At 42.2% G+C, this 288,358-nt stretch overlaps 2 protein-coding genes and 1 non-coding gene across 4 annotated transcripts; 2 read left to right on the top strand and 1 right to left on the bottom strand.

The window, feature by feature from the left end:
- Positions 1 to 77,800: 77,800 nt before the first annotated feature.
- Positions 77,801 to 188,385, bottom strand: LOC124719979 (ankyrin-3-like). Of its 2 annotated transcripts, none has more exons than XM_047245202.1 (6): positions 188,306 to 188,385; positions 155,504 to 155,673; positions 155,333 to 155,380; positions 109,722 to 110,349; positions 92,566 to 92,715; positions 77,801 to 78,382 (listed from the first exon to the last, which is right to left on the bottom strand). In XM_047245202.1, the coding sequence occupies exons 2-6, from the start codon at positions 155,589 to 155,591 to the stop codon at positions 77,896 to 77,898; spliced, it is 1,401 nt and encodes a 466-aa protein (XP_047101158.1). In that variant the 5' UTR covers positions 155,592 to 155,673; positions 188,306 to 188,385; the 3' UTR covers positions 77,801 to 77,895. The 2 variants fall into 2 exon arrangements, with proteins under 2 accessions (XP_047101158.1, XP_047101159.1); XM_047245203.1 differs by having other exon boundaries at positions 109,722 to 110,298.
- Trnas-gga lies at positions 107,035 to 107,111 on the top strand. Its single transcript has one exon. It is a non-coding gene; the product is annotated as a tRNA-Ser (tRNA).
- Positions 188,386 to 208,975: 20,590 nt separating the features above from the next.
- Positions 208,976 to 260,090, top strand: LOC124719970 (ankyrin-3-like). Its single transcript, XM_047245188.1, has 5 exons — positions 208,976 to 209,100; positions 221,194 to 221,328; positions 237,901 to 238,462; positions 242,811 to 242,960; positions 259,428 to 260,090. Exons 2-5 carry the CDS (start codon positions 221,241 to 221,243, stop codon positions 259,912 to 259,914), a joined length of 1,287 nt encoding a protein of 428 aa, XP_047101144.1. The 5' UTR covers positions 208,976 to 209,100; positions 221,194 to 221,240; the 3' UTR covers positions 259,915 to 260,090.
- The last annotated feature ends 28,268 nt before the right edge of the window (positions 260,091 to 288,358 follow it).

The following is a 288,358-nucleotide window of genomic DNA, read 5'->3' as shown; positions in this document are numbered from 1 at the left end:
GCACAGCAGTCGGCATAGTCTTTTGTGGATCAAGTATCTCAGCTAACATCAGACTATACAGAGATGCAGAATCAGCTGGCGTGAAAGAAGTGCTTCCTCCAGTTTGACATCTCCTTCATTATATTCAGCTATTGCCAGTTTTGTTAGCAACGTTTTAGATGAGACAACAGATGTAACCACAAAGCTAAATTTTTGGGAGATGAGCAGGTGTTACAGATGACCAAACTAGCGGAAGAAGCAAAGACTTACATGATGTATTATGAAAACTTAAGAAATGTGTTTTTGTTTGAACAACTGAAAGAAGGTGTTTTGCTGCACTGTAAGAACCGAAATAGGTCTACGTCCATTCATGAACAGTTGAGTGGGGTGTCCACAGAGGCAAAATGACTCAGTGGTAATTTTTGTCGAGAGGATAAAGAAGAGTAATGCTAATATCTATGATTTGATAGGAAATAACGAAACAAATAAGTTATTTAATTTTATGTCACATGGATCATTTGCATGATAATTTGTAATGTTGTGTAATGGACCATTTTACATTTATGTAGCAAATTAATATGAAAATATGGATACATACTGAATACTTATAAGCTTTTTGTTATTATTACTATTATTATTATTAGCAGTAGATTAGTAGTGGTAGTAGTACTAGTAGTAGTAGTTGTAGTAGTAGCAGTAGTAGTAATAGTAGTAGTAGTAGTAGCTGACATAGTAGTAGCATTAAATATATGGACTTGAGTTGGTAATTCCTACCCATCACCTTTCACACAGTACAATAACAGAAATTCTTCAGTGGAGGAAAATGGGTTGTCAAGGAGAAACTTTATCAGTTTATTTTCAAAGTTGACTTACTTATCTGTCACATATTTTATGCTGCTGGGTGAATTATCAAACACTTTAGTTGTAGTACTGTGTACCTCTTTTTATGCTAAAGACTACCCTGATGTGGAATAATGAATGTAATATTCCTTTCTGGTATTGTAACTACTACAATAGATTTCATGATGGAATAAACATACAGGGAAGCAGTGGTCAGAATGACTAACTCCTTCACCATATATCTCCATGACGACGTCCACCCCCGGTAGCTGAGTGGTCAGCGCGATGGAATGTCATACCTATCGGCCCAGGTTCGATTCCCTGCTGGATCGGGGATTTTCTCCACTCAGGGACTGGGTGTTGTCCTTTATCATCATCGTTTCACCCCCATCGACACGCAAGTCGCTGAAGCGGCATCAACTCGAAAGACTTGCACCAAGTGAAGAGTCTACCCGAAGGGAGGCCCTAGCCACATGGCATTTACATTTTGTACATGATGATCATGGGTGAGCACCAAATATTATGCTTACAGCACGTTTTTGAGCGGTTAAGACTTCCTTCCTTAAAGATGAGTTACCCCAGAACATTATTCGTTATGATATTATTGAATTAAAATATACGGAATATGTCAGCTTACTAATTTGCCTCTCCACAAGATCTTCAATTACTGTAAGAGGAAATGTGGTTCGTCTAAGTCATTTTAGGAGTTCCCATATTACCTTTTCCCAGTTTTAATTTGCATCAATATGGACATCTAAATATTTTGAAGCCTCAACCCTATTTACTATTTCCTCACCATGTGCTAGACTTGTCATTAGTGTGGTACCACATATGTCCAGAATTAATTTCTTGTGTCTTTTCAAAATTGGGGGTGGGAGAATTGAGATAAAACCAACCAATGATACTGTTAAGAACCTCATTTACCGTTCATCTGTCACTGTGTGTATGCTTTAACAGACTAAAATGCTAGCCTCATCTGCAGAAAGAACTAATTCTGATTGTTGTATATTAGATGGAAAATGATGTATGTATGTGAGGAACAATAATGGATCTAAGATTGAGTCTTGGGGTAATAAGCTACCCTTTTTTCCGTGCATTCTTAAGCATTTTGTGGAGTTCTGATGCAATATTGACTTGTTTCAAAACAGGGTGTCTGAATTCTGATTCTAACATAAAAACGATATCTCTCTGACACAAGTAACCACAAGTATATTGCTTTGTGAGACGGTGGGCACTCATAAATTTTCTGCAAGAACCTTAGTTAACCTCTCTTTCCCTCTCCTAGTCAGATTTCTAGTACACCCCCATTTCCCAACTGTAGCAACTGGCACTGTGCTGATCTGATGTTTCATTTCAGCCAGCAACAGCTTGTTCACAGCAGTGTCAACCCATGCCTGGCCACGGTGCTGTAGAGCCTCCAAAACACTCAGATTTGAGTGTGCAGTTGCTACTCATATTTCATCCAGGTCACCTCTGAAGCTGTAATTACCATCCTTAGTCAGGCAGCTCCCAACTCATCTAAATGCTTCTAACCTGGCACCCTTTTCCTTATTTGTCCTTTCCTTTACCAGTTGGCAAACATCCCTCCCAACGCTAATACTTAACAACAACACACTTTTCATCCTATTCTCTTTTGGTACTGACATACTCTTAGTTTCTTTACTGCACCCTATAGTGACTTACAACAGGATGAGGTTCTTCCCTTAGAACTTCAGATAGCAAATCAAATTTATTTTATAGTGTAATGTTGAATGTAGATTAAAAAGTTGAAAAGCTATTCCCCTGTCTCTTATTGCTTGTTACCTTATCCATTTCCTTGATTCTCCTCCCCCCCCCCCCCACCCTTTGTTCATCCTATCTAATTCCAATTTCACGTTTTCTGATTCAGTTTCAAGCGCAGAAATCATTGCCTCATGTTGGTAGATTTTCTTGCCTTTTTGTCAGAGCCTACAGTTTCATGGGAGATACTCTTTGAGTTCCCCATTCAGGTAGCCCACTACAATCACTTAATTGAAACTCCAACTCACAACCAAAACGTACCAATCCCTCTCTGACTATCCTACAGCAGTGTCCATACCTTCCACGTTTTAAAACACACTTCTAAAGCTTAACTCACTTTACACTCCGTGAATTTTCGTTATTTATGAGCCGCAAAAATTAGGCATACAAATTGGCGCTTGGTGTATGACATAAAATAAAAGGTTTTGTTATTTCCGCTTACAACACGACTTCAGCGCTCAGTAACTGCACTGTATGTTAATTAACTTATTCACAAGAGAATGTATCTTGTAACGGAACTTTAATGTACGCATATTCTGTGTGAAGAAACTAGTAGTGCAAAAGCTTCTAAATCGAACAACTTAAGATTAACGAAGCTTTACAAAAACATGCACTTAGTAATAATGGGCGCATTATACTTACATTTCTAGGACGAAATGAGATTTTTTCAGTTTACTGCACCAAAACGTAGAAAAAAGTACAATAACAACTAGATATTTTTGCTTTTTCTGGAATATAGTACGATAACAACTCGATATTTTTGCGTTTTCTGGAATATTACATAAAAAGTAAAACCTTTAACAGGAAACTTAAAAATCACACTAGTGCACGTATTTAGTGAGTAATCTGTACTAAAACACCTGTCATTACAATCTAGATAACTTATCTTCAGTGCAAAAACTACACATCTCGATTGGTGCAAGGCTGCCAACCTCTGCAGGAAGAGGAGCATAAGGTACTGGGCACATTCCTAAGGGGTCTGCAACCCAATATGTCGAGGAGCGTACATACAGAAAACTAGAAAGGTCTGACTGTCATCATAAGGGATTCGAAGTGATAGATGTAGTGACAAGAGTATGAGTTAAAAGAAATATCCTCTCTGCTGATTTATAAATAGCTGTTTGTGCTACATTCAGAGACAATGTAAGAGGAGCGGAGTAGTTGGGCACTGATAGTATGACTATGAATAAGAAGCAAAATGGGAAAGAGTGAGGTAATCAGTTGTTAAACACATATGGGAACTCCAAATATGCTGGACAGCGTTCTCAGTAAGTTTAAGAGGTAGGAAGACGTTAGCAGAGTCAGAGTGTTTTTTAAATGGCTTGATGAATAGAAGAGAGCATAAGTTCTTGTCAGACACAGGGGTCATGTGCCTGTGGTGAGTGGACCCCTTATGTAAGAGGTGGTTGAACCCATCATGTTGTAGGTTACATCGGATAGGAAATAATGATGAAACCAACGATATTAGATTTTCAGTTTGGAGTGCAACAACTCCAGGAGAGTATGGAAGCTTCCTCACGTAGGAGAAGTATTCTGGGCAATCCTGGGTTAATATTTCTTGGTTAAACACGTATGTGTTAAAGAAATGGACAACTGGTAACGGAACTTCACCAAAACATTGAAGGATATGTCAAAGAGGGTCCAAAAAAGGAAAGCAAAATCCCTTAAAGGTGAGGGAACAGTGTCGCGGTGTAGGGGTAATTTTCCACATACTGAGTAAATCAACAGGTTGTACAATAAGCCCATGTAGCCTAAGGGATGAAACAAAGAAGTTAGTCACATGGTACCAGGAGCCACATCAAGTAATTGATTTCACATCAGTACTGGATGTCAAATTTGAACTGCCAGTGTGGCCAACTATTATCCAGATGGATCACCCTCAACTTTTAAAGTTGAGTTTGAGTCACTGCCCAAGGTAGCAGTACCGATCCGTAAGAAGAAAGCAAAAAGTAAGGGGAACGATAAGAATCCAGGAATGCTCATGCAAAACACATGAGAAATGCCATTTGCATTAAAATAGCGAACAAAGAGGAGTACACTAGTACGATTTGTTTTAAGGGCTTCCTTGTGATGAATTTTGTTTACCTGCGTTTTATTTTCATGAATATACGTTTTTGTTTACAGTGGTAATGAACAGCTTCGTTACTGTATTTTTTGTGAATGTTTAAGGTGACTAATGGCAGGAATATGTTCTTCAATAGTGGTTTATTGGATTATACTGTAGATTCTTTGCTTGTTCATGGTTGTGGGTATGTGTAAGGAAGTGTAGGATTCGGGGAAAGTGCCACTAATGGATGTATTTTGTTTATGTAACATGCTTTCTTATTTTATTAATGCAGAAAGATTGAGGCCTTTTGTTGACTTATTCTGTTAGCAGGCTGCATGAGGTGGAGTCCACTGAAGTAAATTATTGTATAAGATGTGAGTATGACGACGTAGGGGATGTTTATGTAGTTGATACTGTAAAATGCGTGTGGGCGGCAAGCACTGGATCTTTCTCAAGGGGGAGTGATAGTGACTGTAGCTTTCTTTTTCCCAAGTAGCGTCACGATCATGGACAAACTTGATGTTCATCGTAGCTCTGGCGGTGCTCCACCTCTTCGGTGGGTAAGGGGTAGGTGTACTGCAGAATCAACAGCTAAAAGCGGGGGTACATTTCTACATGAGGATGTCAACCTTATTAGCCATAGCAGGACGCTAAAATTTACATTCAGTGCATGGGAAGTGAGGAATCAAGTACATAGGTTGCAGGAGACGTTCCCAAAGCTACACCTCGACGATGAAAAGAAGCGAGTGTTGGAGGAAGCGTGTGGGGAGTAAAAAGAGTTAAAGTCATTCCTTTGAATGTCTGCATGGGCAGTTGCACTAAGTGATGTGCCTGATACCGCATATCTTATGGCAATGAAAGCGAGGATGGTTGGATGCTGGGGATAGTTTGTTAAAGATGGTCTATAGGACCATGGATATTAACTATATCTGAAAAGTGTTTCATTTTCTGAGGCAGGCGAAGGGTATAGTGGAATGTGGCACAACACACAACTGACGAACATAGAATGGGGCCATGCTGAACAGAACGAACATTAACAGAGCTAGCAGCAGAATTGACAGGTTTTGTGAAAACATCCAATACCATGATACACGAGATTTGAGCGTCATACAGTCTCGGTTGGACTTGTTGGAAATCAAAGTAGCTATAGGAAGGATCGTATGATCATTAGCTGACGGTATATGGCATGCTCGAGTAGCAGTGAGAGAGTTGCAGGTGGCCGTAAACCATGTGGAGGTTCATAAAATTGCCTATGCATGTGAATAATTATTAGCGGCCTCTCCGTATGGCAAACATATCGTAGATGTATATGATTACATCTCTGCTGACGGAAAATTGAAGAACAAAATAGCAATTATTTTATGCACCTCGTTTATCTTTTTATATCGGTTTCGCTTTCTGTTGGTCTTCTGAGTTTGATGTGGGAAAGACACATGTAACTGAGTTTCAGTGATTTGTTAAGTAAAAGTTCTAATATGCGGGAGTCGCAAGTTTCTCATTGTACTGCCGCGATATGTCTTAATTTCCTTCTCCTCATGTGACGAAGACTTGCATTTTAAAATTCAACTCTGCTGAGAGAAAGTCAACACAAGAAAAGAATAGCCACTGCAGCTACGCCGCCATTGTTGTACGTCGTTGGGGAGACAAGGTAAATTACCAAGCTGCACACTAAAACTACGAGATTAACATTTATTAATGTCTTAGAACGCATCTATACCTAAGCGCGTTTGTGGGAAGACAATTTTTGGTGTGACTTGCCTATAATTCCTGCGTATATCTTTCTCCCCAACCGATATAACCAAGCAGTGCATTGGTAGTTAGGCCCTCCACTGTTAACTCCTGAGCCGGCCGCGGTGGCCGTGCGGTTCTGGCGCTGCAGTCCGGAACCGCGGGACTGCTACGGTCGCAGGTTCGAATCCTGCCTCGGGCATGGGTGTGTGTGATGTCCTTAGGTTAGTTAGGTTTAAGTAGTTCTAAGTTCTAGGGGACTTATGACCTAAGATGTTGAGTCCCATAGTGCTCAGAGTCATTTTTTTTGTTAACTCCTGAACAATTACTAGCTGGCCTGTGAAAGGCCTGGTAGGAAATGTCAATGAGTTAGGGCTTATCACCACACCCACTGAGCAAATCTTGTCATTAATTTATTACGCTGCAATGGTACAAATCAAAATGGACCAAACTCAAGTGTATTTGTAGATTCGAATTCCAATCGCAGGTATGAATGCGAGGTAGATGTTTTTCGCAGTCCATTACTACCAGTAAAGTAGGGTATCTTGGGCAAATGGATGCAAACAAGAACAGCAGAGTTGATGTTCACATCCAAGGAGGGGAAAAGTTATACATAAATTGTGGCAGATGAACTCCATCATTGTCAGAGACAGCTGGCTGTGATATGGCTGACTCAGATGGTCCAGATCAGCACAAAGGTATGTGAGATTTGATTGATTTTTAGGCCGAGCGGTAGCAGAGGGATGTTCAAGGAATATCTTGGCGCCACAACTGATCTTCCAGACAGCTGGAATACAATGGATATACACCATACATAAAATCGCCTATTGAGCAAGGTTCGTCTAGAGGCACAATAAGACTAGAGCTGTCAGATAGTGGTTTGTTAATAAATAGTACAACTTGCAATATCACAGGAAACACTTCCTATCTCCCAGCTACTATAATAAGGATCACCATTGTAAATGTAAAATAATCTTCGTTGTACTGTCCACATAAAGTATCGGAAATTCTTCCAGTCCAGAACCTAATCCACTTAAATGACAACTTGGAACCTCACCTTATCCACTCACTGGACTAGGATTGAAGACTTGCTATAGTGAATTTTTACCTGCTTTCTTGAATAGGTATATTTTTCGTCTATTTTTGGAGGATTTGGTGGTTACAATATTCAGTCTCGCTACGACAACCCTGTGTTCACCAGTCCCTGTATCCGTTTTGATGTTTGTTATTAGCTCAGGATTATTTGTTGCTAACAGGTTAAGTGTGTTTTCACAGCGGTTTACTATTTCGATTGGGCTCATGAACAAACTGCTCGAAATAATTTTCAGAGAATGCATTTAGCACAATTTCGGATTTAGACATGTATTTCCACAAATGTATTGAGGGTAAATTAAAGTCACTACCAACTGGAATCGAATTATTCGTGTACATGTTTGAAATTAAAGTTATATTTCGTTTGAACCTTTGAGCAATTGTATCATCTGAATTTGGGGGTTGGTAAAAAGATCCAAGTATTATTTTACTCCGGTTGCCTAGAATGACCTCTGTCCATATGAGCTCACAGGAACTATCTACTTTAATTTCACTACAGGATAAACTCAGTAACAATCATAAATTTTGCCTAGAGCAGCATGTGTAAGCATGTGCAACAGAAGCAGGATTTCGTATTAAATCATTCTTAATAATAAGTGTATACTGAGCATCAGCAGGTATTTCAATCTGTTCATAAATCAACAAAATTTCAGTACAAAACTCAGTAACAATGTGGGGAAGTTAGAAAAGAGCTGGAAAGTTTTGTCGTTAGGTAGTTCTCATGCCAGAGGTATAGGGTTATTCAGGGCGCATCAGGATCATAATACCATGTCACCAATTTATTTACACCTACTGCTGCTCTGGGTCAAGTGATGGAGGACTTTGGTTCACTCTGTAAAAACCTTACAAAGGAAGACACAGTGGTTATTGTGGCTGGGATAGGCAACAGTACTGACATATGCTCAGTACAATATAGAGTGTGACCTACGAAGACTGTATCTGCTTCGAGACATACCAGTGTGGAGTCTAAGTTGATTCTGAGATGCCATATCTGATCTCATTTGAAGTCTTCTCTCACGAGAGTTAATTTGGAGTTGGAGCTGATACTTTGGTTGGGGTGATTGATTCTCTCAGGAGGTATGGTTATATTAGGCATGACCTAGGCATCAACAGGAAAGTGAAGGGTAAAGTGTCTGACCTAATAGCAGGAATTTTAAGGGGGGGACGGCCATGAGGGGTTAAATACTAGTGTCGACAGGTGTTGAACCAGCACCCTTTTTAGGACAGGCAGGACACAAAGGAGACAAGTTTTAAGGGAGGTCAGGATTGAAACGAACCATCAGTATGAGAAAGAAACTAAGCAGCACAATTCTGGCACATTGGATCAGCAAGCACAGTTGTTGGTTAAGAATTTTCATCAATCAATAGAAAGTTTATTTCCACACAGTTTTATCTCAGTCAGTGTGAAATGCCAACTGTTTTTAGTGTATTAAAATATACTAGGACTAGGAGGTAAAGTTAACGAATTACTTATGTGCAAATCCAACCCAGTTGATATAATCACCCTCTCTGAACACCATAAGACCATTAGTAGAGATGTATCAAGCGTTACTTACCTTCTCACCCTCATAGGGCAGAAATGGGGGATAGACGAGTTGCCATTTTCATCAGGATCTGCCATACATTTAATAACATGGACAATAATATATTTTGCCCAGAGCAGCATGTGGAAGCATGTGCCACAGAAACAGAATTTCATAATAAATCATTATTAATAGTAAGTGTATACTGAGTACTGGCGGGTAATTTAATCTGTCCATAAATCACTTTGAAGCTCTATCTGCCTATTTAACAACAAAAAAGAAAGAATATGTGGTTGCTGGTAAATTTGATGCAGATTTCCTAGAAAACACTTCCAGTACGAACTTACTGTAGTCAGTAGCACTGTCATTCAACTCAATTCATAATATTAACGTTCCAACTAGAATAGCTATGATACATTAGTATACCTTTTCTTATTTTGTAAATATTTATTGTGTATTCTTGTTTTATGAGACGTTGCACATCCAAAAGGATTTTCTCAGTGTGGATCAATTGGAACGCAAAGTACCTCGTATCACATGTGCTTCTACAGTGGTATTGATTTGATGGATCAAAGTCTAAGGGCAGTAGAAAGATCTTACAAAGACATAGAATAGCCTGGTATTCTTTGAATAATCAGTTAGAAGAGGCGTGCAGGAAGCCATAAGTGCCTCCCACACCTATCTTCACATAGACATTTGGGAGTCTTATTCTTTTGTAACTTATTTCTGCTAAGGCAGAAATGGTTTAAGCCATCTATAATTGCCTCTCTTTTGTTTTATTTGTGCTACAGAACAGATTGCCCCTCCTCTGTTACTCTTGAGACTGGCTGTTCCATCCTTCTGAGGGTCCCAATGTAAATTAACACAGCTACACCCACAGATCTCTTTGACTTTCGATGATCCTTCACACAACCGCCAAACCTATCCTTCCCTCAATCCACTGTTCTGTAAACTGCAGCAGCTCCTAAACTGCCAGGAATGAGATTCCATGCTGATATTTCAAGAGTTTTCCTTATTTTGGCGCTCCACCTGAAGCTGCTGCTATCCATCATCCATTTGGGTGTTTGCTAGGTTTTCACTTACAGAGTGCTGGTATTTTCCTTCAAGTCCTCTTGTTCTCATTAGAAGGAATGTCCGACTGAGTCTCTAGCCAGTGGCGTAGCGTGAGGGGAGACTTTGAGACCTAGTCTCCACTGTATTCCTGCTTAAAAAAGATGCAATAGTAATTCATAACAAAAATATGAACAACTTTCTACCAAGAGCTGTAAATGTGCGAAGACATCAGTTTTGTAGCCCGCGCCGCCGCACCCTGAGTATTGGTGTGCCTGCCTGCTTGAGACTCGACTGCTCTCAGTCTCCGCGTCCCTCCCCTTTCCCGGCTGTGTGCCCCTGAGCGTTAGTGGCGTTCTCGGTTCCCCTCCACTTCCCCTTCCACGAAGGCCGGTGCGCTGCATTTGCTAGCAGGTATCGAGATAGTCTTTGCCGCTTCTATGCTGGCTTTTAACACGGAAGTGAACAGTCGCACAGTTTGTGTTCATAGTCATTCTTGTGTGATTTTAGTGCATATTTTCGTTGTGTCGCCGACATGAGTGAGCCAGCAACTGAACACTTTATAGAATTTTTATTAAAAACGCCTTTTTCTACATTACCGTACGACAAAAAAGTGCGAATTGAATGACAATGACCTACTCCTATACTCAGTGTAGTTTTAAGTTAAGCCAAACAAAAACGCACTTTTCAGACAGCCTGGTACGAAAAGTATGCTTGGCTAACTGCGAATGCAGTTAATAACATATTATATTGTTATATACGAGAATTAAGAACGGAAACATTCGCTAATGAATGCATTAAATTCAGCTTGTGTTTGAATGGCAACTTATCATTCTGTGACAGTCAAAAGACATCTCTCAGGGCACTAACTTACGAGATACTGGATTTACAAATTGTTCAGATGGAATGAAACGAAAAGTGTTTCCCAAACTATCAAGAAGAATTCCCAAAGTTGAAACTGCTTCAGTTATTAGAACAGTATTCTTTTTTCAAACAAGAACAATTTGAAAGTGAACAGTGTAACATAAACGATTATGAGAAAAAACACTTATCTCAAAGAATCCTCTTAAAGTACATTGTCAACAATGATTTAGATTCCATTTATGAAGAATCTTCGAAGTTCCTGCGTTTGGCTTTGACCCTACCCGCAACTACAGCAAGCAGTGAATGAAGCATGAGTGCTCTTAAACGAGTGAAGAATTATTAATTATGCTGCCAGAAATTGAAAATGCACATCGAGTGAAGAATTATTTAAGGAATTCATTGTTCAACATCCGGCTGTCGTTTTTGAGAACGTTAACCATAGAAAAGACACTACCTGGAGAGCTATCCAGTGATCAGATCTTTGTAGACTGAGTTATAGCCTTATTCGGGGAAAGAAAAGACAGGCGCATTGCACTTGCGTACAAGAAAATATAAGTGCTTCTTCTCTTGCTGCTGGGGTTCTACAAATTTGTCATCGTTTCTTGAACAAGTTAGTTATTATTATTATTGTTATTATTAGTGGCGGTGGTAGTGGTATTGGTGGTAGTAGTAGTGATAGTAGTAGTAGTAGTAGTAGTAGTAGTAGCTGTTGTTCTTTAATTTGATGCATTTTTTCATTTGTTCTAATTATTGTACTATTTTGTCTCCCTATAATAACTGCAGAGTCTCCCCAACCTTTACAACCATGCTATCCCACTGGTCTCTACTGAGCAAGTTGTGCATATTTCGCCTTGAAACGTGAAGAGATTCTATGCTGTGGTTGTTGTTCGACACATGGTCAGTTATATTCAAGATTTAGTGTTTGATAAGATTCATTTTTAGTATTACTGTACCAAAAGCCTTCTACTGTCATTTCTTCTCCACTAACAAGTGAATAATCTCTTTCTCACTGGACAGTTATTCAGACCGACTGGATAGTTATTCAAGCCAAAAGAAACATACTTTTTTATGGGAAGTTATTGCCTTAGGTGAAGCCTTAACTCTTTATTAAGAGATAGTGCGTACTGATTGTATTGTGGGTACTTAAGGAGCCTAATAGCTCGCATTATATCAATATTTGTTGAAAACCAATTTATCACAGTATAATTAAATAGATTTATCTTACATAACTGCCGCAATTGGATACTGGTGTACTCTTCCTTTCTGTACATACAAAGTTCTAAATCTCACAACTCTCTCATGTGCAATGAACTGGAAACATAGACATGAAACTACATACATGTGCAACTCTATAGCTCCATTTTGTACAAATTTACAGGGATTAATATATGGGTGGGATAACTCACGTGGCGCCAAAGTTAAATTACTGTTACTCCTGACAGACAAATAATGAAGGGATGAAGGAATTAATTTATCCATGTTAAACAAATGGTTACTTCATAAACTTAAATCACAAGATAATTTTCATAGAACAAATATTTATGCACAGAATCCAAATGAATAAAACGAATGAGCAAATTATTTTCACAATATTATATGTTAATAAAGAATAGTTATTTTCATCTTCAAATGTAACCAGTCTCATCTTTAAACAAACTCCATTCACTCAAGTATATCCAAACATAAAGAACGGCAATTCTGCAAAGGCCAATATCTAAACCTATACTCAATTGGGACTCAAGTCAACAATAATGTTAGTCGAAAGATATTTTGACTGATGTTCGATCATATAGATCATGCTGCCTTTAAACAGAAGTACTTCAGCCATTTGTGCCACGTTGTGCTGAGCTCATTTATGAAATAAAAATTGCAGTTATTATCATTTACTAATGATTCTTCTTAGCAAATTTAGGTAGGCAACATGTATGATGTAGATGTATGTTGCTCTTATGAAATAAATAACTATGAAATAGACAGCGTTTTTTTTGAAATTGGTTACTTAACATTCAGTTGCAAAGTAATTCTCACACAGTGAACCTTTGCAACTCCAATGACAGATTACGCTAGAAAGTCCACAAAAAGTGTTTTGATAATGGTTATTACAGCACTAATGGCATCTGACAGCCAAGTTTCAACAGAAACGTCATAAAATGCTCAAGAACACCACATGCTGATGATAATGATGATAATGACATTAATGAGTATTTCATAATATTTGTTTCAGCCTTGTTATCTAAGTGATACCAAAAAATAGCATTCCATTTTGAAAAAGTAATACAGTTGAAATGGAAGTCCATTTTGTCATTTAAAATCCTGTTTGAATATGCTACCAAATTTTACTGCATTGATCCTGTAGAGGAATTCCATATTCTCATATTGAGCATTAGGACTGTTAAAATGGAAGAGTTATGTACCAAAATTTACACTTCAATATGAGGAGTACGATTGTAAGTTTCTGAATTAAAGGTTCTGTTCTTACTTGAGTATCAATGACTATATTTCTCATTTCAGCAAGTTGTTACTGAAAAAACTACATACAGTTATATTATTACTAAAATAAAAGATCCTCCAATAGGAAATTAGGCAGAAATCTCCAAATAAGTAGCCAGACTGAGCGCTGTAACAAAATTATTATAAGGAAAATTACACGATTTAAAATCTATACATTTTCAATGCCAGTCACAACCAAAATTTATCATGTGTGTATAAAGGACGAGAACATGTAAACAACAAGTAAATCAACAATATTCATATATTTAAAAGCCACTGTAATACTACAGATAGAAACACATTATTGTGTTGCAAGAACCATAATGATAAAAACGTTCTAACTTCACTAGCTGAAAGCATTTGAAAACTGAAAAATGCCCATGACTTAATGACAAGTATCTCAGGTTGACGCAATGACAAAATGTAACGAACCACGTGTTTTACACTAGCAAGAAAAACACAGGAAACCTAAAATTGACCAGAACAATAAACATTTCGAAACATAATACAATCATAGGGAGAAATTTCTGAACACGTTGCATTTAATCACAAAAAATTTACTCTGTTTAATCTACACAATAGTTACAATTAAAAAGAAGACAAATAAAAACAAAGCTATTTAAAAGAAAGTTCATTTGTTATATTTACTTATTAAATTAAAAATGTGCACTTGATTATGTTCAGCATCTAGTGATAATGCCCAGAGCTCTTTCAAATATCCTTGTGTTTTATACAAACAATTGTAATTACTATTTAACTCTAAATCAAGTAGTATTTTCCAATTAATTTTTGTCCTGCTTTAAAGCAGTATCAAAAACTAAAGAAATAAATAAGATTTGAAGTATAAAACCAATCTTCATTACATAATCACCATGTACAGAGCTTTGGAACACACAAAAAGAAATACAGCTCCTAGCTTGACAATAGCCTCTAAGGAAGTTGGCTGATGGATGATGAAACCACAGGTTGACGACAAGGTTTAAGACACTCACACCTTTTCAATGAACTTTAAGATAAGAGGTCTGCCCACTCTGTACAGTAAGATGAGCAGCAATCTGTGGTAAATATGATGATGGAAACAACATGGTGCAGACTCAAGTGTTGAAAACCACACAATTCAGCTGACACAGTTGAATGAGAGTGCTCAAAGCATATAAGACCTTATACTCATAGGTTGATCCAACAACACTGTCAATTAAAATAGCAATGAAAATCGGATCATCAAAATTGGATTGCAAATCAATGGAAATGTATCACCTTTTCAGATAAGCAACACTCTTTGTTACTCCAGGTCAATGATAGAGCTGAGGTACACCATTAATGAGATGAATGGTTGCTTGCAATATGCGTAAGTCTACAGAAGCAGGAAGATGGAGGCAGTTTATGCTGTGGGTGACATTTATCTGGACTACTATGGGACATGTAGTTATAACTGAAGGTACCATGACAGCTGTGAAATACACGAACATTACTGCAACCAATGTGCCACTTAATCCTTGAAGTCCTCCCTCATGGTCATGGCATCTTCTAGGAGGATAACTGTCAAAATGTCAAAGCGAGAACTGCACTAAAATGGTTTGAGACAAACACGGATCTCTTGGCCACCCAATTCAGATCATGAGAAGCTGATAAAACACATCTAGGCTGCTACTGGGCACCAGCTATTTATTCACAAATCACTGGCCCACAATTTATGGTAATTATGTGAATTATTTGGAGAAATATAGCCCAACATACTACTGGAAATCTAGCGAAGAATTTTTGAGTCCACATCACTCTGAAGCACTGCTGTATTGCATTGGAAGGTTGAGTAAAATGCTACTATGCAGACGATTACAATTTTTGACTTATCCCTGTATATCTGCCATTATCAGTCACATTGTAGTGGAGGATTAGCAAAAATAACAGACACACTATGTGATCAAAAGTATCTGGACACCCCCAAAAACATACGTTTCTCGTATTAGGTGCATTGTGCTGCCACTTACTGCCAGGTACTCCATATCAGTGACCTCAGTAGTCATTAGACATCGTGAAAGAGCAGAGTGAGGTGCTCTGCATAAACTCATGGACTTCAAACGTGGTAAGGTGACTGGGTGTCAGTATTGGGACAAAAGGGTTTCTACACACCAAGTACCATTATCCAAGATGACGGTGAGACGTCATCCAAGATGGCGTGATGACGTCATTCAAGATGACGGATTTTGGCCGGAAGTTTGAATTTCGGCAGGAAGAAGGTCAGTTGGGCTACCTTCACTTTCCTAACACCCCCCTCCCTCCAAAAAAAATGACGGGAAGTTCAAATTCCAACAGGATAATGCACAACACCCCAGTTATCCCTACTAAGCAAAGAAAATCGCGGGAAGATAGCTTACTTGGGCTACCTCCACTAACCTAAATCACTCGACTGCCACTTCTTCCTATGAGCTGACACCAAGTTTGAATTGTGGCGGTAAATAAAGCTGACTTGCATATAGCTGTGTAATTAGGCCCAATATTTGTGATTAATTGCATAATTAGGGTCGATCTTTGTCAGTTTCCTGACGAAAATAAATAAAGTACACTAACCTAACTTTCCTCTCCTCTCCCACATCTAGACCAGTTCAATATGTTGGTTGGGGGGGGGGGGGGACACTTGAGCTTTCAATTCAGGTTCTGAATCGCAGAAAGGGCACAGCCGTTTTTAATTTCCCGTCAATTCCAAGCACCTCTGGTGGTTTAATTGTGTTACGGGGTACACTTGGGCTTTCTGGCCTAGAGGAAAGAGTTCGAGTCCTAGAAAGGGTACTGCCAATTTTATTTTCCAATCAACTCTGAGGTGGGGGTGGTGTGGGTTGTCAGCACAACCCTGGGGCAAAGAAATTCCCGCCAAAATTCGAAATTCCCACCAAAATTCAAAATTTCTGCCAATAGGGCGGGTTGGTGTAGGGGGGAGATGTGGGGGAGGGAAGGGGGAGAGGCTGGAGCACACATGCAGCTGGGAAAAACATGCGATGTCATCTGGAGACGTTGGTGGGCGTGGTCAGTTGCAGGGTGGGCGGGAGCAGCATGATTAATTGGTCAATTTAATTAATTTGCATATCAACTTGATATCAAAATTGCGCTCATAACTCCACTACACTACTACTACTGTATTCACGCAATGTTGGAGTTGGCACACATATAACCCAGTTAATTAGCTTAGTGGACAGTTACAATTTTGCAACATCGGGGTTGTTGGGATTGGTCTCAGGTTGGAGGACATCTAGAGCTTATACTGCAGGGATTTTTACACAACTGTCCAGCTAAACCCAGACTTTTTTTCCTGTCTGGGGAAGTTCGATTAAGTGGAAATAAATATTTTGTAATAAACCTTAGTTAAATTCATCAAATGAGGACTGGTGCATAGGTAGTTCATTCGTTCTAGTCCATTAAAATCCCAGAGACAAGTGTGGTTAGACACTATACTATAAACTTACAGTATGTTCCAAAATTATCTCCCCAACTTTGATCATGTATAATTCAGAAATGGGAATAGTTATACCGGTGCTGCATAATGTTCACACACACCTAAAGGTGAGCCCGCATCTCGTGGTCGTGCGGTAGCGTTCTCGCTTCCCACGCCCGGGTTCCCGGGTTCGATTCCCGGCGGGGTCAGAGATTTTCTCTGCCTCGTGATGGCTGGGTGTTGTGTGCTGTCCTTAGGTTAGTTAAGTTTAAGTAGTTCTAAGTTCTAGGGGACTTATGACCACAGCAGTTGAGTCCCATAGTGCTCAGAGCCATTTTTGAACACCTAAAGGTGATTTTTTTTCCTTATTCCCCCCCCTCCCCCCTCCACTTTGGCCACCTCCAGCTGTTGGCACATAATGTGGTATGGTTTGGTACAGGCCAGACCCTACAGGCGGCTCACGCATTTGAGGTGACGATATGCGGCACCTATTCCCCCACCTCCCCCCCCCCCCCCCCCCCTCCTCCTGCCTCCTCACCCGGTCACCTAAACCGCCCATATTTTCGTGACAGTCACGATTTTTCCATCTGCAACGTATTTTTTCAAAATTCATTTGGGGCACCTGTTTGCTGGCCGGTGTGGCCAAGCGGTTCTAGGCGCTTCAGTCTGGAACCGCACGACCGCTACGGTAGCAGGTTTGAATCCTACATTGGGCATGGATGTGTGTGATGTCCTTAAGTTAGTTAGGTTTGAGTACTTCAAAGTTCTAGGGGACTGATGACCTCAGAAGTTAAGTCTCATAGTGCTCAGAGCCATTTAAACCATTTTTGGGACACCTGTTTGTTCCAGCTTTAACGATTACAAAAGGATTTATTCCAGAGTAGATGTTTATTACAACTGTATCAGAATTTTGCTACTGAAAGGGCATTTTTCCAAATAAGTAATGTATGGAGCAGTGAGTAAACATTTCGTTTCAGAACCTACGAAAGCAATGTTGTTGACTAGAGTGATGGTTCAAATGGCTCTAAGCCCTATGGGACTTAACATCTGAGGTCATCAGTCCCCACACTTAGAACTACTTAAACCTAACTAAGGACGTCACTCACATCCATGCCCGAGGCAGGATTCGAACCAGCAACCGCAGCAGCAGCGCGATTCCGGACTGAAGCTCCTATAACCGCTCGGCCAAAGTGGCCGGTGACTAGAGTGAATTATCACCCAACTTGAGTTAAATGTTTCCATATGCTGTTGAAGAATACAGACATGCTGAAGAAAATTTACAGCGCTGATAAATACAGTATGTCTGGTCGCTGTCCTTCATCTCGGAATGTGGTAATAAAACACAAATGAATATACTTTCGTAACAAGTGAGAGTGATGGTTTGCATTTATAACATTTTATTAAGACATTTTTGATGCATCAGATTTTTAATGTGTTCCGCATTTGTCTACAAAGTAGGTGACCTTAACACACTGAACTGTGTCAAGCGTCTACTAGAACTTTCGGTGTTATCAACATTATGCCGCAAACCGTACGTTTGTCTCTCTCTCTCAGTTTCTGAAATATTTGTGTGATCGAGGATATAAGGGTAATTTTGAAACACTCTTCTTTATTGAAACGATTAGAGACCGGCGACAATGGACGATCGCAAGCACCGCTGCGCTGCCCTGCTCGCCAAGTAACCGAATATTGTAAACATCACTTGCCTTCTACTCGTTGGCCTATATGAAAAGAGACTAAATTTACGTTCATATTCGGTTCTACAAATGACTTCTACGCTTGTTCTTTAACGTCTGTACAACGCGCTTTCACAGATCCGCGTTGCTCTCGCGTGTGATTTGATTCGCATCTGCTGGTCGCTAGGAGGCGCGCGACCGCTGGCGTTGGCAGCACTGAAACGCCAGGAAGGAGACAGTCCCTCTCTCACGTCCTCGCTCCCCGCCGTATATGGGCATATCGGCCATCGTATCGTCTACAGCGACTGTGTGCCTGGGACAAAAATCGTATTTGACCCAGATGTCCTGGGTTTTCGAAGTTTTTGTGTGGTGTCGGCAATTCAAGCGATGGCAGGCCTACCCCAGTAGTAATTGAGCTTAATTAGTTACGCGTTAATGGCGCTGTGAAGAACTTAATACACAACAGTATATGAATCAGTTTTAAACGATGAAAAGAAAAATTAATCCACGCAGCATATAATTAAACGAACGTGTGTAATGTTTCTCTTGACGCGACCGCCGCGCGCTATTAGCCGAACGGTCAGAGGCGCTGCAGTCATGGACTGAGCTGCTCGTCCCGGCGGAGGTTCGAGTCCTCCCTCGGGCATGGGTGTGAGTGAGTTTGTCCTTAGGATAATTTAGGTTAAGTAGTGTGTAAGCTTATGGACTGATGACCTTAGCAGTTAAGTCCCATAAGATTACACACACATTTTTTTCTCTTGAAGTCTACATACTCCCTGAGATAAGTCTTCACTTACCTCTTGAGACGACGGTTCAATCCCGCGTCCGGCCATCCTGATTTAGGTTTTCCGTGATTTCCCCAAATCGCTCCAGGCAAATGCCGGGATGGTTCCTTTCACAGGGCACGCCCGACTTCCTTCCCAGTCCTTCCCTAATCCGATGAGACCGATGACCTCGCCGTCCGGTCTCCTCCCCCAAACCAGCCAGCCAGCTAGCTCTTGGGGGTAGGGCCACCCTCTGGCGCTATAATGTAGCACTGCTTTAGTTCAACCAGCGAAAGCACGGCAGGCTGGTTTCACTCAGGAAAACGGATAGCTCGGTCAGCGAAAACGCTAAAGAATGGTTTCAGCTGACGGAATGAATACATGCGACAACCAACAGAAAAACTACTGACTTTTCACTTGAAAAGAAACTCTCAAAAAAGAAATTCCTGGCAGATGGCGCGCCAGACCGAGACTCGAAATCGGGACCTTTGCCTTTTACAGGTAGGTTGTCTGCAGACTGAGCTACCCAAGGACGACGCAAGAATCTGTTGCTAGGACACTCGCCCGCAAAACGCAAAGATCCCCAGTTCGAGTCTCAGTTCGGCACACAGTTTTAATTTGCCAGGACGTTTCATATTACGGAAAACTCCACTTCAGAGTGGAAATTTCATTCTGGAAGAATGAGTAATTCAGTCAATATGCAAATCTACGAGGGTGCCGAAACTTTTCTTTCGGTTGCACCACCAGACTAATTTCAGTCAAAAGAATGAATGAATAATTCAACCGATTTGTAAAACTACAAGCGAATGAGTCGATTGTATTCCAACTGAATCGGTTGTTCTCATTCGGTTGTTCCCAGCAACATCGTCCCTTTCATAGTAATTGACCCCTGACTCAGAGCTCATATTCTGCTCACGCCGCATGACGAACATCAACATATTCTACTTTGCCGGTGTAGTGGAATTGTCTGCTTTTATTTGGTGTGTGAATATTACGCTTTAGTGGGAAAGGGGGCGGTATATGCGATAATATTTAAGAGGAAGCATGCTTTTTAGACCATTTCCTGGCGAGTGTCAAATTTGAGTCACGGAAGTCAGACCGCAACTAGGAGAAACATTTCCTTTGCACAGTTTGATATAACCGTTCTCCACTTGTTTAGAGGATTTGATTTTGCGTTTCTATGCACTGCGTGCTCGCGTCTGCCATGTTGCCGGCCCTCTGAACAATATTTCCTCCGCGCGGTCTGAGGCGCCTTGCCACGGCTCGGGCGGCTCGCCCCCTCGGAGGTTCGAGTCCTCCCCGGGTCATGGGTGTGTGCGTGTTGTGCTTAGCGTAAGTTAGTTTAGGTTAGACTAAGTAGTGGGTAAGCTTAGGGACCGATGACCTCAGCAGTTTGGTCCCACAGAAGTTACCACAAATTTCCAAATTATTTCCACTTCATTGTTCACATCTCGGCTTCGCGTCAGATAAGAAACAGTCGTGCTCCCATTCGTTGTTGTGTGTTCCTGTGAGACAGTGCCCGTAACATAATTATCTGCTTTGTACTTGTGTGAAACCATGGTGTTACTGAGAGTACAGTGAAGCGAATTTCAAGAAAATATAGAGAAACTTCGTGTCTCGTATCAGCAAAAAAGTTCTGGCAGGCGTCAGAAGTTTGTATTGGACGAGTTTATACAGGGAGTCATACGGATTAAAATCCACGACACCTGTGTGGAAAAGCAGTCTGCAGCAGTGGCAGCCGTGTTCGAAAAGTTGAAGGACGATTTTCCTGATATCAGTGTGACAACCCTTTGGCGTGCTACTAGAAAATTGGGCTTCAGATACAAAAAAGTTCAACAAGAAACCTGTGCTGATGGAAAATAACCAAGCAGCAGGAAGAAGAGACGAGTTATTGCGGGAACTAAGACACATGGGCTACATTGGACGGACTATTTATTACACTGACGAGAGCTGGCGTGGAGCAAGTCATTCCAGAAAGGTTTGTTGACAGGGACAAAAAATGGCTTAGGCATCAGAAAATGTATACGGTTATCGCAGAGGAATTGTTCGTGTGGAATGGTTGGAACAGAGGAATTGAAACACTGTCCGCTTTTGGACGGATTGTAATGTGCCACATTGGGCACGAAAATGAGTTCGTCAAAAATGCTGGCTTATTTTTAATGGGCAGAAAGGGACGTGCAGATTATCATTTTGAAAAGAATCCTAGACACTAGGAAGCGTGGTTTCGGGGCGTTCTCGAAAAATTACCGGACACGTTGTTTTAGAACAGGTTGCATATCGCACAGTGCTAAATGCAGTATCACGAAATCCACCTACTAAATGGAGAAAGGTTTCTGTTACTGAATGTAAGAAAAGGAGTAATGTAGAGCCCCCATCTAATGTCACACTGTATGAGGAATTTACCTACTGGAGCATGCGCGACCGCGATTAAGGGCGCAGGAAGGGCGTTGCGATCACTTGACAAGGAAACTGAACTTCTGTGGTTACCTGTGGCGGACTGCGAACTGAACGGCAGTGAACTTACTTGGGCATTTGTCAAGAACAAAGTGGAAACGGGGAACAAGAATTTTGAAATGTGAGATACTTTGCAGTTGTGTCGCTCCGCTGTTGAAAGTGTCCCCCCGAGGGTCTGGAGGAATTCAGTTGAGTCACGTACACAAACTTGAAAACAGTTATGCAGAAAGAGCCCACTGCCTTGACATAGCAAGAGAACCGTTGCTGAGCCACGTAGACGACTGCAATAGCAGCAACGAGACCTCAGCCAGCAGAGAAAGTGATTAAGGTCGGTCTTACTTATCGTTCTTTACTGCAAAATTTATGCGACGTAATCGAGTTTTCCACTTGCTGTTGAGACGTGCTACAGAAACGCTGATTACTGTGAGCCGCTCGCACACGGAGCACTTGCCTGCGGTTCCCCGCGTTACTCCCGCCTGCCCTCAGCGAGAGCTGGACGCGGCCGCGCTGCACTGGGGCGCGACCACGGAAGCCGGCGCTCTCCGCTGGCGAGCAGCCGCCTCTCCTACGGCGCACCACAGCAGAGGCGGCCCGCCGGGGCGGCAGCCACGCTCCACCGCAGCCTCGCAGATACTGCGGCTGCCGGCGCAGCTGCTCTACGGGCTCTTGACTAACGAACACGAGGAGTATTCGTTAGAAGAGACATGTGTTGCAACCAGCAAAAGTTGACGTTTCCAACATCAGTGCCTTCTCCGTCGCAATAGCTACAGCGGCAAAAACACTCGCAGCGTCTTGCGTTTGATGTTATAGCGGTGAAACAAGTAATCAGAAAATAAGGAAAATTCGCATGTAAATAGAACAAAGTTGTATGTTTAAACCATGCAAAGAAAATTTTTCTCCTAATTACGGTCCGATTTTCATACGTCCTTGAAGTTTTGTCTCGTGAAAAGAAGCTAGAGCAATCACTGTCTCTTAAACACAGAGTGTTTCACGAAGGACTTGACAACTTTAAAAATACATATAAATTTATTGAGAGAAGGTATAGAGCTGGGTTTAGTGTCATTTTGTAAGGAAATACGTCAAGTCTCCTTACCTTAAACTAACGATGTAGTATGTAGCTTCCGTTGGCTATTCCGCACACATCCCATCAGAAGTCAATTCCTCAGTGGCTGCGTAATTTCTTGCTCCAAGTTAAGGTAGAGAAGCCGGCACAGGAGCTACAAACACGATATCCTTGATGAATCCCCATTTAAAAAATCGAGTGGTGTCAGGTCTGGGGAACGTGGGGGCCATGAAATTGGCGCACCACAGCTAATGCATTGACCTGGAAAGCGGACGCTGAAAAAATCCCAGATGTCAGCCAGGTACTGGGGTGGTGCACCATCTTACATGTAGTAAAAATTTCGTTCTTGGTAATTTTCATCAATCTGTGGTATCAAAAATTGTTGTGTTATCCAGTTACACTACCCCTTTGATGGTTGTCTCAGGGGGCCATACACTTTGTTGTTGCTCAGTCGTCAATAAACGTTCAGTTTAAGTCAATCACGAACATGTTGCAATGTTTGATGTGTATTTTCACTGCCCCACATCCTACAGTTATGTGTGTTAATCTTGCCACTCAACTGAAAAGTCGACTCATTAGAAAGATGATTTTTGGCAAGAAATGTTCATATTCACATAATAGATTTAACATATCTGCACAGATGTTCCTGCGAGCAATTTTATCAGTGTCTTTTATTCCTTGTACGGTTTCATAGCCAAACGGCTCCTCAACTCGCGCCACACGGTCGTATGTGGGATCTGCAGTTCACGATATGCGCGCCAAGTCGATTTCGCAGCGTTGTTCACAAAATGTTGCCTCACTCGCTCAACGACGTCGTCAGATGTGCTTGGACGACCTGATGATTTCCCATGTCTTACAGAGCACCCTGTTTCTACAGCACATTTATGCCACTCATAAACTGAAGGTCTACTAGGAGAACCCTTAGTGTGCTTGGTATGGAAAGTACACTGAACTGTTGCCGCCGAATTTGAGTCTTCAAACCGAAACACACAGGTAGGGCGCTCAGGTCCAGTGAAGGCAACAATTTTTAACGCAGCTGCCGCTAGAGCAGTGCCTTTCAGCACTAGCGAAATACGCGAGGCAAAACTTGATGTATTTCCATACAAACTGACACTACAATCACCTCTACAGGTACTATGAATTTTTTTTCAAAATTGTTCTCTTTGCAATACCCTATGTACCGCTCCTGTTTCGACTGAGATGTAACATTCACGCACAAAACAAAAATAGATATTTCCACGATTCCGACAAGGTGTAACACATCGATGTTCGTGGTGCCGTGGGACCAGAATAGGAGTTCAGTCTGGGGTGAATGACAGTGGAGAGGGTAACAGTCGTCCACCGGCAGGGACGCCAGGGGTCGCGCATTCGACTCCCCGTTACGCGGAGTGGACGACGTCACGTGGCGCCGCCTGCCTGGGGGTGGGGATGGGAGGAGGGGCGTTCCGCTGTGTCCGGCGGCCGACGCGGCTCTGCCTCCCACCCCCAGAGTCGAGGGACGCAGTATCAGCGTTTACTTGTGTGTGTGTGTGTGTGTGTGTGTGTGTGTGTGTGTGTCGAGCTGGAACAGCGGTAGTGCCCATTTGCTCGGCTGTGCTGCCATGAAGACAATAAATAAGTGAATAAATAAAATACAGAAAACAATACTTGATGTGTCTTGTTAACACTGGTTAATAGGAAGAAAAACTTACTCTTACATTAAGTTAATGTGTGACATGACGATATTCACGTAACTGCTATAATTATTTATGGATCAATAAAGAAATTTAACAGAAATGATCACTGTTACTACTACATGTCAGATCCACCAGCTACGTGAACAACTCTTTTTGCATTTGTATTTATAATCGCAAACATTTTTCAGCACGTTTCTGCTCCCGTCACTGGGTACTGTTTATTCGAATCCGGGTGTTTTCAACTGGCAACTACGCTACGAACACTGGGTCTGCAGACAGTTTCCGGCTGCCGTTGTCATTGCCTCAGCGTTCCTCCACTGCAGCGTTACACAGGACCCTCCGTAATCTGCCGCACTCTGGCAGCGCGCCACCTGTTATCACTGAGCGGCCAACCCAGAAAGCAGAGCCATCTGCTGGTGGCCTACCAGACGGATTCCAGAGGCACAAAAAATTTGGTCCTCAAAACTTCGTGTGATTACTGAGCGAATTTAAAAATTAAAAATGCTGTCAACACTCATTAAGTGATATAAACTTATTTTAATAGTTCAACACAGAAATGTGTTACAGTCAAAAACCAATTGTCCTCTTGAGGCAGTATAACTGCCACGACTTTCTTCATACAATATTTGAGAATAACACAACTTAGCAACTCCCAGCAAACTTTACACATAATTTCAAACCGTCTTTTTACAGAGACTGACCCCCTCCTCCCTCCCTCCCTCCCGCAACACACCCAAATTTACAAAAGGAGACAACTTTATTGCTTACTGAATTTTCGCTGTTCCTGCAGTAACACTTAAACATCAGAGATACTATTTTCAATTTATTGGTCTATTACCGACTCTGTTAGCAGCGCAAATGCAACACTCAATGAACGAGCAAACTTCTATCCTCTTACCCATCAATGCGGTGGAGATACACTAAAGCGCCAAAGAAACTGGTATACACATGCGTATTCAAATGCAGAGATATGTAAACAGGCAGAATGCGGCACTGAGGTTGACAACGCCTAAATAACACAACTAGTGTCTGGTGCAATTGTCTAGATCGGTTACTGCTGCTACAATGGCAGGTTATCAAGATTCAAGCGAGTTTGAACGTCGTGTTATAGTCGGCGCACGAGCGATGGGGCACAGAATCTCTGAGGTAGTGATCAAGTGGGGATTTTCCCGTACGACCATTTCACAGGTGTACTGTGAATATCAGGTATCTGGTAAAACATCAAATCTCCGATATCGCTGCGGCCGGAAAAAGATCCTGCAAGAACGGGACCGATGACAACTGAAGAGAATCGTTGACCAATGACGACTGAACAGAATCGTCGACGTGACAGAGGTGGAACTCTTGACAAATTGCTGCAGATCAATGCCGGGGCATCAACAAGTATCAGCGTGCGAACCATTCAGCGAAACACCATCGATATGGGCTTTTGGAGCTGAAGGCCTACTCGTGTACCTTCGATGACTGCACAACACAAACCATTGCGCCTCACCTCACCTGATCCCATCGACACCGACATTGGACTGTTGATGACTGAAAACTGTTGCCTGGTCAGACGACTCTCTTTTAAAATTGTACCGAGCAGATGGATGTGTACGGGTATCGAGACGACCTCATGAATGCATGGACCTTCATGTCAGCAGGGGACTGTATAAGCTGGTGGAGGATGCTCTGTAATGGTGTGGGGTGTTTGCAATTGGAGTAATATGGGAGCCCGCCCCCCACTCCGATATGTTTTGACACAACTCTGACTGATGACATGTACGTATGCATCCTGTCTGATCTAATGTATGCATTCATGTCCATTGTGCACTCCGACGAACTTGGGCAATTCCAGCAGGATAATTCTACACCCCATACGCCCAGAATTGCTAGATTGGCTCCGGGAACACTCTTATGAGTTCAAACACTTCCGCTGGCCACAAAACTGCCGAGACGTGAACGTCATTGAGCATATTTGGAATGCCTTGTAAAGTGCTGTTCAGAAGAGATCTCCACCCCCTGGTACTTTTACGGATTTAAGGACAGCCCTGCAGGATTCACGGTGTCAGCTCCCTCCAGCAATACTTCAAACATTAGTGGGGTCCATGCCACGTCGTGTTGCGGCACCTTTGTGTGCTCGCGGGGGCGCTATACGATATTAGGCCGGTGTACCAGTTTTTTTGGCTCTTCAGTGCATGATGTCATAAACACCGAAATGCATGAAAAACATGCTTTTGGTTAACGTAGCGCTCAAATTCCCCTGGCTGCCTTACCTAGTGTTTCATAATGACGCGACGTAACTACCTTGAGTATAATTTCAAATGTTTTCTAAATTTTTGGTCACTTACGTGCTTTCAGCCGGATATTTTACATATTAACACCCTTGCAATGTAATGGGAAGCTTAAAGCTGTTTTATACATGGAAGTGGATTCTTTAAAGAATCGGAGGTTTGGTGGTTACACACTAAGACAGACAAACTGGGATGAAGTGCCTCACAACACGTTTCACCCATTCATGTGATCTCACGAGGTACCACTGATCGAGGGCGTGCATTGCAACGTACCTACAACTAACGTGTAACGTAGCTACAACAGATATTGTCTATGTTCAGCTGTGAAAATGGACTCAGTATTCAGTATCTAACCTGCATAACACTGTGTGAGTGTTGTATGAGTGTCGGTTTCACTGTCATTTAAGCCCTCAACAGTTCGTTACATGACAAACGTAAAACTAATAACATTTGGATGAGCTAACTGACTGCGTATTTGAATATGAAAAAGTACAGTAACAAATGAACCTGTAACAACGAATACCTAAGCTATCTGACTGCGTTTTTGAACAAGAATTTGCAAGTGATACAGAATCTGGCTTGTGAAACGGTATTTACCGGATTAGAGTGCATGACATGTTGAGGTGTGTCAGTGTCTCTGTTTGGGCCCTGAGTTTGATCTCACCCCTTTAGATGACTGCCTTTTTCCATGTGGTTTACAGCAATTCGCAGCAGCAGCGGCTGCAGCTCATTGTCACTAAGAATCAGTTTAATAAAACTGAGTTTGCTTGGGTTTTGTTAACTGCTAAATAACTTGCAATAAGGGATTTCACAAATTAAGTCTATTTAAAAACTTTAGAAATCATCGTGACCAATAACAGACAATGACAACTAAATATCATTAATGGCTGAGTGCCAGATTAACGAATTATTTCGATTTCAAAGTTACATTAACATTTAATAATCACAGCATACTTATTAAATAGATGTGAAGAATAATTATTATTATTCGGGGGATAAGAAGGTTTCTTTTTAACTCACAGGAAAAACGTGGGATTATTGCAAATTCGGTCTAACAATCAGGAGCCTAACCCTGGAATTATGCTTTACGCTATGCTTGTGAATTACACCCTGAATTCCATCTTCAGGCGTAGTTAGGCCATGTAAATCTCTCCTGGCTATGTAAATGAAAGGGCAGCGTGACACGCCTCCTGTCTCCGAGCTCTCCACCGACACTGCTACTTCCACTCCCGCAGACAGACCTCGTCTCACAGCAGTGCGCTCCCATCTCTCGCCCTCAGATATGTTACTACCGATATCTGAGTGCTTATTTATTTCCAATCTTACAAGATGCTAAGAACAGCGTTAAGTTGGCTATATTGTTTTCAATGTAATGGAGAGTTCTGACACACTTCCTACAGCTTGTGGTTGTTCTGGCATTTTTAGAAACTGATGAACACAGGTGACTCAGTGGTGCAAGTATTGTGCATAATTTGGAAATAACTGGGCCGAAGACCCGAAAGCCAATCATTGTTTCACTAACATTCACAACAAGGCCAACAGAAACTACAAACCTATTCACTGAATACATATGTCATCAGTTGCTAAACGATATATTGACCACGAACTGTTTACAATTGCTGCAAAAGGGATCGACTTAGGAAACAAGAGCAGGTGGCATTTGCAGATGGACAGTTGTCTGGGACGTTGCAGAGGCCATCAGTACATGGCAGAAGATCATTAAAAAACCTATTGCGTCTCTCCAAAGTTATGACTGAATGAACAGCTTTGTCACGTGCCCCATGGCAACGCCAGTAAAGACACACACACACACACACACACACACACACACACACACACACACACACACACACACACACACACAGACAGACACACACACACACACACACACAGGACGATCAAATGGTGAGTGGTCTGCTGTCCCACACTCGACCATGTCAGATTTGGGCTTCTCTGACTAATCAAAGGAATATGTACTGATTTGTAGCCCACACAGTGAGACTGGTAGGTGAATGTAGACAAAAAGTACCGGAGACACAACAAAATTTTGAACGAGACTGGAGCACTGTGTTTCAGTGCATAATTCTGGTAAGACAGTAAAACCTGGAAGGGTGGTTGGACTGTTTACATTGTAAGGTGGGAAGAACTATGCCCCTTACATGAAGTCATTAAAGATCACCTAACTCACGTTGAGCAGACAGTAGGGCTGAACAAAAATGACTGACAAGGCACAATGCATTTTGTAGAGGGTATAGTATTGACGTATTGGCATAATTAATATTGGTTGATGGTTTTAAAGTAATTCACACGACATGAAAAGTTTGTGGAAACGCGTCGATTTACTGGAGGCTAGTTTATCCCTGGGAAGTATACAGAGTTGACCGTGGCCGGCTGGGAAACAATGAAGGGAAGTGACAATAGGCAGCTTGGGGCGGCTCAAGCTATGAGAAAGCGGTAATGGGGTGCAGCCTCCAGCTGCCTTAAGATGAGTGACAGTGAGTGGGTGGTTGATCCCATGCTGGTGTACCAGGAAGCAGATGGGGAACTTGTACGCCTGTTGATAAACGTCCGTTGTACAGTTTTCAGTGAAACATGCGACAAAGTAACGCAAAGCTAAGGTGGAGCGGTCAACAGAGGCCAAAATATGCGTGTTTGTGACTATAGCAATTTCACGCTGAATTCACGGTCCTCAGAGTCCGAAGTAAATCAGGTGAAGAGCGACAGAATGAAATACACCATCCTCTGATGGGAACATAGGACCAAGGAATTTGAAGTACTCTTCTGGGAGTCAGAAGTCTGGAAAAATTGGTGTTTTGTGCAGACGCTAACCTTGGTGGCTGGCCTGGGAGGAGCTAAATAGCAGAAGTTAGGAGGAAGGAAAATTTTGCGGGAATTTGTTCACTTCCCAGAGCAGGCATTGGTCAGCGCTCGGAAGCAACGCATAATTAACGCGAGTTGCGCTTCAATTGGCGTAAGTGATTTTTCTGGAGGGAAAGCAGAGGCGAAGAGTGGACTGGGTGAAGTCTCCATAGCGGTCTTCCGTTCCCAGCTTGCCTAGAGTGCGGACGGGGTGTGCTTTACTCAGCTTGCCTGAGGGAGAGTGAGCATCTCTGCGGTTTAGGACTTAGCAAATACAACGACTGAGCTTGGAGATAGAAAATTTTGGTTCAGCTATGTGCTGAGGAAGATAGCTAGGAGTGAACAGATGAGCGCAGCCGTGCAACACCATGAGGCCGGCCGACGTTCTCACAATGACGCCTCCCCACCACGCTGAATTCGGTGATATTGCACCCGCTCGGCTTGAATTAGGCCACATTAATTTGTTGGATCATGTCGGCGAAGTATCTATGAGGATTTCATGGGCCGTGTATTGGGGAATTCTTCTCGCACTTCGCGTTACACCTGGGTCAGTCGATAGGAATTAATTTTGATTTATCGCGCTTTACTCCATGTAAACGCAATTTATTACCACTGCCTGATAGGAGAGTCATGTAATGTGATGATGGAAGGTTGGGAGTTAAAATAAATTTGTGCTAATCGACTGCATCTGTTTTCAATCAAGTAGTTGAAATCCCAAGTCATTTCCTTAATTAATTTTATGTTCAACCTTTGTATCTGGTATTCCATTGGTGAATATAACATCAATGTGCACCCCTTTTTAATTAAAAGTGATCAATTCTGAATCAATTAATGTCAACACTGCAACTGCAGTTCAATCAGGAGTCACAGGGCCTTATTACTTTCTTTACGTTATCCGATATTGCGGCAGTTTTGCACTCTCTGTTGCTCTGTTAGTCAATTAGCTGGGGTGAACACACACCAAAACCAGATAAGGGACAGGTGGTGTGTTACATATGGCAGACCCATGCCAGGATACGATACTTCAGGTTTTGCTAGGAAGTAGTCTTGAAAAAGGAAATTTTTCCACATGATCCATTACTTAGCAAATTTTAATTGAAACACGAGTAGCATTAGTTACAATAAGTTACATTGTCATCTTCATGTGCTGTCCTTTCAAATAGACATTTATAGGTGCCTGTGCAATGTATTTGTGATTTGTTGGAGTACTTATGATGTGCAGTGCCGTAATCAGCCGATGCTGAGCACACAGAACACAATCATTGGTACTAGCCTTTTTGGGGGAATGCTTCGTCAACTGTTTATCGAGTCACTGCTAACACCCAGTGTATTAATTTGTGTCCTGATATATGTTTTGCATTACCTAATTATTCAGAGTAAGGGGTACCTTGGTTTTGAGTTTTCGTGTAACATAAAAGTGCAAATGATAACGAGGGGAAAAGCCAAGACAACGGCAGAATATAATCAGATTGTTACTCGGGAGAACATGGGTGATAGTAGGGAAAGCTCTACCGACGAGCATGACGAACGAGAGCTGCAACTTCGTGAAACTGTGGCTCACGACTGGTTTAGTCCGCTGAATAGCAAGGACGTTGATTCAGGCAGTGATACTGAGGGCTCGGGGAACGCAGGGAGTACAGGATTAATCCATAAGTATGGAAGATCCAGCCTAAGAAGCCAGAGTGTGTTGGAACAAAACGGTGTCCGACCATTATCATACGATTCATTCACAAGTGATCCGACGGGGGTGCGGAGACGGTACTTGTCTAGATATGGAAGGGTTCTTCAGAACAGACGAGGAGTCGCATTTTCAACCAGAAAAGAACGAGGATCAAAATGCGGCTACTCTTAAAAATATTACGTACCTGTTGCAACAGATGCAAACGATGAACTTAGAGCAGAGCGCCAACCTTAACGCCGAAATTAAAAAGGCGAATTCGGAGTTGAAAGAGCAAGTAAAAGAGAAGGTAGAGAATCTCGGCGTCAAAATAGAGAAAGAGATTGCCATCATCAAACGAACGGCAATTGAAGCCAAATTAATTGCGAAAGGTGCAAGGAAAATTGCGAGAGAAACGCGGGACTCCACGCAAAGCACGGCAAAATTAGGAAGGGTCATGTTATCAAGGCTACAAAGCCGGATAAAACGTATCGAAGAAAAGCAACAAGAGCAGCGGCCGGCCGGAGTGGCCGAGCGGTTAAAGGCGCTACAGTCTGGAACCGCACGACCGCTACGGTCGCAGGTTCGAATCCTGCCTCGGGCATGGATGTGTGTGATGTCCTTAGGTTAGTTAGGTTTAAGTAGTTCTAAGTTCTAGGGGACTTATGACCACAGCAGCTGAGTCGCATAGTGCTCAGAGCCATTTGAACCATTTTTGAACAAGAGCAGCCGGACATAGGGCCTAACGAGATGTTGAAAGAGGAGGTGGCGATATTAAAAAGAAATTTAGAGGACGAGGTAAAACGTATCATTACAGAGACATCAGGAAAGGAGAAGGGTATAATTACTGCGTCGACTGAACCGTCACTTGTCGGAACACAGATAACTGCTTCACGGTGTGACGAAGTTGACACTATAAGCAACGGCAGCCACGCCTTGATTCACAGCTCTGAGGCAACGACCGAGGTAAACACGGACGGCGCGCAGCAGTCCAGTGAGCACAGTGGCTGTCGGCTGATTAGATGTACCGAACAACTGTCGAACATACAGTGGGGGAAGAGATGACGTTAGCGTGTCGGAACGAATTAGTCCACGTCCCGAAGTTCATACGAATCGTAAGAACGATTGAAATGATAACTGGAATGTTGACTGGTTTGACTACAAGCATTTTGTATCAGTCCGAAAGTTCCATCACTACAAGTACGAAGGTAATGGGTTGCATCCAAACACCTTTATGGGACAATTCGAGTTATCTTTGCCCCCACACTGGTCATCGATGTATCAGCTGGATTTTGTGTGCTCCCATATGGAGGGCGCGACCGCCGAGTACATGTGAAATGTAGCGAAGACGAGCGTCTCGTTCGAAGAATTCAAAACTGCCTTCTTGGGTAACTATTGGTCTAAAGAAACCCAAGTAAGGATCAAACAATAAATTATGATTTACAGAGATATGGAATGGGGCAGGGTACCGGAGTCCGGTCAAATTTTTTGAAAATATGACAACAAGGAACCAGTACCTAGACAACTCATGCAGCGGTGCGGAAATCATCAGATTATGCTACATGAAACTTCCCATCTCGTATCAACAATCGCTTGCCGGTCGTTGTGTTAGCGATACAGAGGTATTTAAGGGCACTCTGCGCGAACTGGAATTCACATTTCAAGAGGAACAGGCGCAGGAGAAACGGTGACAGAGTGAGCAAAATAACAACCGTCGCAATAACGGACCCCAGTGGGATAGTAGCCCAGTACCGAACTACAACGGCCACAATCAAGATAAGAGTAATAGCAACTCGGAAAGAGGCTACACGGAAGGAGAGCGACACTCTCCGGTGCAACGTAATAAATCACTTGGGACTTGGGGCGGTAATCAGCAATCGGGAAGGAACAGGAGTAACGGTTACCAAAATAACAACCAGGAAGAGGTCGAAGTCCGCCCTCCGAAGCCTGGTCCATCCCACCTTAACGGGCAGGATTAAGATGACTAGACCAGAGCGCGGACGTAGTAAATATAGGCTTAGAATAAGGATTTTTTCTAAAGTCTTGTTTGTTTGTGTATGTACTGATCTTAGTGCTAGAAGGTCTCGTTTAAATGTTGCTATATTTTGTGTTTTTATTAATAATAATGATATCTCGCTTCTCGACGCTGACAAAGTGAAGTGCACTAGATTATTTTGTAAAAACACATGATTAAGGAATGGAAAAGAAGTATTTCTGGGCGTACCCTCAGAAAACGATAGATTAGGAACTCTGTTAATTACAGGAAGGTTCACCATAATTGTATCTCCGTCCTTGGAGAACATATTTAAGGTGGCCAGTCCCATAGGTCGTTACGAGGACGCACCGATGCATCTCGTATGACCCTGAATACGTAAGAGGTGGACAGCTATGCGGAGTTGCGTGAATTAGCGCACCCAGTGAACAGGATGTAATTAAAAAGCCAGAACTACTTGTTGATACGAAGATAATGTAACAACTGCGAGTGTGAGCAGTGAGCTATATTTGTGCTGTGCCATTATGACATTGCTAATCCAAAACATGTTCACAGGCATTATAAAGCCATTCGTGGAAAAAGGAGAAAACGGGAAGAAAACAGAGGGAAGAAGAGGTGTCGCAATAGAACACAATAATGGACGCTATCCAAACGTTCAGCAAAAATCTTGATAAGACTGACACATGTCTAAGTTTGTTGTGTTTTATTCATGTTCGCAGGCACAATAAGAGGGACGTCTCCCACATAGGGAATTCAGCAGAAAAAAAAGCAAGATTAGAGATAAAAAGTAGTAAATAGTAAATACGTAGTCAGGTTGTCCAACACCAGGTTAGTCGTAGCAATTGGTAGTTAGAAATGGTGGTGGGTTCCTGTCCATATAATCTTGATTCCCTATCCCTTGATTGTGTGTGTGTGTGTGTGTGTGAACGACTGTGAAGCAAGTTGTCTTGTACATTTTTATGTTTATGTATAAAAAAGTTCTGTTACATTTCTATTTTAATTGATCCTGAAGTTGATTTACAAACTAGTAAAATTATTCGTTTTGTAATGAAATAAGTTCATTGTCTTCAATCAAACGTTAAAAAAAAGTATGGTACTGATGGTTAAACATGAGCACTTTCCATGTTCTAAAACTAGTTGTCTTAGTGTGTTAAGGTGGCGTAACTGAGAAAGAGGGAGTTGAAGCTACGACACCTGGCACACCACACACGAGGTGACAAGGAACGAGGACGACAGCAATGAGGGGAGCACACAGCTGACGATGGTAATGGCATGCAGACCACGCCCTGAATCGACGGGGACGGTGGTCAACTCAACAGCCAAGCTATATTTGTTGCTCGCCACGTCAGGTGGAACGACAGCCCAGCTGACCTTTTGTGCCTAATGACACCAACTTTGAGGGCCTGAGCTAAAACGTCTATAGAAGGAGCAATGACCTGTGGCTGAGCAGCGAGAGGTCACCGATCATAGATGCACTGATGGGGTCTTGTGCCTGTCGGACAAGATGTCAACAACGAGCTCTTAGGTGAGAGCCATCCTGCCTCAAGAAGATGCGGGTGCCTGTGGCGCCATTTCGGTAATCGACGTTGCTCTCTTCTCAGCTGTCAGCCATCCCTCAACTAGCTAGTCAGAATTAATGTCACTTCCGTTCCTGCAAGAAACTTGTGCCGTGTGTGTGAGTGTGGATTCAAATGAATAAAATGCGCCTCAACGAACGTAAAGTACTCATTTGTTCTGTTTACGAATTATATTATAAGAAGGTTATGATTTTATAAATGTACCATTTGTTAAAACGTCATGTATTTGTCATGCCATGTCTCTTTGTGTTAGAATAAGATTTCATACTTACACCATGTTACAAATACACAACAGTGGTTGCTCAGTACGCAATGTGTATATATATATATATATATATATATATATATATATATATATATATATATATAAGGTACATGTGTGTACACAATCCAGACACTGGACTAGGCCAGACCTTGTTGAATTGTGTAAAGATGACACTTACACCGTGCACTATATAAACGTCCAGAGACAGTGAGACATACAAAAAAAAAATCTTATTTATAAAATGTCCAACGGGCGTTCACATATATTAACAAAGGGACAAGGGAAATAAAGTCCTCCATGATAATTGAACTACAAGCACGGGTGAGTAGCATAGAGCAACACCTATTAAGCCCACACTTTGTAATGATAATTGTATCCTCTCATGTACAAAGAAAGTAACACAAGACTATAGATGTCAGCTGTTCACGAATTACTGGGTACTGGCATCGTTACAAAGACAATGGGATTTCCTAAACTGCATTGAAAGGCTCGTTCTCAAATGTCGTCGGATTACTGCCCAAGAAATTAGAAAGCCGAATTTCGTTTTCTACTTGGTGAAAGATGAACAGAAGATTCGTGTACGCAGAACATTTCTGATAAACGCTTTGGAATAACTGAAAGGCCAATCCGTACCATTATCGAAGTGAAAAGGACTGGGACTGGGGTAGCACCTGTGGACGAAAGGGGACAACGTGGAAAACACTGTAAGACTGATCCAGAAAACCGGCCGCTGTGGCCGAGCGGTTCTAGGCACTTCAGTCTTGAACCGCGCGACCACTACGGTCGCAGGTTCGAATCCTGCCTAGAGCATGGATGTATGTGATGTCTTAGGTTAGTTCTAAGTTGTAGGGTGTTGATGACCTCAGATATTAAGTCCCACAGTGCTCAGAGCCATTTGAAACATTTTGATCCAGAAATCTTGGAGTCAGTTAGGAATAACATAAACTCAATTCCCCATCTTGTGAGTCACTATGTAAAAGAAGTGACACAAGAGTATTCAGATGGTGGCTTACCCACCGCAGAAATGCACAGAAATTACTCTTCAGAGCGATCTTCCGCTAAACTGCCAGCTACAAATTATGACGCCTACACGCATATATTCAATACCGAATTTAACATCGGATTTTTTGTACCAAAGAAGGATTAGTGTGACCAATGTGAAGCTTACATAAACGCTACAGATGAAGACATGGCAAAGCTGCAAGAAGCATTTCAAGAACATCAGGAAGAATAAGAATTGAGTCGCATAGAAAAAAACTTGGATAAGGAGTTGGCTCAAAATAAGAAGATACAACTAGTTGTTTATGATTTACAAGCTGTCTTACCGGAACCAACAGGACAAACATCTGCCTTTTCTACAAGTCAAGGCTCAACTGTTACAATTTCACAGTAAGTGTCCATACATACCTTTCTTTCGCTATCTGTTATTACTCTTGAAGTCTGTTCTACATATGTTTGTTGTTGGTTGCAGGTTACTGAGAGTGGAAACGACGAAACTACCTTTTTTTCTTCTTCTTTTTTTTTTTTTTTTTTGAACGAGGGCACTGGAATCCGAGGCTTGGTATAAGCAGCAACTTGTGTCTTACAATATCTTGAAGAGTTATCCAAGAACCTTCCTGAAGTTGATGTCGTATTTTACTCCAACAATTGTGGAGGGCAACAGAAGGACCAGTAAGTACTGTAAACTCAGACTGTGATTCGCAGAAATCATGTAACAAAATATTTGTGTTGTAAAAATCACATAGATTAAAATGTCATTCTCTTCTATTTCAGATACATTATTGCAACGTACTTGTGTGCAGTACAAGGGCTGGATTCTGGTCACACCCAGAACGAGGGAGACGGAGTTCACAGCATCACTGAGAGAGCAGTTAAGAGAGCTAAGAAGTCAGAGCCAATTTATGTATCCGATCAGTACATATCAGTCATCAGAAATGCAAAAAAGAATGGAAGGACGCTACATCTCAGAGAAATGGGTTTTTCAGAGTTCAATGACATTAAAGCTTTGCAGCCGGCCGTTATGGGTGAGCGGTTCTAGGCGCTTCAGTCCGGAACCGCGCTGCTTCTGTGGTCGCAGGTTCGAATCCTACCTTAGGCATGGATGTGTGTGATGTCCTTTGGTTAGTTACGTTTAAGTAGTTCTAAGTCTATGGTACTGATGACCTCAGATGATGTCCCATAGTGCTCAGAGCCATTTGAACCATTTGAAAGCTTTGAATGATGAGATAGCTCTTTACATGGCCAAGGACGTTGACGGGAGTATTTTCAAAGTGTCCGAAATTAAATTATTTCGATGTGAAAATGGAAGTGATGTGTTTCAGTATAAGAACAGTTACAAACAGTCCGAGTGGGGACGAGTTCAGTTCAAAGGGAGAAACAGGCGTTTAACAGGGAATGTAGATGGGAGTAATCTGGATCTGAAACCTGCTTATACTACAAAAATGACCCTCTCAGGAAACAAAATTCAAGAGTTAGACAATTTGGTTAACAGCAACATCATTGCTAATTCTTACAAGGCCTTCTATGATTCTGTTTCCACATAAATGTAATTTGTTGCTTGTACGGCATTTGGAAGTTATTCATTTCACTTAGTGTGTTATTTTATGTCGGCTATAAGATGCAAATAATAAAAATGATAGTAAAACAGTGAAGCTGTAAACAGCACTTACAGCATGATTCTGCCGAACTGAAGGGACTTGTGCCGACTGAAAAATGCCGCACAACAATCCTGAATGAAATGCCGAGCAAATCCGAGTGACAAGACGATCCTTGGCTTACACGTGGCATGCACGCACTGCACGTGTGAAGTTTGTCACGCCGCGGCCGGCCCTGCCCTAGATAAAAGCTTCCAGGTGACGGCTGTAGATGCCAGCACACTTCATACTCAGCTATTTAATGATGTGTACCACGTGCTACTCAGTTACGCTGTGTGGCAGCGAGTCTTTGGTTTATCAGCTGCTTTTGACACTGAAAGAAAGGTGGTTAAGAAATACTTCAATGAAGACGACGCAAATACTAAAACTGTAAATTTTTAAAACTATTATGTTCAGTAACAAATACTATACTTACTATTTTAAGAGCACACTGAAAATCAGTAAGCATTGCTAAGTATGAAGATTTCGGACTACTCCGACACGAAAGAATAGTCATGTCACCAACTCTCACTTCAACGGAAACTAAGACACTGGTGATGTAGGCAATACTTTCGGTGGGGAATTAAAAGGCTTACACGGAACACTAAAATTAAAGAAATTGGTAAGCTGATTTGGGAAATTACTACTGATAATTTCGGGAAGGTCCTCGCCTCTGACCGCTGAATACAAATAGTGAAGCGATACTATCAGTAGCCATATCATTTTATTTGCCATTGAAAAACAGAATCATCAGTATTATAAGAAGTCCACAACAAAACTACGTTTAATTTTTTGAATAAACGGCTTGACCAGCTCACATCTAGCTGTTGCCATTCAGAAATGATAATTATGTACATTCCTCTCTAGAAGAACAAATGACTAACCTCCGACTGCGGTATTGGTTACAATTAAGCACCTGCTTCCCATCTCCACAATAAGCTACTGTCTGCTAGTAATAGAAGAGGTAAATGAGCAGTTTTTGAGAAATACAAGGTGTATCCTGAAAGTAAGCTCCGATACTGTCACAGAAAAAGAAATCATCACTAAGCACAATATATTTATAAGAATATTTACAGTTTCACTGGTTATTTCTCACTATATTCATCACCACAGATGAGAAGTTTTCCTAACAGTTCCCTATCAGGTGTATACCCATGCCTCAGGATTCAGTCCCAAACGTAACGAGCCATGGAGTCACTCCAGTCTGCACCTCAGCTTCGTTGTGGTGGAGGAGATTAAGATCACCGTGGGTGTGATCGGATCTGTAGGGTGGATGGTAGAAGATCTCCAATCCGAAATGATTCAACACATTTCATGCGGCGTTGGCCCAAGCTTTGTGCCTCTTGTCAACATCACACATCTCTTGTTCTGGACCACGCACTTTTTCAATGCCTGACAATATCCATTAGCATTTAAGGTTACCCCTCGCTGTTTCTGGTAACTTGGTCTTCACAAGTGAACCTCTATGCCGCCAATCATTGGATTCTCGTATTGTTTCAGGTGTGGTATGCGACACCCATGCTTCATCTCCAGTGACAACATGGTGGTGAAACTGGTCAACTTTCTCTGCATAGTGCTGTAGGTATACCAATGCTCCGGCCTGTCTTTTATTTTTGTGTTTATCTTTCAGTGGCCTTGGCACCATCTTGCACACAGTCTACGAAAACCAATTCAGTGGGAGACAATTTCGTGCAGCAGCGAGCGAGACGTTTTGGATATTGACGAGAGAATTCAGTAAATTTGAAGCGCCGATTGTGTAAAATTCCTCGCCGCACACATTTCCACCTGCTCTGGTCTCACCAGGCACAGCCGACCACCGACCACTGAGGTCTTCTTCGTGAATACTGGTTCGTCCTTCCGCGAGCTGCCTGCACCATTTTCTGACCACACTGTCGCTCATGGTGCCGTGTCTGTGCACGTAGCAAAACTAGCGATCAATCTCTGCAGGAGTGTGCTTCCGAGCGTGCGGAAATCGGATAACTGCACGAACCTCGCACTTGGTGGGAGACGGTGTCGGGGCAGCCATTTTATCCTAGCACTGTGCGGTAACCACCGCCATCACAACAAAAAATCTGCACTGCATTATTCCTACGCATCTCTTCTCTAGACCATCCCCATCACATGACTCAAGCCATCTCAGGACGTGATTGGAGCTCACTTTATGTAAGCACCTCATAACATCTCTTACAATGGAGCCAGTCCCAGTTTGAGTCTGACTGTGTCCACGTCTTCTCTTGTTGTTCTTCTTCCCGGTTCTTCCAGTTTTTTGTAGGGGACATATTAACTTTAAAAGACTAATACTGACACATCTACGACTTCACTCATTTTCTCATTTCCTGCCCTTAACAATTCTTAGTTTTAATTTCATTTTAATTTGTTTTAAAACAGCTTCTTATTCTGCTTTTTCAGCATCATTTGCTAAACACAAGAACATAGCAGCTTTCCAAGGCAAAGATTTAAATCTCTGCACCGTGTGGCTAATATCAAATCCAACTCATGTCTTTCTGACTTCAGGAATGTACTTAGCCGCACTTCAGTACTTAATAAATGACCTGATATAGCTGACAGGCAACGCTGGACTTGATTTCTACTGTGAACTCACACGAATCAAGAGATAACACACTACTGAGATGTCCTCAGTTGACAAACAATCTCACTTAGAGATAAGTTGGGAGTTTTTGAGGGTCTCTTAATTTTAGAACTATCTGTATTCTTTTATTGGTAATTGATGTTATGTATTCTTTCCCTTTCAGACAGCAAATATGCACTGTGGTTCTAAGTTTAATAGGGGTTAACGAATTACAGACCTTGGATGCAAGCGTGTACTGATTCAAATCAATGAGAAAAGTGGAAAATTTGTGGCAGACTAGGATTTGTACCCGGCTCTGCAGCTTATAGGTAGATTCTCAGATCAGTAAACCTTCCAGATGCGCTGGTCATTGCTACTGCACGATTTAACCCATGCCTACTGTCCAACCCAAATATTCAACTTAGCCACATACTATTAATGTAGTACCCCTTCCCCATTATCAATATTACTCGCGGCATTTGACCGATTCCCGTAAGAGTTCCAGCGTATTGTGTGTCTACACTGAGGAGATTATTGGCCATCTCATCTTAATTACATACACTCCTGGAAATTGAAATAAGAACACCGTGAATTCATTGTCCCAGGAAGGGGAAACTTTATTGACACATTCCTGGGGTCAGATACATCACATGATCACACTGACAGAACCACAGGCACATAGACACAGGCAACAGAGCATGCACAATGTTGGCACTAGTACAGTGTATATCCACCTTTCGCAGCAATGCAGGCTGCTATTCGCCCATGGAGACGATCGTAGAGATGCTGGATGTAGTCCTGTGGAACGGCTTGCCATGCCATTTCCACCTGGCGCCTCAGTTGGACCAGCGTTCGTGCTGGACGTGCAGACCGCGTGAGACGACGCTTCATCCAGTCCCAAACATGCTCAATGGGGGACAGATCCGGAGATCTTGCTGGCCAGGGTAGTTGACATACACCTTCTAGAGCACGTTGGGTGGCACGGGATACATGCGGACGTGCATTGTCCTGTTGGAACAGCAAGTTCCCTTGCCGGTCTAGGAATGGTAGAACGATGGGTTCGATGACGGTTTGGATGTACCGTGCACTGTTCAGTGTCCCCTCGACGATCACCAGTGGTGTACGGCCAGTGTAGGAGATCGCTCCCCACACCATGATGCCGGGTGTTGGCCCTGTGTGCCTCGGTCGTATGCAGTCCTGATTGTGGCGCTCACCTGCACAGCGCCAAACACGCATACGACCATCATTGGCACCAAGGCAGAAGCGACTCTCATCGCTGAAGACGACACGTCTCCATTCGTCCCTCCATTCACGCCTGTCGCGACACCACTGGAGGCGGGCTGCACGATGTTGGGGCGTGAGCGGAAGACGGCCTAACGGTGTGCGGGACCGTAGCCCAGCTTCATGGAGGCGGCTGCGAATGGTCCTCGCCGATACCCCATGAGCAACAGTGTCCCTAATTTGCTGGGAAGTGGCGGTGCGGTCCCCTACGGCACTGCGTAGGATCCTACGGTCTTGGCGTGCATCCGTGCGTCGCTGCGGTCCGGTCCCAGGTCGACGGGCACGTGCACCTTCCGCCGACCACTGGCGACAACATCGATGTACTGTGGAGACCTCACGCCCCACGTGTTGAGCAATTCGGCGGTACGTCCACCCGGCCTCCCGCATGCCCACTATACGCCCTCGCTCAAAGTCCGTCAACTGCACATACGGTTCACGTCCACGCTGTCGCGGCATGCTACCAGTGTTAAAGACTGCGATGGAGCTCCGTATGGCTGACACTGACGGCGGCGGTGCACAAATGCTGCGCAGCTAGCGCCATTCGACGGCCAACACCACGGTTCCTGGTGTGTCCGCTGTGCCGTGCGTGTGATCATTGCTTGTACAGCCCTCTCGCAGTGTCCGGAGCAAGTATGGTGGGTCTGACACACCGGTGTCAATGTGTTCTTTTTTCCATTTCCAGAAGTGTATTTACTGAAGCGGCAAAGAAACAGGTACATCTACCTAATATCGTGTAGGGCGAGCTCTCGAAAGTGCCGCAACACGACATGGCATGGACTCGACTAATGTGTGAAGTAGTTGTGGAGAGAACTGACACCGTGAGTCCTGCAGAGCTGTCTATAAATCTGTGTGAGTATGTGGGTGTGGAGATATCTTCAGAACAGCATGTTGCAAGGCAGTAATCTTGTCTGGTGAGTTTGGTGGCCAGCGAAAGCATTTAAACGCAGAAGAGTGTTCCTGGAGTAACTCTGTAGCAATCCTCCACGTGTGGGCTGTCGCATTGTCCTGCTGGAATTGCCCATGTCCGTCGGAATGCACAATGGACATGAATGGATGCAGGTGTTCAGATACAATGCTTAGCTACGTGTCACCTGTCAGACTCGTATATAGATGTATCAGGCGTTCCATATCACTCCAAGGGCACACGCCCCACCATTACAGAGCCTTCACCAGCTTCAACATTCCCCTGGTGACAGGCAAAGGCCGGTGGTTGTGGTCGAGCGGTTCTAGACGCTTCAGTCTGGAACCGCGAGACCGCTGCAATCGCTGGTTCGAATCCTGCCTCGGGCTTGGATGTGTGTGATGTCCTCAGGTTGGTTAGGTTTAAGTAGTTCTAGGGGACTGATTATCTCAGACGTGAAGTCCTATAGTGCTCAGAACCATTTGAACCATTTTGACAGGCAGGGTCCATAGATTGATGAGGCCATCTCTACACCCTTACATGTCCATCCGCTCCATACAATTTGAAACTAGACTCGTCCAACCAGGCAATATGTTTCCAATCATCAACAGTGCAATGTCAGTGCTGATAGTTCCAGGTGAGGTGTGAAACTGTGTCGCACAGTCATCAAGAGCACACGACTGGGCCTTCGGCTCAAAAAGCTCATATCAAAAATGTTTTGTTGAATGGTTGGCACGCTGACACGTGCTGATGGCCCAGCATTGAAATGCGCAGCAATTTGCGCAAGAGCTGCACTTGTATCATATTCAACAATTCTCTTCAGTCGTTGTTGGTACCATTCTTGTGGGATCTTTTTCCGGCCACAGCGATGTCGGAGATTTGATGTTTCACTGGATTCCTGATATTCACGATAAACTCGTGAAGTGGTCGCAAGGGGAATTCCCCACTTCATTACTACCTCAGAGGGCTGTGTTCCCATCGCTCGTGTGCCGACTATAGCTCCACGCTCAAACTCACTTAAATCTCGATAACCTGCCATTGTAGCAGCAGTAACCGATCTAACGACTGCGTCAGACACTTGCTGCCTTATATTGCCGTTGCCGACCCCTGCTTGTTTACATATCTCTGTGTTTGAATACGCACGCCTATACCAACAGCTTTGTCGCTTCCGTGTATATGTGGTGTCTGTTCTGCCGGACATGTCCGAAAGAACAGGCACCATATGTCATTTAACAGGTGTTTCTGTCAAACTAACATAAATATTTCAAATAACGACGTGATACCAGCAAATTCGGTGATATGAGTTGTGGTATTTCCCTCAGTAGTAGACATGAAGTGAGTGATAAAGGCTCCTCCTATTAAATGCGTTTGTGCTTTCCATGTGGACTCTGTGGTTTTTATCAATGGCCACCCAGTCGTTCCTGTCTCGAGCGTCAATATGATCAGTGCCTTCCATTCCATATCTACGTGTGCACTTCGTAAGTCGCTTACGGTGTGTGGCCGAGGTTATCTCTTCTACCTCTATGATTGTTTGCTCCCGTCGCCTGTTCCATTCGTGAACGGTGCGTGGGCAGAATGGCTTTCTATAAACATTCGCATGAGCTCTGATGTCTCTGATTTTCTGGTCGTGCTAAGTTTCATGTGGGAGGAAGTGATAAGTTTCCCGTCTCTTCTATGATCGCACGCTCTCGGACTTCCAACAGGAGCCCTCTCCATGGAGCAAAGCTCCTGCCTTGTAACGACTGTCACTACTGTTTGCTGAGAATCTCTGTAAGATTCCCGCAGCGAGTGAACAATTCCGTGGCAAAACGCGTAGCCCTTCATCGAATCTTCTCTATCTCGTTCACTCATATTTGCCTGTGACTCTCGTACGCTTGGGTCGGTGCTCCGCTGTCGCGCTCTGCGTGTTTGCGTTAGCCAAAACGAACAATAGTTAGTTGACTATAAGATTTCTTCCAGATTTCCGCTGTCAGCAGTTCATCGCACAACCCTTTTCCATATCTTGATTAAAAAATGTTTATCTATACAATTGCTTTTTAAATGGCTGATAAAAAGTACCACTGACATAGCTTTTAGTTTAGTGGTGGAAACTAATTAAAGAAAAACAGCACACTTTCAGTGGACTTGCAGACCTGAAAAAAGCGTCTGAGAGTGTAGGGTCAATACCTAAGGAAATTTAGGAACAGGGTGACTATATCAAACAAGGCCGTCACAACTTCTGAACAGATTATGCGGGGCAAGATGGGAATTAGTATGCGTATGTATTGTTTGGTTTATCGAGGAAGCCCACCTTATTTGATTGTGTTCGTCAACAAGAAAAACTGTGGATTTGTGGGGCTGAGAATCCTCATTGTCTCACACATGGTTTATGTAAGTCGAGAAAACTGTGGGTCCTTCTGTAGTGTCTTCCGGCACCACACAGTGGGACATAGGTTTCTATTGAGCTGTCGCTCTCTGTATGAGATCTGTTAAAAATTTTCCCGAACAATTGTAATTTAGGACTGATCCTGTGTTGGAACGAATTGAGTTGTCATCCCTGAACACCCCTGCGTTTAACGTGTAACTGCTGGAAGTTTCATTGCTACATGTCCGTTAGTTGTGGTTTAGTGCTGCAGTGAGTAGAAAGTTGTACCGTACAGTGTGCGAATTTTGTGTTGGGGAGTTAGAGGAGCAACGCGTCTGCATTAAGTTTTACGTGAAACTCAAAGAAACCTCTGAAGAGACACACGAAATGATGATGGAAGGCAACGATGATGAGTAGTTAAGCCGTAATCGGCGTTACGAATGGTCCATAAGGTTTAAAAACGGCTGGACGGAAGATGACCCTCGTTCAGGACGCCCTTCGACGTCTACCGACGACGCTCACGTCAGTGACGTGAACGAAATTGTACCTGTCAATAGAAGACTGATTGTCCGAGAGATTGCAGAAGAATGTAGCGTTTCAGTTGGATCGTGTCACGAAATCCCGATACAACATTTTGGAATGCTTCTTGTTGCCGCCAAGTTCGTCCCACGGCTCATGAGTGAAGACAAAAACATGTTTACCTTGCAACTTTTGAAGAGCTTTTCTTTTTCACAGATGAGAACGAGGTGTTCTTTAAGAGAATCATGTGACAGGAGTTTATTGGTATGATGCTGAGACCAAGGGATGACTGGATGGTGTCGAAGGAAATATCAGAGTCCTATGAATCAGAGGATGGAGAAGGAAATTAAACGAGAGGGCACGATGGAAGCAAATTGCTGAGAAGTCTAAGGCCCATGCAGCCTTCTGAAGGCACAAAAAGAATTTGAATGGTTTTGCAGCCTCATCAAATGCATGTCTCATGTTTCTATAGTTAAGAGTTTATGTAATGAGAACTGTGCTGTTTTTCCAACAGACTCTGTTAATAAGTTGTGTTGGTAAGTAATTAATTACTGATTCTTCTCTCAGAAGTGTAACTTGTATGTAAAAAGTGTGTTTGGAAGTATCCCTTACAAACTTCTAGGACTTGCAGAGGTGAGTGAGTTCATAATATCTTGAATAGGAAGCCACATCTGGAAAAATACAATTTCTCTTCTATTACAGTTTCATTTCAGATGTATAACTTATCCACTTCTACTTGACGAATTGAATGATTCGTTACACTATATAGTTATCAAGTAACAATTCGAAATGAAACATAACGAGGCACGGATTTATTACTTAAGTACATTTATTTGTATCAGCACTTAAACATTAAATGTTTACGTTATATCGAAACAAAACAGAACCCAGCATGCTGTACGCACAGAACACTGCCGATGGGTTACAACGGGGGCTTGATGTGGCGACCATCTGCGTTGTTACAGACATTATACCTATGTAGCATGTTCTGGTATGCACTCTCCTTTCCACCTAGTGTCTCTTTAATTTCTAGTGCAGTGACCAGAACTTGTGCCAGCATATCTTCCTCTGTCTCTACAGGAGAGTTATATAGCAAACCTAGCGTATGACATTAACGACATCAGGTGAGTATCAGATGTAGCACAAGTCATCCTGTACACCATGTTGCATACCAGAACAAGCAGCTCTGAGACTTTTCTCTTCCCCTCAGCAGATGTGGCCACGTTACACATCTGAAGTGAAACTGTGATAGAACAGAAACAGTTCATTTCGGGCAATGAATTCCCGTTCAAGATGTTACATACCCACTCCCTTCTACAAGTTCTAGAAATTTGGTATATAAGTGCAGATCCTTTTATACGTGGTGCCTTAATACTTACACACAGCAGTACAGTGATTGCTTTTACTCTGTGATGAACAGTCGTCACACAAAAATGTCATATAATTTATTGTCTGAAGTTTTCTACATGGTTGCAGCTGCACTTCTAAGCGGACTATCGCTGTTACTCTATAATGACCACCCATTTTGGGTCCACATGTCTATACTTCAGCACCTACCTTCAGCTCAGGAGATAATAGTCATTTATGGCATTCACTTGCCTAAAGTTTTTGGAGTTACTACCCAACCCAAAAACATACGATTTGTAATTGCTATAATTGTTAGTAATCAAATGATGTAAATACTGATGTAATGGTTTCCGTACATCATACCCAACCACCAATAGAAATATCAGAACTTAACTTCCAGTATTTGTATATAAAGGGCGATCAGAAAAGAGGTTCAATACTTGCAGAGGGTGTAGTATGCACCAAGAAAAGAAAAAAATGTTCCCAGAAACATTTATCTTTAGCGTCAAGGTCTGTGTGTGTTTACGTAGAGCATATCTTGCCCACCATATACTTTTACTCAAGACAAATGAGGAAACAGCATACGTACTAGACATTTTTGCAACACAGTGTGTTTGCATTCGAATCAAGCATCCACCCAACGCCAGAACATTTACAGTATTCCACAGCATACTGCAGTATGTAATGTATTGGTCACGTACGTTATTTTCATCTGGTGTACCCATAGGGCTCGTATGGTGCGCTGTTTGCTGTGACAGGGCAGTACATTCCTGTAATTTGTTTGCTTGTCTGTCACTGTATGTACAGTATCCAAAGGAGGCCTGGCCTACTACTCCACGTAGGAGATGGCACATATGGTCTTCTCTTTCTGGCAGGCAGATGGAAACAGTTTATGGGCATGTAACCTTTATGTTACAAAATACGAATGACATCGTATACCATTTATAAAAATGTTTATTACCCTGAAATTATAATGAAATTCAGACCTTCAGCTGCTATTGGCGTTGATAAATATCAACGGGGACAGTTGAAAAATGTGTGCCCGCGACTGGCATTCAAAGCCGGGACTTCCTGCTTACATCGCAGATGCTCTAACCGACTGAGCCACCCAGTACACTGGTGATAGTGCGACTGCAGGGACTTATCTCTGCCATGCTCCCTGTGAGACCCACATTCCCAACTTGTCCACAAACTACTGTGTCCTTCGCAGCGCAGTCGGTTAGAGCGTCTGTAATCAGGAGGTCCTGGGTTCAAATCCTGGTTTGGGCACACATTTTTCAACTGTCTCCATTGATATTTCTCAACGCCTGTAAGCAGCTAAAGGTCTGGATATCATTATAATTTCAATCTTAGAGAGGTGCAAGATTGCCAATGGTATCTGTACAGATAACAACTTCATATGTTGATTACCCTGTTCCAGCGGCAATCGAAAATGTGATCCTTTGTGTGAGGACAGTGGCAGACGTCCAACAACCCAAACTTGATTAGGAGCAATGGATATTAGAATGTGTGGAAAATAATGCTGAAACGATGGAGAATAAAGCTGCAACGAGTGTCTGAAGAATGGCTGCAGCAGAAGGTGTTGCAAGACATTCGTCCCTGAGTCCAGGATTTGCTGCCATCCGATCAGCTTGCTGGATTGCAGTTCTGCCATTGGTTTTGACAAAGGTGCTCCTATGTACTGTAGTTCACAGCAAACGTGTTGTTAACTAATGGACTGGGCTTCAGAAGTGATGATATCAAATTGCCATAATACACACACATATAGGCCAATGTATACCCATGTGAGCTTGAAGAGAGGTGACACGACCACATATTTAGTATGAACATTTAGGCAAACAACCATGGGAGCAGTGTGCTAGGTCCGTACGTTCTACACCACACAGTGAATTGTGATAGAAATCCTCACTTTCCTTGGAATCAATTACATGTGTTGCTGGAGAATGTTGGAACACGCATTAGGTGAGGCGATACCTAACATCGATCTTTGAGAAGTGATGGATTGGTTGTGGAGGACCAATACCTTTGCCTGCCGGTCTTCTTGACCTTAATGTTGTGGGCTTTTGGCTTTGGAGACATGTAAGGACCTAGCCTAATGCAGTCCCATAAATGATGTCGATACAGTAAGAGAATGCTTGTTCAATGCCTGTGACACAATCTGGCAACAATCAGAAGTGTACCAACGAAAGCATGATGCACATCTTGTGGAGACTAGCGCAGAGACATGGTGACTCGAAAGATACGAGCTTCACAACCTACGTTCATAGGAATTTTTTTCTTCCCTTGTTTCATACACTAGATCCTCTACAAATATTGTGATATATATATATATATATATATATATATATATATATATATATATATATATACATGCAGGGTGGTCCATTGATAGTGACCAGGCCAAATATCTCACGAAATAAGCATCAAACGAAAAAACTACAAAGAACGAAACTCATCTAGCTTGTAGGGGGAAACCAGATAGCGTTGTGGTTGGCCCACTAGATGGTTCTGCCATAGGTCAAACGGATATCAACTGCGTTTTTTAAGTAGGAACCCCCATTTTTATTACATATTCGTGTAGTATGTAATAAATACGAGTGTTTTAGTTATACCACTGTTTTCGCTTTGTGATAGATGGCGCTGTATTAGTCACAAACGTATAAGTACGTGGTATCACGTAACATTCCACCAGTGTGGACGGTATTTGCTTCTTGATACATTACCCATGTTAAAATAGACCGTTTACCAATTGCGGGAAAGGTCGATATCGTGTTGATGTATGGCTATTGTGATCAAAATTCGCAACGGGCGTGTAACATGTATGCTGCTCGGTATCCTGGATGACATTAACCAAGTGTCCGGACCGTTCGCCGGATAGTTACGTTATTTAAGGAAACAGGAAGTGTTCAGCCAAATGTGACACGTCAACCACTACCTGCAACAAATGATGATGCCTAGGTAGGTGATTTAGCTGATGTCGCGGCTAATCCGCACATCAGTAGCAGAGAAATTGCTCGAGAAACGGGAATATCAAAGACGTCGGTGTTGAGAATGCTACATCAACATAGATTGCACCTGTACCATATTTATATGCACCAGGAATTGCATGGCGATGACTTTGAACGTCGTGTACAGTTCTGCCACTGGGTACAAGAGAAATTATGGGACAATGACAGATTTTTTGCACGCGTTCTATTTGGCGACGAAGCGTCATTCACCAACAGCGGTAAAGTAAAGCGGCATAATATGCACTATTGGGCAGCGGAAAATCCACGATGGCTGCGACAAGTGGAATATCCGCGACCTTGGCGGGTTAATGTATGGTGCGGCATTATGGGTGGCCCCCATTTTATCGATGACAATCTACATGGTGTAATGTATGCTGATTTCCTACGTAATGTTCTACCAATGTTACTACAAAAAGTTTCACTGCATGACAGATTGGCGATGTACTTCCAACATGATGGATGTCCGGCACATAGGTCGCGTGCGGTTGAAGCGATATTGAATAGCATATTTCATGACAGGTGGATTGGTCGTCGAAGCACCATATCATGGCCCGCACGTTCACCGGATCTGACGTCCCCGGATTTCTTTCTGTGGGGAAAGTTGAAGCATATTTGCTATCGTTATCCACCGACAACGCCTGACAACATCTGTTAGCGCATCGTCAATGCATCTGCGAACATTACGGAACGCGAACTACTCGCTGTTGAGAGGAATGTCGTTACACATATTGCCAAATTCATTGAGGTTGACAGAAATAATTAATGTGGTATTTACAGGTAATCACGATGTAACAGCACGCGTTCTCAGAAATGATAAGTTCACAAAGGTACATGTATCACATTGGAACACCCGAAGTAAAATGTTCAAACGTAACTACGCTCTGTATTTTAATTTAGAAAACTTACCTGTTACCAACTGTTCGTCTAAAATTGTGACTATTACAGCGCCATCTATCACAAAGAGAAAAAAGTGGTCCAACTAAAACATTCATATTTCTTTACATACTACACGAATACGTAACAAAAAATGGGGGCTCCTATTTACAAAACGCAGTTGATATCCGTTTGACCTATGGCAGCGCCATCTAGCGGGCCAACCATAGAGCCATCTGCTTTCCCCCTTCAAGCTAGGCAGGTTTCCGTCTTTGTAGTTTTTTCGTTTGAAGCTTATTTCATGAGATATTTGGCCCAGTCACGATATATATATATATATATATATATATATATATATATATATATATATAGAGAGAGAGAGAGAGAGAGAGAGAGAGAGAGAGAAAGAGAGAGAGAGACAGAGAGAGAGGGAGAATTTTCTGGATTTTGAAGGTGCTAATCACTCTGAATCTTGTCTAGCTAGGCAATTTTGGCTATCTTATATTCTGTTATTTGTAAACTGATGTGAAGAATTTTTTCACTCTAGGCGAGCTGAATTGGGTCTGAATTGACGAACATAATACAAGTATGGTATGTCAGAGGAGTGAGTGCAGAAAAAGGATTGCACACTGTAGAAGGCATTCCTGTAGCCAAGCAACCAAACAACTACGCTCGTTTGACTGAGAGGCTGGCAAGTGTGTGGCACAAAGACGTTGCCGTATGCTACTGAAATAATAGGAATATCTGTAAAGGAATTTGGGAGAATATGATTGCACTTACAGTATCTTCAATTAATGGGGTTCATAAGTGGTTTTGGGTTTGTCGAAATTGACTACTGTATGCAACTGATAAGGAACAATGAGTTGTGTAGAACTGCTGGAGGGGATCTCACATGGTACAGTTCTGAAATCACATATCGTGGACTGATGGACTGATGTGAAATCAGGAGGTATCAGTGATGTACATATTATGGGCAGCGTCATGGGAATAAAAATGTGAAGTCCTCACTGACTGTTTATAAGCTGATGCTGTGTGTGTCTACCCTGCTTCTCGAGAATCACCTCATATGGAACTGTGTTGTGGCAACAGAAGAGGAATGTGAGTGTGGTTCATTTGAGAACCTCTGATGTTGTGCTGCTTAGAAAGACACTTATGTCTGTACTGTAAACGCACAGAACTAAAAGTGAATATCGAGCAGAAGGAAAGTATGTAAAGGTTTTTTTTATTTTATATTAGTGACATTTTGTGAACAGTGACTAAAAGATTCACAGAAATAGATACACCGCAATACATCACAATGAGACTGCCACGCCAGAAGAAGAAAGTGAATGACCGTTACACAACATTTGCTTGCAAACATCAGTCCAGCTTCAAAAGTGGCATCGCTTCTTACTACGTTTTCTCTTCTTCCACAGGATGACCATAGCATTTACGAAAAGACTATGTAATATCAGTATGACCTTACTGTAAAGTTGTTGTTGTAGTGCCATTTAGCCTGAAGAGGAGGTTTAACCCTCCAAACATGTCGCTAAATAAATAAGTAATACAATAGTTGACAAAGTTTGTGACTGGTAGAGGTAATTAAAAAAAATTTACATTTGTCTTGAGACAGTCATGGTCGAAAAATAATCAAGAAGAAAAGTAACTGGTGTGGCAATCTCAACATGATGCCTGAAATGATTCAAATGGCTCTAAGCACTATGGGACTTAGCATGTAAGGTCATCAGTCCCCTAGATTTGGAACTACTTAAACCTAACTAACCTAAGGATTTCACACACATCCATGCCCGAGGCAGGATTCGAACCTTCGACCTCAGCAGCAGCGCAGTTCCGGACTGAAGCGCCTAGAACCGCTCGGCCACAACGGCCGGCATGTTGCCTGAAATCGGGCAGTTTTATGATCAGTATTCAGAAACTGTCAATTCATGTAAATAACTGCTCTGAACATAAATCCTTTAAAGACAGTATTTCAAAGTTAAATTGTTTGAGGAAACACCACTGCGATGTATTAATCGATTCCTTTTCAAAGGGCACTAACATGAGTTTTTGCTTGTACTCATCTTAAAATATTGATGTAATACAGCATCGTGTCAGCCATGGCCCCTTTGCGAGGTGTGTTGTCCATTCCTGTAAGTGTTGCTGTCAGAAAATGGCATTCACCAATAGCTAAGAATCCACTATGGCTCTTCTGAATGTTCATCAAACGATCTCAAACATTACCCAACCGACAATATCGCCGATGACACAGTGATGTAGTGATTTGAAGAGTCAAATATTTCCATCCTCAGAGGAGAAGACTGATTAAATGAAGGAATGGTCTACTGCTTTGTCTACATTCTAATGAAAGTACAACTGATACAGTCATCGCAAAACTCAAGAAAAATGAAATAAAGTATACAATTGATAGTGTCCATCTTAATGTTCTAATAGCCGATCAGAAGTCATTATCACACCAATATCTCGTTATGACACAGAAAGTGATAACTTTGGTGACATGTTCCAATTCGCTTGGGGTTTTTGACCTTTGATTTTTCCTTAAAACTGGCCTAAATGGGAAGCACATTTCCAGTAAATCCAGGGAATAAGTGAAATCCAACCTTGAACCCCGCGATTGTCACTAGTAGAATATCGCAAATGTTAAAAGCATATATCCAGTCCAGTTAAAGATTGTAGTGTCACACGTATCTTAATAACGACAAAGACATATTTTTATAGCCTTCAACCTAATTCTTTCTGAAGCTGAGTGGCAGCAGGTACATTGAATTTAAGACATCTTAAGATTTCTGGTGCCATACAGTATATTATAAATAATGTGAAATGCTTTATGCATTCCAGAGTATAGTTACTGAATTGGGGGCACAGTATTAAGCACACGCTGCCAATGGTTATCACTGACTCTGCTCAGTCGTCCGGGACCACAACTACAAACGAGTATTGTATGAATAGTTTGATCTAGAATCCGAATCTTGTAGGTCGTGATATAAGGCTGTGTAGTTGAATTAGAAGCACGAGTTACACCATTTCGACAATGTGCAGTTCACAACTGTCTCACTGATTACAACAAGAGATTAATAAATGGTCGTCATACTACATAGTGAGCTAACCCAAAATTGTTCATCTCACTTGATAACTAACGCTTCTCTTGAATCATTTTATGCTAATATTTATGTGACCTGAAACCGCGTGACCGCTACGGTCGCAGGTTCAAATCCTGCCTCGGGCATGGATGTGTGTGACGTCATTAGGTTAGTTAGGTTTAAGTAGTTCTAAGTTCTAGGGGACTGATGACCTCAGCAGTTAAGTCCCATAGTGCTCAGAGCCATTTGAATCATTTAGGACACAACTGCAAGATGCTGAGCTCTGTCCCAACCACTAAATTTAATATGCCTTTACACTAATAGAAGACAATGTATTTCAGACAAGTTACTCAGTTTACCACGATACAATTTTAGATTGTTCTGTAGAATGGAATGGTACAATGAAAATTTTTAACCCAAAATTAATCAAAATATTATGTAACAAAATGTGGAATGGATAACTTTCTGTAGAAAAGAAAACCATGTGTTTTATCATACATATCTGAAAAGCACAATATACAGGGTGGTTCATTGATAATGACCAGGCCAAATATCTCACGAAATAAGCATCAAACGAAAAAACTACAAAGAACGAAACTCCTCTAGCTTGAAGGGGGAAACCAGATGGCGCTATGGTTGGAACGCTATATGGACCGTTTATCAATTGCGGAAAGGTCGATATAGTTTTGATGTATGGCTGTTGTGATCAAAATGCCCAACAGGCGTGTGCTATATATGCTGCTCGGTATCCTGGACGACATCATCCAAGTGTCCGGACCGATCGCCGGATAGTTACCTTATTTAAGGAAACAGATAGTGTTTTAGGTGCTGTCGCGGCTAATCCGCACATCAGTAGCAGATAAATTGCTCGAGAAACGGGAATCTCAAAAACGCCGGTGTTGAGAATGCTACATCATCATCGATTGCACCTGTACCATATTTCTATGCACCAGGAATTGCATGGCGAAGACTTTGAACGTCGTGTACAGTTCTGCCTCTGGGCACAAGAGAAATTATGGAACGATGACAGATGTTTTGCACGCGTTCTACTTAGCCACGAAGCGTCATTCACCAACAGCGGTAACGTAAAGCGGCATAATATGCACTATTGGGCAACGGAAAGTCCACGATGGCTGCGACAAGTGGAACATCAGTGACCTTGGCGGTTTAATGTATGGTGCGGCATTATGGGAGGAAGGATAATTGGCCCTCATTTTATCGATGACAATCTAAATCGTGCAATGTATGCTGTTTTCCTAACGATGTTCTACCGATGTTACTACAAGATGTTTCACTGCATGACAGATTGGCGATGTACTTCCAACATGATGGATGTCCGGCACATAGCTCGGGTGCGGTTGAAGCGGTATTGAATAGCATATTTCATGACAGGTGGATTGGTCGTCGAAGCACCATACCATGTCCAGCAAGTTCACCGCATCTGACGTCCCCGAATTTCTTTCTGTGGGGAAAGTTGAAGGATATTGGCTATCGTGATCCACCGACAGCACCTGACAACATGTGTCAGCGCATTGTCAATGCATGGTTTTCCCGTTCAAGCTAGACAGGTAGATTTTTCGTTTGACGCTTATTTCGTGACATATTTGGCTCCGATCACGATCAATGGACCACCCTATATTGTAGAGGAAACATTTATAACACTGCTTTTACTCATTCAGAACCACCTGCTGCGTCAGACACCTCACACAGATGTATTCAGCCTTTCCTAAACATGGTCCACAAACATACTTGACACACATTATACATAAAGGCTTGCTTCTATTGTTGCCTACACCAACCAATTTGACCAGTCTTCCGAATGCTGCGATGTTGTGATGCTGTATGAGGAAGAGTATTTTGTACCTTTGTGTCCTTATATGCTGAAGCTAACCCATCTGCCAATTTGTATATAAACTAACGTCTGCTTAATTTTTCTCCTGTTACTTCCTTACAGAGTAGCCAAACATTTATAGCTGCTAAGCCCAAGGCATTGAACAAAACGTGCGTGGGCCATCTGCGGCATCCATGCTTCACCGAGCAAATCCGAGCCATTTGATCGTTTACGTCAACGCCATACTTAGTGCTACTGCAATAGACCACTGACTCTTTTTAAGATGTCGTTCATCGATAGTTACTGTGTCAAGCATTGAACTCAAAATAAGCACATTTTTGTGCTTTTTCTCCTGATAGCATGTTAGAGTTATGTCACCTAACTTAAAAAAAATAGTTATGTGCAAAGGTGCCACAGCAGATTTTGCTGATCGAGGTAATTCCCTTCTAGACTTCTTCACTGTGCCTACAATGCTTGTACTCTTACGTTTCTAAATTTCTGCAAGACATTTCGTTGTAAAAAGTTGTCGCAGGCTATGTTTCTTCCTGCGGAAACAGAGGGCTGTACGTTGCAACATGCCCTGCAGGGGGAACACCTGTGGGACGCTTCTCATCTTTGCCGAGGTGAGGAAACCCATTCACCAGATTCTTAGAGTTCGTATCAACTGCTAGCCAAAACCATATTCCTAATGGGTCTGCTTTGTTGCTCATGTATTGAATGAAGGAGCATCTAGCCTTGCATGGAAACAGTTGCTCATCCACAGTGATATTTTCACCTGGAATATAACACACCAAGGAATTGGCAATGAAAGGATTCCACGCAGGGGTAGCAGGTGCAAAACCATATGTCTTTAGTCTATGTGACGTGTGCTCTTTTCGTCAAATCGCATAAACCAAAATATTTCGGTGAACTTATTTCTGTTCTTTGTGTTCCGAAAAAATGCTAGCCTCCCAATGTATTCGACCATAACAGCTTCAACGGAAAGTTATTTTTTATATATACGCCTCGTAAATACATAAGTGATATTGCAGCTTCAATTGAATCGACGCTAATGGTCTGATCATCATGTAGCTGTCCGCCCCCGGTAGCTTAGTGGAAGCCAGCACGGTAGCTCAGTGTGTTCGGTCAGAGGGCCAGCTGCCCTCTCTAATAAAAAAACTGAGTTAATGGATCAACAACGAACTGAAACGGGTGTCTTTCGACGTCCGCCTAGAGCAGATAAAACGAACGAAAACTAACAAAATGAGAAAAAAAAAGTGGTCAGCGCGACAGACTGTCAATCCTAAGGGGCCGGGTTCGATTCCCGGCTGGGTCGGAGATTTTCTCCTTCAGGGACTGGGTGTTGTGTTGTCCTAATCATCATCATTTCATCCCCATCGACGACCAAGTCGCCGAAGATGCGTTAAATCGGAAGACTTGCACCAGGCGAGCGGTCTACCCGACTGGAGGCCCTCGTCACACGCCATTATTACTATTATCATGTAGCTCTTGGTTTGCTCTGTTATCTTTACATTTCTTTATATTTTGTAGCACTGTGTCATCAATTAGCAGTCTCCATGCACTACAATATACACTCTTCCTGACAATCTTCTTCGCATAGCCGGTAGGTCCCGGTGCTACCTTCAAGTTGTTCTACTGTAGATGTCTTCCAGGAACAGCTTTCATATGTGTAACAGTCCCTGTTGTTGCGTCATTAGCTGTCTCACTACTCCCAATGGAAGGATTTCCTTCCATCTGAATTTTTCTTTTCACTCTGCCACGGACGCGTCTAGTGCTGTTAGCTGGAGGTAAGCGCACAGTGTTATTTGATGTACCGAAATATACAGTATATAATAGAATAATTCGGTCACTACAAAAACGATAAATTTCAAATCGTAATACAGAAAAATAGAACACATTTATAACGCTTGCTGAAATATCAGTTGCGATAAAATATGAAATTATAGTAGAACGGCCGGCCGCGGTGGCCGTGCGGTTCTGGCGCTGCAGTCCGGAACCGCGGGACTGCTACGGTCGCAGGTTCGAATCCTGCCTCGGGCATGGATGTGTGTGATGTCGTTAGGTTAGTTAGGTTTAAGTAGTTCTAAGTTCTAGGGGACTTACGACCTCAGATATTGAGTCCCATAGTGCTCAGAGCCATTTGAACCATTTGATATAGTAGAACGGCTATATAAACGTACCTGCTATAGGTAAAGCAACCCTGGTTTGCAGCTTCTCGGCTTGCTCTTGTCCGGTAGTTGCAACAGCACTGTCTCAAGAGTCACTGATTTCATTGATGGGAGGGTTATATTCCACATCATCAACAGCGCTTGCAGCGTCGTCTTCTCGTAATTCACCGGCCTCACAAACATCATGAGGATCTTCTCCTTCGTATTCCTCATCTGACATTGAGATCAAACATTTTAAAATTTGTTCATCAGACAAACCGTCTCCGTGAACCGCCATTACGAAACAACTGATATGTCAACCACACAAACTGCGCCACATGAGCAACAAAGCTTCGTTGCTCATCGACAATGGATCTGCAGAACACAATAATCAAATTAGGACGATAAAAAACAATACTTTAGGACATGTCCGAGAGCTATTGTTTGGGACACTTTTCAGAATGGTCCTTCTGGGTAAATTCTTTGCAGACGTCTACCTAATAAATATCTATGAAAAGTCATAGAAAATGGGACCAGTAAGGAATCCATTTATGAAAAATAAGTCTATAGAAGTAGAATACCCAACAAAATGACTGTGTTAGTAATCATTAAATCTTTTCCAGATATATAAACAATTACTGTTGTACTATTATAGTGTCTAGACTGGGTAACTAGTGAGGAAGTACTAAATTGGATCAGGATCAAGAACCATCAGTTTGGTAATGGAGGAAAGTTGTCATGGTCTGGGGTATGTGATGGATACTGCAGTGGGAGACCAGGGGTTGGCTACAGGAAACAGGCTCGACTCGATGTAGGTTTCAGAGCTATGCAGAAATCGAGGGACCTACAGAGGGTAGAGTAGTGTGGAGAACACCATCAGACTAGAGCTGGGACTGAAGCCCACAGCAGCAGCAGGGAGTGGTCCACGGCCAGAGGCCATCTGGTAAGGGGAGAGCAGCGAGCTGCTGCCCACCCAGCCCAGCACTGTAATGGCCTGACAGGTGGACCTGCCAGAGCGTGAAGTTTGCTTGGACTGATGTTCGCTGACAGTGCAGCCAAAATTACTTTTGGTGTTGATGTTTGGTTTTGGGGGCGCTCAAGTACATGGTCATCAGCACCCATACAAATTCCCAAATTTTACACAGTCCAATTCTTTTTTTCGCAGTCCAGTTTAGCCACTGTCACGAATGATGATGATGATAATGATTAAATGATGAGGACATCAGGAACACCCAGACCCCATGTAGAGCAAGTCCTCAACTGGGCTGGGAATCGAACCCTGTACCCCATGATCCAGAGGCAGCAATGCTACCCAGTAGACCACTAGCTGTGGACATTACTTTTTAATTGTTGAGAAGAGGGGGGAAATATGCCTCCTGCTTTAGTAGCAAGATTGAGCTTATTGTTTCTGAGAGAATTTGTTGCGCAGAAAGGGCCATTGTGTAACCTGCTTGTCACACTGCAGATCAAGGGAACAACCTAGAGCAGTGTATCACGACGGGAGGAAAGATGAACAGCTGTTCATGTTCCAGAAACATAAGAAAAATTTTCAGAGATGTTAGATTAGTTGCCGACATTTTTAACATGCAAATGTCAGAGTAAATGTCAGTACTAGCTTTGTGTTCCTAAATATCTGCGCCTTCTATTCCAAGTGTCAGCACGTGAGATATGAGAGTCTGTTTCCATTGAAGAACCACAACTTTAGTAACGGCCAGCTTTGAGAAGCCTTATCGGAAAAAAACTCTGGGAGATTCATACCTTGAACTAACATATTTAAATTTGCTTTAAAATCGACGTCTTCTGTCTGTTTGACTTTTTACAATATGGAAAGCTAAAAAGGCTGTTATGGATTACTTTCAAGCAAATGGCAACAATACCAACAACATAACTATCAAACTATAACCTAAAGCTTTTTTTTTCGTGTACGATGAGATTTACAAAGAAAGTTTAAGAAACCTCCAAAAGTGTAAAAACACTGTTAAGGATATTTACAAAATGGTTCTGAACAATTTGTTTCATATTTGTCGGCACTATAGCCTTAATAGTTTACAAACAGATGAAATTAAAATGCAGCGAGAAAGAGCAGCAGCACACGAGGGATCGGCAGAGCAGGGAGTCACAGCGGCAGCTTTAGAAATGAGTGCCTATTGTTCAGTAATAACTTGGTGACAGTACTTGTTACTATATTTAAAGCTTAGACATAGCTATTTTTCAAGGTTTTTGCTTAAATTAGCTAGCAAATCTAGGTCGTATGTGTCTAATAACCTTACACTAGTCTACCATTTAGCATACATTGCTCTGCTAGGACGCTCAACATTTCTACATCAACACCGGTGAGTATTGGAACAACAGTGTTACTGGGGCAAAGTACCGTTATCCAAGATGGGGGCGATGACGTAATCCAAGATGGTGGTGATGATGTCAACCAAGAAGTCGGATTTTGACGGGAAGTCTGAATTTTACAGGAATGTGCCACGATCCCCTCCCTCAGAAAAATGGTACTGCGTCACACCTAGGAAAATGGCGGGAAAATGGACTTGTCTTTATTACGTAACCAATTTCCAGCTTGTGTGTTCGCCACCAGGTCTGGTCTCCAACTGACTTAGTTCATATCGTCTGCACCAGAGATCGCCACTGTGATGTCAGATCATGACGCAAGTACCGTTTTTCAAGATGGCTACACCCAGTGTATCCACCACGTGGCTTGGTATACAGAGGACGCTGTCTTGAAGTCAGCTGATGACGCGAGTACCGTTATCCAAGATGGCGACCATTTATTTTTCTCCACTCAGATGACTGGAGTTGGTGGTGCACATTCAGCCTTTTCTGCACTGTCGTCGTCAGACCATTGTCATGTGTTCGATCATCGAGATGAATGTCAATGATGGAGCCGCTTTCAATAGCTGCATTACATGCAGACATTCGAGGGAGGCCTGTAACCACAGTTCACTACGTCACATATGGAAGAGTATGATAATGGAGGAGTGTAGGAGGAATAAGTACAAGAATTCTGTTCAGCAGATTTCAGCAATGCAGAGCGATGGACCCAGGATGCATATCATAACCAGCACATGCTCATGCGCATGCACAAACAGCCGAAATATTCATATATGTAAGAAAAAGGGTTCGCTACGCTTTCAACTGCTTTTCAAGGTCACCCAACCGCTCACTTCCACATCCGAAATACAGGCACATAGATCGATGTATATGTAGGAAATGTCTTATGATTTTGGGTAGGTTAGCGAGTAAGACACGTAAATATCCTCTTACAAAATTTTTATTAAGTTTTAACATGTACACACAGGAAACATCTCTTTCTTTAATTTTGTTAGGTGTAGCTTTAATAAAGTACAAATAATTTTTAACTTATAGCTTAAATCCACACCTGAATCATCTTTCTCTGACCACTAATTTGACAAATACAGAGAAGATATATTCTCGAATTCTAATACATATCTAATTCTCTTCCTGTAAAATACTTGTTTTATGGCTTTAACTATCAGCTCTGTTCCTTCCTGCAGTTCTTCTAGGCGAGAGCATTCGGTGATTTTAATTTTTCCTTGTATATCCTCCATGTCGCTGCTGTTAAAGCGTTCCACGTCCTTCTGTGTGTATGTCGGCAGCTCTTCTGCTCCACATTCTTGCGGGACTTCTGTATAGAACTTTAAGTTTACAATTTTTGCAAACGAGTGCCCATTAAATATAGTTGTTCCAACAGTTCTAAACTTGGCAAATGGCTGTTCCGTTGCTAGGTGGACAACATTCAACTCGCCACGCTTAGATAGAATGTAACTATCCTTTTTAAGCCGATCCAAATGGGAATAGAGATTAATAAACACATATTTCGTGTATCCCTTAGTATAGTAAACGTTCTCAATTCCAGCGATGTCGCCCAGCACTCCAACACGTGACCAGTTTCTATGGCTGTTTACTGTAAATGCCAATATTTTGTATTCCCCTTTCGTAGTCAGATTTTTCCGTACAGAATGTTTAAATCGATATGTAAACCTGGCCTGCACATCGGCAATAGCTTCTTTCTTTTCCAATTGCAGCTTATATTCTTGCTTTATAGCAGTTGTCTTCTCCATACGCTCCAGTCTCCTTTTCTTTACTTCGAGTTCCTCCATTTCCAGTTTTCGTTTCCGTACACTTAATACAATAACTGCACTTAATGGAGTAATTTATTTAATCTGGAATGGCTTAAGTCTGTTTGATACATTGGTCCTTTTTCTTAAGACGTGGGGTATAACATTATCTGTAGGAACCAGTCCCAATTCAGCGATATCGATTTAGGACGGTATTGTGGAGAACAGGATTCTAGACTGAGAAAAATTAGTTTCTCCTGCTCTAACATAACACTTCTGAGTAGTACTAATATTGTCTTTGTTGGAGTCAGAGTTAAGAATCTCCACGTAGTTTACAGGTAGATAATTAAAACTGTTTGCAGACAGAGCATAATTTATCAGCCTTTCTGGGCCTTGAGGGTCTGGCAGACGTACTTGCACACCTGTCAAACTTCGGGTGTTCTCATTACCCCAGTAGACAAATTGTAGAACGTCGTTAAACACCGCACAGCAACTGTTCTGCAAATTGTTAGTTAGCTGACACCACATGGATGCAATTGGCATAGAGTAAAGTGGGGTGCATCATAGTGTCCAATACACTTAAACAACTTAGCACTGGGTGGAACACACTACCCTTAGCCAAAGAAGACGTAAAAGTTTCCTGTAGTCGCGTGTCTGGACACTTTACAACATCTATAAGATGGGTACTTATATCTTTGTTTACTCCTGGACTTGTGACTTGACATATAAATTTGTGATATACCTTTACCCTACAATTGGAGCTCATCCACGTTGAACAGTCTCTTCCTGCTGTTATATCGTTGTCCACAATCACATTGCTGCTTCCCTGATGGTCTCCTTCCATGCAGAAGTAGAGGGTTGATATTAGGTAGTCGCACATCTCCATTTCATTAAAAATTCCGGCAAAGTCTAGCGTTATGTCTAAATCTTGAGAAAGGACTGGCATTCACGCACTATCTGACGTTAAATTTTCTGACAGAATTGCCCACACAAATTCCTCATTCAGTTGTACACTTCCCGCAAGCAGTAGTTGGGCAGACTAATGCCTGAGGCAATGGAGACGCTGTCGGCAGGGGCGGCTGTCTGGCCAGGGCTGCTGTGCAGCTGGTAGCAGGGCAGTCCCTGCAGACGCGTTGTAGACGTGATGCCTGACAGAGGAAAATGCACTGAAGATGGGCAGAAGCAAAGTGTGGGAAAAAGGGAAAAATTTCTTTAACTTTCTGTAATGTGATAGTGCAGGTCAATGTTACGTGATATATGGTAATACGTCTTGTAAGTGGAGTGTCACAGCTGTGTGTTGTATTTGTGATTATATGTCATTCTACAATTCTTTCTTCTTTAAGATAAACTGCTAACTTTTCAAATGATTAGCACATAACTTCGTTTGATTATTGCTACAGATGGCACACTGCAGTTATACAGATTAATCACTGAGTTACACACATACATGAGTCAATTAGTTCCAGTGTTAAGTCAAGTGCCGGCACTCCAGTCGGGAATGTTAGAGCAGAGAGGGCTGTGCAGAAGACGTCTGCAAATATCACGCTGACTGACACCGAAGATGACAACGCGACAACAGCGGCATCTGGGCGAAGAGAACATAAGGGTAGGTCCCGACTAGTCGCGGCCACAGCGTCAAGATTAGGCACTTCAAGACCACCGACTTAGGAATTGTATATACTGAAGAGATTTTTTTGTTTGCGTGTTGCCCTGTCCTTGCAATAATTCTGTGTTATTGTCAAAGTTAAGTATTGGCATTGGTTCATTTCGTAGTAAAACACTTTAATACTATTTGCTTGAACTGCTGTCTAGCGATCCGAGAAGGAGGTTCCCTAGGCACAATATATTGGGCATCTAGGCATGATACAACATTGGCGATGAGTATTAAGAGGAACTCAGTCCCTGACGACCACGGATTTCGTTTTCTATTTTACTGGCGCTTTAATTTTGCGTTGGCTTTTCTTTGCAAGGGTGTGTTAACTTGCTTTAACCCTGTGGCGCATAGCGTCCTCTACAGTGGACAGCTGTTAATGGTCGCTTCTCCTGCATTTTCAATCAGTCCTGAGGCTGCTAATGCACACGGTTCAGTGCATTCGGCAGTCCCTACCGGTGTTGTGTCCTGCGTGCATTTGCAACCGCATGACTGATTGAAAATTCCAGAAAATTGACCATTATAAGTTGTCCACTGCAGTGAAATTCACGCACCACAGGGTTAATAGTATCTCTCATATTGTTTTCGCTAATCAGTGTTTCCAGGTGGGCGTTGCGGAGATTTTCTTTGCTTCTGTACTTATTTTTATTGCCTGCCTTATCTGTTTATTGCAGTTCTCTCTTCCAAATCGTACAACCCACTTCTCCCACCCCTTGGTCCAGCGGCACAGCTGCTAGCGATATATGAAACGCAGCTGACACAGATGTTTCAGTTTCAGAGTCAGCAAATCGCAATTCTACTGAGTACAGTACAGCAGCTACTCACCGCTCAAGCCACAAATGAAGCGCAAAATACCACACCTCTAGCTGCGAGTGCCATACTGCCTTTTAGACAGTTTAATTAACAACAAGACGAATGGCTAGATGGCTTGCAACAGTCTGAAGCCCACATAATTGGTCACAACATACCAGGTACTGTGGAACTTCATTATTTCTTATCAACAGTAGGAAGTGCTGTGTTTTGTCTCATTCAGAGATTATTCCCTACCGTAACTCTGAGTGAACTTTCCTGTGATAAGGTTGTAGATTCACCAGTTAACTATTAAGACCAACAAGTAAATCTGGTAGCAGCTACATATCAATTCTTTCATTGCAAGAAACGGTCAGAACAAACTTACCGTGAGTGGGTAACAGATTTGCATGGTGTGACGAGGAAATGCTAATTCAAAAGTGGTTGTGGTGCTTTGTATTCAGATGTTATGTCACGTGATGCGATCGTGTACAATGTAACTGATGTCACACCTAGAGAACAGACTTTGAAACTGTCTGATCCATTATTTCAGCAACTAGTGCAAATACTAGATCATTACAATTCGCGTGCCATGTCAGCTGATAAATTTAAGCAGCCGCCAATCCGTCAGGTTGAGTCCCTTGCTCGCGACCGGCCCATTAGGCAGCGGCCACTTGCGAGCGCCATGCCAAATAAACAGTTCTCTATGCAGCGTAACCAGCTCTCCACAGAGGCAAACAGAGTTAAGTCATGCCCTTGGTGCTATTCACAAACGCCAAGACTGCCAGTCTAGACAAGCACAGTGTTATGCTTGGGAAAGAAAGGTCAAGTACCATCCATATGTATGCAACAGAACAAACATAAACGAAATTGTAGTCACAAGGCCCATGTCATCAATGCAGTGTAGTCAAAGCCTGCTACAGGCATCAGCATAACTGGCAAGCAAACAGTTTCTTCAGTGCAGTTTCTTCAGTGTGCACAACAAGTTTGTGGGCAAACTTATTGTTCATTTGCACATTAGTGGAAAACATGTGAAATTTCAGTTGCACACAAGTGCCCCAGTAACTTCGCTGAATAGTAACTTTTAGGTTCCCCACACCTGTATAAACCTGGCATGTACCTGATGGTTTATAACAGACAAGACATTCCCGTTCTCAGAAAATGTACTTTCCCTGCCATGAATCGCTCACATTCGTGAACTTCACTGTGCTACAATCATGCGATTGTGAGAACTGATTTGGCCTTGATTCATTTCATTTGTTTGGCTTTCAAATTCAGTACAATGTGTTGGCAGTCAAAGCACTCAATGCTAAAGACAGTGTAGCTAGTTTGCTAAAAGAATTCCCTTAACTCTTTTCTGAACGTTTAGGCAAGGCTAACAGTTTAGTTCCACATATTGGTCTACTATGAATGACAATGGTCAATCGAAATTTTACCCGGCTAGTACTGTTCCTATTGCATTACTGGATAAAATAGCCGCTGGAAATAAAGAATTGCAAGCTAATGGAGCTATTGTTCCCACGCAAGCTAGTCAATGGGCAATTCCATTGGTTTTTCTTCCAAACTGTCAGGTCGCATACGCCTCTGCCTCGACTTCAAGTGCATGGTCAACCCACAAACTATGATTGATATTTACTCCTTACCTCGCGCAGAGGATCTCTTGGATGGATTAGGCGCTGGTCGCTATTATTCCAAAATTGATTTGTGCGATGCGTGTCTTCAAAAACGCTCGATGAAGAATCTCGAAAAGTGTGTATAGTGAATACTCATTAGGGCTTGTTTAAATATTTGCGTTTTCCTTATGGCAGTGCTTCCACACATGATGTTTTCCAATGTTATTAGGAACAGCTGACTGCTCAAGTGCCAAACTGTCCAAACTATTTAGACGATATTGTTGTAGCAAGTCGTACACCTGAAGAACACACTGCAAATTTGAGTGCTCTGTGTGTTATCTGATGCAGGACTTAAATGTAGACTGGACAAGTGCGATTTTTTTAAACTGAGTTACAGTATGTCATGTTTTAAACAGTCAAGGTTTACAACCTCTTCAGTAGCACTTGTTAGCCATACGAGACCTGCCAGTTCCTCGCAATGTTACAGAATTGCAGTCGGTTTTAGGGAAAATGAACTGTTATTTTCGGTTCATACAGAATGCTGCAGAAATTGGAGCTCTAGTCGACCGCTTGTGTCGCAAGGATGTCCTCTTTGTTTGAACAGATGAGTGCTAAGCAGCTTTTCGAGAACTTAAAGATGAGTTGCTCAGTGATCGATGCCCAGTTCACTTTGATCCTGTCAAATCAACTGTGTTTTCAGTCGACGCTTCCTTTTATGGACTTGGTGCAGTTCTTTCACGTAGATTTGGTAATAAAGATAGGCATGTTGTATTCGCATCAAAACTGTTATCCAAATCTCAGTGTAATTATTAACAAACAGAGAGAGGGGCACTGGCTATTCTGTATGGTATCACCAAATTCCATGACTTATTGTATGGCAGAAAATTCTACTTAGTAATGGATCACAAGCCATTGCAGTCTATGTTTCATCCGATGAAGCCAGTTCCTGTACAAACTGCACAAAAATTGCAAATATGGGCTTTGTTGTTGTCTCAATATCAGTACGAGATTGTGTATCGTATGACAGCTCAGAATGGTAGTATGGACGCGCTTTCGTCTCTTCCGGTTGGCCCTGATACATACTTTGACGCTTCTGCAGCACTTTGTTGTCACATCGGTGGTCAGGAATCTGAATTGCTTCAACTCTTTCCTCTGAACAATAGAAAAAATGCACAGGCCATGGGAGCTGATTCAGAATTGGACATTCTGCTAAACTACATTCGTACAATTTCGCCTCACTCATTTTATAGCATTAAGAACTCCGTAGTGCGCCAGTACTTTGCACGTCGGCATAGCCTCGCTAAAAAGCGAGGAGTGATTCTTATTCAAAACTACAGTCTACTGACACTGGGGTATTATTACGAAATAGTTTTCGCATCGACACTGTACTTGGCGTGGTATGGTCACGCAAATAGAACAGCTGACGTCACAGCGTCACGCATGTGAGGAAAATCGGTCCGCTCCGCCATAGAAATTCTCTTCTTTGCCTATGTCGCAATCACCATGGCATCGTGTGCACATATATTTTGTGGGATCCTTTTGGTTGCTTGTGGTATAGGCTTATAGCAAGTTTCCTTTTGATGTGTCAATGAGCTCGACGGCATCACGTAACACAATTCAGGCGTTGTTTTTGCCTCGAAGTTCGCATGCTGTCAAAGTTTCGGACAACGGCCCAAAGTTCACGTGAAATGAATTTGAAATATTTTGTGCACGCAATGGCATACAGCATGCAACTAGTGCACTGTGAAAGGTGGCTACACTGAGCCACAGCGCCAGAGATTGCGCCAAAGAGTATTATTCAGCCGCCTCCACTGTCAGTGTTTGTTGAGAAGTGGTAGTGGAGAGTTCTTTTCGAGAAGTCGCAGTAGGCAGTGCTTGTTGAGATGTAGCAGTAGCGAGTCGTTGTTGAGAAGTTCCCATGGAGAGTGCTTGTTCAGAACTTGTAGTATTGTTTTGATGGGCTAGACACCAGATGTTGTCGGATTGGGGATGCTGTATTGATCAGAGTGTGCTTTTCGTCAATATATATGAAGGTAAAAACATTCCTTTTTTTATTATTTCAATGTCTTAAACAATAATGCCTCTTGGACACAGGTTCAGTCAACAAAGCATCTGGCTCGTGTTCTTGTATTAGACTGTATTTCTGGTTTCTATGTGTAATTATAGTATTTGTTTATTTTTTTATTACTTCAGTATAAATGGTATTTAAAATATGTTGTCGTATTGAGGAAGAACCGTGCCAGATGTGTACGTTGAATTACACTTCCACACACAGAACAGCGACACTTGTGCCTTGTTGTTTCGTAGCTTTCATAGTTGCTGGGGACTTAATTAATTAATTGTGTTAACGGAAGTTTTCTTTCGTTCTTTGTTGTTATTGTATGCAGTCAGATTGCGGAGTAATACTAGTCAGGGCCAACCGATTACGAGACTGCGTAACCAGACAGACAGCGACGAAAATTAGAAGTATTTGCATTCATAATTTAATTAAGCCCCCATGCACGTGGCGACCGCTGCTTCGGATCGTCGCTTGGAATTATTCTGATTGTAAAAATAGCAGACAGTAGTATTGTTGTTGTAGTAATTTGTAGTTTAGTAATTGTCGTCTATATTTCATGTGTAGATTTGGTAATTGTCATTCTTCTAATGGTATTTTTTGCAGAATTCAATTTTTGTTGTCTTGTATACGGGGTTGACAATTTTGTACAATTATGAAGATTTCAATTGTTCGTTGATCGTGTTTGAGGGAAGCATTTCGTGTGAATGGTATTGTTGGTGATAAAGTGTCATATTGTGTTTATTTTTCGTATAGTGACGAGTTTTGTATGTTCTGTAAATGATTACGCGATCGATGAAAAAGGCAAAAATGATGGATAGTGAGAATGACGAAATTGTTAACATGGCGAACTCGCCAACAGAGGAAAACAGTATGATGAATATTGAAGTAGAAAACAATTTAATAAGCAGGGAAAATAGTCCAGGTCCAGTTCAAAACTTTTCACAATTACAGAATTTTCAGAATACAACATTAACGACAGAAGATTCTGGAATAGTATCGAACACAGATAGTTTTACAGCTAAGACGAACAAAGCTGGTTTTGCGGGAAATGTTAGGGGCAAAAAGAATTTCGAACCAGTCAATGTGAGCAGTTGATGAGTGCAATATTAAATTTGGGATCTGAATTAAAAACAGTGGGATCACGGTTAGACTCACAAATAGGAACAATTAAAACTGATATGGGAACAATGGAAACACGGTTAGACTCACAGGGATCACAGTTAGGATCTGAATTAAAAACAGTGGGATCACAAATAGGAACAATTAAAACTGATATGGGAACAATGGAAACACGGTTAGGATCTGAATTAAAAACAGTGGCAACACGTTTAGAAACAGAGATGGAAACAATGGAAACACTGTTAGATTCACGAATAGGGACATGTTTCAAAAACATGAAAGATGAATTAAAGAAAGAAATTAGAGAAGAAGTACAACCGATTTTGAATGCTCACAATAATAGATTAATTTCAATAGAAATCAGACAAAAGGAACAGGATAGAGAACAAGAAGAAAGAGATCGCGTGATAGTACAAAAATTTTCAGAGTTAAATTTACAACGTGCACACGATAAGGAAGAAATATTTGAAAGAATCGAGGAATCCGTACCAAATGACAGATTAAATAACCTAATATTTGAAAGAATCGAGGAATCCGTACCAAATGACGGATTAAATAACCTAATACAACAGTATGAACAGTTAACTACTAAATGTGTCAATACTGAAACCCGAGTCGCGACACTTACGGAAGACGTAAATAAACAGAAAGAAAAAATAGGTGACTTATCGGAAAGAGTTGAGGAGATTTCAGATAAACTGACAAGTCTTAGTTTAAATGGGGACAGAGATTCAGATGATACAGCTCCATTGCCATTTGCAGAAACCGAAGAGTACCAGAACATTAATAAACATGTTGAAAATCAAGGAAAATTTAATGAACGCGTTAAAAAGGAATTTGAGGCATTACAAAAGTAAGTCAAACAAATTGAAGGCGAAATCGTAGGAAAAGACAGCAGAAGAAATTTAGAATCACAGATAGCAGAGGGGTTTGAAGAAAATAATTTGTTTCATTTACGAGATGCAATAAGAGAGCGCCAGGCGCGCGAACTTGACAATAATCGACATTGGGACTGGGACAGACGCGGTAGGTCTCTGTCGCCACGAGGCGAAAACTTTGACTATGAACACTTCTTAACTGTTCGGAAATTTAAGATCTTTCGGAATTCTAAGAACGACATACATCCATGTTCATGATTAGATCAATTTATGTACGCACTTCCACCAAATTGGCCACTAAGTCACAAACTGGAATTTATGTGTGGATATTTAGAAAACGAACCGGTGACGCGGATGCGCACACTTATTAGAGATTGTAATAATCTAAATGATTTTTATCATGCATTTCTATCGGCATATTGGTCAGAAAACACGCAAGACAGAGTCAAACATAGTCTTATTTTGCAGCGTAATTTTAAACAGTCTGAGTTCCACAAGCCAGCAGGATACTTTGAAGACATGATTCGAAAGAATCAATTCCTGTCCAACCCTTATAGCCCGACTGAATTAATTCGCATTTGCTTAACTAAGCTGCCAGAATCGATAAGACAAATTGCTTTAGCCGGAAGATGTAAAGACGACATTGAGACTTTTAAGACTTTGCTGCAAGAACTTGAGTACGACAACGATGACGGGACTTCTTGTAATTTTTTCAGTAACGGTAGTCACAATAGATTTGCAGAGAGAAGGGATAATGATCGGAATGGACGTTATATGGGTAATTTTGAGAATGACAGACGAAACAGACAGGACAATAGATACCAGCCTTATGACAATAACCGACGTTCTAACAGAAATTACACAGACAATTATAATAACGGTAATTCCTACCGGAATGAACAATCATACGGAAACAGTAATCGGTATCATCAAGACAGAGATTATTCATACAATAATAGAAATTCTTACTACAGAAATAACCAGGGTAGTAGATATAACAATAATTTCAGAAGTGACAGTCGAAATTACACAAGAAGTAGTCACGCAGATAGCCAGGAAAACAGAAATTTTAATAACAGACGCAACCAAGAATTTACATGTAACAGACGGGAGGGACCTAATTGGCATCCTCCACGTGACAGAAATTCAGAGAGACAAGTGCAAATAGTAGAAATTGATCCGCGAAATGACGGGAATAATCAAAGACGTGACGCGAACAATCGACAATGACTTGTAGCTTCGGCTTCTGGCAGTAATATAGACGGTTCAGAAAGTAATGACACTACGACTTTACACTACGTACGCCTGAAAGACATGAGAGACATTTTGCTAGACGAAAAGGAAAATAATGTAGACGCATTTTTACATCCTGTTATTGAAGTATGTGTGGAAAAGAATAAGTTCACTGCAGTTTTAGATTCTGGGAGCCCACTGAATGTCATTAGTGAATCAGAACTATTGCCTGTCCTGTGTTACCTGTTTCTAAAACTACAATTCGAGGCGCTATTTCTGGAAAAAGTGTGGAAGCCAAACAACAGACCAACTTAAATTTCATTTGTCAAGGATACAAATTTTCTGCTAATTTCATTATTGTTCCATTACTCAGTACACAAATTATATTATGTATAGAGTTTCTTAACGCACATAAGGCAATTTTGAACTTTAAAGAAGGAAATGTGAATTTGACTGTTGCCGGAATGCCGAAAAGTTTGAAATTTTTCGAGTGTTTAACAAAATCTGTATCAGACACAAAATGTTTAAGGTTTCATACTTCTGATGTTTTCGCTGAGCATTATGACGACAATGTGTTCATTCATGACAATGACAATAGATACAGAGACGGGATGGATGATATAATTAATAGCGAAGAATTAATTAATGAAAAGGTTAAGAAATCTGAAGTGCCAGATGACGTTGCAAGAGAAGAACTGCACCAAATTTTGACTTCACATGCTACAGTATTTAGTCATTACACAGGAACTATGCAAGGCTTACAATATTTATTTAAGGTAACAGAACACACACCATTTCGGGGGAAAACGTACGCTATTCCTTTGGCGTACAGAGACAAGGTTAAGAATGAACTTCAATACATGTTAGATCAAGGCATTATTGAGCCAGCAGTCAGTCCTTATACTAGCCCATTACACGTCTTTATTAAAAAGGATGGGTCGATTCGTTTGGTTCAGGATTCCAGACAGATAAATAATATCATCATTCCTGAAACTGACCGTCCACAAAATTTAGATGAACTTCTTCAACATTTCCATGGAATTAAAGTTTTATCCACGATTGATATGCGCGCAAGTTTTTGGCAAATAGAACTCCACCCTGATTGTAGAAAATACACTGCCTTTTTAGCCTTTGGTAACTGTTACCAATTTCGGAAATTACCGTTTGGACTTACTGTATCTTCTGCAGCATTCATTCGTAGTTTAAACGAAATTTTACCTGTTTATCTTCGTGACAATATTACTTCATATGTTGACGATATTCTTATTGCTAAACGTTCTTGGAGTGAGCACAACAAAATTTTGGATTCATTATTACGTATTTTTGCAAGAGTTGGCGTTACAGTGAACTTGGAAAAATCTGAATTTGGTCGTTCTCAGGTGAAATTTCTTCGTCATATCATTTCTACAGAAGGTATTCTCCCTGATACAGAGAAACTAGATGCTATTCGTAATTATGCTGTTCCTACCAGAAAACGTGACGTTCGTAGTTTCCTTGGTGTCTGTAAATTTCTTAGACGCTTTGTTAGCTTGGACAATTTGGCCACACCTCGTTTATGTGAACTATCTGGAAAGAATTCTAATTGGTGTTGGGATGAGGAAGCTCAATCAGAATTTGAACAACTTCGTGATGCTTTAGTTGCTGCTCCACTTCTTTCACATCCGGATTTATCTAAAGATTTTTGTTTGGCGACGGACTCATCATACAAAGGCCTAGGTGCACATTTATTTCAAGAGATAGAAGAAAACGCCGTTGTAGTACACAAAACTATTGCATTTGGAAGTCGTGTTCTCTCTAAATGAGAAAAGAATTATTCGATTACGGAACTTGAAGCCTTGGCTGTTATTTGGGCTTTCACAAAATTTCGGACATTTTTGTTTGGCAGACATACTAATGTTTACACCGATCATCGAGCTCTGGAATTTCTTATGTCAACAAAATTAACACATGGAAGATTGTCACGGTGGGCGCTGTATCTACAGGAATTTGATTTCAGTATTGTCTACATACAGGGTTTTTTAAATATTATTGCTGATGCTTTATCACGTGCACCTATGGGTTTGAAACAAAGTGCTGAGGAGGACTGCAAAGGAAACAATTATTGTTTGATGTATATTCAAGGTGTTGCGTTTGAGAATTTTATTTCGTCTTCGCTCCAGGACATCGCTAAGGAGCAAAACAAGGATCCAATCTGGAAGGACATTAAGGAGAAGTGGAGGAGAAAGGAAAGCGTAGCGATTGGACAGTATTATTTAGTTCGCAATGATATTCTTTTTAAACGAAAATCGGTTGACAACTCTGTTTGGTTAGTTTGTATTCCTGATGAGTGGGTTAATAAATTGAAATAAATTGATTTGGTATCCACTTTTCAGTTATGCACACTTTGGTCCCAGAAAATGCTTTCATAAATTACGAGAAAATTGCTACTTCAGTAATATGCAAAAACGTATTCGATCTGTTCTTGCCAAATGCAAATTATGTCAAAAGGCTAAGCCGCCAACTATTTCTCACAGAGCACCGTTGTTTCCTATCATTCCAGCGAAATTAAAGGAGATGGCAGCAGTCGATTTGTTCGGTCCAGTGGTTCGTTCTACTAATGGTTTTGCGCACATTTTGGTAGCAGTGGAATTGACATCAAAATATGTGTATTTTACACCTTTACGCAAAGCAACAGCTCGTTCAGTATCTAATGCTTTCATCAAACATTTTCTTAAAGAAGTGGGTCATGTTGATAAGGTTATATCAGGTAATGGATCACAGTTTCACGCTAAAATTTGGCTTCGTACTCTACGGCGTCGTAAAATTAAACGAGTTTTCATTTCACCTTTTCACCCTAAATCTAACGCTTCAGAGAGATGGATGAAGGAAATCAATAAATTGTGTCGACTTTATTGTCATCAGAATCACAGAACATGGGATCAGTATCTTCATATTTTTCAAAACATTCTGAATGAACTCCCTAGTGATTCAACTTATTTACGGCCTATATCGATATTAAAAAATAAAGCACCGACAAATCGCATTTCTGAAATCGTTCCTTTTCCGCCTTCATGGAAACTGCGGCATTCTGAAGTTGTGAATCTGGCTCTACAAAATATTGCATCTGCGGCTGCTGGAAGAGAGAAATCAGCTAAACATCCTCGTCATTTAAAAACCTTGTCAATTAGTCAAAAGGTGTTAATTAAGTCTCACCGTTTGTCTCACAAAGGAAAGGGCTTGTGTCGCAAATTTTTTCTGCTTTATAACGGTCCATATAGAGTTCGCAAAATTATTCATGATAACACTGTTGAAGTAGAAACTCTTAAATCTCGACGCTCTAAGGGAATACATTATATATCCAACATTAAAATTTTTGTGGAATGACATACTTTTGAGAAACTAACAGTTATACGTAAACACACGGAGAATGCAAGGATACCGCCCCGTGTTCCGGCGGCGGCACATACTCAAAGCAACAGTCAAGTCTGCGCGCCGCACAAGGCAGTCGTTGACCGCAAACAATTACTTCCTACCTCTCGCGCCTACAGCTGATCGAGCGCTCAGTGCGAATGCACTGACAGCCGTAAACAAATACACAGTCTAATTTCTCCGAATAAATTCAGTATAAAGCTATAGTGACTTGATAAATTATGTTATTAACGTTCAGTATTTTTCAGGATACGGTTGTATAAAATATTTAAGACCTTCAGGTAAATTCTGTGCGTGTCCGACGTTAAGAGGACTTGCTATCCAGAAATTTTCAGGAAGAATGTCATTTCGAAGAAGAAAGTAATAAACTAAAAAGGTAACTATTAATTGAGTTTATTTTCCAGGTAACATATTTCCACTTGGTACGTACTTTAGACGTAATTTGCTGCTCGCGATTACGTGATTCATACTTCGTGTTAACTGATATTGACAATGATTAATTAATGAACAGGGTTGTTACTTGTGTATATTATGCATCGCTTGGCTGCTACGCTTTTTCACTGATGTCATATTTTTTTCTTATGTGCCAGCTGTGCTTATTTATTTAAATTATAATTGTCACCTGATTAGTTATGCTGATATGGTTATGTATGTAGGTTATATTTTGTGATTTATCTGCTTGCGCCTTCATGTTTACTTATTAAGATTACATATGAACATTTATTTGCTTATGCTGATATGATGCTAATGACCTGTTTATTATGTAAGATCACATATTTGCTGCTTTGCGTATGGATTGCACATTTACACATTTTTGTTTGTTGTCATAACTTCTCTTTAATTTGGTATATAGAAATGCTGATATACTATGTACGAACATAGAGTTTAGGTCACACTATGGTATTTATTACTGTTCGCTTGGCAGAGCCTCGTTATAAGAATTGTGCTGCATCCACTTGTTGACATTCTCTTGTCCACTGGTATATTTACTCGCTATTGCATGTTTTGCTTACGCTCAGTGCCTTATATTTTTAAGATAAGAAAATGAACTACTATAATGCTAGGAACGACATTAGTACAAGAAACTTCATTGAAGTCACATGAGCTGGAGGTTTTATGGAAGCTGTATAAATGTATGCTAATAGGAAGGAAGCTAACGACATGACATACCAACACTAGGTTTAGACCATTGACAGTTATTACACTGCATTCTTCGTGAGCAATTGAAATAACAAGTGACTGTTGACACAAGAAATACTCCACATGTTTGCTTCTGTTTTGCCATGATTCTTAAAGTGATGTACACACTGTGAATTAATACTATCATTCACACTCTGTACTTGTACTTACTTACTGAAAGTTATTCGAACTAAAGGCTGTTAGAGGTCATGTATGCATTTCTTTTATTTAATGATGGACAAGGTAACCAAAATGTATTTTGTAATTCATAATGAGTAGAAGATTTGGGTCAGATGGATTACACAGAGGTTGTGTGTGGACATTGTGTCTCTGGATTGTATGGGATGATGAATTGAAGTTTGCACTAGGATTTTATCTGTACTTGTTCGAGGAGACTGACTAGAGGAAAGAGTTGTTATGGAAGTGAAATTATATTGGTGATAAGGTTTATATGTATCGACGTATTGAAGAGGTATTATTGAGGTATTGAGACTGTGTGAAGTTGATGATTATTGGAGTTTTGGTGGACAAGAGGTAAGGTAAGTGAGGAGCATATTTTTTTTTGTTGGTTTATATGGAATAAGGAGGATGAAGATGGCAGACTAGAACACTCAAGTGGCAGGAAGATTGTCTACACACACTTTGTTAAATCACTAAGCAGTATATACTTTTTTTTTGGAGAGAGGTAGCATTTACATATCTTGGCACACTGACAGTTGTTCAGAAACCGTACATTTTGATTTGGCTTAGCAAACATTGGTCTTGACATGATGACTATGACGTTGACTAACTATTATCGACTGTTATACATTGCTGCCACTACTACTAGATACACAAATTGAACATAAAATTTTGGATAGAATTGCATTTACACTGTTAACACTATTCAATTACACAGTAGTACTTAAATGTGGATGAAAGATGAGTGAGTGTGTTTTATGTGTTTTCCTTTCCTAATCCCAAATAATTGGTACCGATCTATCTCCTAAATATTATTTTACATGTTTGTTGTGGCCTGCACTGTCACCCATAAATATTATAGGTTTACTGATATTTGTGTGTTTGTAATATTTAATATGACAATTATCTGATATCAATTGTGTGTTTATTATATTTTGTATGTTTAGTGTAAGAGCATTGATAATTCTTTGTAAAAGCAATTGTGTGTGCCTTCAAACTGTTGTTCGTGCTTGCACCTATTCAACATTGCTGGGTGCCACTTAGAAATGTTTAATTTCTGCTGATAAACTCTGATGAACAGTGTGATTAGTGATAGTGAATATTATGGACTGCAGATATTAGGCACATCAAGACCAGCGACTTAGAATGGAAAAACAACAGAATCACCAAGAAAGAATTTGAAGGAACCCTCCAGGCAACAAGACCATTGGGCTGACCTCGTAAAAGGTGGAAATATGGCGTAGAGAAGGACATCGCAGCATTAGGAATTTCCGCAGGGTGGAGAGGGACTGCGAGAGATAGAAGGCGGTGGAAGTAGATCATTGATGCAGCGCACGGTCTACAGGGCCTGTGATCGGTGAGAAGAAGAAGAAGAAGAAGAAGACCAGCAACTTAGGAATTATGTATACTGAAGATATCTCCGTCTTGTATGTCTCCCTTTGCTTGCAACACTTTTGTGTTATTGTCAAAGTATGGTCGCTGATTCATTTCGTAAGAAAACTCTAGAAATGTTGTCTAGCGGTCCAAGAAGGAGATTTCCTAGGCAGTGCATACTCGACAACTAGGCAGGATACAACAGAATTCAGTCTGGAATCGGAATTAATGTATTGTAACTACTGGTGATAATACCGCTTTTAAACTACAAACACAAGTTGCTGGACCGTCTGTACATTAGATGCAGAAGTAAATTCAGTGAAAGATCTCAAGTGAAGACGTATTTTAAGTACAGAGCTTAAGTGTCGGTAATATGGATATGAGAAAATTTATAGAAGTTTTGTAGAAATTCCACATTTCGCCAAATGAGCACGTAAAAAGTATTTTTCAGTAATAAAATATTGTAGAAAACTGGTGTTTATTAGTAACCCAGAATTATTTAATTTTTTTGAGTTTTTAGCAAAAGGAGTGCCCACACTTTTACCTATAGTAGTCTATAAGCAGTCTTGTTGTAGTGGTATAGGAGTCGTTGAATGTACTACATAAATATGTGTGCAAAGCAAGACTGGAGGATAAACTTTTCTGTATTCTTAATTTTATAAGTGACAAAGATCACATAGAAGGCTTTTTTTATTTTACTCCAGAGTCGTTTGCACTATATTTAGCTTGATCCTAGGATGTCTATGAGCCGCTGGTGGTTGTTCCGCTCGGCTAGGTCCAGCGGTGTCTCCCCATTGTCATTCCTGACTTCCCTGTCTGCCCCTGCCTTCAGTAGCGCAGTCGCCACATCTGGGTGGCCACGCCGTGCCGCATCGTGCAGTGGTGTGTTCCCAATGCTATCGCTGGCGTTGGGGTCGGCAGAGGATGCTGACAGCAGCTGCACCACAGCCACATTGTCATTCCATGCAGCCTGATGCAGAGGCGTGTTCTGCCAGCGGTCTCTGGCGTTAACGCCTGCTCCTTCCTCCAGCAGACGCCTCACCACCTCCACGTGCCCCATGGCTGCAGCCAAGTGCAGTGCAGTCTGACTGTTCTCGTTCTTAGCCTCCACGTCCGCCCCCACAGCCAGCAAAGTTCGCAGCTCGCTCACTGACCCCTCCTTAGCTGCCGCGATCAGCATCTCGCCCTTCTGTTCTCCAGAAAGATTCCTGCAACAAAAGGGAGATGCTTACAAATTTCTCCAAACACACATGTCTGAAGATGAAACATTATCGCAGAATCAGAACTGTGATGAGTTCGCAAAACTTATCACTCCATGAAGGTTAACACAATTAATTGGTGTCCAAACCTAAAGCAACAAACAGCGATTTCCCCATCTTGTGCCTAATTCACGCTGTAATCATCCAAACTATCAACAGATGTATGCACCATGGTGTTCTACACGAAAGATAGCATTCCAGTCAACGGCCAATCACGCCCACGATGAAGTCAGTGCACCTATGACATGGGGTAGTTTTTGCCAAGTAGTCCCACATCCACAACCGCTGTCACAGACGGTGCAGCTGGTACAGAGAAGACGCATACCAGTCTCTCTGTGGCCAGATGGCTTAATGTGAATAGCATTGTTGTTTCTCAGATGTGGCGACAGTTTGTAGAGACAGAAACTGTATCTCGAAGATGAAGGAGGCACCCACCAAATGTGATACCAGAAAGGGAGGACCGCTATTTGGCTAAAAGGGCATCAGGGTACTGCCTTACTATTGCATGGCAAATGGCATGTCACCTGGCAGCATGTACTGGATGGGTTGTCTCGAGGCATACGTTGTACAGACGGCCTCAGCAGAGTGACCTTTATTGTCAGAGACCAGTTTTATATGTACCTCTGACACATCTTCACAGAACCTAATGTGTAGAGAGAAGTCGTCAACATGCCACCTGCATGGCCGAACAGTGAGCCAGTGTTATTTTCCCAGATGAGTCCCAAAATGGTTTGGAGAGTGATTCTGGACGGATTTGCATATGGAGGAAGTGTCAGACAGTACTTCTGAACCCAAACTTTGTGGAGAAAGACTGATACCAAAGAGGATCTCTGGTGGTCTGCGCAGTGATTACGTTGACTACTTGAACATGACATTGTATTGGTGAATCAGCAAGGTTTAACTCCTGTCAGGTATCATGAGGAGATCTTGGGACCTCATATTCCATTGTTGCGAGGTGCAATGGCCTCACAGAGATATGCCTCATAGAGATCGATTGATTGATGTTTTCTTGGAAATGGAAGATAGTGCATGCATGGGATGGTCTGCTCGATCTTCCAGTTTTAATCCCATAGAGTACGTCGTGGATACACTAGAGTTATGGGTTGCATCCACCAACAGTTCCATAAAAATGGCGAGCAGCTCTGCAGGAAGAATGGTGTTATTGCCTCCACATGAGATTGATGATGTCATTCGCAGCTTGCCCTGCCATTGTGAGGGGTGTATGAGCCACAGGCAGTCACACCCTAAGCTGAGCACATTAACCAGTTGTTGAATTGTGTGAGCAGATCTGTTGTTGCAAAAACTGAGAACAATTTTGTCTACATTTATGCATATTGTAGTTGTTTATGTTAATTACTCTTTAGAATGTTTCTACTTTACTATCACCTATTTGTACTATTCTATGGCAAAACAAACGCAGTCTTGCCAAATTTAAATTTGTTGGTTTAATTTTAGACGTCAATGTACATGGAGTTTCATGCACTTTCATACCAATCAGATTACTAGGCAAGCTGGATCTTGACTACCTGAATACACTAAGACCTGACAGCATTTCCGTACTCTATTGTTGTTTGTATGGTCTTTAGTCCAGAGACTGCTTTGATGCAGCTCTCCATGCTACTCTACCCTGTGCAAGCTTCTTCATCTCCAAGTACCTGCTGCAGCCTACATACTTCTTCATCTGCTTAGTGTAGTCATCTCTTAGTCTCCCTCTACGAAATTTACCCTCTGTGCTGCCCTCCAATACTAAATTGATGACCCCTTGATGGCTGAAAACATGTCCTACCAACCGATCCCGTCTTCTAGTCAAGTTGTGCCACAAGTTCCTCTTCTCCACAATTCTGTTCAGTAGCTCCTCAGCAGTTATATGATCTACCCATCTAATCCGCTGCATTCTTCTGTAGCACCACTTTCAAGGTTTCTATTCTCTTCTTGCGCAAACTATTTATCGTGCATGTTTCACTTCCATACATGGCTTGTAAAACCATAGCTCTAATATTCTACTGATTTATTTTGACTTTTGTTTTATTTAATGTTACATCGTTGAGCTTCTGTAAATGTGTTTGATTGAACAGATAACACAAAATTGTATACTCCTTTCTTTGTAAGAACTTTGATGTCATGGTTTGATTCTATGCAGTGTAGTATATCTGGCATTTAAATTCTTCGTCTCAATCGGAGGGAGGCAAGACTTACTGTATACATTTGGAATTTGGGCGAATAATTTTTTGTAGAAATACTAATATGTGCAAATGTTCTGTTTTATTTAAAATGTTTGTTTGCTGTTATGTAAACTGCTGACCTTCACTTAGGATTCTTAGTTATTTTGTGTGCAAGAGGCAGTGTGGTTCCCCTCGGGAACGGAACTTAGTAGCACGCGCAAATTGTGGTTGGCCTAGGTAGAAAAGGTAGAACAAGAGTCAGCAGGGGACGAGCTACCAAACTATGCACTGCCATGTATATTGTGCAGGTCCGAGGGAGGCTTTTTCTGTCACTTTCCAATGCCTCGGATGGATGGATAAATAGCTGGAATGGTTCTGGAATTGGAATCCATCCTCGCCACCAAGAAATGACAGAGTCCAGCAATTCTACCTGCAATTCCACCTACCAGCATGCAATCGCCACCACATTGCGCAATCATTATAATGGAGCACTATAACAATGTACAGTGAAGGATCAGTTCATTGGATGTTTTAGTGTGCACAAATATAAGGTAACTTATAACTGAATCTATGTACCTACCTTGATTTTTTCCTTATCATAACACCTCTCAGTTCTTCTACGTTTGGACTAAAGTGATTACCGAGTGTCGCTACTGAACGAACATTAAAGACCAGTGTTTCGCTAATTAATGCCTCTTGAATATAGTAAAAAGATAGTTAAAGTTAATGTGCAAGACAGTGAGTTAAAGTAAATGATGCTCACTGAAAATAATTTTCCTATTAAATCGGCTTATTAAAGTGTCGTTGCCGACTTCAAAATTAAAAGTTCTTAAGACTGAGGCTTATAAAATTTTTGCTTAGTAAATGATCACATTGCTGCCTGTTGTAAATCGCAGAAGGTGAGTCAGTATCTTGTAAATTTGTCAACATTGTGTCTCACTGTAGTAAAAGTCGTGAATTGTATTTATGGAAAGTTATATACTCGTTTACTAAGTGTTTGTCTCTCTTGTGTATTGGAAGTGCATATTAATAGTATAACAGGATCCACAGTTTGTCTATTGTGTTAATACTAGGTAACAACTAATGGGAAGACCACTATCTATGAAAAAATTAATTTCTTTATTCAAAAGACAGTGAGAAGTAACCTGTTGATGAATTCTATATAACCTTTATTCCTAATAGAAAAGTATTTGGTTGAGAGAGACTTACCCTGTGATCAGTTCATAATTTGCAGTGAACTACATTTATAATTTTATCTCAGCTAGGAAATTGTTTGAACAGTAATTCTGAACCTATGTCCAATTAATGATTCTGCAATGAATATTAATAGTAATGTTACAAAGACCATTCACTTTAAATAAGCCCTGAAAGTAATAGTGTGTTTCATTATCTGTTATATTTGTGCAAATAGTCTGTCCTGCTCTGTCAACTTCCAGTCATAACCGTGAACATATGCAGGTGTCAGAGTTCATTGCACTCGCATGTGGTTAAGTATAGGTTGTGTTTGTCCGTTAAATTTACTAATAACTATTTTCTTGGACAAGAATGTTAATCATTCTCTTGCCTAATTAGGCTGGCAACCGTTTTCTTTATCCTTTAAACACTGTGGATAGGTTAAATATTATTTATTACTGTTCAAATATTTACGTATTTCTGACTTTCGCTTCCGATACGCGACCCCGTTAGGTACGACACGGTCAACATAACAAAATTCCCTTCAGACGGTAACACTGCTCTGTTGCTTTATACCAAAATTGCTTTCACTAGATAGTTTTATTTCACAACCTGCCTCCTACTTTAAGGTTATGGTATAGCAGTAGCAGACGGAAGTTTTATAGGCCACACTCCATACAAATACTTTCAGAAAAGACTTCCTGACACTTAAATCTGTACTAGATGTTAACAAATTTCTCTCCTTCAGAAACGCTTTCCTTGCCATTGCCAGTCTACATTTTATATCCCCTCTACCTCGATCATCATCAGTTATTCGGCTCCCCAAATAGGAAAACTCCTTTACTACTTTAAGTGCCTCATTTCCTAATCTAATTCCCTCAGCATCACCCGACGTAATTCGACTACATTCCATTATTCTCTTTTTGCTTTTGTTGATGTTCAACTTATATCTTCCTTTCAAGACACTGTCCATTCCGTTCACCTGCTCGTCCAGGTCCTTTGCTGTCTGTGACAGAATTACAACAGCAGTGGCAAACGTCAAAGCTTTTATTTCTTCTCCATGGATTTTAATTCCTACTCTAAATTTTTCTTGTGTTTCCTTTTCTGCTTGCTCGATATGCAGATTGAATAACATTGGGGGATAGTAACATTGGGGATAGGCTGCACTATCTGGTCAACAGTATCTAGATATCTCTATCTAATGTGTGACTGATCAACAAATGTAACGAGAGGCCGATCCGCCAGTGTAAAAGAAGGCGGAGAGACTTGTGTTGTCAGTAGAGAACCATAAATAGCAGAAAGGGTCCATCAGGGCAGTTCAGTGACTTCGAATGTGGACTAGACACTGGATGTGTCTAGTAACAAATGCACAAGGAATATTTCCATCGTTACACAGTGACCCTAGTAGACTTTTGGCGACGCTGTTGTGAAGTGGAAATGCAAAGAAACAACCATATGAAAAGGCAGAAGAGGCGCACCCATGTACTGATGGACAGTGACCATGGAACTTTATGGAGGATCACTGTAAAAAAATCGCATGTAGCACTGCTGCCAGCATAACGACTGTGCATAGGCAGGTAAAAAGAATGGGGTAAATTATTCGAATACCCCTTCCTCCCCCCCCCCCCCCCCCCCCCAATGAGCCACACATGTCTCCAGTCAATGCTAAGTAACACTTCAGTTGGTGTAAAGCGTGGTGCCACTGGACGATGGATGAGTGGGAACGATTGATATGGAGGGATGAACCACCTGTGGCAATCCGATGTTTCTGGGTAATGACTATTATCTGGCATCTTGTGTAATGCCAAAAGTGAAGGAGCGAGGAGATTACCTTATATTATGGGGATATTTCCATGGCTATGGTATGTTTCACCTATTGAGATAAGAGAACAATATATTCGACAGCATATCAAGCACGTTTCCCAGCTTTGTGTACTGCAAACAGCAGAGTAACATTGTTTGTATTAGAAAGACAGTGCTCCTTGCAAAAAATCATTATCTGTCAGGCAAGAGGTTGTGGACAGCAATATTCCATGAATGTACTATTCTGCGCTGAATTTCTAGCTGAATCCAATGTAACTGCTTTGGGATGAGTTAGAAGCTGACTTTGCAGCAGATTGAAGCGTCCAATGTTGAGGAACGATGGGTTCTCATTTCTCCACAGAAGCTCAGACCGATTACTGAAAGTTTCCTTAGCGTAATCAAGGCATTCATAGAGATGAGACTTTGACACACCCCTTATTAATGTTCACTAATAGGTGTGCAGGTACCGTCGATGGAACTGAATGTCTACTGAGAAATGGGCCATGTTATTTGAATGTGACAGAAACACATACATTCTGATGCTACAAACTGTGTGTTGCAGGCTCAGCAATAATTTGTAGCACTTTCTTTGTGAACTAAAGACCATTAAGCACAAATAAATTATATTAATCTGTCAAATGAAATTATTTTAGCCAGTAGTTTTCTAATTGGTTTGATGTGGCCTGCCACGAATTCCTCTCTTGCACCAACCTTCTTCTCAAAGTAGGACTTACACACTACATCCTCAGTTAACTCCTGGATGTATTCCAATCTGTCTTTCCCTTAAGTCTTTATACTCTACATCTTCTTCGTCTTGTCAGTATTTCTCCATGTCACTGATTCTGCAGAGTACCCCCTCATTCCACATGCAACAAGTCCACATAATTTTCAACGCTTTTCTCTAGCACCAGATCTCAGACGCTCCTAGTCTCCTCAGTCGCGGCGTTTTGCCACTGTCTACGTTTCAGTATCATACAAAGTAGTTCTCCAAACATAGATTCATAGCAATAGAATTATGTTGGCTAGTTGTGCCTATTTCGCCTTTGCTAGTATGCTTTTTATACCCTTCTTGTTTTGTATATCGTGGGTTATTTTGCTTCCAGAATTCCTTAATATCGTCTACTTCATTACCACCAATTTAAATGTAAAAGTTTCCAATACCTGCTACTTCTCGTTAGAAATTTATTTCCGTGATTCTTTCTCAATTCATATTTCTTACTCTTCACACACTATTCAATTCAACAGATCCTTCAATTCTTCCCTTTCGCTGAGGACAGCAATTCCCTCAACAAATTATTTCATTGGCATCCTTTCACCGTGAATTTTAATCCCACAGTTGAATCTTTATTACATTTCCACCATAGCTTCTTCGATGAATAGATTGAATGGTGGGGGCAAAACACTTCACACACTTTTTAATCTAAGAACTTCGTTCTTTACCTTCCAGTCTTACTGTTCCCTCTTGGTTCTTGTACATGTTGTAACCGACGTTCCTTTCCCTGTAACTTGCTCCTATTTTTGTAAGAAGTTCGAAGATCTTGCACAATTTTATATTGTTGAACGCTTTTTCAAGGCCAAAAAACTTTTGACTGTATTTTAATTTTTGGTCAGACTAAAGTACAACTTTCTAATAGCATCTCTGGTGCCTTTACCTTTCCTAAAGCCAAACTGACCGTCATCCCAGACTTTCTCAATTTTCTGTTCCATTTTCATTTATATCATTATCATCAGCAGCTCGGATGTATGAGTTCCAAAGATGATTGAGCTGTTGTTTTCACAATTATCTGCCCTTTCTAGCTTCGGAAATATGTGGATGATATTTTTCTGAAAGTGTGACGGTACATTGCCAGTCTCGAAGGATTCTACACCCTAACTTGGATAGTCGTTGGGTGCTACTTTCCCCTATGAACTCAGTAGTCATGATTAAATGTTATGTACCCCTTTAGCTTTATTTGTTATCAAATCGACCAGAGTTCTTTTAAATATTGCCTCTAACAGTACATCCTCTATATCTTTCACGCCAACACAGATTGCTTCCTCTTACATGTCATCAGAAAAGTTCCTTCTTCATAGAGGCTGTCAATGTAATGTTTCCATTTATGTGCTCTCCCTTCTGACATTGGGAATGGAATTCCCATGGTAATTATTGTTTTGACTTTTCTATATTCTGTGTTAGTCCTTCCTACGACTGTTTCTTTAAAGTTTTGTCTTAAGTTTTCTGCAGTTACTTAGCCTTGGCTACCTAGAACATGGTACTTATGTCATTCCTAAATGACTTACATCGAGGTGACAAATTGTGCAAAAGTGATGTGCACATACGAAGATAGCGGTAGTATCGTGTACACAAGATATGAAAGGGCATGCATTGGCGGAGCTATCATATGTAATCAGGTGATTCATGTGAAACGTTTCCGACGTCATTGTGGCCGTATGCCCGCACAGCGAGAATTAACAGATTTTTAACACCGAAAGGTAGTTGAAGCTAGATGCATGGGACATCGTTAGGGAATTCTGTATTCCAAGATCCACAGTGTCAAGAGCGTGCCGAGAATACAAAATTTCAGGCATTACCTGTCACCACGGTCAATGCTGTGGCTGACAGCCTTCGGATAACGACCTAAAGCAGCGGCTTGTACATAGGTTGGTCAGTGCTAAGAGACTAGCAACACAGCGTGAAGTAACCGCAGAAATCAACGTAGAAGGTACTACCAACGTATCTGTTTGAAAGTGCGGCTAAATTTGGCGTCAATGGGCTGCGGAAAAAAATGACCAATGCAAGTGCATTTACTAACAGTATGTTGTCACCTGCAGCTCCTGGTCTCATGACCGTATTGGTTGAATCCTACACGAGTGAAAAAGTGTGGCTTGGTGAGATAAGTCTCGGACTCAGTTGGTGAGAGCTGATGGTAGTGTTCGAGTGTGGCGTTAACCGCACGAAGCTACAGAGCCAAGTTGCCAACTAGGCACTGCGAAAAATGGTGTTGGCTCCATAACGGCATGGGCTTTGTTTACATGGAATGGGCTGGGTCCTCTGGTCTAAGTCAGCCTATCATTGAATGCAGACGGTTATGTTTAGCTACTTGGAGACCATTTTCAGCCATCTGTGGACTTCATGTTCTCAAATAACGATATCATGTCAGTGGGTCAAAACTGTTCACGACTCGTTTGGGGAAAATTGTGGACCACTCGAGTAAATGATTTGGCCACCTGGATAGTTCAACATGAATTCCATCGAACATTTATGGGACATAATCGACAGGTCAGTTCCTGCACAAAATCGTGCACCAGCAACACTTTAGCAGTTGTGGGTGGCCATTGGGGCAGCATGGCATATTGTTTGTACAGGGGACTTCCTACAACTTCTTGGTTCGCCGCCAAATCGAGTTGTTGCAGTAGGCTGGGTACAGGGAGGTCTGACGTGATATCAGGAGGTATTCCACGACTCTTGCCACCTCAGTGAATGTAGCTGTCTTCCTGCCTTTCGCCGAGCATTTTTATACTTTCTTCTATCATCGATCAGTTGCTTTTTTTTTTTACTCAAGATTTCTTCTAAATTAGCTTCCCTTTATTTGCGTTCATCTGTCCACCGTCTGTGATTTTACTTTCTAAAGATGTCCTCCCCTCTTCAACTGAACACCATTTTCGGCTGCTGTTGATATTACCCCAATGTATTTTATGACAAATCGTTAGCCTCCTTCTGTTTCACACCAATGACCCCACCATATCTGAGCCCTTTGCACTTCCGTTTTTAGACTCCCTAGCTTTCCCATTACGATCAAACTTCTGAATTCAAAGCTCCAAGTCTTAGAAGGTTATACCTTCGTAAATTATTCCGTCCCTTTTTCATGGTCACTTCGACCTTGGTAGTCCACTCCCAGAGATCCAAAAGGGTAACTTGTCCGGAATCTTTTCTCAATGCAGATTGCATCACGACAGTTTCTCTGTTAACGACGAATGTCCTGTGGATACACGTTATGTGGTTTTAATTTATTCGATTCCATTGCCTTCTGCATCCTTGCGTCATTGATCATTACTGACTCTTCTCCCTTTTAAGGGCAGTTTTCCACCTCAAGGGCAAGGGAGTGCCTTGAAGATCTGTCGTTCCTCCACCCTATTTGACAAAGCCTTTGTCAGGATATTGGTGACTTCTTATGCTAGACGTCTTCTGCTGACAGTGCTGTTAATTTTTGTTCAGAGGTTAAGCAGTGCCTGTCTTGGAACCTGGGACACGGAAAATTTTGACCACTAGTCAATGGCGCACTCCTAATTCATTGGTATATAAAAGCAAACACTGTCCCAACGTTTATTAGAGTAACGTATAAAAATGTGAAATAAGTCGTTCAATGACTTTTGAGATTTTAGTAACATTGTTAACAACGTCTTGTACTTTCGAAATAGTACACACAATAAAGGATTGCAGCACCAAGAAGAAGCAGTGCAACATAAACGAAAGTTGGTAGATGTGTTTCTACATCTGGAATATGATGTCTTTTCAAATTTCGCTGCAGTCGCTTAAGAGTGGCGCCAGTGGCACCACTACGAGGAAGCAAATCAAGCTTCCTTTAATTACATGCTGTGACGGCATTAAGCATTAGTTACCTTTGAGATTGGACGCAGTGAGTTGATATAGGGCAAAAACGCCTTTGAGACGAGAAAGACGCCGTTCTCAACATATCTTAGAGATTAAACGAAGTCTGTAATAGGGCTACTTACCACCGTTGTAACCCAACATGCTCTATAGAGTGTTGACACGTCTCTTGGCATGCTCGATCACTAGGTGTGATTCCAGCCCAGTAGATTTGGGACATCATCAGACAGTAACTCCGGCATCATTCACCAACAGCATTAACCGACCCTGTACTGACCAACCAAGTGCGTCAGGCATCGAACTCCATTTCAAATACCGACATCCGATACTAGTGCAATACAATGCATGCATGTTTGCATGCTTACATTCGACCTTCTGACAGTGCACAAACATTTCACGTTTCCAGTGGCTTATCTCGCACTAACATTATCTTGCGATCTTGCAATGTTAATCAGTTAAATATGTTACCCTGGCAAATGTATTCCCGATATTTCACTATTCTATATTAACAAGTTTTTGATTTGGTGATTCTATTCCATCAGTGTATTTATGATTGTAAACTATTTTTGCTTAAAGGTGTTGTCACTTTTGTCATCGAAAGCCTGTATTTTTTATGTAGGACATTTCATTAGTCACCAAAGGCGTCTGATACTGAAAGAAAGGAAGCCATGACTCTCTTCACCCTGTACATTGTTATTCACATCAGTACCATTCTACACATGATCCGCTCTCCAGCCTGGTTTTCTTAACTCTATGTCAACAAATTTTTTCACTCCGTTACCGAATATTGTCTTAATATGTTTCATTTCCTGCTCTTAATATTTTATTTCCACATGCTGATGTTTCTCTGTCGCTTTTTAGCCAGCTGTTTCCTCTTTTTATATCAGTCTTTTTTTTTTTTTTTTTTTTTTTTTTTGCTGAAACATTTCTCCTTTTCCATGTCTTGTCTCTTATTCAACAACAATAATTTATTTTCTAATTTGTTTTGTGTCCCTTTTCTACTGAGCTTCTGCTAATTTTATGTCTAGTACTTACAACATAATTTACGGACTGTGCCTCACATCAGATTCATTAATTATTATTGATTATGCTGCATCATCTTACATTGATGAGTTTCTGGCTTATCTACAAAGTATTCTTTGCTGTGCTCTCCATCTTTAGTCTTTAGGACTACAATTACTTCTCGTTGGTTGTCTTCTTATGTCAAATGGCTGATGAAATGAAATGTTGTATGGCTAGGGCCTCCAGTCGGGTAGACCATTCGCCTGGTGCAGGTCTTTCGAGTTGACGTCACTTCGGCGACCTGCGCGTCGATGGGGATGAAATGATGATGATGATTAGGACAACACAACACCCAGTCCCTGAGGACGAGAAAATCTCCGACCCAGCCAGGAATCGAACCCGGGACCTTAGGATTGACATTCCGTCACGCTGACCCTTCAGCTACCGGGGCCGGACAAATGACTGATGCTATTTGTATATGACCTTCGGCGACCTGCGCGTCGATGGGGATGAAATGATGATGATGATTAGGACAACACAACACCCAGTCCCTGAGGACGAGAAAATCTCCGACCCAGCCAGGAATCGAACCCGGGACCTTAGGATTGACATTCCGTCATGCTGACCGTTCAGCTACCGGGGCCGGACAAATGGCTGATGCTATTTGTATATGAGAAATTGGGTAAATACCTGTCAGGCTCTCTTACTTATAAAATTTCAGGGTACGTTCTCTGTATCTTTCTATACTATCAGACCCATGGGTGAACTTTTGTGACTGCCTGTGTGCATAAAGCTTTTAGATTGGGAAAATTATTCTGATAAGTATTTGCTCAACTTGGCGCAAACATTAAATGTAAGACATCGTACATCTGTGGTTGACCATAATAGGTAATTAAAGCACAAAATCCTTGAATAACTGGGAGAGAATAAGTTTTCATAAGTCCCTGAATACGAGTTTACTCTGAAACTGGACTGCGATGAATAAAAAGAAAAACTTCTGTCTGTTCGCCTGTAAAACTCCCTAAGCTACAGAAGGTTTTACAGCTGGCGACATGTGACTGCTGTGTCCATCTCCACTCAACCATGCCAACACAACAGGATTGACAAAACTTTTCTTGATCCAAAATGGCCTCCTTTATCACTAGGACACCAATAGGTCCGACTTCCACTTTCGTTGAAGCTGATGTTGCCATGACTGATTTCCAAAAAGTGGCACTAGACGTTGTCACATACGTCTCTCGTAATAGGGTGAGCCATGGATCTCAACTGATTCCACTCCCCCAGCTCCGGTGTTACCACACACCCTGTGAGAGAATTTCTCATTATACCATTGGGAGAATAACCGTGGAAATGCAAGTCAAGGGATCTTCCCTACATAGTTAATTCATAAGATAGGAAACCATCTACATCTACGTCTACGTGAATACTCTGCTATTCACAATAAAGTGCCTGGCGGAGGGTTCACTGAACCACCATCCAGCTGTGTCTCTACCGTTCCGCTCTCGAACGGCGTACGGGAACAACGAGCTCTTAAATTTTTCTGTGCGAGGCCTGAGATATCTTATTTTAACGTGATGATCATTTCTCCCTATTTAGGTGGGCGCCAACAGAATGTTTTCGCAGTCGGAGGAGGAAACTGGTAATTGAATTTAATGATAAGATCCTATCGCAATGAAAAACACGTTTGTTTTAGGGATTGCTAATCCAATTCACATATCATGTCCATGGCACTATATCCACTACTTCGCGGTAATAAAAAATGAGCTGCCCTTCTTTAAACTTTTTCGATGTCATCCGTCAGTACCACCTGTTACGGATCCCATACCGCACAGCAATACTCCAGAATAGGACGGACAAGCATGGTGTAAGCCACCTCTTTAAGACAGACGTGTTCGACCTTTTAAGTGTTCTGCCAATGATTTGCTGTCTTTCGTTTGCTCTAACCACAACAATATATATATGATCGTTCCGGTGTAGGTTATTTGTAATTGTAATCACTAAGTATTTGATTGAGTTTACAGCCTTCAGGTTTGTGGATTTCTTTTAGTACTCCTGTGAATAACTTCACACTTCTCTTTGTGCAGGGTAAATTGACGCTTTTCGCACCATACCGATATCGCATCTAAATCATTTTGCAATATGGTAAATGACAGCATCATCTGCAAACAATGTAAGAGAGGCACCCAGATTCTCTACTACGTCGTTAGTATAGATCAGGAACGATAGAGGGCCTACAACACTTGCTTGGGGAGCGCCGGATATTACGTCTGTTTTACTCAATGTCTCTCTAATAGGAAATCACAAATCCAGTCACGCAACTAAGGCAATATTCAACAGGCACGCAGTTTGTTAGGGGACGCTTTTGAGAAATTGTGTCGAAAGCCTTTTGGAAATCTAAAAATATGGAATCATTTTGACATCCCCTGTAGATAGCACTCATTACTTCACAAGTATAAAGACCTAGTTCTGTTCCACAGGAACGATATTTTCTAAGCCCTTGCTAATAATGTGTCAACAAATCGATTTATTCGAGGTAATTCATAATGTTCAGAGACAGTATATGTTCCAAAACCCTGCGGGAAATCGACGTTAGTGATATGGGCCTGTAATTCAGCGGATTTCTCCTATTTCCCTTTTTGGGTATTGGTGTGACAAGAATAAATTTCCAGTCTTTAAGTGCGGATCTTTTTCTGAGCGAGCTGATGTACATAATTGGTAAATATGGAACTTTTGTATCAGCATATTCTGAAAGGAACCTGACAGGTATACAATCTGGACCGGAGGCATTTAAGCTACTTTTCTACACCGAGGATATCTACTTCTATGTTTCTCACTTTGAAGTTATTCTTGATTGGAATTCAGCAACATTTACTACTTCTTATACGGTCCAGGAGTTTCGGAAAACTATGTTTAATAACTCTGCTTTAGTGGCACTGTCTTCAGTGACTTCACTGTTATTATCGTGGAGTGAAGGTTATTGACTGTGTCTTGCTACTGGTGTGCTTTACATATTACCAGAATGCCTTAGGGCTTTCTGCCAGATTACGAGACAGAGTTTTCGCTGAAAACTGAAATTGCTCCCAACACACCAGCACAGTTTCTATTTTTGGGGAAATATTTAGTGTTATCTTACATAAGTAAATACATTGAATGACTTAGTTGTGTTAGGAACTGAAAACAAGGCACGCTACAAACCTGTAGAGGGAAGTTGAGATCTCCTTATATCCTTGCCTCGTCGAACGTCACAACTCATGAAAGGAAAAACTTTATACGAGAACCACAACTTCTGCTTCATCGATAACGTAAAACAGCGACATTCGATTTCTTGACTTTATCACTTGGCTAACTGCCAACATGTCGCGCTGTGATTGTGGACAGTCTGCACGTAAAGTGACTGAACTCACCGCAGGAGAGAGATGGCTACGTCACCAGGCTGGGGAGTCGTCTGGGGAGGGGTGGGAGGCACAGCTGTGGCTGGCCTCTGGTCGTCGTCGCTGAGACCACTGTGCGTCTGCGAGGAGGGGCCGGTCCTGCTCTCTCCAGCGCTTGGCGTGCTGCAAAGAAGGAACACTGCTTCCAAATGGGTTTTCAAATCGAGTCCAGTGGGCAGAGTACCACAGACTGTACAGCTGGGGTACTGTCCACACACAGATAATAGAACACACACTGCCAACGACAGTAGTGGCCCACCTAGGATGAATAACAGAATTCAGGTAATCATACATCTTCCTTCTCATTTTCACATACCTGTAGCCTAGCATATTACACAATATTTCTTACAAAATAAAGCATAAATATAAGATTTGTACAAAGCTCAACAATTTTGCTTACAACAACCATTGGTCAACATAGTTTAAATAGACAACAGCATAAATCACAGAGAAATTTGAATGACAGTACCCCATCAATGCACTTAATGTGGTACTGCCGTCATGAGATGGTGTTTGTAGCTCGTGTGTTAAGGGGCGTTGGACGTCAAACGGGCCAACTTGGAGCAGAAGAGGCACCACAAGACATTAATTCCTTCTGTCTATATTTTCACAAATAAATTCATAGATTTTGTCACATGACCAGGAAGGATTCAGGATTCACACTCATAGCAGTGGAAGTTCAAAAACATAAGGTTTTTTTACAAGTGAAATTTCATAATTTTTTAACTTGCTACTGGCTGCATTTCTTGCTATAGGTACACTTTTCTTCATACGTAAGAGGGAATCTTCGATGAATTTTACACAGCATACAAACTATACTTACAGGTGTGTGAAATTCTAGAATTTATTTAATTTATACAAAAATGAATGACCTGTTATATTTTAAACTTTATGTTCAAAAAAACCTCAAATTTTATAGTTAATTATCTCAAATTTTGCCCCAGTTTTTAATAAACATGTAAAATTCTAGAGATTTGCATCGAGGAGTTTGTGTTTAATAAGGATATCACGTTTGAAAGGAACTGGATATTTATTTTGGATATTACATGTACCAGAGAACAGAAATTCGTGTTCTGGGAATAGGGCCATTAAATTTTCTGGCTGCTTTTGGCATCTTTTAGCACCATAAACAGGTTCTTTTCCATTTTGTAAATCAGCTTTCGTCTTTTTCACATTCCTATGCTTCACTCTTTCCGAATTCATTACCTCCAAAGATGATATACGTGCTTCCACTACAAGCACTGTGTTTATTGCAAACAAAGCTTTGATACAGTTCACTCTGCGCTTGATTCCCATTTTCTCTAAAACACATATCTGGCTTTGCACACCATCATTAAAATATGAAACTGCATCATAAAAACCAACAGCAAGTGCATTTCTTCCCATAAAAATGGTTTTCGGCAATCTTTTCCAAGCATATTCGTTAAAGCTTTCATTAGGGTTTCGGGTACCACCATGAAGACATTTCTTCTATGTCAATAGTCCTTTCTTTCAGGTATGACCATCACTGGCGCAAACATAAACATTCGAATTCTACAGAGCGAAATACATGTATGTATGACAAACAAACAATGACAGCAGATTGCTGTACAAAGGGGTGTGGCGCTGCATCTTGGTACACTTAGGACGAAATAATGTGCCCTATAATCTCTTAAATACTTATGTTTTGTACATCAAACTATTCAGATAGATGTACGCTACAAAATAAGCATGTTTTAGAATAATTGTTTTACTTTTATTTTTGAATTCCTTCCCCGCTTAAGAGGCAGGAATCGGCCTATAGAGGGATGCTAAAAATCTCTTTGGGTTTTTTGGTCGCTGTTGTGTGTAAGAATGATGCGAAAATATACACAGAACACGAAGAAATGGGTATAAACAAAGAAATGGATTAATTATGCCTACGCTCGCGTGACGTGAGATGACACGGGGAATGGTACCAGTTCTGCCCTGGGGCCACGATGACGACAGCCTAAGTCGCCAGCCGCCCCCGGCGTCGCGTCGCCCGGCGGCTGCATCGGGGGTCACCACTGGGTGAGGTGGATGCTGCACCAAAAACTAGAGTCGACCTGCATGTCTGTGTTCAGCGAGAGAAACTCGACAGCGCAGAACTGCTCCTTTGCCAAGCACACTACCGCCACACAGGACGTCATTTCCGTCTCGCCGCTCGCTACTCGCTTTCAAAGACAAGTGAGACGTTAGGTATTTATGGTACAATGAAAAAGTTGATCTATGAATACTAGTAGTAGACATATAACATGTAGGGATTAATTCTTATCACTTTACGGTTCCATCAAGTCGTTAGAGTTCCACGAGCCTTAGACAGAGTGCTCGTACGCCATTGCCGAGTAACAGCTGCTCTGAGTGTTTTTCTCTATGTTGGTATTTTAATGCCTGACAAGGATGTGAAAAAATAGCCAATGTCGTTGATAAATGTTGCATAATGTGAAACGAATGAGGTAAGATAGAAGACAGTTACCGAATTTTCAGATGTTTAAAGGAAGTTTGCCCATTCATGACGAAAGAAAGAAACGCTTGTTAATTAGTCACTTTCATGTTCTATGGATCATTTCGCACGATAGATCATCATGACGTGGAATGAGTCATCTTACATTCAAATTGATAATTAATTCATACATCTATTTGTACTCTAAAAATCACCACCTAATTACTTTTCTTTTTCCCCAAAATGATAACAAGAAATACAGATGGAGTTATTAGTTCCCACCCACAACTTTTTACGCATTACAAACATAAAAAGTTTTCTGCAGAATAGAAGGAGTTCTCAAGGAGAACCTTTTTCAATTTATTTCCAAATTTTACCTTACTGTTTGTTAGACGTTTTATATCACAGTGTAAGTGGTCAAAATTTTTTGTTCCAGTAGTGTGCTAAAGACCACCTTAAAGTTGAGTAATGAATGTCATTTTTTCTTCTTGTACTGTAATTATGTACCTCATGGTTCCTTTTGAACTGTAGTGGGTTGTTTACAACGAGCTTCATGAAGGAACAAATATACTGTGAAGCAGTAATCAGAATGCCCATCTTCTTAATCAGATGACTACAAGATGATCACACGTGAGTGCCACATATTATTATTACAGCTCGTTTTTGGCCAATAAAGACCTTCTTTTAAAAGATGAGTTACCCCAGAACATTATTCCATACGACGTTGCTGAGTGAAAATAAGCAAAATATGTCAACTTACTGATTTATCTCTCTTCAAAATTAAACTAAGTTGTTTTAGGAGTTCCCAAATTTATGTTTTTCCAATTTAAATTCTCATCAATATGGACCCCTAAGAAGTTTAGTTTCCATCCTATGTATTACTTCATCACCATGTGTTACACATGTCACCGATGCAGTATCCCCCAGAGGTGCTGAACTGAATATAATGTGTCTTTGTGAAATTCAGGGTGAGTCAATTTTCAGAAAACCAGACCGTGATACTTTTGAGAACTTTGTTTACCATTTCTTCCAGTTCTGTATTAATACTGGGAGTGATTACAATACTGTTGTCATCTGCCAAAATAACTAATTCTGCTTGTTGTACATTAGATTGTAGATAACATATGAGAATGAGAAACAGTAGTGGACCTAAGATTGAGCGTTGGGGAACCCCATACGTGATTTCCACCCAGTCAGAATTATGTCCCTGAATTCTGTTGGTTGAATTACTACTAAGTACAACTTTCTGCAACCTTTTGGATAGATATGATAAGATCCATTGATTGACTACACCATGAATCCCATAAAATTCATCTAGAAGTATATTATAGTTTACACAATCAAATGCCTTGGATAGGTCACAGAAAATGCCCACTTGTGCTGTTTTGTTATTGAATGCTTGTAATATCTGGTGTGTGAACATTTAAATGGCATGCTCAGTAGACCACCCCTCTGTGAGGCAAACTCTGATTTGGTGACAATATTATTGTTGCCAAAGTGAGATAATCTTCTAGAATACACCACATTCTCAAAAATGTGGGTAAATGATATAAGCAGTTAAACAGGTCGGTAGTTGCTGATGTCTCTCTTATCTGTGAAATGAAAGATGTGACATTCAAATTCAAAACTGAACACTATTCAGTGTGTAAATCCGAAGAAGAGAGAAGACAACGACTGAAACATGTGTACTGTTGCAAGTCACTGTTTAAGAATTAATAATTTGATGCATGACAGATAAATTGAAGCATACCGAAAAAGCGGTGAGTTGTCCTTGTGGCTTGTTACACAACACACCATCAGCTGCAGTGTAACTGATAAGAATTTCAAATCTCCATGACAGGTAGACCGGACACCACAGCACGTTTATATAATGCCCGTGAACAGTGTCCGATGTTGTGTGATACTTGTGAAGGATAAAGAGACACTTTCTACGCATGCGTTATCTGCAACTGACATAATTTGGAAGCTGCTCCACTCTTGATCTCCAGTTGCGTGGCTGGTCTAATTGTGCAGCAATAAGATTTTGGGGCATTTAGATGTTACAATGTAGCAGTGTTGAGTTGCACATGACCACGAGGGCAGGCATTATCGTTGTCAAGTTTATTCTATCACATCTGGTCAAGACAAGGGAAGAATGCCATATTGCATATTGTGCTCACTGTGCTGTGACCCCTTTACAACTGTGCCTATCATCTGAGAACAAATAATGGTCTGTTTTGAGCAATGTGTTATCCTGCACCATGGTTCAGAGATTCATTTATTAGTTTATTTATTTATTTATGTCATTTTCTCAATACCCTGTCGGTTGAAACAGCGATCATTGCAATTTATAAGTAACAGACTCATTAGCCAGTACATTGTGATCACCTGCCTATCATCGATTAAACCTGTACTGGCAATAGCAGCGTCACTTCACGAGGAATGACCTGGACGCTCATCACGAGACTTTCGGGATGCTCGACTTGTTGAGTGTTCGAGGAGTGCTGTGGTGAGTGCCTTCGACATGTGGGGAAACCAAGGCGAAACTATGTCCAGACGTCATGGGGTTGGGTGGCCATCCCTTATTACATATCTCGAATGTTGTAGGTTGGGCAGACTGGTAGAACGTGACAGATGGTGCAGGCTACAAGTGTGTCTCAACACAAAGTCCACTGAAGACTCCTAACTATTAAAATCCTCTATTAGTACTAAATCACCATGAATTTCCTTTAGAAGCTACAACTACTACTCTTACTACAGACAGTTGTTACTAATATTAACACTAATACTAATAATTCTACTGCTGTTACAAAAGATAATATTATATTTTCTGACTCACAGAGAATAATTAACTAGCTTACTGCCTTGTTTAGATGTCCCATTTCCATATACAGTCGTCTAAGGTGGACGCACATACACACGCAATTTATTAGAGGGTGGGGTCAAATAAAAGCAGCCAGAGAATAGAGTTCTATAGTACGAAGCAACAGAACAGAAGAAAGTAAATGCAGCACTAAGCTGACTATAGCAGCTGTTGAAAATGGCCACCATTCATCTTTTGATACTTTTGGGCTCTGGTCAGTAGGTTGCTGAAGGTGGAGTGCCTGAATTGCTGCAGTCTCATCTGGAAAGTTCTGCTGCAGTTCTTGAAGACTATGAGGATTGTTGTGATTGACTCGGCTCTTGAGGGCTCTCACGCAGTGTAATAACACACTGACAAATCAGGTGACCCACGTGGCCAGCTTGGGCCACGACCAGACTGACCTCTGCTAACAACTGTGAAACATGAAGATTGTGTATCTGTGCTCAAAGGTTCGGCTGGCTGGATGGGCAGTTTCTCCATCTTGTTGGAAGTAAATGAACCCCTTTCCCTCCTCCATTAATGCTGCCACAAATAGCTCGAAAATGTTGGCAATGTGATGGGCCAAAGTCAGCAGCTGATTAAAGAAGGTAAAACCAGTAATGCTGCGTGCAGCCACTGCACACAAAAAACCGACTTTCTGATCGTGCAAAGGTGTTTCCTGGAAGTTCTGCGGACTCTCTGCTACCCAGGATCTGTTATTCTGTGAACTGAAGTAACAACTCAGCTGAAATCAGGCTCCACCAGACATAAAGAACAGATCCGTGTACAAGCAATTCATTGTTATCTCAGTGAACAGCCATTCACAAATGTGGAGGTGCTGAGGAACATCTTCTTGTTTTAATGCATGACCAATAGACACGCGATAGATATATATACAGGGTGGTCCATTGATCGTGACTGGGCCAAATATCTCACAAAATAAGCGTGAAACGTAAAAACTACAAAGAACGAAACTTGTCCAGCTTGAAGGGCAACCAGATGGCGCTACGGTTGGCCGCTAGATGGCGCTGCCATGGGTCAAACGGATATCAACTGCGTTTTTTTAAATAGGAACCCCCATTTTTATTACACATTCGTGTAATACATAAAGAAATATGAATGTTTTAATTGGACCACATTTTTCGCTTTGTGATAAATGGCGCTGTAACAGTCACAAACATATGGTTCACAATTTTAGACGAACACTTGGTAACAGGTAGGTTTCTTAAATTCTAATACAGAACGTAAGTACATTTGAACATTTTATTTCGGTTGTTCCAATGTGATACATGTACCTTTGTGAACCTATCAATTCTGAGAACGCTTGCTGTTAAAGTGTGATTACCTGTAAATACCACATTAATGCAATAAATGCTCAAAATGATGTCCGTCAACAGCGAGTAGTTTGCCTTCCGTAATGTTCGCATATGCATTGACAATGCGCTGACGCATGTTGTCAGGCGTTGTCGGTGCATCGCGATAGCAAATATCCTTCAACTTTGCCCACAGAAAGAAATCCGGGGACGACAGATCCGGTGAACGTGCGAGCCATGGCATGGTGCTTCGACGACCAATCCACCTGTCATGAAATATGCTGTTCAATACCACTGCAACCGCACGCGAGCTATGTGCCGGACATCCGGCATGTTGGAAGTACATCGCCATTCTGTCATGCAGTGAAACATTTTGTAGTAACATCGGTAGAACATTACATAGGAAATCAGCATACGTTGCACCATTTAGATTGACATCGATAAAATGGGGGCCAATTATCCTTCCTCCCATAAAGGCGCACCATAAATTATCCCGTCAAGGTCACTGATGTTCCACTTGTCGTAGCCATCGTGGATTTTACTTTTCCAGTTTACGTTACCGCTGTTGGTGAATGACGCTTAGTCGCTAAATAGAATGCTTGCAAAAAATCTGTCATCATCCCTAATTTCTATTGTGCCCAGTGGCAGAACTGTACATGACGTTCAAAATCGTCGCCTTGCAATTCCTGGTGCATAGAAATGTGGTACTGGTACAATCGATGTTGATGTAGGATTCTCAACATCGACGTTTTTGATCCCAATTATCGCGCAATTTGTCTGCTACTGATGCGCGGATTAGCCACGACAGCAGTTAAAACACCTACTTGAGCATCATCATTTGTTGCAGGTATTGGATGACGTTTCACATGTGGTTGAATACTTCCTGTTTCCTTAAATAACGTAACTATCCGGCGAACGGTCTGAACACTTGAATGACGTCCAGGAAACCAAGCAGCATACATAGCACACGCCCCTTGGGCATTTTGATCACAATAGCCATACATCAATACGATATCGACATTTCCGCAAATGGTAAACGGTCCATTTTAACACGGGTAAAGTATCACGAAGCAAATACCGTCCGCACTGGCAGAATGTTACGTGATACCACCTACTTATACGTTTGTGACTATTACAGCGCCATCCATCACAACGCGAAAAAAGTGGTCCACTAAAATATTCATATTTCCTTACGTGCTATACGAATATGTAATAAAAATGTGGGTTCCTATTTAAAAAAACACAGTTAATATCCGTTTGACCTATGGCAGCGCCATCTAGCGGGCCAACCATAGCGCTATCTGATTTCCCCCTTCAAGCTTGATGAGTTTCGTTCTTTGTAATTTATTCGTTTGATGCTTATTTCGTGAGATATTCGGCCCAGTCAGTATCAGTGGACAACCCTGGATGCAGGTCTGCATAATCAATGTGATATCCTAGTCTCTTGTAACAGGTGTTGGATTGATTTGGTAGGTCTCTGATACATTATCTCGTGCACTGCAGCTATGTTTTGTGGTGTGCAGGGGACTTTATAATTTTTTTTTTGACTGGTTCAAAACAGGTCCGTTTGACATCACTTTCGGATTAAGCGTTGCATGGGAGTCGTTGCTCAAAGTTTAACAACACTAAACTCCGCAGAAAACAAGTGACCACACCGTTCCCATGACTCCGTTGCAACATAACTTTTCACAACAAACGCCTGCTACTCCACTGTGAGTGCCATTGTCCCCTCTGTAATGCTTCACTCACACTGACACAGGCCTCACTACACTCTGAATTGATGTGGATCACGTGGTGGACTTACACATAGCATGCATGTCACAGGGTGTGGCTATATGCATCTATTCACGCGCAATCGTATCCAATCTCCCAGGCCACTTTCATTTGCTCCACCCTGTACTAACAGAAGTATCTAGGGTCTCTCTAGGTTTGGAGCCAGATTGGCCACGCTATCATGTCCGGCAATATTTTACTGCCTCGAGACAGCACTGCAACGGATCAAAGTGTATCACTTATATTTCACTCATTTTTCTAATCTTCTTAGATACACTCGTGGCCACCTCCCTAAACGCTTTTGTTGTTGGACCAGCCAATCGGAGTTATGTATTCTTTTGTTCACAGTCCCTAAGGTCATGAGCATATCTTCCTTGTCCCTGCATTGGTGTCAGAGACTACTAGCGGATGGTCTATGGAATTATTCAGCCACGTGTAGCTGTCATTACTACCAACACAGAAAAGACTTCTATTGGAGTGGTTCTGTGAATATAATGCATAGACTACTCGCATTACAGCAATGAATCACATTTTGTACTGGCCCAGATGAGCATCGTCAGGCACTATGGCGGCGACCTTGGTCGCATTCTTTCTGTTTTCTGGAAACATGCAGCAGTGTTACTTCTGGGGTCATGGTATGTGGATCCACTGGGTATGACCTCAGCTCAAAACTCATAGTGACTGAGGACGCTGTTGGCACAATGGTACGCCACTGCAATCCCATGTCCCTGTTTGCTACCTCTCATGCAACAGTATTGTGACATCAACAATCAACAGGAAAATGCTCACCCACACATGGGACGTATCTCCATAAATGGTCTGCGTGACGTTGAAATACCCCCACGTCCCGAGAGACATCCAGATCTAACATGTCGGGTGTCAATCCATCGCAGTGCTAGTAATTGTGACATCAAGGACGAATTGCAACGGTTATGGCCCACTTTCCCTCAGGAGACGATAAAATGACTTTAAGATTTACTTCCCAACAGAACCAATGCATTTGTCCAGGTAAGTGTGATTGTAATGCCAAACTATAAATGGGTTCATACCACTAAGTTCTGTGGAAATTTGACTCGATTATTCAATGACTGTGATAATGTCACATACTGTCTCAACATGTGAAGTATCATTACGTTTCGTCAACCCTTCCGAAAACTTCAGTTCTTGTTGATACACTGTATATTTAAACATAAACTCTACATCAAGCGATGTACATAGTCTTACGTAGAGGTTATGTTTCCAGTCTTACATGCTTCACTTTCTGCAGACTCTACCTTTCACTTTTACAGCTGGTAAAGTCCATAAATTTATGTTTATGTGTTATACTCATATAGCAATGCACCAGCAACCTACTTCCACATCGATTCCCTTCAAGATTAACTTGGGAGATATATAACCAACACTGAAACTGGAAACTCCATCCACTACATTAATATATACATAAACTTTGGAAAAGAATTTTAGCTTCGGAAACAATCCCCATACTACCACAATGAATGAACATAATACAAAGAAAGATGTTGATATCAATTAAAACAATAAGTTTACTGTTAACCATTGCCATCTCTGCTTTTTAGAAACTAAAATTCGATTTTTTCGCCATAATACTTCGCTAACGCCACCCTCCTCTAATTTGTTTAAATATGTGCTTATGTAGTGACAAAACTCACAACATGCCACAGACGGAGGTTGAGTTGGGACCTGTGGTCTGCACAGCTGTGACGAGGGTCTGGCCTCAGTCGCTGTGCTCACTGTGTGACTGTATATTGGGGGTTGTCCTGCTGTGTCCAGTAGCTGGCCCACAGTGCAGAGGTAGACTGTTTAGATACATGTATTCACACTGGGACCAGAGGGCAGCTATCTATCCACAGATAATGGGACCAGTACAGCCCAAGGCAACAATGGGTCCACTAATCCACTAAGATAAATGGCTTACCTAGTGAGACAATCAGTTTACACACTGCCTCTCAGGAGTTTCTCATACTAGCAGTTTAACATACCAAGTTACAATGACTCAGAAAATAGATTGGCAAAACGTTTAAATTTACTTAATTTGATACTATGTCCATCAGATGGTGTTTGTAGGTCATATGCTACAGACTGGGCGGTAGGGCGAACGTACAGTAAATATGATGACATATACTTCTGAAATGACAGGGGGAAGGAAATTCAGAGAAAAATGGAGCACAGTATTTGTCGAATTACGAAGCTACTGCATTAAAAATTTAACTTCCATTAAAACCTTTATCACAGAATTGAAACTTCGGCCAATAGATTTATTTGATTAACACTGACCAATGAGAACTCACACGAAACAGGTGAATGTTGAATAGTACCTGAGTGGGAAGCTGAACGAGTCTATGAGTATGATCAGCAAAACAAGCAGACACACTATATATATATATATATATATATATATATATATATATATATATATATATATATATATATATATGCCTACAGGTTGTCACTCACTGAAATCAAGAATTTGGTTTTGTTACTGTGTTCAGTGTAATGATATTTATCAGACTTTATTAGTATATCTCATGGATAAAAGAATGATTCAATATGATTGAAAACCATGAGTAATAGGTTACATAAGGCATTGCACCAAATATATCTCAGTAAAGATTCATGAAATCATGCTTTCACATAGAAAGTAGAGAAAGTCCATTGCGCCTTCTTCAAGTTAGAAGGAGATACAGGCAAATATCTGGAGACTGGAAGGTAGTCACTGAAGTTTATGAGTGTGTGTGAGTGTGTGCGTGTGTGTGTGTTATATTAGTGCATAATAATTTAAATATAAGTGCAATCCACAGACAAAGGAACTATGCTACATATGCCAGTTGATGGAAATTTGTATGTAGTGTGATAACCAGTGAAAAAGTTGTGGCTGTGTGTGTGTTGGTTAACGTTTGTGATTTCTCACGAAGAAAATGGGCGAAGAATTTACGATTGACGTAAGAAGAGAGGCTTCATGTGTATGGACGTAACATGGATGGATACTTGGGTGTGAACTGGTTGTCATGGTAAGCAGATGAATATGCACAATGCAATAGTGTACATAGCTTGAAGCAATGAAGAAGATACTGTTTAGGTCTTGTGACATGCACGCTATTTAAGTTAAGAAGTGGATTTCACAACTTTACTTCTAAATAATTGAGACAGAATTACATATTTAAAGTTAATGTGTAAATAATACGCATCTTGAAACCATAGCTGTGGCGATAAGCATTTTCATTCACACATTGATTTTCGTTTATAATTATGGAATACACTTCTGTAACTTTAAAAATAAATGAGAAATGAATCATTGAATGTAAGGATTATTATGTCAGGGATATGAATTCCAGTTTTTGAAGCAGCTCAGTAAGTGGTGCATAAATATTCAGATATATCTAAAAATAAAAGTAATTTATGGTAATTACTAGTCACTAGCATTGTAGTGAGTATTTATAATGTGATATGTTCATAAAAAACAATAAAAGGATCTAAAGATCTCTTTCATTTTGACATGGTTGGGGATGGACCAATAACTGGAACAACTCAGAAAAGGAAAACACTAAGTTCTACCACAAGAAAACACTGCAAGACTAATATTTACAAAAGCCGCAGGGAAAAAAACAAAGAATGGTCAGTAGATATTTTACAGACCCTCCTCTAAGAGCCAAGTAAGGAGTTTTCACACAGAAAGGCGCCTTCCTTTGTGTGTTGCACAAGGGAGTGCACTGAAGTATGGCAATGTCATGGGAAAGAACAGACTAGAAGCGGGAAGGAAATGTGAAGGAAGACAGAGCATTATGTGGAACTGCCTGAAGCAGCAAAGCTGTTGTGAAACCCGGTCGCCTTTCTTGTGAGGTGGTCATGTGGTGTTTAAGAATTACGTTTTTATATCACCTTCTTTAAGAGAAATTTTCCATATTTGCTCCAATTGAGGATGACATTTTCCTTAGAGCTTAGTAAACTTCAAAAAAGTTTTTTCTAATTCCCCTCGAATAGGTCGTTACAGTTAATGAATTTTTTACAGAAATTGTCAGCGAATCCCATATATATATCTAGAAAGTAAAAGGGAGATACACAACACACAAAACTGTTGGACTGATATGGGTGTAGCGACTAACGTGACTGACTACTCCACTACAACGAAGATTTCACGTTTTACAGAACGGAAACGTCACGAATAGGGAATTTAAAATGCGTTGCTGCACACCTTGAACTGTGCTGCAGCATTCTAAGATACACTATGTGATCAAAAGCATCCAAACACCTGGCTGATATTGAATTACAAGTTCGTGGCGCCCTCTGTAGGTAATGCTAGAATACAATATGGTGTCGGCCGACCATTAGCCTTGATGACAGCTCCTACTCTCGCAGACATACGTTGAATCAGGTGCTGGAAGGTTTCTTGGGGAATGCCAGCAAATACTTCATGGAGTGGTGCACTTAGGAGAGGTATCTTTGTCAGTCTGCAAGGCCGGGCACAATGTTGATGTTCCAAAACATCACAAGAAGTTCTGTAGGATTCAGGTCAGCACTCTGTCCAGGCCAGTCCATTACAGGGATGTTACTGAGGTGTAACCACTCCGCCCCAGGCCGTGCATTAAGAACAGGTGTTTGATCGGGTTGAAAGATGCAATCACCACCCACGAATTGCTCTTCATCATAACCGCCTCCGAAGTTTACTGTTGGCACTACACACACTGGCAGATGACGTTCACAAAGCATTCGCCACACCCACTCCCTGCCGTCGGATGGCAACATTGTGTACCATGGCTCGTCACTCCACAAAACGTTTTTCCACGGTTCAGTCGTACAATGTTTACTCTCCTTAAACCAAGCGAGACATTGTTTGCATTTACTGGCATGATGTGTAGCCTGTTAGCAGCCACATGACCATGAAAGTTCTGTCAGCTCCCGCCTAACTGCCATAGTACTTGCAGTGGATCGTGATGCAGTTTGGAATTCCTATGTGATCATATGGATAGATGTCTGCCTATCACACATTAAGACCCTCTTCAACTGTTTGCGGTCTCTATCGGTGAGCAGACGAGGTCGGCCTGTATGCTTCTGTGCTGTACGTGTCCCTACACTTTCCCACTTCACTATCACATAGGAGACAGTGACCTAGGGATGTGTAGGAGTATGGAAATCTCGCGTACACATGTATGACACAAGTGACACACCATCACCAGACCACATTCGAAGTCCATGAGTTCCGCGAAGCGCCCCGTTGTGCCCTCTCACGATGTCTAATGACTACTGAGGTCACTGATATGGAGCACATGGCAGCAGGTGGTAGTGCAATGCACCTAATATGAAAAACGTATGTTTTATGGGGAGTCCGGATACTTTTGACCACATAGTGTAGATATTTCCCTGGTCCTGGTAAGGAGCGACAGTCTTGCTCCGCTTCTTCAGCTTCACTTTACACGGTAGAACGCCATTTATAGGTATCTCATTCCCAGAAGCAGGGGAGACAACAAACGAGAACAGAGGGTACTTTGAAGGAAGAGGTTTAGGGTAGCATGTACAGCACAGAGAACGGAGCGGGACTTCCCTAACTGCCAACAGCACATGTCACTGTAGTGTCTGTCTGTGATCTGAACAGTCCATCATTGTGTCCATCACTAGAACGGAACCTGCAGTGGCCACAGCTAATTTTCCTTTTTCTTCAAACACTTCAGGAGCTAACTTAAATAACAGCTTGTTGTACACATGCAATTCAATAGAAATGTTGACGGCAAATAAGACCTAAATAATCCACGTAGCTATGGAAATCTTGGCTATTGCATGATTTTCCTCTTGCTAACTTATCTGCTAACAAAAGATTTGAGAGTAGGTCCCGAGTTCGAGTCTCGGCCTGGCACACAGTTTTAATCTGCCAGGAAGTTTCATATCAGCGCACAACACGCTGCAGAGTGAAAATCTCATTCTGGAAACATCCCGCAGGCTGTAGCTAAGCCGTGTCTCCGCAATATCCTTTCTTTCAGGAGTCCTAGTTCTGCAAGGTTCGCAGGAGAGCTTCTGAAAAGTTTGGAAGGTAGGAGACGAGATACTGGCAGAAGTAAAGGTGTGATGACCGGGCGTGAGTCGTGCTTCGGTAGCTCAGTTGGTAGAGCACTTGCCCGGGAAAGGCAAAGGTCCCGAGTTCGAGTCTCGGCCCGGCACACAGTTTTAGTCTGCCAGGAAGTTTCATTTGATGAAAATGTTATTAAAATTCAACGAAAGCATTGTGAGCCAGCAGAAAGTGCTATTTCTATTTCCAGTGTCTGTGTTTATGGGTCTACTGTGCACTGGCCTTCAGACATCCATGCATGTTTGAAGAAACAGGTACTGCTGTGAGCTACAGCTGCGTGAAGTACAAGAAACGTATTAACAATCGTGAATACGACGACACTCCAACTGTACAGTTTACTGGTGATATGAAAAGCTTGATGTCAGACCTGGACTGGAATCTGAATTTCCCAATGTGCAAGTATGATCGCCGAACAACTTCGTCTATTCGAGAAGGCTACAATGACCGACCTAAAACTCCACATATCACCGCGAGTTTCCATGTCTTGCTGTAGAACAATCACTGTAACTCTCACACAGGAAGAAACTTACTTATTGTTGCCATGACCTCTGCCTGGGCATATGAATACTACTTACAGTGCCTGTGTTTAAAAACCTCCTATGGCATGTCCTTAAGACAAGGATGCATGTCTGAAGGAACAGATCCTGCTGCAGTTCACAGCTGTATTTAGCATAAGAAATGTGTTTGCAGTTTAAAGTACGATGAGATTCTCACTCTACAATTTACTGGTGACATTAGAAGATTTGTGCCAGACTGGGATCCGAACCTGGGTTTCCCACTTTATGCGAGCAGTGGCCTTAACAACTTCCAAGATCCAGGTTAGAGTGTCAGTATGGAAGAAATTTTACTATTTTGCCAATATATAGGGTAAATCACCTAATGCTTCCTCCAGAAATATTGCGGGTATTGAAAGTGCTATTCATCTGCTGTTTTCATACAGCGGATTGGTAGTCTGGAGTTCGTATTGTTAGCTAATCCATAGATTGTACTAATACCTAGGAAGTGTATTTGTTGTGCCAAAATACACTTTTCTAAATAGACCAACTCCTATTGATATTAACAAACGAAAAGTAGCGTAGATCAGAATGTCAGTGGTGTTTGTTGCAGGATCCAAGTACGAAAGTACGAGTCGTTTACGAGGTACCATATTTGAAATGTTTGACATCGGCACTTGTTTGTGGCATTCAACCTGCTTAGTTGCGAAGTACAATGTCTTTATGTTAGCTTACTTCGAGCATGCGTGTTCCTTGAGAGCATTTAGACAAGCTATTCAGTTAGTGTGTGACAATCTAATGCAGACAACGCCGGAATTTGTATGACATACATTATGTGACCAAAGGTATCTGGACACCCCCAGAAACATTCGTTTTTCATATTAGGTGCATTGTGCTGATACCTACTGCCAGGTACTCCATATTGGCGCCCTCAGTGCACATTACACACCGTGATTCAGCAGAATGGGGCGCTCCACGGAACTGACGGACTTCGAATGAGGTCAGGTGATTGATGTCTCACTTGTCATACGTCTGTACGCGAGATTTCCACACTCCTAAACATGTGTAGGTCCGATGTGATAGCGAAGTGGAAACGTGAAGGGACACATACAGCACAAAAGCGTACAGGCCGACCTCGTCTGTCGAATGACAGAGACTGCAGACAGTTGAAGAGGGTCGTAATCTGTAGTAGGCACACATCTATCCAGAACATCACGCGGGAAATCGAAACTGCATCGGTATCCACTACAAGTACAATGACATTTAGACGGGAGGTGACAAAACCAGGATTTCATGGTCGAGCGGCTGCTCTTAAGCCACACATCGCAGTGGTAAATGTCAAATGACGCCTCGCCTGGTGTAAGAAACGTAAGCATTGGACGATTGAACAGTGGAAAAACGTTGTGTGGTGTGGCTAATCATGGTACACAATGTGCCAATCGGATGGCAAGGTGTGGGTATGGCGAATGCCCTGTGAACGCTCTCTGCCAGCATGTGTAGTGGCAACAGTAAAATTCGGAGGCGGTGGTTTTATGATATGGCCGTATTTGTCATGGAAGGTGCTTGCACCCCTTGTTGTTTTGCGTGGAATTATCACAGCACAGTCCTACATTCATGTTTTAAGCGCCTTCTTGTTTCAAACTGTTCAAGAGCAGTTCGGGGATGGCGATTACATCCTTCAACATGAAAGAGCACCTGTTCATAATGCATGGGCTGTGGCCGAGTGGTTGCATGACAGTAACGTCTTTGTGAAGGACTGGCCCACACAGGGTCCTGACCTGAACGCTACAGAACACATCTGGGATATATTGGAACGCCAGCTTCGTGCCAGGTCTCACCGACCAACATCGATACCTCTCTTCAGTGCAACACTCCTTGTAGAATGAGCTGCCATTCCCCAACAAATCATCCAGCACCTGATTGAACTTGTGGCTACGAGAGTGGAAGCTGAGGTCAAGGCTAAGGGTGGACCAGCACCACACTGAATTCCAGCATTACCGATGGAGGGCTTCACTGAATTTCTAAGTCATATTCAGCCAGGTGTCTGGATACATTTGATCACATAGTGTATACAAGAAAATGGATATCACTAGTAGTGTATTTTACTGCGCATGCACATCTAATTAAACTTTGTGGTGGACGTTGAAGGCTTGTCAGTACACACACTTAGAGCTGTGTAACATAGTTGAGCAGCTTGTCTCATGCTTACCTGGTGTCTGTCGGTGTCTCTGCAATCAGGTGAGTCAACTCCACAACAGTTTGTGGGTCGTTGACTACAGCCTCAGCCCAGCCCTGCGTCGCCATCACACGGAGCAAGTGGGCCTTTATGAAGGCGACGGCGGCCTGCTTCAGCCTGTTGGCGGAATGCCTAATCGCGATAACACCTGCAGCTGCCGCAGTCTCGACAGATAGCTGGGCGACCACCTGTTGCTCACAGTGCGCTTTCAGTACCGACAGGCCGTATACGTCGGCGGCGACCAGCAGCTTTGGGGCCATGCTGGGCAGCTGGGGCACCTGCAGGGCGTAGAGGTATGCCAGCACCTGGCGCAGCACAGGACCCTCTGTGTCCGAGAGTACGAGCTGGCCGCTGCTAGCCTCTAAGATGACGCGACGGAACATGTCCGCAAACACGGGACTCCTGGCGGCCAAGACAGCCCTGTGCGCCACAAGCCGCGTGTCCCCGGCCAGCAGAGTCACCACAGCGCCGTCCCCGGCGTCCAGCAGGGCACCCAGATCCACGGCCGTGGCCTTCTCAGCCTCCTGAACTCGTCCCTGTGTGAGGGATTCTGGAACACAGTTTCCCAAGGGGAAGGTGGGAGTGGCTGCCAGTGCAGTGGCTGCCAGTGCAGTGCATTTATAAAGCTGCCATCAGTATAAAATTCACACACAACATAGATTAAAGTGTGTAGATGAAGGAAATAATACTTCTGAAAATGTATTACATCTCCTCTTAATACTTCCCTATTTGCTTGTAAAAAATGCCACGGGGGGAATAAAGGCCTCCTATCATTTGTCTCTTTGTACAATTACTTGCTCAAGGTATCAAAATGGACATCTAGCACACAACTAAGAGATTATTTTATTCAACACACAGTCCCAATTTCTGTACCTATTTAAGAAAACAATGATATTTTATGTCTGAAATCTGTATCCCTCTGCCCTTAACCGCTAGCCCAGCATGTTTCTCTCCAGGAACTGATACAGGGGATCAACTAACTGCTGTCACAGTCTGGAATGACTTTCTAGAAACATGATATAGAGGTGGCGGGCATAGCTTGATGGCAACTTCTCACATATTCCAACATGACAACACCCAATATTTTGTAGGGTAGTGGCATAACGGGCCCCTCGCCCCCCCTCCCCCAGTGGATAAAATTAAACTTTGTCTGGGGTACAAACAACTGTGTCCAACTGTGTTTCGCTCACAATACTAAATTATTTCTAAAAGATCATGTTTATCATTACTATTTCACAACAATGTAATAGTTATTACATAAGTTAACATCAGTTAATTTTTAATTTTAAATTATAGAAGTAATGAATGATACAATGTGGTGCATGCTACAGCTTGTCAAACGAATATATGAACTTCATCTTCCATACATAATCCTCCTGCTGCACACAATAGTTTTCACTTTGTACCATGATGGAGAAATCGAGACATATAGATCACATATATTTCCATATCTCATAAAAATTTGTAGCAAATGACCAGAAATTTCGTCATCACTCACTTCATAATAATAAATTAAAAAATATTAAACTTCAGCTCAACACTTACAATGTAGTGGCTACTATTGTAGTGTAAGATGTGTACAGTACTTTATTTTTATTATTATTTGTGGCACCTAGTCACACTCAAAGCGTTGGCAAGTTAAAATCGTTCGGTTTCTGACACTGCAGAAGTAAGGAGTCCAGCAATCAAGTGATACAGAAACAGTAAGTAGAGTGCACGAATTTTCACTTGACTGATTTTAGGTAAAGGTGCCGGGTGACGGTGACACAAGTGTCAATAGAGAGAGAAGTGGTGTAGAGGAAACAAGTTTTGTAACAACTGCATAACTTCACTGCAGACAGTTAGCTAACTTCCATTTTTGAGTAGTCTTAGACACAATGAGAATGGCTACATCATTACAAATAAGAAGTACCAGTTGTATAATTGACACATTAGTCAGAGGTTTAATAAAACGTCTACAAAAGCTAAGTATCATTTACCTTTCATCACCTTCAAAATAAAAATTTTCAAAGGAAATATTCTTCTTAGTGGAGTTTAGTTAATTGCTAAAGACGATGACTTAGTGTGTGTGTTTGGGAGGGTATGGGGGTGGAGTGGGGGAGGTGGAGCTCTAGCTAGTGTCTGTTTGCACTCTGGGATAAAGCCATTACTGTAGGGGTATATGTCAGAGCCAGTCATAGAGAATATGCCATATTTTCAACACACATTTTTTCCGTCATTTGATAATTGATGACACCCTACCAAATTGTTGCAGATGGTACTGATAACTGACCTTTGTTCGTGTGAGTTCTTCATTACAAGCTGTTATTAGCGTTGAAAATAGTCACAGTTCCAGTTACTACGTTAGATGATCAGGTTGATCCTTTAATTGACATTTTAAATTACTACTATTTATTGCACTTATTTTCTATCGGCTAGCTCTGAAAATCCGAGAAACAAGAAAGCCCTGTGAAAGACAACATTCCAGCTGAATTTGTCGAACGTGGAAGAATTGGAATCAGAAATCTGTTAAATACTCCCTAGCGTAACATATAGAAACAGGGGAATTTTCTCTCAGATTCTAGAAAAACATTATACAATATTTGTCCTTAAAGGAGGAATGTCTTAAAATACGAAAATTACCGAAGTCTTAGCTTAGTTGTGAATGCCTTATCAAATAAAGGCTTCCACTGTCTTCGAACAGTGGACACACGATTATCAGAAAGTCAGTTTGGATTCGGAAAAGAACGAAGAATCCAAGAAGGAGTAAAATCATTAAACTTAATTTGAAATTGTAAATACATAGCTTTTGTAGGTATACAGGAAACGTCTCATGATGTAAAATGGCCAAATAAAGTCTGAGATACAGGAGAGAGTAGGAATATGCATAGAGAGTGATATGTGGAAGCTGTATAATAAAAGAGAAGACATCCATTGGAGTGAACTCTACACAGGTTCTACGCATGTTCACAAATGAGTCCGGCAGGTTGGTGTACAAACAATTATCTTTAATCTATTCAACGAACAGGTACTTAGGAAGGCGGAGAAGTGTTACATGTAGTAATACAGGAGAATAGAGCAGGTATGCATGGCATAGCTGTTTTATCTGATAGTCAATACAATCTAGGCCCATGCTAGTGGCCTCTGTGTGCATCAGAACCAGAATGGTCCCAAAAGTGCACCTCCATGGTGAATTTGGATGATCCATGAGTGGACATTGCACACCACACAGTCTCCCATTGAGGGTGAAGTGACATCTCGATCGCCAAATACTGACCCTCAGCCCCCAACCGTGTCAATATCACTTACTAACGAATCCATACAAATAAAAGTGGCCGACAACAACATGGGGTGTTCGATGGGCATTCTAATTCCCATCGTGTCCCGCGGCTGGGGCATTGGACTGGATGAAGAAGATCCATAGAGTTCCCTCCACGGTCGCCAGATCTAACAAAAAATGGCTCTGAGCACTATGGGACTTAACATCGGAGGTGATCAGTAGCCTAGAACTTAGAACTACTTAAACCTAAGGACATCACACACATCCATGCCCGAGGCAGGATTCGAACCTGCGACCGTAGCGGTCGGGCGGTTCCAGACTGAAGCGCCTAGAAGCGCTCGGCCACACCGGCTGGCCCCAGATCTAACACCTACGGACTTTTACTTGTGGGGAACTGTGAAAGATAACGTCTATCGACGTAAGCCACGCACGCTGGAGGAACTTCGCCAGGAGATTACAGCGACATGTGCAGCGATCTACACTCTAACAGTGACCGACATAGTTGCGACGAGCCGGAAGCTGTGGCCGAGTGGTTCTAGGCGCTTCAGTCCGGAATCGCGCTCATGCTACAGTCCCAGGTTCGAATCCTCCCTCCGGCATGGATGTGTGGGATGTCCTTTGATTAGTTAGGTTTAAGTAGTTCTAAGTCTAAGGGAGTAATGCCATCAGATGTTAAGTACCATAGTGCTTAGAGACTTTTAACGACCGCTCGTCATTCTGCTATGTGTATAGCCACCGACTGTAAACATTTTAACACTTAAAGTAACCGTATGCTAAGCAGAAAGTTGTACAACATATGTGATGAATTATTAATTGTAAAATGAAATGAAATGTCGTGTGGCTAAGGCCTCCCGTCGGGTAGACCGTTGCCTGGTGCAGGTCTTTCAATTTGACGCCATTTCGGCGACATGCCCGTCGATGGGGATGATATGATGATGATTAGGACAACACAACAGCCAGTCCCTGAGCAGAGAAAATTTCCAACCCAGCCGGGAATCGAACCCGGGACCTTGGGACTGACATTCCGTCACGCTGACAACTCAGCTACCGGGGCCGGACAATTGTAAAATAAACACTTAAGTAATACTTCTCGTTCCTTATGGTGTGCATACATTTTTCTGGCTGACTGTATATAAAGAAGATTAAAAAAATGTTAATTCGTTACAAAGTTCGGCATGTTATAATTTATTCAAAATGCAAACGTTACTACATATATTCGGATCAAGGTTATGACATCTTCGGTGTGACTGCCGTCATTGGCGATGAGGTGGCGCAGATGAATAGCGAAATTCTGCGTGACCCACTGAAGTGTCGGAAAATCGATGCTGGCGATGACCTCCTGAATGTCTGTTTTCAGCTCAGCAATAGTCTCTGGGCTATTGCTGTACACCTTGACCTTAATATAGCCCCACCGAAAGAAGTCGATGTATTCAGACCTGGAGAATATGGCGGCCAATCGAGGCCCATGCCAGTGCCTCCAGGGTACACCAGAGCCAGAATGCGGTCCCAGATTGCTCCTCCAGAACATCAAACACCTCCCTGCTTCGAAGGGTCGAGCACTATGAATCACATCTTATCGAAATGAGGGTAACTTTGGATAATCGTGATGATATCATCTTCAAAAACATTTATGTACCGTTCGGTAGTCACCAAAAGAATATTGCACTGATTATTCCGTGACTGGAGACTGCACACCACACAGTCACCCGTTGAGGGTGAAGAGACTTCTCGATCACCGAATGCGCAGTCTCAGTCCACCAAATGCGCCAATTTCGATTATTGACGAACCCATCCAAATAAATGTGGGCTTAGGCGCGAAACGAAACCATATTCACATCAAAGTTCTGTTCGTCAATTCTGGAGACAAGAGTGCAGGCGAAATACAGTTCCATGGCCCTCTAGCTTAATGGCTGAGGAGTTTGAATTTTGTATGGGGAAAGATGCATGTCTTCAACAACTATACGTCGCAGTGCCTCCCAGTTAATTCCCAGCTGTTGTGCAGCTCGTCTGATAGGTTTCCTGGGGCTGGTTTGAAACACTGCGCTTGTCGTCTTGATGTTTTCAGGCGTTTCCATCCGCTTCGGTCCACCGACATTGCGAACACTGTCAGCACGAAAGCTACCCGTTCTCTCAAACTTGTGAATCATATTCTTGATTTTTAGCACACACGGACCGGTTGTCTTCATCTTGATCTCGATCACACCACTTCCTTTGAGCCGCATTTGGGCTGTTATTGCTCGTGTAGTAGGCCTTCACAAGTGGTATATGTTCAGGTACGCTGTACCGTGACGTTTTCTCGTGCACATAGCCGACAACAACAAGGCGCACGTGCATACGCAAACTAATTCCCATCATCCCTCGCAGCCAACAGTGCAATTTGAACGTCATGAAGCAAACCGTCCAGAAGCTGTGACGATTTCATTTCATGTAGGTCAATAACTGTCACCCTCAAACTTCCTGGCAGATTAAAACTGTGTGCCGGATCAAGATTCGAACTCAGGAACTTTGCCTTTCGCGGGCAACTGCTCTGTCGACTGGGCTACCCAACCACGACTCACGTCCCACCCTCTGGGCTTCAGTTCTGCGAGTACCTCGTCTCCTACCTTCCAAACTTCACTAGCACTCCTGGCAGGAAGTTTCATATCAGCGTACACTCCGCTGCAGAGTGAAAATTTCAGTCTGCAAACATTCCCCCAGGCTGTGCCTAAGCTATGTCACCGCAATATCCTTTCTTTTTCGGAGTGCTAGCCTTGCAAGATTCGCAGAAGAGCATATGTGAAGTTTGGAAGGTAGGGGACGAGGTACTGGTAGAACTGAAGCCCAGAGGAGGGGACGTGAGTCCTGCTTGGGTAGCTCAGATGGTAGAGCACTTGCCTGCAAAAGGCAAAGGTCTTTAGCTCTTGTCTCGGTCCGGCACACCCTTTTAATATGCCAGGAAGTTTCATATCAGCACACACTCTGCTGCAGTGTGAAAATTTCAATCTAGAATTGTAACCCTGTATGAATAGCTTTCCTTCCTGATTTCTATCGTAAACATGTTGTTGTTGTTGTTGTTGCTGTTGTGGTCTTTAGTTCAGAGACTGGTTTGATGCTGCTCTATCCTATGTAAGCTCCTTCATCTCAAAGTACCTACGGCTGTCTACTTAATGTATTCATATCTTGGTCCCCCTCCACGCTGCTCTCCAATGCCGAACTGGTGATACCTTGATGCCTCAAAAAAAGGCAGACGAACAGACCCCTTCTTCTAATCAATTTGTGCCACAAATTTCTCTTCTCCCCAATTCTATTCAGTACCTCCAGATTAGTTACGTGGTATACCCATTTAATCTTCAGCATCCTTCTGTAGCACCACATTTCGAAAGATTCTATTCTCTTCTTGTATAAACTATTTATCGTCCATGTTTCACATCCATACACAGCTACACTCCATGAAAATTCTTTCAGAAACGACTTCCTGACATTTAAAACTATACTCGATGTTAACAAATTTCTCTTCTTTTGAAACGCTTTCCTTGTCATTGCCAGTCTAAATTTTACATCCTCTCTACTTCCACCATCACCAATTAATTTGCTCCCCAAATAGCAAAAATCATCTACTACTTTAAGTGCCTCGTTTGCTAATCTAATCCCCTCAGCCTCACCTGATTTAATTCGATTACTTCCCATTATCGTCGTTTCGCTTTTGTTTAAGTTCATCTTTTATCCTCCTTTGAAGACACTGTCCGTTCCATTCGACTGCTCTTCCAGGTCCTATGCTCTCTGTGAGGGAATTCCAATGTCATTGGCAAACCTCAAAGCTTTTATTTCTTCTTCAGATTTAAATTCCTAGTCTGAACTTTTCTGTTGTTTTCTTTACTGCTTGCTTAGTACATAGACTGAATGACGTTGGGGATGGGCTACAACCATGTCTCACTCCATTCTAAACCACTGTTTTCCTTTCAAGCCCCTCGGCTGTTATGACTGCCATCTGGTTTCTGCACAAATTGTAAATAGCCATTCACTCGCTGTGTTTGACCCCTGTCGCCTTCAGAATTTGAAAGAGAGTATTCCAGTCAACATTGTCAGAAGCTTTCTCTAAGTCTACAAATGCTAGAAACGTAGGCTTTCCTTTCCTTAATAAACCAAATAATCGTAAACATACGCCAGTGTATTGCTTTTACGTCTTTCACCTTAGACAAACACATTTTTTTTCAGCTTTGTAAGACAAGAGTCAATTATGAATGAAAAACGAGCGCAGTACTGTTATGTCGTCCATCAGTCCCTCCCGATGGGGATCCCACACCGCACAGCAATACTCCAGAATAGGACGGACAAGCCTGGTGTAAGCAGTCCCTTTAGTAAAGCTGTTGCAGCTTTTAAGCGTTCTGCCAATGAACTGCAGTCTTTGGTTTGCTCTAAGCAAAAAATTATCTATGTGATCGTTCCAATTTAGGTTATTTGTAATTGTAATCCCCAAGTATTTAGTTGGATTTACAGCCTTAATATTAAGTGTGACTTATCGCGTAATCAAAATTTCTTTGGATTTCTTTTAGCACTCATGTGAATAACTTCACTCATTCTTTATTCAGCTTCAATTGCCACTTCTCGCACCATACAGATATCTTATCTAAACCATTTTGCTGTTCGTTTTGGTCATCTGATGCCTTAACAAGACGGTAAATAACAGCATCATTTACAAACAATCTGAGAGGGCTACTCAGATTGACTCCTATGTCATTAATATTGTTCAGGAACAATGGAGGGAAAAATTTGGAAATTTGTGGTAAGGTCTTATGGGACCAAACTGCTGAGGTCATCCGTCCCTAAGCTTACACTCTATTTAATCTAACGTAAACTAACTTACGCTAAGGACTACACACAGACCCATTCCCGATGGAGGACTCGAACCTCCGACGGTGGGAGTCACACGGAGCGTGACAAGACGCCCTAGATGGCGCGGCTACCCCGCTCTCCAACAACAGATGGCCTATAACACTTCCTTTGGGAACGCAGGATACTGCTTCTGTTTTACTCGGTGACCTTCCGTCTATTACTACGCACTGTGATCTTACTGAGAGGAAATCACGAAGTCAGTCGCACAACTGAGGCGATTTTCCATATTCATGCAGTTTGGTTAGAAGACGCATGTGAGGACCGGTGTCAAAAGTCTTCTGGAAATCTAAAAATATGGAATCAGTTTGACATCCCCTGTCGAGAGCACTCATTACTTCATGAGTATAAAGAGGTAGTTGTGTTTCACAACAACGATGTGTTTTGCACCCGTGATGTCTATGTGTCAATAAATCGGTTTCTTCGAGGTAATTCATAATGTTCGAACACAGTATATGTTCCAAAACCCTACTGTAAATCGACGTTAGTGCTGTGGGCCTGTAATTCAGTGGATTACCCTTACTTTCCTTCCTGGGTATTGGTGAGACTTGAGTAACTTTCCAGTCTTTAGGTACGGAACAATCTGTGAGCAGGCGGTTGTACATAATTCCTAAATATGGAGCTATAGCATCAGCATAATCGGAAGGGAACCTCAGCGGGACACAATCTGGACCGGAGGCCTTGCCTTTATTAAGTGATTTAACCTGCTTGCTACACCGTGGATGTCTACTTCTATGTTTCTCATCTAGGCAGTGTTCTTTATCGGAATCCCGAAATATTTTTTTCGTCTTCTTTGGTGAATTAGTTTCGGAAAACCTGTTTAATAACTCTGCTTTAGTGGCACTGTCATCAGTGACTTCGCCGTTGTTATCGCGCGGTGAAGGTACTGATTGCGTCTCGCCACTGGTGTGCTTTAAGTATGACCTGTCGCTGTCCTTGATCACTGTCAACTGTCCTCAGCGCCAGTGATTGGCCGCAGACATGCACTGTCGCAGGAGGAACACCTGTTTCTGGAGCTGAGCCGTGCGCCAAGTCTACGACCATGGAAAGGGGTTGCCTGGACGAAAAAGGCTCCCACTTCTGCTTCTGGCTAAAGGGTTAATAAAGGTGGTGTTTGGGTATTTAAGCTGCTGACTCACACCAGCTTACACCTCGGCACTTCTGGGGTGAATACATATACAAAATCACAGCATACCCACACATATGGAACTTTTGTGCTTTTTCTTTCACACATTTGCAACGTTTATATATTATCTTTGGCAAGTATTTCTATGGTTGTGTCTCTTTGTACGTATATCCACACACAACTGACTGTGCTTACTCATTAAATGTTGTCGTTGAGGCTGCTCGTTGCCGAGCAGAGAGAGCTGTACCTCACTGTGGTCGTCGTATTCCATGCTAAAACAATTTGGTCGCCAAGGAATCGGGGTTGGAAAGATGTTTTGGTCTAAATGCAAGTCCGTCTGGAGACTACACACCCTGTTTCTCGATGCTAAAAAACTCGGTGATGTTTTCACAATTCTTCTCTTACTTTCGTTTCTGCCCCTGTGAGTTCAACGGAGAAGAGGAGATTGCTTCAGTGTCTTTCTTTCGTCAGTGAACATTATACTGTTGTGTCTATTTTTTTTAATTCTCTACGGTTTATCCATAATTTCTGGTCTCATTCCTGAATAACGAAAGACGTCTCTGCTGTATGCACATTACATCTGTTCGTTACCAGGTTTTCCTGACAAAAAAATTTAAAGATTTCTGAGACACAAATTAAAGGTTAATAAGATTAACTTAAATTGTATAGGCACTTAAGTATTTAGCAACCATATATACTTCTTTCAGTTTTTTTTATATATCTTGTGTACTTCACCGTCGTAATTGTACGAGAAAATAGACTACGCCTGTCACTATAGACTTTCATTTTGCCTCTACGCATCCACCCTTCAATACCTGATCTGCAGCCCATAGAAAAGTACACTTTCAATTGCTTGCTTGTGCCATGTATACTTGCAAGTAATAACCCATCTAAAACGTACGACCACTAACAGCCATAATTATTAGTCTGCAAACGGCGTAAGTACTGATATTGTTTTATACACTATTCTCAGTCACCAGTAGAAATATCTCCAGTTATACCCATTACACCATTTATGTCTACATGTAGGAAGGTGAACGATCTGTACGTACAACTAATTACACACACTAAGCATTTGAATGTTATATACACTGAAGAACCAAAGAAATTTCGTGTCGGGCGCCGCGAGCACGCAGAAGTGCCGCAACACGACGTGGCATGGACTCGACTAATGTCTGAAGTAGTGCCGAGGGAACTGACACTATGAATCCTGCAGGGCTGTCCGGCTGTCCCTAAATCCGTAGGAGCCCGAATGGGTGGAGATTTCTTCTGAGCAGCACGTTACAAGGAATCTCACTTATGCTCAATAATCTTCGTGTCTGGGGAGTATGGTGACCAGTGGAAGTGTTTAAACTCAGAAGAGTGTTCCTGGAGCCAGTCTGTAGCAATTCTGGACGGGTGGGGTATCGTATTGTCCTTGCGAAATTGCCCAAGTCCGTCGGAATGTACAATGGACACGAATGGATGCAGGTGATCAGACAGAAAACTTATGTACGTGTCACCGGCCAGAGTCGTGTCCAGACGTATCTGGGGTCCCATTTCACTCCTACAGCACAGGCCCCACACCATTACAGACCATCGACCAAGCATCTCCTACTGACATACAGGGTCCATGGATTCCTGAGGTTGTCTCCATACTTCCATCCACTCGATACAATTTGAAAACAGACTCGCCCAACGAGGCAATACGTTTAGAGTCATCAACAGTCGTTGTTGATGGGTCCAGGCGAGGCGTGAAGACTTGTCTCATTCTGTCATCAAGGGTACGCGAGTGGGCCTTTGGCTCTGAAGTCCATTATCTATTATGTTTCCTTGAATGGTTGGCAGCTTGACTCTTGTTGATGGCCCAGCTATAAAATCTGCAGCAATTTGCGGAAGGATGACACTTCTGTTACGTTGAGCGAAATGGTTGTATGGGAAATTCCCCACTTCATCGCCACCTCGGAGATGCTGTGTCCCATCGCTCCTGCACCGACTATAACACCACGTTCAAACCCACTTACATCTTGATAATCTGCCATTAAAAGCAGCATAACCGATCTAACAACTACCCCAGACACTTGTTGTCTTATACAAGCGTTACCGACCGCAGCGCCGTGTTCTACCTGTTTACATATCTCCGTATTTGAATACACAGGCCTATACCAGTTTCTTTGACACTCCAGTGTAGATGACTCATAATAAATCTCACTTTATACACAGACATACACGTTCTTTGCGTATTGCCTGTTAACTTTTCCTTCCATACATTTGTAACAACACGGAAGACGTTTCCGTGGTTATGTAGTTTCCAGAGTATCAAGACATAAGTTACTAGTCTTAATCATTAAATGTCCTTGTCATATGTCTTCCCCTTGAACGCACACGTACTTCTTTAAAAGCACTGCTCACAGTTAATTGTCTTCCTTTCATAATTATTGTTGGATATACGCAGACCAGGGCACTACTTTTATTTCAGCCACGTTAATTACTTAAGGATCGATTTTTGAGTTGTGTCGAATACTGTGCATGCGTTCCATTGCCATTCAATCAAAGGAAGTGTTTGTATGTAAGAACTGTGTAGTGAAATATTTTTGGATATACAGTATTTTTTGTTTCTCCATCTGGCGCGGACACGAATGAATCAGAAGATTTTCCAACGTGTCATCAGGCCACATGCAGCATGTCAGAAACATGTTTTAGCCTAATTTAGTAATCACACTTGCAGCGAAAGTTCCTGTGCTTTGCTGCTGGTTTCTGAAAATGTGAATCGCAACCGGAAACAGCAAACGTTTCAACTCGAGTGGCATATCTGCTGGATTCATTGAGTTATGAAGCAACAGTATATCTTCTCCTGCAATGTTCCCATTTAAACGTGTGGTATTAATGATATTGTCAAATTTCTTTGCCAAAAAAGTGGTACTATTGGAAAATCGTGGTGGCTTTATGATTCGAAGAAGAATGACATTCAAGCAAATTTCCATCGTTAAACCGTGCAGCGGAAGGCCTGAAGTGAATTTAGGAATTTGGTTGAATTTTTAAGAACTTCATACTACTTTTAACAACTTCATACATAGGAAGATCACATAACTAATGTGGAGGTACTGAATAGATTTGGGGAGAAGAGGAGTTTGTGGCACAGCTTGACAAGAAGAAGGGACCGGTTGGTAGGACATGTTCTGAGGCATCAAGGGATCACAAATTTAGCACTGGAGGGCAGCGTGGAGGGTAAAAATCGTAGAGGGCGACCAAGAGATGAATACACTAAGCAGATTCAGAAGGATGTAGGTTACAGTAGGTACAGGGAGATGAAGAAGCTTGCACAGGACAGGGTAGCATGGAGAGCTGCATCACACCAGTCTCAGGACTGAAGACTACAACAACTACAACAACTTTCTGATTCATTGCAGTATCAGTTCATAGATACACATTCGCTTCGCCCAATACTCTGTTTTACATGCAGATGAATAAGTATGTTTAATGATGTGTAGTTCATGAACGAATTAGTTGAAATCAACTATTCTGAGAAAGGAACTGTTTGAAGTAGCCTCTCTCTTAGTAAAACGTAGTTCGTTTACTTCTGGTTTCCCCTACATATTGGTAGTTAGAATCCGTGTGAACAAATTTCTCCTCCCTTGATACTGAGTACAGCCGATTCCCAGGAAGTAAACGTCCTTCGTTCTGACCTCCTAGTGGTGGACTGTACGGACTGCATCTGATTAGAAGACTGAAACCGTTCTGTCAGTTTATAATGTCACCCCTCCTTGCTACTTCCATCTGTTGTCCACATAAGGCAAAAGATTTTATGATGATTTGAGAGGAGCGAAGATTATAGTTAACTATCTAGATTACTTAACTTGTCATTTTTAGTTGTCTCCAGTTCTTCTTTGAAAATATAAATGTCACATCAGCCCCTCGTCCTTGTTTTAAACCAAATACATTTGAAGATTGTGGTTGCAGCAAGTTTTTCACATAAATATATTTTCTAATTATGTAGTATACCAACAGCATTTTGATTTTTCGCATTAACAAAGCGGAAATTAAAGTGTTTGCACAAAATTACGTCCGATCACAGACATGCTTACGACTCTCTCATTCTGCAAAAGTAGCTATATTCGAAAGGATTTACAATTTTAGTTAACAAATTAATTTTTACTATATTTGTTTAAATAATTTATTTCGGTTATTGTTTCCCAAATGAATCCAGATATCAACATAGTAAACAGTATAGGATTGTGTAATTAATTACACAAATTTTAAGTGTCACATAACTCGTAATTGAAAGCCACTATGAGGGTGAAGATTTGTCTGATGTGATAGAAGAAGAAACATGAGTCGATTTAGAAGAGATAAGGGATCCAGTATTGGAATCGGAATTTAAAAGAGCTTGGGAGGACTTACGGTCAAATAAGGCAGAAGGGATAGATAACATTCCATCTGAATTTCTAAAATCATTGGGGGAAGTGGCAACAAAACGACTATTCACATTGGTGTGTAGAATATATGGGTATGGCGATATACCATCTGACTTTCGGAAAAGCATCATCCACACAATTCCGGCAAGACGGCAAGAGCTGACAAGTTCGAGAATAATCGCACAATCAGCTTAACAGCTCATGCATCGAAGCTGCTTACAAGAATAATATACAGAAGAATGGAAAAGAAAATTGAGAATGCGCTAGGTGACGATCAGTTTGTCTTTAGGAAAAGTAAAGGGACGAGAGAGGCAATACTGACGTTACGGCTAATAATGGAAGCAAGGCTAAAGAAAAATCAGGACACTGTCATAGGATTTGTCGACCTGGAAAAAGCGTTCGACAATATAAAATGGTGCAAGCTGTTCGAGTTTCTGAAAAAAGTAGGGGTAAGCTATAGGGAGAGACGGGTCATATACAATATGTACAACAACCAAGAGTGAATAATAAGAGTGGACGATCAAGAACGAAGTGCTCGTATTAAGAAAGGTGTAAGACAAGGCTGTAGCCTTTCACCCCTACTCTTCAATCTGAACATCGAGGAAGCAATGATGGATATAAAAGAAAGGTTCAGGAGTGGAATTAAAATACAAGGTGAAAGGATATCAATGGTGCGATTCGCTGATGACATTGCTATCCTGAGTGAAAGTGAAGAAGAATTAAATGATCTGCTGAACGGAGTGAACAGTCTAAAGAGTACACAGTATAGTTTGAGAGTAAATCGGAGAAAGACGAAGGTAATAAGAAGTAGTAGAAATGACAACAGCGAGAAACTTAACATCAGGATTGATGGCCATGAAGTCAATGAAGTTAAGGAATTCTGCTACCTAGGCAGTAAAATAACCAATGACGGACGGAGCAAGGAGGACATCAAAAGCAGACTCGCTATGGCAAAAAAGGCATTTCTGACCAAGAGAAGTCTACTAGTATCAAATACCGGCCTTAATTTGAGGAAGAAATTTCTGAGGATGTACGTCTGGAGTACAGCATTGTATGGTAGTGAAACATGGACTGTGAGAAAACCGGAACAGAAGAGAATCGAAGCATTTGAGATGCGGTGCTATAGACGAATGTTGAAAATTAGGTGGACTGATAAGGTAAGGAATGAGGAGGTTCTACGCAGAATCGGAGAGGAAAGGAATATGTGGAAAACACTGATAAGGAGAAGGGACAGGACGATAGGACATCTGCTAAGACATGAGGGAATGACTTCCATGGTACTAGAGGGAGCTGTAGAGGGCAAATACTGAGATTGGAATACGTCAAGCAAATAATTGAGGACATAGCTTGCAAGTGCTACTCTGAGATGAAGAGGTTAGCACAGGAAAGGAATTCGTGGCGGGCCGCATTAAACCAGTGTGTAGACTGATGAACTAAAAAAAAAAAGCTCGTAATTTCAAATGTTTCTAAAAAAATTATTTTACCCACACATTCAGAACTAGTACTTATCGATTATAACATCTAAACTAAAATATATCATAAAGTAATTGCATTTCATACATTTTAGCTCGTAAAATTACATACTACGTATGAAATTATATGAAAGTTTTCAGAAATGCAGCTGACATAATATTGACCTGTCCAAGATTAGGAAAATAATACTGGTATCGACAATTACAGTTATGAAAAAGTAGTGCTAGAGGAGGATGTCCCGTTACATGCCCTCTTACTTAAGTTCAGCCTCCAGTTCCGAACTGTGCGAACTGCGTGGGATAGAGGAGAGAAGCCATTCCGTTAGTTGGCTTAGTACACCTCAGTCTACAGTACCTGTATCTAAATATTTCCTTCTCATGTTAAGACTTAATTTTTGCGAAATAATTAATAAGAGCGAGGTTTTCCTATTTCTAGATCCTGTCAGATGGAAAATTAGATAGCAGATAATCGCTTTGGTGACAAAGAGAATAATTTCATCCTTAGTGCTTCCCACTTCCTTGGTTCCCAACTAAATACTTTGGATAAAACTGAAAACGCTCAGCCCATTGTGTCAAAAAGACTGCATGTAAAAAAATCATAGAAATATGCAGTCGGATTTGTTTTTTCGTCTCACATAGCTATGACGCGCCGATGTCTGCTCGCGTCCTGACCGTCGTGGAGTGCAGGAGCTCGATTTCTTTGTTTACTCCCCACCGCGGCTCTGTGTACTGCTCCCTGTTACGAGCGAGCTATGGCGCACACTGAACGCCGGGTAGCGATCAGGATCACATTTCAAATTAAATATGCACGGCTACGACCTTTTGAAATTAAGTTGTAAAGGATGATCTTCGCCTGGACCCACAGGATGTAACTGTCATTCACATCTCCATTACTGGTAACGTTGAAGGTGTCAATATGCGCACCGAAAAATTGTGTACCGACATTGAGATCCACCACGTGCCAAACCTCAAGTTTAAGGATCCTGACGGACATGGAGGCGCCTCCATTCGATCAGGGTCTTTGAGCTCCCGACTGAGGTCCCACCAGACATCATCATGTCGTCTTCCAAGCCATATGGCAATGTACGCAGGCCGACAGATGGAAAACCTTGATACCTATCCTGTTCTCGACAGTGTCCGTCAACTGAAATATTGAATTAGGGAAGCATGTGCCATTATACCTGTTTATAGGAACATGCAGGGCCATCATAACATATGACATGCAGCCCCGTACCTGTAGTTGCAGCAACTAGGAAGGACATTCCGCCAAAACTGCCTCTGGAGCTGGCTTGGAGAGACACCACTCAACGGCGCTGCCCCCATTGTGACATCCATTGTCCATTCTGTCACCTATGCTGTGCGCACTGCACAAACTGCTGGTCTTCAGCACTACTCACGTGATCCATTACAAACGATGACTGCCATCGCAGAGACTGATCTGGCACTTATCACATCACTGGAACCAGAGCTGTTAACTGGAGGAGACACTCTCCTGCCTAGCACCGATGACAACAACACAGAAATGGCTCCTAGTGTAGTACCGACTTCTGCCTTCCTTCTGTCAGCCATTGAACCAATGGGCAATTGCTACCACATCTCTGAAAATCATGTTTACAAACAAAAGCCTCAATGGAAGTGCCAGAAATGGCACTGTGACCATTGGATGACTACCTTTAACAAATGATGCCTGATGATGACCAAATGTCTGATGACGTCAAGTCCTCTGATACTTTGTCTCATGATTGCTTAATGTCATAGTGACACAGTCGTGCCAACTCTTTTTGCGTGCATCCCAGGTGGCATAACTCTTTTGGTACCGACTCCACTTGTGTGCACAGCAGACGACACAACATCTATAGTAATGAGCTTCTGGGAATATGAGGTAGAGCATGACACCGCACTAGTGGGGCAGAGCAAGAACACAGTGACTGACAATGCTACAGATGCCACAGTTGGTATACCATGGAGACCCACTGACAGAGGGCACGTAACTTTCCAGGTGTGCATGGGGACTAAATAATACTGACAGGCCATGCTCAATGTCAATAACATCAATGCACACCATAAACTGACGATGTTACAAGGCTCACAGAATACAGCAGGTGCAGGCATAGCCCTCCTCCAGGAGATGTGATGTATTTCGTCAGCTCTTGTTTTCCATGCATCATGACGTCCTTCTCTGTGAAGGCTTGATTGCCTCACAGAAGCAGCACGGCGCTCACTCTCCATGGCATCAGAACTGTAAATATATACACCATCAGACAACTACACACCATATGAAGCCCTCTCCACCATTCATTCAAATATAAATGTCGTGTGACCAGCGCCTCCCGTCAGGTAGACCATTCACCGGGTGCAAGTCTTTCGATTTGACGCCACTTCGCGACTTGGGGGTCGATGGGGATGAAATGATGATGATGAGGGTAACAGTCCCTGAGAGGAGAAAATCTCCGACCCAGCCGGGAATCGAATCCAGGCAGATAGGATTGGCATTCTGTCGCGCTGACCACTTAGCTACTGGGGGCGGAGTTCCGATTTGTTGACACATGGAAATAAGTACATGGCGATAGGGAGGGTTTCACACACCATACCAGCAATTCCCATCCACATACACGGCATCTGTCTCTCAAGCCTGAATGCCAACAGCTCATGGAGGCAATGTGGAAATCCGGCACCCTATTGGCTTCCTTGAAGCGTGGAAGCATCAGTGTCTATTGATCACTGTTGCTCCAGAACTCTGACATGAAGATCTTCGCTCGACTTTTTACACCACACCTGAGAAGGGTTGCATGCTTTGTGGTCTCCCACAATCAGGCGTCTTTTGCAGGCTGTCACAAGATCTGCACTGCCTTTTGTCGGTACTGTAACATTACTGTGCTTGTGCAGACACTGTGTCTGATGGGAGTCTTGGCCTCCCTTGATTTCAGCTAGGCATTCGAAAGGGCTCTGAGCACTATGGGACTTAACATCTGTGGTCATCAGTCCCCTAGAACTTAGAACTACTTAAACCTAACTAACCTAAGGCCACCACACACATCCATGCCCGAGGCAGGATTCGAACCTGCGACCGTAGCGGTCCTGCGGTTCCGGACTCAGCGCCTAGAACCGCTAGACCACCGCGGCCGGCTACATTCGAAAGGGTTCATCACTCTTATCTGGCAGCAGTGATGCAGAACATGGGATTCCCAGAAAGCTCTGGTGCCCAACATCTTGGATCCTATATGATCGTCGACTTATGCCGTCTATCCTGGTACAAGGATTGGTGTGGCAGATGCTCTCCCGAAGTCCTGTACGTTCTCGCCATGGAACCGTTACTTTGCGGCCTCCACCAACTCCTCAGTGAGTCTGTGGGCGACCTGGTCCTTGTCCTGCGCAACAGAAACGACGTTCAAGCAACACTGAAGTGGGTGGGGTACAAGGGAATTGCTTCAGGCAGTGTCATTAACATTTGCAAATCTCGCACGTTGCCTATAGGACGTGGACTGCCTGCTGAATGCGTTACTCTGCTGCAGCTCCGTGACGTGATAACATGTCTACGCATTAATTTTTACAGCCAACGTGGGGTGTTTTGTCGCCCTTAACAATAGGCGCTTATTATGCCGGTTCTGGGCGGAGCTCCTTTACCATTGACTCTGAAACCTGCACATCTACAATGCACACAGTATGCAAACATTGATGTTGCATCGCAAATCCTGCACATGGTCCAGACTTTTCCCATGCCGCCGTCAATGGATAGACACAAGTTATCCACACTGGCATGTTGTTTAAGGTGAGCTATGACTACCCGACCTTTGTGAAGGGCAAAGGAGGCCTCAGTCTTTGTCATCTCCACCATCAAGCAATTGTCCTCTTTAAATTCTTGGATGTCAAGATGTGGCAACGTATTGTGACTTGTCTGATCAGCTTACTGACCAGTCGCTGTCGTTGCCCGTATGACGTTGACAAATGTCCCAATGTCCTTTCCCTGCTGGAGCTATTTCTTCCATTAATACAACTACATCTGGACCCCGCATCTTCCTCCGCATCTACCGATGGCCAAGATTATGCCTCAATTGCAATCGTAGCCTCTGCTGAATGTGATTGAGGAGAAACAACCCCTTGTTGCGTGGAATGCTGTATTTCGTCAGATGTCCAATCCACCTGATACATGATGGTTATTGGGAAGCAGGTATTGGAGTCGCTTCTATCCAGGATACACCTCGTAGCATCGCCATTATATACCACATGTGGCCTACAACGATGGCTGTGAAGGCCAGGCGAGTAATGTTTAGACTTTGGTCCAGCAGACGTCGGCATTTACTTCACACATGACTCCTGACATTATCACAGCCATAAAGCTTCTGTTCCCAGCTATGGACTGTTTCCTGTGGACTAAGACTCAATCAGAAGCTTGGATTAGCGGTCTACCTGTTTGGTGGTGGTCGATTTGTGGCAGTACCTTAACGACTGTCATTGTGCAGTTGTCAAGAACTCTAAGAACCAACAATATTTATCGGACATTCTCAAGGGTGTTTTCTGTAACCACCTTCACAGCTGGATCATACATGCTAGCAACAGCGACATACCTTCCTTTCCTCTATTTTACAGAATCTATCTATCTATACACACTTGTGAAAAGCTATGTGTCAGTGATTTGCTAACGCATCCCTACCACCCAAATTTTCTCTCGATGATGCTGAAGGCTATCGTCAGTCTTCATGGGGAAGTGCTGGTGCAGCGAAGATGGCTTAAAGACACAATTGAAAAATAACTTAGCTGTATCCTCCTTTCCCCTCTGGTAAACGTTAATGGTGTCTTATTAACTGGGGCTACACATGAAGTTGAGATTTTTTTCAGGGGGGGGGGGCTTCTTATTATGTTTAGGACAAGAGTGGCGATGGTATTAACTTCTTCTTTTCTTTGTATGCCTATTTATAGTCAAGAATGTGAGAAATATGGTAAAAAAGTGGTCAATGAGGCATAGCTGACATTTTCTCCACCCAGGGACTGGGTGTTGTGTTGACTTCAACATCATTTCATCCCAATCGACACTTAGGTGCCGAATTGACTTTTCCTGAAAAGCCTTGCAACAAGTTGTTGGACATACACAGGTGAGGCTCCTGGCGTACCCACAAGCATCATCTTTGTATTCAGTTTTGTAGGCAATGAAATTATTAAATATGACTTTGTAATTATTGCGGCGCGGAGTGGCTGTGCGGTTTAGGCGTTTGTGGGTTTTTATTACTGCTCTTGTTTTTTGCTCATTTCTGGTTCATCCAACTAATTCAATAAGAAGAAATATCTCTAAAGGAGTAGTTGTGTACAAAGAACTGGATCGCCCATCTCACAATTTTTGTAATTGTGTGGGATATTTTGAAAAATATGAGCATCATTTTGTCTATGATTGCTGTGGCTTTGCGGAAGTTCGTTGCCAATGTGATGCATTGTGTTGATTCATCGGTTGTCACTCTTCCATTCCAAATATAGAACAACTGTGCTGCATAACGTTCAGCAAATGCATCATGTAGCTGTTTCTCATTGATATTCGTCTCCAAAGTCAGTTCTGCACATTTATTTATTTAGCGTATGGTTCATAACATCACAGTAAAAATTACAGAAACAACACGATTTAAAAAAAATCTCATATGTATAAACAGAGCAATAAATAACAGTTTCTATATAAGGACACCGCCAATTGTAAATTTATAGTCACAGAAGAGCAATCACAAGCAGACGTCCACCTTAAATAATAAATAGTCGATTGCCTCTTGGTTCGCCATTAGGAAATCCTGTGGGTCACCCCCGTTCTGCACATATTTCTATAAAACCGATAATTTGAGAATTGCTTTCACTTCATCAGTGGCTTCTGAATGAGGTATAACTGATAGAGCTTTGTCAAGAAGCAACAGACAAGAAGGCGAGTGGGCCACCAAAGTGCTCTTCATTTTCTCTCAACTCTGAGAGTACGATGAACTCTTTTTGGCTCTGTAGTGCATTCGTCCCTCATAATGAGCTGACGTGATTGGAGTTTCTGTACCCATTACGGCAGTTTTGAGGGTACTGGATGGAGATATCGCACTAATTGAACAGTCGACAGTAATTTTGTTGCTGAAAGCTATGTTTGGCCACTATCGAAAAGAGTTGCTACAGTTCCAGATGACGCAGCTGCAAGGATACTACTTTATTCGACCATATGTTTTTCAAAATAAATGAAACGGACAACGTTCTGATTTTGCCTCCTGGGGCATGTAGCATAAACTATCAACGACATTGACTTGTAATTGTACGCATGTTTGTGTCATAGCCTATATGTTGTTCTGGAACCAATCCCAGAAGATTCGTTTGAACAGATGTGCCCAATTATTAAACGACATAGAGTGTTTCCTGCTGCTTATTGTGAACGAAAACGTTATTTGAGGCAGATTCGGGGCAGCCATTCCCAATAGTTTGTTAGGGACTGATAAGCATGTGTCGTCCATCGAAACCATTAGCTCGTTATAGAGGTTTGGCGTGAATCGAATGTTTGGATTTTGGTTATTAGAATGCATGGGTGTTAACCCTTAACTGGAAGCGATATTTTAACGAACGTAACTAAAACGCGGGTCCAAATGGACCCTTGAATAAAAATTCAACACAATCCCCATAAAAGATATAATTCATATGTAAACGCGTAATGATTGTATTTAAATAAATTTTATTTCAAATATAAATAAACTTTTATTGAGGAAAAGTTTTACATTGTGTTATTTGTTTAACTTTAAGTCCTATGTTTTATATTTTATATAGAATTTTTAGCATGTTACTTTGGAATGCTACATGACGGCTTACATGAAAAACCTAGATATACTGTGGGGTTTCTCATAACTTCCGCTTAACATAAATAACGACTCTACATGCCATCAGTCAGAAATAAAAATAATGAAAATGAAACATGGAAGTGTCCAAATGTTATCTGTATCAGTACCTGAACGAAGAACGACACTTGGCGCACAACACTTCTTTTCCTGCATGCCGTTTACAGATGAATTTAAAACAAGTGTCGCATTTTTGTGATTGTTTGCTGTCAGTTTTAGGTACACATAAATAACGTTTTCCTCTTTTTCGTGATCCACATTGATTAAAAGGTGAATTTTCTGGTCATTGGTCATTTTGTGGTTCATCAGCTGCCCCTTGAAAATTTTCTATCCTTCTCTCAAATTTACTGAACATGAAGTATCTTTTTCGTGATCCACATTGATTAAAAGGTGAATTTTCTGGTCATTGGTCATTTTGTGGTTCATTAGCTGCCCCTTGAAAATTTTCTATCCTTCTCTCAAATCTACTGAACATGAAGTATCTTTCTTTCTGTGATAAAGGGCCTTATCAAATTTAGTCCAATTTCTTTTCTGTAATTATTACTTTTCATACGTTTTCCACCATTTGATGCCTTCCATAATACGAATCCATTTTCGCTCGCAACATTGAATGTTCTTGTAAAGACTGAATAATTGCCGAATTTCTGATGTAATGTATCAACACCACCTTTCGTTCTGTTGTAAAATTCAATTATCTCAGGTTTTCCACTACTTTCATTGACTGAATTGTCACGGTGCATTGATGAGATCACATCTGCGCTTCGGTCCTTCTTAGGGACATAAGATGCCAATGTTTTATCCTTCATGAAACCAAATAACGTAGATGCTACTACCCGTTGTTTATTGGCTAAAAATTCTGGTGGTATTTCCCTTTTAATTTTGTTCATCGTTCCTATGAAGGTCCAACCATTTTCAATCAGTCTGTCAACGAGCTCCACAGGAGAAAACCCATTATCGGCAGTTATATTTCTATTTGTTCTAAATAAAGGTTCAGCAAGCTGCAGTACATTCTGTGTTGGAACTGAAAGTTGGCTTATTTTATTAGTAATTGCTTTGCCGGTGTAGATAAAAGCATTGTATAAACAGTGTGTTTTAGCGTCGCAAAGGCACTTAATCTTGATACCATATTTAGCAGACTTCGAGTTCATATAAACCCTGTAAAAACATTTCCGTCTAAACGGGCAAAGCAGTTCATCATTTGTCAAATACCCTGAGCAGCTACTTTTTTTTTTTTTTTTTTTTGGTCAGTTCATAATGAAATTTCGAAATATTTCTAAGTGAGAGTAGCGCGTCCATTAGTTCTTCTTTCTTCCCTAGAATTCATATACTGAAATCTCAAAGCAGATAACAGGAACATTAATCGCTTCACTGACATCGTTATTCTGAATCGTAAACAAAAACATTCTGCATTGTTTGGGTGACCAGTATACAAGCGGCCTAACCCGTCGGACGACTACAAACCAGGACGTCCTGCAACTGCTCTACGTTCCTGGCGGCGTTGCAACTTGTTCACCGATGTTTTCTGTTACAGCGTAAAATCAAGCGCCGGTATACATGTCGTGAACGACAGAGAGGAGATGGCTGTGAGAATCGCACGCTGGCCGACGCTTCTCCAGGATGACAACGCCAGAGGACGACATTAGCGCCGCGCCCGACTGGTCGCGGCCAAACTGAGTGGTAGCTTCAAGGTCAGCGAGTTCTACAACAGCTTCGAGATTAGGCACTTGTATATCAGCGACTTAGGATTGTTTATACTGAAAAAAATGGTTGAGATGGCTCTGAGAACTATGGGACTTTACTCTCAAGTCAGTCCCTCGACATAGAACTACTTAAACCTAACTAACCTAAGGACATCGCACACATCCATGCCCGAGGCAGGATTCGAACCAATGACCGTAGCAGCAGCGCAGTTCCGGACTGAGGCACCTACAACCATACGGCCAAAGCGGCCGGCGTTTATACTGAAGATCATTGCGTATTTTTCATGTCGCCCTTTGCTTGCGACACATCTGTCTAATTGACAAACTTTTGTTATCTTCTCCTTTTGTAATAAAACTCACGAATACGATTTGTCTGAGTGTTGCCTAGCGATCCGAGAAAGCAGGTTTATCTAGGCGCCCCATATTTGACGACTAGGCTGGATTTAACATTTTCCCAAATTGCCAATTTCCACTACTCGCTGTTGGTGTGAGACTTGCACGTTTTCGAGGACGGCGGTGAATGTGGTATATCGTAATGATTAACTACTTCACTATCATTGTTACATAGTTTTAAAGTGGTCGATTTTCCGGTATCTTCAGTCAATGGTCGACGACAAAACTGGTATCATTGCCAGGTGTAGTCTCGCCGACAGTCATCTTTTCTTACTTTTCCTGCATTTCACGACAGGCATGCAGGGATAATCGCTGTTGCAGAAGTCATATGGACTATAAATCATGTTTTTGTTGAAGACTTCTATTAAGTATGGGTCAATGTCGACTTCGGGTATCTGTGCTTCTGTTGATCAGTGTGAAGCTGCCTGGATTTTGTGGTCAATAAAATAGAAATGTATACGTGTGACACTCCTCTACTTTGCCGTTCAACGGAATACATCCAGAAGCGTGTCTCTCCAAAACCATGACGATCTGCAATGAAAATTATTCAGAACTTCTGTGTTTCCTTAATGTCAGGCGCTGAACATATTATGACATTCAGGTGATGACCCTCCAGTGAACCTAAGTTCCTTTACTTCATCCCATGAATTTCTGCGTGTGAATATGTTAAAATAACCTGAGTGGTCATTTGTGCAAACAAATGTTGATAGGGTTATGTCACCTGTCACTAACAATGATAATGTTGAGGGTGGTGAATGTAATTTCCTCTGTTTCTCTTATCCACCTGCTCAGAGCATTGCTGGTGTTTCATTTTAGAGGGCACTACAAGTTCCAGTTATCAGTTTTTACGATAACCCCACCTGTGTGATGCCTCAAATCATAATTAGGACCACAGTCTAATGCACCAAGATATTGATCGGTATGCAGTGTTCGTCTGAATCGAAAAGCGAGTTGTCGATTGCTTTCCATTCTTACTTCACGTTTCTCGTTTGTTTCTGCGCTTTGTGATGCCTTTTTCTACATTAACCAATAGCTCTTTGTAACAGTCTGATTTGAAGGGAGGAAGGGAGGAAATTGGGGCTCAAAGTCCCGTCGAGATCTAGGTCATTAGAGACGGAGCACACGGTCGGAATGTTTCAATGACGGGGAACGAATCCGGCAGTTCCCTTTCGTAGAAACCACTCCAGTATTTGCCTGGAGCGACTTAAGGTAATCACGAAAACCCAAATCTGGATTCTCAGACACAGATTCGAAACCTTCGTCTTCCCTAATAAGGATCCAATTTGGTAAGGACTGCACCATCCGGTTCGCTTGATAGTGAAAGTATTGCTTCGCGGAAAATATTACAATTAGTTTGTAAAAAGAATAGAAAATGGAGTCAGTTGTGTTATGCCGAGTTGCAGGTTGAAGTTTATAATTAACACCACTTGTTACGTCAGACACGAACTGAAATATCAATATCTATTTTTAACTCATTTCACATACGTCATACATACGGAAATGCAAGAACAGCCGCTGAACAATGTGACACAAACAAATATGTGGAAAGGACAGCGCACCACATATTCGAAAATAAAATTTTAGTAGACGTCTACGGCAACGTCTCAATGTTGGCGCACCTGCACACACGGATAGCGTTTTCGCCTGCCGCCACTTGCATTCAGTTGCAAGTTGGCAACTTCCGAGATGCGTCACAGTTACATTTGCATTGTGTGTTACTGCTGCTAAAATGTTTGCTTCACTTTTATCAATAATTGCTCTTGTTTTTTCTTGGCGTGTTCTATTCTAACACTTACAGTTTCTAGATTTTCCTTAAACAACTTTAATACCATTCAAAAGCCTCCGTTTGTTGACACACAACATATCAGCAAAGTTTAATTACAAATAATCGATTGGTACAGGATCGAAGGAAGGACAAATAAAGAAACGTTCATATATAGAGGTAGGGGTGCAACTGTGGAAGCGAATGGGTAATGTGGAAACGTCTAGTACCTGGCCTGCAGAGTGTTGTACTCTAGTAGGGCAGCCAGAAATTGTTGCAATAGTTCCTATTTGTCATGGTTGAGGGTTAGCAGTCAGTTCAACAGTCAGTGACAATGATGCACTTTACGTTCGCGCATTTTCTAAACCTTTTTCGAGGTAAGTTGTTGTTGTTGTTGTGGTCTTCAGTCCTGAGACTGGTTTGATGCAGCTCTCCATGCTACTCTATCCTGTGCAAGCTTCTTCATCTCCCAGTACCCGCTGCAACCTACATCCTTCTGAATCTGCTTAGTGTATTCATCTCTTGGTCTCCCCCTACGATTTTTACCCTCCACGCTGCCCTCCAGTTCTAAATTAGTGATCCCTTGATGCCTCAGAACAAGTCCTACCAACCAATCCCTTCTTCTGGTCAAGTTGTGCCACAAACTCCTCTTCTCCCCAATCCTATTCAGTACCTCCTCATTAGTTATGTGATCTACCCATCTAATCTTCACCATTCTTCTGTAGCACCATATTTCGAAAGCTTCTATTCTCTTCTCGTCCAAACTATTTACCGTCCATGTTTCACTTCCATACATGGCTACACTCCATACAAATACTTTCAGAAATGACTTCCTGACACTTAAATCTATGCTCGATGTTAACAAATTTCTCTTCTTCAGAAACGCTTTCCTTGCCATTGCCAGTCTACATTTTATATCCTCTCTACTTAGACCATCATCAGTTATTTTGCTCCCCAAATAGAAAAACTCCTTTACTACTTTAAGTGTCTCATTTCCTAATCTAATACCCTCAACATCACCCGACTTAATTCGACTACATTCCATTATCCTCGTTTTGCTTTTGTTCATGTTCATCTTATATCCTCCCTTCAAGACACTATCCATTTCGTTCAACTGCTCTTCCAAGTCCTTTGCTGTCTCTGACAGAATTACAATGTCATCGGCGAACCTCAAAGTTTTTACTTCTTCTCCATGGATTTTAAAACCTACTCCGAATTTTTCTTTTGTTTCCTTTACTGCTTGCTCAATATACAGATTGAATAACATCGGGGAGAGGCTACAACCCTGTCTTACTCCCTTCCCAACCACTGCTTCCCTTTCATGTCCCTCGACTCTTATAACTGCCATCTGGTTTCTGTACAAATTGTAAATAGCCTTTCGCTCCCTGTATTTTACCCCTGCCACCTTTAGAATTTGAAAGAGAGTATTCCAGTCAACATTGTCAAAAGCTTTCTCTAAGTCCACAAATGCTAGAAACGTAGGTTTGCCTTTCCTTAATCTTTCTTCTAAGATAAGTCGTAAGGTCAGTATTGCCTCACGTGTTCCAGCATTTCTACGGAATCCAAACTGATCTTCCCCGAGGTCGGCTTCTACTAGTTTTTCCATTCGTCTGTAAAGAATTCGTGTTAGTATTTTGCAGCTGTGGCTTAGTAAACTGATTGTTCGGTAATTCTCACATCCGTCAACACCTGCTTTCTTTGGGATTGGAATTATTATATTCTTCTTGAAGTCTGAGGGTATTTCGCCTGTTTCATACATCTTGCTCACCAGATGGTAGAGTTTTGTCAGGACTGGCTCTCCCAAGGCTGTCAGTAGTTCCAATGGAATGTTGTCTACTCCGGGGGCCCTGTTTCGACTCAGGTCTTTCAGTGCTCTGTCAAACTCTTCACGCAGTATCGTATCTCCCATTTCATCTTCATCTACATCCTCTTCCATTTCCATAATATTGTCCTCAAGTACATCGACCTTGTATAGACCCTCTATATACTCCTTCCACCTTTCTGCTTTCCCTTCTTTGCTTAGAACTGGGTTTCCATCTGAACTCTTGATGTTCATACAAGTGGTTCTCTTATCTCCAAAGGTCTCTTTAATTTTCCTGTAGGCAGTATCTATCTTACCCCTAGTGAGAGAAGCCTCTACATCCTTACATTTGTCCTCTAGCCATCCCTGCTTAGCCATTCTGCACTTCCTGTCGATCTCATTTTTGAGACGTTTGTATTCCTTTTTGCCTGCTTCATTTACTGCATTTTTATATTTTCTCCTTTCATCAATTAAATTCAATATTTCTTCTGTTACCCAAGGATTTCTACTAGCCCTCGTCTTTTTACCTACTTGATCCTCTGCTGCCTTCACTACTTCATCCCTCAAAGCTACCCATTCTTCTCCTACTGTATTTCTTTCCCCCATTCCTGTCAATTGTTCCCTTATGCTCTCCCTGAAACTCTCTACAACCTCTGGTTCTTTCAGTTTATCCAGGTCCCATCTCCTTAAATTCCCAACTTTATGCAGTTTCTTCAGTTTTAATCTACAGGTCATAACCAATAGATTGTGGTCAGAGTCCACATCTGCCCCTGGAAATGTCTTACAATTTAAAACCTGGTTCCTAAATCTCTGTCTTACCATTATATAATCTATCTGATACTTTTTAGTATCTCCAGGGTTCTTCCATGTATACAACCTTCTATCATGATTCTTAAACCAAGTGTTAGCTATGATTAAGTTGTGCTCTCTGCAAAATTCTACCTGGTGGCTTCCTCTGTCATTTCTTAGCCCCAATCCATATTCACCTACTACGTTTCCTTCTCTCCCTTTTCCTACACTCGAATTCCAGTCACCCATGACTATTAAATTTCCTCATACATTTCTTCAATTTCTTTGTCATCTGCAGAGCTAGTTGGCATATAAACTTGTACTACTGTAGTAGGTGTGGGCTTCGTATCTATCTTGGCCACAATAATGCGTTCACTATGCTGTTTGTAGTAGCTTGCCCGCATTCCTATTTTCCTATTCATTATTAAACCTACTCCTGCATTAGCCCTATTTGATTTTGTGTTTATAACCCTGTAGTCACCTGACCAGAAGTCTTGTTCCTCCTGCCACCGAACTTCATTAATTCCCACTATATCTAACTTTAACCTATCCATTTCCCTTTTCAAATTTTCTAACATACCTACCCGATTAAGGGACCTGACATTCCACGCTCCGATCCGTAGAACGCCAGTTTTCTTTCTCCTGATAACGACATCATCTTGAGTAGTCCCCGCCTGGAGATCCGAATGGGGGCTATTTTACCTCCGGAATATTTTACCCAAGTGGACGCCATCATCATTTAATCATACAGTAAAGCTGCATGCCCTCGGGAAAAATTACGGCCGTAGTTTCCCCTTGCTTTCAGCCGTTCGCAGTACCAACACAGCAAGGCCGTTTTGGTTATTGTTACAAGGCCAGATCAGTGAATCATCCAGACTGTTGACCTTGCAACTACTGAAAAGGCTGCTGCCCCTCTTCAGGAATCACACGTTTGTCTGGCCTCTCAACAGATACCCCTCCGTTGTGGTTGTACCTACGGTACGGCTATCTGTATCGCTGAGGCCCGCAAGCCTCCCCACCAACGGCATGGTCCATGGTTCATGGGGCGGGGGGGGGGGGGGTAAGTTGTGGTATTATATTTATCTACATACTTTGTAGTTATCTTTCTTTACATCTGATAGCTTATAAAGGGAGGTGCATAGAAGGTTTTAGCAGTCCTTTGTCAACCTTAAATGGATTGTTGCTTAATGTAATCTACCGAAATTGAAAATGGCCATTGTGTAGGTAATGTGGAAGCATACATACGATGGCATTGTGGAAACGTTTCCTCAATACCAACATCAAATACATTACTTCTAATACGTTTTGCGTCTGTTTCTAGATGCCACGAAAGGTAACTGATGTGAAACCAAGAGTTATTGTGAAGAAGTGGGATGCCGAAAACATGGTTAAGACTATAATAGCCCTAAGGGTAATTGGTAAATGCCATCCTTCAGGCTGGATTCAAACTGGGCTCTCCTCAGAGTGGTTTGACAACTTCATTTCTAAGGCACAAAAAAAAAAAAAAAATAGTTCAGATGGCTCTGAGCACTTTCGGACGTAACATCTGCGGTCATCAGTCCCCTACAACTTAGAACTACTTAAACCTAACTAACATAAGGACATCACACACACACATCCATGCCTGAGGCAGGATTCGAGCCTGCAACCGTAGCGGTCACGTGGTTCCACACTGAAGCTCCTAGAACCGCACGGTCACACCGGCCGGCTCTAAGGCACATCCCTCAAAAGAATCTTCTGTGCTGCTAATTCTTGATGGGCATAACAGTTATGCCAGAAACCTTCAAATTATAGAACGTGCAAGGGAGAACCATGTTACAATCGTAAGCATCCCGCCTCACACCTCTCATAAAATTCAGCCACTTGATAAGACCTTTATGGTCACTCTAAAAACCTATTACGCTTTGTTCGTCAATGGTTGCGGCACAGTAGCCGGCCCTTAGAACCATATGACATATCTGTGTTCTTTGGGAAAGCCTACCTAAAGTGCCAGACTGGCTGTACTGCTGCAAAATGATTTTTGGAGACTGGAATTTTCCTATGTGACGGGACTGTTTTTGCATAAATCGACTTTATAGCTGTAACGTCGGCTTTAGATGAGGCCAGAAGTGTGAGAGGACCTGATGAGAATCCAGTATCTCCAGGTGGAAGTGATGACCTCAGACAAGAAGACACTCAAAACGCATTCAAACCTGTGACAACTGACAGCCCAAGTGAAGATGGCCAAAGAGAAAACAGAAGGTCAACATCGTTGTCAAATACCTCATCAAACACGGGTGTGTCTGCACAAGACATCACGCCAATCCCTCCTTTAAAGAGGAAGGTTTACAACAGAGCTGTTTTGACATCTTCGCCTTATAAAACACGCCCTGAAGACCCCTTAATGAAGGGAAACAGAAGCTTCCTGAAGCACCTGCCAAAAGCAAGAAAAAACGTGAAGCTCCTCCTAGAATACCATGCAGAAAACGGCTTAAGTTATCTGAGGATTCAGTTCAAGAGCCCAATGCACCAAATGTCTCTTCAGGCGAGTCAGATTTGGATCTGCCAGGTGGGGAAGATGCTATTTGTGTTTTTTTTTTTTTTTTTGGAGGCGCATTTTCCAAAGACGTTCAGAGAGAACTGTAGATTAAATGTGTACTGTGTGAGGAGTGGAGTCACCCTTTGCGTACCGAAAATGAAAGAGATATTAACATATGCGAATTTTGCAAGTGAACTTCGCATATGAAGCATTTTTCTATTACTGTTTCGTTTAAAAATATTTTTGTCTAATTTAAAATCAATATAAAATAAATTATTTTCTAATATTTTCAACAGTTTTCGTTTGAAGTAGTCAGTTTCCCACAATTTTAAGGCGTTTGCACATTACCCACACATCTTGAAAAATTAATGAGTTGTTGTGCAAGCAGAAAATTTTTTTTGATTTTTAACGTATTTAGTTTTTGTGTTTCAGAATATTACATTCACTGCTAATACATTATGAATTAGCTTTGGCTAATATTTAGAGCTGAAAGAGAAGTATACATTTATTTATACGGCAAAAAGAAACTGGGTTTCCACATTTACACAGTCCTTGTGTGGCGTTTCTTGTTTTTGTAAAATGTTCCACCGACACACTTGACGAAAATGTGCATTAGTCAGGTTGCATAAGGCTGAACCGCCGTTTTCGGGTATGGAACGCTACTTGGATGAATAGCCACATATGCGCACCACCTCTCCTATAATCTCGTCTCTCCAATTGCTTGTTTTCGAGTGATTTCAATGCTGGGTCGTTGTTACATTAAAGAACTTTGCATACAGAAGCCGTATTAAGTAGAAACGAGCAAAGAAGTCACATAAGATGCAAGACAAATACAGACAAACAGGTTCGACACAAAGGTCGGTCCCCAAGACAGCAACATGTGAGGGTAGTTTGTGATCGAAAAATTACCACGCAGACTGGAAGCAGCACATTTCATTGGGGATTTAAATGATGTTTGTTGACTTAGCATTTGGAGCTTGCGATATGGTACAGGCTCTGCATTTCATCGCCTATCTGCTTGTCTGTCGAATTAATACCAACATGGCGAATAATGCGCTATGTATGGAGCAGGAAGGTGGCGGTACATACAGCGAAATTTGAGAGCGGACGACTCTACTGGCAGCCACAGCGGACTTCAGTCAAATATTAACTCTGTTTCTGCCTGGCAGGCTAATGTTGATAATGTCATGCTTTAAATGAGAGCTATAGGCATGCAACAGCTTGGCCAGTAACACCAGGTGGAGTTTAACAATGTTAAATATAACCGTAGTCTTCGACAGCCATTGTCACAGCCAGTAAAATTTTTCTGGGTTTGTGACTGCAATGTAAAACCACCGACGTTTCTGTCAGTGTTGCAAGTGCCCTTCTTCAGTGTGTTTTGGTTTAATGTTTTGTAAACAAAAACACCCTGAAGAAGGACATATGCAACAGTGACCGAAACGTCAGCAGTTTTATATACTGACAGTGCAGTCACAAACCCAGAAAAATGTTACTGAATTTACCATTCTTCTTATCGAAGTTATCTACGAGGAGGAAGTATGGGCATGCATCAGATCAACTGTACCGTATGTACAGGGAGAGTCACTAACTGATGCGACCTATAGTAACTCCGGAAGTATGACAGTAGCTAAACAGTTTGTGGGACAAATGTTGCATGGGACAACGGTGGCTACAATATGACGTTCGATTTTTGTTGCTAGATATGGTCGTGTCAGAAATATGAAGGTCAACTTTGTTTTTTTTTTTTTTAATGGGATGCTATCGTTTGGTATTTGTCTTCTGATAACGACTATCGAGACGAATGCAATGATGTGTAACAGTAAGGTCTTTGTAGGTCAACGAATGTCCAAAGGTGGCATGAACGTCCATTTACAGAAGGTGTTCCAAGTGATGACCATCGGTATCAATGCATTACTGCAATCTTCTTATCATGGGTTGATTGGTATTCCTTACCACATCACCACTTAGAGAAGCACATACTCTGACAACTCTCTCTCGTATATCATGCAAATAGTAAATATTCGCCGAATATGGTATATCCATCTCACGTGCCTTTCACGTGTAAACACCATTCGACGGTTTCGCAATACAGCACTAATATCGTCGAATCAAGCGAATGTGTATGATGTATTCCTTCGAAGAACAAGTTGATATGTTTCTCATTTACAGGGAGTGCCAACGAAATTCAGTGAGAAATAGAGACTTATATGCTGAAAGATATCCTCAACCGACTCACCCTACACGACGTACATTTAAATATGTGTATGATAAATTGAGAACAACTGGATATTGAACGTATCGGAAGCATATCTGGCAAAGGAAAGTTACTAACTAGGAAACGGAACTTGGTAATCTTGCCGCTGTGGTTGGAGATCCTTGTGTTAGATCACGTCAAATCACAAGGGAATCTGGCATGAGCTAGAGTAGTGTTGTTCGTGTTCTGCATCTACATAAATATCATCCTTACCATAACAGTCTCCACCAAGAATTAACTGATACCGATTGTATGCGTCGCATGGAATTCTGCCGACGGGCTCAACTACATATTCAGAGGGATGACAGATTTATTAATTTCATTTTATTTACTGACGAGGCTACATTCATGGAAATGTTAATCTGAATAACATGCATTAGTGAGCAACTGAAAATCCATATTGGCAGTGGCAAGTTGCACACCAAAAACCGTGGTTGGTGAATCTATAGTGTGGGATGCTGGAGGACAGAATTATAGGCCCCTACTCATCCAAGGAAATCTTAATGGTAGGAAGCACACCACCTTCCTGCAAGGAACATTACGTCTGTTATTGGAAGGAATACCTTTAGGAACGAGGAACAGAATGTGGTATCAACACGATGGGTGTCCGCCACATTTTTCGATGATGGCTAAAAATGAGTGCAGGGACAATTCCTAAATTGTTGGATTGGACGCGTAGGAGATGTGTCGTTGCGGATTCATTCGCCAGACCTGACACTTCTGGATTTTTTTCTTATGTGGATTCGTAAAAGACATTATTTATAAAGACGTTCCTACTACACCTAAGATATTCAAGAGAGAAATGTCAGAGATGGTGCTTTCATAAGTGCTGATGTGATGACGAATACCACTCAGTCCATGATAAGAAGGTTGGAGCCATTCGGACACCTTCTGTAAATTGACGTTCATGCTACCTTTGTGACCCTGTTGACCTTCAAAGAACTTACACGTCATTGGATTCGTCTCGATAGCCGCTATCATAAAATAAGTACCAAACTGTAGCATGTTATTTAAAAAAACAAAATTGACCTTCATATCTCTGACACGACTCCACCAAGCAACAAAAAACCAACGTCATATTATCGCCCCCATCGTCCCATGCACCCTTTGTCCAACAAACGTTTCAGGTTCTATCACACTTTTCAAGTTATTCTTGGTGGCAATAGTTAGTGACTCACACTGTAGACACCTGACCGCGCAAATGTGTCGTGGGGAGGTGAGGGAAGGGGGGGGGGGGTCGGGGGATGACCCCGAGAGTATTCTCCGTATTTCAGCACTGTGCCAACAGCAGAAAAGGATCTGAACCCGGTAGCTCACAGTCTGGGACAGTATTAGTGAGTCGGCACAGGTCATTTTCGTAATATGGCCTGCCCTTCTGCTGCTAATGGCCTGCTGCACTGGTGTCAAGAATGAAGCTGTTAGGGTGGCGGTATGACCAGGACAGTGTCAGAAGGATCGGCGATCTGTGAGGTTAACCGACGATGACTACGATCTTGAAGGTGTGGCTAGGCTGAGGTGTGGACCTCACACTATACGCTCCTCCTCTACAGTAACGACGCTACAAGTACCAAAAGACTTATAAGAACGTGTAGAGTGCGAATCGTCAAACTCGCAACACAGTCAACACACGGGAGCACATCAAAAAGTGATCGCTACGAGTGCTCGCTTGAAACCGTCATGTAGGGTTCTCAAGTATGCGTGACAGCAAATTTTCTCGTAATCCAGAATAGTGGGATCCACAATGGACTGAAAAATCGGCCATTGATTAACGGAGATATTAGAAACTAATAGCTTTTAATTTTAACCCACTCTCCACTGAATTTAGACGCTTAAGAAAAAGGGAAGTTATTTCTCAAACACAAATCTTACATTTTATGTTCGATAACCCCATCAACTCTGTTCATCTACTTATACATCTGCATCCATACTCTGCAAACCACTTTGAAGTGCATGGCAGAGGGTACCTCCTAATGTATCAGTTATCAGGGCTTCTTCACATTCCAGTCACATATGGAGCTTGGGCATGATTGTTTAAATTACCTCTGTGCGTCCTGTAAGTCTGCTAATTTCATCCTCACGACACCTGTGAGAGCGATAAGTGGTGGGTTGTAGTATATTGCTAGATTCGAGGTGTAGAGCAGCTTCTTGAAACTTTCAGAGTGGCCTTTATCGGAATAGTTGCCGTCTATCTTCAAAGTGTGCCAGTTCAGTTTCTTCATGGATCATAGAAGCACTGAATGTTGGTGTCGCTCTTCTCTACGTGCTTACAATACCTGCTGCCAGTCCTATTTGATACGGCTCCTACACACTAGAGCACTATTCTCGGTATCGTCACATGAGACAATTGTAAACAATCATCTCTGTGGACTGATTCCAACACCCTAGTATTCTACCAATGAACCGAAGCCTTCCACCCGTCTTATCTCCAACTGAGGGCGCATCATCGTTCCGTTTGATGTCCCAAATTGTAACGCCCAGAGATTTGTAGGTATTGACTGGTACCAGCTGTACTCTTTCATTGGTGACTATAATTTTTTATTATCAAGATCCTACTCAATATTTGTGCAGAATTCTTCAGATAGTACATCATTATAGATAACTGCATCATCCACGAAAATTCTAAAACTATTAAATTGCTGCAAGACGATTAATATATAACAGAACCTGTGAGTCCCAATACACTTACATTGTCCACACCAATTTCTCTGCTTTGAAGGTAACACGCTGAGTCCTCCCTAGCAAATAAATCGTCAGTTAAGCCACAAATTTCGCATCATACGCCATATGATCTTACTTTTGGTAATAAGTGTGGTTATGGTACTGAGTCAAATGATTTTATCGAAATTCCGAAATTACTGCATTTATCGTACTGTCTCGATTATGGCTTTAAGGATGTCATGAAGGAAATGTCACTATGTTTGAAATCCATACTGATTGACAATGAGGTCCTTCTATTCAAAGAACCTCATTACCTTTGAGCTCAGAATATGTTCAAGAATCCTATAACAAATGGATGGCAAGGATATTATATGGTAGTTTTGTGAATGACTCCTGCAGCTCCTCTACTTGATGGGTGTCTCCTCGGACTTCTCCCAACAACTGGACATTGTTATTTGTGATAGAGATTTACAATTTATCATTGTGTTATTTGTACGTGGATTTTGGTTAAGAGGGGGGCTAACTTAGTCGCAAATTCGGTGTAGGATCTGATAGAGAGTCCATCAGGCTCTGGAGCCTTGTTCAATTTCAGCTGTTTCTCAACACTAGTGACACTAATTCTACATCTATATCTGCCATTGTCACAAATTGGAGAAATAGCCCACAGTACCATCTCTAAAGAAACATTTCGGAAAACTAATTCAGAGTTTCTGATTTTGTTTTGCTATTCTTAATTGCTGTCATTACCCAGTCTACAAGTGTCTGAACACTAACTTTGGTACCAGCTTTACATAGTACCGGAATTTCCTTGGTTTTGTGAGAGATCCGTCCCATTTTATTACAATAGTCTTAGCCGGAAGCAAATTATGAAAAATCCAGGATGGAATGTGATAATATTACGAAAAGGAAACTTGCAACTTTCCATAGAACGGAAATGCTGAGTTGCAGATAGGCACAACAAAAAACACTCAGAATTAAAGCTTTTGGCCAATAAGGCCTTTGTCAACAATAGATGCCAGACATGCATACACGTTTACCCCCCCCCCCCCCCCGCGCACACATACACACACACAAACGCGCACATGGAAACGCAAGAGCAAACGCAACTCACACACACGACTGCAGTCTCAGGCAACTGAAACCACATTGTGACCAGCAGCACAATCGCATGGTGGGAGTGGCGACTGGGTGTGGGGAGAGGAGGAGCGGCAGGATGGTGGGGTGGTGGACAGTGAAGTGCTACAGGTTAGACAGAGGGCAGCAGAAGGGTGTGGAGGGAGGGGAAGTAGCAGGAAAGTAGAGAAATAAAAAGACTGGGGTGGTGGTAGCATGATGGCTGGGTTGTGTTGGAATGGGAACAGGGCACCTTGCTGGATGGGTGAGGGCAGTGACCAACAAAGGAGGACACCAGGCAGGTTGTGGGAACCTTTGTCAGTCACTGTCCTCACCCATCCAGCAAGGTGCCCTGTTCCCATCCAGCACTACATAACCGTCATTCCACCACGAAATACAGTGTTTATTTAATTATGAGAGTCTTTTTGCTGTGCCTATCTCTGAGTCAGTAGGCTTAGTAGGTTGGACGGAATTTTCTCTCATCAGCCAAATACATTTAGCATGATCCTACATGTAGGGCTACGTTTTGCCTAGCATTCATTGACCAGTTGTCTCTTTTTCTTTAGATGTTTCTTTAAAATGACTGCAGACTGTGGAGTGTCCCTCTTATCATGAACTGCTCTACATACGTACAAAGTGCACAGCTGACTGTTCTTGTAAACCTCAACCACAATTTTTCTACATGTTGTTCTCAAGAGCTAAATATTTCGAGTTTTGTATTCAAATAGGTCACAATTGCTTCTTTATCCTGTTTGCTGAACATATATGTATTCTGCTACTTGTTTTAGTGGCCACTTGCACGTTGTAAATCATGGTCATTGATACTAGTTTCTGTGTGAGCTTCCTCAAAGAGGTATGGTCATTTTGAAACTATCAGGCGCAACATCATGAGTGGGCTCCCCAACAGACTGTTTTAGGTAATCATCAGACAACTCATTTAGAAATGTTTCACCAAAAGTCTTGTCTCCCCAACCCCTTACTTCAAAAAATGGTTCAAATGGCTCTGAGCACTATGGGACTCAACTGCTGTCGTCATCAGTCCCCTAGAACTTAGAACTACTTAAACCTAACTAACCTAAGGACATCACACACATCCATGCCCGAGGCAAGATGCGAACCTGCGACCGTAGCAGTCGCACGGTTCCGGACTGCGCGCCTAGAACCACCCCTTACTGAACTGTCATTTAACCAGTAGATTGTTGCACAATTAACATCTATTTCAACAATGAGAGAGTGACTTGGAAACTTATATAACAGTGCTTTAGCCTCCTGCATAATTTTTGGTTGCATCTGGAGTAGGTCTAGAAGTTGACAGAGGAACCGGATTCCAAATTAATGCCCACCATGATACTGAGTCTTTCCCAGAAAGCCTCACACGCAATTTATGTTTCTGTTTTAGTTGGTACAATTTGTTTGTGACCTGTGGCAAATGCCATACTATCTCAGTGTATATTTTCGATACAGGTTGAAAGTTTTATCAGTGTCTCACTGTTGTCCATTCCGCGTTTTCACCAACTTCCTGTACCGGGTATTATGTGAGCTGTACTGGGGCAGCTTCAAACCCTGGCACGTTGATATCAGTGCTTCGGAAGTTAGTCATTTGAACTCTAATACTCTTGGAAGTATGTGACACTTCTTTGGAATTATTACTGACACTTTCAGGTCCCTATCGTTATCTGGACTGGATGAAGAGTAGTCTAATCTAAAAACATGTACACTCCACACCCAAACAGCTACCTGAGCAGCAGCCTCTGATGTGTACCACACACCTGACCCATTTAGGGTGTCCATAGAGTACTCAACCCCTTGATGCAAGTCCAAGAATTTTCAGGCTGCTTTGTCACAGAACCTTCGAACTCTGAGTCAGTCGTTCCATTCGATTCAGAACGTGGGATGCACGACCAGTTTTGCACTGCAGCAAATTGTGAGTCTCACTGAAATTAGATGAGGCTAGCTTTGTCAACCTTCTCTGCCATATGAATGATCCAAGTGTGGCCGCAGAGCACAGTCAGCAGCTGGTAGCGCGCTGCTCTCCCAGCGGCTGACTTAATGGCCTCTGTAGAATGCTGAATAAGGCTCCCAGCCATACACACTGAGTGCACTTAGTGTTCCCTCACATCGCTTTTTGCATTTCCCTAAGGGATACATTCACTTGCCATACATTTGAACTTCCTGCTGTTAATAGATCCTATCCTTTTATGTTTGCCTCTTCTTGACACAGCACATACCATGTTACTCAACAGCTGAAGTCAGTCTCACTGACACAGTTTCAATTTCAGTGGAAACCTGCACCTCATATTTGTTGGTTATGGTGATGAGTACCACGTGCTGACTCCTCCCCGGTCCCTGCCTCCACCGTCCATGCAGCCTAGTACTACCACTAGCAGACCGCTCACGGCCAAGTGCATGGGCGGCGACAGATCATGTACCTCGTGTAGAAGTGACAGCAAGATATGGTAGTAACTCAGGTACCTGTGGTATATCGGATACATGACTGTTGGTAACTCTCCCGAAACACCCACGCACAGCAGCTTGCAGGCGGCTGACCTTAGCTTATGAACGTCGGCTTACTATTCCCACGTTCGAGGAGAGTGTTCATAGTAGGGCTGCAGTGTGGCTGGTGTAATGTCTTACAGAATAGTAAACAAGTGTCATTAAATTAAGCCTAGAGAATCATTTTTATACTCTGGACCAGTTAAGCTCCAAGTATGACGAGTTACCGTTAATATCTGAAGCAGTCCGTACTGAAATCGATGTTTCCTTTACATCTACATCTACATCTACATCTATACTCCGCGAGCCACCTTACGGTGTGTGGCGGAAGGTACTTATTGTACCACTATCTGATCCCCCCTTCCCTGTTCCATTCACGAATTGTGCGTGGGAAGAACGACTGCTTGTAAGTCTCCGTATTTGCTCTAATTTCTCGGATCTTTTCGTTGTGATCATTACGCGAGATATATGTGGGCGGTAGTAATATGTTGCCCATCTCTTCCCGGAATGTGCTCTCTCGTAATTTCGATAATAAACCTCTCCGTATTGCGTAACGCCTTTCTTGAAGTGTCCGCCACTGGAGCTTGTTCAGCATCTCCGTAACGCTCTCGCGCTGACTAAATGTCCCCATGACGAATCGCGCTGCTTTTCGCTGGATCATGTCTATCTCTTCTATTAATCCAACCTGGTAAGGGTCCCATACTGACGAGCAATACTCAAGAATCGGACGAACAAGCGTTTTGTAAGCTACTTCTTTCGTCGATGAGTCACATTATCTTAGAATTCTTCCTATGAATCTCAACCTGGCGCCTGCTTTTCCCACTATTTGTTTTATGTGATCATTCCACTTCAGATCGCTCCGGATAGTAACTCCTAAGTATTTTACGGTCGTTACCGCTTCCAATGATTTACCACCTATGGCATAATCGTACTGGAATGGATTTCTGCCCCTATGTATGCGCATTATATTACATTTATCTACGTTTAGGGAAAGCTGCCAGCTGTCGCACCATGCATTAATCCTCTGCAGGTCCTCCTGGAGTACGTACGAGTCTTCTGATGTTGCTACTTTCTTGTAGACAACCGTGTCATCTGCAAATAGCCTCACGGAGCTACCGATGTTGTCAACTAAGTCATTTATGTACGAGGGTCAGTCAAAAAGTAATGCCTCCTATTTTTTTTTCTACGTTTAGTTGTCAGGAAATTTAAATGCAATTACATAGGTTGAAAACCACAACATTGAGGATCATTTTGTCATTTTTCAATGTAATCTCCGCCCATCTCTACAGTTTTGGTCCATCTTTGAACAAGGGCATGTATCCCAGCACGGTAAAAATCACAGCTCTGCTTCCTAAGCCATTGACGCACAGATGTTTTGACGGCCTCCTCATCTTCAAAATGAATCCCACGATGAGCTTCTTTTAGTGGCCCGAACAGATGGAAGTCTGATGGTGCCAGGTCAGGGCTGTATGGGGGATGAGGCAAAACTTCCCATCCAATTTTGACAATCTCGTCAGAGGTGTGACGACTGGTGTGTGGTCTTGCATTGTCATGCAAAAGAAGAACATCTGCCATTGATTTTGCTGGGCGAACTCGCTGAAGACGTGCTTTAAGTTTGTTGAGGGTTGTGACGTATTGAACAGAATTTATTGTGCATCCCTGCTCCAAAAAATCAACCAGAATCACACCCTCTGTATCCCAGAAAACTGTTGCCATAACTTTCCCTGCCGATCGCACAGTTTTGAATTTTTTCTTCCTCGGCGAGCTTGTGTGACGCCACTCCATTGACTGCCTCTTTCATTCGGGTTCAAAAAAATGCACCCATGTTTCGTCCCCGGTCACAATTTTTTTCAGAAACTCATCTCCCTCCAAACGGAAGCGCTGCAAGTGTTGGGAGGCTATTGTTTTCCTTGCCTCTTTATTCTGATCGGTTAACATTCTTGGAACCCACCGTGCACAAACTTTTGAGTACCCCAATTGTTTAATAATCGTGATCACACTGCCTTTACTAAGAGAAATAATGCTACACACTTCATCTGCAGTCACCCGACGGTCACCACGAATGATGTCATCAACTTGCTGAATGTTGTGTGGAGTCACTGCACTCACCGGCCTGCCGCTCCGCTTTTCGTCAGTCAACGGTGTTTGCCCTTCAGCTTCCTTACAACGACGAACCCATCGTCTAACAGTGCTGACATCCACTGTCACAACACCATACACCTTCTTCAGTCTTTCATGAATGCGTATGGGCGTTTCACCTTCTGCATTCAAGAATTCAATCACACAACGCTGTCTCAAACGAACATCGATGTCGGCCATCTTACAAACTTCTGCTGTGCTGCCACCTGTTGACAGAGAAAGTTACTACTGCAGTGGATTGCAGAAGAAGGTTTGAGGAATGGCGCCAAATTCAAATTTTTCACTTAACTTAATTTCTTTAAGTAGAAAAAAAATGGGAGGCATTACATTTTGACCGACCCTCGTATATTGTAAACAATAAAGGTCCTATCACACTTCCCTGCGGTACTCCCGAAATTACCTCTACATCTGCAGATTTTGAACCGTTAAGAATGACATGTTGTGTTCTTTCTTCTAGGAAATCCTGAATCCAATCACAAACCTGGTCCGATATTCCGTAAGCTCGTATTTTTTTCACTAAACGTAAGTGCGGAACCGTATCAAATGCCTTCCTGAAGTCCAGGAATACGGCATCAATCTTCTCGCCAGTGTCTACGGCACTGTGAATTTCTTGGGCAAATAGGGCGAGCTGAGTTTCACATGATCTCTGTTTGCGGAATCCATGTTGGTTATGATGAAGGAGATTTGTATTATCTAAGAACGTCATAATACGAGAACACAAAACATGTTCCATTATTCTACAACAGATTGACGTAAGCGAAATAGGCCTATAATTATTCGCATCTGATTTATGACCCTTCTTGAAAATGGGAACGACCTGCGCTTTCTTCCAGTCGCTAGGTACTTTACGTTCTTCCAGCGATCTACGATAAATTGCTGATAGAAAGGGGGCAAGTTCTTTAGCATAATCACTGTAGAATCTTAAGGGTATCTCGTCTGGTCCGGATGCTTTTCCGCTACTAAGTGATAGCAGTTGTTTTTCAATTCCGATATCGTTTATTTCAATATTTTCCATTTTGGCGTCCGTGCGACGGCTGAAGTCAGGGACCGTGTTACGATTTTCCGCAGTGAAACAGTTTCGGAACACTGAATTCAGTATTTCTGCCTTTCTTCGGTCGTCCTCTGTTTCGGTGCCATCGTGGTCAACGAGTGACTGAATAGGGGATTTAGATCCGCTTACCGATTTTACATATGACCAAAACTTTTTAGGGTTCTTGTTTAGATTGTTTGCCAATGTTTTATGTTCGAATTCGTTGAATGCTTCTCTCATTGCTCTCTTTACGCTCTTTTTCGCTTCGTTCAGCTTTTCCTTATCAGCTATGATTCGACTACTCTTAAACCTATGATGAAGCTTTCTTTGTTTCCGTAGTACCTTTCGTACATGATTGTTATACCACGGTGGATCTTTCCCCTCGCTTTGGACCTTAGTCGGTACGAACTTATCTAAGTATCACCTTCTATAAACGCTACTAATCTCCTGCATTTTTTTAGAGACTGTTGTCGAAAACAAAATCAAGATAATAATTACTTTGCGGTGAATGCAGACAATGGAACACGACATGCAACTTACAACAAGCGCTACAAAAGCACTGATTTTCTACGACATACGTAATTCTCATCACTAGTAACTTATTAAAATTCTCAAAAATTTATATTTATTCACGTTGATATACAATGAATGAAGGGATAAACGTATCATTGAATGAGATTGCTACTCCGGAATTTTTATAGAGGATAAATGCTGCTCGTAACGGATGCTATAGCACAAAATTCGTTTCTCATGGCACACAGCGTACGAAAATACGGAATATAGTGCGACACAAACACGAATTTTGATACAGTTAACACGAATAACTTGTTTAAAATTGATATGAAGTGTTGGGACGTGACTTTTAGAGGCGAATTTGTCTGACACATCTGGTTTTACTCCGACACGAAGGAAATAGCGGAAGTTGGCTTGTATACGAAATTATGATTAAGTAGCCAAGGGAACTGCCGGATTCTCCATTTTGCTGGTTTCGTGTCACATTTAGCACTTGCGTGTGAAAGATGAAGTCTGCAACATCAGTACGTCTCTAAAAAAAAAAAGACGTACAGTGTGCAGCCTAATGCAACTAAAGGTGCGTTGGTAACCCTCTTTGAAAATTTTACTATTATCTTCCGTAGACAGATTGCTTTTATCACTGTAAGGGTCTATGGAAGATACTAGGTGATTTTTTTCTACGATCTACAAACACTAGGGGTTGATCAATGAGATGATAAGGAACAAAAATGTTCTAATGATGTCCAGAAACGCATGGTTCCCATGACAGAGACCATTTATTTAATCATACTTTGTTAAAGAAGCTGCAGTGCAATACCACGTAGCCATACTTTAGAATGAATTTTTTCCTCCTAGAGGGTCGTACTGTTTATCGCACGTCATGACCTAACATGCAGGAAATCATGAAGGACGTACCCGAAATGAAGAGACACTAGACACGGAAAAAATGTGACTAAAACTGTCAGTACCAGGCAATGGACCGGCCTGTACTGGGTAAGCCAGACGATCGTGTAGAACATTCTCCATGACGATTGTTACTACCCTTATCAGTTAGAGCGTGTGAAGGGGTTACTAGCGACTGACTTTCCACATCGGCAGCAGTTTTGTCGTCGGTTGCTTCACCAGGCAACAATGATTGCAGGATTTGTGTCATCCATCCTATTCACCGATGAGGCCAGCCTTACGTAGAGTGGCATCTTCAACTTTCATAACAGTCATCGGTGGGATAGTATGCAGAACCCCTGTGGTACGATGACAGCGAATCATCAGCATCGGAGCAGCCGGAATGTGTGGGCTGGGATAATTTGCGATCGTATTTTGGGACCAGTCTTCCTTCCACGTCACCTAACAGGCGGGAACTATCGGCATTTCTTACGGACGTCTTGTTGTAAGAAGTGCCATTGATGATTCTAATGGTTGTGTTATGATGGTGCTCCAGCCCACTTCGCCATTAACGTCCGGATGCATGTCAAACGTGTCTTCCCAGGTTGAAGGATCGGATGAGAGGGTCCAGTTGCATGGCCTGCTCGTTCACTGCATCTCAACCCGTGCGATTTCTGGTTATGAGGCCACCTCAGAAGTACCGTGTACACAGGGGACATTGCATATGTGGAGACACTGGAGCAGCGTATTCGTCCTGCCTATGACGCTGTTCGTATGCAGCCTGGCCGATTTGAACGTGACAGACGGAGCACGCTACTGCGCGTATACACACATGCGTTGAGGCACACGGAAACCATTATCATTACGTGCTGTACCTGTCGCAGCGTGGTACAGCGAGTATTAGGCCGCAGTCTTTGTAACACTGTATGAATAATTTGTGTCTGGTGTGGAAACCATGCGTTTCCAAACATAAATTCATTAGACCTCTTTGTTCCGTATCCTCTCATCGATCAATCCCTAGAGTCTGTATACGGTGGTAAAAACCATCCTGTATACGCTACGTGATGACTAAATGGCATTCGAACTGGAGCTTTCTAGAACACCAAAAGCGATGATACACTGATACCCAATAATGTTGCGAAGTTTGCTCGCAGTATCCTTATGTCTGCAACGTGACACAAAGCAGATACCCGAAAAAGGTCACTCCAGCGTATACCACGCGTGTTATGCTACTGGCAAAGCAGTAGCGTGGGACGTACGTATTGCCTGTCATCCAGGAGCAATGAACAGTACTGAATACAAGTTTGTGTGACCCTTGGACGAGACAGCATTCTGAACAAATGAGATATCACATTATTAAGATTAAATTAGTGCACAATTATTTTACATCATCTATCGCTGTTTTAAAAATAAAAGCTCGATATATTCAAGTAGCAATCTACTGTGTTTGAATATGACCGCCGCCCCACGGCGCCTTCGTGGACGTTTCAGACCACCAGATAAGACTGCCGTGATTAAATAAAATAGCACCAAATGAACCCCGTGGACCATGAGGTGTTTTCAGTTGTAACGGATCAAACACTTACCTGAGTTGTCGGTTGTTGAAGTATGCAAGGTGACTCCGGTATAGGATTCTGAAAAAGAAATTCGCAAAAATCTCATCAAAAAAATTTAACTTATTGTTCATTATTTCACAATAAATTGTTATCCATTATCATACTCAGACTCCTATGAATCGAACTAAGTAAAATTCTTACCTGTAACAGGAACTGGGTGACAGTAGCCAGTAAATATGGCCACCGCCACAAAAATGCGGATGGACCAACTAAAGCTTCTGCAGAACATGGTGGAAGGACGAAGGTGTCGAGTCAAGTAAGGAACTTTTCTCTCAAAATAACTTCACCAAACTTGCAGTCTGCTGAACAACCTGAAATTTTACGAACAAGTGTAACCACAAAACACATTTTTTGCCACTACCTGTATATTAAATAAAGTAGCGCAAATTAATTTGGATCACACCATTTTACAAGGTGGATGCCACTCCGTTGTTCCGAATATACAGTGTGATTCACGAAGAGATGCAAATATTTTAATATGTTATTCTACAAGTAAAACTAAAGAAAAATGTTCGAATAAACATAGATCAGCAAATGCTTAGTTACCAAGTTACGGCTAATAAAAGATTTTGCCTGAACTTTAGCAACTTTGCTAATATGAAGCCATCGCAAAACTGAACGGGGTTACAGTAAACCACGATTTCCATTTATTTTGTGGTTATTGGTCTGGTGAATGTAATAAATCATGCCCCTCATGTGTATCTGCAGTAGTTTTCCAGAACATCCAAAGAAGCAAATAAGTAGTTTCATAAAATTTTTAATTTATTACTTGCCCCAATTTTGTTTTTTTTTTTTTAATTCCAGACAACCGCCCAAAGTTTTCAACAGAAGTTGCAGAGAAATTAATTTTGGAAAAAATGATGGTAATAATGGTAATAACGTTAACTGAATCTGTGTGAACGTGTCAGATTATCTGCTTCTTTTAGTGTCATAGCACACGTGAATTCATCTTAAACCAGAAAAAACAAAGCTCACTGTGAAGGGAATTGTACAGAGTATATACATTCACAATAAATGTTAAAAAATGTCTCCACTGAATTCAATGCATTTAGCTGCACTTGTATGAACAGATTTCGTTGCTCGTTTCAGTTTCACGGAGTTGTTCTAAATTTCGTCTGTTGCACTCACAACGCGAGCAAGCAATGCCTCACGTCTATTGACTCTGTCCTCACAAACTATGTCTTCACTCATCCCCATACACAAAAATGCATTGGTGTTAAATCGGTCGATCTGAGTGGCCACAGACGTGTAGCACTTCGACCAATCTATATCTGGGGAATATGTGCTTTTAAATGTATAGTGACGGGTTGGGGGAATGTGGAGGCGCGCGGTCGTGTCGGAAATGCATTTGCAATCGCGTAGCAAGTGGAAGATCATCCCTGAAGGTATTGTAAGTACTTCTCGCCAGTTAGACGTCCTGGGAAAATGTTTTATTAGATTCACCACATCAATAACAACAAAATGAAAGGAAACAGTGCTTTATTTTAAACTTGTACAGTTTCGCGATGGCTTCATATTAGCTAAGGAGCTAAATTTCAGGCAAAATCTTTTGTTAGCCGTAACTCCGTAACGAAATTTTTGCGTAACTCTCTTTATATGAATTTTTTTCTTTAGTTTTACTTGTAGAATAACATATTAAAATACTTGCATATCCTCGTTAATCAACCTGTATACTGGCTGATCAGCTGAACTGTTTACGTCAAAAACTTTTGAAAGCATTTAAGAGATCGTTATGATGTTTGCACCTGATTAAATGAGAGAGACTGCTGTATGAGCGACGTATAGTCCATTGTCATACTCATATTCATTGCAGGAGACGGGGATCAACTTCTCTTTTTCAAATGAAGCTATAGTACACTACCGGCCATTAAAATTGCTACACCAAGAAGAAATGCAGATGATAAACGGGTATTCATTGGACAAATGTATTATACCAGAACTGACATGTGATTACATTTTCACGCAATATTGGTGCATACATCCTGGGAAATCAGTACCCAGAACAACCACCTCTGGCCGTAATAACGGCCTTGATACGCCTGGGCATTGAGTCATACACAGCTCGGATGGCGTGTACAGGAACAGCGACCCATGCAGCTTCAACACGATACCACAGTTCATCAAGAGTAGTGACTGGCGTATTGTGGCGGGCCAGTTGCTTGGCCACCATTGACCAGACGTTTCCAGTTGGTGAGAGATCTGGAGAAAGGCCAGGGCAGCACTCAAACATTTTCTGTATCCAGAAAGGCCCGTACATTACCTCCAACATGCGGTCGTTCATTATCCTTCTGAAATGTAGTGTTTCGCAGGGATCGAATGAAGGGTATAGCCATGGGTCGTAACACACCTGAAATGTAACGTCCAGTGTTCAAAGTGCCGTCAGTGCGAACAAGAGGTGACCAAGACGTGTAACCAATAGCACCCCATACCATTACGCTGGGTGATACGCCAGTATGGCGATGACGAATACACGCTCCGAATGTGCGTTCACCGCGATGTCGCCAAACACGGATGAGACCATCATGATGCTGTAAACAGAACGTGGATTCGTCAGAAAAAGTGACATTGTTGCCATTCGTGCACCCAGGTTCGTCGCTGAGTACACCATCGCAGGCACTCCTGTCTGTGATGCAGCGCCAAGGGTAACCGCAGCCATGATTTCTGAGCTAAGAGCCCATGCTGAGTCATGTGAAGTTAGCACCCCTTTTTCGAGATATATACATTTTTTTCATAGTTCTTGATAGATGTGCCATAGTTCTAGAGTTCTTTGTACAACATTTCAATAGTTCTACAGAATTTAGCGAAGAAAGCAACAATATTCGAAAAAATTATCGTATCGAAAATATTCTTTGTCAATTTTCGCAAATTGTAAATAAGTACAACAGTTCTGAGCACAGTCCTGAACAGAACTCCAAGAGTTCTATCGAAAATCTAAATAACATATTTTTGTGCAGCTAATAGTTTACTAGATAACTGCAATTTAAAGAGAAAATCTTTTCACTTACTGTGAAGTTGACACACTTTTTTTCAGAAATGTATATTTTTTTTCAGAGTTCTTGATAGATATGGCATAGTTCGAGAGTTCTTTGTACAAAATTTGAATAGTTCTGCAGAATTTAACGAAGAAAACAACAATACTAGAAAAAATTTTCGTATCGGAAACATTCTTTGTCAATGTTGGCAAAAAGTAAATTATTACAACAGTTCTGAACAGAACACCAAGAGCTCCATCGAAAATCCTGATAACATCTTTTAGCGCTGATGATAGTTTATACAGTAACTGCTTTGATGTTAGACCCACTATCTCCACAGAAAAAAATAAATTTGTACAACAGTTTTGATGAACAGTTCTGGATAACACCGCAAGACTCCTATCGATAATCATAATAACAATTTTTGTGGTTATAATAGTTTGTAAGGGAATTGATTAATTGTGGGCTGACTCACTCTACAAAAAAATTATGTCTATTCTTACGTTCTGATGACAGCTCTGGATAGCATTGTAAGAGTTCTATCGAAAATACTAGTAACATATTCCGTGCAGATAATTGTTTATGTAGTAACTACATTTAATAAGGAATGCTTATGAGCCTTTCCCGTGAGGTTTACACCCCTTTTACGAGAAATATAATATTTTTCATAGTTCTTGATACGCATGCAATGGTTCTAGATTTCCCTGCAGCCCGCATCTCGTGGTCGTGCGGTAGCGTTCTCGCTTCCCACGCCCGGGTTCCCGGGTTCGATTCCCGGCGCGGTCAGGGATTTTCTCTGCCTCGTGATGGCTGGGTGTTGTGTGCTGTCCTTAGGTTAGTTAGGTTAAAGTAGGTCTAAGTTCTAGGGGACTTATGACCACAGCAGTTGAGTCCCATAGTGCTAAGAGCCATTTGCCATTTCCCTGCTCAAAACACGAATAGTTCTGCAGAATTTCGAGAAGAAAACAATAACTCAGCAAAATTTTGATATGGTAAAAAATTATTTGTCAGTTTGGGAAAAATAAATTTGTATAACAGTTCTGTTGGCAGTTCTGGATAGCACCCAAAGAGTTGTATTGAACATGATAAGAACATTTTTGTGGCGATAATAGTTTATACGATAATTGTTTTAGTCTGATACTCACTTTCTCTACGAAAGCAAAATTCGTAGAATAGTTCAGACGACAGTTCTGAATAGCACCCACAGAGTTCTACCAAAAACTGTAACAACATTTTTTGTGACGATGACATTATATGAGATAATTAATGTGGGGCTCACTTTTGTAATGTAAAACTAATAAATTCGTATAAAAGGTCTGATTTAATTTCTTAATAGGACCCTAAGAGTTCTACCGAAAACTGTAATAACTTTTTTGTGGGGATAACAGTTAATGAGATAATATCATTTAAGAGAGACCCACTTGGTCTACATTATACCTCATAACATTTTTTTGGTGCCAGTAGGTTATGAAACAGATTGTGTGTTCTCTCTGCAGTGGGGTGCGCCGATGTGAAACTTAGTGGCAGATAAAGCTGTGTGCCGGACCGGGTCTCTAACCCCAGGCTGTGACAAAGGAATATTGTCACAATATCCTTTCTTCCAGGAGTGCTACTTCTGCAACTTTCGTAGGACAACTTCTGCGAAATTGGGAACGCAGGAGATGAGGTACTGCTGGAAGTGCAGCTATGAGGACGGATCGTAAATTCTCACTTTTATTTTGGAAAACCGTAAACCAAAAATCCGGATATATATTCTACTAAATACAAAAAGTCTAAATGTTCAGCACTGTACAAATGCCAGTACACCTTCTTAAGACTGACTGTAGTAACTGTAGGTGGAAGCTTAGATGATTCAGAGAGAGAAGGCTCGTCAGTGCAAAACAAACAGACGGCTGAGAGAGCAGATACATTCACACGCGCCACTAACCAGATGGTGTCACACCTGTCGAGAAGCGCACCAGAGGTACAATGAGCTGTGGTGGAGTGCTGTTTTCGTGGTTACTTTGCAACTTACTTGATGGGTACCAATACACCGTTATATTAAGGTACAATACTTGAGAAACAGTGTCATTCACACACACTGAGTTCGTTATCACTCAGTACTAGACTAAATTACCGGCCTAGTGATAAACATCCTATGTACCTCACCGACTACATATCTGCGTGTTATAAGAAAAAAAGATAAAAATACCAAGACACAAAATAAGAATCCGGATAAACCGGAAATCCGGATTAGTGAGGACCAAATAAACAAGATTCTTGTTTAGAAATTTCGAACTCCTTATTAACGTCAATACTGTATCCCCTCAACATAATAACACCTCTATCAGTCATGTACTGAATTAGGATTTAAACATACTACTTAGATCATTTGTACAATATATTCATTTAAATATACTTCCATTCCTATACATTGTAAAGACTTGACTTTCGCTGTACTGTAACTCATGAAACTTCTACACTTCCTTTCTAACTAGACTAAATGTTTGCTACAATACTAACGACAGATATTTCAAATTTATTCGTTTGCACACAGCACATGTTTTTATGTGTCCTAGCGTCTGGTGATGTTGCCACCTAACTTTCGTTCATGAGGGTGCTGGGCAATATTTAGCTGTTATTGGGTCCTGGATGTCATGAGATCTCCAAGCAATTACCGTTTTACGTAATAAAATTCTTCTGGTTCTTCCTGATTCGAAAAAGATACACTTCATGTACAGTAGACTACCTCGTCATTCTCGTGCTTAAATGTCATTTCGTTTAATTTGGGCGCCGCAGTTTCCGTAGAACCTCGTTTATGCAATATCTTTGAAGAACCTGTCGACTGTCGTATGTGCAGGAAAAATGTTTACATAGCATAAAACAAAATCAGAATGCGTTTCAACAGTGGCAATATGTTTTAATGGTGGAGTAAAAATGGTTCAAATGCATCTGAGCATTATGGGACTTAACTTCAGAGGTCATCAGTCCCCAGGAATTTACAGCTACTTAAACCTAACTAACCTAAGGACACCACACTCATTCATGCCCGAGGCAGGATTCGAACCTGCGACCGAAGCGGTTACGCGGTTCCAGTCTGTAGCGCCTAGAACCGCTCGGCCACTCCGGCCGGCCTGATGGAGTAAAGGTTAAAAACAATGAGCAGAAGAGACATCAAAACTAGGAACAACATGAAAATTGTGCTGGTATGGGCCGACAGGCAACATGTCACATAAACTGAAAAAGCTGCTGAAAGCATGAAAAAGGATGCCAGAATAACAAAGAAAAGAAGCAAAACTAAAGACAATTAAAAGGACATGAAGGATAACAACAAGATTATGGAGCAGGATTGGTTTGCAATGTCGTCGTTGAAAAGAAAATGACATAAAATCTTTAGTTTCGATTTTCTGTAATCAACTTGATAGCATACAGAGCTACTGCTGCCAGTAGCTCATCCACTATTAAAGTTACGTAAACCAAGCTATGGATGAATAATAAAATAGTGCTTGCCTACACACTGAACCACATTATTCAACAATGGATTAAATATTTCAAGCTGCAGTATGTCATATTATGTTCCTAAATTATTAGGAGAAAAAATTGACTCTTAAAATACATTGTTTTTAAAATAATCAAAACATGAAACTGGTAAATATTACTGGTTTGCTGTTTAAACAAGGCAATAATTCAAAGAATAAAATTTGCTTTTTATCTTGTATTTGGAATAGTGTGTAAGTACATTGAACCTAAAACAACAATTACATGTAATTCAGTGTGCAAGAAAAACATCAATATTCACTGCACAACGTATTCCACAGATTTACAATGTATTTCACCTAGAGCTCACAATATACCAATTCTTTGATAAAAGTTTCATTCCTGAATCTGTTAACAGTCTTGCATTACCAAATTTCAAAGTACCAGTAAAAATTACAGGCCGTGATGCACAGGTCCCCTTAATAGCTCTTCTTCAGAAGACACTAAAACCCAGAAAGAAATACATATGTAGGGAATTCAGTAATAAATAAGCATAGAATTTATGAGGTGTGAAACAACTAAGTAAAATAAGTACAAAAAAATATATATGTGAAATTTAGGGCATAAAATGCTCTTATTCTAGTATCTAAAACAGGAGGGCTGTGGTTCCAGAAACAAAGATACTAAGAATTAACATAAGAGCTGTATTTGTAATATTTAGATATCAATTTTTAGCAGTTGCTTACCTTATCAAGCAAAGTTCCTATGTAGGAACTACTTGTTTCGTCTCGTCGGTCTTGCAGCTGCCATTTGAAAATTTTCCTGTCTTGACATATATGAACAGGTGTGGAGAAATTATCGTTTCTTTTGAAACTCTCTGTACATCTTTATACAAGTCATCTTACTGCTTCCAGTAGGTTCTATCGAAGACATATGCTGTTTAGTGTTTGATGGAGCTATTATAATGAATGACACCAATGAGAGTGTACTCTTGATTGTTGACTACGATTTCTTTCGTGATCGTTTGCAACACACATTTCTTCCTTTGATTCGGAGGAAACTGATCTTCAGTTAGTGGGCAAGTTGTTGTACTGGTATCCATCATCAAGTAGCATCCAAATCTCTTCGACTGCTTATCCTTTACATTTCTGACATTTTATGATAGTCTTTAGACCTCCATTCGTTGCATCTACAGCCTCTTGCGTGAAATTATAACCAAGTCTGAATAGCACATACGTATCAACGGAAATATAATGTAGTTTCACATAGGCACGTCATACACGATATCTATTAGTTGCAAATTGGGATATCTGTTAATATTGTCTCGTATAATTCCCCAACGTTCGACTCTGCATTCAGAGACAAAGTTTTTCGAGAGATTACTCCTTCTTTTAGGAATGGTATCACATATAAAATATCAAATCTCTGCTTAAAATGCTGGTAGTTTATAATTTTTTTGTCCAAAACATCCAAAGCCAGATCCAGAAATGGAGCTCTCACCATTTGAATGGTACTTTTGAAATCATCACTGAGTGATATTGCTTGCATGAATAAGGTCATCGAAGAATCGAAACCGCACGTTCCCTTCAAGTTGTAGGTAGCAGATTTGAATTTGCTCGAGGACTCATTTGAGAAAAGTGACAAATTAATGTCTATGGATTTCTTAGTCGAATTCCAGTTTGGGAAATCAGCTAAGTAGTTTTTCTTGCTCTTAGTTTGCATGATCGATGTGACAATGACTTCATTTTGAAGCTTTTTCAGCATAGCACTCTCCTCCATTTAATTGTTACAGGTCTCTCGGTTTTCTTCTGTTTTCGAACCACAGGATGAAATTTCAGTGACATCCCTGGTGAAGTATGGTTCTCGATAGTCTTTTGTGGAATGAAATATATCTTTAGAGTCCAGATTCGGCAGCAAATTATTATCTGAAGAGCGCTGAAAACACACACTATCACTCTTGACTGAGAGACTGTTGTTCTCCGGATTCATAACGAGCTCGAAGTAGGAGAAAATATGTATTCAAAACTATTAAAAATTTTGTTTAACTCTGTCTCATTGCCATCATCGTGTTTGGTCTCACTCCGTAAGGTATTGTTCAGCGTTATCTCAAAATTATCAAGGATATGATTGCTTTTGGGGTTTGTTACCTTCAGCTTCTTATTTTTTTCTCTCCAGTCTTCTTCTTCATGGTAAGGCAATGATGCTTCAGTTGGTTTGTGGTTCACAGCTTGCTCTGAATCTTGTTTTCCGAACATAAATGGCGCTTACAGGTTTGTTTCCTCACGCATCCACTTCAAATGTTGAAAAATGAGTTTGTCTACTCGTAAAAGGCAGCTTGTCAAAGCCCATTCTCTTTAATTTTGAAAATTATCCTTCAGTCGCTGCTGACAAACGAATAGATAGATGAATATGGAAAGAAGGATACATCACAGTTGTCCACAGTGGTATATAGTACATCAACTCTTTCAGCATCTCTGCAGCGTTAGGAATGTTGCACGGATTCACATCAAAGAGATAGCCATCCTTAGTCTGATTCGCAATGACTTCAGCTTGATTGCAGATACGTTTTGCCCTATCAATGCACGCGTTTGCAGTAGATTCCTTAGAGCTCAAAATTGATTCCAAAAGACAGTCATCATTGTTTTCAACATCATCAGTTTTCTTGTCATCATCTTTCTTTTCTTCAATATATGAATGACGTGGACCACCTCTGATAATGTTATCAAGGAGGCGCTGATGTTCCACTGATGAATATTCTTGACTGCACTCATCAATATGAAGATGTTCAATCAACGCAACAACCAAAAGTGAGCACAAAGCACTTTAAATATCACGAAAATCTGTCATCATGTAAATATGGGGCAAAACTCGAAGATAAAATTGTTTGACTTGTGATTTACCTCTTGAGAAGCGTTTCCACCTCGAAATCATGACCATAAAATGGTTTAAATCTGTCCTCAAACAACACAAGGGTAGAATTACTCTTTCATGCAAAACAATATGACTATAACACCTATTCAAATAATCTGTTTAGTCCGAGCAATTGGCTATTGCTCTACAAATGGCAACCAACAAAGCCTTACCAAAAGCAGTTACCATGACTTTTGGTCTTGGAGCTCCAGATCTGACGATTTCCATAAAGGAAAATGACAAGAATGATGTCTCATGCCTAGAGGATATCATCTGATAAGTTGGGCAACTGATTGATGATCAATTGACGATATTTGGATCTTTACTAGTGACGTTTACTTCACAGATGCACATGTACTGATACAGGTATATGTACTTTGACTTAATTTTCACACAGTCAGCCCTGTTTGACAGATCCCCAAATCGTGAAATAACTCGAAATGCAATGCCACCTGTAGCATCTACTGAATCGTATACACTGCTATTGATTTGATGACAATATTTGTGCAACTGACTTTGATCTTTCAGCCTATATGTACAGAAGAATGGTCCAATCCGATTGCGTGAATTTCGTCCCGATGGGTTGTATGTTTTGTGATTTCCAGGTTTTCGACAGGTATACTATTTATTATACCAAATCGTTTGTCCCTTTCCTCTTCTTTAGCCTTTCTCAAGACATCAGCATTTGGTAGATTTGGAGGAATCATGTGTCCGAAAGACATATTTTTCGCTTCATAATTTCGCCAAAGAGCTACAGGCATCTTGTTATCAACCAATTTAGCAGCTACCTGTTGTCTTCTCGTCACGAAGTTGTCTTCTTTTCAGGTGATTTCTATCGTCTGAAAAGCTTGAAGGTCTGCAGTTCAGAGTAATGTCGTTGTCCTTTTTTTGCATCTTCGGAGTAATCCCTTCGAAAGTGGCTCCGCATTCTGTACATCTTCCTTTGATCTTCAAGAAGTACTTTGAACTTGAACTTTCACACACTTTCGCGTATTTGAAAGAAAGGGCACATGGAATTTTGTGATGTTCATAAATTTTATCAGCCATCAAATCGGTCCATTTCCTTAATTCCAGTGTTGAAGGCTTTCCAAGTTTCCTCTTTGTTGGATTTATGGTAAACCATTTTTCTGCTGACAGTAGTAAGTCGAACTGCTTTGTCATGTCCTTGTTGCACGAAGAACCAAAAACATTCCACGACTCATCTTTGCTGTCGTCGTCTGTTTCTTCAACGAAACATTCCAGCCTGAAAGTGTTTCTAACAAAAGTAAGCTGATCATGACGATCTTCTTTAATTGTTATGTAAGTATGTTTGAAGACATTTTCGAGCTGATGTCGGCCATGGCATCGGACAGTTTTTGGCAGACCGGATGAGACGGAGTGAATTGAATGCCTGTATCATCGATTACTTTAAATTCCTCCATGCTGAGAAGACGTTTCAATTGTGGTTGATTGTACATTTTTGTGGGTATTACGGTTCATAAATATCATATACACAACAGCACCGACTGCACAACAGGCACCGACTGCACAAGAGATCTGACTGAATGAGCATAATTGTTATTCCCTTGAGTGTGAGTAGTATTGTTACGTTTAGTCATTGGGGGCAGACCAAGGAGCGAAATGCAGTGTTTGCGGGCGGCTTCACACAATGCGGCGCGCACCACCCAAAGAGTGCAGCTGTTGTTGTCATTAGCTTTGATGCTACCGCGAAAAGCTTTGATGCTACCTCTATTGCAACTGCTACGCTGACGTCACTTGCCGATTGTTTAAAAGACGCAGTTCAAGTGTTCTTTGTTTCCAGATGCAGTGCCACGACTTTTGCATTGTTGCTGTGCTTTGTTTATTATTTTTTGGTCTTGAGAGGTCTCAGGGCCGTATCATAGTTTTCATTATCCTTCCCACGGCCCCATCTGTTCAGATTGATACATGTCGAAATTTTCGGTAAATTACTTTTCTACAATTTGCAGTATTGGCCCCTTCATCGTTAATAGCTTCCCTTCTCCGTATGCTTTTCATTGTTGTGTGATTCTGTAAATTACTTGTCAACCACTGGTAGCACTGGCGCCTTCTCGTTATAGCTTCCTTTCTCTGTATGCCTTTCATTGTTGTATGATTCAGTATCGACGCTAATTTTGATGTTGTTCTGTGACTGTGTATACCTATATATCAGTGAGGTCGAAATGTGAAAGCGGACAACTGGTTTACTAGTACTGGAATGATAATAGAGCTATGAAGGGCTAATTTTTCTTTTGTTGGCACGATGAAGAAAAACAAGCGTGAGATTTCTGTAGAGTTTGCTATCAGTAAAAGAAGGGCTGCCCACAGTTCCTTTTTTGGCTTCCATAAGACTGAGCTCTAGTTTCCTCCGTACCTAAAAAGGGGAAGTGTGTGATCCTGGCATCACGTTTGCATGAAGATAATTCGATAAATGCTGACACTGTAGATAAATGGTAGCCATCCATCGAAAACGTTAGAATAGCGTTAAGTGTGGTAATTTCACAGCGGATAAGCTGAATGCTTTGTACAACGCTGCAATAAATGAGCGCCGCTGGTCATTGGTTATATTTTTGTAATGATCAGTACGGTTGGCTACTATGCACAAGTGATTTATTGTGGCAACAGTAAGAATTGTATCAGAAGGAAAGGGTTCCAGAATCAGCTATGTTATACATTGTTGTTTTCTTCGCTATATTCTCCAGAACTAGTCAAATTTTGTACAAAGAACTCTAGAACTATGCCAAATCTATCAAGAAATCTGAAAAAATATACATTTCAGAAAAAAAGGGTGCCAACTTCACAATAAGTGAAAAGATTTTCTCCTTAAATTACATATATCTTGCAAACTATTAGCTGCACAAAAAAATGTTATTTGGATTTTCGATAGAACTATTGGGGCTATGTTCAGAACTGTCCTCAGAACTGTTGTACGAATTTACTTTTTGCGAAAATCGACAAAAAATTGTTTCTATACCACAATTTTTACGAGTACTGTTGCTTTCTTCTCTAGATTCTGCAGAACTATTGAAATTTTGTGCAAAGAACTCTAGAACAATGATCTATCAAGAACCCTGAAAAAAATATATATTTCTGAAAAAAAGGGTGCCAGCTTCACAGTAAGCGAAAAGATTTTCTCCTTAAATTGCAATTATCTCGTAAACTATCAGCTGCACAAAAAATGTTATTTGGATTTTCGATAGAACTCTTGGAGTTTTGTTCAGAACTGTGCTCAGAACTGTGGTACTTATTTACATTTTGCGAAAATTGACAAAGAATGTTTTCGATACGATAATTCTTTCGAGTATTGTTGTTTTCTTCGTTACATTCTGCAGAACTATTGAAATTTTGTGCAACAAACTCTAGAACTATGGCACATCTAACAAGAACTGTGAAAAAAATTTATATTTATCGAAAAAGGTGTGCTAACTTCACACGACTCCCATTCTGCTGCAAATGTCGTCGAACTGTTTGTGCGGATAGTTGTTGTCTTGCAAAAGTACCCATCTGTTGACTCAGGGGTCGAGACAGGGCTGCACGATCCGTTACAGCCATGCGGATAAGATGCCTGTTATCTCGACTGCTAGTGATACGAGGACGTTGGGATCCAGCACGGCGTTCCGTATTACCCTCCTGAACCCACCGATTCCACATTCTGCTAGCAGTCATTGGATCTCGACCAACGCGAGCAGCAATGTCGCGATACGATAAACCTGAATCGCGATAGGCTACAATCCGGCCTTTATCAAAGTCGGAAACGTGATGGTACGCATTTCTCCTGCTTACACGAGGCATCACAACAACGTTTCACCAGGCAACGCCGGTCAACTGCTGTTTGTGTATGAGGAATCGGTTGGAAACTTTCCTCACGTCAGCACGTTGTAGGTGTCGCCACCGGCGCCTATTTTGTGTGAATACTCTGAAAAGCTAATCATTTGCATATCACCGCATCCTCTTCCTGTCGGTTAAATTTCGCGTCTGTAGCACATCTTCGTGGTGTAGCAATTTTAATGGGCATTAGTGTATATGTCAATACGTGGTGATGTACTGTGCAGAGGGGGAGGAGGATGGGGCTCTTTCAAAAGAGCCATCCCGGCATTTGCCTGGAGTGATTTAGGGAAATCACGGAAAACCTAAATCAGGCTGGCTGGACGCGGGGTTGAAGCGTCGTCCTCCTGAATGCGACTCCGGTGTGCTGAACACTGCGCCACCTCGCTCGGTCGATGATCTGGGCGTGTCTCGCCTACAGCGGTGGCGTTAGCCGGCTAGACGAGCCTTGGGCGGGTAAGGCCTCTCCAGCGGGTACTTCCGAGTGTGGTGCTTGAGGAAACTGGTCTCTAACAAACGAATTCTGTACGAAAAAGTATAATCCCATTTCAAAAACATCATAACTATTATGCTATTGAAGATATGTGCGTGAACAACATATTGAAGGAAAGAGCAAACTCTCGAGCTTTACATGGTTCCCGCATGTTTGCAGGAGTGAGCGCCCACCTCAGTTGTAGTAAAAATGGTGTCTGGACAACCGAAAGCGTTTCGTGTTTTACGTTTTGCGCAGTGCAGTTCAGTAATAACCGTTGAACGTAACTTTCGTACTAGGTATGGTGTGGATCCTCCTACAGCACAGAGCATTAGACGGTGGCATGAACAATTCGTAGAAACAGGTTCTTTGTGTAAAGGCAAATCGTCGGGCCATCCCCGAGTGTATGACAGACGTCTAACGCATTCGCCATAGTTTCACAAGAAGTCGTCAGAAATCCGTTCGCCGTGCAGCTCGACAGCTCAACATGCCGCCGATGTCCATCTGGCGTGTGTTACTTCGACGTTTACACACGAAACAATATAAAATTCAGCTAATACAAGTGATGTGTCGACAGACGTGCCGACACAGTGTGGTTTGAGGTGACCGAAATACACGCTATAAAGAAAAGTACGTAGCTTCTGGAATACTTAACTTTAATCCATCCTTGGTACATCGCTCTTGATGATACAAGTGGGACTCTTTAGATACAAGCTATGTAAGGCTAATGGCGCCTTGCTAGGTCGTAGCCATGGGCTTAGCTGAAGGCTTTTCTAACTATCTGCTCTGCAAATGAGCGAGGCTTCGTCAGTGTGCATCGCTAGCGAAGTCGTCCGTACAACTGGGGCGAGTGCTAGTCCGTCTCTCGAGGCCTGCCGTGTGGTGGCGCTCGGTCTGCGATCACTGACAGTGGCGACACGCGGGTCCGACATGTACTAACGGACCGCGGCCGATTTAAAGCTACCACGTAGCAAGTGTGGTGTCTGGCGGTGACACCACAACAAGCTTTTAGTAAAGGTGACAAACATAAACGTTTCGAGTTCTGTAATTTCGCTCTTGGGAAGATGGAGAATGACAGTTTTCTGCCACGCTTAGTGTTTAGTGACGAGCCAAGATTCCATTTCAATGGAACCGCCATAATGTGAGAATATGGAGTACGGAACAACCACATGAAGTTGTACAGCATGAGAGCGAGTCTCCAAAATTGGATGTGTTTTGTGCACTTTCACGGTAAAAGGTGTACGGCCCATTTTTTCCTTTTTCTTTTTTCTTTTTTTGCCGAGATCACTGTAACAGGAAGTACATATCTCGATATGCTTGAGAGCGTTCCCATCCCACAATTGGAGACTGATTCGAACGACTCCATTTACCAACAGGGTGGGGCACCACCACACTGGCATCTGGAAGTGCGGGGATTTTTAAATCAAAGTATTATTCAACGATGGATCGGTCGCATTGTACCAAATGTTTCAGCCTTACATAAGTGGCTTCCACGGTCACCAGACCTGAATGCATCTGATTATCTCTTGTGAGAGTCTATGAAAGACTCTGCTAATGTGCCTCCATTACCAGCAACAGTGAATTAACTGAGAAATCTCATAACAGCAGCTGCGGAAGCTGTAACTCAAGACATGCTCGGTGTACTATGGGAACAATCTGAATACTGCATTGACATTTGCCGTACTTCTCAAGGCCAGCATATTGAACACCTATGAGAAGGTATGAAAAAAAACTGAATTTCCCTTTCATCAAAAAACAAAATCCATTTTATTAGTTCATTAGTTTCAGAAATATAGGTGTGCCATTTAGGATGATTATTTTTGATGCTCCCTGTACAGTGTCGCCAACTGACGGTGGCTCGAAACGGGACGATCTCCTAAACACGATATCATGAAACCATGGATATGAGAGAGATATTAGTGAAGAAATGAGCTCACAACATGGATCACAATTTTGTGATATTTATTACAACATTTAGCAATGCTTTTGATTACGAATATTGTGATAGGCCTTTCACAATTAGTAACTATCTCGCTCTTCGAGGTGTCGTACCATATATGGTGTCAAATCAAAGCTAAAGACGTTCATCAGCAAAAAAAAGTCAGATTTCATTTATGTAATTTGCTCTGTCTTCTAGCAGCACGATTGTGTAAATGTGACAATACTCTGAATTAGCCACAGTGGAACGAAATAAGATGGTAGTTTACGTTACGCAGTTGTATAGGTAATCATAATCGATGATGAATACCATAGTTAATGTTGAATAGCATTTCATACTAGGTTTACTCGTAAATGCAAATCGGCGTTAGTAAAATGTGCACTTCAAGTAAAGTTTTAAAGAAGAAATGAACAGATGGCAGATGAACACTCCTTCTACAATAGTGACACATTAATCGTATATATTTAAGTAGCACAATTCTTGAGAGTACTGGACAACGTACCTAAATATGATTTACATTTTTATTAATATGTTAGGTAATACCACACAGCTGATGTTTTGAGTGGCCGCAAAATGATTGTGATAACTTTGAGATTTTTTTGAATTTAATGATTTGGAATTTAATGTAAAGTACGTTTGAGGGACAGCCTTACATATGAATATTTCTCAGTGTTAAACGTCGGGTCAGTGTTGGGCGATGCCACAGAGAATGTGGAAGGGCGTGGATCACTGCGCGTGTTCTCTTTGCGTCTTTCGGTTCATTCGGTATTTGGTGTTTCGTCGTTCGAGTTTCGGCAGCTTTCTGTCTCGGAGTGTCGTTTGCTGATCTCACGAAAGGTAGATCTGAACTGTGATCTGATCGGCGAGTTAACGCGAACTGTTGGTGGGTTCAGAGCGCTGGACTTCCCTTAATTTACTGAGCTCTGCCCCACACTTTTACTTCGTGCGGGATTTGGAATACTCAAAATATAGTTTCGACGATTTATTTACGAGAACTTGTTGCAACTTTAGCTTCGTACTAGTGAGAATCAAGGCAGAAATGAAATTACAGGGTGAATATTATTGAAGTGAATGAAATAAAATCGACGTAAGGTCTCAACGGTCTGCGTTAGGACGTTAAAACTACGCCGTTAGCCATGGGGCAAGATGAAAATTAATATCCACATGCGTATGGTTAGCTTTAGTGACAAAGCTCGGTTTAATTTGCATGGGTTCGTCGATAAGCAAAACAAGCGCATTTGCAGGACTGAGAATCCGTACTCCGTGATCGAGAAATCTCTCCATGGGTCACGTAGTAATCGGTGCAATATTTCTTGATGGCACGGCGACTACGGAAGGGTACTTGAAGGTTTTCGAAAATGATGTCGTCCCCATTATCCAAAATCACCCTGATATCAACACGACGTGGTTCAAGCGAGACGGAGCTCGACACCATCGAAGCAGGAGAGTGTCTGATGTCCTGAAGAAGCACTTTGGGGACCGCATCCTGGCTCTGGTGCACCCAGAGGCCCCCGGCGTGAGCCTTGATTGACTGCCATAGTGACTCCTCATTGTGCGGCTATATTAAATATAAGGTGTACAGCAATAACCCCAAGACCACTGCTTAACTGAAAACAACCATTCAGGAGGTCATCAACAGTATCGAAGTTCCGACACTTCAGCGGGCCGTGCAGAATTTCGCTATTCGTGGGCACAACATCATCACCAATGATGGAAGACATAACGAAAGTCTCATAACCTAAAGTCGAATATCTGTAGTGACATTTACGTGTTAAGTAAAGGGAGTGCACGCCCGACGGTTTGTGACTAATTTGAGATTTTCCTCATACAGTTGAATAATTGTCACAGTGTAGATTACTTTGCTATAGCTGATGTTATTGGTGGCATGTGAGCAGTGAACCATGTTTTGCATCGTGTTTAGTAAAGAATAAGAATTTCTTGAAATTTTTGCACATAGTTTTGATAATTACTGCTTCGAGAAAAAGGAAATCTGCAAGCATATGTTCTGCGTTTACACTGTACTTCTGCTCTTTATTTATGATTGTTTGTTAATGACTTTGCTTTAAATCCACACTGAAGTGAGATCAACATTCACAGATATTTCAGTAATATCAATAAATATTTATGAAGGTTGAACTATAATCGGATTGTGTTGGTCAACTTCATTAGCCCTACGGTTTTGATTGTTCAGTCCATTTCTCAATACTCCGCTAAATAGCCTATAAATTGCTTGAGAAATGAATCATTTCTTATCTGCGTACCGGCGCATTAAAACGCTGGTGTGCGTCCAACCTCTGTGACACATAAAGGCCGGCCGCGGTGGCCGTGCGGTTCTGGCGCTGCAGTCCGAAACCGCGAGGCTGCTACGGTCGCAGGTTCGAATCCTGCCTCGGGCATGCGTGTGTGTGATGTCCTTAGGTTAGTTAGGTTTAAGTAGTTCTAAGTTCTAGGGGACTTATGACCTAAGATGTTGAGTCCCATAGTGCTCAGAGCCACTTGAACCATTTTTTTGACACATAAAGGAGAACCAGCGCGCAGTGCAGGTCTGACATTCTGGCCTTGCGGCGTCCAGACACCGCTGCCAGAAGACATGGAGGATACTCATCTGCAAATAAAATTTACGGTTTAGGATTTATGTCTTTTGAACATCGAACCGAAGCTTTGTTGTACGTAAATTCGCGAATTCTTTTGGAAGTAATATAATACGCAGTTTTCTGCTCTCAGTACAGAACTTAATAACTGGAAAAATTAATTATTCTATTCTACTTCTTTCCAAATACTGTGGACAAAAGACAATAAGCTTTATGATTCAACAAATTTGAAAGTTAATTCAGTGGAAGTATTGAAGCCATATGTCTCGGCACTATGTGACGCAATGGTATCGAAACGGGGGTTGACAGACAGCGGACATACTAAACTTCGTTTCCAAAATTGTTTCGCTCGGGAAGATCTTACTATGGTGCCTTGTTTAATTCATCAAGCGAACGTCTGCACAACAGATATCGAAATAAATATCCATTGGAAAGAAAGACAACTGAAATTATTCTGCAGAGGAATAGGCACTGGATCTGACAGAACATCAATCTGCTTCTATTTCCAGTATGCGAAAGAATTTTCTCCTCTTCCAGCAGCAATATACCGTATGTCATTTGAGGAGCGAAGCGTTCCTAGATTTGGAATTCTCTCTTTACAATTTCTTATTGTATTAGAAATGAAAAAACTTGTACAGGAATAGGACTGCAATTATAAGGACATGAGACGGTAGCTTTTAAGCATATAGCGTACGTAATTGAAAGTATACGTTGATCGTCTTGTGAAGAAACCAAGGGCAAATTGAGAAAGGAAACAAAAAATTAAGGGAGAATAAATGTAAAATTTAAGATTATCTGACGAAACTGTAATTATGTCACAGACTGCAAATGATTTGAAAGATCAGTTGAACATAACGGATACAGTCTTGAAAATAAGGTGTAAAATATGCGTCAATAAAAGTGTGACAATAGTTCTGAAATGTCGTCGAATTAAATGAAGTGTTGACTAGAGAATTAGGTTAGGAAATGAGGCACTAAAAGCAGTTGCAAAACTTTGTTCTACGGACTGGCAAATAGCTGTTGATTCCCAGTGTAGATGGGATATAAAATGCGGACTGGAACATCACGAAAGAAATTACTGAAAAGGAGGAATCTATTAAGATCTGATGGCAATTTAAGTGCCAGTTAGTGGTATCTGTTACGAGTGCAGCCGTGATTTGAAGTGAGATGTGATAGATGAATAGCTCAGCAAGGAGATAATGGTACATTTTGAAATGTGGTGCAACAGGAGCGCGTTGATTAGATAGGTAGAGTGAATAAGAAATAAACATGGAATAGACACAAAGTAAAATACAAAACCTTTATCTTGAGTGTAATCGTTCAACTGTACAATATTTTCTGTCACTGAGCATTTGTGTAGAGTCACAGATATAGGACATGCAGTATTTTAGTTGGATGAAAGGATAGACTCTTATTGTATGACTACTTCAAATGGCAGAGGGTCATGTATTTATTTCAGAAAAAGATCAGAGTTCATACCAAGATATGGCCTTAGTACGGTAAGTGAAGAAAAACTCTATCATATATCGGCCATTGAATGGACAGGGCCTAATGAGGCCAAGAAATTAACCACTACGTGTGCGTATCGATATTCTAGTGTGGAACTTTTCTCATTAAATTAACAGAAGTACTAGCCAAAATCTCAGGTAGAAAAGTCTACATATTGTTGTGTAAAGACATAAATATAAACACACGTACCATAAATGAAATTGGTAGCATCCTCATAAATACCCTTCAGAGTTTTTGGATGTCCCAGTTGGTCTATAGTACAATAATTGTTACTACGACAAGGGCATCAGTGATTCACCATGTGGCCAAAAGTATGGACAGAGAAAAGTGTGAAATAGCTGTACAAGATCTTGGATTCTCAGAGCGTTTCTGTCAAATAACAGTAAAATCGGGTATGGAAAATTCCCTAAACTGCAAACTTCTAAAATACATTTATTAGAAATCAAAATACAAGATTTTCCAAAAGAACCAGCAAACCAAACCTGGGATAAATTGTAATGAGAAACGAATGTAAATGTAAAATCGTCTATATTCTCAACATTATTTAAATTGAATTTTCAAAAGACCTCTTGAAATGCACCCAAATCACTAAAAAATGTTTCACAAAAATAAATGGATAACAGCAATTGTTAAGAAGTCCTTCCAAATCCTTGTGTGCCTCATTTACATTAAAAACAGTCATAATGAGCCAGAATTATTAAATCTTTATCGAAGGTGCCGAAAGATTTACAAAACGTTGCTAACTGCGGCAAAAAGTCATAAGTACACTTTTGTTGTAACAACAACAGAGTAAGAAGCTAGTAAAACTATGCAAAACTAAAATATAAAAGGTCTAAAGGATTAGATGAAGTAACAATGTGTGTACTGAAACACTGCATGGAGAGTACACAACCTCCCTTAATAAACACGACAGATGAAATCTTGACATCAGGGAAATTTCCAGAAATATTAAAACAGGCAAGAGTTGCATCCCTGCTAAAGAGAAGTAAGGAGACAGTATAGAAAATTAGTGGCCCATTACGCTGTTATGACCATTCTGGAAAATATAAACATTTATGAAAGACAGATTAATGAGTTACTTGAATAAATACAATATTTTAAGTGAATAATTGTTTGGTTTTCGAAGTAGTAGGAGTATAGAATTAGCCATAGTGTAATTCATAACTTGATGCTCTTGACAAAGACGAGTGAGTGACACACAGTTTTTAGATGATTCGAATGCTTTTGATACTGTAAACGATAACATTCTACGAAATAAGTTAGAAATATTAGTGATAAGAGCAGTTCTGATCATACCTAGCACACAGGGTACAAATTGTACAGATGACACATACCTCAAATAAGTCTAATGCCTTAGTAAAGCATTTATCAGAGTCAAAACATATTAATACAGAAGTGAAGGAGGGTAGCATGTTGGGAATAATACTCTTCTAGATATACATCTGAGGCTTTTCCACTTGTGACTCTCACGGAGAAATAATATCTTTTCTGATGACAGCAATATTGTAGTCTCTGAGAAAACTAGGGAACTCTTTGTAGAGGGAGAAAACAAGGCCCTTAAGGAGTTTTACAATCGGATAATATGCAATAAAGTGACACTGAACATAAAGAGAACGAACGGCATGAATATCAGTTTTAAGAGTGAAAGTGATCCTATTCAGGTAAATGTAGATGGCACCTCTATAGGCAATATAGCAAATGGAAAACTTCTAGGGATGAATACTGATTCTCAGTTGAACAGCCAAAGGTACTTGCGAGGTAACGTATTCAGCATGCTATGACCTTTGAGACCCACCGTCATTGTACACTGAAGCACCGAAAAATTGGTGTAGGCATGCGTATTCAAATGCAGAGATACTTAAACAGGCAGAATACAGAGCTGTGGTCGTCAACGCCTACATAAGACAACAAGTGTCTGACGCAGTTGTTACATCGGTTACTAATGCTACAATGGCACTTCGTCAAGATTCAAGTGAGTTTGAACGTGGTCTTAGAGGCGGCGCACGAGGGATGGGACTAAGCTTTTCCGAGGTAGCGATGAAGTGGGGATTTTCCAGTAGGACAATTTCACGAGCCTCCCATGAATACCGGGAGACCAGTAAAACATCAAATCTCTGACATCACCACGGCCGGAATAAGATCATGGACCATTAATGACTGAATAGAATCGTTCATCTTGACAGAAGTGCAACTCTTCCGCAAGTTGCTGCAGATTTCAATGCTGGGCCATCAACAAGTGGCAGTGAACGAACCATTCAACGAAACGTGATTGATATGGGCTTTCGGAGCCGAAGGTCCGCTTGTGTACCCTTGATGACTTCACAACACAAAGCCTTACGTCCCGCCTAGACCTCTCAACACCGAAATTGTATTAGCGACGACAGGAAACTTGTAGCCTGGTCGGATGAGTCTCGTTTTAAATTGTATCGAGAGGACGGACGAGTACGAGTATGGAGACAAGCTCATGGATCCATGGACCCCGCATTTCAGCAGGGGACTGTTATAGCCCGTGCAGGCTCTGTAATAGTGTGGGGCATGTGCAGTTGGAGTGATAAGGAACCCCGCATATATCTACATCCGACACTAACAGGTGACATGTGCGTAAGAATCCTGTCTGCTCACCTTCACCGATTGATGTCCGTTGTGCATTCCTACGGGCTTGGCCAATTCCAGCAGGAAAATTCCAGATATGAACATCATTGAGCATATCTGGGATGCCTTGCAACGTGCTGCTCAGAGGAGATCACCACCCTCTAGTACTCTGACGGATTTAAGGAAAGCCCTCCAGGATTCGTGGTGTCAGTTCCCTCCAGCACTACTTCAGACATTAGTCGAGTCGTGTTGCGGCACTTGTGCGTACTCGCGGGAGCCCTGCACGCTGCCAGGTACGTGTACCAGTTTCTTCGACTCTTCAGTGTATTACGGCCAGCATCTTTTAGTTACATACTGTTCATGTGTACGCTCAATTCTTAATTATGATATTGTCTTCTGGAAAACAAGTGTACAAAATACGATCACAGCTTTCAAACTGCAGAGAAGTGGCATAACATCATTAACCAAGCGTAGTACTCGAGGTGATTGCAAAGATCTGTTCAAAACGCTGGGGCTTTAAGTGCACCGTGTGTGTACATTTACAAACCAGTTGTACACATCAAAGATGACATTCGCTTTTACTGCACGAAGAGCTGGAACAGGATAAAGACGGAACTTGCCTTTAGCAAGAAAAAATAAGCAGAATTTTAAGTCAAGGAATAAACCTGCACACCAGGTTTCCGAAGGAGATTACGTAAATTGCTAAAACAAACCTATTTAAGCGGGAAATTGAAATGTACCTGTTAATCCAAACATTCTATACAGTGAAGGAATACTTACATAACGCAGAGAATGGCCTGCTAAGAAAATGTAATACAAAAAATAACGATAGTAAAAAACCTAACATTCGATGTAAGTTTTTCACTCTACATTTCCCCTCCCCCCTTTTTTCCTTCCTTTTTTCTGGAGGGATTGCTCCTCCCAAAGCTGTGCAGTGTATACGAGTGAGACCCCTGTCCTCTACCTGAGCTAAGCACCCCACTCGTTATAGAGGGCTCCAGGCTCTGTTTTCTAGCTTAGCAGATGCGATGCTGCGATGCACTAAATGTTCCTGACGTCAGCAGATAGTGTGTGCGTGAGCAGTGCTGTGAAACAATGTGTGTACAGCGTGTTTAGAGTATGAACTGACTGTGAGTGAGAAGTGAATGGACAGTGTAGCATTAGCGTTTGATCACTGTGAAGTAACCCGTTTGTGAGACAGTACTGCACCGCGCACGCTAGTTCCCTGACAAGGCGCCGGCTACCCGTCAACAGAGCGCCGTTTCCTCATCGTGGCCTGGGGACTTGCCGCGTTGAGGAGGCTGCGAGGCTGCCGAAAACGAGGCTGTAGAGGCCCGGGCAGCGTGAGCCGAGCTGAGCCGTGTTTACACCTGGAGGACAGTGAGGTATCACGTGGAGCTGAACCGAAGCTGTGTCCAGTAGAGTCAAGTACGGTCATAAGGATACGTTTTATGCTGTGTTTACCTGCACATAGACTGCGTGATAGTGCAGGACAACAGTTGTAGGCACGCATTAAACTTGGGCTGCACTGGGCAGCCATCTGGTCCAACTAAACGGCAGTGATGTGAGCAGCTCCAGTTCACACATAGAAACAGATGAGCTTCCAACGTCGTCTAATCTTTAAAGAGAATGAAATAACATTCAGCAAAACTCCAGCACTACCGCACGCTTCTTAGCTGTCCAGACGGAAACCATAAAATGCTCGTTCTCACCTGGCATAGTGTAAGTAGGCTCTTTAGGTTTTTATGTTGGCAACACCACGTAGTTCTCTGTATGAATATCGCCAACTGTGCCGTGTGCAGTCTGTGGCTCGTTGGACTCATTGCTGCAATATTCGCTAGCGTAGCGCTGGGCAGTTAGACTTGGACCGCGCGTACCGTTCGGCATTTGAAGGTGAGCCGCCAGCAGTGGTGGATGTGGGGAGAGAGAGATACCAGAGTTTTGAGAGGTTACTATGAACTGACGATCTGAACATGCCTCCGTAAGAAAAAGGAAATTTGTAAGACAGGATGTCATGAACTGTTTTCAACACTATTCAGGTAAATACATTCTATGTTCTCTATCAGAATCCTTCATTTTCTATCTATGCCTATTAGTAGTTAGTACCTTCAGTAATTAGAACCTATTATTTAGCTGACAGTATTGGCACTCGCTGTATTGCAGTAGTTCTCGTAACGAAGATTTTTGTGAGATAAGTGATTCATGAGAGGTATAAGTTACTGTTAGTCAGGGCTATTATTCTGTAGGGATTATTGAATGTCAGATTGCGTTGCGCTGAAATATTATCTGTCACTTTGGTGACGATCAGAATAAGTAAAGAGAAAACTGTCTGAGTACGTTGAATTTTTTCCTCAGCTGTTTGAAAATCAAATAACGTAAGATTTTTTCCAGCGCTGTCATTTCAGGCCAGTTTCATGGGTCGACCCTTAACCGAGGATACCTCATTGGAATCTTCTGATTTTTCCTTCTAGTTCGTGTAATTAGTGTAATTATTGTTTATTGCTAGCGTGCAACTGTAGAGAGAATCTCCTTTTCAGTTCTAGTTTTTCATTGTTGTACATTAAAACAGTTGTGGCATCCATGTAGATTTGCACCAAGCATTTAGCAGCCCCGCTTGCAATTAATTGGATATTATTTTCAGTGCTATTTTAGTGTGTTTTCATATTTTGCTCTTAAAATTGGGTTTCTCTGGGTTATCGTGTCCAATATTTTGCCAGTTATGGCGTGTGAAGAACGTAACACTAGGCTGCAAAGTAAACTGAGAAAAGAAAATGAAGATGTGTGTTAGCGCCACCTTGTAATGAATTAACGAATATTCAGATTAGTGATTTGGTTATTGTGCATAGGGAAATGGGCCAGGCATTAAAAAATGGTGTAGACATTGAAACAGTTAGTAAACAGGATAGTATTTTCGATCGATCGGTCGTCAACAGCACCCCCCAGGATTCCGAAATGACAGGACACAATCTTGCAACTACCGTCGATTCAGGTTTTGCGTCCTCACCTTTTTCTCAATTAAGTCAACACAGATTTCCTGCTTTTCAAGATGCGAATGTTTCCGGTGCAAATGCACTGCCGAAAAGCATATAGGAACAGGTTCCAGCCACTAATACGTTATTATCGCAATTAATGCAACAAGTGAAACAAAATCAAAAACAAATGGAACCAAATCAGAAACAATCACAGCAGCAAATGGAACAAAATCAGAGACAAACATAGCAACAACTTCAAAAGTTAGACGTAACGGTTGAACAAACACACGAAGATTTAACTGCTGAGTTACTTAACATCGTAACTAAATGTCAAAAAGTCTGTAATGACGTAAAAACACAAATTTGTTAGCATTTTCAGACTATTTATTTGCGGCATGAAAATGCATTACAGAATCACGATGCAGCTATAAAACAACTGCAATCTAATGTTCATGAAAATCACGACACCTTGTGGGCTAAAACAGACGCAGTTACATCTACCGCTTCGGTTATGCAACTTGCAAAAACCCAGAAAATCTTAAAGTACACAGTAGATACTCTAAAACTAAGTTCAGAAAAACACACGGAAGAAATCAGTTCATTATTGGAGAAAGTAGCCAAACTTTCGGATCAGTTTACTAACTTCTCTACTAAGGTAGATGATGATCTGAATGACACAAAACCGGTAGCCTTCACTGACGCAGAAGAGTATGAACAAATTAAGAAATTTAAACAAAATCAGAATCAAATCAATTCTTAGTATAAATGAGAAATCTGGGAAGTACAAGATCAGTTGACACAGGTAATACAAGAATTATATGTTTCAGAGGAGAATCGCGCTCCAACACGGGAGGAGGGACTTAGAAATACGGAAAAGCCACAAAATAATAGCACAGATCATTTCGGAAATTATGAAAGTAATTGGCAAGGTGCACCAAAATTTGAGATGGAACCGCCGACACTACGTAACAATGACCGATATGGGACTCGCCGTCATAATGATTTTGACTATAAGCTGTTCATTACTACACGTAAATTCAAAACATTTAAGAATTCCGGCAATGACATTCATCTAGCGTGGCGTCATCAATTCTCTCATTGTTTTCCTCCCAACTCGTCATTAGAGCACAGATTGGAAGTTATGTGTGGCTATTTGGAAAATGAACCTGCTGTAAGAATGCGTTTGGTCATTCGTGATTGTCACACTGAAGGAGAATTTTGTCATGCCTTTCTCTCAGCATATAGTTCTCAAGCTACTCAAGACCAAGTAGAACATATCATCATAATGATGAAACACTTTGAACAATCTGAATTCTCCAGCCTTGTCAAATATTTTGAAGACAAACCCATACAGCCCCTCAGAACTCATCCGCATTTGCTTAATCAAATCGCCTGAACATTTAAGACATATTATTTTGGAAGGACGTTGCAAAGACGATATCGAGGCTTTTCAATGACTCTTACAAAGGAAACTGACACTGACAATCGCGGGACGCAAAACCAGAAAACAACAGTTACAGATCACATCCGTCACAATTCCGTGACGACAGCAATATTAACTGGACAGGACAAAGCTATACTTACATCGCAGATCGTGTCCAAAACAGACACCATCCGTATGACAACCGTTGGCAGAGTAATAATAATTACAGGGAAAGATCACCTATCTGTCGTAATGACTATGACAGACACATAGAAACAGACAATATGGGAACAAAAATAATTCTTATCAAGGGAGACAGAATAACTTCAGATGCAACAGCCCACCACACCGTTACAAATGAGGGAGAAATTCTCCACCACGTGACAGACAACAAAGAAATTAAAGAAATTACCTACATGATGACAGACGATATAGTCTGAACAACAGATCATAATTTAACCAGAATTGGCGTGATTCAAACAGGGCACGGCCCTCTCGAAAAGCTGAAATTGTAGAGGTTAGATCTCCAGATTCCAATAGGGACCCACGACAACAAAGAGACGGTAGACAATGACTCACACCGCTGACAGTTACAAAACGTACTTATGGAGCTTACCATGTAGCTGCCGTGGCTATTAATTACGTAAAAATTGAGGACTTTAGGGACTTCTTACTCCAGGAAGACGACGTAAAACATATCAACATTGCATATCCCGTAATTCACATTATAGTAAATGACGTAAAAATTTATAGCAGTGCTTGACTCTGGCAGTCCCATTACAGTAATTAGTGACAGAGCTTTTAGCAAATGCAACAAATCGAACGATTGCCTCACACTTCCTTTATGTAAGATTAAATTACAAGGTGCAATTTTTGCAAAAGGTGTAAATGAACGCCAACAAACCAACTTAGAATTCTTTTGTCAAAGCCACAGATTCACTATGCACTTTCTTATCGTTCCGTTATTGGCGACAGAAATTATATTCTGAGTAGACTTTTTGAATAAATACGAAGCAATCGTAAACCTTCACGATGCTGAAATAAGTTTAAAGAAAGAAGGTAAGTCAATAGCTTTGAAATTTGAAGACTGGCTCTCAAACCATGATGAGGAAATTAAGCAGCTTTACCTCTTGTTAGACAACAGTTCGACACTTCCGACGGAACTTGACACTAACAATCACTCTGCAAGTGTTGACAGGGATGATATCGACGACGTATTCAATACTAATGACTTAATTCAGAAAAAATTCAAGCAATTGAGAAATGTAGAGACACTGATAGGCAGGACCTTCTATACATTTCACAAGCACATTCCACAGTTTTTACTCACAAAACAGGAACCATCAAAGGATTTCAATACCAGTTTTGTGTTCGTGAGCATACTAAATTTTGTGTTAGACCATACGTAATTCCAGCACATTATAGGGACCGTGTTAGAACAGAAATACAATCCATGCTTGACGAGGGCATTATTGAGTCTGCAGTAAGCTCATACAACAATCCATTACATGTTGTCTTAGATTCGAGACAAATCAATACTATCATCATTCCTGAAGCAGACAGGCCACATACGTTGGAAGAAATTCTTCAAAAATTTAATGGTGTAAAAGTGTTGTCGTCTATTCATCTCAGATCCAGCTTTTATCAGATCGAACTTCATCCAGAATGTAGAAAATACACAGATTTACTTTGTTTCGGCGTTTGTTATCAATTTCGGAAAATTCCTTTTGGTTTGAACATTTCTTCGGCAGCATTTATTCGTGGGATAAATTCTATATTACCTGAGTTCTTAAAACGTCACATCACCTTATATGTGGACGATATTCTGATAGCAGAAGCTTCATGGAAACAACATAATAGCATCCTCAACAGTGTAACACATATTTTTTCAGAATCTGGAGTTACAGTTAACTTGGAAAAGTCTGAATTCAGTAGGACAAAGGTAAAGTTTTTGGGACGCATTATTTTTCTGAAGGCATTCAGCTGGATCCTGAAGGGTTAGAAGCAATCAGAGCAATTCCAGTTCCATCCACAAAGAAACAAGTCCATAGTTTTCTAAGTCTCGTGAACTTTTACCGTCGTTTTGTGAATATGCAAATTCTAGTAACACCAAAACTTTGTTCTGTCACCGGAAAAAATACTATTTGGAATTGGGACGAACAGGCACAGTTGGACTTCAATTCTTTGTAAGAAGCGCTACTTAATGCGCTCATGGAGACCTGTTACAAAATTTCGGCCTTTGCACAGATTCTTGTAAAGTCAGTCTTGGTGCCCATTTGTTTCAAAAAGCCATAGAAAATGACACCACTGTTCAGAAAACCATTGCTTTTGCTAGTCACGTTCTAACAAAATCGGAATTAGGAGCTTTAGCTTTCGTTTGGGCATTCAAGAAATTCTGTTTCTTTCTTTCCGGTAAACACGTAAAAATATACAGTGATCATCATCCATTACAATTTCTTATGTCCTCAAAATTAAATCTTGACAGGTTAAAACATTGGGTATTGTTTCTGCAAGAATTCCACTTCACAATAGTCTACATTCCCGGCAAGGAGGACATTTTTGCGGACGCACTATCATATGCACCGGCTGCGTTTGAGAAAAGTAACACAGCCAACCTGGAGAAAAATTTCAGTATTCTTTACATTCAAAATGTCCCCTTTGAGAACTTAATCATCACATCTTTAAAGGAAATAGCTCATGAACAAGATAAAGATTCGATTTGGAAAGACATGAAAAGTAAATGGCATGAAAATACACACACACAGATTCAGTATTATTATCTGGTAAGAAACAACATACTCTTCAAACGTTGCACTGTTGATGACTAGATATGGGTAGTTTGCATTCCTGACGATTTTGTCAATCAGGTCATTTGGTTCATTCATTTCAGGTACGCTCATTTTTGTCCACGATAATGTTATCAAATTCTTCGGAGGACTTGTTATTTTAACAATATGGAAACAAGAATTCGAAGAGTCTTGTCTATTTGTAAACTTCGTCAAAAAGTTAACCATCTACCAGCTTACATCGTGCTCCGTTGTTTCCTATCATTCCTTCTAAATTAAAAGAATTTGCTGCTGTTGATCTCTTGGAACCCCTTGTCAGAACATCGAATGGATTTACGTACGTTTAGTCGCTGTTGAACTTCAAAATTTATTTCTTTCACACCGTTACGTAAAGCCACTGGACGGTCTGTATCCAATGCCTTTGATAAAAATTTCTCACGTGAAGTTGGACACGTTGCTAAAGCCATAGCAGATAACGGGTGGCAATACATATCTGCGGTTTGGTAACGCATGCTTCGGAATCGTAAAATCAAATCTATTTTTATCCCATTGTACTCACCACATTGTAACCCTTCTGAACGGATTATGAAAGAAATCAATAAGCTTTGCAGACTTTATTGTCACAGAAAGCATCAATATTGGGACAGATATTTACACTTATTTCAAAACGTGCTGAATGAAATGCCTCATGACTCCTCTGCTTTACCACCTGTTCTTGTACTGAAGAATGAAGAACCACCAAACAGTATCAGAGAGGTTGTACCTATTCCGAATACACGTAAACTTCGACACAAAGACATAATTGATTTGGCTATTCAAAATATAAATTCTGCTGCAGACAAAAGGAGAAAACTATATTGGTCAGAAAGTTCTCATTAAAGCTCATTCGTTGTCACATAAGAAGAAACACTTGAGGCACAAACTCTTTCTGATTTATAATGGACCTTACAGGATCCGACATATACCACATGATAATTGCATTGAAGTTGAATCTCTGCATACTAGGAAAGGTAAAGGACTACATTACATTTGACAAGTAAAAGCGTTTACTGAGAGATAATTTGCTTTCTGAATTAGTCGTTGCTATAAGATATCTACTTCACGTTACTAGTACACTTTGTCACACTTAGAAACTCTTAACATGTAACAATGTTTTGAAGTCGTTCGTTGCACAATTATGTAACGACTATAAGGCTTACATAATTAGAACATATACTGCTAATGACATTTTATTGCAACATTTTGGTTTACTTGAATAGACATTTGGGATTTTAAGTACTTTCTGAGAGATAACAGATGGTACAGTTGTTAGTTTATTTGACAGCTACACAACTACATGATGTCGCTATTAATGAGTAATACAATTTACATTATTGCTTCTGCGCCATATCTGTTTTATATCAGCACAGTCTTCCTACATTCTTCTGGAAAGTAAAATATGTTTTAGTAGTAACTTTTGTGGTATAGCTACAAGGAGACAGCCTTTTCTGCAGCACAACAATACGTTACAGTACAATACTTTCTTGGTCATGGTAATGTACGTAATAACTACGACATGATACGCATAGCATTTCACGTGTGTTTATAACGAGGTAAGTAAATTGACTTTTGCAGAAATTTTTTTATGGACGACGATAATTAAGACACTTGGGACATTTTTTACCGTTAAGTAATGACAGAAATTATCTTACAGCAAGACGCACAGCTGAGAGCTATAGGACGTGCATTTGAGTGATTAATTTTTGTACTTAAATTATTTTTTAACGATTCTCGAATTACAAAGATACAAAGAAGATTTTTGGTGACAAATTTCATTCCATTCCTGTAATCTGTAACACCTGAGGTTATAATTACACTAACCCTCATGGGGTACAAGTTTACTTTGTGTACTAAGCGTGTGGCAAACGCTTGGAGCCCTAGCTAATATGGCATTTGCTTATTCGGTTTTGCACATCAGTACCACATTTCTCTAATACCGAATTACACAGCTATCTGATCATTTAACTGAGAGAGACAGACATTCTTCTGACTACATGAGCGACTCATGTTTATGTAATTACACAGTTAGATAACTTCACACTTCTGAAATTGGACTTTGCGTACATTTTTGTGACCTGTTCGTATTTACTTTAGAAACCACTGTGATACTATGCCAGCATTTCTTAGAGATTTTGAAATTATTGAAGAAAGCTACTACGTTTTTGAGATTTGACTTAGGTGTTATTCGACAACAATGTGAATTGTGATGTTGAGGGCTGGTTGTGGTCGTTATGAAGGGTGCATGACTGTGACTACCACTATGTTGACTAAAATGTTAGGGCACTGTTATATTTATGGCATTTTGTTTCTACACGTTTGTAACGTTGAACCTGTGAAGTTTTTTATATGAGACTGCCACTGTAGTGGAAACCAATGTTGCAAGTGTTTCAGTAAAGAAAGTTAGTGACCTTGACGTAATGCGCTGTGCGACAGTCACCCGGAAAAGAAAAACCACTAGTCTGTGCCTTTCAGAGGCACAGGTGTAGGAAAAAGAGGCCACTAATCTCGGTAGTGACATTTCTTTGTAGAAACCATCGCAAATACGACACTCTCATACTCAAAAACATATGATTACAGTTTGGAGCTCATACTTTCTGATGTTTACTAAAATGCCTAATGAAATGATGAGAAATATTTTACATCTATATGCCTGATTATGACTACTGTCTTTCTGGTTGAGCGGTTTTTTACTGCCTTATGAAATGCCAAATGTCTAGGGAATGAAATCTGTATGCTTTGCCTTGTATATATTTGCTCATTTTGTTTAATAACTGGTTTCCATCTGCGCTGCAGCATTGGTTAAAATAGAATTTAATACATGTACTAACGTAAATACCTTTTGTCTACCGATCTATCAAATAATAGTTTTATGATCTACATTCTTTTAAAGAAGCACTAGGAAACGAAAGAAGCATAAGAAGGAGAAGTGATTGATAACAGGAACTGAATACATAATTTCCTTTTCAAGGACGTGGTATTTTTATTTTTTTTTTTTGTAGTATAGGTTTTTGTGGTACATCACTTAAGTGTCATGATGTGAGACAGGTATTAACAAGTAAATAGACATTGCTATCTTTACTGTAATAATATAATACATCAAAAGCATTGTTCGTTCTGAAACCAGTTTCAAAACCATGCAACTCGGGACAATAATAACTACTGCTAGTAGCACCATTATTTCCAATGTGCTGTAAGAATCAGTATTTACCAAAGACCATAGCTGACATGATACAATACAGAAGTTCATAATAAGAGCTGTCACGCTACAGGCAGAAGAAAATAGTTGGGAAAAGAGAAAGACGTCTCGGTCTCCCTTTAGTTTTCCCCCGTTTTCATACCCGCCGCTGTTAAGTGTGGATAACACTGAGAACCGAATTCTGCCAAATTGAGGGAAGTTACACGCACAGTATATACCTACAGTACGTTGATAGCACGAGTACAGGAGTATGTAGAGACTCACCAGACACGTCGGGGGCTGCGGCAGCCAGTGCAGTGGTGGTCGGCAGCGAGACTCGCCTCTTGTGCTGGACTGGGCTGCCGCCTCCCACCCACTCTGTCCGCAGTTTTCCTCGAGACCCCCTCCCTCCCCCACTCTTTCCCCCGCCCCCCTCCGCACCGACAACGATAACCCTTGGATTGGTCTGACGTTCGAAGTATTTCTGCCATTTGATATTAGCCAAAGCTCTAAGAATTCTTGCTCTTATGCAAACGCAGTAAGTGAATTCAAGTCGCGTATTGTGTCATCCAGTGGTCCTACTGGTATCGTAATGCAAAGTGATGCATTAGGTATTTCTAAAATGTTTCACCGCGAAATGCGGTACCTCCTTTCAATCATCGCACGAAGCCAGAAACTGCAGAGACTGAGATAAGCGATCGCAGAACAGAGTGGCTGGAACCTCTGACTAGCAGAAAGCCACGGGGGCCACATCAGATGCTGTTCGTTCCCAGCCTCTGCCCACTCCATTCCCCGACAGCGACGTACCTGCCCACCACGAGGTGTTCATTTCACTGGCCTTCCTCTCTCCTTCTGCGAGATACGCTCCCCGGATAGACAATTACTCGCCCTCAGGTGGCGCCCCGCACTTGCCGTCAGCACTACGTCCAGCCACGGCAGTGGTCTCTATCCAGCGATGCGCCCTACAATTGATGACCAGATTTGTAGAGCTACAAAATTGAGAAGATCTTGGCTGCTACATTTCGTTCGCTGTTCCAAACAGTTCTTGGCCTTTTCTATAATCTTCCTGTTGGACGAGAAGGCGTTCGCGCCTGAAAGTGTATAAAGATGTCGATAATCTTGTGATTGAGGGGGGAAACCACTTGAGGAAGCTGTTTGACACCGAATTTTCGAGATTCTTTTGGGGTGGGAAGATTTAATCAGAGTTTTAAGCAATTTTTATATCAGTTAATTCATATTTCGAACAGTTTTTTTGATTTTTTTTTTGAATAATTTCAGCCAAAGTTAACAAAGTTAGGCTGTGATGTCCGCTGAAGGTTGTGAGTATAGTTCTCCAATTGCGTGCAGTGCTGCAATTCCGATTTTCATCTGAAATCAAAATGTTTTTGATTTTACATTGATAGCATATTTTCTAAGAATAATCAGGTGAAAATAATGAATATTAAAATGTCTGCAGGCGCTGGAACAATTTACTTCGATTTTCAGGATTGTTTTTCTCTAATTAAACAAAGAAAAATACCCTTGAAACCATGATATCATCTCACACGGTGGTTCAAATATTTCATAATTTTATAAAGAATCATACTATCAAATTTCGTAATTATCGGTTCCGTACTTTTTGAGTTAGATTGCACGCAAATGTCAAAAAAGTCATTTCGAGATGAACGCCTTTGAAAAATAAATTCTCGGAAACTAGAAATTCAAGGAAGTTAACAGTAATTTAAAATGCTTTCCGATCAATCTGTGATTCCAGCAACAAACAGTAACCCTTACTCTTCCTCATATGCTTCGTTTTGCGCTTGCAGCTGTTCTTTCCGAGTTTTCTGACCTTCTTTCGATTCCAATCAACTAAGTGTAAAATACGATGACCCGATAAAAATGCACCTATTTCGTTACTTGAGATATGTGCGTGAAAATGTACTGATGGAAAGAGCAAACTCTCAAGTTTTACATGGTTCCCGCCAGGCAGCAGTCGTGTGCGCCCACTTCAGTTCTAGTAAAGAAAACAGAGACCGTTTTGTGTTGTACGTTTTGTGCAGTGCGGGATGGTAATAACTTTTCAGCGTGACTTTCGTACTGGGTATGGTGTGGATCCAGCTACAGCACAGAGCATTAGACGATGGCGTGAACAATTGCGAGAAACAGGTTGTTTCCGTAAAGGCAAATCGCCGGGACATCTGCGAGTGTCTGACACAAACGTCGAACGCATCCGCCATAGTTTCACAAGGAGGCCGCAGAAATCCGTTCGCCGTGCAGGCCGACAGCTCAGCATGCCTCCGACGTACGTCTGGAGTGTGTTGCGTAGACGTTTACACACGAAACCGTACTTAATTCAGCCACTGCAAGCTCTTCGTGAAGGTGACAAACAACAACGCGTGCTCTGTAATTTCGTTGTCAGCAAGATGGAGAGTGACAGTTTCCTTCCACCCTTAGTGTTAAGTGACGACGCAACATTCTATTTAAAGGAAAGGTGGACCGTAATGCTGCGAGAGTATGGGGTACGGAACAAAGACATGAAGTTGTACAACATGAGAGGGATTCTCCAAATTTTAATGTGTTTTGTGCAGTTAGACGGTAAAAGATGAACGGTCCATTTTGCTTTGCCGAGAACACTGTTACAGGAAGCACAAGCCTCGACAGGCTTGTGAGCGATCCTATCCCACAGTTGGAGACTGGATTCGAACGACTTCGTTTACCAACAGGATTGGGCACCACCACACTGGCATCTGGAAGTGCGGGAATTTTTAAATCAAAGGATTACTGAACGATGGATCGATTGCAATGGACCAAATGATTCACCCTTACATTATTGGCATCCAGGTCTACGGTCCTGGCTGTATGTGATTATTTCTTATGGGGGTCTATAAAAGACTGTGTTTATTTGCCTCCATTACCAACAACAATGAGTGAACTGAGACATCGCATAACAGCAGCTGTGGAGGCTGTAACTCAAGACATGCTCGCTGCAGTGAGGAACAGTTTGAATACCGGATTGACATTTGGCATTCATGTCAAGGAAAGCATATTGAACACCTTCGAAAAGCTATGAAAAAGAAACTTTTTCAGTTTCCCGCTAATGAAAAAAAAATATTCATTGTACGAGGGTAAGTAATGTTCCACGTTTTTTTTTTTTTTTTTTTTTTTTTTTTTTTTTTTTTTTTTTTTTTTTTTTTTTTTTTTGAAAATGCGTTAATGTACAAAGACAAATGTCCTTGTTGATGCTTCACATTTTATGTTTGTTCTGTGCCCGGTGAAGTTTCGAACCGTTCTACATACGACTAACGTTACAAGCAGCGTGCTGTTATTGAATTCTTGTGTGCGGAAAAACGAACTGGGGTGAACATCCATAAAATTTTGCGTACAGTCTATGGCGATGATGCAGTTGATAGGAGTACAGTTGGTCGATGGGTAAAGAAAGTTACAGCCTCAGGAAATTCAGAAACAGAACTCCATGACTAGCCATGCTCGGTACGTCTTGTCACAGCCACTGCTCCAGACATGCTGAGTCGTGTGGAAGCCATTATTCGTGCCGACCGGCGCATCACAACTCAACAATTGCCTCGACAGTTGCCGGCCAGCATTGAAAATGCGTCTGCAATGATCGAGACTCACGGATATGCAAAGAGGTGCTGACGATTGGTTGCACGAATGCTCTCAGCGGACCACAAGATTCAAAGAAAAGCCATATTATCTGAAGTTTTGAGACCGACGGAGGGACCTTTCTGTCACGGATCGTTACCGGTGACGAAAGATGGGTGCGCCACTTGGCGCCGAATACAAAAAGGCTGTCGATGGAGTGGCATCATCTTCATTCACTACAAAAGAAGAAATTCAAGACCACTCCCTCTGCCGGAATAGTCCTGATGACAGTATTCTGGGATAGTGATGGCGTCATTCTGGTAGATGTGATGCCAAGGGACTCAACCATCAATTCATTGACATACCAGAAGACTCTGAATAAAGAACCGTTTCCGACATGTCCGATCGGACAAGAATCCAGATCTTGGTCCTACACGATAATGCATGCCCGCACGTAAGTATGAGTACCCGGGAACACATCGCCAAAGTGGGTTGTACATCACTGCGGCATCCATCCTACCGTCCAGACCTCCCCTCCCCCCCCCCCCCCCCCCCACTTCCATCTCTTTGCGCCGCTTGAAGATTCTCTACGGGGAACACTGATGATAACGAAAGGTCCAGTTATGCAGTGAAAACATGGCTACGCCCGCAGGACAAGAGCTTTTACCAGCAGGGAATAAATGCTCTTCCACAACATTGGGGTACAGCCGAAGATAGTGATGGAGACTACGTAGAAAAATAGGACATCAACAAGACATGTTCATATATATTGTCACAAAATTCTGAGTCTTAACAATATATACGTTCTGAGGAAAAAATGTGGGGCATTACTTAATGCACCAGCCTCCTATATCTTTGTTAGTTTCAAAACTGTAGACGTGCCAAATCGGATGATTCTTTTTCATACACCCTCTATAATGAAAACGGTGATATAATCTGACGTGAACCTGTATATTAAACATACCATAAAATGTGCAGACAGAGAGTGCCTTTACGTCCTTTTCCTCATGTGCAGCCCCCTTTTTCGCTGTTTGTTAATTGCTCAGCTGCACTGGTGGGTAATTACTACTCAGAAAAGAAAAAATAAAACTTGATAGCGACTGCTGGCGGTCGAGGGCACTGGTTCACAAGTGATATGCGGCGCCTGGCCTTCGCTAAGTCGGCGGCTCCCTACGTCACACCGATAAAGCGCGGTGCACTGGAGAGGCTGTTTCAGTTCGTAGAGCTGCAACATGGCGAGCGAGGCAGGGACGTAGCAGCTCGTTCATCTTGTACTGAACCCATTTCTTCTTTAACTTTTCGAGCCCCGGATCTATGATTTTTGCGAACTGGAGCCAGAACTTGATAGTGGAGCCCATCCTCCCCCCACCACATAGACTGTTTGTGATATGTCGTCAAAAATTTAAAAAAACTCAATTATTCAAACATATGTTCATTTTGTACCGCGCATCTTCCTGAGGAGTTTGATGTACAAAATATATATGTCCCAGGATATGTAAAACAAGTTATTCGGTCTTAAGTCTTCCAAACTGGAGTGCCACGCCTCTTCACACAGCAGTCTTCCATCACACGTGACTGTATTTTGCTCTGTGGAATTCGATCGTGTATATTTTGCAGTGGAAGCCATCAAACGTATATTCAGGGCAGTGGAATTTAAATTGTCCTGTAGTGTCTTTCCTGCTCCTAGTCATTCGATTTCATATCCTGCCTCCTCCTAAGGAAGAAAAAAGAAGACAGTAAGAAACAAGAGACCATCAAAACAATACACATTTGTTCAATCCTTAGGTCCCAGAATTTTTTTGTCTCTAATCTTGCTACAGATTTCCATGGTGTGCCTTCCTTCCTGTGAATTAATCTACTACCTCATCAAAGTCCGTCAAACGGTCTGCTATATGCAAAATCAGGATGTCGTCTTCTAATACTGTAAAAACTGTTAATACTCAACTGTTAGTACTCAAGACTTGCGTGGTTTTTCGACTTGATTATGTCTATTTTTCCACTGTCTGCTAGATAAAATGAGCTGGCCTTCGTAATATTGCTGCAATTGTAACACACACCAAATAAGTGAGACTGTTTTCGCACAAATGATCATTTTTATTTACCTCTCTTACGTAAGTAACATCACAGCATAATTCACGAAGTATCAATATGAAATACCTATTAGGCCTATTAGAAGCAGAAAGTTTTATATTAAGAAATAGTATCACGTTTCGTTCATGCGATCGAGAAATAGTAGTACCAAATCTTTTATATATATATATTTGCAGTCGTCATATTCTACCACATAATTTGTGTGGTGTCGCCGTTTCCTCTCCTTCCTCGTTCTAACAAGAATCTTTTCATCAAAAATTCTGTAAGTATGCCTTCCATTGTGAAAGTTTATTCTCTGGTTAATTTCAGTAACCCTGCCAGCAGCACAGTTTCAATTATCGCGCGTTTATTCCCCGCTCAGGCGTCATTACGTCTTCGTACGACTCGTTTTCCGCTCTCTACCGAGAACAGAACTTAATGCGACTGCTAACCGGGGAGTGTACAACTAGTAATGTAGCGATCTGGCAAAAATTTTCTGTCAAAATTTCCTTTTATTGGATAAGCGCAGAAATATAATATGTAATGCGTCTTACCAGTTATTTCCACTCTGACAGTCTGAATTTATGGATTTAACTAATAAAATAACGCTGATAATTCGCACTGCCAATCAACCACATAAACAAACTGCAAATAGCATTCACCCACTCGGGTTCATTCGGCTAGACGCGAGGGAATTCCTTGGTAGAGATATCACTTGGACTATGTATACATGCGAAAACAACTTATCATTCTTTCAGATACCAACTTAAAATAGACAACATGCACTGGATGCTCAGGCGACATGTGAAACAAGGTTTCTTTCTTCAAGAATATGAACTTGGCGCCCTGTGAAATTGCCGCTCTGGGCAGGTACTCCTGTCTGCCCTCCCCCCCTCCCCCCCAAATCCGGGCCTGAACTATTCTCCTCGAGCCGTCCTCAGGTGCGTGCAGTGTATGTTGATATTTTTCACGTTAGGTTCAAATGGTTCTAATGGCTCTGAACACTATGGGACTTAACATCTGAGGTCGTCAGTCCCCTAGAACTTAGAACTACTTAAACCTAACTAACCGAAGGACATCACACACATCCATGCCCGAGGCAGGATTCGAACCTGCGACTATAGCGGTCGCGCGGCTCCAGACTGTAGCGCCTAGAACCGCTCGGCCACCACGACCGGCTCTCGCGTTAGGTCGTTCATAGTCATGTGAATTAACGAGTTTTTGGAGGCTATTAGCCTTGATTTTTTTCAAACAGCGTTGTCATTGGTAGGGTGTGTGAATCATGTTCTGGTTTTAGTTCTATTCTTGTCCTTCCTTTTGTTCGATGGATCAGAGCTGGCAATCTGAAGGTTATGTCACCTCACGTTATCTTTTGAAGATAACACGGAGAAAACGAGTGTTCTTACTGTCAGTGGCGTGCTGTTGAAAATTCCAATGGCAGGAAGATGAAGAACAGCGCTGAATCCTGAACAAGAAGGACCTGTTTATCGTAGGTTGCATGGAGCAACCAAGCGCAGCTAGCGACTGAAATGAAGCGCAGGTCATCTTCATTTCGAAGAAGGTTCATAAGACCGAGGTAAATAATAATACGCCTGTATCGTTGACATCAACCAAGAATTACAGAATATGAACTACGCTCACGGAAGCCTACTGTATAAAAATCAACATGGATTCCATCTATAGAGATCTCGGGACACGCAGCTCGCTGTGTTCTTCCGTGAGGCCCACTACGGTGTATACACCGGTGGCCATGTTTGTGACGTTTTCCTTGACTTCAGGGAAGCATCCGACACAGCTTCACACTGCCGTTAGTGATAAAGCAAAATCGACGCTGTTATTGTGGGAGACCAAACACTTCCTAACTCAGACTGCACGAGCTTCTTTATAGCATCTGAAGTGAGCTGCTGACCATTGTCATGAAGAGGGTCACTGCCCAATGGCAGGGTTCCTCTTCGCTTGTTCTGGACTGCCCCTTAAGGTCGATTTTCTCGAATCGCCTTATCCAACCAGTGAACAAGGAAATCGGCTGTCATTCGCTTCCTTCCCTGACCGCCTGAATCATGGACATCCTGCTTCAAAGATCTTGCATGACTGCCACTCCTTGCTATCACACGTGAGGGTTGTGTTACATGGGCCGCGTGAGATCAGGCGGAATCCCTCAGCATAAAGAAATCGAACTGCAGCACACACTTCTCACCTGGAGCGTGTCTCTATTGCTTACGCCACCAGCAGATCTGCTCACTTTGTGCTCAGAGCTGGACAGTGCGACGGGGCGCGACCACAGACACTGCACAGCACAGCAAAGTTGCCTGGAGTCCATTTGGCAATGAAATCCAATAAATAACCAGCATTTCTCCGGAAATATGCGCAACCACCCTTCTGATCCTAAACAGCAGCGAACGAAAAAAAGGAAAAATAAAACCAAGTGCACAAAGCGATTTTGTACAAGCTTCAGTTATTACTGCTTACATTGATCAAAATTATGTTTGCTTCTAGATTTACGGCAGCATCAGGCCTAGGATGTATAGTTGCTGTTTCGACCGTACATTGACGTGAAATGCACTCTCCAACATTTGGTTTTCAACACAGCTTGGAACGCACAAATTGGTGTTACACTTTTGCCAGTGTGATAAACTCGGCCTTAGACTATATCAGGTACGGTTTTAGTGAGAGGGAAAATATCTGCGAAAGTATGTCGAATGAGGGAAACTAATATCTTAAATCGTGATTTCAAATCCATGAGCGGAATTACAGGCTTCATCGTTCTACTTATCTAGAGCTATATTGTCGTTGAAAAGTGAAGCTAACTGTCTGCGATATGAGGATTTCACTAAACTATATGCTGTACTGCACCACACGGCTCATGCTCAAGGCATTCGTTTGTTTAATTTCTCCTATAGAGCTCAAGTGAATTAGGTTCAGGTGGAATGGAAGGAACGAGACCATTTAAAGTGAGGAAACTATTACTGCATTTACCTCTGACAAGACTAGCAACAGCACTGAATTGAGATGACCGACAATAACTGCAGCTCCGTCGTAGCTCTGAGAATGTTCGTTACTTTTAAAAAAAATCTTTGTTCGACTTCAGCAACAGCTGTGACCTAGCGAAGTATTGGGAAGACATACAAGAAAAACTGAGGCAAAATTCGATACACATATCCCTTTCTGTATTTTATGCGTGAGCGTCTCTGAAACAGAAGTATTCAGTTCATTCTGTCTTAGATTTTACACTCCTGCAAGCACACCAGATAGCTTCCAAATTTTGCTTAAGCTCCAGAATGAGATTTTCACTCTGCAGCGGAGTGTGCGCTGATATGAAACTTCCTGGCAGATTAAAACTGTGTGCCCGACCGAGACTCGAACTCGGGACCTTTGCCTTTCGCGGGCAAGTGCTCTACCAACTGAGTTACCGAAGCACGACTCTCGTCCGGTACTCACAGCTTTACTTCTGCCAGTACCTCGTCTCCTACCTTCCAAACTTTACAGAAGCTCTCCTGCGAAACATGCAGAACTAGCACTCCTGAAATAAAGGATATTGCGGAGACATGGCTTAGCCACAGCCTAGGGGATGTTTCCAGAATGAGATTTTCACTCTGCAGCGGAGTGTGCGCTGATATGAAACTTCCTGGCAGATTAAAACTGTGTGCCCGACCGAGACTCGAACTCGGGACCTTTGCCTTTCGCGGGCAAGTGCTCTACCAACTGAGCTACCGAAGCACGACTCACGTCCGGTACTCACAGCTTTACTTCTGCCAGTACCTCGTCTCCTACTTTCCAAACTTTACAGAAGCTCTCCTGCGAAACATGCAGAACTAGCACTCCTGAAAGAAAGGATATCCTTTCTTTCACTGCATGTTTCGCAGGAGAGCTTCTGTAAAGTTTGGAAGGTAGGAGACGAGGTACTGGCAGAAGTAAAGCTGTGAGTACCGGACGTGAGTCGTGCTTCGGTAGCTCAGTTGGTAGAGCACTTGCCCGCGAAAGGCAAAGGTCCCGAGTTCGAGTCTCGGTCGGGCACACAGTTTTAATCTGCCAGGAAGTTTTGCTTAAGCTGTTTATTTGTTGTATTCACAGAAAAGAAATTCAGCAGTCCAGCGTTAAACCAGCTTCTTTATAGTAGAATATCTTGAAAGCCTCTTGCGATGTATGATTCAGGTGTAGGTTACTCAGTGTTATGTTCTTCTCCTGTTGCGAACAACGGGCACAAAAACTGTGCCGCAGAGTCCCACGCAAATACTAGTGCAGCCCTGCTTGAGGTTCCAAGGTTTCACCGCCTAGTTGTGGCTGCGCGGGGTAGCCGCGCGGTCTAGGCAAGGAAAGCGTTTCTGAAGTAGAGAAATTTGTTGACATCGAGTATAGAATTAGTGTCGTGAAGTCTTTTCTGAAAGTAGTTGTATGGAGTATAGCTATGTATGGAAGTGAAACATGGACGAAAAATAGTTACGACAAGCAGAGAATAGCTTTCAAAATATGGTGCTACAGAAGAATGCTGAAGATTAGATGGATAGATCACGTAACTAATGAGGAGATACTGAATAGAATTGGGGAGAAGAGTAATTTGTTCCATAAGTTGACTAGCAGAAGTGATCGGTTGGTAGGCCATGTTCTGAGCCATGAAGGGATCATTAATTTAGTATTTGATGGCAGCGTGGAGGGTAAAAATCGTAGAGGGAGACCATGAGATAAATACACTACGCTGATTCAGCAGGATGTGGATTGCAGTAGGTACTGGAAGATGAAGAAGCTTGTACAGGACACAGTAGCACGGAGAGCCACATCAACCCAGTCACTGGACTGAAGAGCACAACAATAACAACAATACCGAATTTCTCAAACTATCTAAGGAGTGATATTAAATTCTAATTATCGTTTTGGCTTCACCTTTGTTCAGAGTTTTAAGGTGATGGGGTGGTGGTAAGTTCCTTTGGGATCAAACTGCTCATGCCATCGGTCCCTATTTTTACACACTACTTAATCTAACTTAAACTAACTTACGCTATGGACAGCACAGACATCCATGCCCGAGGGAGGACTCGAACCTCCGACGGGGCCGGCCGCGGTGTTCTAGCGGTTCTGGCGCTGCAGTTCGGAACCGCGGGACTGCTACGGTCGCAGGTTCGAATCCTGCCTCGGGCATGGGTGTGTGTGATGTCCTTAGGTTAGTTAGGTTTAAGTAGTTCTAAATTCTAGGGGACTTATGACCTAAGCTGTTGAGTCCCATAGTGCTCAAATCCATTTGAACCATTTGAACCTCCGACAGGGGGAGCCGCGTGAACCGTGACTAGACGTCTGAGAGCGCGCGGTGTAGCAGCCTCTCCAAGGTCCATACCTTAAGTCACTTACAGAGTTTATCATGTGTGTTCCTTTTCATATTGCATACCGTCAACAAATATTTAGTTAATTGCTGTTCGCCGGCCGCGGTGGTCTCGCGGTTCTAGGCGCGCAGTCCGGAACCGCGCGACTGCTACGGTCGCAGGTTCGAATCCTCCTTCGGGCATGGATGTGTGTGATGTCCTTAGGTTAGTTAGGTTTAAGTAGTTCTAAGTTCTAGGGGACTGATGACCACAGCTGTTAAGACCCATGGTGCTCAGAGCCATTAATTGCTGTTCTTCCTGGTGTAGCGATTTTAGAGGACGGCAGTCAATATACAGAAGCAGAAGTTGCCTTGCCATCTGGGCAAGCGAGAACGTGGCTACTGTGCATCGAGTATACTTTTCACCAAAAACAAGTTAGCCATAATAATCATTGCCAAAACTGGGGTTTAATGTCTCTTACTTCAGGGAGAGAGGGCCGTATGTAATTCAGTGGGCAGGTTGTAGAGCTGAACTTAACAACGACCTGCAATAAACCCTAGTGCCAACGGCCTCGCCGCAGTGGTAACACCGGTTCCCGTCAGATCACTGAAGTTGAGCACTGTCTGGCTGGGCTAGCACTTGGATAGGTGACCACACGATCGGCTGATTGCTGTTGCCAAGGGGGCTGCACTCAGGCCTTCTGAGGCAAACTGAGGAGCTACTTGACTGAGAAGTAGCAGCTCCAGTCTCGTAAACCGACATACGGTCGGGAGAGCAGTGTGCTGACCATATGCCCCTCCATATCCGTATTCAGTGACGCATGTAGGCCTACGGTGACACGGCGGCCGGTCGTTACAGTTGGACCTTCATGACCTGTTCGGACGGAGTACAGTTTTGGTTTATAACAATCCCTATTGTGTGTCGAGGGAACATACATGTGTGGAGAATACATACATACTTCATTAAATATTCTGCCGTCTTTTGACGCTGCAGGATCAGGAAGAAAAGCAATTAACAAAATATTACTAGTTGTCTTCACTTTTCTGAGCGCCTGCAGCTTTGTTGAAATGTGTGTGAAATCTTATGGGACTTAACTGCTAAAGTCATCAGTCCCTAAGCTTACACACTATGTAACCTAAATTATCCTAAGGACAAACACACACACACACCCATGGCCGAGGGAGGACTCGAACCTCAATCGGGACCAGCCGCACAGTCCATGACTGCAGCGCCTGAGACCGATCGGCTAATCCCGCGCGGCGCCTGCAGCTTTGCTGTATAGTTAAATAATGAGGGCACACTGTCAGGTAAAATGTTATGGAGGTATGGTAGTCTTCCATGAGGATCTCTGGGCGGGGGAAACTCGGGAGCATGTCATCAACAGAAAAAAAAAAAGAAACTGGCGTTCAAGAGGTCACAGAGGGGAATACGTTAGCCATTTAGGTTGGTTAGAGAATTTAAAAAGAAAGTGGACAGGTTCAATTTAGATGCAGTGGCAGTAGTGAAGTGTGGTAGGACGAAGGACAGAACTTCTGGTGAAGTCAATATAGGTTTACCAATACAAAGTCAAATGGGGTAATGTAGATGCAGGTCTAACAATGAAGAAGAAAACAGAAACGTGGCTAACGCACTGGAAACAGCGCAGAGAATGCATTATCATGGCGAAGATAAACAGGAAGCTAAATCCAACCAAAGCAGTACCAGTTTTATACGTCAACCAACTTCACAAATGATACATAAAATGAAACAATTTAATATGAAATAAAAGAAATTATTCATAAGTTAACGGAGCGCTAAATTTAATTTTGGTAGAGGACTGGTATTCGAGTGTAGGAAAAGAAAGAGAAAAAAAAATTCACAATGTGATCAAAAGTACCCGGACACCAGCAAAGACATACGTTTTTGGTATTTGGTGCATTGTGCTGCAACGTACTACCAGGTCCTCCATATCATCGACCACAGTAGTTATTAACCATCGTGAGAGAGCAGAATGGGGTGCTCTGCAGAACTCACAGACTACGAATGTGGTCAGGTGATTGGGGTGTCACTTGTGTCATACGTCTGTACGCTCGATTTCTCCATACCTAAACATCCCTAGGTCCACTGTTACAGATTTGATAGTGAAGTGGAAACGAGGAGGGAGACGTACAGCACAAGAGCGTACAGGCCGACCTCGTCTGTTGACTGACAGAGAGCGCCAACAGTTGAAGAGGGTCGTAATGTGTAATAGGCAGACATTCATCCAGACCATCACACAGGAATTCCAAACTGCATCAAGATCGACTGGAAGTACTACGACAGGTATGTGAGAGGTGAGTGGAACTTGGATTTCGTGGTCGGGCGGCTGCTCATAAGCCACACACCACGCTGGTAAATAGCAAACGACGCCTCGCTTCCTTTAAGGAGCGTAAACACTCGACGATTGAACAATGGAAAAACGCTGTGTGGAGTGACGAATCACAGCACAGTTTGGCAATCCGATGGCAGGGTGTGGTATGTCGAATGCAAAGTGAACGTCTTTTGCCAGTGTGTGTCGTGCCAACAGTAAAATTCAGAGGGCCAACAGTAAACTTCTACACGTGTTAGTTGTAAATAAGCTGGAAAACAGTAACACTAGACAGAGCGGTGGACGAGTATACTCCCATATCTTGTTAAGCTGTTTTCTCAGACCCCAGGTTCCATATCTCAAATTGTTCAGTGGAGCAATCTCTATGTCCTGTCGAATTTTTGTTTGGCCTTACGGAAACACCCTGTATGTAATGTTAACAGTATCGGTCCTTTGACACGTCGTTCTAATGCGAATGAAATCACCTTTCCACCTGACGATGTAGTTCCTGTAAGAGCAGCGTGCTGAATTCTGGTCGCAGGGAAGGCTTGAGCCTGGCCCCCTGACCGGCGGCGTCTTGTTTCCTCAGCAAACGGAGAGCCGGCACTGTCCCAAGTGACATCCTGCAGTCAGTAAACTAGCAGGAATCAAGCTGGCCGCCGATGTCTACAGCGCTCTGACACTCAAGGAGAGTACGTGATACGTGAGCATAAAACCTGTTCCATAACTCAACAGGAGCTTGACGTCAGCAATGATTGCTTCTAATTTTCTTCTTGGAAAATGTCATGAATTGTGCTTTTTTCATTTACTTCGTTGCTCCACTTGTTCTTGTTTTAAAGCTGTTCTTTTGGTTTTTGCCATTCGAATTTTCATTAGAACGGCAACAAGAAATAAACTCTCCTCTACTTCGTGTTATCTGGTCGCAAAACGGCACGCTCTGGTGAAGGCGAGGTCCGCCCTATCGCTGGCGACCCCTACGCTGTTGACCCGCGACGAGTCAGGGAGCGCCTGAGTGTTTTCCTGGTGGACAGTCACTCATCAGTGCAGCTGGCCAGTGATTTTCCAGCAAGCTGCGAAACCACAACTAAATAGTTCGACTGTCATTCCACGACGAAAGGAGTTCCACAAAACCTTCAAAAATAATTGTATCTTAATGTCTGATGATGTGTTCATTGCACTGGTATGATTTCACGTTGTTACATTTCATTTCTCTCATTCTATTAAGTCCATTCATTTCAGATAATTTATTTTACTCAAATATGATATATTATATTTATTTTTCTCATACTAATTGCAAATATAAATGGGTTTTGGGAAGATCAGCTAATAACATTACCATATCTACAGCATTTATTGCAAAATTACAAAAAGTCTTAATTGCATCATATATACTGAAGGAGCTGATGATACTGGTACTCCTGCCTATTTTCGTAGAGGGCCCCAGCGAACACTCAGAAGTGCCACATCTCGACGTGTCATGGACTCCACTATTGTCTGAAGTAGTGCTAGAGGGAACTGACTCTATGAATCCTGCAGAGCTGTCCATAATTCCGTATGTACGGGTGGAAAGTTTTTCTGAACAGCACACTGCAAGGCATCCCACATATGCTCAGTAATGTTCATGCCTGGGGAGTTTTGTGGCCAGCGGAAGTGTTTAAACTCAGAAGAGTGTTCCTGCAGCCACTCTGTAGCAATTCTGGACATGTGGTGGTGTCGCATTGTCCTGCTAGAAATGCCCAAATGAGTCGGAATGCACAATGGACAGAAATGAATGCAGGTGATCATACAAGATGCTTACATATGTGTCACCTGTCAGAGTCGTATCTATACGAATCAGGAGTCCCATATCACTCCAACAGCACACGCCGCACACCATTATAGAACAGTGAACAGACCTCTGCTGACATGTAGGGCCCATGGATTCATGAGGCGGCGTCTAGACGCTAGACACAATTTCAAACGTGACTAGTCCGACCAGTCAACATGTTTCCAGTCATCAACAGTCAATATCAGTGTTGACAGGCCCAGGCGAAAAATCCTCAGACCACTGGAAGAATGTGAGAGTTCCTATTTCACATAATACAGATGCTCACAAGTGAAAATTCTGCAGACCCACAAATTTAGTGAGGTACAGTCGCCATATGTTCAGACTAATTATTTATGGAAGAATGGAAAAAGTGACAAAAACCCCACGCCAGGGGAGATAAGCATATGCTCCAAGGAAATGCAGGCATATACCAGGCTGCACTTACCCTACAACTTTCTCTAGAACAGAAAGGCAAACATTTTGTTATAGCGTTTGTAGATTTAGGGAAATTTTTTGACAATGTTGATTGAAATACCTCTTCGAGTTGTCAAAGACACTGAGATGAAATATACACTCTGTGATCCAACATATCCGGACGTCCCCAAAAACGTGCGTTTTTCATATTAGGTGCATTGTGCTGTCACCTATTGCCAGGTACTCCATACCTTCGACCTCAGTAGTCATTAGACATCGTGAGAGAGCAGACTGGGGAGCTCCGCAGAACTTACGAACTTCGAATGTGGTCAGGTGATAGCGTGTCACTTGTGTCACACGTCTGTACTCGAGATTTCCACACACCTAAACATCCCTAGGTCCACTGTTTCCCATGTGATACTGAAGTGGAAACGTGAAGGGACTCGTAAAGCACAAAAGCATACAGGCCGACCTCGTCTGTTGAGTTACAAAGACTGACGACAGTTTAAGAGGGTCGTAATGTGTAATAGGCAGACATTTATCCAGACCATCACACAGGGATTCAAAACTGCATCAGGATCCACTTCAAGTACTATGACAGTTAGCTGGGAGGTGAGAAAACTTGGATTTCAGGGTCGAGCGTCTGCTCATAAGACACACATCACGTCGGTAAGTGACTAACGACGCCTCGCTTGGTTTAAGGAGCGTAAACATTGAATAGTGGGAAAACGCTGTGTGGAGTGAAGAATCACCGTACACAATGTGAAGATCCGATGGCAGGGTGTAGGAATGGCGAATGGCCAGTGAACGACATCTGCCAGCATGTGTAGTGCGGTGGTGTTGCGGTGTGGTGGTGTTTTTCTTGGAGGGGGCTTGCACCCCTAGTTGTTTTGCGTGGCACTATCACAGCACAGGGCTAAATTGATGTTTTAAGCACCGTCTTGCTTCCCACTGTTGAAGACTAATTCGGGATGGTGATTGCATCCTTGAACAAGATCGAGTACCCGTTCATAATTGACGGCCTGTGGCGGATTGGTTACACGACAAGAACCGGGATGAACTGGCTTGCACATAGCCCTGTCCTGAATCCTATAGAACACCGTCGAGATGTTTTGGAACGCTGACTTCGTACAAGGCCTCAGCGATCGACATCGACCCCTCTCCTCGGTGCAGCACTCTGTGAAGGATGAACTGCTGTTCCCCAAGAAACCTTCTAGCACCTAATTGAAGGTATGCCCGCGAAAGTGTAAGCTGTCATCAAGGCTAAGGGGGGGGGGGGCAACACCAAAAGGAATTCCAGCATTACTGATGGAGGGTGCCGCGAACTTGTAAATCATTATGAACCGGGTGTCTGGATAGTTTTGATCAGATACTGTACGTAGTGAAAGGTTATTCACATTAAGTACAGAAACAAGAAGGTGGTTATAAGTGTCGAGAATGGAGAGAGACAGGATTGTAAACAATCGCCGCTTCTATTGAGTCTGTACGTGGAGCAAGCTTTGAAGTAAAATCAGGAGATATTTTGGAAGGTAATTAAAGTTCAGGGTAAAAAAATAAGAACATTTTAGTATGGTTACGACATCCTAATGTTATAAGGCTTGCGAAGGACTTGGAAGAGCACTTGGAATAAATGGATACCGACTTGATATATTATAAGATGAACATCGAGATTAGTAATCAACGACAATTAGGTGTGGCTGAATGACATGAGGCAGCGCCATGGTAATTCGATTAGGAAATGAGACACTAAAAGTAGTAGACGACTTTTACTGTTTGGATAGCAAAATAATCGATGAAGACTGTAGTGCAGAGGATATAGAGTGTAGAGTGACAATAGCAAGGAAAGCTATACTGAAGAAGTGTTTGTTAAGGCGTAATATCAGTTTAAGTGTTAGGGAGTATGACATGTAGGTATTTGTTTGGCAGTAAATCGTGGATGATTAGCAGATCAGACAAGAAGTGAATATAAGCTTTTACAGCATGGTTCTATTTTAAAAAATGTTGAAGGTATGATGGACTGAATAACAAATGAAGAAGATAGAAGAGACAGACAAAAATTTGTACCAAGGCAGGGATTTGAAATGAGGATCCTGCGCACTACGGAAAAGCAGTAACCACTACGCCACGCTGGCACAATGGCTTTGCACAACTCCACAGACTATCCTAGGGCACCTCCCTCCCCAAACCAAATCCATATTCACACCTGAGGCCGTTTGGTAGGAATGAGAATTTTAATTGAACATTGAGGCTTGCAAGGGTAGTGCACACCTGCAAACCCACTGTAGCAGGGTGGCGTACTAACCAGCACATCTGCCTAGTGTGCAGGCCAGGCAGGTTCAGATCCTGGCCTTGGTTTGAATTTTCATTCATCACTCCAGTCTACATATATCTGATGTTTCAGACTTGAAGATATCTCTGGAACTATATACTTTCATTTGATTAAGTGAGGAAGTACTTAAATGAATTGGGGAAAAGCAAATTTATGACGCAACTTGACTAAAGGAAGAAACTAGTTGATAGGAGACGTCTTGAAGCAATAATGAATTGTCAATTTCATTGTGTAAAGATATGTGGACAATGAGGGTAAGAGTTGTGGGAGGAGAACGAGGCTTGAATAAAGTAATTACGTTCAAATCGCTATAGATTGCTGTAGTTACACAGAAATTAAAAGACTGACGACCTTATCAGAAACAACCAAGGTAAGTTGTATAATGAGGTAGGACTACAACTTCAATAAAGGTGGCTGATTTGAGTGTATACCAAAGCGGATGACCCAACGTGTCTTAACGCTACCTCCATGTAATGCGACGTGGGAACAGTGATCGTAACAAGCAAGACGAATGTCACACCTCGTTAACGACAGCAGGCATCAAACCTACTATTGATTGCTGCTGTCACTGAATGTATGGCCATTTGGACAAGTTTGCGAGTGAACTTTGCGAAGATAATCGTATACAACGGCCATTTAGCGTTAGTAGCCAGCAGCACACGAGACTACAGGTCTTCAGCTGAGCCAGACAGCACGGGAACAGGGCAATAGCCGACTGGAGGTGTGCCGTTTGGCCCAACGTATCACAGGTCTGCTCCCTCGTCAGATGACGCGAGGCCCTGAGTGCACCGAAGAAGCAACGAGGCGTTCTGCCCGGTACGTGTGGAGGCTGCAGTTCACGCTGGAAGCGGCTCAGTCAGCTTTCGCGGTGTTTCGTGTACCGTCACTCATTCGGGTTACCGTGAACGTGGACATCCGTGTGTACTTTCGTACAATCTCGGTGTCCAGGTGTTGCCGTTACTGAGCCGTGATTTCCTGCCTGGGATGCTCTTGGCAGGATAGTTTCCCTGTCGAAGCTACGCACTTTGCGGCGTCCAGGTTGGCCAGCGTGTACCGTCACTCATTCGGGTTACCGTGAACGTGGACATCCGTGTGTACTTTCGTACAATCTCGGTGTCCAGGTGTTGCCGTTACTGAGCCGTGATTTCCTGCCTGGGATGCTCTTGGCAGGATAGTTTCCCTGTCGAAGCTACGCACTTTGCGGCGTCCAGGTTGGCCAGCGCCCTCTAATTAGGACGGCCTGGGTCTGGCGGCGAGCGCAACTGGAATGGAGAAGCAGTCACCGGCCAACGCAGGCTCTGTCTGAGAGCCGGGTCTGTCTGGAATCCTGAGCAGAGCGCGGGAATTTACCCTGTCGTGCAAGTTAACGGCGATCTCCTGGGCTAACTTTAAATGGTGAGCCATTTGTTGTACAATTTTAGGATGTCGTTGCTCCATGTAGCCTCTTTAATTTTCGCTAGTCATTTCTTAAATCACTTGGACGTGGGTTCGGGATATTTGGTACTGCAAGTCCATCTAACTGCCCTGGTTCCGTTGCCTTACGAGTGTGGCCGATAAATGACGATTCCTTGTTTTATTACGGTTGCTTATTCGTTAAGTGGTCAGTTTTATGAATCAAAGTTTATTGTCTGTATAAAACTTCAGCCACCAATTTAAGTCGGAATTGCCAACTTCCTTGTCGCTTTCAACTGTAACAGTTACAACTTTGCACCGTCAAACGACGCTTTGGTATTTAAGGTTGTGTGCGGATTGCCGGATCATTATCATCTTGAACTGGTTGTGGTTTGTAAATTTATCAAGTGAAATTTGACGTCAGTAGAGATTGTGTAATCAACTATTGCTTTAACAGTGACTGCGATTGACACACTACAACGTTTAACATCTCCTCCTGCGTTTGGCGCTATCCAGTGCTCGGCTGTTAGTTTTAGTATTTTGGTGAACTGTGTATTAATACTGGGCCTGTGTGTTCTAGAAGCCGTTATTGGCGTGCGCAGGCCCTCCTGCGTGTCGTTCTCACTTGAGCTCTCGAGCACGGAATTCACACGCGCGGCCATCGAGAATGTGCTGATTGATGTGTAACTCTTTCAGGCTATCATAACATAATATTGCAAAACGTTTTCCATAATAGTTAAATCACGTATTTATGAGACCTTGCTGTTTGAGTATTTTTCTTGAGACCAAATACCTTTTACAAATTGTAATTTTTCATATTCACAAGTCACTAGTGAACTCAGATCTGTAGTTATGATACGGTTATATTTGTGTAAAGTAATTTTTTATTAATTTAAAGTTGTCGCCATGAGGGTGTTTCTCTTTAAAATTATGTTTTCAATTATTCTCATTGCTTTTATACAATTGAATAAACGCTGTAGATCATCCCAATTTGCAAATCGTAATTAAGCACTGTGTTGTTAACAGTGCTCTGTTTTAATTATGGTTTAGAAAATAAATTCTTGTGTCCACAAATGAGATCAGCATTCCACTCCAGAAGCCCATGTGCCCTGCTTAGTAATCTACCACCTTACCACTTACTTCTGCACTTCCTGCTGAGCGTGCTGTAGACTCTCCCGTTTGGATAGATGCCAACAGCCACATTCACAGGACTGAATGGACACGTCCCCCTCTTGACAAACGCTCAGGAACCCGATCACATCTTAATAGCCCCACTAAATAAATCGATCTTAGTCCCATAGAAATGCGAGTCTGCGAGTTCCTGGGACAGCGTGTGATCGCAGCTCACCACCGACAACTAGCTCTACAGATGTAGTCATCATTTTGTGTATATCATACGACATCCGTGAACTTCATTAGTCGCCAAATGGAGGCCACTGTCGATGGTACACGCAGTGTTGACGGTATTTGCATCCTCATGGCGTGCTTGTCAGGGGATGGACTGGAACAGGCTCTGATGTGAGCACCCTGCGGTGAGCAGGTACCTGGCTAACACGGAGTCATTTGGGAAGATGCCGCGAGGTCAGAATGAGCAGCAGAGCGGTTGCCGTAGTTATCACGTGCCCTTGAGGTCAGTGCTGCGAGGCGTTGCGCAACAACGCTTCCAATGTCGGACGTCAGGAAAGTTTGACGACGCTTCAGGGGGAGGGGGGGTGAAAGGGGGAGGGGTTCTGGAACAGAGGGCAGACTGCGGACACAGTAGGTGGGAGGTGTCAGCCCAGTCCAGCAGTGGCCAAGATAAAGATAAAAGGCTGTCTTTGCGACAGCCCACTACACTGGCTGCAGTGGCACAGAGCAGAACTCACACATCTGGTAAGTCTCTATGTGTTTCTTCCAGCACTGTGGCGGTGTGCTCAGCGTATCACTTTCCTCAACTTCACGGTCTCCTGTTCTCAATGGTACCCCCCTCAAAGTCGGTACCTGTGAAACCGAGAGTAGCTAGAGTTTGTACCGAACTTTAATACGACTTTCTCAACTGTTTCTACGACCTCTAACGCAATAGCTCTTGATACGCATTCCGTCATCGGTTCACGTCATCTACGCATTTCAGCAGCGACTGATTCTTACGGTGTAGTCTACATAATGGCGTCACTAGCCGCACTAATTATTGGTATATGTTGTATGCCGTCGAAACAGATTCACGAAAGCATTGTTCTTTCGATACAAACTTGTCAGATCGGACAATGGAAGTAGTAGAGATCTGCTGGAATACGGCCGTACTGGCCTAATTTACAGGGTGATTCACGAAGATATGAAAATACTTTAGTATGTTACGCTACGTTTAAAACTAAAGAAAAAAGTTCATAGGTCCGCTAATGTTTAGTTACGGAGTTACGGGTAGTATAAGGTTTTGCCTGAAATTTAGCAACTTCGCTAATATGAAGCCATCGCAAATCTGTAGATGGTTAAAGTAAAGCACGATTTAAATTTAATTTGTTGTTATTGGTCTGGCGAATCTAGCAAAACATGTCCCACATGCATATCTACAGTAGTTTTCCAGAACATCCAGAGAAGCAAAGGCATAATTTCGTAAAATTTTGAATTTATTAACTACCTGGTCTAATTTGTTCTTTAAATTCCAGACAACTGCACAAAGTTTTCAACGGAAGTTGTAGAGAATTTATTTTTGGAAAATTTATGGTAAAAGCGTTATCTGAAACTGTATGAATGTGTCACATAATCTGGTTTTATGTATACCACAGCACACGTGAATTCGTGTTAAACCGAAAAAAAACAAAGCTCACTGTTAAGAAACTTGTACAAAGCACATACAATTTCGCAATACAATCACAATCACAGTAAATGTTCAAAAACGTCTCCACCGAGTTCAGTGCATTTAGCTGCACGTGTACAGATTTTGTTGCTCATTTCAGTTTCACCGGGTTGTTCTTAATTTCGTCAATTGCATTCATAATGCGACCGAGTCGTGCCTCACGTGTATTGATTTTGTCCTTAAAATCATTCTCTTTCACCCATCCCCATACACAAAATCCATTGGTGTTATATCGGGAAATCTGGGTGGCCACAGATGTGTAGCACCACCACAAATCCATCTCTGAGAAAAATGTTCATTTAATTGTGCAGTAACTCCGTTGGCGAAATGTGGAGACACGCCGTCATGTTGAAAATACATTTGAATTTGCGTAGCAAGCGGAGTATCTTCGGGCAAGTGGGGCATTTCTTCTTGAAGGAATTGTAAGTACGACCCGCCAGTTAGACGTCCTGGGAAAATGAATGGTCCAATAAAGTGTTTATACCATCTCGAGTAAACTGTGCTTCATCAGTAAATAAAACGTGTTTGTGTAACTGTCAATTAGTTTTTAACCAGTTGCACAACTCCAAGCGGAGGGCAGGATCTCCCGGATAACTGATGCACTTTTTGTTTATGTCAGAGACACACATTATTTTACTTCATTGTACACCATATCGTACACTGTGAAATGCCTAATAGTTGAGAGGTACGCCGTGTACTGTACACAGGCTAAGTTGAACAGCATCCATAATATCCGCATCATCGTCTTCACGTATCGAGCTCTGGTACTGATTATGAAAGCTAGGTAGAGAACCTGTCTCCCATAACATTCGAAATGCTCCACTAATGATTCGTCCATTTGGAATCCATCGAGTTGAATAACGTACAACATATTCGTTAATTTCAGCCGTATCATTGCCGTAACATTTTCCATAAATAAACACCATAGTGGCGTATTCCTACATCGTAAATTTGAAAGGCATTCCTATTTCATAAATAATCCACAAACTACAACAGTTACTATGTGGTTTTACTTAAATACACTGTTCTTATTGTGTTCTTTTACAGAACAGTACAGATAACTAACTCGTTTCAAGGTTAGGGAACGTCTGCAACAACTCACTAAAGGTAGCCAACAATGACACACATGTTTCTACATTCTTAATGAAAAATAATCAAAATTTAGTTGTATAACAACCTTTCCTTCTCTGGACGATTCACTGCAGATACACGTCTGGGACATGTTTTATTATATTCAACACACCAGTAATAACAAAATAGGTGGAAATCGTGCTTTACTTTAACCTCTTACAGTTGTGCGATATCTTCATATTATCGAAGTTGCTAAATTTCAGGTAAAACCTTTTATTACCCGTAACTCCGTAACTGAACATTTGCGGACCTATGTTCATGTGACCTTTTTTCTTTATTTTTACATGTAGAACAACATATGAAAATATTTACATATCTTCGTGAATCACCCTGTATGGAAGATGTATTTGCGATGTGGCCCAGCTTGAGACACTCAGTATTGATAACTGACCCAACATGCATCTTCTTGAGTTCTGTTTTCAAACGTCGGACGTCATTAAAGCTTGACAACGGTGCGGGAGGAGGCTTCATATCAAAGGCCCCGGGTATGTACCACCAGTTTCTGACGTTGGACCTCTTCTCGCCAGGATACCTGCTGCATCTGACGAAGGTTTTGCCCCCCGTAGATGCCTAATGGACACGGGAGAGCGCACCAGACTTCTCTGCAAAGATGTTATGCACTGCTGTGAATGTGACACTCGCAATATTGAAGACATTCTGCTGTACAAAACGTAAAATGTGATTAAAAGTGTCTGGACACCTGGCTGAAAATAACAAACAAGTTCGTGGCCTCTCCATCTGTAATGCTGGAATATGGTGTTGGCCCACCCTTATCCTTGATGACAGCAAACCCTCTCGCAGACATACGTTGAAACAGGTGCTGGAAGGTTTCTTGGGAATGACAGCCACTTCTTCATGGAGTGATGCACTGAGGAGAGGTATCGATGTCGGTCGGTGAGGCCGGGCACGGCGTTCCAAAACATAGCTAAGGTGTTCTATAGGATTCAGGTCAGGAATCTGTGTAGGCCAGTTCGTTACAGGGATGTTATTGTCGTGTAATAACTCCACCACTGCCAGTGCATTATGAACAGGTGCTCGATCTTGCTGGAAGATGCAGTCGCCATTACCGAATTGTTCTTCAACAGCGAGAAGCAATGAGATGCTTAAAATATGCCTGTACTGTGATAGTGCCACGCAGAACAACAAGAGGTGCAACCACCTCTATGAAAAACAAGACCACACCATAATACCACCGGCTCAGAATTTTACTGTCAGCACTACACACGCAGGCAGATGACGTTCACTAGGAATTTGCCACACCCAGACCCTGACATCTGATCTCCACATTGTCTACTTTGAGTCGTCACTCCACACAACGTTTTTCCCCTGTTCAATTTTCCAACGTTTACTCTCCTTACACCAAGCGAGGCGTCGTTAGGCATTTACCGGTGTGATGTGTGGCTTATGAGCAGCCGCTCGACCACGAAACCCAAGTTTTCTCACCGCCCACCTAAGTCATAGTACTTGCCGTGGATCGTACTGCAGTTTGGAATTCCTGTATGAAGATCTGGGAAGATTTCTGTTTATTATACATTACGACCCTCTTCAACTCTACGCGCTCTCTGTCAGTCAACAGAAGAAATTGGCCTGTACGCTTTTGTGCTGTATCACATTGGAAACAGTGGACCTAGTGATATTTAGGATTTTGGAAATCTCGCGTGCTGACATATGACATATGTGACACCTAATGACCTGGCCACATTCGAAGTCTATGAGTTTCGCAGAGCGCCCATTCTGCTATCTCACGGTGACTAATGACTACAGAGGTCGGACATATGGAGTTCCTGGCAGTCGGTAGCAGAACAATTTACATAATATGAAAAACAAATGTTTATGGGGGTGTCCTGATACCTTTGTTCACGTAGTGTATGTCTATGACCTCCCATTAAATCACTGGACCCATTTCACCGAAATATGGCAAACAAACAAACTACATGACTGTACGAGCATCATCACTGCTTGTCTTGTAGCCTTCCAGCTCGACAGGAGTGGGAATATGGACAATATCGTATTTTGTCAGCCCATGCCATATTGGCTGAGCCGTATAATAGGCAAGTTGTGTTCAAATAGTTGTGGCTGGCCTTAGGAACCTACTTTACTGTGAAGCCTACTAATCGAGAGTACGAAATGGTTTGACAGTGGGTAGGCTGTACTGAACGATAGTGTGTTGGGTTCAAGTAGAGCCGACCTGCTTTATCGATCTTCTTTGCATAACAACTTATTTGACAGGAGCAGTGATAAGTTTCAAGCCCCTGATGTGTAAGCTGCTCACAATACGTATGAGGTGGGAATATTATCAGCCTGCTTTATCGACATGTTTAGTGGGAGTTACTACATATGTGGGTGGGCATGGCTGAGGAATGTTGAAATAGATAGAGGAGGTGATAGACTGAGGTAGGGACCAGGAAATGATGGACAGGGTAAGTGGAGGCAGGGGGAGATGATAGGAGGTGATGGGCCAAGAGAGGAGGGGCAGGAGGAAACATAAAGAGAGATGGGAGTGGGAGGAAATGAACACTGATTAGCTGGGAGTCGAAGATGAATGAGGAGAGGGGACTACAGTAGACAGGAGGAGATAGGTGGGAGAGATGGGCAGGAGGAGAGGAACAAAGATGGGGAAGAAGAGATGGTTAAAAATGGCTCTAAGCACTATGGGACTTAACATCTGAGGTCATCAGTCCCATAGACATAGAACTACTTAAACCAAACTAACCTAAGGACATCATACCCATCCATGCCCAAGGCAGGATACGAACCTGCGACCGTAGCAGCCCCATATTTCCAGAATGAAGTGCCTAGAACTGCTCGGCCACAATGGTCAGCGAAGAAGAGATGGGTTTGGAGAAGAGGGAGATGAGGACAGGAAGGTAGAGAGGTGTAGGTGATAATGGAAAGAGAAGTGGTGGCAGAAGGTGATGGATAAGAGAAAGAGGCCAGGAGGATATGGACAGGGAAGGATGGAAGATGCGAAGGGAGAGGGTGCAAGAGGAAATAGTTATAGAGTGGGGGCAGATTTAGATGGAATAACAGATTGGGGGCAGGAAGAGATGGAGAGGGAGAGTGAGGAGAGGCTATGGACAAAGTGGGTTGGAGGATATGTACAGTGAGAAAAGGGGAAGGAGAAAATGGAGAGAAGGGGTGGAGAAGATGGATAGAGTGAGAGAGGGGAGGAGGAGATGTAGAGAGAGAAAATGGAGGAGATAATCAGAGATAGAGGGAGAATGAGATGGGGGGATGCTGGAGCCAAATGGGTAGTGTAGATGAGTGGTTTTAAGATGTAAAATGATGAGAGCATAGGATGAGACGGACAGACAGAGGGGTGAAGAGGAGATGGGTGAAGACAGTGAGTAGGCAGAGATGTATACACTATATGTGCCATACAGGTTCGCAAGTGAAACTGTGGGGATAGTGACGTACAAATGGTCATCTAAACTGTACACATATATCACAGACATTATAGTCCGTACGATTTAGGAGCATATGGGCTGTTCCAACTTTATAAAGTACCTTGAATTATTGGCACATGGACAGCACTGACTCAGAAAATATCTTTCTTATGGAACACAAAGTAATTACTGCCATCGACAGAGGACCTGCAGTTGATTCCATAATTCTAAACCTACCGATAGCTATTGAAACCGTTGCTTACAACCAGCTTCTAATAAAATTACAATCCTATGGAGTATCATCTGTGACTGAATTCGTGATTTCACGCTATAAGGCTCTCATTATTCATCTCTTGGTGCTCCATCTCTATTTCCATCCCTCTTTATCCCGATCCATCACCATCTGCCCTTCTCTCTACCATCCCCTTCTCTATGTATTTCAACCTCCCCCCAGCAATGCTCACCCAGACATGTAGCCCCTATTAAACGTGACGACAAAACAAGCCGATAATACTCCCACAACACACCTATAATACTGGGTGGCTTGAAACCAATTAATTCTCTTGACTTATATGTGGTGGTGCTCTGTATGGCGTCTGCAGGGTGAACCATCTAAAGCTTGGACTGCAAATATTATGGAAATGGAAAGTGCTATTTACGTGCAGTTTTCACAGAATGAATTCGAAGCCAGGGTCTCGTACTGTTAGCCAATAAACAGATTGTAATAATACTTAGAAAGTGTATTTTCTGTACCTGAGATTTTCCTAATGAAACAAATCTTATTGCCAGTAACAAACTAAAAATAGGGTAAACTAGAATTTCAGTGCTGTTTGCTGCAGAAGTCTAGTGCAAGCCAGTTATGGGATACCACATTGTGAAAAGTTTCCACACTGACACATCTTTGTGCCATTCAAACTGCGTAGTTGTTAGATCGATGTTGTTATGTTCGTTTACAGTGTGCTTGTGTGTTCCTCGAGAGCACTGCTATCAGTTTTCTGTGTGACAGTCTAAACAGTGGCTCATGTGTGTACAACGGGATTTATCAGTGCAGAAAAAGCTGACATGCTCAGGGTGCATGGAGAGTGTATGAAGAATGCAGTTTGTTCTTCCACAGTGCTTGCGGCAGGATCCCAATCTCGACCATCTTCTCAATCAGTTGTGTGAAAGTGATAGTGTAACAAATAGGGAACGTAACAGAATGAAGCAAGTGATGACAGAAGAGCGGGAAATTTACGTTCTTGCTGTTGTTGCAGTTGATCAACATATTACCTCCTCTGCAATCGCATGTGTAAGTGACATGGGTCAGGCAAGTGTCCTACACATTCCCCATCAGCCTAAATTCCATCCCCATTACATCTACCTCAATGAAGCTCCATGGAAACAATTATAAGAATCGTGTTAACTTCTGTACATGGGAATTGCGACTAGTACTCCATATGTATCACATGCCTTGTTTAGTGGTGAAGCCAGGTAAACCACCAAAACGTGCACTATTGGTGTGTTGACAATCCCCATTGGCTTCCTCAGGTGGAACATCAGCGCCCATGGAGTGTAAACATTGCTGTGGGATAGTAAACCGTCAGATCATAGGCATGAGTTTCATTGATAGAACACTGAATGCGCACAACTATCACAGCCTCCTAACAAACCATCTCCCGCAGATACTAGAAGGCTTTCCTCTGCACACAGAGAGGAACCTGTGTTACCAATATGACCGCTGTCCAGTACATAGTACGTGGAGTATTACAGCATGTCATCACAAATTGTTTCCAAAACATTAGATTGGATGCAGAGGACCAGTACGTTAGGTGCCCCATTATCCAGATTTGATGCCTGTTGACTTTTTCTGTGGGGAAAGCTGAAAGACGCTGTCTGCAAGGACATACCAACTACACCCGATGATACATAACGACGCATAACTGCAGCCTGCTCGGAGATGATCGACGAAACGCTAGCATGTGTGCAGCAGTCGCTCAATACTAGATAGGAAACGTGTTCTGCCACTGCTGGTGGTCATTGTGAACACAACCTGTGATGGTCAGTTACCTCGTCACGGCCCAGAATGTACATAACTAGTGCATGCATTTGTGTTGTCCTTTGGTGTGTACTACTACAGGTATTGTACAAGTGCCAGTGTGGCAACTTTCCAAAGTATTTATATTGTAAGCAGCTTGCACTAGAATCCTGCAACAAATCAACTAACATTATAATTTACGCTATTTTTAGTTTCTTAATGTCAATAAGAATTGTTCCATTCAAAAAGTGTACTTTTGCACAAAAAGTACACTATATAAATATTATTACGAACTTTTATTGGCCAACAATACGGGCGCCTGACTACCTGCACATTCTGTTATAACTGCGCATCAACAGCACTTTCCATCTCCGCAAATTTTATGTTAGTCACCCTGTATGTATACTTTATATTTTCTGTTACGCGTATAGCTGCATCCAAGCTGCTGTTCTGGAAACCAGCATGAGTTCTTGCAGTTCCTATGTGACCAACCAGTACATCCGAACATTATGAAGCACCGAGAAGAAAACTATCTACTGACACATAATCAGCAAGGACTCAGAAAATATCGTTCTTTTAAAACACAACTAGGTCTTTTTACTCACGAAGTAATAAGTGCTGTCGACGGGGGATTCTTATTTTTAGATTTCCAGAAGGATTTCGACACAGTTCCTCACAAGCTTCTTCCAACCATGCCTATGGAATATCTCCTTAGTTGTGCGACTTGATTCGTGATTTCCTGTCAGAAAGGTCACAGTTTGTAGTAACAGACGGAAAGACATCAACTAAGACAGAAGTAATATCTGGCGTTCCCCAAGGAAGTGTTATAGGCCCTCTATTGTTTCTGGTCTGTATTAACGACATAGGGAAAAAACTGAGTAGCCGTCTTAGGATCTTTGCAGAAGATGCTGTCATTTATTGTCTTACAATGTCATCGGATGACCATACCGAATTGCAAAATGATTTAGATAAGATATCTGTATGGTGCGGAAAATGGGAATCGACACAGAATAAACAAAACTGTGAAGTTATTCTCGTGAGTAGTAAAAGAAATCCGCTAAATTTCGATTACGCGGTGACTCACACAAATCTGAAGGCTGCAAATTCAATTAAATACTTAGGGATTGCCGTTACAAATAACCTAAATTGGAACGAGCACATAGATAAGGTCGTGGGTAGAGCAAACCAAAGACTGTGATTCGTTGGCAGAACACTTAGAAGGCGCAACAGGTCTTCTAAAGAGACTGCTTACATCACGCTTGTCCGCCCTATTCTGGAGTATTGGCGTGCGGTGTGGGATCCCCATTAGGTGGTACTGACGGATGACACCTGAAAAGTTCAAAGAAGGGCTGCTCGTTTTATGTTATCGCGAAATAGGGGAGATAGTGCCACAGAAATGATATGTGAATCGGAGTGGGAATCATTAAAACAAAAGCGTTTTTCGTCGCGATGGGATCTTCTTATGATATTTCAACCATCAGTTTTTTCCTCCGATTACGAAAACATTCTGTTGGCACCCACCTACATAGGGAGAAATTATCATCACTATAAAACAAGAGAAATTAGGGCTCACACAGAAAAATTTATGTACTGGTTTTTCCCGCGCACCATTCGAGAGTGGAACGGTAGAGAGACATCTTGAAGGTGATTCATTGAACCCTCTGCCAGGCACTTTATTGTGAGTAGCTGAGTAATCACGTAGATGTAGATGTAGATGTAGATGTAGATGTAGAACCCTGCATAGCATATGGGGCTCTATCTAGAAAAATCCGTTGACAGGGTACGATTTCATTCCTCTGCTGAATGTACCCCACAGCCATTTGGGAAGCTTGAGAAAGGGGTCACATGTTGCCACTGGGCGCGTCCTGTGGAACAGAGGACACTCAAGTCGCCCTCTTGTGACGCAGTCGCCATGCAGAGCAGACGCTCCTGTATTTTCAGCCTTCTGTCGTAGCTGACCGCACTTTGCCGACTTTTCCCTTCTCTGCTCTCTGGTACCAGAAAACAGCTTGCTCTAAACGCGCGCTTCCTTCTTCTCTCTTTCCTGCACCAGTACTTCCCTAACAGACTGATGAACGTCCCTAAACTCCAGCCTGGACAAGACCTAGTGTACTCCGTAGTTTTCAAAATGTAGCAGAATGTTGGTTTCTCTGCCAGTGCTCCTCTCTCGCATTCTTGACACAGTCCACTTCCACAACTGGTGCGATTTGTTCAATTATTGTGAACTGGTTTTGACTTTACCACTATACAGGAAACTGGTAACATTCTGTGTAATGCTGTGCAAATGCTTTGTTGTACATAAAGACCGTGAGTGAGTAATGTATGAGGGAGTGCCTGATTTTCTCTTAATATATGCGAGATGACTCATATAAAATTTTGACCTTGAAAATACACGATGTGATCAAAAGTATTCGGAGACCTGGCTGAAAATAAGTTACAAGTTCGTGGCCTCTCCATCACTAAAGCTGGAATGTAATATGGTGTTGGCTCACTCTTTGCCTTGATGACAACTTCCACACTCGCAGGCATACGTTCAATCAGGTGGTGGAAGGTTTCTTGAGGAATGGCAACACATTCTTCATGGAGTGCTGCACTGAAGGGAGATATCGGTTTTTAGGTGATACCTGGCGTGATGCCGGTGTTCCAAAACATCCCAAAGGTGTTCCATAGGACTCATATCAGGACTCTGTGCAGGACAGTCCGTCACAGGGATGTTATTGTCTTATACTGCCGCCTTAGACTCTGCATTATGAACAGGTGCTCGATCGGTTGGAAAGATGCAATAGCCATCCCCGAATTGCTCTCCAACAGTGAGGCAATGAGATGCTTAAAATATCAATATAGGCCTGTGCTGTGATAGTACCACGCAAAAAACAAGGGGTGCAAGCTCCCTCCATGGAAAACACGACCACACCAAAACACCACCGCCTCCGAATTTTACTGTTTGCACTACACACGCTGGCAGATGACGTTCACTGGACATTCTCAGTAACCACACCTGCCATAGGCTGGCCACATTGTGTACCGTGATTCGTCACTCCACGCAACGTTTTTCCACTGTTCAGTCGTCCAATGTTTACGCTCCTTACAGCAAGCGCGGCTTTGTTTGGCATTTACCTGCGCGATGTGTGGCTTACGAGCAGCCGCTCGACTGTGAAATCCAAGTTTTCTCATCTCCCGCCTAACTGTCATAGTAGTTACAGTGGATCCTGATGCAGTTCGGAATTCCTGTGTGATCGTCTGGATAGATGTCTGCTTGTTACACATTACAGCCTTCTCCAACTGTCGGCAGTCTGTCAGTCAACAGACGAGGTCGGCCTGTACGCTTTTGTGCTGTATTTGGCGCTTCACGTTTCCATCTCACTATCACATGTCAAATAGTGGACCTAGGGATTTGTAGGAGTGTGGAAATCTCGCATACAGACGTATTATAAAAGTGATGTCTAATCGCCAGACGAAGTTCGAAGTCCGTGAGTTTTTGTGAATTTTTTGATTAATTTCAGCCAAAAATAACAAAGTTGCTCTGTGATATTCGCTGAAGATTGTGAGTATAGTTCTCCAATTACGTGCAGTGTAGCCATTCCGATTTTCATCTGAAATCAGAAAGGATTTGATTTTACGTTACTAACTTATTTTCTAAGAATATGAGCCTCAGTGCAGGTGAAAATAATGGAAATTAAAAACTGTGCAGACGTTGGAACAATTTACTGCGATTTTCACGTTTTTTTCTCCATTTAGGCGAAGAAAAATACCCCTGAAATCATGACATCTCCTCATAAGTTGGTTCATACAATTAGTAATTTTATACACAATCATACTATCACATTTAATAATGATCGACTCAATACTTTTTGAGTTAGACTGCACACAAATGTGAAAAAAGTCATTTGGAGATGAACGCGTTTGAGAAATCAATTCTTGGAAACTGGAAATTTAAGGAAGTCAACAATAATGTAAAATACTTACCAATTGATCTGCGATTCCAGCACCATATAGTAACCATTCTTCTTCCTCACAGGCTTCATTTTGCGCTTGCTGCAGTGCTTTGCGTGCCTTCCGACTTTCCTTCGATTCAATGAACTAGGTCGATTGTGCCAGCATACGCGCTGGTTATCCATTTGTTCGGCGTAACTGAAGCTTTACATGTCTCCTACAATTCCTGCCTCGTTCACGGCCATCAGAAGGGATGAATTTCCATCATTGAATAAGCCAGCTGCTAAATACGACGCCAAATCAACCACTTTTAGTCCGGAGTGCAAGTGTTTGCGAGCTAATCACCAAATAGTGGAATTAAAAGTTTCATTAGCATTTTGTGTGTGGCCACCTACACATTTCTCCAGTAATTCATCCCCTGATAAATCTTATATCGGAAGAATTTCTTTCTGTACAAATGCGAATTTCGCTTTGATATTTTGACAGAGTATTCTTGGATAGTTAGCTTAACGATTTGTACAACAAAAACTGGATTTTTCGAACCTCCTAGTAAGGTTTCCCAATTAACCATCGTAATCCAGATTAGGTTATTATATTAATTTAGATTTTCTATCCAGTTTGTTGAAAGTAAATAAACTGTGGAGATTTACTTACTCATCAATTTACAGATTCTCCAGCAGTTGTTTATTTGGCCTGACAGCATTGTCCTTACATCATGTTCTGCAGAAGCGTTAGTTGGTTCATCTGCATTTTTGTCGCAGTACTCACAGCTGCCGACTATAGCGACTCTCATCCCAGTACAGGTAAAGATTTTACTTGTATAAATTTACGTAAGTCTGTATATGATAATGAATAACCAGTTTTAGCGGTAATGAAAAACAAATTCCATATTTTCATTAAGTATTTTATATATTTGTTTCTCGATCCTGAACTCACAGTCTACCACTTTGGAACTGACAATTTGAGTAAGTGCCATTATTTTCCATTACTTCCAGAAACTTTTCATGGTTCAAGAAATTCATGCAGTGCAAACTTATCTCATTGCTAGACTTATTTGATGATTTAATAACTGATTTGGGTCATTTGATTATTATGTGTAAAATCTCTAACTTCACTGAGTTCCTATATTATTACTTTTGTTTTTATAGTCTGTATGAGTTGGAATACAGTTTACATATGTGTAACATACGTGTTGATAGACCTTGAGAGTGGTAATCATAGCGTTTTTTTTAATTATTTTCATAAAGATTTACTCGTCCCGTCTAGATCAATATAACACATGAATAGACGAAGCTAAACATCATCTATTTCACATAAGTAGTCGTGGTATACAGGTATCTGACATGTCTTCCAGGATTACGGTAGTACATTGTACACCGCCTTCCATACATTTATATTGACTACAGAAAAACCTTCTTACGTTCACAATATTTACATAACCAATTAAAAACACGAATCTGACAGTGGTAATCATCTCAGGAGGTATCCATCAGAAATTGTAATGCTTGTGCTGACTACAGTATGTCCCTGTTTCTTATCTGTTTAAATTCATTGAGGTATGGGTTCAAAATTATGGTGCTTTTGCTTCCAATGTGTCCTTTCATCAGTGGCAGAATTTTTAAATTAATGGTGGATGTCATCATTGTGGTTCAGCTGAACATTTGCTTTCTTGTAGAACAGAGTTCCATAGAACCTTCACATGGGCACAAACAGTAAATTTTGAAGGAGTGTTAAGTGTTCCCATCTGTATAGATAACTTGTAGCACCTACTCCTTCAATTTATTTTGAACGACATACTAGTTTCTCTTTTCTTGGATATAATGGTTATTTTAGGAAGACAGGTATGAGCTTGAGAGCCAGTTACATGGCACATGCTGCAACTATACCAGTAGCATTATCGTTCTCTTGTTAGTAACATTAGTAAATCAATAATAAACCATGTTCCTCTTCATAGTGTGAGATATGTCATGTTTTCTATTATGATTGCTATCTGAGTGAATGTCCATCAAATTATTGCTATTTACTTTCTGTAAAAATACGTTACAGAACAGTAACTATAAGTAGGTCTAAATTTTCGTAGCAGTATGTAGCTCATATGTACACTGTTTCAAAGGAACCACATGGTAAACAAAATGTCATTCAAGAATGGGACGTAATTGATGTCTGTAGATCATAAATTTATAGTAACCACGTTGGTGTCGTCTGTAAGCATTAATTTAATTTCACACCTAATTAAAGCCAACTGTGTGCAGATTGTTACCAGAAATTCGAAGCATAAGGGGACGCTCGGCTATACAAAAATGTAACACCTTGTTCTGATGCCACAGAAACTTCCTGTGATGGGACAAGGTTTTAGCCAGTTAACTCATGAGTTACTGATTTTATAATTGCTAATAGCCAGCTGAACAGCACAAAGGCTTTAGTCCAATCAAACAAGATATTTACAGAAAAAGAATTTATGTTTCAATGCTCTAAGGTATACACAAATACAAAGATAGGAATATTCCTCTGAAAGCCAAATTCTTTTTATTTCTATTTGCAAAGTATTCAATACATTTAATTGTATGAATTAATTATTTTAATAATTTGAGGTTCTCCACATTTGTAGCATCCAATTAGAGTTCCCTGGAATTTTGTGTAGGGCACCTTTCTCTAAAGAGTTCATATGATGGTGTGTTTCATTTTGGTAAGACCAATAATGTGGTGAAGTGTTGCTTTAAAACATAAGTGAAATCTATTTATTCCATCTATTTCCCCAGAGTAGGTTTTCAGCTGTTTACATGATGTACTGCCACATCATGTGATGCTTATTTCTGGAAGGCAGGATGGTTTGGTTCAGTTAGCCAGTGGTTACAGACAGGTGACTCATAACTTTCATGTAAAACATTGGGAGTTAGTTGTTGTACGATATACACTGCAAGTCTAATGTCAGTGACATTTGAGCATCTCATGTACCTGGTCAGTGTGTGTCATGTGCCTTCTGCCTAGTCTGATGCACTGTCGCGACTTCCTCCCTGCGCCAACCTCTTACCTTCAGACTAGAACAGGTTATCTCACGTTTCATGTTGAAAATTCGTGCCAGGACGTAATATCTTACAAATATTTTCCTTATGTTTGGTTGTAGTAGACACCTTCGACGCAGGAAAGCCATCTTTCCCTCTGTATGTCTGCCTCTCAAATCCGCCTTACTTTGTCCTTCATCTGTAATTTTGCTTTCAAGGAAGCAAATTTCCTTCATCTATTTTGTGATCCCAGACTTTGACGTTAAATTTAATGCTATTCTCATTTCTGGTAGTCTTCATTACGTTAATCTTTCATTTGTTCACACTAAGTACATATTTGCATTCATTTGACTCCCCATTCCATACAACAGACCTTCTAATTCTTCCTGATCTTCACTGACAGCAATGTTTTCAGCGAATCTTCCCCATGGCACTTTATAACCATGACTGTTAAGCCAACTCCTACATTTCGCTTTTATTTTCATTACGGTTTCCTAAATGTACAGATTAGACAGTTGGGGAGAAACACCGTTTCACTACCTTACACCCTCATTAAGCACATCTCTTTTCTCATAGTCTTCTGTTCTTATAGCTTCTTTTGTGTTCCTATACATATTATTGTATACCCAAATTTCCGAGTATTTCTAGTCATTTCACACTGTAGAACGCATTTCCTAGGTCGAAGAATTCTATACAAGTATCCTGATTCTTCTTAACTCTTGCATACCTTACCAAGTGGAATGCAGCACTTGTCGTCTGGGTTCTGTCGTGTTTCCTATGCACCTACGCTACATCTGTTCTCCAGAACAGAGCTTTCTTTGTGGACCAAAGTCTCCTCCAGCCACTCACCACGGATGCAAGACTCTTAAGCTCAACATCGAGGCGATAGCATTCAGGAGGATGGCACACTGTAATACTTGAGAATCGAGACAATCCTCTGGGCTGCCAGATCTGTCCTTTCGTTCCTCGCAATTCCGATGTGTCTTGGTACCCAGCAAAAAGACACCTAAATCCCCAGTCGTTGTAGATGGAGGAGGGACTAGCTTCCCTGCTGAGTACAAACGTTTTACAGAGTGAAGGGAACTTAGAAAATCGGATGAGACAAGAAATTTATCACTGGAAGAACGTCTCACCTACTCCAATGACCGCAAGATCGCATAAAATTCTGCATAAAAGACAGTAAGCGCTTAAGGCAGTCTGATCTTGAGGACAAGATCTGTCAAAAAAAAAAAAAAAGAGCAACCAACAGGATCCCCTTGTAGCGATAAATGCATAAAAACAGCTATGTTGTTGTGGTGCCCAGGTAAAATGTCAGAAAATATGTCACTAAAAGCGGAAGCAGGAGTGTAATCTCTCTTGTAGCGCCCCAAATCTAAAATCACTCTGGGTCTCTCTAGTAACCATGGCAGCAGGCAGTTAAAACCCTGGATTTGGGGCAGTACATGGTGCACGTGGATCGCAAATGGCATGTGGCTCTTAAATGGTTGGAAATAAGGGGGATGAGCAACATTATAGATTGTGGGTGAAGTTGGAGCTGTGAGGAACTTGCATGCCTGATGTACTAGGCGGAGCTGCTGGTGACCCCCCAGCCTCTGCACATAGGCCTTCTGGTCCTATAGCGACCTGTGGCCAACTGAAGCCCCTCAAGGTGGACAGTGTCAATTCATATCAAAAGGCCTCGCATAAACCATGCACCCATAGTCCAGCCATGAACGCATGAAAGCCGTATAAAACTTCAATGCTCAGATACACATTGCTGCGGCTCATGCAAGTTCTTTAGCTGTCAGAATCTACATTCCTAAATCAATAGCTAGGGTCCGGGATCTCTCTCAGGAATGCTGGTCCCCATGTGCCACAATGCATCCCTTCTGCATCAGCTCTCATCTTTGACAAGATTTTAGCTCACATTCCTGATGAAAACCTCCAATAGAATCTTCTGAACCTCAAAGATCGATTGCTCATCTCATGACTTCCTATCATTCGAGCTTCTGAGCAGGCTGCCACAGCAGCAGCTTTTATCGAAGACCCAACTCTGGTATTAGCCACATAACCCAAATTGGAAGCTTTGCAACATTGGTTGTAGCCCAAGTCTGGAAAAGTCCTCAATGCCATTTCCACAAGGTGAATTGTGTTACTAGGTGTTAGTGTACCCACAAAGCTGAAATTTGCCACACCTGCACTTCTATGTCTGTGGACTGGTGACTGGGCGACACCAAGGAATATTCTACCCATCCATATTTTACAGAAGCGACACTGGTACAGGCTATAGTCTTGCAGTTTACTCAGTTGCTTTCTATACAAGCTAAGTTGTAACGCAAGCCAGTCACCTACCAGACTGACACTGGGTCATCAGCTACAGTAATCGACTGGCCTACACAAGCCATTAAGTCTCCTCCAGGCACACCAGGCGAACGGTCTACCTGACGGGAGACCCTAGTCACATGGCATTTTCATTTCCATACCTTCACAACAAAGTTATGTAGTTTCAGTAACAACACCATTTCTGTTACAGGATGTATCTATTAGAGTACTTTTCCATAGCAAACGCTACTGTGGCGCCACAGTAACTCCAGCTTGGATTCTGATGGTTGTGGCACCTCAGGTCTCTAATCTATCCAGCGTAGACTTATTCCATGCCTTGGGGCTTGAGTTCTGCGCCACCTCTGATGCAGTCCAAGCCCTGGGCCTCTCCCTACACCACCAACATCTTGGTTAAATTAGGACCAGTGTGCTGCCAGTGAGCATCTTGGGGTTCCAGTCACATAGATCTCTTACTGCAGCTCCAAAATTATTTAAGGTCTGTAGCGTCGAGTTTTCATACCAGGATAAGTGTCAACAGGACTAGCAACATCTTCAGGACGAGAGCGTCTTCAACCCAGTAACACACAGCCAGTGGGCCCTTCCAACTTGACTGTGGAGAAACCATCAGGCACTGGCTGCATTTGTCGTGACTTCCATGATACTGTGAATGCCCAATGTGTAGTCGTCAGATATATCACTCCTATGCTTCAGGACACTGTTTACATCTCGCTGGGTCTGTGGTATTTGCCAAAAATGACCTTCATTATGCTTATTTGCCAAAAATGACCTTCATGATGCTTATCTCCACCTCAAACTGCGTAACAGCTCCCAGGAGACTGTAATCATAACCATCATAGCCACTCCTTTTGGATTGCTCCAATATACATAGCTTCCGTTTGGCATCGCCAAAGTTACATCGGTTTTTTGGAGGTACTATGTTGTTGTTGTGGTCTTCAGTCCTGAGACTGGTTTGATGCAGCTCTCCATGCTACTATACCCTGTGCAAGCTTCTTCATCTCCCAGTACTTACTGCAACCTCCATACTTCTGAATCTGCTTAGTATATTCATCTCTTGGTCTCCCTCTACGATTTTTACCCTCCACGCTGCCCTCCAATGCAAAATTTGTGATCCCCTGATGCCACAGAACATGTCCTACCAACTGGTCCTTTCTTCTTGTCAAGTTGTGCCACAAACTCCTCTTCTCCCCAATTCTATTCAACACTTCCTCCTTAGTTATGTGATCTACCCATGTTCAGCATTCTTCTGTAGCACTACATTTCGAAAACTTCTATTCTCTTCTTGTCCAAACTATTTATCGTCCATGTTTCAATTCCATACATGGCTACACTCCATACAAATACTTTCAGAAACGACTTTCTGACACTTATATCAATACTCGATGTTAACAAATTTCTCTTCTTCACAAACGTTTTCCTTGTCATTGCCAATCTACATTTTATATCCTCTCTACTTCGACCATCATCAGTTATTTTGCTCACCAAATGGCAAAACTCCTTTACCACTTTAATCGTCTCATATCCTAATCTAATTCCCTCAGCATCACTCGACTTAATTCGACTACATTCCATTATCCTCGTTTGCTTATGTTGCTGTTCATTTTATATCCACCTTTCAAGACACTATCCATTCCGTTCAACTGCTCTTCCAAATGCTTTTCTGTCTCTGACAGAATTTCAATGTCATCGGTGAACCTCGAAGTTTTTATTTCTTCTCCATGGATTTTAATGCCTACTCCGAACTTTTCTTTTGTTTCCTTTACTGCTTGCTCAATATACAGATTGAATAACATCACGAAGAGGCTACAAACCTGTCTTACTCCCTTCCCAACAACTGCTTCCCTTTTGTGCCCCTCGACTCTTATAACTGCCTTCTGGTGTCTGTACAAATTCTAACAAGCCTTTCGCTCCCTGTATTTTACCCCTGACACCTTTAGAATTTGATAGAGAGTATTCCAGTTAACATTGTCAAAAGCTTTCTCTAAGTCCACAAATGCTAGAAACGTAGGTTTACCTTTCTTCTAAGATAAGTCATAAGGTCAGTATTGCTTCACGTGTTCCAACATTTCTACGGAATCCAAACTGATCTTCCCCTAGGTCGGCTTCTACCAGTTTTTCCATTCGCCTGTAAAGAATTCGTGTTAGTATTCTGCAGCTGTGACTTATTAAACTGATTGTTCGGTAATTTTCACATCTGTCAACAAGTGCTTTCTTTGGGAATGGAATTATTATATTCTTCTTGAAGTCTGAGGGTATTTAGCTTGTCTCATACATCTTGCTCAGCAGATGGTAGGGTACCGGTTTATCCAGGTCCCATCTCCTTAAATTCAGACCTTTTTCCAGTTTCTTCAGTTTCAATCTACAGTTTATAACCTATACATTGTGGTCAGATTCCATATCCGCCCCTGGAAATGTCTTACAATTTAAAACCTGGTTCCTAAATCTCTGTCTTGCCTTTATATAACCTATCTGATACTTCCTAGTATCTCCACGATTATTCCATGTATATAACCTTCTTTTATGATTCTTGAACCAAGAGTTAGCTATGATTAAGTTATGCTCTGTGCAAAATTCTACCAGACAGCTTCCACTTTCATTTCTAATCCCCAATCCATATTCACCTACTATGTATCCCTTTTCCTATTCTCGAATTCCAGTCACCTGTGACTATTAAATTTTAGTCTCCCTTCACTACCTGAATAATTTCTTTTATCTCATCATACATTTCATAAACTTCCACATCATCTGCAGAGCTAGTTGGCATATAAACTTGTACTACTGTAGTAGGCATGGGCTGCATGTCTATCTTGGCCACAATAATGCTTTCACTACGCTGTTTGTAGTAGCTTACCTGCACTCCTATTTTTTTTTATTCATTATTAAACCTACTCCTATATTACCCCTCTTTGATTTTGTATTTATAACCCTGAATTCACCTGACCAAAAGTTTTGATCCTCCTGCCACCGAACTTCACTAATTCCCACTATATCTAACTTTAACCTATCCATTTCCCTTGTTTAAATTCTCTAATCTACCTGCCCAATTAAGGGATCTGACATTCCGCACTCCGATCTGTAGAACGCCAATTCTCTTTCTTCTGATAACGACATCCTCTTAAGTAGTCCCTGCTCGGAGATCCTAATGGGGGACTATTTTACCTCTGGAATATTTTACCCAAGAGGACGCCATCATCAGTTAACCATACGGTAAAGCTGCATGCCCTTGGGCAAAATTATAGCTGTAGTTTCCCATTGCTTTCAGGTGTTCACGGTAACAGCACAGCAAGGCCGTTTTGATTAGTGTTACAAGGCCAGATCAGTCAGTCATCCAGACTGTTGCCCCTGCAAGTACTGAAAAGGCTGCTGCCCCTCTACAGGAACCACACATTTGTCTGGCCTCTCAATAGATACCCCTCCATTGTGTTTGCATGTATGGTATGGCCATCTGTATTGCTGATGCACGCAAGCCTCCCCACCAACAGCAAGGTCCATGGTTCATGGGGGCGGGGGGGAATGAGCAACACTTACAGGACGTCTCAGGGACCGTGAGATACCTTGACAATTTTCTGGTTGTTGGAAAGTATACAGCTGATGTTGCTCTTCTCCCCATTCACAGAAGCTTACCTTCGTTGTAATCTTGGCAAATGTTCTTTTTCCATCCACCAGGTCGAATATTTACGACACATCTTCAGGACATCAGACAAATGGCTTACACCACATTTTGTGCCTGCCATCCAAAAATTACTGGCCTCGATAGATGCATTCCAGCCGAAGTCTAAGTCAGCGAAACTGCTATAGACCATTCATGCCACATGCTTCACCGATTCTGGCACCACTCGCTCTGTAACAGAGTTCCCTGGAAGTGGCCACCTTAATGTAATAAGGTGTTCCAAAGCCTGAAGAAGGCCCTCTTCGACCTACTTGTCTCATGGCATACAATCCAACGAAACCATTGGTGTTAGTGGCCGATGCTGACTGGCACACTTTTGTCCCATACTGAGAATGGCGTGGAGCGACCCACTGCGTTTGTATCCACTTACAGCAGGATAGAGGAACCACATAGAAAAGGAGGCTTTGGTCATCATCTTTGGCAGCAAACGCTTCCATGCCTACATCTATAGCCGCCATTTCACACTCATGACAGATCGTAAGCCTCTAATGTGTCTCTTCAAGTATTCAGCAACTTGCCACTGTGCGCTCTGTTTCTCTCAGGATATGCCTATGATATCCAATATCACCCTAATGCCGGCCCTGCCAATGCCAATATCCTATCGCGATTTCATATCAGCCAGAACCCAGAATTTCATGAGGATCCAGAAGTCTGTTTTCATGAGGACAGTGAGACTGCCATCATCAAAGACCTATCTTCCGAAATTGATGCACGCCTTTTGGGATAACACACAGTGACAGGCCATGTCCTCCACGAGGTTTTGCATTATACAACAGAAAGATGGCCTGCTGACAAAGTAATGTCTCGTGTACCCATACCTCCAAACCTTCTGTAGCACGCAGCAAAAGTCTTTATCCTTGCATCACATTGTGCTGATAAAGGTCGTGATGGGCCACGCTCAGGTCCTCATTCCCAGAACCCTAAGGCATTGGGAAGTCATTTTGGCTCTCCTAGTAATACATCCACGGGAAGGGTGTGGAGACACTTAATGCGAGAATGGTGAAAGAGTGCCTCACATGTCAAAACAAGCAAGCTGTGCCCCTGTCAGTATTTTCCATGGCCTCCTATGGGGACTCACTGGTCCTGTCTTCATTTGGACTTTGCTGGCCCATTCCTTGGATGTGTGTGGCGTCTGATTTTGAATGTGAGCAGTGGGTTCTGCTTTGTGTTTTCCATGCCATTCACAACCTCAGTGAAGACGATCCAGATTGTTTCATGGTTGTTCGCCCTTAAAGGCGTCCCAAAAGCCTTGGTCACTGACAATGGCCCCAATTATAATCAGCAGAATTCTGATTCTTGCTGTTCAATTTAATTTCATCAGTCCACATGGTCAACCTCACAAATCACCATTTTCCCTAGAATCAGAACAGCCCCATACCTTCTTGGATCAATAGATGGTATAGGTTTTCTTTGCAGGATCCAGTGCAGCTGTGGACACCCTCCCTTTATTCTCCATTTGATTGGGCAGGCAATGTTTGAATTCCGGTTGCTGCGAAGAGGCTTTTGCTGCTGGCATATCCATGAAGTATGGGCCCATCATGGATCCAAACCACTAATGGGTGCCATAACTACTTCTTGCACTCCAGACGCCTGTAATGCGACTCTCTTTGCGCCATATACCATTTCCCCCACCCAAGACCTCCTGTGGCCAGCCACAATTCGTCACACTCTCATCCCATATGAATAGAAGGGGATCCAGTCTCCCCCCCCCCCCCAAAATGGTGAATGCTCCAACACGGTCGAGGCCTCCAGGGCCTAGATGCACTTTTGGTTGAGAAGGGCGGGCAGTGGCAACATGAATTATGGTTGTACCATGTATGCCACAGAATGTAACACTCATGCAGTCCATAGCAGCCACGCAAGATTTTCAGAAGGCGCAGCAAGAACTACAGACCAATAGATATCTCGACAGGCAAAAGTAAGAGGTCACTGGCTTTATCGCAAGACCGTGCATGTATCCATCACGAGTTAGAACGGGACAGCACGGTTCTTCCTGGAGAATAACTATTTAAGGAAACCCAGGGATCACTGTGGACAGTTCCCATCGACGAGAGTTGGCCGATTCATGCTATTGTCTATACGCCATCGATGACGACAATGTAGCGGCGAGAAGTAGGCTTCTGATTTGGAAAACAATTCTCACCGAGTGTTGGTCATTTCAATGTTTAGTTCCGGCTCCAGGGATTTAGGTGGAGCCAAATCCACAGAATTGTATTTTGTTCGGAAACGCAGAGGAGATACAGTCAGATTGTAATTATAAATTGTGACACACAGTTAATTTGCCTTTCGAACGGACAATAATGAAACTGAGACAATATATTCTGCGTCAACTGGGATACTCAATAATGAAAAACAGATGGATTTTGCAGAAATTATGAGCTCCAAAGTGAGAATAAACGGCTAAAGGGTAGTTCTGATGTATGAATGCATGAACCCCACAGGAATTCCCCCACATAGATGCAGCACACTCATAGGCCTGGCCTCAGAAACATGCTTTATAATTGCACGGAAGTTACCCGTGTATTTGTCATCTTGTTTGTCAACTTCAGTAGGATCTAAGTCGTTAAGGGGGCCTTAATGCAATCTCCTGACTTCCACAGATAATCACCACATCAATGAGAGACTCTAGCCGTTTTCTGTTTCCTTCCCACCTGTTCCACCAAGCCTTGGTCCTGGCGATGTTTCATTTCTCTTGCCTTGTTCATCATCATGTGAACAAAATTTTTACCATGAATTGGAGTAGCTATATAGTAAGTACTGCAGGCCTGGATGTTGAAATATTGAAGATCATTACTTCTACACCAGAAACTTGGAGTTTTCCAGGGCTGTAACATTTTGATTACTACCTTTACCAGACTTGTCATAGCGAAAAACAGACATTACTTACGGAAAACACCGTCCTCTTTGGCAACGTAAACTAAAATAAAGTTGAATGTTCGATATTGGCAAATTTGCAAAGTGAGGGGAAATATATAAATTGCATTAGGCACAGAAAAGTTTTTGAACTGTTGTATCTTCAGGTGGTAATAAAATTTTTTGACACTTAGCGAACAAATACTTATCTCATAGTTACAGCCCGATCGTGTATTGTCTCCACGCAGCCAAACATTACTATTTCCAACCAATGATCGGCTCAATGGGACCAGAGGACCCAGTCCACTCCAGTATGAAGCTAGCGCCAGCTTGCACTGTGCCTTGTTGACAACTTGGGCCATGACTTCGTCGGGATCTGCACCATCCTCGAACTCTACAATCAGATCTTACCAACTTTAATCGGGACTCATCCAATCAGACCACCGTCTTCCAGTCGTCTAGGGTCCTACCAGTGTGATCACGAGCACAGGAGAGGGGCTACAGGGAAAGTCGTGCTGTTATGCAAATGCACTCACGTTGGTCACCTGCTGTCATAGCCCATTAACGTAAGTTCGCTGCACTGTCCTAAGAGATGCGTTTATCGTATGTCTCACATTGATTTTTGCGGTTGTTTCGCCAAGTGTTCCTCGCTTCTTAGCACTGACAAACGCCGCTGCTCTCGGCCCCTAAATGAACGCCGTCGGCCATTGCCCTGTTTGTGATGAGAGGTACTCTCAGCATACTCTTGTCGCTGTGGATCTCCCAATGTTGAATTGTCTAACGATTTCCGAAATGGAATGTCCCATTTCTCTACCTCCTCCTTCTAATCAGCGTTCAAAGTTTATTAATCCCCGTCGTGCGGCTATAATCAAGCTGGAAACCTTTTCATGTGAATCACCTGAATACAATCGACAGCTCGGCCAATAAACTGCCGCTTCAAACCTTTTGTACGCCGGACTACCGCCATATGTGAGAGTGCATACCGCTATCCCATGATTTTGCCACCTCTGTGTGGATGTAGCAGCAGGCATCTCTCGTAATTTGATTCTCGAACTTCAACCGTGGACTTCCTCTGGTATTTTTCTGGTATATATATGTCCATTGCACCTAAACAGATAATCAACAAACCCTTTCTAGCCAGCATTATTTTATTGATTTCGTTGTTTGTTATCTTATTAGTCCCTTTGACATTTCACGGTGTGCCTTTAACAACACATTTCAAAAGTATTACGTTTTTCAGTTCCTTATATCAAGGAGTCCAGGTCTCACATTTACAGGATGCAACACAACAAACACGCTTTTGGAAGCATTTTTCTGGTGTGTTAGCAGTCAGGTTTAGAGGCTAACATCTTTTTTCTAGGTTTTGTTCTGATTCTTACTTTATCCTCGCTCCTTACACCTCCAGCTATTTTATTTCCTAAATAAGCAACAATGTGTTGGAGTACGTGGCCATCCACGACAGGTACTCGGACGCTGATTTGTCGTCGTTTTGTCACAAACCATTAAAAATACAGTTTCGTCGTGACTTCGTCCACTTCATTTAAGGTGGAATCTAAGATGTGCTGGATCAAATGGTGTCGTTAAGGATATGTGGGTATTCACGTGACTCATTTTTTTGACACAGGAAGAATGTCGTATTGTTGTAATGACTTGTGAAGAACAGTATTTCTACTAGGAGTACTATGTGGGTCATTTTTGACCCAGCTTACCCGCCTCTATAATCATCGCACGACCAAATGCTCCCGTGACTTTTCATCATTTATGGGGTTGTACAACTTACCCAAATTTCATCCCCCCTAGCTCACTCACCTATAAGTACGAAAAATTTATCTATTATACCAGTAGTACAATGTGGGTCATTTTTGACACGTACCCGCACAGTTTGATACAGGTAATACCGGTTTTCTGGCACTAAATAGTTTCTGGGCACGCCTCGACGTTTTTCACGAGCTGTTAGAGTATATTCTACTTTGGGCCAAAAAGAATGTTAAATACAAATTATTCGGTTGTCGAATGATACTTTATATCAGCGAGGCTTTCTGTTTTCTATGAACTGGCGACATGCAGACCTACGCGGAGTAACATTGCAAAACTACAGAATAATATGTGACATATTACACTTCATTATTTTCATCGTGGCAGCGACAGTATAAAAGAGGTAGTGCCGGAGAACATACGTTGTCATATGTAATTTTATTTATGTTCGGAACAGGCTTATGTTTCTTGAAGCTATTTTATTGGTCTTGACGCAGCTGCTGGTCTAAGGCATTTTTCATTTATTTGTGTTTATGAGTTCTGAACAAGGCTATATTATTACAGCAGAAACCATGGTCCATATTTAAAATAAACAAAATTTAGTGCAACTGCGGGCTGTTTTTCATTCGAGACAACATATTATACAGTGCAGAATCCTTCGCCCCCTCCTACACTACTGTCTGGAGCACTGCTAACAGTTCTCTTACCCTACAGCAGATGTTAGTCGCGTCGCCCTTATGGAACGTTACGACTGACAGCTTCTTCACCTCCATGAAACAGGCAGATGAGCTGAAACAAATTGGAACAAGTTTAGTTTGTGGTCTTCGGAGATCACTCAATGAGGTTCTTCCTGCAGCACGAAGTAGAGAGGACACATGGTATGCAACACACAAGTCAGGCGACCATCTTCTCGCAGCTTACCACAGGAAAAAGTAAAAGATATCCATATCCTGAGTAGCATGCATTCCATCCTTACCCGACGCATCCACCAGCATCTCAGGCAGCACCACCTCCTTCTCACTACCCAACGTGGCTTTCCTTCGCTGCTGATGACCTTCTCCCTCACCTCACTCACCTCCCCTCTGAACAACTCAACTCCCGTCTCTCCACCATCTCCCTCTCGCTCGACCTTGAACGTGCTTACGACTGTGTATCGTATTCCGGGCTCCTCTTCAAGCTCCAAAGCTTCGCCCTTCCTATTAACTACGTCTGTCTGATCGGGTCCTATCTTTTGCAACGTCCTTCCTATGTCACCATCCATAACACGGATTCCTACACCTTATACCCCTCCGCCGGTGTGCTGCAAGGTTCTGTCCTCTCCCCTCTTCTCTACTTTCTATGTACGGCGGACATGCCACTACTTTCAGCCCCCATTCACCTTCTCCACAACGCCGATGACACCGCCTTCCTTCCCCTTACCCCACCCTGCAATGCTGCCAACACCTTCTCCAATCCCATCTTGACCGATTCATCACATGGTGTAACCAGTGGTTGCTCAAGGTCAATCCTTCAAAGACCCAGGCGATCACTGTAGGCAAAACCACCCCTTCCTTCTGTGGATTTCTATCTCTCCATCTACGGCCATCCTATAAACCTCACCCCCACCCTCAAGTACCTTGGCGTCACCCTTGACCGTCACCTCTCCAGGATCCCCCATCTCCAGACAATCCAAGCCAAGGCACACTCCCAACTCCGCCTCCTCAAGTTCCTTTCTAGCCGCACATGGAGTCTGGACCCCTCCACCATCCTTTACATCTATAAATCCCTCATCCACCCTATCCTCTGCTATGCCCATCCCTCCTGGACCTCTGACTCTTCCACCTACAAATCCCTTCAAATCGTGGAACACCATGTGCTCTGCCTCACCTATTGCATCAGCCTACCCTCCTCCACGTGGACCTCATTCCATTCCCCACACCTCCTCCTTTTCCTTGAATTGATACAGATCCTCTACACCTCCTGAGACTTGATTCCCTTCACCCACTTGTTTCTTCCATGCTTTCCCACCCCCGTCCACTTCTGCGCCTGTACTCCCACATCCCACCCACTCTCCATCTCTCCACACTCCATACCGTTCCCCAAGGTGGCTTCTGCCAACTCCCCCTCCCTGATGAATCACTCACCCCTTCCATCTACCCCTCCTACCAATTTTAATCCTCCCCTTCCTCCACCTGTGGTTTTTTCCCCAGGGCACCCTCTCTTCCTTCTCTTCCTCATCTCTTCCTCCCTCCCTCCTCTCCCCTGGGCTTCCCGTACCCCCTTCCTTCTACCCCCCTCACTTCTCCTCTGTCACTGGCATCTACACCCTCCCCCTCTCCGTCCTACCCACACCTTTCCCCTTTGGCAAGTCCCTGGCTTTGTGCATGGGCAGTGAATAGTCATGCGCCGGAGATTGTCGCTAGTGTTTGTGTGTGTCTTCGTGTTAGTGCTTAAGTGTCTATGTTAGTGCTCCAACATTTCACATGTGTAATTTCTGTCTTCTCTGTTTGTGAACAACTGCTGAACGTTTTTTATTCGGACATTGCGCCTGTGAGTGACTACATGTAGTTTAATATGCCTGACTACCGTTTTTTATCCACCATGTTCGTTTTGTTTTTTCGTCTCTCATCATGCTACATGTGTGTTATCTGTGACCAAAGAGCGGCATAGATAGGCCGCTGCCGGCCTACCTTTCTTGTAAAGGTGTTTAAGTAACAATAAAGAAACAAAATAACATGCCTGCTGGATGTCAGATGAATGAGAATACTGAGAGGTAACTTCCATAAACTGTGAAGTTTTATAATGTTTTTGACCAAATCGCTAGATACTACAGTCTCTAAGTTGTTACCCAACGATACCCTGTACGTGTCTTTTCCTTGTCCTCGCCATGATTAACGCTCGCACAATTTTTAAGTTACCTACATGTGAGAAGATTTCACGTCGGGACCTTATCCTCAGAGTAGCAGATGACCGTGCTGCCTCTTACACACTGCAGACAAAAGTCAGTCTCCCCTTACAGGCACTCGATACTGCCAGTGGCCAATAAGGAATTAGAAGGTCTTCTCAAATTCAGGTTTCCTGCAGACAACAAAACAACAAAGGGAAATAAAACGTCAAGTGCAACAAGTACGTGTGCAAAAGTTGACGAGCAAAAACTCCTGTCGGCTTTCTGAATCCCAGAATCCCAGATTAGGCAATTCTGTCGCGTCCTTGTTCTTAAATATACTTAAATATGTATAATTATATGCTGAAGTTATTTGCTCTTATGTTTTATTTCCTTCATAGCAATAACTACAAAAAATGCAGAGCATTTTAGTCACCTACGGCTTTTTAGAATCTTTCACAAATATTTGGTACTTATCTTATTATTATATAAAAGGAAAAATACTATTAATACATAAACAATATGTTTTAATTCTGCTTCAATCTTTTTATAAAGAAAAACATTGCAACATTCCTTTACCAAATTTACGAAAGATTGTGGAATTTCTTCTGTGACATTTAAAATAAAAAAATGTTTACTTAGAGAAAATTTATATTTTACCGTGTACTATTCATTTTAGAGACGTATTGTCAACATGAAGACACTCAAAATACCACCCAAATACGAACAAAATGGTGGTTTTCTACTGCAGGTAAAGAATGACCCACATGATACTACCAGCAGTATGGCGAAGTCTACTTCTTTTAGTGTTAGGAAGTAATGGTTGACGCAGATCCACTTGTGGCTCAAGCATGTTCTCACATGGAGATTGCTGTGCAAGGGGGAAGGTCTACTCAGTGACGCTGTGTTTCAGAATCGCCCACAGCAGGACAGGTCCAGGAGGGGAAAGAGGCTGCAGCTGTGGACCTGGGCACCCTGCTGGACGCTGGAGGCAGCGCTGTGGTGACTCTGGTGGCGGGCGACACCCGTCTGGCAGCGCACAGGGCCGTCCTGGCCGCCAGGAGTCCCGTGTTCGCCTCTATTTTCAGCCACGGCACGCTGGAGGCCACAGTCCCAGACGTGGGGGGCCCGCTGCTGCGCCATCTCGTGGCCTACATGTATACCCTGCAGGCCCCGCAGCTGGCCAGAATGGCCCCCCAGCTGCTGGTCGCGGCTCATAAGTACGGCTTGTCAGGCCTGAAGGCACTGTGCGAGCAGCAGTTGGCCTCACAGCTGTCTGTTGAGACTGCGGCGACCACAGCTCTGCTCGCTATTCGGAACTCCTGTAGCACCCTTAAGAAGGCCGCCGCCGGCTTTATAAAGACTCATATTTTACACGTCATGGCCACGAAGGGCTGGGCAGATGCGCTACATTGTCAGCCTGAAGATCTGATTGAAGTGCTCAAGCTGCTGTCTGAGCCACCGGCAGAAACCAGGTAAACACAAGACAAGCTACATGTCTCCGTTGTCCAGTCCTGTGTAGTTCTGTGTGTTTGCGTGTATTTCGAGCTCCCGAGTTTCCTTACGTGTATCTGTGCAGCAAAATAAACCATCACTGACAGACATTTTCTGATATCTGGTGATACTTTCATTGATTTCTCATGTTAGATTAATGTTGTCGTTGTGATCTTCAGTCCAGAGACTGGTTCGAAGGAGCTCTCCATGCTACTGTATCCTGTGCAAGCTTTTTCATCTCCCAGTACCTACTGCAACCAACATCCTTCTGAACCAGCTTAATATATTCATGTCTGGGTCTCCCTCTAAAGTTTTTACCCACCACGTTGCCCTGAAATACTAAATCAGTGATCCCTTGATGCCTCAGAATGTGTCCAACCAACAGATCCCTTCCTTAATTAAAGTGCTACAAATTCCTCTTCTCCCCCAATTCTATTCAATGCATCCTCATTAGTTATGTGATCTACCAATCTAATCTTCATCATTTTTCTGTAGCACCACATTTGGAAAGCTTCTACTCTTTTCTTGACTAAACTATTTATCATCAATCTTTCACTTCCATACATGGCTACACTCCATACAAATACTTTCAGAAAAGGCTTCCTGACTCTTGAACCTATACTCGATGTTAACAAACATCTCTTCTTCAGAAACGCTTTCCTTGCCACTGCTGGTCTACATTTTATACGCCCTCTACTTCAACTATCATCAGCTACTTTGCTCCCCAAATAGCAAAACTCATGTACTACTTTAAGTTTGTCATTTCCTAATCTAATTCCCTCAGCATCACCTGATTTAATTCAACTACATTCCATTATCTGCCTTTTGCTTTTGTTGATGTCCATCTTATATCCTCCTTTCAAGACACTGTCTATTTCTTTCAACTGCTCTTCCTGGTCCTTTGCTGTCTGTGACAGAATTGCAATGTTGTCGCCAAACCTCAGAGTCTTTATTTCATCTCCATGGATTTTAATTCCTACTCCTAATTTCTCTTTTTTTCCCTTTACTGCTTGCTCAATATGTAGATTGAATAACATCAGGGATAGGCTACAGCCCTGTCTCAGTGCCTTCCCAAACACTGCTTCCCTGTCATGCCTGTCAATTGTTATAGCTGCCATCAGGTTTCTGTACCAATTGTAAATAGCCTTTCGCTCCCTGTATTTGACCCCTGCCACCTTCAAAATTTGAAAAAGAGTATTCCAGTAAACATTCTCAAAAGATTTCTCTATGTCCCCAAATCTTACAAACGTAGGTTTACGTACCGTTAATCTATCTTATAAGTCGTAGGGTCAGTATTGCCTCACGTCTTGCAACATTTGTATTGAATCCAAACTGGTCTTCCAATGCTCGCTTTCTACCATTTCCATTCGTCTGTAAAGAATTCGTGTTTAGTATTATGCAGCCTTGACTTGTTAAACTGTAATATTCACACCTGTTAGATTTAAAGAAGTACTAGGTCCCACTGGGTTTATTAGCGGATAGGTTAGGTTAAAAAAGTCATTGGAGAACTAAATTATTCATTGATTTATAAATGGTTTTATCATTATTTGCGGTCATTATTTGTGCTGAACTGCATATGTGCAACAGCCTTATAGGTTGTGGTGTAAAGTATCTGAATAAATGGTAAATTTGCTGTGAAGACAGCAGGAGCCATATCAGTGGTGGACACAGTGATGTGCCTCTTACAGCAGATGTACCGTAGACACAACGATGTGTAGTGTGAGCAGCCAGGGCAGCGAGCCTACAGGCTTTATTCTGTGTGATGTGCAATTTACCATAAATCTCTTTACTCAGTATTACATATATTGTTGTCTGCTGTCTCTGCTGGTGTTCACAATGAGATACTTACAAGCGGCATATGCTGCATAATGGAAAGATGGCGTTGATCAACAAGCGTGTAGTCCGACATTAACACCAGGAACTCTACAGCGCAGTTCAAACAGATCAGAAAAGAATGTAAAACTTTCCATCTCTGACGTTGTCATGACATAAATATCAAACCTTGGAAAAAATAGGTGCTCTACAGAAGACGGTCAGACTGATCGCTATTTCCACATAACTACTGCATTTTCATTTCTATGTTTCTCCTTCACTTTCTATGTTTATTTCTGAAATATACCTACGGTTCAGACAAAAAACTTCGTTTATTCTCCACAAATAGTACAGTCTTATTAGATACACGTCTTAAGATGTGTGCTAGGTTCCAAGAAGAATGGTGCGGTCCTGAATCGAATCATGAGGAAGACTTCCGTTGCAGGACGTGACACAAGTACGTCTCCAGGAAGCTGTAGGTACTCACTCCTCAAACAGCCTGCGGTCACTTCAGGAGACAACAGGCCAGTCTCTACAACTCATGAAGATCCACAAAATGCGCAGATTCACACAACGCTTCCCCATTTCCTTTCGCATTTTGTTCAGTTGTTCCAAAGGATATATGCTGTAATTTGGACATCCCCATTTTCTAGCACATTAGGAGAGGTGGTTTTATTAGTCAAAACGCTGTATGTGCTTCTTGGTGGAACATCTGTCAGTTGTCTAGTAACCTGCCGGCCTTGCTTGTACTTCTCTATGCTGTTTCTGAAGGCTGCCCAAAGAAGAAAAAGTGTTAGGACCTTCCCTAGCCCATACATTGCAGTTACTGATAGATCTCCCACAATATGAGCATTCATAAGACTTTTTGTCTCATTATATTTTTTTATATGCTATATCACTTAACAAATGCACCATAAAATCCTCATGCCCAATAGTTCACACATATTTGGTTTTTGCGGATGTTTTTTTGTGTGTACGTGTACAGTGTGCTCAGAAATTTCCTTTAGAGACTTATATGATTTGTAGAGGGGCGTGAGAACTGGAATCTATGTCCAAAAACATACTGTTTCCCTCCTACGACGGTCTCAGTTCAGATGTTCAACTCATCCACTTCTGCTTGAGCAGCTGAGTTAGGTGTGATGCAGTACAGTCATTAGATAACAATTCGAAAGAAACACAACGAAATATCCCTTTATCAGCTAAGCCTCCTTGTTTGTATTGTCACTTAAATATTACGTGTTCACATTACTCCAACACATAAAATCAACCTAGAATACTGTACATGCAGAAGGTAATGTTTAAGTGTTAATGCAAACAAATGTGCGGAACTGATAAATGGATGCTTCGTTATGTTTACTTTCGGTCTGTTACCTAATAACTGTACTACATCATGCCTAATTCACTTCCTGAAGCAGAAGTACATGATTTAAACATGTGAACTCAAACTGTCGTAGAATGCATACAGTACATTTCCAAACAGGATTCCTGTTCAAAATATTAAGTACTCTGCCCCCTTTACAAGTCCTAGCAGTTTGTAAAGAGAATTTCCGAACACCCTCTGTATGCTTCCATCACTGATAGAGTTTCCACTCATCAACCTGTATCTTCTCCTCACTTGTAGCAACCACAGCTTACTTTAGTCACATTTAATGACTAGTAATGATTTAATGCGTCTTTACACAACATTACATTGTCTCCTGTGTTACGTAACCCATGTCTCCTTAATTTAAATCCAACTCTTTCCTTCGTTCTACAGGAAATCCTCTTACCACAGTGTGATAGAACTGTATACATAGAACATAAGAATTAAACAGAATTTCTATTTTCATTCAAATAATAACTTCTGACTACATATCACCCATAAGTGTATGTATAGAATGCTTCTGTTTGCCTTTTTTATCTTACTCAATGCTCAATGTTCGCTAGTTTATTTACAGTGCTCGTTGGCCAACGTAAAACAAATATATTTACTTGCCTATTTTGGTGACAGTTAAACGTATTAAGGGAATAGCTGCACAGCATCACACATTCTGTATCCCTTGCTTCTCTAAATTTCTTTTGGTGCACAGTTCAGAATCTACTCTTCTGTAGTTTACCAGCTGTGCATCTTACAGCCAAGTCCCTAACAGCTACCGATACTATCTGATGATAATGGTACAAGTTGTACATGTAAAGATTATTTCCATTTTTATTTCTGTAGCAATGTGGTTTTTATGTATTTAAACTACGCTGATGACTAGTTGTCATGTCAGTTCAACCTAAATGTTGAACTTAGCATGTATCTTTTCTTTGTACTTTAATTTATTCAGCCTGTTGTTTGCTAAGCGATGCTACTAGTGCGGGGGATAAACCGATTAGCACAGGGGTAAGTCCTTCGTCTCAGAGGACCCACTACTGATGTTGAAAGTGTGTGTTCTATTAGTTGTATCTGGAAAAACTCTCAGCAGCATTGTCTGCAGTAGGCTGACCTCTGTCCTCCGTGTGCACTGCGTGACCACACCCTGTGTCTCTGCACAGCATTCCAGCCACTGGAGACAGCGAGGTCACCCCGACCAGTCAGCTGCACATGGGCCACAAAAACTGCAGCAGGGCTCCTGTTCCAGCTGCAAAGCACACAGCTACCTGCCCCACTCCCACATTTGACGATGCTTCCGTCTCTTTCCTGCGGTGAGTACTGTCGCTATACATGCACGATTTCCACATTCACCATATCACATATGAGGGCGTTAGCCAAGTGATATTATCCTAACACAGAATTTCACTTTATTGTATTTTTCGATAAAATAGAAGTTATAATTGTCAAGAAACGGCATTTTATTTGTTAACTTTTGATGTTTGTGTAAGCATTTATCATAGTGTTTCTCGAGATATGTTTGTGGGAACAGAGTGTGAATTACAACCTGTTCAGACCACAATTGGTCCACTCATGCAGTTATTTGACAAAGGGACGAGAAACAACATTTTCTCCTTAAATTTAGTGAATGAATAGGTGTGTTGGGTGAAAGTTGTTATGTCAGAGGTGGTTTCCCATCTCCTAAAGTAAATTTGTATAAAATTGGCGTTACAGCTACATTTATGCATTGTAACTAAAAATATTACTTTAATGCGAATAAATAATTATGTACAAGTTCGTTATGGTCGTCAAAAGGAAATGATGATGGGTCATTATGAAGGAAAAGACGTAAAAATAATATCCATCAGCAGAATAAGGTTATGGAATGTTGTAGAGTGAAGTTTAATTTTTATGTGAGTTCCTGCATTTTTTCTTCAAATTAGTTTTTGACGTTTCAGTATTTAGCAACAACTGAAAATTTGCGCCATACTGGGTGTAAAATACTTGTTTAACATTTGCAACAAGCAGTAGCCTTAACTAGTAGGTCATCCTATCAAACAACCTCACTTGGCTCAAACTTTCAGCTGTCAGTTTTATTTCCATGTTTGTTTTGCAGGCACTATAATTGCATTTCACAGAATGACCCGGAACAGCACCATTGGATGAATGGCGTCTGTAAGAGACGGAGGTTTAGTCTGCCACGAGAGCCGAATATGAGATCGTCTGGCAGTAGTTGTTGGAAATCATTTGTTGGAACATCAGCCTCAATGAAACTGGAAGTCACACGTGCAGTCGTGTGGTGAAGCAGCCTAGTAGTAAAGGCGACTGCTAGTGATGAGCAAGAAGTCCGTATTCGACAGCCAGTATGGGACAAATTTTCGGTGGTCACTACATAATGGTCAAGATGGCTGCTCGTGCTAATCTGCAATCCTGCTGCGCGTGTGGTCGGGTGGAGTCGTATGTAGTGGCATACTAGGTCTTCTGTAAACAGATCTTGACTCAGCATGGGGAAATTTCTGCCTAAATGGATCCTGATATCGACTTATATTAATGCAAATCGATTGTCGATGGTAGCAGATAATGTTAGTTGACTTCACGAAAAACTGTGAAGGCACATTGCATTACATTTGTTGCATATTTAAAGACCTGCTACCTGACATTTTAAAAAGCATCTCGTGCATTATGCAATTTTACGTATAATACTGCATTGTTCTACATCACTAGTAAAATTAGTTTTGAGCTATAAAAAGAGGGTAATAACAATTAATTACAAAGTAAATTAAATTAGTTGTAGGAAATTGATTATTAATAAATCATAGTAATTTAGAACAGAAAATAGAAACATAGGAAAGGAATGATCTCCAAATATTATTTTACTGTTAAAACAAAATATAACCTATAAATTATGATTTATGTGGTTGCCATTCCATGTGGGAGGGCCTTGGCAGAAACCTTACTGAATGAAATACATCACGAGTGACTGCGAGTGTATTTGTTTATACTGTCTATGGAGTAGTGACACTAATTAGATCTTATCTAGGGCATACTATTGCACTATTTGTGTTGCCATGGCTAGATGTAGTTACCCATATACATGTCGTATGTGTGCTGTTATCTTCTATGTCTCTGAGCATGATGTTTTTATCTTTAAGCAATGTCATAGGCTGGAGTGGAACCACAGAACCTAAAGATTCGCCTCACCATATAGCATATTCCTTAGATGTAATGAGTGTCTCAGTTCTTCAGTTAGTTGTTTCCCTTCCCATTTTTAACTGTTGTATTGAAAATGCATATCAGGTAAATGAAAAAATCACTTGCGATGCCTCCTTTCTTATAGTTATCTTTTTTTGTCTGTTTTAGGTATTGAACCTCTTATAATATGAGTCTTTGTCTGATGTTATTGCTGTGCTTGTGTCATTTTCTGTGCCCGCATCTACGTCAATGTCTGTGGTGTGTCTCAGTTTGTGTCGTCCCAAGGATCGTGTTGTTACGGTTGTCATGTGCTTGTCTGAGATCTGCCGTATGAGTTTCCTCGTCTGTAGATTTCGTGCAGTGTTCTTGAAACCCTAACAGTTGCGTTGGTTAGAGCACACTATTTGTCTGGGTCTCGTAGCATTTCTTTGATGTCCTTATACTCTGTTACAGATCTTATATGTGTGAGGGTGTTGAATGTAATGTCACATGTTCAGGAGACCCATATGCCCCACATGTGCGTGTAGTACTCTAGCTAAGACCCACTCCGTTCAAGCCCAGTCGCAATGTGAACAACGGCAGGGCTTGGATCCGTATGCTTGTGATGAAGCTGTACCTGTAAATTGTGGAAGAAGGAGAAAACACGATGGCCTTTGTCGGTCATCTCCCAGTCCATTTTTCAGGCGTCAAGGTGGCTGTTATTTGACTCATGTCTACAATGTTTTCCCCTGTTATTACTGGAATCTTGTAGTGTGTACCCCTCTTTACCCAGCACACCGCCGCTCTGTGGTGGATAATGATGTCAATGCGGCAAGACCCCAGAACCACACACAAGGCTTTTACTGACGTGGTGCCAAAAGCACGCAGCATTCTGAGTAGCATGCTCCTCTGTCCTAGCCTCACTGTCCTTCCATAGGCCACTGGACACAGGCAGTGAGTGTATGCACCTGCTGCGAAGCATAGTAAGGCTTCCAAGAGAGCTGTATTATGTGTTTGTAGTGAATGTACAGGACCATATAGTGATTTCATTGCTAATGCACTTACTGTTAAAGTCAAAGACTACGTATTTTGCACGTGAACTATGCGTATACATGCCCTCAATTAGCAACAATGACAGTATTCAACATGCTTTCTTAATATAATTAAGGCGTAATAAAATAAGGTATTGTGTGACATTAGAATTTCTTTATTATTCAAGGGGATATATGGGAGCGAAAGAAGTATTGTAAAGTTTATATTTTGGTACAAAGTGCATACGTGAATTTAAGGAAACACAACGCCTGCTCCACAGAGATTCCAGTGCTTCGTGCTTAGGTGAACCAGGACATTCAGCCATGGGCATGCATAAACTGTAGATTCAATTTACATTTAAAAACCTCGTACGCCATAGGTGGACAATACAATTCACACACAGTAATACATAATCATGGAAGACAGAACACTTATTCTGAAGTTACATCACGAACTGGGAACTGACAAGCATTTGCCAAATGTCGTGCATAAAAGTAATGCAGGTGATGTAACACAAGAAGAGGTGCATGCTAACAGCCAACGAGAAGAAAGTATACAAAAAAACTACTAAAGAGACAGCCCACAGCGAGAATCTGTAGAAATGCCAGGTACCTCTCTGTTTGACGTGACAAACAAACATGCACACCGCGAAACATACGATATCGTTAAGGTCAGTGTACATACTGTCGAGGAAAAAGTTTAAAATATATTGTATGCAGTATATTCAAAATTAGTCGAATCTCAGGAAAGTACGTGACAGGAAAGGAATTATACCAATTTATAGAGTTACGAAAACCTGAGGAACGCAATCCTAATAAAATGTCTAAAAAAGCGATGAGGGAACCACTGGAGAAGGAAATAAATGTTAGAACAGAACACAAAACAAACTACGACAGTATTTAAAAGACTGGTCGAGAATTGTGTTAGTAAGGATAACAAGAAGAGAGCAGAACGTGTGTCGAGAAAGACTTTTGTTATGCATGGTTCCAATAAGCACATCGATGTACAGGTAGAAGAAAGACCTTCCTCGCTGACGGCTGTGCGAACGCGTAAAACACCTTACATAAAAGATCACAAGTTATGAAAGACTAAGTGCCTCAGAAACGGAGAGCCTTCGAACGTGCCAGTGTCGTCGGCATCTAGAGAAAGTGGCTGGAGACCAGTAAAACCACGAGCAGACAGTGATGTGTTGAGCGCCCACATCCCATCTCAGACCACTGAGGTCAGAGTTTTGTACAGCAGGGCAGGTGATGGTCTGGCGGCACAATAGAATTCTGGTGCCGGCACAAGTGGTTCACAGCAAAAACCTGGCACACGTTGTTGAATGTGAATATGCATACTGCATGATCTGATACAAGTTTGCATGTGGACAGATTAAATCATCACTGTTGGATCTTGCCCACTCGTCTTGTATAGGGTGCCTAATGGATGCTGCGTTCTCAGAATTCTACACAATAACTTAAGCCTAAAACGTTAGTAGTTTTATTTCTATAAAGCAGATTGACAATACTTAACTTTAATGTAAAAAGCTGTCACAACCGATGGGCGACATGCAATATAAACTAGTCTAGTGCAATATGCAATGTTCAGGCAAGTCTGTCTCTCAGCTGTGGATCACAACTATCAGTTCTCGTAGCACTCTCTGCTAGGCCATGCTAATGCTGTCCACTAATGTCTGGCCGAGGCTGGCAGGAGCGGCGCCTATATTCATTTCTTGCAGGTGTCAATCCATTCATGGTGCGGTCCTAATCAGTGCACCATTGGCCCATGTCGCACTGCCTTCTCTGGTCTAGCGTTCTTCATCTTCGTTAAAGGGGTCTTGTATTGAGTGCGACCATGGCGGGGGATGAATGAGTGTAGGCGCAACGATGGGCCGAAAGCTGTGGCTGCTGGGGACATCAAGCTTCCAGCCGTACCCCGCCATCCGGCCTGTGCTCTGGCAAAAATGGCCCCCCTGGATACCACCAGAAGGGTATGCGTCCACCTCCTGGTGTAGAAGATGTAGAACGCGGCGACTGCTGTGTTGTGGGCGGATCCAGCTCTATCGGTAGGACGAGAGGAGGCGGAGGAGGCGAAGGCTCCACCTCAATGGGGTCGTCCTGCGGTGTCTTGATGTGCTGTGGCCGCTTTGCTCTCTGGACCCGTGAATCAGGGGGAAGAGACACTCAAAAATCATTGTGTACAGGACAGTGGCGAAGTTGATTTTGATGGCGGCACTGCAAAGCATCTGAAACTTAAAGAAGATACATGCAAGCGCCAAGTCGATAGACCATCCCATCCTTGTCGCCAACTGTTGGGTCTTGCCCACTCGCCTCGTATAGGTTGCCTAAGGGATGCTGCCTTCTCGGAATTCTATACAACAATTCAAGTTAATAACTTTAATAGTTTCACTTCCTTAAAGCAGATTGACAATGCATAATTTTAATGTGCAAAGGTGTCGCAAACGGTGAGCGACATGCAATATAAATCAGAGTATTGTGCAATATGCAGTGTTCAGGCAAGTCTGTCACAAAGTTTGTGGATCACAACTATCAGTTCTCGTAGCACTCTCTGCTATGCCAAGCCAATTCTGTCCATAAACGTCCAGGCGAGGCTGTAAGGAGCGGTGCTTATGTTCACTTCTCGCAGGCATGGTGCGGCCCTAATCAGTGCACCATTGGTCCATGTCATTTCACTGCCTTCTCTGGTATTGCGTTCTTCGTCTTCGTTCTGGCGCTCGTGGTTACGCCAGAACCGTCACTACCACTGTAGTGGGAGCAGGCTCATCGAGACTGGACAGTGGATCACTGGAAACGTATGTTCTAGTAGGATGAATCATGTTCTTTTGGTTACATTATGCTGATGGCCATGTCCAGACATGCCATCGTCCAGGTGGACAGTTACCCAAAAGATGCACAGGTCCATATATGCTGCACAGCGAAAGCCGGACTATGTGGTGGGTGGAATCATCTGGGCTTACATGACATCTGTCACCGATGCCACCATGACAGCTGAGGATTACCTGTACACTAATACAGATAACCTGTACATTTTCATGCTGTATGTCTTCCTCAACGACGATGACCCTGTCACGAAGACAGGATTATGGTACAGTGACTGGAGCAGAATGATACTGAACTCGTCTTGTCTCGTCCACATAATTTGCATCGTGTGAACCTGATGGAACACATCTAGCTCGCTATCAGACGGCACCTCCACGCCTACAAAGCAGTAGTCCATAATTTTCGAGAGCTCAGTGTTGTGTAAATGTAGAGATAACACACACATAAATTTAATCAGAATTATGCACAGGAAAGCTAAATAAGGGTGACATACTGAATCTGATTCTTTGGCCTTTGCTGTGGCTGGGTGGCGCCTGTGGAGAGAGCCTCTGATCAGAGTGCGTGGCATCAGGGTGTAAGACCTGCAATAATGTGCACCAAGTCATCTCTTGTTGGTGACTGGCGCCAGCAATCTCTTAGAAGAGCAGGGTAAACTATAATGTTGACAGATATGATCCTGAATTGTTCCCCTCCGTAGTTACACCATGGGAGGAACAAAGGAGTATGGAAAAGAGAGAAACTTGTTCCCCAAGGTATTTAGTCTGCAGCACTGCTTTCTGGCTATAAAGCCTCTATTTTCTTTATCAAGAACCTGGAGGACGGGTTTGACGAAGTGGCTGTATTTTCGAAAATGAGAAATGAGGCAGTCCTAAATTAGACAGTATCGTCAGCCCAGCCCTGGCTATTGCTCGCCTGTGACCTGCTCAATCATATTCCTCTTTCTGTCATCCCCCATCAACATGGTCCCCCACAACATGGTCGAGGGGACTATTTTCCGCCACAATCTTCTCTTGCAATCTGACGACAAGCACCACACCAATTTAGAACAGTGGGGTGTTCACTTCATTCGGCATATCTATACGGAACTGAAAACCAATAGGGTTGCTACTGGCGCCTACATCTTGCCCTTTGAGGTAGGTTCATTTCCCAAGAAATCAAGGTGATGGTATATAGATGTGATGTGAAGACATACGTCCTACCCCCTATATGGTGCTTTAACTGCTGGTGATTTGGGCATATGTTTTCCCACAGCAATTCCAGCACTACATGTTGAGACTTGCGAACCGTTACAACATTCTCCTTTCAAGGCAACAATTTCTACCTGTAATGAAATGGCAAACATATGAGTAAAACCCTTAAAAGGTACTGTATTGAGAAAAACACACAACAGTTCTTGCTGGCTATAAACAATATAAAATAATCCACTATGGCATACATTAACAACCTTGCTTGATTATAGCCATATATACATAAACACAGATTTACGTAAGTTAGAGCTTCCAGATGAGCAGGAATTCCTTATGCAATTGACTAGTTCTTATTACGACGAAAAAGGAATTTTTTCTTCTTTCTTGGAGTACCTTTTACATGTGAGTCTAGTAATACCAGTTATGGCAGGCGAGAGAATGAATCACTCTTAGTGCCTTGCATTTTAAACAGTACAACCATTGGTGCCTTAGACTTTCACAGACATAGCAGAGGCTAACAGTCGAATAAACCCGTAGGTGGCCGGCCGCGGTGGCCGAGCGGTTCTAGCCGCTTCAGTACGGAACCGCGCGACTGCTACAGTCGCAGGTTTGAATCCTGCCTCAGGCATGGATGTGTGATGTTCTTAGGTTAGTTAGGTTTAAGTAGTTATATGTTCTAGGTGACTGATGACCTCAGATGTTAAGTCTCATAGTGCTCAGAGCCATTTGAATCAAACCCGTACGTAAGCTGGGAGAGGAAAGAAGCAATCCGAACCACAGATTTACTCTGACTCGCCCCCCCCCCCCTTTCGTCCTCAAAAGGGGACAAACGGACCACCCTTTCTAATGTTACCACCTTCCCGCAGGTGGGAAGACGAGAATGAATGGCGGGAAACTCCCAAAATATACAGTTGATATAATTAACAAGAACAAGTAAATTGAATTCAATTAAACTTCATAAAATCTGTAATAATCAGTACTCAACTTCTGGTGAGTTACGACTCCCAGGCTGTACCAACGCAACACCTCTGCAGAGCCGCCCGCTGCCAGCCATTTCAACGGACGCAGAACCTCCTCGCCGGTCGACAGCATACGGCCGAACTGCAAATTAGGCCCCTCGCGACCCACGCTCAGGAAGATTCCTTTCGCGACGAGCAGTTAACGCCGCATACCATGGAGCCGCTGTTCGCGTCGCTTACGCTGATGCCGCAGTCTACGCGCTGTCCCTCAGGCACCAGAAGAGAAGTCGCTTCTTCATGCCGCAACTGCAAACTCTCCACAAGAGCCCATACAGCCACATCATGAACACACGCGAACAGCCCACGTTTCCCCTTTCCCTCTAGAGGGAGACACCGAAGCCTTCAATTGCGACAACAGCACCACCGTCAGAGAAAGGAGGGCGACTGCTTCACGCTACGTGCTGTGGCGCGCTTTTCAAAGCTAACTTTACTATGGCTCACCAGTGGTCCCAACACCACCAGTCCCTAGCAGTTCCAGGTCTGAGGACGAGGTGGAGATCGTAGAATCCCTCAAGGTCCTAGATCTTGCTGACGCTTCAGACGCAACAGTCCTGGATACCAGCACTCATGGTGACACTGAGGCATAAACTGTCTCCTTGATCCCTTCATGCATTCCCAAATGACTGACTACCTATTCCTTTAGTGGAACTGCGGCGGTTTTTTCTCCCACCTCGCTGAATTATGACATTTGCGTTTTGCAGTGCTTTTCAGGAAACGTGGTTTCCTGTGATGTGGACACCAGCCCTTTGTGCCTGACTTGGGTACTACAAAAATTGTACTGACTGTGACAGACTGCAAGGTGGAGTCTGCATCTATGTCTATGTCTGTAGCGAACCTATGTCCCTTGAAACACTTTTGGGAACTGTGAGGACAATGCAGGAAATTACCATCAGCAATATATACGTCCCTCCAGACGATGAAGTTTTGCACCATGTATTAGTTGCACCAATTTCTCAAGTCCCACCCCCACCCCCACTTTTCCTACTTCTGGGTGATTTTAATGCCCCTAACTTTGCTTGGAGTGGAACCAAGATTGCTGCTGTGGTAAGGCTTTCAATGATCTACTAACTCACCTCAGTTTTTGCCTCCTCATTACAGGTGCCCCCATTCACTTTAGTGTGATATATGACACATAATGAGCCATTGATCCCTTGGTTTGCAGTCCTGGTCTGCTCCTTTATATCCACTGGAGATCTCACGACGACTTGTGTGGTAGTGACCACTTTCCACTCTTTCTGTCCCTACCCCAGCATCGCCTGGACACTTGCCCATATGGGTTGTTACCAAGGCTGAATGGGATGCTTTCAAGTGCACTACAACTGTTAAATCTTCTTTGTGTAGGACCACCATTACTACCATTGTTGCCCAAGCTGAATCTTGAATTCCTAGTTCCTCAGGTTGCCCCAGTGGAAGTCAGTACCTAGGTGGGCCCTTCAACATCATAGGCGCCATGAATTTCTAGAGTGTATCATTGCCTTCAAACAGCATCGTGTCCAGGTCTGTCAGCTCATTGAATGATGGGAGTATTGGTAACGGTACATCTCCACCATTGGCACAAAAACCTCTCCTTCCCAGGTCTGGACCAAGCTCAGATGCCTTTACGGATATGAGACTCCTGCAGGTATACATGGAATTTTGAGATGGAGCTGTATATGCCGATCCCCACATAATAGCAGAATGTCTTGTGGATCATTATCTTCACACCTCTGCATCTGAGAATTAAACAGTGGTGAAACAACAATTCCTATCTCTCGCTCCACACCAATCCGAGCCATATAGTGCTCCCTTCAGTGAGTGGGAATTGCTCAGTGCCCTTGCCAATTCTCCTGACTCAACCCCTGGGACAGACCACATCCATTCCCAAAAGCTTAAACGTCTGTCAGTGGATTATCAGCGCCACTTCCTTGTCATCATCAACTGAATCTTGAGCGATGGCGACTCCCCATCGCAGTGCCAGGAGAGTATGATCATCCCAGTGCTAAAGCCTGGTAAGAACCTGCTAGATTTGGACTGTTATCGTCCTATCAGCCTCACCAACGTTCTGTGGAAGCTGCTTGAATGTATGGTGAGCTGGCCGTTGTGTTGGCTCCTCAAGTCTCAGCGTCTTCTGGCTCCCTCCCATGGTGGTTTTTGGCGAGTTCGCTCCACCACTGACAACTTACTCTACCCGGAGACTGCCATCTGAATGGTCCATTCCCGGCGTCAGCACCTCATTTCCGCCTTTTTTGGTCTGACGAAAGCCTACAATATCACTTGGCGACACCACATCCTCTCTACTCTGCATGGGTGGTGTCTTTGGGGCCCGCTCCCGATTTTTATATGGAACTTTTTGTCGCTACGCATTTCAGAGCTGGAGCTGGTGCCTCACACTGTTCGTCTCACATCCAAGAGAATGGGCTCCCACACGGCTCTGTCCTGAGCGTTCCAATCTTTTTAATAATCGTTAATGGTCCTCAGTGTCTCCCCACCTATATGCTTATGATTTTTGTATTTCCCTTTGCTCCTCTTCTGTTGGTGTGGCTGAACGTCGACTGCTGGAAGTCATACAAAAGATGCAGCAGTGGGTCCTCACTCACAGGTTTCAGTTTTCAACTGCCAAGACTTGCGTCATGCCCTGTTTTTGTTGTACTGCCATCTCCATCTGGAACTTTACCTTGATGACCAACTACTTAATGTAGTGGAGACATTCTGCTTTTTGGAACTGGTCTTTGATACTTGCTTAACTTGGCTTCCCCATCTTCGTCAGCTTAAGGAAATGTGCTGGCAGCATGTTAATGTTATTCAATGCCTGCACCACAACGAATGGGGTGCTGATCGCCCTACACTGCTGCAGCTGTGCAAAGCACTTTGGAGTCCCTTCTTTCCTAGGGATGCCTGGTGTGTGGTTCTGCATTGCCCTCAGCATTCCAGCTGCTGGACTCCATACACCACTGTGCGACAGGAGCTTCCCAAACCAGCGTCTTTGTAAAAGCTGGTGTTCCTCCACTGCGAATTAGGTGACAGCAGTTGCTTGCCAATTACACTGCCCATATTCATTATTCGCCTTACCATTCAAATTATGATCTCCTTTCCTAATATGGCTATCCATCCCTGACAACAGCAGCGCAGATTGGGGATGCAAATTGCAGTTTGTGTTTGCTTCTTACTGATCTCGACACTTTCCTTCTATCACTTTTCTATGTGTTCAGTTCGTGGTCCATACCACAGCCACTGGTTCGTCTGGACCTATCGCAAAGCCCAAAAGGCTCAGTTCCACCTGTGGCCTCCATGGCAGTTTTTCTCTATTCTTGGTGAGTTCCAGGACTCAGAAACAGTCTACACAGATGGTTCAATGGCTCTTGTTGGCTCCGCTTATGCTCACGTAGGACATGCTGAACAGAGCTCCTAGCTGGATAGCTTCAGTGTTTTCACTGCACAGTTGGTAGCTATCTCTTGCACTCTTCAGCATATCCATTCCTGCACAGGTGAGTCCTTCGTCATCTCTAGTGACTCTTTAAGTAGCATACAAGCTCTCAATCAGTGCTTCACTCACCACCCTTTGCTGTTAACTATCCAGCAGTCTCTTTGTGCCCTCAGCAACAGCGGACATTCAGTTACCTACATTAGGACCCCAGGACATGCTGGGATCCTGGGCAGTGAATTTGCTGTCAGGTTGACCAAACATGCTACCAGTAAACTAACTCTGGAAATCTTATCATTGGAGACTGATCTCCAGTTGGTCTTATGCTGTAAAGTTTTCAGGATCTGGGATGCTGAATGACACACGGTCAATACACCAAATAAACTATGTGTTGTCAAGGAGAATACGAATCTGTGATAATCATCCATGCAAGCCACTTGCAGGGAGTCTGTTGTCCTTTGCTAACCCCAAATCAGCCGCACCTGGCTGACTCATAGACACCTCCTCCGTCGCTAGGACGTACCTCAGTGTTGCTGTAGGTCCCACTTGACTGTCGTCCTCATCTCACTGGACTGCCCTAGTTTAGTTGTTCTGCAGTGGACTTTTAACCTTCCCATCACACTATTAACGGTGTTGGGAGTCAATGTCTTAACGGTTGACATCGTTTTACGTTTTATCTGTGAGGGGAATTTTTATCACACAATCTAGTGGTGAGCATCTGGCTTTTTCTACCTTTATTTTAACTCTTCCTCACTCTTTCTTTGCTGTTTTTTAGCCTTGGTGTTCGTATTTTCCCTGTCCAAGTTCGTCTAGCCTTGTCTTTAAGGATGGAGGTTTTAGTGTGTTGCAGAGTGGCTCGCACATCCTTTATTCCTGTTGTGATCACCCAGTCCTGGCCATCTGCTATATTATTCTGATACCATCCACTGTTTTTTCTTTTAGTTTACGTTTTCCCCTTTTGTTAGCCTTTTTTGTTTTCTTCTTCAGTGTAGTTTCGAGTCAGTCTTTCGTCTTTTACTTTCCCGAAATCGTTTTGGTAATGTTTTTAACCCCAGAGCTGTTTGAATGTTGGGAAAGGGACAGATGACAGCTTAGTTTGATCCCTTTACTCCCCACACCAACCAACCAACTAAAACTGCTTCTCATAAAGAATCGAGCTGAATGCAGTTTTCATAGAACTATAGCTAGGAACATGTCAGATCTATTGCCAGAATGTACAGATATATTTTATATCAGACCTCAGCTTGTAAATCACATCCAGCGAAAATGATAATTGGGTTTGATAATGCATATGACTGAGTGAAAAACAATTTTTATGTGACTGTGAGCAAAATGCGATTTAACAGATGAGTGACTAACATGATATACAGTGTTATAATTAACGAGGCATCCACAGTCATCGTTAGTCAGCATCTTATGACACCACTATACCCAGATTAGTATGGGGTGGCTACTGCCATCAACATCACATACTACTGATTTTAAATCACATCTCGTAATATGACAAGGACTTCAGGATTCCAAGATGAAGAAGATATGTAAGGATAATGCCCATAAATCAGTTTGCAGTTCAACAGGAACTAAAATTTGCAGAAAACTGCACACGTTTGAACTACGAGACCAGTAATTGACTACAAAACAGTTCCAGCTCATAAAACTAGCCTAAATATCATCTCCATAAATGTAACAGACGAGACGATGCTTGCGGATCATATGTATTTTCCCACAATTTACAATACGGTTTGAGTTAGTTAGGAACATAACCGTATGTCAGTGCTTGAAAGAGTAGACGGCTGTGACACAAAAATTACTTATAAGATACAAGTTGTAACTTTCATGAAGACTTATACCTTTGGTAAAAGTATTTAGCAGTAGCATTTCCACTGTCCACAACATTTCCAGACAGAACGCAGGCAGTGGCGTATTCCTTCATGTGTAATGACAGCACCTTCAAGACCATCTTTAGTGTCACAATGCTACAGGACATGCAGATGTTGGATCTCAATCCATGGAACTGAACGTCACGAAAGACTAGAAATCACTGCTATGTCCAAATGCATTCTCATTCCATATGAAGCATCTAGCAGATACACTTCGATCAATGTTGATCTAATAAATCACAAGCTATATTCTGTTTCCGAGTATTTGTTGGAGAGTTTTTTTTTTTTTTTTCAGGGAATAATCTAAATAATTCCTTGCTGACCACAAAACTCAGAGCCAGCAGGTAGGAGGTAATTTGTGATAATGTTCCCATCACAGATAAATTACACAGTTTCCTATCCCTCCAAGTTTACTTTGCCTGCAATTCTGAATAGTAGACAAACGATGAATGGAGCTGCATGGTGGAAAAAACCTGTTCACCAACAGAGCAACTTACAAACACATGGAATTTAAGTGCATTCCTAAACCAAAATATACTGATCACTAATGCACTAAACCACTATTTTAAAGAAAAGAAATCCTATTAATTGTCTCCCAAAGTGAAAGATTAAAAAATCTGTTAAAGTGTCTGTTCATGCTAAGCAGGAAATCTAACTTGCGGTCGTGATGTCAAACCAAATTTAAACTGTCACTAATGTTCATTGCAAGTTCAACTTTTCTGAGTGGTTTTCCAGGATATCATTTCACTTCAGTGCATGTTCATTGTTTTCAGTGTGATTGGCTTCTTCTTTCTTAGTGCATTAGATTAATTTCACTTCAATTATTGCTTGTGGCACATACCATCTCTCAAATGGTTCGAATGGCTCTGAGCACTATGGGACTTAACTTCTAAGGTCATCAGTCCCCTAGAACTTAGAACTACTTAAACCGATCTAACCTAAGGACATCACACATATCCATGCCTTTGGCAGGAATCGAACTTGCGACTGTAGCGACTGTAGCGCCTAGAACCGCTCGGCCACCCCGGCCGGGTGCCTCTCAAAACTACTTACTATAACTGAATTATATTTTTATAGTAGGTTTGTGTTCCTGCTACTTTCATGAGGTGAAACATTATTTTTCATCACTAGAGAGGAAAAATTGTGTGCCAAAATTATAAATGAAAAACGCTGTTTTGAGATTCATTCAGGTAAAAGTCCGTTAAGTATAACAAATTTTTTATAAAGTCATTCATACATTTCAGAGTGAATCATAAGTTACCCCATTTCCTGTTAGTATTCTACGTACAATAATCCATATGCAGAGAGCGAACTTTTAATTTATGGGAGCACAGTCAGTCCCATGGTTTGAGATCCTACATCTGTATGTACTGTAGCATTGTGACACTAAAGGCAGTCTTGAAGATGCTGTCATTACATAGAAAGTGACACACCACTGGCTGTGTTCTGTTAGGAAATTTTTTGGCCAGTGGAAGGACTGCTGCTAAATACTGAAAGAATTGGGAGTGACTCATTATTACTAACGAAGTTTATATGTATGTAATATTTGTCAAAAATATGAGAGAAAATGCTAGAAAAGCTTATGACGTGTAGGTTTCATTTTCATGCATGCAGTTTTGGGCATGGTTTGCAGGTCTCCACCATATCCATTGTACATCAGTGCTAGAAACACCACTCAACAAATTGCCTGCTACACCACACCCCATCAGAGATCACTCGTGTATAGAAGGTGGCTATCATCGGTTCACAGCTGAGGCACACCCATGCTGGGTGGTACCACTACCAGCCCCAATAACCACACATATGAAAGGCGAAGACTCATCGCTCTGTAGAAGTTGTGTGTGGCTGCTTCAGCAACAGATTTAGAGTACAGAGTAGCAGATCATTTTCTAACAGCGAAAAACTTTGTGGCACAGAAGCCCACATACAACTGATCTAACAGAATTTACACTTGCAGCATCTTGTCCACCCAGAAAATCTGTTGGATTGGAGGAGAGGGGATCATGCACTGGGTGTACTCATGCGGCAACGAGCTGTAATTAAAGTGGCGATTCCATAAAATATTCAGTAGTAATGAGAAACCGTAGTAGATTAAGTGTCTTAAATCGTCACTGATTCTGGTCAGGTTATAAATGATTACCATTAAAGTACCAGTAATGATAGATTAACGCCTGTTTGTGAAGCAGCTTCCACAGATCCGTATTAAATTGCCCAAAAAGCTCAGAGTCTGGCTCTCATCTGTAGGAGTTTTTTGAATCTGGACATGTGACTTTGATGTCTGTCAGTGATCTGTGCATTTAAAAACTAAGTAACACTACTTCAAACATTCAGTGTCACACCGTGGGTACACCTTCACCAGACCACACACACACACACACACACACACACACACACACACACACACACACACACACTCAAACATGTGTGCGAGGCAAACATAAATACACTGCCTTCACGGGGACCACACCAAGTTTAGCACTGTAGGAGTCAAAAGGGCTTCAGAGCTGTTGGTTCCTGTACAGTCATTCAGGATTCACGTCTGTTTCTCTCTATATAGAAAAGAACCATTATTATCTCATGCAGTTATCAGAACTATAAAATGAGTTTTGAGTATGTCAACTGTATGATTTTCAATAAAATCATCAACATTTGCAAATCTGTCGGCCCAAAATATTTCTAGAAAAAGGAATTATATGTTTTATCGATCAGCGGATATTGGATTCATTATTTTAATACGTCATTTACCAGAATAATGGAAATAATTACTTCTTAATTGACTTCACTTTCAGAAAATGTTACTAAATTCTTCTCCTGAACACATGCCGCACGGTGCGTTGTATCAGCAGGAAGGTATTTTCGTTTAGACCCGTCCTAGCGAGATTGTCGCATGTAAATTACATACTGCAGAACTTTCCAGGAAACAAGATTTACTTTCCAACGGTTGTCATATTGAGACAAGTACATTAAACTTTAATTTACTCTCATGATCTCGCTGTCGCCTTAAGGCGCATCACAGCCAGAGGAATATAAGACGAAAGTTTCTCTCTCTCTTTCTCTCTCTCTCTCTCTCTCTCTCTCTCTATATATATATATATATATATATGACGTAACTGTGCATCTGTACGTTAATATATAACAACTTTCTCAGTGTTCTGTATCACAGAAGGGAGATTTATCAGTTGTCAGAGAGATGAGTTTTAGAATTGGTTACAGTTGTACCACTCTGATACGCTTCTTCATCAGAAGTGTGTGTCTGAAGGAAAGTATGAGAGTTTCTGTGTTTTGTGTAGGACCCTCTCTGCAGCAGAGAAAGGCAGGAGGCTGATCAAGGCAGCTAACGATGGGACAGTGCAAGAGCTGCAGATGCTGCTGGCAGCAGGGGCTGATGTGGGTGTGACGGATGGGAACAAGAATACTGCGCTGCACTGGGCAGCCTGGGAGGGTCACGCGGAAGCGGCGAGCTGTCTGGTGGGGGCTGGCGCGGAGGTGGACGCCGGGAACTGGGTCCAGAACACGCCGCTCCACTGGGCTGCATGGGGCGGCCGGCCGGCCGTGGTGCGGCTGCTGGCGGCGTCGTCTGCAGACCCCAATGCCAGCAACGTGGACGGGGACACGCCGCTGCACTTCGCGGCCGAGCATGGCCGCACGGAGGAGGCGACTGCACTACTCGATGCAGGGGCTGACAGCGGGGCCAGGAATCACAAGGGGAAAACCCCAGTGGACCGCGCCAGGCAGTTCAACCACCAACACTGGATAGACAGGATAACACGAGACTAGCACTACAATACACACCTCTGAAGTAAATAGAACACTGCTCTAGTAAAATCACAACAGCAGCGACAATGTGAGATTCATATACGCTAATGTGTGTAGCAAGAAGCGAGTTTCCTTCCATGAAATCTCAACAATAATTGATACGTATCTCATTAATAATAAACATGTTTTTAACTAAATTCATTATTGTAAAGTAATTGGTAAAAATACGCTATTACACACAACACCACAGCCAGTGTGGCAGTAAGGCGCTGTACTGTTGCGGTATGTTGCTGGACTACAGTAACAATAAATCTTCAATTTAATCAACAACAATTTATTTATTCAGCCAACTGCACAGTTTGCAAACACTGCCAGTGAGTGTCCGTCAAGTAGGACTTTAAGTAAACAGTTATGATGAAAGTCCAAAGACAGTCGTCTGAACAGAAAAAGAGCACGTTGTATTGAGCAGCAACATCAGTCATCCCCAAGGAAGCCCCAGAGGCTTAGTTTGTGTCTCAGAATACTGTAATACAGTATCACAGTAGCTGTGGAAAAAATAACAATGATTACTCAAAACAAACCATTCCTCTTATAATACCATAATGATATTACAGCACTTCTTAAAAACATCAAGAATTTTCTTACTTGCCAAGGACAAGCATTTACAAGAGAAACACACTCACTAATTATATCCATGTCTTGCGGAGATGCAAATGTGTTCACAATGCAACAATTTCCAAAATTTATGATAAGGCATACACCCACAGAAATTTTCATTGAAGGAGTCCACATACATGAAAATAAATCATCTTTGGTGAAACAATTACTGTCTGGTTCTTCCATGTAGTATGCTGCACAAAGTGGAAACCGTAAGATCACGACAACTTCAAGAAATAAAAGGTAAAATATTATTAATCTGGCCTTATGAGTCAATGTAACAATCTATCAAACAATGCTCAGAGCTGTATCTCATCTAGAGTAATTTAAGATTACATGTTATTCTAAGCCAATTACATACATGAAAAACCGTTTTGCATCACCCCAGTTCCCAGAACTCCTGAAGATAGATGTTGGCTTTGGCTACTGTATCACGGAAACAGTCTATTTTACTGTTCAGAGTTGTCTATACCCACCCAAAGATGTAAACAACCATGTATGAGCAGCGCCTATTAGACGGAGGGAGTCCGACAGCCCATCAGTTCCAGTCATTCCACCAAGAAGGAGGTACATGGCTAGTGTTGTCTGTAGTTCAACCCTGCCTAGACGGTCAGTACTGCGATCTGATTGCGTCCGCATTGTTTGTGTCAGGAAGGGCTCTCAAGAAGGGAAGTGTCCAGGCGTCTCAGAGTGAATCAAAGTGATGTTGTTCAGACATGGAGCAGATAAAGAGAGAGAGGAACTGTCCATGACATCCCTCGCTCAGGCTGCCCAAGAGCTAGTATTGCAGTACATGATCGCTTCCCTCGGATTACGGCTCGGAGTAACCCTGACAGCAACGCCACCATGTTGCATAATGCTTTTTGTGCAGCCACAGGACTTCGTGTTACAACTCAAACTGTGTGGAATAGGCTGGATGATGCCCAACTTCACTCCAGATGTCGATGGTGAGGTCCATCTTTGCAACCACAACACCATGCAGTGTGGTACAGGTGGGCCCAACAATATGTGAATGCATCCCTCAGGACTGGCATCACGTTCTCTTCACCGATAACAGGCACGCATCAATGCAAGAGGACGTGCTACTGGGGATGAGAGGTACCGGTGTGTACAGCAATCTGGATCACCATCTCTGAACGTCTCGCTCTATGGTGGTTCAACATGCAGCGTGTGGTTTTTATGGGCAATAAAAAGGGAGGAAATGATGTTTATGTTGAGCTCTATTCCATATTCTGTACATATTCCGAAACTCTCCGAACCGAGTTGATGCAAAACTTTTCTTGATGTGTGCGTTTTAGCTGGTCAAAAGGCATCAGATAAGGCGCTCTTGCTTAACTTCTCTCTGTAAATAAATAAATGAATGTATGAAAAGGAACTTCATATATGTCGGTCAAATGTGACCATACATATAATTTGGCATAAATTTCTACCTATTGTGTGAAACTAGTATATAAAAAGAAGACTAAAATAAACTGAAGTAACCAATTGCTCTAACTGGAACGCCTTAGCAGAAGTCTTGTTGGGCAGAGTAGTGGCCAACAGCCAATAGCGTTCCACAGGTTACAAACAGAGTAAAGTAACACTACGCTGGATACATGTAAGAGGCTCACGAGGAAGAGTAAATAAGCACACTATGCAATTAATACCCACTGGCCTACGGTTACTATTAAAGGAAACGTAACATATCCAAATACCTCAAATACGATACGAACAAAGAATGAGTGACGATGGATAAACAGTGTTACGTGGATTAGTACAATTTTGAACTTAGCCAGACTCCCCTTTAAGACAAGTAAAGACCTTGGTCACAAAACCTGGCTTAGGCCTGTACTATTCGTATTTTTATTTAATAATGGACATTTATACTAGATCTTAAGTCACTGGCAAGAATAGTAGGAATTAGTACACAACAAAAATAAATAACAAGCAGCCAAATCAGTAGTTTTCTCAAAACAGTCCATCAGTTGGCTCACACTAAAACATATTGTAAACCAGAGCATAGGTCTGTAAGAGAAGCGCGGAATACTAACACAAATCAATCACAACTAACGAAATCTGCAGTTAACACCGAAGATCAGTTACTCTCACAGCCCATGAATTGACCACACAGAAATGTATCTGAAGTTCCACCACTGCACGCAATATATAACTGCCAAACTTTGTACAAATTGACCAGGTAAAGGCGCCAGCAAAATCGTAGAGGAGAACATTAACTGAACAAAGTTAGAGGTGGAACCAGAATGCAATGGATTACTGCGATGTGAAACCAGTACTTGGTGAGACATATCAAGTGTCACAGTTAATTACAAGAATCGCAGTATCGGGCAGTCCAAACCATTTTCCATCCGCCTAAGGCCTGATGTATTAATCACGCAGCTCCATTGGTCATCTACAATCCAAGACTCTGCAAAGTCCAACAACCGCAAACACAGCAATAATAGGTCCCCCTCAGCGTCCATGGCTCTGACCACGATATTCTCCATCGGCCATGTAAAATTGTCCTTCATGTGCCCAAAATACCCTGTGCTCGGGCACCTACAGCTGGCCAGCGGAGCTAGGAACTCTTAGCTTCGCTGGAACCAAAGAGTGCGCGTGAGCTACTGATACACACTGGTACCAAGAAAACGTGTGTGGCACATCCATATTACTGGAATATGAACTCTATGGTTAGAACGCATTTTCACTTCAAATCTAAGCCTGCTTCTGTGTGTGCAGACGATGCATTAATTGGCGACCTCTGTTATTATGTGACATTAATAGCAATATTCACACCACTTAGTTCTGATCCCAGACTAAATTTACTCATGTGTCAGCAGTAGAGATGGTTTGAAAGCTAGTGTGTTCATAGCATGGCGTTAGTACCAATATTTGCACCATATCGTTTGCGCATGATATGGAACAATATAATAGGTTTACGTTTATTTACAACGAATTGTAGAAAACCGTTAGTAACACATGTCCCAACAGAGCTGTAAAACTGTAGTTCCACAACACATTACGATATGTGAGGTAAAATAGACCTTCACAGTGACATTGCAGGGTGCTGCAGCCTATTTTCCCTTTTTCAATTTTTGCCTTCCATCCGTCGTCTGTGCATCTCCCTGCACCAGGCGTCACATCGGCAGAGCGCCTGCACGTGCAGCAACTCTGGCAGGGCGGGTGCCCTAGTCAGCTGTGTGATGAACTGCAGAAAATGTACCGCTTGTTCAATATGCAGATTGAATAACGACTGGGATAGGCTACAACCCTGTCTCACTCCCTTCTCAACCACTGCGAGGGCTTTGTGTATATCGTGGCTACAATATTGAATTCAATATGCTTTTCGTAGTTGCTTACCTGAACTCCTATTTTTTAAATCATCATTAATCCTACGCCTGCATTACCTCTATAACCCTGTATTCACCTTACCAGAAGTTTTTTTACCCCTGCCAAAGAACGTCGCTAATTCCCACTATATCCAGCTTTAACCTGTCCATTTCCCTTTCTAAATTTTCTAACCTACCAGCCAGATTAATGGATCTGACATTCCACGCTCCGATCTGCAGAACGCCAGTTTTCTTTCTCCTGATAATTATGTCCTAAGTAGTTCCTGTCTAGAGATCCGAACGGGGGACTTTTTTATCTAGAGAATATTTTACCCAAGAGGGCGCCATAATCATTTAGCCATACAGTAAAGCGGTGCCCTCGGAAAAATTACGGCTGTAGTTTCCCCTTGCTTCCAGCCGTTCGCAGTGCCAGAGCAACAAGGCCGTTGTGGTTAATGTTACAAGGCCAGGTCAGTCAATCATCCAGACTGTTGCCCGTGCAACTACTGAAGAAACTGCTGCCCGTCTTCAGGAACCACACGATTCTCTGGCCTCTCAACAGATACCCCTCCATCGTGGTGGCAACTACGGTACAGCTATCTGTATCGCTGAGGCAAGCAAACCTCCGCGCCAATGGCAGGGTCTATGGTCCATGGATGGGAAATGGAATATATTACACATCAAAAATGAAACTGATACCATCTTCATTTCATCGTGCACACATTTCATCATCCAAATAAAGTTGTCAAAAGGGTAGACGTTCCCATTCAGACAAAAGTGAAACTGCGACCTATGAACACAAGACAGTCAAACAAATTTCACAGATAGACATGAAATGAGACCCACCCTAGGCAGAATGGTGCAACTGAGGTGGTAATTCAAATAACACAAGTACAGGGAATAATTTACTACTTTTTCTGTAATTCAAGTAAATAATTGTGAATAAGTTAGTGATCCATCAGCTGAGTTGCTGATATCCATATTGACGGAAATTAAACAGCTTCTTTGACTCTCCGTGAATGATAAAGCATAATATGTGTATCAAACGTTTGTAAAAGTTAAGCTATCATTACCTATAGATAATGAGGAATTCATACTTCAGCTGCACAGCTATTGACCTTCACTTGGGCAGTATCAACAACATATACATCTACACGAATTCTCTGCAAATCACGTTTAAGTGCCTGGCAGAGGGTTCATCGAGCCACCTTCACAATTCTCTACTATTCCAGTCTTGTATAACGTGCAACGAACGAGCTCCTGTATCTCTCTGTACGAGCCCTCAGTTCCCTTATTTTGTCGTGATCATCGTTTCTCCCTATGTAGGTCTGTCTCAACAAAATATTTTCGCATTCGGAGGAAAAGTTGGTGATTGAAATTTCGTTAGAATATTCCGTCGCATAGAAAAACGCCCTTGTTTCAATGATGTCCAACCTAAATCCTGTATCATTTCAGCGACACTCTCTCCCATATCTCGAGATAATATATAACGTGCTGTCCTTCTTTCAACTATTTCGATGTACTTTGCCAGTCCTATCTGGTAAGGATCCAACACCGTGCAGCAGTGTTTTAAAAGGGGATGGACAAGTATAGTGTAGGCCGTCTCCTTAGTAGATCTGTTACATTTTCTAAGTGTCCTGCCAATAAAACGCGGTCTTCGGTTAGCCTTCCCCATAATATCTTCTATGTGTTCCTTCCGATTTAAGTTTTTCGTAATTGTAATTCCTAGATATTTAGTTGAATTTCTAGCCTTTAGATTTCACTGATTTATCGTGTAACCGAAGTTTAACGGATTTCATTTAGCGCTCATGTGGATAACTTCCCACTTTTCGTTATTTAGGGTCAACTGCCAATTTTCGAAGCATTCAGATATTTCTCCTAAACCGTTTTGCGATTTGTGTTGATCTTCTGATGACTTTATTAGTCGATAAACGACAGCGTCATCTGCAAAGAACCTAAGATGCCTCCTCAGATTATCTCCCAAATTGTCTATATAGATAAGGAACAGCAAAGGGCCTATAACACTACCTTGGGGTACCTCAGAAATACCATCTGTTTTCGTCGATGACTTTCCGTCAATTAATGCGAACTGTGACCTCTCTGACAGGAAATTACAAATACAGTCACATAACTGAGACGATATTCCATAAGCACGCAATTTCACTATGAGCCGCTTGTGTGGTACAGTGTCAAAAGCCTTCCGGAAATCCAGAAATACGGAATCGGTCAGAAATCCCTTGTCAACAGCAATCAACACTTCATGCCAATAAAGAGCTAGTTGTGTTTCACAAGAACAATGTTTTGCAAATCATTGTTGACTGTGTGTCAATAGACTCTATGCTTCGAGGTAATTCATAATGTTCAAATACAATACATGTTCCAAAATCCTGCTGCATATTCAATCCTCAGTGCGTTTTCATTTAAAACATGTACATAAGTTGTTTTAGCGTAGATGAGTTACAATTTTTTTTGCCGCCAGCACAGCCGAATAGTTATCGTCATTGCCTTAGTGCGGAAGGACGAGAGTTCGAATTCTGGAACCGCCTCAGTTTTTCTATGAGGCCAGGAAGACTGGAAAAGGTTCCACCCAGCCCTGTGGGGCCAGCGGAGTAGCTGCTCGAATAAAGAACTGGTGATACCATCAGGATACATCTGTGGCAGTAGCAGGTGGAATTATTGGCTGTATGGCGATGACAAGGGCCACGGTCATAGATAGCTCATCAGTCTGATTTGTGGGTATAAGTTGCCCAGATTGAACAGACCTAAGGCTTAACCTCTTAATGGTTTACGCTCTACATCCCATATTTTGTATGTACAGTGTACAGGTGATTTGTCACTAGGACAGAATGTACACTTTTTCACGATTTAACACAATGAGGTGACAAAAGTCTTGAGATACCTCCTAATATCGTGTGAGACCACCATTTGCTCGCCGGCGCGTAGCAGCTCGACGTCGCATTGACTCAAGAAGTCGCTGGAAGGCCCCTACCGAAATACTGAACTATGCTCCTTCTACAGCCGTCACTAACTTGTAAGGAGTGTGTCAGAACTCTCCACTACATGAAACAATACATCCAACTCAACGCTATTCTTTCCATTGTGTAAGCATTCAAATATCGATATTAACAATCTGAGGGCGAAAGATGGGAGCGCACTGCTGTGAGACGAGGTGTGTCTGCGGGAGTGGAAGCAGTGGCGTCGGTCGAGAGCTCGGAGACAGAAGACGTGTCACGCCGCCCTCACAGCTGTGACTGCAGATCTCAGCACACTCGAGGCCTGATTTCATTTATACAGCCAGGAGGGATTTAAATGGGTTAACTACGCTTGGAGATGGAATTCCAGGTAAAATTCGCAAGCACAGCTCAAAAGCAATTGCAAGGTTAGACTCGTGATTGTTAGTCCGAGTTTGCAATAATCCCATGTTTCGCTTGTCAGTGAAAGAAGGCTCCTTATCTTCCAAATAATAATAAATATTCTCCACATGTAAATAATATGCTGTGGTTACTAAATGTTAACGCAATTCTGAAACTGAAATAATTTGTTAATCTGGCACTCAGCCATTATTGACACATACATCATTTGTCATTGTCATTATTAATACTTGTTCATGATGATTCTGAAGTTTACAATAGACTTAACTGATAAAATCCCTTCTCACAAGTTATTTAGCAGTTAACAGGGCCCAAGCAAACTACTTTTTATTAAATTTACTCTTAGTAACAATAAGCTTTAGCCGCTGCTGCTGCATACTGCTGTGCATTGCTGTAAACCACATGGAAAAAGGCAGTCATCTAAAGAGGTGAGTGGGCCAAAACAGAGACACTGTCCCATCAAAACATGTCATGCACTCGAATCCAGTACATTCCGTTGCACAAGTCAGATTCTGCATCACTTTTAAATTCCTGTTCAAAAATTCAGTCACATAATTTGAGTATTGTTTCAGGTTCAATTGTTCCTGTAGTTTTTCATATTAAAATACGCAGTGAGATAGCTTATCCAAATGTTAGTTTTAAGTTTTTCATGTAACGGTCGGCTGAGGGCTGAAATGACAGTGAATCTGACACTCATACAACACGCACACAGTGTTATATGCAGGTTATATTCCGCTTAGTGATTGCTCACCTTACTTACCAAGTCCAGTTTCACAAACGAACACAGGCAATTTTGGCTATAGCTACGTTACATATATTAGTTGAATATACGTTACAAACTGCGGAAATGTAGCCATTGGAAGATTTTGTGACGAAGTGGCGTCGCGATTATCTCCCATATTTTTCCATTCATGTCGGCCGATCTGGGAGGGCAGTTATTCGCGCGAACTGTGCAGAGAATTCTTAAAACCAATCTTGAACTTTTGTGGCCCAGTGACATGGGACACCGTCATCTATAAAAATTCGATTGTAGTTTGGGAACATGAAGTTCGTGAATGGCCGCAAATGGTGTCCAAGCAGCACAACATAGCAGTTTCCAGGCAACGATCGGCTCAGTTGGACGAGAGGAGCCAATACGCTCTATGCAAACACAGCCCACAACATTGTGGAGCCGTCCCCGACTTGGACAGCGCCTGGCTGTCAACCTGGGCCCATGGTTACGTGGGGTTTCCTCTTAGCAACTGAAATCTGGATTCCTCTGACCAGGTCGCCGTTTTCCAGAAGTCTAAGGTCAATACTCCAAGAGAGGCGGTGCAGGCGATATCGAGTTGTTTACAAAGGTACCTGCGTCGGTCATCTGCTGGTACAGCCCATTAACGCTAAATTCTGCACCCCTGTCGTAACAGATACGTTCATCGTACGTCTCACAATGATTTCTGCAGTCGTTTAACGAAGGCTAGCTTGTCTTATAATACTGACAACTCTACGCAAACGCTGTTGTTCTCGGTTGTTAAGTGAAGGCCGCGACCACTGCGTTGTCCGTGGTGAGAGATAATTACTAAAATCTGGTATTCTCGGCCCAGTCTTGACGATTTGGATCTCGCCATATTGAATCCCCTAACGATTTCCGAAATATAATGTCCCATGACTCTAACTGCAACTACCATTCCGCATTCAAAGTCTGTTAATTAACGCCGTGGGGCCAATTAAGACCAGAACCTTTACACATGAACCACCTGAGTGTAAAAGACAGCTCTGACAATGTGCTGTCCTTTCACACACTGTGTGATCATGTGTGTCCGGACACCCCCAAAACCAATCGTTTTTCATATTAGGTGCATTGTGCTGCCACCTACTGCCAGGTACTCCACATCAGCGACCTCAGTAGCAACCAGACATCGCGAGAGAACAGAATGGGGCGCTCCGCGAAACTCACAGACTTCGAACGTGGTCAGGTGATTGGCTGTCACTTATGTCATACGTCTGTAGCCGGGATTTCCACACCCCCAATTATCGCTAGGTCCACTTTTTCCGATGTGATAGTGACGTGGAAACGTGAAGGGACACATGCAGCACAAAAGCGTACAGGCCGACCAAGCTGTTGACTGACAGTTGAAGAGGGTCGTAATGTGTAAAAGGCAGACATCGGTCCAGACCATCACACATAAATTCCAAACTGTATCAGGATCCACTGCAAGTACTAAGTTAGGGGGAGGTGAGAAAACTTCGATTTCATGGTCGAGCGACTACTCATAAGCCATACATCACGCCAGTATACAAAAAACGACGCCTCGCTTGGTGCAAGGAGCCAAAACATTGGATGATTGAACAGTGGAAAAACGTTGTGTGCAGTGACGAATCATGGTACACAATGTCGCGGTCCGATGGCAGGGTGTGGGTATGGCGGATGCCCCGGTGAACATCTGCATCGTCTGTAGTGCCAACAGTAAAATATGTAGGTGGTGCTGATATGGTGTGGTCGTGTATTTCATGGATGGCGTTTGCACACCTTCTTATTTTGCGTGGCACTACCATAGCACTGTTCTACATTGGTGTTCTAAGTACCTTCTTGCCTCCCACTGTTAAAGAGAAATTCGGGGATGGCGATTGCACCTTTCAACACGATCGAGCACCTGTTCAAAACGCACGGCCTGTGTCGGAGTGATTACACCACGAAACATCGCTGTAATTGAGTGCCTGCACAGAGTCCTGACCTGAACCCTATAGAACACCATTGCGATGGTTTGGAAAGCCGACTTCGTGCCAGGCCTCACCCACCGACCTCTGCTCAGTGCAGCACTCCATGAAGAATAGCCTACCATTCCCGAAGTAACATTCCAGCACCTGATTGAACGTATGCCTGCGACAGTGGAAGGTGTCATCAAGGCTAAGGTTGGGGCAATACCATATTGAATTCCAGCATTACCGATGGATGGATCCACGAACTTTTAAGTCATTTTCAGCTAGGTGTCCGGATACTTTTGATCACATAGTGAACTTTGTGTACGCGATACTACTGCCACCTGTATATCTGCATATCGCTATCCCATGACACTTGTCGCCTCATTGTATTCTCATTGAATGATTATCAACGAATTAGGACCTCATACATGGCAACCAGAACGGATTTCCATCACGCTTTTCTCCCAGAATACCCCGACAGCAATGGAATAACGGCCGCACAATGTCGTACAATGGGAAGCATATACTGCCATGTAGTTCAACACTTTTTAGAGTGCGGATATTGCTGGAGAAATGTTGATAATCCCAAATGCACAATGTATAGTAAAACACCGAGTATACTCCATACAAGTACTGATAAAAATTAAAGTCTTTTGTACCTGCTGCATTGAGTATGTCATTCAAGGACAATATGTAATTATATTTCTAAAAGCGAGGCTACAGCAGATCGTTTTATTCGTTACAATAGGCCTGCTATGATAAATAGCTATCGTCAGATTATCTGCAAGTACTTGGTACATAGTTTTGGTACAATGCTCCTAGAATTACAGGTAAATATTAACTAGAATACATTATTATAATTATTTTTACATACATCAGAGAGGTTTGACAACCGCAAGTTATCGTATTTCTATCACTGTCTCTTGGTTTTAATTATATTCCATTAGTGCTCTTGGAGTAATACCGGTCGGTTATACTAGATGTGAATTATTATCTGACGTAATTTTCAAATTGTCTCCTACTTCTGAGTAACAATTATCTGACAGCATATTTAGCAGACGTATCAGCGTTATTAATCAGTTTATCATGCGGTAACTGCAGGAGCCTTTACTACTGGTACCATGAGTAGACAGCAAAAAGAAAATAGTCCCACTATCGTATTCCAGAGATCTCTGCACTGATAAAGAAAGCAGCCACATGAAGTGTAGCACAATTTACCTTCAATACCGGTTTTTATATTTATCCAAATTGAGTTTACGGAAAATTTGTGTTGTGAGGTTCTCAACGGCATAGCTATGAGCGCCGAATCTTTCCGCTGTTTGGTCTCGCTATTTCCCGGATGATGATGAAATATGAGGACAACACAAACACCCAGTCCCGGGCCAAAGAAAATCTCCGACCTGGCTGGGAATCGAACCCAAGACTCCGTGATCCAAAGACAGCAACGTTAACACCAAGAACTGCGGATTTTTTTTACAAATGGTCCCATTTAACTTCCCTACAACTCGTTTCCTGCCTACCGACACGTCTACCTGATAATGACTGCAAACAATGGTTCACTGCCCTAGAATACGAGTAAGTTGCAATTCAAATAGTTCAAATGGCTCTAAGGACTATGGGACTTAACATCTGAGGTCATCAGTCCCCTAGACTTACAACTACTTGAATCTAAGTAACCTAAGGACGTCACACACATCCATGACCGAGGCAGGATTCGAACCTGCGACCATAGCAGCAGTGCGGTTCCACACTGAAGCGCCTAGAACCGCTCGGCCACATCGGCCCGCTATGTTGCAATAGTCTGTTGTATGCGAATTATTATTGATATGCACAACACTTTGAAGGAACCTTCCAAACAAATGTAATCGACTCACGCCCCATGGTGTGTATAGAGTGACGAAGTTGATAACAGATAGTGTGATATTAATTTGCAGCCCACAGTAGTGTCACAGTTTTGATTAATGTAAAAATTTGAAAGGTGGGAAGTGAAAATACATCAAAAATTCCAAGGAAGTGGCAGTACCAGTTATTTGTGCAAAATATTGTGACACACGAGGCAGAAGAAGGGACACTGACAATGTGAATAAAAGAAAGGGTCCACTGAGTACAAATGATATGTTGGATGAGGTGTTGCTGTAGACAGAAAAAGAGAACAAACCATGTGATGAGGATATCAGACAAGTTATGGAAAGAGATTCAGTATTTATACTGATGCACCCGTGCTCTTGGGATAGCATCTATGATTAGTAATCAAAACGTCCTCTACTTTTGATTAATAATCAGCATTGGCGGCCGAAGACTTCTGGGGTTAAAAAGTCAACCTCATTCTGCCAACGGCCTTGTCAAAGAGGGTGCAGGAGTGGACAGAGGTTCATGGTACTCTCTTGTCCTTGATGTGGGAAACTACCCCTAAAGGCGGAGAGAATCAGCAATGATCAACAGCATGAGGATGCAGAAGGTATAGAACTTGTGAACTGTAATTGAAAAAGTGTCATGATGATCTCTCCATTGGCAAAATAATTCATAATAGTTCCCCATTTGGATCTCTAGGAGGGGGGGCGGACTGCCAAGGGGGAGGTGACTATGAGGGAAATACTGAATAAGCAAGTAAACGATAACGTTCCATGAGGCTGGGAAAGGAATGTCAGGAGCTTTAATGTGGTAGAAAGCTAGAAAATCAGAAAAGGGAAAGTCTCAATCTAGACACAGAAGGTATCAGTGAAGTGGAAATAAGACAAGGATTTATGGTCAGATGGGTATAGAGTAATATCAACAGCGCCAGAGAATGGTATAACGGGAGTAGGATCCGTTATGAGTAGGAAGGTATGGGAAAGAGAGTGCTATGATCAACATATCAGTAATAGGGCTGTTCTTACCAGAATAGATAGCAAACGAACAATGACAACGATAGTTGAGGTATACATGCCGACATCGCAAGCTGAAGATAAAGACAGAGAAAGATATGAAGATACTTAAACTGTAATACAGTATTTAAAAAGCGATGAGAATCTAATAGTCATGAAGGACTGGAATGCAGTCGTAGGGGAAGGAGTAGAAGGAAAGGTTACAGAAGAATACGGACTTGGGACAAATAATGATGGAGTGGGAAGACTAACTGAGTTCCGTATTAAATTTCAGCTGGTAATAGCGAATACTATGTCCAGGAACCACAGGAGGAGGCGGTATACTTGGAAAAGAATGTGTGATACAGGGGTATTTCAGCTAGATTACGTCATAGTTAGACAGAGATTCCGAAATCAGATACTGGATTGTAAGGCGTACCCAGGCGCAGATACAGACTAGATCACAGTGTAATAGTGATGAAGAGGAAGCTGAAGTTCAAGAAATTAGTAAGGTAGAACCAATACACCAAGAAGTGGCATACGGAAGTACTAAGGGATGACGAAACACTCTTGAAGTTCTTACAGAAATAAGAATAACTCAGTAGGCAGTACAGTTGAACACAGATGCACGTCTCTAAAACGGGCAGTCACAGAAGTTGGAATGAAAAATGTAGAATCAAAGAAGATAAGTGCGAAGAAACCGTGGGTAACAGAAGAAATACTACGTGAAAGAAGGAAGTACACAAATGTTCAGATAAATTCAAGAATACAAAAATACAAGTTGCTGAGGAATGAAATAAACACAAAGTCCAGTAAAGCTAAGACGAAATGGATGCATGAAAAATGCGAAGAAATCGAAAAAGAAATGGTTGTTGGAAGGACTGACTCAGAATGTAAGAACGACAAAAACAACTTTCCGTGACCTTAAAAGCAAGGGTGATAGCATAAAGAGTGCAATGTGCATTCCACTGTTAAATGCAGAGGGGGAAGATTCTTCTGATGTGATAGAAGAAGAATCAGGAGTCGATTTAGAAGAGATAGGGGATTCAGTAGCAGAAAAAGAATTTAAGAGAGCTTTGGAGGACTTACAACAAATAAGATAGAAAGGGTAGATAACATTCCATCAGAATTTCTAAAATCATTGGGGGAATTGGCAACAAAACGACTCTTGATGTTGGTGTGCAGAACGTATGAGTGTGGGGACATGCCATCTGGCTTTCGGAAAAACATCATGCACATAATTTCGAAGTCAACAAGAGCTAACAAGTGTGAGAATTATCGCGCGATCAGCCTAACAGCTCATGCATCCAAGTTGCTAACAAGAATAGTACATAAAAAAATGGAAAAGAAAATTGAGCATGTGCTAAATGACGATCTATTTGGCCTTGGAAAAGGTAAAGGCAAATGACAGGTAATTCTGACCTTACGATTGATTCTCGAAGGAAGATTAAAGGAATATCAAGACACATTCATAGGATTTGTCGACCTATAAAAAGCGTTCGACAATGTAAAATGGTGCAAGATGTTCGAAATTCTGAGAAAAATTGGGGAGACAGGTAATATACAATACATAAAAGAGCCAAGAGGGAAAATAAGATTGGACGAACAAGAACGAAGCGTTCTAACCGAAACAGATGTAAGACAGGGGTGTAGACTTTTCCCACGACTGTTCAATCTGTACATCGAAGAAGCAATGATGAAAATCAAAGAAGGGTTCAGAAGTGGAACTAAAGTTCAGTGTGATAGGATATCGACGACACGAATCGCTGACGACACTGCTACCCCCAGTGAAAGTGAAGAAGAATTACAAGGTAAGCTGAATGGAATGAACAATCTAATGAGTACAGAATATAGACTGAAAGTAAATCGAAGAAAGACGAAAGTAATGACAAACATTAGAAATGGGAACAGCGTGAAACTTAACATCAGGAGTGAAGTTAAGGAAATCTGTTAGCTAGGCAGCAAAATTACCAATAATGGCTCTAGCAAGGAGGACAAAAATGGTTCAAATGGTTCTGAGCACTAGAGGACTTAACTTCTGAGGACATCAGTCCCCTAGAACTCAGAACTACTGGAACCTAACTAACCTAAGGACATCACACACATCCATGCCCGAGGCAGGATTCGAACCTGCGACCGTAGTGGTTGCGCGGTTCCAGACTGTAGCGCCTAGAACCGCTCGGCCACTTTGGCCGGCCAAGGAGGCTCTGAGCACTATGCGACTTAATTTCTAAGGTCATCAGTCGCCTAGAACTTGGAACTAATGAAACCTAACTAAGGACATCACACACATGCATGCCCGAGGCAGGATTCCAACCTGCGACCGTAGCGGTCACGCGGTTCCAGACTGAAGCGCCTAGAACCGCACGGCGGCCAAGGAGGACATCAAAAGCAGACCAGCACTGGCAAAAAGGGCTTTCCTGGCTAAGAGAAGTCTACAGGTATCAAGCATATGGCTTCATTTGAGGAAGACATTTCTGAGAATGTATGTCTGAAGCATAGCACTGTACGGTACTGAAAGATGGACTTTGGGAAAACCTGAACAGAAGAGAATCGAAGCATTTCAGATGTGGTGCTACAGACGAATGTTGAAAATTAGGTACACTGATAGGGTAAGAAAAGACGATGTTCTGCGCAAAATCGGAGAGGAAAGGAATAAGCAGAAAACACTGACAAAAAGAGAGGACGGGATTATAGGGCATCCGTTAAGACATGAAGGAATTACTTCTATGGTACTAGAGGGAATTGTAAAGAGCAAAATCTGTAGAGGAAGCCAGAGACTGGAAGACGTCCAGCAAATAACTGAGGACGTAGGTTGCAAGTGCTACTCTGAGATAAAACGGTTGCAGAGGAGAGTAATTCGTGGCGGCCGCATCAAACCAGTCAGAAGACTGAGGTCACCCCCCCCCCCCCAATAAAAAAATATTCTGATTATATGAAAGAAACAACTGAAGCAATAGGGCCACTTTAGACATGTGGATGGTAACCTGTGGCATGGTGGCTGTATTAAGCTTCCTGTAACTGTGCTCATTTTGGCCTGTGCGTTCCACAAACACAGTCTCTCGTCTAGGGCGACCAACATTAATTCGGTCAAGAAAAGATGTAGAAATATCGACTGAAGCATTCGTGTCACAAAACTGTATAATGTTGAGTGTTGTTCTGCTGTAGGTTTGTTTCACATGCCGGATCTAGATTCACTAACAAGGGAACCTCCCCATCGCACCCACTCAGATTTAGATATAAGTTGGCACACTGGATAGGCCTTGAAAAACTGAACACAGATCAATCGAGAAAACAGGAAGAAGTTGTGTGGAACTATGAAAAAATAAGCGAAATATACAAACTGAGTAGTCCATGTGTATGATAGGCAACATCAAGGCTGGCGTGAGATCAGGAGCGCCGTGGTTCCGTGGTTAGCGTTAGCAGCTCCCGAACGAGAGGTCCTCCGTTCAATTCTTACCTTCATTGAAAATTTTAATTTCTTCATTTTCGCAAAGTTATGATCTGTCCGTTCGTTCATTAACGTCTCTGTTCACTGTAATAAGTTTAGTGTCTGTGTTTTGCGACCGCACCGGTAAACCGTGAGATTGGTAGACGAAAGGACGTGCCTCTCCAATGGGAACCAAAAACATTTGATCGCAAGGTCATAGGTCAACCGATTTCTCCACAGGAAAACACATCTGATATATTCTATACGACACTGGTGACGGCATGTGCGTCACATAACAGGAATATGTTGTCGACCCACCTAACTTGTACACTTGGCGAATGGGTAAAAAGATTCTTCTACCTTACCCGATTTCGGTTTTCTTGTGGATGTGATAATCACTCCCAAAAAAGTGATGAAAACATAAGAGTTTGTCACATAAACTGAAAAAAAATTAAATTTTTCACTAGAGGGAAAACTTGAATCAAGGACCTCTCGCTCCGCAGTTGCTCACGCTAACCACGGGACCACGGCGCTACTGAGCTTACATCACCCTTGATGTTGCGTATCTTGCACATGGACTACTCAGTTTGTATATGTTGCTTATTTTTTCGTAGTTCCACACAACTTCTTCCTGTTTTCTCGATTGACCTGTGTTCAGTTTTTCAAGGCCTATCCACTGCGCCAACTTATAACTAAATCTGAGGGGGGTGCGATGGGGAGGTTCCCTTGTAAGTAACTGAAGTAAGCACTTTGAAAAACATATGTTTCATGTGTTGGCATAAAGTCACAAAAATTGTCACCAAGCTTGTAACACGCAATGCACAGTACTTGCTACGAATGTCAACGTTAGTTTAAAGCAATCAGTCTTTACGCTCTATCCAAAACCCGCCATCCTAATCGAACCAACGAGCCACCGGTAAGAAACTGCAACTAAATACAGTGTCATTGTCAAAATGGTTCTCATAATACTCTATGATAAGCATTGCTCTCCTAAATATTTCATAGTTCATTACTTCATAGGTAGCTTGCATCTCACAGCACTATTGCGACTAGGATTACGAAAATTCACAATAAAAATACCCAAAATGGACGTCAATAATTATGCCGGCTTGATAGTGTTTTCTGCCATACAGTTTTTCACGAAACTACATGAATGAATTAATTTTAAAGACACCCTGTAATTTATCATACAGTGTGAACCACATCTCCACCTACGTACTTTCAGAGGTTTTTCAGGGAAACCTTCTGAGTGTTTCGGTATAAGGGACTCATGCTCTCTGGTAGCTTTATCTGAGTTTCTGTATTTATTTTGGTATTTTTCTGCAGTTAGCTCTGTACGTTTCTGAAAGTGAAAACGTATGCACAATAGTGCGACAGAATTTGGTGTGTGCCTAGCTTGGAGACAAACTTGTTCCATTCATTCAGCGCACCTGCTATTTACAACAATAATGCCTACTTCAAATCTCGACCTCAAGATTACATACGGTACGGCACTCTCCTGCCTCCTGTTTGTTTTTCCAGTGGTGTCCGTTTTACGTCGGCAGAGATACACGGAAATATGGATAGGTTTGCTGGTAGGTATTTGGCCAACATGCTCATCATGTACGAGTTCACTGAATGCAACGAAGAGAGGCATAGCGATGTCAGGCCGAGTAACTGCTCCCACGTCACACTACCTTTGCGATGGATGGTTGTTGCGTAAGACTCTGCTCGATGACGTACATCCTTGGCGATTTCATGTTGTATCATGTTTTATTGTTCTGAAGAAGTAAGCCGACTAAATCAAATAACATTATTACTCAGTAATGGATAATTTAGTATTTTTACCCGCGTGGTTGACGTGCAGTGCGATCTTAACACACGATCACAGTATGGTGAATAATGCTATATCTACTGTTATAAGCTTACGAAGGATAACCGAACAACGTGCAGGTATGCATAAGAGTACTAAACAACTAGTCAAAGTCCTGGAGCCACTTCCCACCTCCCACATATCGTACAATAGTAGGGGAATAGTGTTCGCCCTGGGACAGTTTTAATTTATTCGAGATGACGGATCCCCACTCCTCCCCCCTGCCGCCTGGTGTAGATGTCGCAAAGTCACACTGATAAAGGCACGGGTTTTCCCCCTCCCCTTTTTCCACTTTTCCTCTCCCATTTGCCCTCCCCCACTCTCCATCCCTTCCCAGAGCTCCCAGTCGAAAATAGGTGGGAAACAGCTCAGTCTGTGAAAAGGTGCTGGTGTGGAAAGACATAGGGCAGTTCCATGTGTTATCCTGTTGGAAATTGAGGTAAATTCCAATTTTTGGTGGTACATGTGTTCAACTGATGAGATCTAGGAGGGGTTTTGTGACGATTTTACCTGTGAGCATTCAACTGAAGACTATCTTCATAGCGCCCTACATGGCGATTGGAAAGGACAGATAATGGATGAGAATAAGAAGGAGAATACCGTTCAGTAATAAAGGTCATGCAGTAGGATGATTTGCCATATCATCCAATAGCGTCAGTTACAGTGTAGAGGCTATATTTTTTATTTACAAAATTCAAATTGCATAACAATTTGCTGTGCTTGAGTCTCTTTATTTGGCAAGAGTAGCTCATCATACTCTGCATTTTATTCAATTTTGGAAGGTGCAAGTGTAGTAAATTACTTCGAGATAAGTTATCGACACACGGAGATATCTGACAGAACTTACATGCCTGTGAACCCAGGTCGTGCAAGGTAAGGACATCACGCCACCACCGGTTTCATGCAATCTATCCTTTCCAAACACCATCTGTGCCTTTGTAAAAATTTCGGCAGAATTTATCTCTGACTTCAGCCAGCTTTCTGTATCTATAACGATATCAGCATCGGTGCTTTCTATCAGCGCTTGAAGTTCCAGTACTTTACCAACGCAGCTTCGACGGTTTACATTACTGACTGCTGCTTGGTCCCCACATGTCCTGACTTTGCCTGCACCCTTTGCGGCTGTCACCCTTTCTGTACTTGCCCGAGGCCATCTAACCTAAAAAACCGCCTAGTAAACGCCACACAACCCCTGCTACCCGTGTACCCGCCTGTTGGTTGTAGTGGACTCCTGACCTATCCAGCAGAACCCGAAACACCAACACCCTATGGCGTAAGTCGAGGAATCTGCAGCCCACACGGTCGCAGAACCGTCTCAGCCTCTGATTCAGACCCTCCACCCAGCTCTGTACCAAAGGTCCGCAGTCAGTCCTGTCGACGATGCTGCAGATGGTGAACTCTGCTTTCATCCCGCTAGCGAGACTTGCAGTCTTCACCAAATCAGATAGCCGCCGGAAGCCAGAGAGGATTTCCTCCGATCCATAGCGACACACATCATTGTGTCGACATGAGCGACCACCTTCAGATGGGTGCACCCTGTTCCCTTCATGGCATCCAGAAGGACCCTTTCCACATCTGGAACGACTCCCTCCGGTATGCACACGGAGTGCACATTGGTTTTCTTCCCCTCCCTTGCAGCCATATCCCTAAGGGGCCCCATTACGCGCCTGACGTTGGAGCTCCCAACTACCAGTAAGCCCACCCTCTGCGACCGCCCGGATATTGCAGACTGAGGGCACCTCTGGAACAGGACAAGGTGGCATGTCCGGCCGAAGATCAGTATTAGCTGGACACAGAGCCTGAAACCGGTTGGTCAGACAAACTGTAGAGGCCTTCCGTTCAGCCCTCCGGAATGTCTTTCGCCCCCTGCCACACCTCTATACGACCTCCCACTCTACCATAGGTGAGGGTCAGCCTCAATGTGGGCAGTATCCCAGGCAGCCACAGCCAAAGTCCGATCGGGGGATGTGTGGGACGAGCTGGCCGTCCCCTACAAATCCCCGTCCGGACCTCCACAGTTATGCCCATTGGCCACAGCCTCAAGCTGTGTGATCGAAGCAAACACTGCCTGAAGCTGGGAACGAAGGGATGCCAACTCATCCCGCATCCGAACACAGCAGTCGCAGTCCCTATCCATGCTAAACACTGTTGTGCAAAAAACGTCTGAACTAGTCTACTGAGAGCACGAACAATTCGACACAAAATTTAAACGGTTATTAAAATACAAGACTGCCTAGTAAATGCAGTAATGCTGCTACTTGCGCACTGCTGACACACTGCTTGGCGGCAGAGGGCTAACTGTACTGTCAGTAACGTACAAAGACTATTTGAAAGAAATAAATAAATGACAGACGACTACGCGACTTCACACGTCGCAGATATTAAAATGCAGATCTGCCTCTTCTAAGTACGAAACTACACAATGATTTGACGGATTTAACTAAACAAGTGCGCTAAGAACACTCAAAAAAATTTTCAACTTGACTACTACACTTATGTGAACGCTGAATAAGCCACTGACTGCTACTTGCGCACTGCAGACACACTGCTCGGCGGCAGAAGGAGACTACGCGATTTTACACTACTCAGGTACTAAAACGCGATGCTACAACTCTCAAATACTATAATCAGCCCGAAATTTATGAATTAAACTATGTAAGTACCCAAAAACACGCAAAGAAATTAAGAATGAAACTATGTAACAAATAAGTGAGCTAAGAGTATACGACTTGATGCTGGCAGCTGCTTATCCAACGGCGGCAGGGAGCACACTAAGAGTAGGCTGCAGTAGTCTGTGGAATACGAATTATTATTCAGATGCTTCTAGGACTGGATTGGAAAGTTTTACATCTCGTGAAGTTTTGTCATTTCGTACTGTACATTTGTCAGAAATTATTGTTATTAATGAAGGTTCTTATTTAGTACCTTATGGTTCATTGTCTCTTAATTGTAGGTCTAGACGTAAGATTAATTCCGACGAGAAAATTTATATTTGGTCTAAAATAAGTGGTACCTCTAATATGGAGGATTGTAAATTTGTTGGCGATTGTATGGTCTATTATCATTAATAAAGAATACACATTGATCTTGCCAAAAGCCGAGAAGCGATTCTTCTTAGTGTTGTAGCTCCCTGGGGCACCCTGGGATGCTCTCTGGGCTCCCCCCTGGGGGGCCTCACACAGTAGATAACTCCGCGAGTACAGTCCTTAAAATTACTAGGACCGTGCCGCGGAGTTTGCCATGTAGTTATAACATGGAGATAACACAGGCTGCGGCCCCAGTGCCGCGGAGTTGTATTGAGCGGACGATTTGTTTACATAAGATAACAGAACGGGGCCTTCTTAACAAATGTAATCGACCGACGCCCCATGGTGTGTATATAATGATGAAGTTCATAACAGATAGTGTGACATTAATTTGCAGCTCACAGCAGCGTCATACTGTAGTTTTGATGACTGTTAAAATTTGAAATGTGGGAAGTGAAAATATGTCCAAAATTCCAAGGAAGTGTAATGGAAAAAGTGTCACGATGACCTCTCCGTTGGCAAAACATTCCGGAACAGTCACCATTTGGATCTCTGAGGGGGGGGGGGGGGGGGGAGACTACCAAGGAGAGGTGACTCTGAATAATCAAAGAAACAATAACGTTCTACGAGGATGGACGTGAAATGTCCGAAGCTTGAATGTCGTAGGAAGGTAGATAATCTGAAAAGGGAAATGCAAAGGCTCAATCTAGATACAGAAGAGTTCAGTGAAGTGAAATGGAAAGAAGACAAGGATTTTTGGGCAGATGAGTATAGGGTAATACCAACAACAGCAGAGAATGTTATAATACGAGTAGGATTCGTTATGGAAGGTATGGGAAAGAGTGTGTTACAGTGAACAGATCAGAGATAGGGTTGTTATTATTGGAATCGATAGCAAACAAACACTGACAACGATAGTTGAGCTGTTTACATGCCGACATCGCAAGCTGAAGATGAAGAAATAGAGAAAAATATGAATAAAGAGTAGTGCAGTACATACACCGCGATGAAAATCTAATAGTCATGGAGGATTGGAATTCAGTTGTTGGGGAAGGAGTAGAAGAAAAGGTTACAAGAGAATATAGACTTGGGACAAGGAATGAGGGAGTGGAAAGGCTAACTGAGTTCTGTATTAAATTTCAGCTAGTAATAGCGAATACTATGTTTAAGAATCACAAGACGAGACAGTATACTTGGAAAAGACTAGTTGATACGGGAATATATCAGCTGGATACTGGATAGTAAGGCGTACCCAGGCACAGATATAGACTAAATCACAGTATAGTAGTGACGAAGAGGAGGCTGAAGTTCAATGTATTAGTAAGGAAGAAGTGGGATACGGAAGTACTAAGGGATGACGAGACACGCTTGAAGTTCTTTCCAGATACAGCAATAAGGAATAGCTCAGTAGGTAGTACGGTTGAACAGGGATGGACGTCTCTAAAAAGCGCAATCACAGGAGTTCGAAAGAAAAATGTAGGTACAAGGAAGGTAAGTGCGAAGTGGGTAACAGATGAAATACGTTAGTTGAATGACGAAAGAAGCAAGTACAACAATGTTCAGAGAAATTCAGGAATACAGAAATACAAGTCGCTGAGGAATGAAATAAACAGGAAGTGCAGGGAAGCTAAGACGAAATGGATGCTTGAAAAATGCGAAGAAATTGAAAAACAAATGACTGTGGGAAGGACTGACACAGAATATGAGAATTTCAATATAACCTTCCGTGACCTTAACAGCAAGGCTGATAGCATAAAGAGTGCAATGGAATTCCACTGTTAAATACAGAGGAGAGAGCGAATAGGTGGAATGAATACACTGAAACTCACTGTTGAGAGAAGATTTCTCTAATGTGATAAAAGGAGAAACAGAAATCGATTCAGAAGATATACGGAATCCAGTATCAGAATCAGAATCAGAATTTGAGAGAGCTTTGGAGGACTTACGATCAAATAAGATAGAAAGGGTAGATAACATTCCTTCAGAATTTCAAAAATCATTCGGGGAAGTGCCAACAAAACGACTCTTGACTTTGGTGTGTCTCGTTAAGAAATGAATGACCCTCGCACATATCTTGAAAAACCAGATAGTAAGAAACATAGTCACTGGTATAAATAATCACGAAAAAGTGAACTCACACCACTTTACACCAATACCGAGGGAGGTGGCGCAGTGGCTAGCACACTGGACTCGCATTCGGGAGGACGACGGTTCAATTCCGGGTCCGGCCATCCTGATTTAGGTTTTCCGTGATTTCCCTAAATAGCTCCAGGCAAATGCCGGGATGGTTCCTTTGGAAGGGCACGGCTGACTTCCTTCCCCGTCCTTCCCTAATCCGTATGAGACCGATGACCTCGCTGTCTGGTCTCCTCCCCCAAAACCAACCAACCACTTTACACCAAAGACACGCGTGTAAATGGACGGAAAATCAATAATGCTGCTAAAAACTGGTAATTAAAAACATGTTCACCGGTGGAAATAATCAGGGGGAACTGAAATGGCAGCTATCTCGTACGTAGAAAGCGGCAGGAAATTATACGTATCAGGGCTGAGTGCTGGGAGCATCCGTACCGTACACGGCCTCCCATCACTGTTTCTGACCTAGAAAAGTGGCCAGCAGGCGCCTCCCTTAGCATAACACCGGCGGCGACGATATGTAGCAAGATTTTCGAGCATTCGGACTGGCCGCACCGAAGAACGTTCTGTTTTGATGCGTCACACCAATACCCAAGAAGGGAATTACGAGTAATCCGATGAATTACAGGCCCATATCATTAACGTCGATTTGCAGTGCGGTATTTGAACGTGTACTGTGTTCGAACATTATGAATTACCTCGAAGAAAACGATTTATTGACATACAGTCAGTACGGATTAAGAAAATATGCCTTGTGAGACACAACTAGCTCTCTATACTCATGAAGCAATGAGGGCTATAGACAGGGGATATCAAATTGATTCCATATTTTTAGATTTTCAGAATGCTTTCGACACATTTCCTCACAAGCGTCTTCTATCCAAACTGGGTGCCTAAGGAACATCGCCTCAGTTGTGCCGCTGGATTCGTGTTTTCCTGTCAGAAAAGTCACAGTTCGTAGTAGTAGATGGAAATTCGAGTATAACAGAAATAATATCCGACGATCCCTAAAGGAAGTGTTATAGGCCCCCTATACTTCCTCATCTACACTCCTGGAAATTGAAATAAGAACACCGTGAATTCATTGTCCCAGGAAGGGGAAACTTTATTGACACATTCCTGGGGTCAGATACATCACATGATCACACTGACAGAACCACAGGCACATAGACACAGGCAACAGAGCATGCACAATGTCGGCACTAGTACAGTGTATATCCACCTTTCGCAGCAATGCAAGCTGCTATTCTCCCATGGAGACGATCGTAGAGATGCTGGATGTAGTCCTGTGGAACGGCCTGCCATGCCACTTCCACCTGGCGCCTCAGTTGGACCAGCGTTCGTGCTGGACGTGCAGACCACGTGAAACGACGCTTCATCCAGTCCCAAACACGCTCAATGGGGGACAGATCCGGAGATCTTGCTGGCCAGGGTAGTTGACTTACACCTTCTAGAGCACGTTGGGTGGCACGGGATACATGCGGACGTGCATTGTCCTGTTGGAACAGCAAGTTCCCTTGCCGGTCTAGGAATGGTAGAACGATGGGTTCGATGACGGTTTGGATGTACCGCGCACTATTCAGTGTCCCCTCGACGATCACCAGTGGTGTACGGCCAGTGTAGGAGATCGCTCCCCACACCATGATGCCGGGTGTTGGCCCTGTGTGCCTCGGTCGTATGCAGTCCTGATTGTGGCGCTCACCTGCACGGCGCCAAACACGCATACGACCATCATTGGCACCAAGGCAGATGCGACTCTCATCGCTGAAGACGACACGTCTCCATTCGTCCCTCCATTCACGCCTGTCGCGACACCACTGGAGGCGGGCTGCACGATGTTGGGGCGTGAGCGGAAGACGGCCTAACGGTGTGCGGGACCGTATCCCAGCTTCATGGAGACGGTTGCGAATGGTCCTCGCCGATACCCCAGGAGCAACAGTGTCCCTAATTTGCTGGGAAGTGGCGGTGCGGTCCCCTACGGCACTGCGTAGGATCCTACGGTCTTGGCGTGCATCCGTGCGTCGCTGCGGTCCGGTCCCAGGTCGACGGGCACGTGCACCTTCCGCCGACCACTGGCGACAACATCGATGTACTGTGGAGACTTCACGCCCCACGTGTTGATCAATTCGGCGGTACGTCCACCCGGCCTCCCGCATGCCCACTATACGCCCTCGCTCAAAGTCCGTCAACTGCACATACGGTTCACGTCCACGCTGTCGCGGCATGCTACCAGTGTTAAAGACTGCGATGGAGCTCCGTATGCCACGGCAAACTGGCTGACACTGACGGCGGCGGTGCACAAATGCTGCGCAGCTAGCGCCATTCGACGGCCAACACCGCGGTTCCTGGTGTGTCCGCTGTGCCGTGCGTGTGATCATTGCTTGTACAGCCCTCTCGCAGTGTCCGGAGCAAGTATGGTGGGTCTGACACACCGGTGTCAATGTGTTCTCTTTTCCATTTCCAGGAGTGTATATTAACGACATAGGAGTCAATCTGAGTATAGCCCTCTAGCCCTATTAGATTGTCTGCAGATGATGCTGTCATTTACCGTCTTGTAAAGTTATCAGATGGTCAAAACGAATTCCAAAATGATTTAGATATCTGTATAGTGCGAAAAGTGTCAATCGACCCTAAATCAAGAAAAGTGTGAAGTTGTTCACATGAGTACAAAAAGAAATCCACTAAATTTCAAAAATATGGTTCAAATGGCTCTGAGCACTATGGGACTTAACATCTATGGTCATCAGTCCCCTAGAACTTAGAACTACTTAAACCTAACTAACCTAAGGACATCAGACAACACCCAACCATCACGAGGCAGAGAAAATCCCTGACCCCGCCGGGAATCGAACCCGGGAAAACGGGCGTGGGAAGCGAGAACGCTACCGCACGACCACGAGCTGCGGGCCACTGAATTTCGATTACGCGATAAGTCACACAATCCTAAAGGCTGCAAATGAAACTAATTATTTAGGGATTACAATTACAAATAACCTAAATTGGAACGATCACGTGGATAATGTTGTGGGTAGGGTAAACCAAAGACTGTGATTCATTGGCAGAACTCTTAAAAGGTGCAACAGGTCTACTGAAGACACTGCTGACACCACGTCTGTCCGACCTATTTTCGAGTATTTCTATGTGGTGTGAGATCCGCATCGAGTGGGACTGACGGATGAAATCGAAAAGATTCAAAGAAGGGCAGCTCGTTTTGTATTGTTGTGAAATAGTGGAGATATGTGAATTGGAGTGGGAATGATTAAAACAAAGACGCTTTTAATTGCGACAGTAACTTCTCGTTAAATTTCAATCACCAGTGTTCTCCTCTGATTGCGAAAACATTCTTTTGGCACCCACCTGCATAGGGAGAAATGATCAGCACGATAAAATAAGAGATATCAGGGCTCGCACAGAAAAAATTTAAGTGCTCGTTTTTCCCGCGTGCCGTTCGAGAATGGAACAGTACAGAGACAGCTTGAAGGTGGTTCATTGAATCCTCTGCCAGGCACTTTACTGTGATTAGCAAAGTAACCTCGTAGATGCAAATGGGATAGTACAGGGTTCCACGTCCTGCTAAGAAGAAACACATTGTCTCTATTAATCAAATTATCCGCTTGCCTGATTTCAATTGCCTCCTTATAGACACTGCGCCAAAAACCAATAAAAGAATGGCAACTTTCACAGTTTCGTCAGATTTCATACATTGCCCCTCGTTTAAGCAATGTTATGCTACGGCCTATTTTTCCGACACTTGTAGCCCCGTATGACGGCGATGATCCACGCGCCTGTCATGAACTGTGCGTATCGAACGGCCGATGTGAGCGACCTGCCTGCACATATTACACGTTGCACTGACGTTTCTGTATTACTGTATGTACGAATACTAACAAGTGACACATTAAACTTACGGTTTTATCAGAGAAATGTCAAAGCGAGAAACAAATTTGCTATACATAACAAAGATATTTGGTAAGAAATCTTTCCACAATTATCTACATTTGTTTTAGAAAAATATAGAACACAGAAATGTGTAGCTCGTGGTAAAAGAATATAATACCATATATTTCGCGTACCTTTACTGCAGGCAGAAACTGAGCGGAGAGCACTACAATCGTTATTGTAGTGAAATGGCGCCACATGAAGAGAAGGCACAGTGTATTTGTTATATCCTAGCCAGTAATGCCACCCGAGCCCGCTGCCAAAAGGTTGGCAGCATCAAAGTCCGGACGCCGTCCGCATAAGCAGCGCCAGCGAGACAGCAAATCGCCGCAAGTCTGCGCGCGCCACCGTTGGCTTCTGGCTTCTTAAGCGCTGGAGTCGCGAGCGCTAGGACAGTTCTGTATTCGCCGCTCAGTTGTATACTCGCCACCGAATTGTGTACTTGCTAGTCAGTCGTGTGTTCATCGCAGCAGAGTTGTTGTTTGTCGTCAGCCGACGCTGAATTTGCCGCTCCGACTCGAACTAGACAGATTTCTGTAGACACGGAGTTCACTACTGTGTTTCTGTATCTTCGTTAATAAAGATAGGTACCGACTTTTATTTAATCAGAGTGTTTGGGTTTTCATCTTTCTGTTCACTGTTCCAGCGGACCGGTCGGCCCGCTATTAAAAGTGTGGCGGTGACTTCGTAAGCCGTTTCTATAGCGAATTGCTTGTCGCTACGAACGCCGCCACAAAACTGGCGACGAGGGCTTCCGAACTCGTTTGCAGGGCTGGTTCAACTTGTTTCTGGTTATACTAATTATAGCGATAAAATTTTGGGGGCTGGTTTAATTTGTGTTCGCTATGTCTGCCGAATTACAACAGTTGATCTTGTTACAGAGTCAGCAAATACAAAGTCTGGTGGAAGCAATCGCCAAACAAGCGGCTAATCCTCCAACACAAAAGGAACAAGCACAGGCAGCACCACCTTTCCGTGCTTTTGATGCATCAAGGGAAGAATGGCGGGAATATTTCGCGCAGTTGCAGGCGCACATGACAGTCTACAAAATCACTGGTACTGAGCGGCAGCTTTATTTAATTTCCACTGCAGGCGTGGAAGTCTATCGACTACTTTGTAAGTTGTTCCCGGAATCCAAGCCAGAAGCTTTAGACTATGACGTTGTTGTTAACAAGCTTGCTGAGTATTTCGAGTCGCGAGTTCATGTGGCAGCAGCCAGATTCA

Source organism: Schistocerca piceifrons, chromosome 11, assembly GCF_021461385.2.
Source record: "Schistocerca piceifrons isolate TAMUIC-IGC-003096 chromosome 11, iqSchPice1.1, whole genome shotgun sequence".
NCBI classification, from domain to species: Eukaryota; Metazoa; Arthropoda; class Insecta; order Orthoptera; family Acrididae; genus Schistocerca; species Schistocerca piceifrons.
The sequence above is the reverse complement of the archived record's forward strand: the minus strand, read 5'-3'. Positions and strand labels throughout refer to the sequence as shown.

What these genes read in the sequence shown, in the direction of transcription:
- LOC124719979 (XM_047245202.1), bottom strand. Translation starts at nt 155,591, where the DNA reads ATGTTCTGCAGAAGCTTTAGTTGGTCCATCCGCATTTTTGTGGCGGTG. An exon ending in TCACCCAGTTCCTGTTACAG is followed by an intron (nt 155,381 to 155,503) that starts GTAAGAATTTTA and finishes TTTCTTTTTCAG; the next exon opens with AATCCTATACCGGAGTCACC. An exon ending in GAGACACCGACAGACACCAG is followed by an intron (nt 92,716 to 109,721) that starts GTAAGCATGAGA and finishes CCTTCTTTGCAG; the next exon opens with CACGCCAAGCGCTGGAGAGA.
- LOC124719970 (XM_047245188.1), top strand. Translation starts at nt 221,241, where the DNA reads ATGTTCTGCAGAAGCGTTAGTTGGTTCATCTGCATTTTTGTCGCAGTA. An exon ending in GAGCCACCGGCAGAAACCAG is followed by an intron (nt 238,463 to 242,810) that starts GTAAACACAAGA and finishes GTCTCTGCACAG; the next exon opens with CATTCCAGCCACTGGAGACA. An exon ending in GCTTCCGTCTCTTTCCTGCG is followed by an intron (nt 242,961 to 259,427) that starts GTGAGTACTGTC and finishes TGTTTTGTGTAG; the next exon opens with GACCCTCTCTGCAGCAGAGA.